Below are 286,797 nucleotides of genomic sequence, written 5' to 3'. Positions count from 1 at the left end.
GCTGTCACTTTGGGGATGAGGGTTTCAACATTTGAATTTTGGGGAGACACAAGTCTTCAGTCATTAGCAATATCTGTATGTGATATCTGTAAATTCATATCTGTATCTGCTTATGAACTGGTGTGTTGTCTTAATGTCCACTTTTGTATTGTAAGCTAAAAGACAGAAAAATGATGGAATGGGGGCTTATATATTTTTGTGTGTGCCTCTGTGTGTAGACCTATGTGTACAAGAGAGCCTAGCACAGGTTGAAATCATGGGCTCAGGCTGCCAGTGTGAGCCATCCATGTGCAGCATGTGTACACAAGTGTGTACAAGCCTGGGGAGGGCTCAGCCCAGCCGGGCAGGGCTCCTGCTCCTTCCAGCCCACAGCAGCTGCTGAAGGAAATGGGCAGAGGGGCTTGGAGGCTCTCTGGGACCAAGGATCTGTCGAGCTTGAGATCCTCGGCTGCAGGTGGGCGAGGATTTGTTTCATGCTGCGGAGGAACGCCGGCCGCTGAGAGCACGGTGTGCCCGAGGAGGGGACACGGAGCCTGTCCTTGATTTTTACGGGGAACTTTACTAGCTCATCTTTATCCGGCGTGAGACCCATCTTCACTTTTCCAATGAATCATTTATCTCATTTAGAGCCTTCCAAGCTGCAGCCCAAATGACATTTGCTTAGCAATTGGCCTGTTTGAAAAGCCGATGTATTAGAGCCAAACGCTGCACCATCTTTCTGAGCTGGGGGCGCGGGGAGACAGGCCCATGAGATGCAGTAGGAGGGAGGTGGGGGGTATTCAGTCGGTCAAGGATCCCACGGAAACAAGCAAACACATTATCCACTCCAACACAGGCAATTTTTTCCCCCAGGGTGGCTAATTAGCTTGCGGCTGCCCGGGCTCTCTACTTGACTTGCAGAATTAGAATGCTCAGCACAGAGATCTGTGTTTATGCTCAAAATCATCGTCCCTCTTTCCCAATCAGGGGAGGAGCTCTGACTGCAAGTTCTGGATCCTGGAGACGGCTCAACTGGCATTTCGGGAGCCTGGATGGAGCTCCTTCTCCATAGAAACTCCTGCCTTGCTGGAGGCCTCAGAAAATGGCAGGCTCATCAATGCAGGCACACAGGACATGTCCACACACAGGCACAAATATCTCCTCACTTACGTAAATATGATGCAAAGGCACAGCCACACAAATTCGCCCCGAGGCACAGGTACCCACCCTCGGAGACACACACATATTCACACAGGTACAGGCCCTCTCCCAGCACATCCACTCACAGATACCCAGAGACACCCTGAGACCTATACCCATACACACACAGAGAAGCCCATACCTGCACGTGTGCACGCACACACATACCTAGACTTATATGTATACAGTACATACACCTTCACAGGCTCCCCAGGACAACACACGCATGGAGACAGGGAGGCTGCTTACACAAACCTATAGAAACAAAAATTCTCAGAACCTAACCTCAGTGGTTCTCAATCAGAATCTCAAATCAGAATCAGGTATGAGAACCAGATATGAGACGGTAGGTGAGTGATACACCAGATGAGATATCTGGTATCAGATTTAGCAATCAAGCAAATCAGAATTCTCCTTTTGGAATCACCAGGGGGTTTTATATAAATCCTCATATTGGTCTCCTTCAGAATCTGATAAGCCAGAATTGTGTGAGGCTCGTGATATAGGGGTAGTGCAGTGAATTTTGAAAAGCTCCCTTGTATAGTGAATAAAGAACAGTTTTATCATTAAAAATAAAATTAAATGGCGCACTGCTGACTATTAGGAGAAAGAACAGTTTGATTGGGTGAAAACTGTTAGGGCTTTTTAAAGTGATGGCTTTTTCGTTTTGTCGTTTCAGGAACATAGAATAACTCCAAAGCAACTTTTTCCTGGTTGGCTTCCTGTTGTCTTCATTGAACAGATAGGAACAGTGACAAGAAATACAACTTGCCCAGATTTTGATTCAACTGCAGGTATGTCAGATTCACTGTCCAGCCTGGAGGTCCCACCCCTTCCTGCTACAGATAGGGAAACTGGGGCCCAGGTAGGGCAAGCTATTGCTCAAACTCATCCAGCTATTAGTGATTTCTGTGTGCTAATGTATGGCAGGCACACAGTAGGAGCTCAATAGGTGTTAGCTGCGATATTATGATGACTATTGTTAACATTATTGTTACTCTAATCGTAAGTCATTATCATGAGCAGAGCAAGGGTAAGCGTTCAGATCTTCCTCCATCTGGTTTATGGTCTCAGGATGCCCTTCTCAGCTGCAAAGACACACAGAGGAGGCAGTAGAATCTGGGCACCCCACCCAGTCCCCTCTTCTCTAATTATGCCCTGATTGAGGTACTCCAGTCCTTCCACTTCCCAGGAAAGGGAGCAGAGGAGGGCTGCTGGGAGTGCTAAGAGTGGCAGGATGAACTCTGGGGGGAGGGAAGTTTCCCCGTCTTCGTCAGAGGCTTCAAAGGACAGCAGCTGACTTCTACCTTTGGAGAGGCAGGCCTTCAGAGACAACTTTTGATCAGCGTCCGGCAGGACCGAGAGGCTGCAGGTACCAGGACCCTTTCTGCGCACAGCTCCCAGAGAGTTTCTTCAGGCCAAGGAAAGCTTTGTTCTAACCACTTCTCTGGGAGCCAGGGCTGCTGGGTGGTCTAGGGGCAGGAGGGCAGAAAGGGGGTGGGGCAGGGCAGGCCCTGGGTGCGGAAGGAGTATGGGGTCGAAGACTAGGGGCGGGGTGGGGGAGGAAGAGGGTGGAATCTGTGTGGGGTGGTGGGGAGGGCTGGTGCAAAGGGAGGGCTGGGGTCAGCATAGGAAAGTTTGGAGGCACTGGGGAGTAGGAGGGACCGGCAGATGCCAGAACCACGGGGAGGGTCCAGGGAATCAGGTGGGGGTCTCCGAGGGTGAGGGCATAGACGAAGTCCCCCTCCCCAGACCCTGCTGTCCCAGGTGGCTATCGGGAGGGGCCCACCTCGAGGCGCTGAGCCCCCTACACTTTGTGTCTGGGGCTCCAGAACATGTGGCCGACATGCCCCCCCGCCCCCGCCGAAGGGCTACCATTTGGAACGCATTTGCAGACACATGGATTGTTTTTAAGTTAATGCTTTTTAATTCACTCTGTTTCCCAGTTGTCGTTTTTTATTGAAAAGGCGGATTCTGCCGGTGTGTGTTCCTTTGCGGGGGCGGGGTGTATGTGGGGGGGGGGTGCCTCACCGACACAGATCCGAGAAGAGGCAGAGACAGAGACAAAGGCACTGCGAGACACCAGGAAACGAGTAAACAGGGTCAGAGGGCAAGGAAGAGAGAGACTGGACACCGGAGCCGGGACAGGGGGACACACAGAGAACCCAGGAAAGGGGAAGGGAGGGACACGCGGCCGTAGGGGCAGGGCGACTGTGCTGAGAAATCCTGCTCCAGGGGGACCCAGGCTTTTCCCGTCACCTCCAACTAAGGCTCCCGGGGCTTTCCCCGGCTCTGTGGTTTTCCTTCCGCGTGGACTAGACTAGGGAGTGGGCTGGAAGGACGCGGCGCGCAGCGGACTGAGCACGCAGGACCAGGGTCGCCGAGGGCTAGGCATCCGAGATCCGATAAAGACAAGAGGACCCGGGAATCGGAGGCATTCTGTCCCTCGTCCCCGCAGCCCTGCTGTTTTAGAGCCAAGCCCGAATCCCGCACTGCGGCTTTGGAGAGTGGCGCCCCTGCCCTGATGCGCCGCCTAGAGCGAGCGCCCCAACCTCTCTGAGCCCTGGCTCTGCCACCTGTGGACGGACAGGAGCGCTGGTGGCCGGTTCAAACAGGCGGTGGCGGAGGGTCTAAACGGCTCGGGGGTGGGGGGAACAGAGCTCGGTCGACGACACCGCGGCTTGGCCGTTACAGCAGAAATCCTGGGATTTTCGGTCTGGGCTGCTGCCCCGGGGGGCTCATGTTTATGCAGGACTGGCGGGGACGGGAGAGAGCGGGGCCCGGGCGCTTCCTTCCTTCGCAGCTGAGAACCATTTCGTTCTCCCCCTAGCCCCGCGACCCACCCTCTCCTCTTCTGCGCCAGTTTTTCGCGAACCTTCCCCAGCGGCGTACTCAAACGCGCGAGTGTGGACACACAGCCGCGGACACACAAAGACGCTCACATGCCAGCACGTGGCGGCGGTGCAGACGCTCGGTGGTGGTGTAGGCACACTGATAAACGCAACGCAAGGTCCTGGGGACTGGGATAGAGCTGGTTGCCTGGGCGGAGAGGGCGCGTTCACCCTGGCGTCGCTCTCAGGCCTGGAGCCTAAGAACTGAAAAGCCCGGGATAATTAGAGCTAATTACATGTGTGCAAACAGCCGCAGCCTAGGGCGCCGGCGAGTTGGCCTGGCGGACCACCCTTCCCCCCCTGACCTGACCCCCGCGATCCTGCCCAGCACGGGGGCTGTGGGGCGCAGCTCCGACAAAGCGGGGGGAGGGCCGCGGTCGGAGAGCCCCCGGCATCTGGAGTCGGGGTGAGCCCTCCGCCTCCAAGGCGCTGCCCCCGTCACACACGCGCGCGCGCGCGCGCGCGCGGGCACGCGCTGCGGCCAGGCAAGCCCGGGGATGACGGCCCGGCCGAGTTAGAAGCTAGGACCAGAATTAGGGTCCGAGTGGCCTTATGCTGAGCGGGCCCAAGCGGAAGGTACGGAGCATTTGCGCGCTTCAGCTTCGAGAGCCTCAGCCTCATCTTGAGCATCCCCTATCTCTGCACAAGGCTTGTACCCGGTCCACAGCGGTCAGTGCTCCCAGGGAGTGCCTGCCTGGAGCTGAGGCCGCTGGACCAGAAAGGGACAATCTGGTGCTGGCGTCGGGAGACCAGTCCATTTCTGCCCGAATGAGCCACAAGACCCCCGAAAGAGCGACCACTCTGAGCCTTCGTTTGCGCGTCCGTAAAATGGGAATGTGGGGACCCTGCGTGCTTCCTCTGAGGGCTTAAGATGCGGAGTCCAAGGGGAAGGAGAAAGGCGCGAATTTCTCATGTGTGAATGAGGCTTTACAGTTTGTACTGCGGGGCTGAGTCAGCGATCTCGTCTTGTGGTTTCAGGAGCCTTTGGCGGGCTGGGTTGGAGTGGCGTAGGGGAAGGGAATTATACTTCTATACTTATACATGAAGCCCAGAGAGGTAGAACGTCTCATTAGAGGTCACACAGCGGGGAGAGGCAGCTGGTTTTCCGGACTTCAAATCTCAAGTTCAGACTCTGCGCAACGCTCCTCCACCCGTCCCGGACGCCCCTGGAGCCCAGGCACCTCCCGGCGCTCTGCGAAGCCTGGGAGCTGCGAGCCCGAGTGCAGAACGCGAAGAGCACTGAGGGTCCCGCCGCCCGGACTCGCAGTGAGCCCATGGCGCCCCCTTGCGCTCGTGGCCGGAGGCGCAGCCGGCTCCTGGCCCGGCTCCTGGCGTCTTGCGTCTGACTCCTCTGCCTCAGTTGGCGATTGTGTTGGAGAGGGTTGGTTAGCTGCGGAAAGGGTGACAGGAGGTGACACAGGGATGCGCTTTGTATACTGTATACTTTGTAAACTGTAAAGCACGGCGCGCACTCGGTCCTAGCGTTTGGACACTACCAAAGTTTCCGCCTCTGTTCTTGAGTCCAGTGAGGTCGGCAGGGCAAAAATCATTATTCCCAGTATACAAATGGGGCAGCCAAGATAGGCCCACGGCCACTCACTGGCGAGGAGTGGAGCCAGCACCCAGACTGCATCTGCTTTCCCGCCCCGCATTGCACCTCGCTCCAGTGGTGGCGTCCTTGTTCTCTCAGAGGCTAAGGAAAGGGGCTTTGGAGTCAGACAGACTGGGGTTGGAATTTTGGTCTTGTACCGGCTGTGAGATCGCAGGCAAAGCACAACCTCTCTGGGTTTCGCTTCTGAACCTGTACACTAGGATGATGGCGCCCTTCAGGATTGTTGGGGGAGGGGTGGATTAATGAGACTGGGCAGGACTTGCAGAGCATGGAGCCCAGCGGCTGGTACTTGCACAGCAGGTGCTTGCGTCAGGGAAGATGGCAGCCGCTGTGAGTACCCCAGCTGGGAGGGGTGAGGGGTGGAGGATTGTGCCCCTCCCGTGGTGGACGGTGAGCCTGGCACCTCAGGGGTCTGGACACTGCTGGGACTTGAGCAGCAGTGCTGGTTGCCTGCTGCCCACAGACCTGCAATCCACTGACCTTGTCCAGAGCCTTAGGTGGGTTCTGGGAGGCCTCCTCCTCCTCCTTACAAGTGGGGACACACGGGCCCTGAGACAGAAGCCACTGCCCTGGAGCCACACAAGGAAAGATCTAGACCTTGCCCCAGACACATGGAGGGCGAGGAGGCCGGGGGAATGAGAGCCGGGTCTTGGTGGGGAAATGAGCACAGGAGGAGGTGGCAAGTAGGGTGCCTGCTCTATAGAAGTAAGACCCGAGAGGCTTGCAGGGGGCGGGGTGTCAAGGGCATCTGGTGGTGACACAGTCGAAAGGCTGAGGGCAGGAGACATATCTGAGGCAGGGTGAGAAGAACAGAAAGGACGGTGGAGCTGTAACCCCTCCCCCTCTGCAGTGAGTCTGGGGCTCTGGGGCAGGAACCAGTGTGGGGAAGGTGGGGCTTCCTGAGCTAGCTGGGGGTACAGGTGCCTGGGAGTGGCTGCGCAGACGTAGTGCAGTTTGAGGTGCAGTGTGGCTCAGCCTCTAAGCCCCTTTCCCCAGTCCTGTCACTCCAATGGCTCAAAGAAGAATCACTTCTCCATCTGCCAGATGAGACAGTCAGGTAGGCTTCCTGGAAGGGGTGGATTGAACCTGAAGGACTAGTAGAGGGGAGTTAGGGCAACAGCTGAGACAGATTAAGACCCTCCAATGATTGTGTGTAGCATGGCAGGGACTTGGGGTCCTGCTCCAATCCTCCCCCTGAAACACACACAGCCCAGCCCTGGGAACAGGGGGTAGGGGGGCTGTAATAAGCTCGCAAATGAATGAGCCACTTCCAGCTGGTCTGGCTGGGGCAGGCCAGGCTGGCTGCAGGGTCCTTCAGATGGTGCTTCCAACAGGGGCCAGGCAGGAGTGGCCTCAGAGGCCGCCCTTCCTGCCTTGGTTTCTCCATCTGAGGAATGAGCGTCATGTGTTTGCCGTTTCCCTGACCTTCCCAAGCTGCCAGCAGGATAATATATGGAAATTGCTTTGACCTCCTGAGAAAAGAGGGTCTCCAGGAATAGAAAGTTCAGCCACTAATCCTGTCCCCCCAGACTTCCCACTAATTCCTGCTTCCGATGTCAGCCTGGCAGGTTGAGTTTAGCAAAAGAAAGAACAACTTAGAGGGCTGATGGTTTTTCTAATGGCCCCAGTTCTCCAAACACATCCACACGCAATCCACATGCACACACAGCCTGGTTACAGGCCCACCCTCACCACAGCCTTCCCCTGCGCTCACTCACACACAGGCCTCCCGCGGAGCAGTCATAATTGTGGAGAATAATTAGAACTAACATTTGCACAGTGCCCTGCCGTTGACAGAGCAGTTCCACCCTGCACTTTCGTTTAATCCTCACAACGACCAGAGAGGCAGGGATTATTGCTATTATTAACTGAGGCTCAGAGAGGTTAGGTGACTTGCCCAAGGTCGCCCAGCTAGTAAATGATAGGCATGGCTCCAACTTGGGTCTCCTGACTCCAAACGCTCTCCTCTTTCTGATGTGCCATGCTCCTTCCTCCATGCATTCATGCACTTTTCATTTGTTTACTCATGCATTCATTCATTCACTCCACAAATATTTATTGCGCATCAGCCATGGGCCAGACTCAGTGCTAGGTGCCAGCTGCTTTCCTGCATCTTCTCACTTAATCCCTGGACAGACTCATGAGCTGGGCACTTTTCTCATCCTAATTTTGAAACGAAGTAGAGGAAATGAGGACGGAGAGACCGAGTAAGGGACAGAGGTGAGATCTGAGCCCACAGTGTGACTCGAGAGCCCTGGCACCTGTGCCCTCCTGCGCCCGTGTACACTCACGCCCGGCACCACACACACACCTCTGCCTGTGCACCGCCTGTGCACATGCTTCCAGCCCCTCCTCTCCTAGGCAGGAGCTGGGGCAGCAAGCGACCTGTCTAGGCCCACATATCAGAGCCCCCAGCCTGTCCCTCTCACCCAGACATTTCAACTGAACAGGCCCAGAAAATCAAGGACGGGATTTTCTCCAAAATGCCATTGGCATCTCTGGGGACAGAGTCACATTTTCCTACTGATTACACAACACTGTAGCATTTACAATAGTCACTTGGTCCGTCAATATCAGTCGGAGGCGGCGAGAAATGTCCCCCCCACCCCTCACCCTGTGCTGACCCAGGCTGAGCGCAGAGGCAGGACGCGGGGAAGAGGGGACGCGGCCCCTGCCCTTCACAGAGCCCAGGATGAAGGAGAGCTGTCGCCCCTCAGGGGTGGCCAGAGGGTTACTGTCACGAATGCTGGTGAATCTCAGAGTGACACAGACCTCAATTCTGATCTAGGCTTTGCACTCTCTAGTCAGTGACCTTGGAAAATTCAGTTACTTCCTCTCTGGGAGCCTCAGTTTCTTCGTGTACAAAATGGGGACAAGGATCCGTACATCCCAGGGTGGTCTGTACAAACTGGAGGCATCCCAGTTCTGAGCACTGGGTGAGTGGGCAGACTTGCAGGCTGGTCTACCTGAGCTGAGACATAGTCTGGGACCCCTATCCTGTCCTCTCTTGAAAGGGCAAGGCCAACAGCCGAATGGAACTGCCTGGTGTCCCCTCTGCTCTATATCCCAAAGAGAGTCTAAGTGAAGGCTGGTGGTGAAGGGGGGTGACACGTGTCATGAACCTCTCATGCCAGGACCACGTGGGGGCACGTTTGGAGGTCTGAATCCAGAGGCCTCTCTTCCCTTGACACTGAGCCAGTGGGTCAGGAAGTGCGTGAATCCGTGACCTGATCCAGGCAACCTCAGCGAGCAGAGATGGGATAAGACTTCAAAGATGTGTCACAAAGGCAATGTTTGTGCACGCCCGAGTGTGTGGGTGAGTGTGTGTTTGTATCACTGTGGAAAGAACATGGGTTTCTGAGGCTTGAGTTTCTTTCTTCATTTATTTAATAAATATATGTGTATATTGAGTAAATGTATATCGAACACCTACTATGTGCCAGGACTGTTCTAGGTGTTGGGGCTACAACTATGAGCGAGATGGGCAAAATTGCAAACCCTGTGGAAGCCAGAGTCTAGTCAAGGAGGTAGACAATATTCATGTAAACACAAGCACACGAATCATCGCTCTGCTGTGTGTCTCTGGCCAGGCTGCTTAAGGCTCTCTGAGCACGACCGTCTCCATTTGGGATATTACATAATGACTCCTGCTTCACAGGGCAATTCTGAGAGAAGGTATAGACACTGAACCTGTATTGCAGACTGGAAAGCCCGTACTCACGTGCATGACTCTGGGTGTGTAAACGTGTGTGCTTGCCAGCACCCGTTTTCCTTGGCTCAGTGAACAGGGCACCTGTGGGACTCTAGAAATGGTCCCAAATTCCGTGAAATCCGCAACTCCTCCCACCAGAAATGTAGGGAGGAAACCATATGGCTCTGATATGCTGACTTTGGGTTGGGTTTTGCCCCAAGACAACACATCCTGCAAGTTTCTCTGCTTGAAACTTATTTCTCAAGCCTCTTGCTCAAATGGGTTTCATTTTAAGGAGGGCAGGGGAGGTTGAACTGAACACTGGACATACCCTAAGCCTGGGAGAGGGCTGACTTGGGTGAAGGGGGGACAAGCCTGGTCCCAGGTGGTGGAGAGGAAGCCCAGTGAGGGAACACTTACAGAGGTGTCAATCTCAGCAACACAGTCATCCCCCAAGTCCTCCTTTCCTAGCTCCCACTGAGCATAATCTCAACTCCATTGCATGCAAGGATCTTGACACCAGTGTCCAAGCGTCAACCCCACAGCGGCTCCCCGCCCAAATCACCCATCCCAAAACTAACTCTGCCAACACAGCCCAGCCCAGCTCAGTTCCGCTCAGCCGCACACATCCCAAACCTTCCAATCCAAGCCAGTCCAACCCATTCCAACCAGGTCAACCTTTTCCATCCGAACTTATTCCACCTGCTCTCCATTGAGCTCAGTGGTAGTAGACAGTGTGGAGTATCTCATTCAGCCTCTATTCCTCTCTCCTTCGACTGTGCCTTTTTTATCCTTCAGAGACTATAAAACCTAAAAGCTACATTTTCCAGGCTGCTCTACAGTTAGAGTTTTGGATGTGATGTAGGCAGCAGGTGCCGTGCACTCATGCAAGGCAATACATTCCAAAGTAGATCAAATGGACAGAAAGGCAGGGCATGAGATATCCACCAATATTTGCAACAATATTTTCAAAAACCATATGTAAAACTAGAGAGAACGTATAGTGTACCTTTATGTCCCCATCACCCAGCTTCAACAATTATGGACATTTTTTTCTACTCTCATGTTATCTAGCCAAAGAAATTCCTCATCACGCTTTTTCCCCTGAAGACAGAACCTGTCATGCTTTCATACTGAGCTGTGCATTTAGCTGGTGTAGACATACAGAGGAGCATGTTTCTGGAGCCAGAAGCTTGACAGGTGTCTCCCCGATTTGGCAGATGGCTTCCTGATGCTTGCAAAAGAAGCAGCTGCCTTGGTGGTCCAGTTTTGCAGCACAGCTTTGGGAGTTGGTCCTGAGGATGCAGCCTAGGATCTGCTTCTTCAGCTCTCCAACTATTACCGTTAAGCCATTAAATACCCATTCATACATTTATATCAGCTTAAACTATCCAGAGTGGGTTCTGTCTCTGCAGCTAAACACTAATCAATCCCCAACTTAATGAATCCTCAACTCAGTCTAACTTGCCCCAAACCAATCCATCCCCAAACCATTCCAACTCATCCAAGCCTGTTCAATCCAGTCTGACCCTGATCAATGCAGCCCAGCTGAACCCAGCCCCAACCAAGCTATCACCTGCTCACCTCTTTCTACCTCAGCCCATATACACTCCATGCAACCCATTCCAACCCAGCCTACACCAGATCTCTAAATCTAAACAAGCCACTTATTTCCACCTCAACCTGTATGATCCCATCCAACTCATTCCAACTCAGCTCTAGTCCCAGTCTATCCAATGACACTCAACCCAACCCATTCCACGTGAACGGAGCAGCATAGTCTATTCACTTCCACACATATATACGGGGTGTCTTTTGGGAGCCAACACAAGGGAGCAGAGCCAACTTGAACTTCTCTACAGATGTAAGACTATTTATTCTTTTGCTAGCATTTCTTCCTGCCTCCCTCCTTTCTGTCTCCCCCCGCCCCCCATCCCATAAACACTACTTCCTTGCCTAGGTCCATTCCATTTGACCATCCAATTCCCCCAAGGTGCTTTATGGGTGTTCAAGGCCTCCAGAGGAAACCCCTCTCCATCCTAGTCCTAACTTCCTAGAGGATCCCCTTAGGACCTTCACTCTACAAAGCCTACCCATGGTAGTGGGCAGAATTTCTAAAACAACTTCCCAGAGGTGTCCTGTCCTAATTCTGGAACTTGTGAACATGATGAGGCATCACTCCTGTGATTACACTGTATTTTATGGTCCAGGTGACTTTAAGATAGGGACATTATCCTGGATCAGCTAGGTGGCCCCACTGTAATCACATGAACCTTAAAGGCAACGGCTTTTCTCCAGCTGGGGATAGAAGGGGAAGCCAGAGGTGTTAGAAGCAAGAGAAGGACTCGCCTCGCTGTTGCTGGCTTAGGAGATGGGGGAGACCACATGAAAATGAATGTGTATTTACCTTAGGGAGCAGACAGCAAGGACACAGGGGCCTCTGGCTGTAGCCAGAGGAACTGGATTTTGCCAACAACCTGAATGGACTTGGAAGTGCCTTCTTCCAGAGCCTCCCTGTAAGACCCTCACTGGCTGACACCTTGATTTCGGCCTTGTGAGACCCTACTCAGAGGACCCAGATGAGCCCACCTGGATTTCTGGTCTATAGACTATGAGATAATGAATGAGTGTTGCTTTAAGTTGCTAAACCTGTGATGATTTATTACATAGCAATAGGAAATTAGTATGCCCATCCTATGTCCACTCTCTCAGAATTATCTTGATTTTTTTTCCCTAATCAAGATGAGGAATTAAATATTATAGAACATTGGACACAAATACACCTGGGTTCCAATCCTGGCTCAGTCACCTGCTAGCCATGTGGCTTCAGCCACCTTATGTCACCCTTCTAAGCAGAACTTTATTCATTAGTAAATATGGAGACAAGTAACTTTTCTGGTCATTTTGCTTGGAAGATTAAATATAATACACATTATTACATTCTGGACACAGAGCAGAGGCGTAACTATTTCTTTTGTTTGTTTGGGATAGCACTGAGCTAACATTAAGAATCAGTTTGGGGCTTCCGAACTGGTGGCGCAGTGGTTAAGAATCTGCCTGCCAATGCAGGGGACACGGGTTCGAGCCCTGGTCTGGGAAGATCCCACATGCAGCGGAGCAACTAAGCCCGTGAGCCACAACTACTGAGCCTGCGCGTCTGGAGCCTGTACTCCGCAACGGGAGAAGCTGTGACAGTGAGAGGCCCGCGCACCGCGATGAAGAGTGGCCCCCACTCGCCGCAGCTGGAGAAAGTCCACGCACAGAAACGAAGACCCAACACAGCCAAAAATAAATAAATAAGAAAAATAAAATAAAATAAAGAATCAGTTCGAAGATATTAGAATAAATGAAGCTGTTGTTTTTTGCTACCATCACTAACGGTAGGACAATTCTAATAAAAGACTTAAGCTAGAGGAAGAGCTAATCGTGGAATGTAGGGCACTCTGATGTGGAGCGGCTCTGCAGAGACGGCCAGTTCTGCCTCTGCTTGAGTCCAGGTCTCAGTCCGTGGTCAGCTGGGAACACTGGGAGACCAGGCCACAGGGACAAAGAAACAAGCTGTGAAAAGGACCCAATGTTAGATAAATAAATGAATAAATGCAGTGCCCACCTGGTCTCCCTGTCCGGACTGATGGAGGAGTCGAGGCCAGCCACGGCCGTTGTCGTCGTCGTCCCCCAGTCCCTCAGGAATGCAAAGGAAGAAGTGCTCACACTGCAGTGTCTTACTGATCGTCCAGGAGGTTCCCGTGCCCCACCAAGTCTGAACAAGTCATGGGATAGTACGCAGAATCAGCAACTTGGGCTCTGGAGAAGGATAGGTAGGCTGACGCCCAAGACCTGCTGTGCTTGAAAAGAACCATGATGACCTGAGCGTGTAGAGAAGAAAGGCCCTTTTTAATCTCAGAGGTCTCCAGTGTTCTGCATTTGTCCCACCTTTCTTCCTTTCTGTGCCTCTGGGGCACAGAACAGCTAAAGGTCTCCAGGCTGTCGGCACCTGGGCTCTAGCCGGCTGCGTGCTGGAGCTGCTCGTAAGTATCTCTGTCCAGCTCCGCTCTTCTGCGACCTCGTTTGGTAGCTTGAAGCTGGCCATGGTGAGTCTTTACTCCACAGAAACTGGCAAAGGCTACAAATCAGACTTTATCGCGTCTGGCAGCTGGTGTTAGACATACACCAACACTGATGCTTCTCTCTTTGGTGGACTCGGGGGAGGGGATTCCTACCCCTTTCTGGGTCTCACTTTCCTCCTTAGTCAAATGTGGGCTCTTTGGTTACCTCTAAAGGACTTTTTCCTTTCCTCCCCACCCCTGTTTCTTTCTTTCTTCTTTTTTTTAGCTCATTAGACACCAAGGAAAAGAGAGGAAGTACTAATAACAAAATTACTATCTTCCTATCTTCCTATACTTAAACAATAAAATTAGTGCTCATAATACCTTTAGAAAGAACTTCCTCTTTGCCAAGCCCCATGCTACATACTTCATCTCAGTCCTCTGTCTTATTCAGACCATGCACACCCATTATTCAATCATCCAGTGAGTTCCTTAGGGCAGAAAACATGTTCCCTCTTGGCTCAAAATTTGGGTACCTGGATACAAATATGGGCTTTACCTCTTTCTAATTTACTTTGACTAAGGTATTTAATTTCTCTGTCTCTGTTTCCTGATCTGTAAAATTGGAATAATAATAATAATAGTTTCTACTTCTCAGGGTTATGTTAAGTCAGAAAATCATGTCAAACGCTTAGGATGGTGCTAGTCACATAGTAGTGCTAAATAGATGTTCAATATTAACCTCCTTGTATCTGTCCATGGTAGGCGCCCAATAGATGTTTGTATAGGGAAAGAAGGAAGGAAGATGGATAAAAGATGATCGAGAGAAATACTTTATATTAATAAGTGACCTACTCCTTCACAATTACTTACCTCAGTCTTCCTGTTTACTTTTACCTACTTATCTCACTATCTAACACCCTAATAGATGGGTGTTTTCAAAAGAGATGGGAATTCATTCATATAGTCACTCAACAAACCTTCTGGTGCCAGGCCCTGGCTAGAAGCTCAGGAATGACTTCTGGGTTTGGCTAGTGAGTCACTGAGCCCTCCAGACTTTCAGGGAGAAGGCTCAGTGAGTGGTCGGGCCCGCCAGAGGCCACGGGTTTTGCTGGTAGAAGGAGTAGAGCCTGATTTCCTTACTCCTGGAACTGGGCTATGTTCCCGCTGGAACCTGCCGCCGTGAACCCGAGGGTCAGGTGGCCCTTCATTTGAACCCTGGCTCTGCTACCTATGAGCTGTGCCACTTGTTCTTGGAAAGGTTCCTTCTAAGCCATGGTTTCCTCGTAAGTAAAATGGGAGTAAAAATCTGCCGTGCTGCGCTAAGGTTTGAGTCTCTGTGTGTGAGGGGCCGAGGGTGTGGCTGACATCCGGCACATAGGGGTGCGACCAGTGCATGCTTTTCCTTCCCCTGGGCCACAGTCTGGGGTCAGGGAAGGAAGCTGACATTTGTTAAGCACCTTCTATGAGCTGTGTACTTTACTTACATGAGAATTTAATTCTTACAATGACCTACCAGGTAGGCCCCCAATTTTGCAGATAAAGGGAGGCCCAGAGAGTGGAGAAACTTCCCAAATTCCTCAGACTTCCCCACTGCACGTTGGCGGGGAGCAGCATTCCTGCCCAGCTCTGGAGTCCAAGCTCTGCCCGCCCCCGCCCAGGCTGGAAGAGAAGCCGCCAGGGACCTCAGGCTGGAGGCGGCCACCAGCTCTGCTTGTCCCAGGCAGGCACGGGGCACGGAGGCCAGGCCTGGGCGGTGTGGGCCTGGGGCTCACTGGGGACAGCTCAGAGGCAGGGCTTGAGTTTCACTTTTCACCCAGCTCGGATGGGGAGTGACAGGGCTGGGGCTGCCTGAAGTTCAGAGAGAATATGTGGCTCAGAGGTCGAAATTCAGCTGAGAAGTCATCCCCAGCCCCCTCAGCTGGGAAAAACATGTTCAAGCTGTTTCCCCCTCCCGGTGTACTGTCTCCCCCCTCCCTTCCCCCTGGTCCTCCCACTGTACTGCTGGGGGAGGGGACACTCTGGAACCCACTGGACCTGGCTCCAGCCCCTCTTCCTGCAGGAAGTCTACCCTGCACACTCCTGCCCCCAACAAGCGCCCCTTCACTCTGATTTCAATGAGCATGAAATATGCCAGTTCTGTGCCAGGCACTTGGGTTGCTGAGATAGATAAAACCCTGTCAGGTAAAGGAGCTCATGGGCTGGGCAGGAGAAACAGACAAAGGCCGATGTCAGTGCAACACGATAAGAGCTCAGAGACTTGTAGCTTCTATGTATTGGGGCTTATGATGAGGTGTAGGTTTTATATGCGTTCTATCATTTGATCTTCAGGAGAAATAGAATCCCTGCAGGGTAGTTACTCCATTAGCTAGCTGAGAAGACCGAGGCTTTCGGAGAGCAGCTTGTCCAGATCAAAGGTTTGCTCTCTCCACCACCTGGCTCCTTCCCTGGGGGAGGGGGGGGGGGCTCTGGGAAGCCTGAGAACCTCATCTGGCTCCGGGGAGGAGGGGTTAGGAGGGCTTCCTGGAGGACATTGGACATGGGCTGTGCTTTGAAAAAGTAGGCATGGGCTGGTTGGAAGAGGATGGATTTCAGACAGAGAGGCGTTTGTGCAAAGGCCTGGAGAGTTGATGCCCGTCCCCTCTCGGGGCCACGCTCTGTTGCTCTGGCTGCTTTCTCTTGGGTCTTTTGCTGGCTTGTCCGCATCTCCCAGGCCTTTACCTTTATCCTGCTTCTCACTCCACTCCTTCCTCTTTCCCTACACGACCTCACCATGCCCTTGACTTCAGCTCTCTCTTTGCCAATGACATGTCTCTCTTCTCTCAGCTAAGAACCACACGCCCTACTGCCTACTTGATCTCGTCACTTCCAGGTCTTAAAGGGACTTGAAACACAAACAGGCCCCAGACAGAACGCCCGTGCCAGGGTTCCCATCTCTGTGCCTCACGCCCCATCCTCAGGACAGAGCCTGACACTTCCTGCTCCCTCGCCTCCCCAGCAAGACCATGACCAGGGCCTGGCGACTCGCCCTCCATCCACGCCGCCCACGTGCACCTCTCTGCAGCATCTGAGCTGTCATCTGCACCTGGATTGTACCATCAGCCTCCCTCACTGGGCTCCCCGCTCTACTCTCACTGAACACTGTCGCCAAGGGGATCTTCTGAAAACAGAGTCCGTTCTGCTGCTTACATCCATGGCTTGCTAATGCTTTTTGGGTAAGATTCCAGCTCCTTCGTGGCTCCCAGGGACCTGGGTGATCTCAGGCTTACGACTTCTCCAGGTTTGCCTTTTGCTGTAGTAGCATCATGCCACCCACAGTGGACTCTTCCTAGCTATTAGAATGTTACAGGCTGCCTCCTACCCAAGAGCCTTCCCATGCACAGATTCCACTGCTAGGAATGCCACTCCCCACCGCGGGCCAGACCCAGTCTAGTTAATTCCTCTGTTTCTGCCAGTTACCTTCTCAGGAAAGCTTCCCTGACCCCCAGGATAGATCAGCCGGTTAGCTGCACTCGCTGTCGCTGAGCTTTCCCTTCATAGCACTTTGCCATCGGTAATTACATATTAGATTACAAAGGATGCTGCTTTCCCACAAGGGCAGGATCATGCATGTTCCGCTCACCACTGTCTGTTCCCGGTGCCTAGAACAATAAATATTTCTTTAGTGGAGTCCCCTTTCCTTTTTGGACATTTTCTCTCCCCCATTAGGTGGTGAGCTCCTCCAGGGCAGGGCCCACGTGTGGTTCATCTCTGTCCTGCCTGTGGTGCTCAGTCTGGCCCAGGCCCTCAGTCAGCAGCATCTGCTATGAGGGTGCCCAGGAGCTGGTATGGTTTGGGGGTGGTGGCTGTGGGTACACGCTGAGGGTGATGCCAGCTGGGAGGTGCCAGAACCCATCTGAGAACAGCATTGCATCTGTGACTGACTCTTTATATCTCAGGGAGTAGATGAGCTCAGGCCTCAATCCTGGCTTACTGTGTGACCTCAGGCAAGATCCTGTACCTCTCTGGGCTTTAAATTACTCAAGGGATTGGACTCATGACCTTCGGACTCAGTCTAAGATTCCAAACTCCTACCTTCCTTGGTTCTGGTGGAAGAGAGATTGGGGATGTTGAGGGCTCATTGGCAGAAGGCTTTGGAGAGAGCAGAATGATTCTGAGGCTGTGGCAGAGGAAGATTTGGGGGCTCAAGCTCAAGGGGGCTCCATTTCCTGCTCCCACAGCACATGAGGAGACAACCACTGAAAAGCCTCACCTTCCTCTCCCTGCTCCTTCATGACTCCTGGCGCTCACCTTGGGGGAGCAGCCCAGACATCTCCAGGGTCGCTTTAGGACAGAGAATGTCACATGTCTGTTCATAAAAGGTTAGTGGCAGTGATGGATGGAGACCCTGGCCTCCCAGAGAGGTGAGCACTGCCAACAGCGTGCCTTTATTCTTTATCTCAGGCACTTGACTTATCATCATTATTTTACAATTGGACAAACTGAGGCTCAGAGAGGGGGAATTGTTCCCCTAGGGTCACACAGCCAGGTGATGAATGGCAGAGCTGGGACCAGAACCAGCTCTCTGAAGTTGTTGCCCAGGAAGATGCTGGTTGGTAAGGCAGGCCTGGCTGTGTCCAGGGCAGGTGCACTGGACAGAGCCCTGGGCAGGGAGTCAGGAAGCCGGAGTCTGGACCCTCTGACTCAGTGTTGTGACCTGGGCAAGTCACCCTGCTTCTCTGGGCCCTGATGGGAGGATGAGATGGCACAGTAGGTGAGGGGCATTGATGGTGGGCTCTCAGCACCCAGAGCTCTGAGAGGGTGTGGTGGGCCCTCTGTGGGGCATGGCCTTGCCAGGATAAACCCACAGGGCTCAGGGCCAAGCCCCTTTCCTCTGTGCTCACTCATTGTCACTCATTTACCGGGACAGAGGCAGCAGGGGAAGAACCGGGCCTCTTAAACTGTGCCTAATCAGGACTGATCAAGACTGGGGGTGGGGAGGGGGACTTCCCTGGCGGTACAGTGGTTAAGAATCCGCCTGCCAGTGCAGGGGACAGGGGTTCGAGCCCTGGTCCGGGAAGATCCCACATGCTGCGGAGCAACTAAGCCCGTGCACCACAACTACTGAGCCTGTACTCTAGAGCCCGCGAGCCACAACTACTGAGCCTGCGAGCCACAACTACTGAAGCCCACATGCCTAGAGCCCATGCTCCACAACAAGAGAAGCCACCGCAATGAGAAGCCCATGCACCGCAACGAAGAGCAGCCCCTGCTCGCCGCAACTAGAGAACGCCCGCGCACAGCAACCAAGGGCAAGTTGCTTCCCCTCTCTGCCTCAGCTTCTTCATTTTTAAAAAGCAGAGAAAAGAACAGATGTGAGGATTGAAGGTGATTTCACTGCAGCGCTGGGCACTTCCAGGCATTCATTAGATATGAGCTATGACAAGTGTCCTCACGCTCACAGGTCGAGTTGACAGATGAAACAGCCAGGAGGTGCTGGTCTGCTGAGGGTGGTGTGAGGTGTGAGGCTGCTGCCCCCAGTGCAGAGCCATCGAAGGGCCCAGCAGATTCCCAGCAACGAGCACTCAGACCTGCTGCTGCGGCATCTGGGCCCGCGCCATAGTCATACCAGGGGCACAGCCACACCCGTGTCCATGCACACAGCCCACCTGTGTCCTCCTCGGCCTAGCTCTGCACAAACACGGTGTGAACACGTCCCTGCAGGTCCGGGAACAGGCTCCCCCTGTCCCACCTGTTTCTGGGATGAGTCTGAGGCTGAGAGAGGGAAAGGACTTGCCCCAGGAGACTAGGCGATAGCAGAACCGGAACTGCACCGTCTCCTTCTCCCCAGACTGGCCTGCTTGGGCGTACGGCGGCGGGGGCGGGGGTGAGGTGCACAGCCAGGCACTCTGGCACCCGCGCCAGCGGACCAACCATGCAAGCGGGGTCCGGGAAGAAAAGGCCCCGGCACCGCACGCATCACACCACCCGGCCCGGAGCGCACGGGAGCCCGGCAGGGGACATGGACCCAGACCAGGGCACCTTGGGGTCCAAAGACCCCCAACAGCCCTCCGGCGCCGGTCTGCCCGCCTCGTCGCGCTCCTCCCCCGCCCGCCGGTGCGGCCCCTCGGCCTCCGCTTAACCTGGGCGCGCGGGGCTGGCTGGGCCGGGGCCATTATGCGGGCCCATGGCCGGCCGCGCTGGGGCGCAGAGCAAACTTAACCTTCATTTGGGAGCGCCCAGCGGCCGGAGCGCGCGGCGCGGCCATCGATCGCCGCTAATGGCCTCGTCTAAATGCGGAGCCGCTGCCTCCGCCCCCCGGGTCAGCGCGCCCCCGCCCTCGCCCCGCGCTCCGTGCAAAATGGTGTTTACCAAAGTCAATATTGGCCGCCGTGCAGCCCAGGGCACCCGGCAGCCCCTGGCTGGCCTCCCCGAACCCGGGGCTGCCTCCGGGCCGCTCAGGCCTCGTCCTCGCTGTCGCAACAGCCCCCCGGCCGCGAGGAGATGCCTGTGAGCCAGACCCGGAGGGCCTCACCCTAGGTCGCCCAGGGCCCGGAGTCTCTGGCAGCGCCTGCGGTGGAAGAGAGAGCAGGCAGTTTGGCCTGGGGAGACCTCGGGTTGATTCCTGGCTCGTATCTCTGTATAATTTGGGCAGGTCCCTTCACCTGTCTGAGCACTCGGGCCCGGCATTTGTAAACGTCTCCTTCCAAGGGCTGTTGAAAGGATCACATTAGAGGTAGTGCAGGGCAGGTGCCCAGCACAGAATGTCACAGGCAGGCACGGGGTGCGGGGGTGGCAGCTCTAACCTGTACGTGAGGTAGGGAGATGTCCGCATCCACTTGTGTCACCCCGCGCACACACACCCCCGTGCCTGTCTCAGCTCGTGGACGCAGCACACTCTAGAAGGTTCTCTATTTGAATCCTGGCCTCACCACGGAAGAATCTGAGGCTAATCCTTGACCCCTTTCGGCTTTCTCATCTGTAAACGTGGCGATGATAATTCCTGCCCTCGCGGGTGAATGGATGTCTGAGCTGGGGCCACGGAGGACCACACGGCTCCCAGAAAGCGGGGCAGGCGGTGGGTAACCTTCGTGAGAAGCTCGTAATGTGCTGACGCCCTGGGATATGGCTCCTTGGCTCCAGTTACCTTTTGAGGCCAAGCAGTTAAGTTTTTATATGGCATCATGTTAAGCTCATTTGACAATAAAAGCACCTCCCTGCTCGGGTCCCCTTTAATTCTTGCATTGTTGATCTTTCGATTGATAAGAAAAACATAGTAATTGCAGTTTCCCCTCCTGCTTCCTTTACTCTGTTCCCATCAGAGAAAGGAACTTCATGAGAGCTCCAGAGAAGACTTGAGGGCTGGATCCGTAACTGAGTTAGGGAGGGACCCATAACCCGAGCCCGCCATCTGGTGGCCACGGCTATGCTGACAGCTCTGCTTCTAGAATGGGATGGAGGAGTCCCAGTCCAAAGAGTCACAGGTTCTTAGAATCACAAGAAAGTACGCTCTTAAGATCGGGGAATTTTAGATTCTTGAGACATTGTGTGCATGGAACGTTAGACTAGTAATAACGACTACCAGAGAATTCTCTCTGTGCCAGGAACTACTGTGAGTGCTTTGTAGAGGTTGTTTCTTTTCATCCTCTCTACAACATCATCAGTTTCATCTCCATTATATAGGTGAGAAAACTGGTTAAGCAATTTGTCCAGAATTGCCCTCTGTTAAGCAGGTGGTTGAAATTGGAACCCTAGGTCTTAGGACTCCAGGCCCGTGCTGTGAACCACCATACTTTATTATAGAATCTTAAGAGAGTACAATCTAAAACTTCAGAATTTTGGTATCATAGCATTGTAGGGTATTAGAATTTTAGAATTGGAAAACCTTAAGATTTTAGAATCACGAAATACCGGGAAGAGAACATCCTAGACTTGCAGACTCAGGAACCACATAGGGTTAGGGCTGGGAGGGTCTTCAGGGGGCCCTGGTTTTGCACATGAGGTCAGAGAGGGCAGGCACCTGGCTGGATGGTGCGGGACAGGGTGGGAAGCCTGGCTTTCCTGTCTCCTGACCCAGTGTTCTTTCCACTGTGGGTTTCTCATTCAAGGCTTTTCCAATCATGTTCTTTTATAGCCACTGCAATAAAGCTGTGGACTTTTGCCCCAGAGCAGCACATAAAATAGCCCATTATTTGCCTCTTAGCCTGAGCTTCTGTTTTACATCTTAAGTCTAAAGTGTAAGCCTCGTAAAAGGTAATCATCTAAGGCCTGTTCAAAGCAAAGTCACAAATTGACCATTTAGCCCAATCAGTCTTTATTGCGTTCCTACGGGCACCCAACCAGTCCAAGCCTGTGCCCGTGGAGAGAACGGGGGAGTGTACGCCTCAGTCCCAGACTATGAGCTGCTTAACTCTCCTTTGATGAGGAGCTCAGAGATGCTGAGTCAGTCCAAGAAACATAAGTAACAGGGGATGTCATTCCATGGTTGGATACAAAGATGGGAGAAGCCAGTATGGGCTGGGGAAGAGTGAAAGCAGAGGTGGGAATTTTCCTTTGTTTTTCTTGCTACTAATTGTTAAGTAATTACTATGCACTAGACACTGTGCTAAGTATGTGATGCACTTTATCACACAGAATCCTCACAGTAATTTTATGAGGTTAATATATGAGCAAACCAAGGTTCAGAGAGGTTAAGTGGTTTACCCAGATTCACATAGCTAGTGAATTCTGGAGCTAAGATTTGGACCTGGGTCTATCTGATTTCGAAGACTTTGCTTTTCATCACTGTGTCACACCGCTTTGGAGTTGGGCCTTGAATGACCACAGCGGTCATTTTAAGAATGGAGGTCGGGGCTTCCCTGGTGGCGCAGTGGTTGGGGGTCCGCCTGCCGATGCGGGGGACACGGGTTCGTGCCCCGGTCCGGGAAGATCCCACATGCCGCGGAGCAGCTGGGCCCGTGAGCCATGGCCGCTGAGCCTGCGCGTCCGGAGCCTGTGCTCCGCAACGGGAGAGGCCACGACAGTGAGAGGCCCGCGTACCGCAAAAAAAAAAAAAAAAGAATGCAGGTCACATGGGGTCTGTGGATGAGCAAGGCTAGGTGGTGGGAAGAAGGCTGGCTGTTCTAGAAAACACCTCCTCCATGCACGCACTTCCTGCTCACTCTAATCTCATTCTTTGCTTCAGTGCCTCCGAGTTGATCAAGAAAACAGGTCTTCTCCTAGGCCTGACAACCCAGAATCCAGCTCCATCCTTAGGCTGTCTTGGCTGGGCCTGGGCAGCCAGGCTCCCGTGGGCCACCACTCGGGGAATGCCCCAACACCCCCGTTCCAAAGCCCCTCAGTAAAGGGGCCTCCCCTGCTGCTTCCCCTCTCTCCCACCCACTCCCAACTCTCCCCAAGGCCCATAAAGGTATATGAGAGCCCAGCATAAGGCCCTGCTGCCCCGCCAACAGGGGAATGTCCAAGGGATGGGTCTGTCACCATCTCCCTGACAGTGTCTGCCACGGGCTCTGCCTGTGATTGTGGAGACTCTAGCCCCTGAGGCTGGTCCTGTCTCCACTCTCTCCCTCACACCCAAAGGCCACCAGATTCTGAATTACTCCCTAATCCTCTTCCTCCGCACCCATTCCCCTAGGTCTCAGCCCTCGCTCAGGCCTCGTTATTTCACGCCTAGAATAGCGCGCGAGTCTCCTCAATGGTCTCCTGGCCTTCACTGTCTCCTGTTTTACCCTCCGCACACAAACGTGGGCACAGCCCAGCTGAGAGCCCTCCCGTCGCCCTCAGAGCATCGGCCAGCTACTCTGGGGCTTAAAAGTCTCCTTGTCATCTACACCTGTTGACCTCTGTAGCTTCCCTCTCTTTTGGCTCTTTCGTGTACAGACTGTAGCCCTGGATTAGAATCTTACCCTCACTGCTATGCACGGAATGATCTGGATCAAGTCACCCAACCTGTAAATCTATAAACTGGGGGTAATAATAGAACCTTCTTCATGGGGTTGCTGCAAAGATTCAATAATCGAAAAAACAATGTAAAAAGAGCTTATAAAGTTGCCTGGCATAGGGAGCGCTCAGTAAATACTCAGGGTTAACCATCACCATCGTCATCATGATCATCAACTTACACTACCGTCCTTCTCTATCAAGCTACATGCGATTCTCTGAGCTCACTCACCTGTTTCACAATCTCCTGGATATTTAATGATGGAGGCAGATTCAAAACGGCTGCAAGCTCTTGGGTCCCGCTTCTTTAAAGAAATGGAGTCTGTATCTCCTCTCCTTAAATGTGGTGTGGCCTGTGACTGCTTGGCCAATGGAGTATGGCACAAGTGATACTATTGCAGTGCTAGGCCTGTTTTCAAAAGAACAGACAGGTTCTACTTTGGTCTCTAGGAGCCTTGACCTGCCATGTAATAAGTCTGACTACCCTATAGGAGAGATCACGCAGAATGATCCTGAGACTTTATGGATGGGGCCCAGCTACGTCCAGCTCTCTAGCCATCCCCCCGCCAAGACACTAGGCATCTGAGTGGATGTGTCTTGGATCCTCCATCCCAGCCCAGTCTCTAGTGGAAAACTAGTGCGTGATCCCAGTTGACACTCTGTGGAACAGAGGAATTGCCCTGCCTAAATTTCTGACATCTGAAATCAAAAGATATAATCAAATGATTATTGATTTAAACACTAAGCTTTGGGATAATTTGTACACAGTATTAGAGAACTGAAACAATGACCAGGGGCTGTCTGGGCTTGCAGAGAAAGTCCCACCACTACTGGTATTAAAATTAAAATACATATATATTATTAAACACCTAATAATAAGATGCTAAAACAAGGTTTTCTTAAATATTTAAACATGTTATAAACTTAACTAAACACATTGCTTTGCATAAAGTGCAATTACAAATTTTGTAATATATTTTTGAGTCCTCCAAGCTCATGAAACAAACAGATAAAACACACACAAAACAGAGTTATTAAAACTTGTGGCTATGTTGGCATTTATGCTCATCCTAAAAGCATCTGTTCCATGGCTTAACTTATTTCTTCATGATTTCTATACTTTATACCTTCCTAGTTTCTTAGATACTTTATTTTGACACCTAGCTAGGGTTGCAGTAACTTTCCAAATAGAAAAGGAAAGTAATACTGACTCAGACTAGGATCTGGGTTTCCAGCCATTTTGGTTCTTGACTGGGCATGGAGTGTGGTTGCTTCTTCCAAAGGCTTTGAACAAGAGCTGCTGGTCAACAGACTGGGCTCCTTTTTTTTCTTTTGAATCTTCTCTTGGTATATCAGGAGAATCTGTACATTGGGACCTTTCACACCATCTTCAGTTTTCTTGTAACCTGGTGTCTCTCCTCCTTTATACATTTCAACTCTTACTTGGTTAGCATTACATAACCCCGTGTCCTGTCATTGTGACATGTAGATCTGATCCATGAATGTTATTTAAGACTTCTAGATACTTTTTATTATCTTATAATTAGTGGGGTCAAATAGAGGTTTCACAGGAGGTGAAGGATTGGGCCTGCATGTTTTTTCTTCTCTATAAAACTTTTAGCTAATCCATCAACGTGGGACGCCTGGCAGAATGCATCCTCTGTTCCGTTCTCAGGTCCACGGGCCAGTGGGGCTGGCTCACCTCGAGGTGTCTTCTAGCTGATTGTTAGTGAGGCTAGTTGTTCGGGTTCTCAACACAGTTCCCGCCTTTTCCATGGTCTCTTGACTTACTCATGGCTCCCTGTGATTTTTCTTTCCTGTTTATGTAGCTAGAAACAGATACATGACAAAGCTTTATAAAGACATATATTTACTAGAAAAATAAAATGTCCATATGTAAATATGCTCCAACTTATTGAAATGATAGGAATGAATAGAACTCATTAATTCACATTTTAATGACAGCCACCTTTTTGTATACTTTATACTGACTTTTTAAAGTGTCATGAATTCACAGCCTTTCATTAACTTACCTCGTTCTAATAAACTGTATTTCTTCCTCTTCTTGCCTCCCTTCTTTCTGAAGATCGGTTGATCACAACGTTGCCAGTGGAAGGCTCTTGAAGCTGGCCCCTTATCTTTTTAATACTACACTGATAGCCTTTAAACAGACACAATCCTGTTTTCTGGCAAAAGCAGGGAGCCCCATATCCAGCCGTACTTTTCCTTTTTTCTTCGGGACATAGAACCACCTGTTCTCTAAAATATACCGATTCTTTTTAGTGGAGGGTAGTGTTAGAGACCTGAATGTGGGCACAACGTGGGCAGATGTAGTCTTGGTTCTTCTGTGACCCCAGCTCTTCTGTTTGGGTCTCATGTGATGCCGCCACATGGGGACCAGAGGCAATCATGCTTCAGACCCACAGCGCTCTGTTAGGATGTGCTCTTGGCTCTGGGAAGTGATAGACATGCTCTCTCCTTTATCATACTGTCTTAACCTTCTCTTAATTTCTCAAGAAAATCAGAGATTGTCTGCAACTTTTGATTGAAGACTCAGAGATAATGGAGGGGCATTCAGTGAAGAATAACATAGCATAATCTCTACTAACTGTGGCTTCAATCAGAGCCCTAAGGTCTATATCCATTCTAAGATCACTTTCAAAGCATTCCCTGCCCACCTCCTAGTCTGTCTCTGCAGGGGAGAGGCTAGCTCACACCCTGCCAATACCTGTCCCTAACCGGGAATCCACTGAGACGTCTTCGTTAGAATTTTGGACCAAACATCAAAAGGCCTGATGAGTATCGGATGCCAGTATCAGATTCGATGGCTGCCTGGATGACTGGCAATAGGAATGCCCACTTCCTAGCCTTATTCACAACAATGAGGTCTGGTCCTAAGTGCCCCAAAGACAATCATATCAGAAAGCAACAACTGAACAGCAATCAGCATGTTTGCCAGAGCCTGGGTCATTTAGCATAAGCAGCCTGTGGAGGACATCCATCATTAGTTCAGCTTGAGCTCTGTCTAAGCCAGCCCGGATAATCGTTACCACTGGTCCTGCGAGTATCACGTCCGGACCTCTCCGTTTTTAGCTTAGACTATCTAGCCAACTATTTTTTTTTTTTTTAACATCTTTATTGGGGTATAATTACTTTACAATGGTGTGTTAGTTTCTGCTTTATAACAAAGTGAATCAGTTATACATATACATATGTTCCCATATCTCCTCCCTCTTGCGTCTCCCTCCCTCCCACCCTCCCTATCCCACCCCTCCAGGCTGTCACAAAGCACCGAGCCAATATCCCTGTGCCATGCGGCTGCTTCCCACTAGCTATCTACCTTACTACGTTTGTTAGTGTGTATATGTCCATGACTCTCTCTCGCCCCGTCACAGCTCACCCTTCCCCCTCCCCATAACCTCAAGTCCGTTCTCTAGGAGGTCTGCGTCTTTATTCCTGCCTTACCCCTAGGTTCTTCATGACATTTTTTTTTCTTAAATTCCATATATATGTGTTAGCATACTGTATTTGTCTTTTTCTTTCTGACTTACTTCACTGTGTATGACAGACTCTAGGTCTATCCACCTCATTACAAATAGCTCAATTTCGTTTCTTTTTATGGCTGAGTAATATTCCATTGTATATATGTGCCACATCTTCTTTATCCATTCATCCGGTGATGGGCACTTAGGTTGTTTCCATCTCCGGGCTATTGTAAATAGAGCTGCGATGAACATTTTGGTACATGACTCTTTTTGAATTTCGGTTTTCTCAGGGTATATGCCCAGTAGTGGGATTGCTGGGTCATATGGTAGTTCTATTTGTAGTTTTTTAAGGAACCTCCATACTGTTCTCCATAGTGGCTGAACCAATTCACATTCCCACCAGCAGTGCAAGAGGGTTCCCTTTTCTCCACACCCTCTCCAGCATTTATTGTTTCTAGATTTTTTGATGATGGCCATTCTGACTGGTGTGAGATGATATCTCATTGTAGTTTTGATTTGCATTTCTCTAATGATTAATGATGTTGAGCATTCTTTCATGTGTTTGTTGGCAGTCTGCATATCTTCCTTGGAGAAATGTCTATTTAGGTCTTCTGCCCATTTTTGGATTGGGTTGTTTGCTTTTTTGTTGTTGAGCTGCATGAGCTGCTTGTAAATTTTGGAGATTAATCCTTTGTCGGTTGCTTCATTTGCAAATATTTTCTCCCATTCTGAGGGTTGTCTTTTGGTCTTGTTTATGGTTTCCTTTGCTGTGCAAAAGCTTTGAAGTTTCATTAGGTCCCATTTGTTTATTTTTGTTTTTATTTCCATCACTCTAGGAGGTGGGTCAGAAAGAATCTTGCTGTGATTTATGTCATAGAGTGTTCTGCCTATGTTTTCCTCTAATAGTTTGATAGTTTCTGGCCTTATATTTAGGTCTTTAATCCATTTTGAGCTTATTTTTGTGTATGGTGTTAGGGAGTGTTCTAATTTCATTCTTTTACATGTACCTGTCCAGTTTTCCCAGCACCACTTATTGAAGAGGCTGTCCTTTTTCCACTGTACATTCCTGCCACCTTTATCAAAGATAAGGTGTCCATATGTGCATGGGTTTATCTCTGGGCTTTCTATCCTGTTCCATTGATCTATCTTTCTGTTTTTGTGCCTATCTAGCCAACTATTATTGAATGAGAATATGCACGCACACAAGCACAATGAAGTCTAACTCATACAAAGCAAAGAAATATTAATCATTTTTTCTATCTTTTTATTTTTTAAAAAAAGGACAATAAAATCTACAGAAACACAGCACTCACCATAATACTTGTGACAACTGACATGACCAGATATCTACTTCAAGCTACTTAGACGTTCCCCACCAAAGGAATTGGGGGTATTTGCTTTATAAGATGTTACTAAATGGCTAGTGCTAGCGTTTTCCCCAAATAATTGAATATTCTGACACAGAATGATATATAGATTTTACAAATGTAATGCATTCCCATGACTCCAGCTTCAGAAGTTACAAAAGGGTACACAGGGAAAAGTTCCATGCCACCCGTCTGCACCCACCCAGCCACCCCTGCCTAGAGAACCTATTGTCACCAATTTCTTATTCCCCTTTCCAGAGATATTTTATGCATTTTTAAATGAGTGTGTATCCATGGTCTTCCTCCATTCCTTTTCAACACACAAAAGCTCAACACTGTGTTCTTTCCGTACCTCATCTTTTTCACCTAACAATGTATCTTGCAGATCATTCCATAGTATCTCCTAGAGAACATTCTTATTCTTTTCCATGCCAGAGAATAACATTGATGAATATACCTCAATGTATTTAACCATCTCCTATTGATTAACGTTTACTTTGTTTCTAAATCTTTACTATTATAAGTGATGCTACAATGAACAATTTCTGTGCACACATGCTTGTGTATAATTGCATCTGCAGAATAAACCCTAGAGGTGGAGTTGCTGGGACACAGGGTAGGTGCAGATTACTTTGATGTTTCCAAACTGCCAACTAAGGGAGCTGAACCAGTTAACATTCCCTGCCCCCCACCCGACCCTAGCAATGTGGGCTGTTGGCTTCCATATATCTTTGTCTACAGAGTATATTATCAAACTTTTTGATCATGACCAGTCTGATAGGTGAAAAAAAAATCTTAGAGAAGTCTCAATGTGCATTAATTTAATTATGATCATGAATATTTTTTTCACAAGTTTAAAAGAAATTTACAGAATATTTCCTTTCCTAGGAATTATTTGGTTTATCCTTTGCTTGTTTTGGAGGGTAGGGCGGGGTGTTGATCTCTATAATTGATTTTCTGAGCTTATATTTTAAAGGAAATTTACTTTTGCCTGTGATACAAGTTGAAAGTATTTCCCCCAGTTGATTATTTACCCTTTAATATTACATTATGAATAGTTTTGCATGTTTACTTTTCCAAATGAACTTTAGGGTTTGTATAGTTCAAAAAAATCCTATTGATATTTCTGTTGAGTGTTTTGGTCATGAATAAAATTTATATTTTCGTAAAGTCAAATTTATCAATTTTCTTCATTAGTGGTTTCTCAGTTTTATCATATTTAGAAAGTTCATCCCTGTTCTGAGACTATAAAATCATTCTCCTTCTATGCCTCTTATAGTACTTTTAGTTTTTACATTTAAATCTTCAATCCAGTTGGAATTTATCCCGGGGTAACAGCTTCCCCACTATAGTCTCCTGTGTCTGCCTTGCTCCCCTCAACAGACCGTGGTGCTCTGCAGCAGGCACCGTGTCTGAGATATGATCCCTGTTGCTAAGATCCAACCATATTGCTAAGCACCCAGGTGATGCTGGCTGAGCCCATGGCAGAGGGCAGACTGACCCAGGTTTCTTGACCTTGAATCTGGTAGACCTTAGAGACCTCAGAACACTGTCTGTTGAGAGGAAATATTTCAGAGACTCCCCAGTCTCTGACAAGGACTCTTACGGACTATTCAGAGAATCATTTTTATCCAGATTTACTCTTTTTTCCCATTTTTCTTTTCTCTAAGATTATTCTGGTAAATTAGGGGGGTTATTCCGAATACTAAATAAATAAATAATAAACCAAGCTCTTTAGATTTTAGGAAATAAAGAAAAGGGGAAAAAAAGGATCTCCCAGAACAACCTCTAGGAATATTTCAGTCTTCTCTCATAATCTTTCCCCATGTATATATTTTATATAGTTGAGATAATACTTCCTACACATGCCCTAAAATGGCTTAGAAGTATGCCCTCAAATGGCTTAGAAGTATGTCCTCACGTTATGATAAAGCACTGATTTGCATCTTTTTAGTGATGCATGCTATTCAGACACGAGGATGTACCATGATTTACTTAACCAGTTTTCTATCGTTGGGGGGGTAGGTTGTTTCTACCTATTTGCCTTTATGCACAATGATGCACAAAGAATCTTTGTATATAAAACTCTGCACACATGATGGGATTATTGGAATATTTTTTAAAGGACTTGGTCCAAACTTCCAGAAGAAAGCCTGTGTTTTTAGAGAAGGAGAAATGGCAGCTGAGTATAAGTGAAAGACTTGCTTCCATTCACATCGTTTCCCCAGTAGCCCTACAAGTTCCTCTGGTAGAGGAACCCTGCACAGGCACCTAAATAATGTTGTTGCTGATGAACTATTTGCTATATTTTAATAACAATTGAAATTAAAGATAATGTCGAGCAGAGAGGAATACAGCTGGAGAGGGGAAGGGAAAGACAGATCAAAGGTTAGGGGAAGATACCACTTTGAACTGCATCTACTACCATCCCATATGCTGTAGTTTTTATTTTATTTTTTTAACATCTTTATTGGAGTATAATTGTTTTACGATGGTGTGTTAGTTTCTGCTTTGTAACAAAGTGAATCAGCTATACATAAACATATACCACCATTACTCCTCGCTCTTACATCTCCCTCCCACCCTCCCTAACCCACCCTTCTAGGTGGTCACAAAGCTCTGAGCTGACCTCCCTGTGCTCTGTGACTGCTTCCCACTAGCTATCTATTTTACATTTGGTAGTGTATTTATGTCCATGCCACTCTCTCTCTTCAGCCCAGCTAACCCTTCCCCCTCACCGTGTCCTCAAGTCCATTCTCTACATCTGCATCTTTATTCCTGTCCTGCCCCTAGGTTCTTCAGAACCATCTTTTTAGATTCCATATATATGTGTTAGCATATGGTATTTGTTTTTCTCTTTCTGACTTACTTCACTCTGTGTGACAGACTCTAGGTCCATCCACCTCACTACAAATAACTCAATTTCGTTTCTTTTTATGGCTGAGTAACATTCCATTGTATATATGTGCCACATCTTCTTTATCCATTCATCTGTCAATGGACACTTAGGTTGTTTCCATGTCCTGGCTATTGTAAATAGAGCTGCAATGAACATTGTGGTACGTAACTCTTTTTGACTTATGGTTTTCTCAGGGTATATGTCCAGTAGTGGGATTGCTGGGTCATATAGTAGTTCATTTTTAGTTTTTTAAGGAACCTCCATACTGTTCTGCATAGTTGCTGTATCAATTTACATTCCCACCAACAGTGCAGGAAGGTTCCCTTTTCTCCACACCCTCTCCAGTATTTATTGTTTGTAGATTTTTTGATGATGGTCATTCTGAGTGGTGTGAGGTGATACCTCATTGTAGTTTTGATTTGCATTTCTCTAATGATTAGTGATTTGAGCATCCTTTCATGTGTTTGTTGGCAATCTGTATATCTTCTTTGGAGAAATGTCTATTTAGGTCTTCTGCTCATTTTTGGATTGGGCTGTTCTTTTTTTTGTTTTTTGCAGTACGTGGGCCTCTCACTGTTGTGGCCTCTCCCGTTGCAGAGCACAGGCTCCGGACATTCAGGCTCAGCGGCCATTGCTCACGGGCCTAACTGCTCTGCGGCATGTGGGATCTTCCCGGACTGGGGCACGAACCCGTGTCTCCTGAATCGGCAGGCAGACTCTCAATCACTGCGCCACCAGAGCAGCCCTGGTTTTTTTGATATTGAGCTGCATGAGCTGCTTGTAAATTTTGGAGATTAATCCTTTGTCAGTTGCTTCATTTGCAAATATTTTCTCCCATTCTGAGGGTTGTCTCTGGTCTTTTTTATAGTTTCCTTTGCTGTGCAAAAGCTTTTAAGTTTCATTAGGTCCCATTCATTTATTTTTGTTTTTATTTCCAGTTCTCTAGGAGGTGAGTCAAAAAGGATCTTGCTGTGATTTATGTCATAGAGTGTTCTGCCTATGTTTTCCTCTAAGAGTTTTACAGTGTCTGGACTTACATTTAGGTCTTTAATCTATTTTGAGTTTATTTTTGTGTGTGGTGTTAGGGAGTGTTTTAATTTCATTCTGTTACATGTAGCTGTCCGGTTTTCCCAGCACCACTTATTGAAGAGGCTGTCTTTTCTCGATTGTATATTCTTGCCTCCTTTATCAAAATAAGGTGACCATATGTGCATGGGTTTATCTCTGGGCTTTCTATCCTGTTCCATTGATCTATATTTCTGTTTTTGTGCCAGTACCATACTGTCTTGATTACTGTAGCTTTGTAGTATTGTCTGAACTCCAGGAGCCTGATTCCTTCGTCTCTGTTTTTCTTTCTTAAGATTGTTTTGGCTATTCAGGGTCTTTTGTATTTCCATACAAATTGTGAAATTTTTTGTTCTAGTTCTGTGAAAAATGCCATTGGTCGTTTGATAGGGGTTGCACTGAATCTGTAGATTGCTTTGGGTAGTATAGTCATTTTCACAATGTTGATTCTTCCAATCCAAGAACATGCTATATCTCTCTGTCTGTTTGTATCATCTTTAATTTCTTTCATCAGTGTCTTATAGTTTTCTGCATACAGGTCTTTTGTCTCCTTAGGTAGCTTTATTTCTAGGTATTTTATTCTTTTTGCTGCAAATGTAAATGGGAGTGTTTCCTTAATTTCTCTTTCAGATTTTTCATCATTAGTGTATAGGAATGCAAGAGATTTCTGTGCATTAACTTTGTATCCTGCTACTTTACCAAATTCATTGATTAGCTCTGGTAGTTTTCTCATACAGTCTTTAGGATTCTCTATGTATAGTATCATGTCATCTGCAAACAGTGACAGCTTTACTTCTTCTTTTCCAATTTTGATTCCTTTTATTTTTTTCCCTCTGATTGCTGTGGCTAAAACTTCCAAAACTATGTTGAATAATTGTGGTGAGAGTGGGCAACCTTGTCTTCTTCCTGATCTTAGAGGAAAAGATTTCAGTTTTTCACCATTAAGAATGATGTTGGCTGTGAGTTTGTCATATATGGCCTTTACTATTTTGAGGTAAGTTCCCTCTATGCTTGCTTTCTGGAGGGTTTTTCTTTTATCATAAATGGGTGTTGAATTTTGTCGAAAGCTTTTTCTGTATCTATTGAGATGATCATATGGTTTTTCTCCTTCAATCTGTTAATATGGTTTATCACATTGATTGATTTGCATATATCAATGCAAGAATCCTTGCATTCCTGGGATAAACCCCACTTGATCATGGTGTATGATCCTGTTAATGTGCTGTTAGATTCTGTTTGCTAGTATTTTGTTGAGGATTTTTGCATCTATGTTCATCAGTGATATTGGCCTGTAGTTTTTTTTGTGTGTGTGACATCTTTGTCTGGTTTTGGTATCGGGGTGGTGGTGGTCTCGTAGAATGAGTTTGGGAGTGTTCCTCCCTCTGCTATATTTTGGAAGAGTTGGAGAAGGATAGGTGTTAGCTCTTCTCTAAATGTTTGATAGAATTCACCTGTGAAGCCATCTGTCCTGGGCTTTTGTTTGCTGGAAGATTTTTAATCAGAGTTTCAATTGTGATTGGTCTGTTTATATTTTCTATTTCTTCCGGGTTCAGTCTCGGAAGGTTTTGCTTTTCTAAGAATTGGTCCCTTTCTTCCAGGTTGTCCATTTTATTGGCATAGAGTTGCTTGTAGTAATCAGTCATGATCCTTTGTATTTCTGCAGTGTCAGTTGTTATTTCTTTTTCATTTCTAATTCTATTGAGTTGAGTCTTCTCCCTTTTTCTCTTGATGAGTCTGGCTAATGGTTTATCAATTTTGTTTATCTTCTCAAAGAACCAGCTTCTAGTTTTATTGATCTTTGCTGTTGTTTCCTTCATTTCTTTTTCATTTATTTCTGCTCTGATCTTTATGATCTCTTTCTTTCTGTTAATTTTGGGGTTTTTTTTGTTGTTCTTCTTCTTCTTTCTCTAGTTGCTTTACGTGTAAGATTAGGTTGTTTATTTGAGATGTTTCTTTTTTCTTGAGGTAGGATTGTGTTGCTATAAACTTCCCTCTTAGCATTGCTTTTGCTGCATTCCATAGGTTTTGGGTCGTCGTGTTTTCATTGTCACTTGTTTCTAGGTATTTTTTGACTTCCTCTTTGATTTCTTCAGTGATCTCTTGGTTATTTAGTAGTATATTGTTTAGCCTCTATGTGTTTGTATTTTTTACAGATTTTTTCCTGTAATTGATATCTAGTCTCATAGCATTGTGGTCAGGAAAGATACTTGATACAATTTCAATTTTCTTAAATTTACCAAGGCTTGATTTGTGACCCAAGATATGATCTATCCTGGAGAATGTTCCATGAGCACTTGTGAAGGTGTATTCTGTTGTTTTTGGATGGAATGTCCTATAAATATCAATTAAGGCCATCTTGCTTAATGTGTCATTTAAAGCTTGTGTTTCCTTATTTATTTTCATTTTGGATGATCTGTCCATTGGTGGAAGTGGGGTTGTAGTTTTCTCTCTTAAAGTCTCCACTAGGCACTTAGGGGGTTGGATGAATGGTATGGTCTCACAGCCAGAAAAATGAGGTGTGAGAACCCCAAATGTGCCCGGAACACCGGGTAGAGTTGGCCATGGCAGAGCAGGGCTGGGCTGGACCCGTGGTCAACTGCTCTAGGCTTGGCCCATCTCACAGATGGACTCTAGGTGGCGCTGTGGCTGCAAAAGTTTTGGGCGGAGGAATTTTTGGCAAAGCTGTTAGAAGGAGGGAAGGGAGAGAAGCAAAGAAAGAGAAATAGTGGACTGGATTGAAGGAGGGTGGGGGAGGAAGAGAGAGAGAAATAGAGAGAGATATAGACGAACAGAGACAGAGAGACAAGAACCAGTAGAGAACAAAAGAGACAAAGGGAAAGGGGACAGAGATACTCCAGCAGGTTCTTGGTTCAGAAGAGACAAGACAGGCAGACGGCACATTCATTCATTCACTCAACAAGCATTAACCAAGGCCCACCCTCTGCCTGTTGATGTGGTAGATGATGGGGATAAAACGGTGGACCGGGAGGCTCATCCCCAGGGTCACGTTGCATAGGAAAAGTGAGAGTGACCAACATTAATCAACCCATACGTAAGTGACTAGTGGCACTGTCTAGATGGGCCCTGAAGATAGGAACGAGGACCTATGAAGGCCTTTGATTAAGGAGGTGACCTGGTTTTGGAGGAAGAGAAGGATTGTCAGAGGTGATTGCCCAGTGGAATGCACTTGAGGTGAGATTTGAAGGCAGCCAAGAATGAAGAAGAGGGGAGAGAAAGGGGGGCATCCGGACGGGGACAATGACGTGTGCAGAGTTGGTAGTGAGAAGAGATGGGGCGTATCTGAGGACATGAAAGGAGATCTTGGCCAAACCAGAGAAGGAGAGGGAGGAGAAGAGGCTGCAGGGAGGATGGGGCCAGTCCTTACAGCACCTTATTCACACCAGAGATTTTGGTCTTTATCTTAAGGGTGTGGAAAGGGGCTGGAGGGTATCATGCAGGGTGGATGACATGCTCAGAGTTGCTTTTGGAGACCACTCTGGTTTAAGCATGGAGACAGAGTGAAGGGTTTGACTAGATACGGGGAAACTGGTTGGGAGGCGATGAAGCAACCGAATGAGTTGCTTCAGCTAAACAGCGACTGTGGCAATGGAGGGGAATGGATGAGCCCAAAACACTGAGGGGTAAAGCAGGTGAAACATGGTCAGTGAGTAAGATGACGCTACTGCTGAGGGGAATGGAAGAGCCCAAAATACTGAGGGGTAAAGGGAGCGAAACATGGTCAGTGAGTAAGATGACCCTACTGCTGACTCCTGGCATGGACGTCTGGAGGGCTGTCTGCACCATCGCTGAGAGAGAGGATCTTGGAAGATAACTGAGATTGAGGAAGAAGATCATGAGTTTGATTCTGGACACATTTGTGGGGACAACCGACCTCTCTCCCCGGTGTTCCTACACCATGGAGCCCCCAACCTTCTGGAAGAGTCAGGAAGAAAACCTCCCTCCTCTTCTGCTTCCTCCCTCATAAGGAAGTAGATAGTGACTGATCTGTTAGAGAGATGACAACGACCAGGCGTGACCCTGCCACCTCTTTCTCGCCGGGCTCCACCTGGGGATGGCTGTGTTCTGCTCTGCTCCCTCTTTCGCGTGGACAGCACATGGGGACAGGGTCCCGCCTGCCTCTACAGGTTATCTGGAAGTCAGACCCTCTTTGTTCCCGTTATTGTGTCTCAGTGTAAAGATGTGATTCTGCAGAATTGCGTTTGCTCAGCTGATCCAAATTCCCCCCTGGGTGGGTCACCCCAAGGGCCAGAGTCAGGGTAAGTTTTAGGAAGCAGAGTTGTGGTTATGTATTCAAGCAGCATTTCCCATCTGGATTCACTAGCGCTAAAGCTGCCATTTTTATCTTCACCGACATGATTCCTATGTCTTTCTCTCAGTTGGTTTAGAGTTGAAGAGACAGGTGTGCCTTATTGCCTTAGAGACATCCACATGCGGATGTCAAACAGGTCTGAAGCTGGGCCAGAGAGATAAATATGGTCACCAACGAAGAGGCAGAATGGAGGAGAGAAGAGGCCTTTAGACTGAGTCTTGAGGAGCTACAGCACTTAAAGGTTGGGTAGAGAGGGGTGATCTTGCAAAGCAAACAAAGCAGGAAGAGTAGAAGGAAAGTCAGGTGACACTGATGCTTGTTGAGAAGGAAAGAGTGGCCAACAAGGGACATGTCTGTTAGACTAAGTGACGGGGAGGCTACTGGTGACCTTAGTAATCCATGTTTGGGAGGGTGATGGGGGCCACATAAGCCAGATTGCAGTGGAGGGCGGAGCTGGGAGGTGGAAACCACTCTGGAGAAGTTTGTGGGAGCTGTAGGCATTGACAATTGTCATTCCTTTTGGTTGTCCAGTAACCACCTCACTGCCCTGTGGGGAGCTCCCTACCTATGAATCTTGCTGAGAAGCAGAGCCTGCCTCCCACTGGATATGAGGAAGGTGCCAGATACTTGTCTTCCCAGCTGGCCTTGAGCTGGGATGAGCAAAGGACAGGGCTTGCCAACCAGAAGCATCACTTGGAATCAGGAGTTAGTGAAGCACAAGAGGAAGGACACAGAGGAATGTTTTCTGAGAGCAGCGGTGGTCATGAAAGGAAGAGCTCCTTGGCTAGTGGACCAGCAGGGCTTGTTGGTGAGAGTGGTGTGAGTGGGGCTCACCGTGGCACCAAAAGAAGGGGTCATGGTGGTCATGGTGGTTATAGAAGCAGACCCAAGCTGGTCTCTCTATCCTCCTGGCAATTCTCTAAACAAACCAAATATCTACCTGCCTATCTATCATCTATCTATCTATCTATCTATATCATCTAGCCATATTTCTATAACTTTAAAGTCAACTTTAGGTATGGTAGTTTATGTACTAAAAATGAGCTTGAAGTACAGTTCAATGAGTTTTAAAAAATGTATATGCCAGTGTATCCACGACTCTAATCAAGATTTAGAACACTTGCGTCACCCCCCAAAATTTCCTTGTGCCCCTCCGTGGTCTTGTTTCCCCCCACCCCTGGTCCCAGAGACATTTCTATATCTATAGATTAGTTTTACCTGTTTTAGAATTGTACACAAATTCCATCAGTATTCTGTGTCTGGCTTCTTTTCTTCAGCTTAATGCTTTTTAATATTTGTGCATATTGGCATATGTTTACCAGTAGTTCATTCCTTTTTGTCGCTGACTAGTATTCTACTCATTAACATACCACACTCACCTGTTCATGCACTCACCTGTTGGTGACTATTGAAGTTGTGTCCAGTTTTGACTGTTATCAATAAGGCTGCTGTGAACATTTGTGTACTAGTCTTTTTGTGGACATGTGTCTCAATACCCACTTAATCAGTTCCATTTTTGTTTAAACCAGCCAAGGGCTGGCTTCTGTCACTTGTAGCCAAGAAATCTGACTGCAACAGAAGGGCAGAAGAGAAATGAGTTGGCAGCTGGAAGGGGATATTGGGTCAAGGAGAGGATTTTATTTTTAAGGTACAAAAGACTTAAACATGCCTGAATGTTGATGCTCATGATCTGGTTGAGAAGGAACTATTGAGAGAAAAGAAACTGATCACATGAATTTCTGTGAAGGTGGGAGGGGAGAGGCTCTGAAGTCCAGTAGCAGGAATGGCTTGAATGCAGGTGGGGCAGAGCCTCAGGTGGAGCAAGGGGTATACCCAGAGGACGGGGTAGGTGGGTATGTAGGTATGGTATTCAGAAGTTCAGGGAGATTTCATCTGAGAGCTTCAACTTTTACCATGAACTAGGAGTCAAGTTAGGAGGCTGTGCTGAAAATCCTTGCCCTACCCCCAGGATCTAACCCAGCGCCCTGCATGTGGCAAGTTAAATATTTTTTGAATGGGTGAATGAGTTTAGAGGTCAGGAGAAATTGGAGCTTAACACTGGTCTGGCCCAACTTCCTTATTATATAGAGGAAAAACCTGAAGTACAGAGAAGGGAAGGGACTTGGCCAAGGTCACGCAAGCCAGTGGCAGACGTGGGACTTTTCCTCAGGTCTGTCTGATCTCAAGTCCAGTGTTCTTTCCACTAGTGCTTCTGTCACTTTGATTGAGTAGACAGAGGTCTGCTTTCAGTTCTTGTCTCTGGCACTGGCTTGCTGTATGACTTTGGGTTAGTCACTAAAATTCTGGAAAGCTTTATTTCCTCCATTTTATAGATGTGGGTGCTGAGTCTAAGAGAGGTTAAACCATAAGTATGAGACCACACAGCCGGGGACAGGTAGAGCAGGAACTCCACACATTCTTTCACTTAGTCAATATTAACTGGGTATTGGGATGGATTAAGCTATTGGACCCAATTCTTCATTCCCTTGTAATAGGATTATGCATCCATGCTTTTTGATGTGCACTTTAAAATTTTATCTATTTTATTTATTTTTATTTTGGTTAAATATACATAACATAAAATTTACCATCTTAACCATTTTTAAGTGTCCAGTTCAGTGGCACTAAGTACATTCACATTGTTATGTAGCCATCGCCACTCCCCAGCTCCAGAGCTCTTTTCATCTTGCAAAATTGAAACTCTGTGGTCATTAAATAATGACTCCCCAACCCCTCTTCCCCAGCCCTTAGAAACCATCATTCTACTTTGTCTCTAAGAACTTGACTACACTAGGTAACCTATAATATAGAATCATATAACATTTGTCCTTTTGTGACTGATTTATTTCACTTACCATATTGTTCTCAAGGTTCTTCCATGATGTTCCACATGTCAGGATTTCCTTCCTTTTTAAGGCTGAGTAATATTCCATTGTATATATGTACCACATTTGTTTATCCCTTCATCCACTGATGAACACTTGGGATGCTACCACATTTTGGCTATTGTGAATGATGTACAAATATCTGTTTGAGCTGCTGCTTTCAATTCTTTTGAGTCCTTACCCAGAAGTGGAACCGCTGGATCATATGGTAGTTACTGTATAGAAATACAACTGACTTTTGTATATTGATTTTGTATCCTACAGCTTTACTGAATTTGTTTATTAGTTCTAACAGGTTTTTTTTGGTTGAGTTTTTAGGGTTTTCCATATGTTGAGTGTTTTATCACAAAAGGGTGTTGCATTTTGTTAAATGTTTTTCTGCATCAATCAAAATGCTGTGGATTTTTTTCCCTTCATTCTGTTAATGTGGTATATTACGTTGATTACTTTGCATATGTTAAGCCATCCTTGCATTCCAGGAATACATCCCAGTTGGTCAAGCCACATAATCCTTTCAATGTGCTGTTGAACTCTGTTTGCTAGTTTTTTGTTTGTTTGTTTTGTTTTTTCTTGAGGATTTTTGCATCAACATTCATCAGGGATATTGGTCAATATTTTTTTTTCAGTGTCTTTGTCTGGCTTTGGTATCAGAGTAAAGCTGGCCTCACAGAATGAGTTTCGAAGTATTCCCTCCTCTTCAATTTTTGGCAAGATGAGGGGGATTGGTGTTAATTCTTCTTTATGCCATGTACTTATGCAGTGAGGGGACTTCCTCCTTTCATTGACACTGGGCATGGTATGTGACTTGATTTGGCCGATGGAAAGTTGGTGAATGTGATGCAGGCAACAGACTTAAAGGAACTTGATTTCTGGTGATTGCCACTAGAAGAACAGCTGTAGAAAACCACTGTACCTTCATCCTGCCACACATGGACCAGACCTGAACCCAACCTGCAGCCTGGAGCTCACCCAGATGACCCTCAGCCTGAGCAGATCTACCCACCTAAATCCGGACTAAACTGCCAAGCTGGAGTTGACCTGCAGTCTCATTAGCAGGGGAATAAATCCCTGCTATTTTAAACCACTAAGTTTTGGACAGCTTGTTTATAGTATTATTGTTGCAATTACTAACCGATACAGGACCAGATCCTGTGCTAAGTGCAGACTTGGGTTCCAGAAATGAATCAGATACTGTCTCAATTTTCTGGAGCTCACAATTTAGTGGGGGTGAGGATGGCATAACTCACATAATTTTAAAATTAAATTCTAACATCTAAAATTCATATCTAAATCAAAGAGGCAAATACAAATTTTTTCAATACTTCTTTTACAGCCAGCCTTAGAATATACTTGGAAGATAAAGTCAACAAACTAGAAGAGAACTTGCTGAGTGTATACAGTATACAAATGGCAGAATCTAATTTGTGATCATAAGAGGCATCCAAGCTGGCAAGGTGCCTTCCTTGAAAGACACCATCTAACAGCACATTTAATGAGCCTAAAGACAAACAACTGGTTTAATGAATTAAGTTAACTTGAATTTTTACCCTTGAGTTGTATGAAAACGTAAGTATTAATGATTTGGCCATTTTTATTTTTTTATTTATTTAGTTTTGGTTATGTTTTTGCTCAATGTATGATGACATTCATGAAAACATATTATTTTGCAAAATACTTGAAGCAATTTTCAACAAAACATGAGTCTTTGGTGAAGGTGGAATCCACTGGATGAATACATGGCTGTGTGAACCGGGGTCGACGGGGAGGGAGTGCCTGCATCCAGGCCACTGCATGTGCTCATTCACTGAGAACACCTCCCCTCCGTGGGTCTGCCTCCTAATGTTAATGGTGTCTTTCAAAGGTAGCCCAGAGGATGGATTTTATTAAAATATACAAGTAGTGATTTTACTATTTACCCCATAGAGTAAATTGTAATGAAATTAGAATTGATTCGGAAAGCACAGATGCTCTTTGGAAAACCCATAAGAAGATGTATGTCAATGTTTTCAATCTTAGGGTCAAGTTGTTGTATCTGTTATTCCCTTGATGGCTTGAGTGATGTGCTAGGGTAGAAGGCACTTGAGCCTGATTTTACACTGAAGGAAGGAGCCAAAGAAGAGGGAGAGGCTGAGGATGGAGGAGAGGGGGAGCTTGATGGATCAAGGCCCTGAAGAATATGATGGGAGAGTGTTCAAGAGGAGGCACCAGCTTGGAAATGGAAGATTGATCCCCCATTAGTTGAGACTGGGGCTGACGATGTGGAAGTCAGTTTGGCGTATCTAGGCTGGGTTGGAGCAGGGCGGAAGGTTGAAGAATTTCAAACCAAAGGCCTCAGAGAAGTAGGAGGCAAAGATCTCCCCTTGTGAGTGAAGGCCATGGGAGCAGGAAAAAAACAATAAAGGAAGTGGTAGCAGAATGAGACGATTGTCCAGGGACCAGGAGCTGACAGAAGTGCAGGTGGAGTGGTGGGCATCCTGATGAGGCTGCCTGAATTTCTAAGCTCCTGTCTGTTCAGCTGTATATCTTTGTCTTTCAGGAATTCTTATTCTTCATGATATAGCTTCTACAGTGCCTCCTCCAGGAAACCTTCCATGATTTCATTCCCATACACACACACTCTGCTTCCACAGGCTGGATGGGCTCCCTCTGGGATGCTCTGGAAGCCCCGAGGGTTTCTTTCTGCTAGTAGCCTTCCCAAGGTTTGTGGGCCCCCTTAAGCTTTGTGTTCCCAGCCTGTGCAGGACACAGATGTAAGCCAGTCCTGGGCCCTTGAGAGTCTGGATGAGAAGGCCAATGCACCATGCTCCCCCTTCCCTCAGTCAGACTCAGGCTGAATGGCTGATGTAGGGCAAGTCTGCTTTTCCTGCCCGCTGCCCCTCCCCCCGCCTCTCTTACCTCTCCCGGGGGGCTCTGTCTACTTTCTCTTCTTTTTGTCTTTTTAAAGATTTTTTTTTTTTTTGATGTGGACCGTTTGAAAGTCTTTACTGAATTTGTTACAATATTGCTTCTGTTTTACATTGTTTTTGTTTTCTGTTTGTTTGGGGTTTTTTTGGTCATAAGGCATGTGGGATCTTAACTCTCTGACCAGGGATTGAACCCATACCCCTGCACTGGAAGATGAAGTCTTAACCGCTGGACCATCAGGGAAATCCCTGCTTTCTCTTCTTACTTTGACTCTCCCTTGGCCCTCCTACGAGGCAAGTTCCAGCATTCCTGGAAGGAGCCCAAGTTTTTGTCTTCAGGAACTCAGTTTTCCCATCTGTAAAAGGAGGACAATCACGCCTCCTCTTTAGGGTTGTGGGGAGATGAAAACGAGGCTCCAAATGGAGCACAGAGCCTGGTGCTGTGAATGGGGGCCCCACGCCCCTCAGCTGCCTCTCATTCCTCTACCCCTGCTCTCTGGCGACATCATTAATTTGCACGACGTTTCCCTCTCTGGGCCTCAGTTTTTCCACCTGTACATCACCACCCTCAACGTAGTTATTTATGCTTCACCAGAGTGTGAACCCCTCGAGGGCAGGGCCTGCGCTTGATTCACCACCCACAGCATCGCCAGCACTCAGCACAGGGCTGAGCCTATACATGGGCTCAATCAGTGCTAGTTTCCATGGCTGTTATTACTGTTTCTGTCACTGTAACCTGGAGCTACACCTTTAATTGTGCATGAGGTGGTAGCCCATGATTAAGAAACCCTGCTGTTAACTGGAGGTCCACTCACGTGGGGCCAGAAAGAAAATTCTTCACTTCTGAGTCCAGTCATATCCTGAGGAGCATGTATTATTTATCTGTGAGTCCTCGGGGTCTGGCCAAGCACTGACACTGAGCATACATCTGACAGCTGGCCAATGGGTCAGTCCCTGAATTAGGGCCTGGGGGCCAGGCCTCCAAATTGCCTGTAATTATACACATCTCTTTAAAAATGTAACCCTAGTTTTACCACAAACAGAGGTTTCAACATTGGCACCATAAACATTTTTTGAGAGTGAGCTCTGAGCCGGACAGTGGAGGCAGAGCCGAGAACGTGCAGAGAAGGCGTGAGACATGGGGGACTGACGTTCTAGGCCTCCCGGCGCTGCTGAGTGGAGACCTCAGGCACAGGAAGAAATCTGTCACATAAAGTCTGGGAGTGAATATGATATGAAGAAAACCAATATAGGATAAGGGACAGAGAGAGTCCTGGGGCAATATTTTGCATGGATGACCTTCTCTCCAAGGTGACATTCAGGCAGAGACATGAAAGGAGTGATAGGAAGTCAGCAAAGACCTGGGGAAAGAGACTTCTGGGCAGAACAAATCCTAACAATTGAAAGATGCTGGGATGTTCCAGGACTGATAAGGAGACCAATGAGGCTGGTATAGAGTAAGCAAGGAAAGGAGGGTCAGGAATGACATCAGAGAGGCACCCGGGTCAGGGAGGGCCCGGTAGGCTGCGGTCAAAATGGGGATTCCATTCTAAGTCTGGTGGGAAAGCACTGCAGATTCTGAGCAGGGGACTGCCACAACCTAACTCACATGTGGAGTGTAGAGTCAGGCTGGGAACAACAGGGAAACCAGGTGTGAGGCGGAGAGATGAGGGTGGCTCAGCTCAGGGGGGTGGGGGGGGCCTGTCTCTGTATATATTCTGATTCTGTACATAGTCTGGAGTGACAGGATGGCAAGGATATGGGAGATGAGGGGAAGAGCCATCACGATGGACTCCACAGTGTCTCCTCTGAGGGACCAGGTGAGTGGCGGTACCATTTACTGAGGTGGGGTGCTGGGGGAGAGCAGATTTCGGGGGCAGAAATCACAGGTTTGCTTTTGAACATGGTGACTTGGAGATGCCTTCTGACATCCAGGTGTGGAGGTCCTGGGAGTAGCTTGATGTCAGTGCAGAGGCTGGGCTGGTGTGTGGCTTTGGGACTCATCACAGAGTATTTAAAGCCTTGGGACTGGCCGAGGTCACCAAGGGAGTAAGTGTGGACAGAGGGGAGGCCCCAGACACAGGGAGCCATTGAAATATATCCAGCTACCTATAAATGGGGTTCCATAATACTGCCTGACATGAGTTGTGAGAGGGCAAGCAGTGTACAGTGATGGGGGTCACGGGAGAAGGAAGATACCCCCAGCAATCCCAGAGGGTGGTCTGAAAGATGGAGTTGGGCTGGGGGCCAAGAGTGTGTAGAGCTGGGCAGGGCAGAGTTCTGGGTTCCAAAAAGCAGGGGCTGGGGCTGGGGCAGCCTCTGGCTTAGGGTAGTTGAAAAAGCACAGATTAGAGTCTTATGGACCTTCATTCTCATTTTTGCAGCTACTTCCTAGCTCTGAGGCCCCAGGAAAGATCCCTCATCTTTCCAAACCACAGTGGCCTTGGCTATGCAACGGGGCGGGTAGCACCGACTTCTCAGGGCCATCGGCCATGTGGGTGAGAGAATGGTACCCAGCACCTTGCCCGGGAACTCCATGAGAACGAGGGCCCTAAGAGAGTGGGTGTCAATGGACGGTTGATACAGGGCTCTTCCGTGTGGGACATGAGCTTGAGTGCCAGGTTTTTAAATCAAGGTCTCACTTTAAGACAAAGAGAAGTCTTTTTCAAGGGTTTCATATAGAGAGTCCTTTCACTAAATGTTTTACCGCGCCTGCTAGATGATGGCTTGGTTCTCTCTGGACTCTAATGGTCTACCCAGTTCAGACTGTCCACACAACAAAATCCACAGACTTTTTTTTTTAACTTGGACTTTCATTTTGGGAGTGTTTGAACCATCCCTTGGAATGAAAATTATACACAGCTTCCTATGTAGTTAACACGATCATAATTGGATTTAATGGTTCTGAAGTACCACATGAGTGACCTTTGCGATGGGTCTTCCATGCTCCCTTACACGTGACCTGGTAAGAATACTTACCAGGGCAGCCGAGGGCAGAACCCCGTGATGGTCTGCTTTGGATTCTTTTTTGCCTTGTCCTTCCTGATGCTTCTCGTGTGGCTGACTCCGCCGGCATGGTATCCTAATGTAACCTCTGACTGATCTGGTTGGACCCAGTGGGGTACAAAAAGGAAACGGATTTAATATTTTTCCCCAACCACTCCCCTCAACTGGCTCAGCGTTCCCTCCTCCTCCCTGGATGACCTCTTGTGCAGACCCATCCGATAGCTTTCCTGTCACTATCAGGTATTAGAAGAGTCTCCTTTTCACGTATTAAACACTCACACCTGGTTGAAAGCAATCCAAATTTCCCATCAAATTCACGGTGGAGGCTCCTTCCCTCGCTGGAGGCAGCAATGGCTCCTGCAAGGCTGGGCAGGGAGGCGAGATGAAAGGAAGAGAGACACCAGTGCCCTCTGTGTAGCAGCTGTCCAAATGCTGGCTCTTTCTCTGGTTAGAGACATACGTGTGGATTTCTTCAGAGCTGCCGAGCTCCTCCCTGATGTGGGCCAAGCCTCCCCTGCTGGCATCTTCCAGCTCCCCTGTGGCTCCTGCTCTGAGAGGCCACTCCTCATTGCCTCCACACCCCCATCCCCACCCCGAGGGGCCTCTGGCCTCAGTCCTACGCATAGGTGTGTTGGTTGGAGAGGGGTGGTACATGGGTGCTGGGCCAGTTTTCTATCCCTCAGCAAGCCCTGCAGGGGTGGTCTGGCTTCCTTCTTCTGAATTGGGACACATTGTCTTTAGCTTTGGGGCCTCAGCTATGACTCCGTGGACACCAGGAAAAGTTCCAAGTAACATTGTATTGTACTTTAGTTTCTTGGTCGCAAATGCTCAAAGAGCGGTTAAGTGTGTGGGCTCTGGAGTCTGACATTGGCTAGGTGACCACGGGCAAATCATCTAACTTCTTGGAACCTCGGTTTCCGCATCTGTAAAGCGGGGACAATGGTCTTTAGTCTCCAGGATGTTGTGAAGATTGGATTGTTCTTTGTCTGTCAGGTGGCACATAGCAAGCCCTCAATAAGTAGGAGCAAATATCTGTGCATTTCTGAGGAGTCCTCACTTCCTCCAACCCAGACTGGGTGTCCGTTCTTGCTAATGCAGAGGTGGCTCCCTCCCGCCATCTGCCTGGCCTGCAGGGCTCTCTTTGATAAAAACACTTAGCATATCTTGAGCATCCTTATGTCATTTACATCTCATAACAAGCCTGCAGGATACATATTACGATTGTTCCCATCTACAGATAACAATACCGAGGCTCAGAGAGGTTGAGTCCCTTGCACAGGGTCAAAATAGCTTGTAAACAGCACAGCTGGGATTTCATCCCAGGCCTATTCGATTCCAAAGCCTGCATGTGTTCTACCACTCATTTTACCTCCCTAACCTCCTTGCTCTTTATCCTGTCTCTTTGTTCCCTCTGCCAAGAGCTCTCCTTCGCTCTGTGCATATAACAGGGCAACCCTCTGAGGGAGGACACTTCCTGCCTGGAGTGCACCCTGGAAATGGATCCCTCACTGCTCAGTAGAATGACACTTCCTGTGTTGCATGGTAACAGATCCCCATGGCAGCTGCTTAGAGGTAATGTTGACAACACCCATTTCCTGTCTACTACTATTGAAGTTATATAAAGTTGCATTTTCATGAAAAGCATCTAGTTGGCATTGACTTAGCATCAACCTTGTGTCCAACACTGGATTAGTCACAAAGGGGAAGGGGTTTTTTGATATTAAGTCTAGAATCTATTTTGAGAGATTAGATATGTAGGAAAGCCGTCAGCCATGCCAAGATGTATGTGGTAGACCCCCGTGAAGGGGTGGAGGGTGTCAGTACCCCAGGAGCTCAAAGGCAGAGCAGTCTGGTGGCTGGGTGGGTGGGGAGGTGTCAGGTCTGGGAGAGGAAGTCAAAGAAGGCTGCCTGGCACCTCTGGGGCTGGTCTGAGCCTTGAAATCAGTAGGATTTGTATGGGTGAGGGGAAGGAGACGTGTTTGGTCTGTTTGTGGCAAGGAGCGAGCAGGGGCTCAGGCAGGCAGGAACCCAGCATGGGTGCTGGTACAATTCTTCCAAAGGAGCCTCTCTAGCTTCTCTTTTTTTTAATTAAAAAAAAAATTTTTTTTTAGCTTTTCTTTTATAACCGTGAGCCTCTTTGCTCCCTGCTTGGGGGATTTTTATGACCCCATCCATCTGTTTGCAGTCAGCCTCAGGTTTGCTTTGAAATTCAAAAGCTGAAAGGGAAGTGTTGTGCTGGAGCCAGAGCAGTGGGCTGGGCAAGCTGTCTGTGAGGAGGGAGCGGCCTCAAGGAGCATAACCACAGCAGGCGAAGCACCTCTCCTGCTTGGCCTGAGTCCCTGGGAAGCATGGGACCAGGAGTGCTTGGAGGGATGCTGGACGATTGTCTCCTGGAGACACTTCTGCCGCGGGTCTGAGCTGGCACCCTGTGTGCCCACCAGCAGGCGGCCCCCGAGAGTGCTAAGGCTAAGCATGGACATTCTGGGGTCCTCCGGCAGGGACTTCACGCCTGATCGGGATCGGCTGGACTGTGTTTGTTTCTCTATCCTGCTCTGGCAGACGGGCCGGGGCCCGTTGTGAGAGCTGGCTCAGCGCTCCGTGCCTCCTGAATTCCCTGGCCCAGCTGCACCCCCTGCATTCCTCAGGAGCCTCAGTATCCCAAAGATACAAGGTTTTTTCCATCTTCTCAAATAAAAGACTTGTAGTGACAGTAACTGATTAAATCCAAAATCCACAGCAGGGATTTCCACGGCGCACTCCAGACCTTACTCCCCTCAGTTCCACATCCCCAAATCCTTTGCTGGGCCCCAGGCACCCCCTCTAGCACGCCTCTCTGTGCCCTCCTTCCTTGTCATTTACACAGCCAGCCACCGGGGGTTCAGACCCACCGCTTGGGAAAAAGTCCTCCTGAGTGGTTCCCTCTTACCGGTCCAGTCCCCCGCCCACACCCCCATGGCTCTCCTCGCCTCCCGCTCCAAACACCCCCTGTGTCTGTTCTCCATGCCACAACCAACCATGTCTGCTGGGTGTGCCTTTGGACCTGTTTAAAGATGGGCTCTGCTGGAATGTGGTTTGAATCCTTCTAACGTGGAGCCGGGGCTTCTCACCAAGCCCTGAAGAGGTCCAATGCCCCTTTAAAAGCCAGTCAGGCAGCTGGACTGGGAGCTGCTAAAGGCAGCAGCGAGGTGGTGGACTTTAGCATTTGATGCAAACCAACTTTTTAGAGGGGGGGGGGTGGTTTCAAAGCCCAAGAGCTGAGCGGAGAGGTTGGAGGGTGGAGAAAGTCCTGACGTTCCACCCTTTCAAAGCTAGAAGGCTCTCTAAAGCTCATCTGCTCTAATTCCTGCCTGCCTCAAATGGGGAAACGGAACCTCAGAAACAGGATGCCATTGGCCTGGTGTTATTTATGAAGTCAGTGGCAAGACAGACCTGGAACCCAATTTGGGCTTGAGTTAAACATAATCTCCCATTTACACCGCTTGGGCTTCCTGAGTGAAGGTTGGGGGGATTGTGAAAATTCAGGGCACCTGCTTCTTTCCTCTTCCAACAACTACGATAACCTTCATTGATGTTGACTTTACATGTGAAGCGCTTCTGATCTGTTGTCTCAGTTGATCACCATTCCAAGCTATGAAGTAAGTTATCTTTATCCCCATTTCCCAGATGAGGCAAATAAGACTGAGGGTTAAGTCACATGCCCAAGGCAAGATAACCAGTTAGTAGCAGAAGAGTCTTCAGCCCAGGCCTGTTGCTCTTTGCAATTATCACACTACCTCCCTATTCTTCGAAAGGTGCTAATCTCTTGGCAAATCATGCAGAAAAGGCTAGCGTAGAAAATAGGATAAAAGGTCATTAGCTCCAGATGCTAGGGACTGGTCCAACATCATAGGATTTTTCACTTCTCAGATTTGAAAGACACATGTAGAACAGGGGTTCTCAACCAATGTCCCCTTTTATTACAAGTACTTTATAATGCTCCTTCTATACTGAAATGAAATATCTGGATAATATAACACACCTACACATATGATTTTTAAGTTTAATTTAATGCCCTAATTGTAAGGAAAAAGAGAACTAAAAGGAAAATAGTTGATAATAAAATATTACGTCATTTGTTCTGTTAATGTTGGGTGTAAGAACACTAGCAGACATGATGCAGTAGTCAAAAGCTCTCACCTGTCGACTGGAAAAAAATGCACAACCTGAAAGTTGAGAATTACGTTTTATTCAGCAAACTGAGGACTTAAGCCCAGAGACAGCCTCTCAGCTCTGAGGGGCTGTTCTGAAAAGGTAAGTGGGGAGCCAGGATATAATAGGAGTTTTTGCAACAAAAACCAGGTCGTCAGAACATCAAAAGATTACTGTTAACTAAGGAAAAACCAGACATCTCCAGTTAATGAATTTAGCACTTCTCTGTATGGGAAGATGCAAGAGTCTGGGCTCATTCCTTTGGTATGGCTGGAGAGATTGGCTGGGTGAACTGGGAAGTAGGATTAATAGGGAAGGAGAGGGGAAAGGAGGAATGGAAGGAGGAGGCCCTTGTGCTTCCAAATCTACTGTAAGTCCTGAGGACGGCCCCTGCCCTCAGGGTAACCATCACCTGTTGTACTGGTACTCCTCCCACCCACCTCCCCTAAGCTGTAGGCTCTCGGAGAGCAGGGTGGACCAGCTCTCTTGTTGGGAGCTCAATGCACAGCATGGTGTAGACGTTCAATAATTCTTCATTGGGTGAATGAATATTTTTGAACAAATCTACACATGCCCAGTTCTGAGCATAGGGCCTGGCCCCCTGCGGATTCAAGTTTGTAGGGGGAAAGTTTTGGAGGCTGAGGTGAACCAGACCCTGGCCCATTGCCCTATATCCAGGTGAGCCACAGCGTGCCGAGGCCAGAAGGGCACATGGAGCCTGGAAACCGAGCGTCTGCTTCCGCCTTCAGTGTGCCAGCAGGACTTGGGCGAGTCTGCCCTCGGTGGTCCCCTTATCTGTTCCCAAGCCCAAAGGTCCTCTCCAGCTCCCAAATGGAAGCCTGGTTTCTCCAGGTCACCTGTTCAGAGCCGGAGGTCACAGCCCGGGTAGCACTGCCCCCTGGTGGCAGCTGCCAGATGGCAGGAGAGCCTTCAGCCACCAGCACCATCCAGGTCCCATCCCTGCTGAGGTTGGCCTCGGAGGCTCCCGGTTCTGTGCCTTTGGGTCTGGCTCAGGTGGGCTGCTCCAGAGCGGGTGGGGAAGGAGAGCTCCGCAGCCAGTCGTTGTTAGGGCACTCACAGAGGAAAGTCCCTGGGCCCACGAGACTTCATGTGTCATTGTGTCGCTGGGACCTGGCATAGCCTGGGGGTAGGCGGGGCTCAGTAAATAACCTCCTCCTTCATCACCTTCATCATCCTCATTCACCACCACCACAAAGCACTCAGAGCACTTAGGTTCTACGAGCACAGACACTTTATCTGAAGTCCTCATGGGAACTCTGTGGGGCTGGGGTTTTCTTCTCCCAGTTTGCTGATGGGAACACTGAGACTCAGTGGGAGGAAGCGATCAGGCCCAGGCCATCAGGGTTTTACACCACGTCGAGGCACTTTGTCTTAAAGCTTCCCATGGCTTCTGCTGCCCACAGGGCAAAGTCCCAGTGCCTTGCAGGTTGCAGCCCCTCACACCCGACCCCAGGCCTCACCGGAGCCCAGTCTCCTGCTGCAACCTTCCCTGCATCCTCCAGGTCCGGAGGCAGTTAGGTCTCCTCAGTTGGGCCCCTGAGGCCACCGATCCCTGTGACAGTGGGCACATCTCCCACTCCACGTCTGAGAGCTTAGGGTCAGGATCAGTATCGGGGTGAAAATAAACTCCCGAGGGCCAGACTTGCCCCTCCACCGACCTCCCCCTTCCTGCCCTAACCCAGGGCACATGCACCCTTAAGTCTCCTCCACAGGACAGCCAGGGTGATTTGCAAAATCACAGATCCACCAAATACCATAATGCCAGGGGAACAGAGAACTTAGGTGACGTGCTCAGGGCCACACAGCTAACCTCAGTGGCTCCCATTGCCTTCCTGATAAAGAACAAACTTCTAAATGTGTGCAGCGAAGTGGCCCAGGCCTGTCCCTGCTCACCACTTGGGCAGGCAATCGCCATTGGCTGTGCCTGGAACCCGCCCTCTGGGGCTGAAATGCTTGCTTCCTCCTGCGGGGGCTGCTTCCCAACCCTCCACCTGGCTGCTGGTCTCTGCTGTCTGCAGGGGCAGAGATAACCTCTAACGTGTGTCGGGCCTTGGCTTCCAATGCATTTTTACATCCACTGTCTCATTACAACCTTATTGCAACCTGTGCCAGGGCTATTTTTATAATCCCCATTATAGTGACGAGGCAAATGAGGCTGAGAGAGGCACAGGACTACTCGGGGGCAAAGCCAGGGCCAGGCCCCAGGACCCCTGACAACCAGCCCGTGACTTGGGCTGAGCCTGGAGAACCTTTGTTGGAGGATAAAGGGTAAGGGACTGCTCTAGTGAATACGGGTTAGCCAAGTAGGCAATTCGTGTTTTCAAGTTTCCCTGGGAGGGGGAGACTGCTTTCTCCCGGGTGTGCCCCTAGAGGTCCGATCAGCAGCCTGTGCTGGGAACCCACTCTGGGGCCGTCTCACTCTGGCCGAGACCCTGCTGTGTCCTGACTCCAGGGGGTCCTGTCCCTCCCCCTGGGCCCTCTCTCATCTGTGTTTTTCTTTCTCTCCACCCAAGCCCCTTCTGACTACTCTTTCATTCTCCTCTTCATCTCTCCCCAGCACGGTCTGTCTCTCCCTTTTGATCCCTCACTCCTTCTGGATCCTCTCTCCATCTTTCTGTACTGTTTTCTTTCTTGTTCACCTGTCTCCTCCTGCATTCCTCGGTCCCGTCCCGATTACCATCCTGCTCGGTCCCCTTTCCATGCTGCCCGAGTCTCAGGGAAGAGGAGATAACCGGGGAGGGATCGTCTGGGAAGGCTGTGAGTCTCCAATCTTTGTCTGGGGACTTGTGTCTTCAGGTTGGAAATTTTCCTTTTTTGTGGCTGATCAGGGAGGAAGAAATGGAAAATACAAATGGAGAAAGCACAGGATCTGTTTTGCAAGCCCAGAACTGACATAAGACAGGGTTTTATGAATATTTTCTGAAAATAATTTCTTTTTATGATGCCGTGTAACAGGGGCTGGCGCACTTGCCTGGCCTCCTGGCTGCAGCGAGCTGCAGTTGGAGGCCCCCAGCTCTCTCGCCCCTCCCAGGCCTATCCATCCAGGAATCATGCAGGCCAGGGTGTTTCCTCCACTGCGGCAGCCCTGGAAGGTAATGATGAGGTGGAGGTGGGGGGCGTGGGGGCGGGGGAGGTCCTCGACAGCTCAGGGAGCCCTGGAGCTCCCCAAACTCTCAGCTCATGGGCGTCCAAGGCTGGCAGGTCTAAGCTTGTGATTTCTGTCCACTTGCAACCCAGACATGGCCGGGACATTCTGGCTCCAACACCCCTTGTTAAGATGGTCCTGGACACCAGCTCTGTGGCTGGAGTCCAAGCCCTCCTAGAGTCGGTGGATTCCCTGGGGCTCACACTCAGGTGGTCTTCTTGGCCTCCAGCTCCCTGTCGTTGACCTTGCCACTTCCGCTTCACCCCCTGTCAACTTGGCAGTGAAAATCAGCCCCTTCCATGCCCCCCCCATCCCCAGTCTTCACAAGCAACGGAGAATGTCCTGGGGGTCAGCAGAGAAGATGGAGTTAGGGTTCTCACTGCAGCCAGGAAATGACTATTATCTGCAGGTTCTCTCCCCACCCAGGAGGCGCAGTCCGCACCTCCCACCTCCCTTAGTTTCTCTATCTTCCCAGCTCCTCCCTTCCCTTCCTTCCTTCTCTTGATTCCTTCTTTCTCTTGCCCTCCCTTTCAGAAGCAAAATGACAAAATTCCTCCCCCTGGTCATACAGATGATCTTCCCTCCACCTCCTTTGACGTGGGAGAGGGTGGTGATTTTCCTTCCTACCTCAGGCGCCCAGGAGGCAGCCCTCCAAACGAAGAGGGAGGTTGCTCTTTCTCAAGGAATTTTAGTGACTACAATTGACTCCACTTCCTTTCATGCAAAGAAGGAGACAGGTCCGGAGAGGGGCAGAGCTTGCCAGAGGCCTCAGAGCCGGCAGGGGTCACAGGCCACAGCAGGAATCTTCACACTATTGATGTCAACCCTAAAGACCATCAGGTGGGGTGGGAAGCAGGAGACTTCTTCTCTGGAGCCTCTTCCAGAGCTGGTGGGTGGGACAGAGGTCTGGGCCGGCTCCGGGACATGGAAGAGGCTCATCGCATTGGGCCTCGGATGGGACCGAACCTTACCCACCTGGCCTGTGAAATGGGGATGCAGAGGCCTCCTTGCCCACCTCACAGGCTGCAGTCCACACATGACAGCGCAGCATGGTTGAGTACAGGTTAAGAGAATAGTCCTGGAGCTTAACCACTTGGGTTCCAATCCTGGCTCCAGCATTTACAAGCTGTGTGATTGTGTACTAGTTACTTAGCCTCTCTGTGTCTCAGTTACTTCATCTGTAAAATAGAGTTAAGGAAGAATAGTTGTGAGAATAAAATAATTTAAGACATAAATGTGTAGAATGTTGTCTGATGCATAATAGATGCTCAACCAACGCTAGCTTCCAGTTGCGTCATCACTTTACCTGGTGGGGATGGCGCCCATGTGCAGTCCGCATTACTCTTTTTTTATTTTATTTTATTATTTTTATTTTTTAAAATTTATTTATTTAGTTTTGGCTGTGTTGGGTCTTTGTTTCTGTGCGAGGGCTTTCTCTAGTTGTGGCAAGTGGGGGCCTCTCTTCATCGCGGTGCGCAGGCCTCTCACTATCGCGGCCTCTCTTGTTGTGGAGCACAGGCTCCAGACGCGCAGGCTCAGTAGTCGTGGCTCACGGGCCTAGTTGCTCCGCGGCATGTGGGATCTGCCCAGACCAGGGCTTGAACCTGTGTCCCCTACATTAGCAGGCAGATTCTCAACCACTGTGACACCAGTGAAGCCCCCGCATTACTCTTGTAGGAGCCAGCGAGGACTCATTAACCACGGCCAATGAATTGCTTCTGGTGAAGGCTCCAGGGTTTCAGAACTAGAGACCTCGCCCACTCCAAACCTCTCAGTAACCTGCCCCCCTTCCCCCACCAAGTCCCAGGGGCTATGTTTTCTTCCCCGGTGGACCCTGCAGCACGGACCCCTTGTGCAGATCCCAGCCAGCTAATACTTGAAGTGTGATGTCTGATATGATATAAAACTCATCTATATTTTACCTGAAGTCTTCCCTCCCATTCTTCTTCCTTTCCCTCTTCATTGACTCTGCCTTTCTTCCACGAGCACCCACTAGATGTCAGATCCTGTGCTTTGACAATACAGAGATGACCAACCACGGTGCTGGCCCCTGGAAGCCAAGGCGAAGGACAGGCACACGAAGGTCATTTCCGTACAACCCAGGTACACGGCGGATGGGGTGCTGTGGTGACGGAGGGGAGGAGGGGCTAACTTGGCTCGAGGAGTCGGGGAAGCTTCGCGGAGCAGATACCACTGGAGCTGGGTCACGCAGGGTGTGTACGAGTGATGAGCCAGGGGTAGAGATGCAGAAAGACAAGGGGCGCTGGGGGAACAGTGTGTGCAAAGGCAGAAGATGGGGACAAGCAGGACGAGTTCAGGAAACACCGAGGCAACCAGCAACCCTGGAGTGTTGAAAACCGGGAGAAGAATGGGTAAGATGGGAATTTCGTGCTGGGGACATGGGCAGGGCCTGGTCTCAGAGCACCTGGTGTGACCTTGACCTTTGTCCTGGGAACAGTGAGGAGACATGGATGAGTTTTAAAAAGCCAGGGAGGTTCGTGGTCATTGCTGTGGTTTACAGAGCTCACTTCAGCTGCAGGGGAGAGAGTGGGCCGAAGGGACACAGCTGTAGGTGGCAGGGGAGGGTGAGGAGACCTGGAGCAGGGTGGAGAGAGGTGGAGGGATTAATGAAGCCGAATCAGTAGGTGTTGGTGGGTGAGGATTGAGAGAGAGAGGGGGCCCTGAGGGTGAAGCTAGGTTCTAGGTTGGTTGCTCAGGTGAACGTGGCTGGAGAGGGCTCTCCAGACCCCACTTGGCATGGAGCCCCTTGAGTCGCTGGACCCCTGCCCAAACTACCCTCCCAGAACCTGTCTGTGTCTTTGCGCGGAAAACGGGCCTATGCCAGTTCCTCTGCGTCACCGCCTCAGGTCCTGGCCCTCCCAGTAAAGGCAATTTCCCACACGTTCCCCGGCAGTAGGAGGGGAGACATCGGCACGCAGAGACACCATCACGTTAAAGTCATCATGTCTTTTATTAATATATTATGCTACAAAAATATTTTTGGCAAAATAACATTAATAGCCTCTTTCTTTGTCTTCTATTATATTCTTAAAGAACTCTTCATGAGAATTCACAGAGGTGAGGGGAAGAGGTGATTGAAAGGACAACAGCACGAATACCTTTCCAATACATTAAGATTTGAAGCTTGTGTCACACAGTGAGAGTCAGGCCAGGACGTCCTGCAGTCTCTTTGAGGCCCAGGAATGGGGCAGGGGCTCTGGCTTCCCCTGCTCTGGCCTAGGACATCATTTGGCCAAGAATCAGTGGGGGCCCAATGGGGGCCCAAGATGTCTGAGAGCCCCGCTGGAAACTTCTTTGACTTGGGTCTTGTTGAAAGCCCACTTTCCTCACAGTGGGACTTGGGAGGCAGGGGCCCTTTGAGGCATGCTACTCTTTACTTCCCTTGCCTGCCACACGCTCCCTATCCCATGGCGGCCCACAGGTCCTGGGAGGACAGCCGAGCACTGGGCCTGGGGAGGGGCGGCACCTCACCTTAGCGGAGCCTCAAGACTGTGGAGCCCCGGTGCTCCCCCAGACCCCTAGAACAGTCCAAGCAGGAAACAAAGTCTCTGCTTGACAGATGAAGAGATAGAGGCTCAGAGAGGGGCAGGGACTTGCCCCAGGTCACTCAGCAAAGTGAAGGAGTATCTCGAATATCTCTGGCAAGGAAGAGCCCACGTCTGGAGACAGAGTAGGAAGAGCTGAGGGTGTGCTGATGCCCCTGGGAAAGGGCCAGGCAGGGCTCAGTCAGTTCTCACATCCCCCTTTTCTCTCCCCCAGGGTTGGGGGTGGGGGGCAGGGAGGGAAGGAGCTCTGGGCTGGGAACAGGGGCTTAGGTTCCGGTCCAGCCCTCCCCCACTGCCTAGAAGTCCCCCTGCCCCAGGGCAGCAGGCGAGCCTGCCAATTCTCGTCAGGCCCGGCTGGGCTGTTGAAGAAAGGGGGTGGGGGGGGCGGGGAGGTGAGGCTGGACTGATTTCTGGAACGTACTGGTTTAGACAGCCAGGCCGGGTGATTTTTTTGGCTGCTTAGATGAATTTTTGGAAACATAACAATGTTCAAAGAACCTGAGCATTCAAGAGCCGGGAGGGACCGTACCCCACTCCCTTGCCAAGACTTCAGCTCTCCTACCACATCTCCAGCCAGTGTGCCTACTGCCCCTGTTCATACGCTGCTCCTGACGGGAAACTCAACACTTCTAGGGGCACCTGCCGTCTTCCGACAGCTTTGCCTTTGCGAAGACTATTCCACTAGCAGAGTTAAGGTCTGCCTCTCTTCTTCTTTCTTTCCTTCATTCCTTTCTTCCTCCGTCCCTCTCTACACATCTCTTGAGTGCCATCTTTATGTCTGATGAGGACACAAAGATGAATTCACATGATCCTTGCCATAGAGGAGCTCACGGTATGATAGGAGAACAGAGGCATAGACGGTCTCAACGCAGAAGGCTTCCTGTAGGAGGTGCTATCTGAGTTGATCTTCAAAGTACGAGCAATTAAGGGTAATAGAAGGGCGTTTCCAGGCCTAGGAAGCAGCATGTGTGAAACATCCTGTCTATTCTGGAAATGACAAATATGCTTCAGTCTGGCCAGGCACAGGGTGGGAGAGATGAGAAGCGAGGCTGGCATGGTCAGCAGGGTCTGATTGTGGAGGGTGTAGAAAGCCAGGCTGAGGAACACGTCACCAGCCCCAGTTCTGTTCTCTGCCACACAGGGTACCAGCAAAACTGCAATTCCCAGGTAGAACCTCTCTTGTCCTTCGTGGCATTTTCCTATACTTTCCCTTTGGTGGAGGACCTTTCTTTGGGACCCCTTGTGATCATGGCCCCAGGATGGAGACTGGGCAGGTGGGACAAGGATCCTGAGTCCCTAGGCTAGCCCAAATCCAGCTGAGGCCAGGAATTGGGTGACAGAGCATTTAGTGTGAGGAAAATCCGGTCATGGTTTTTCTGTGCAAAGGCAAACTTGCCAGTCGGCACAAGCTTCCATGCTTCATAGACTCTAGATCTTTGACTGTCAGAGCTGGGGGGCCCTCAGGGGCCCTCTGCAGCTCCCTGCAGCTTGACTTATACACCGTTACTGTCCCTGCCTTCACCGGGCTGCTGGTGCTCAGAACAGCCCAGAGGGAGATTAGGAGACAGGGCCATTCTGAGCTGACCCAGAAAACCCCTTGGTCATTTCGTCAGCCATCCTGAGAGACGGGACCCAGGGCCACCACTAACATGCTGGCTCTCAGTCCCTGATCTTCTCTGCCTGCCTCAAGGTCAAATGTAAAAGTCTTAAGACACGGACACGATGCTCTCAGAGCAACGGGGGCATTTTATGAGGCGAGGCACACAGAATGTGCTGGAAAAAATGTCAGCAGTGGTGGATAGATCATCCAAAGCACATGAGTGGCTGTGGATGGGATGATGGTTCCCGGGCCCAGGAAGAGAGAATTCAAGGGCCCCAGCCATGCAGATTTTTGTACATGTGCCTCGGGTCTTCTGCAACGTATGTCAGCAAGTTCAGTTCATTTCAAACCCTGGCCAGCGGGTGGTCCTCAGGGACCAGTGAACTTAGGCTGCAGATGTCTGTCTAACTCACACCGGCTCTGGCTGTCCCATCAGCACATGTCTACCTGATCAGTTGGCCACGTGGTTTTCTTTAAACACTCGAGTGCTTGGTGGAGGGAGCGTTTGGGATCGCCCAACCTGCCCAGAGGAGGGATCTGGGGGCTCTGCCTGTGATCAGGGACCTGGACAGAACAACCTTTAAAGTTCCCTCTAAGAACCTAGGATTGGGCTGCTCGTTGCATCTCGATGAGTTCCTCTACGCCAAGGAAGGTGGCTGTATTTGGCCCCAACACAGAGCCTGGCACTGTGTGTGTTTGATAATCACACACTACATTAATTTACCTCTTTGGCCCCGTGCCTGGTACAGATCTGGGCATGCGGTCAGATGCGTGGACTGTTTACCAAATGCTTCATCTTTAATTAACCTCAAGCTCCATCTCAATACGTCTCATGCCACCCTCTGCCCTGAACAGCGGGGAATCTGGCCTGTGTGTTTCTAATTCCTTTACACTTATCTCATCCAAATAGCACTCTGCACGATGCATTTGATGTCCAGCAGGCCTTCTGAGTCTGCTTTGTAAGTCAGCTAAGCCCCTTCCTGCTCGGAAATAGGAAGTCACATTTCTGCCAAGGATAAACGGACTCCAGCCTTGGCTGGGGTCAAGTTCAGTTTACAGTGTGGTACCCATGGGGCTGGCTGGACCCTCTGAAGCAGAGCTCAGGGCTCCTGCCAGATCTCAAGTTCAAACACATCCATCTGGGTCAGAGCTAAAAAGAATTCAGCTGCCTGCCAAGATGCCTGTGGGACTTCTGACCATCCAACGAGCTGCCCAGAATTCTACTGTCTCAGAAGGGAGACCGCTGCCAAGCTGGGCACAATGGCCCTGATTCTAATCAGACACTACCAGGCCTGCCAGGGAAGCCCATGGCGCAGTCACGCCGGGGAGCACTGAGCTGGGAGTCAGCAGACCTGCTCAGCTGTGCAGCCTTGGGGAAATGCCTCACCTCTCTGGGCCTTATTTTTACTCTCACTGTTATTATTTGTCAAACAAGGGGCCCTTTCTGCTCTTGGGTTCCAGGACTCTGTAACTGATGAGCTGCCAGCCCAGTGAGGGTTCAGGGCTGGGAGGCAACCAACCTGGGTCCTTCTCAGCCACCACCTTGAGGACAGAGGAGCTGGTCAGTTTCTCTGAGTCTCCCTGGCCTGCTTGCCCCGCTTTGGCTGCCTCTGCCTTACCAGGCCCATCACAGCTATCCTTCAGCCTCTCTGATTTGGCAAGAAAGCCTCTCATCGGCTTCAAGATAAGACAAGTTGGGACATGGGACACGTGGGAGAGCCCGTTGCCAGAGCCCGTTGGCTAGAGGGACCAACACGGTCACTGTAGCCAAGTGGTCTCTTTGGCTGGAGTAAGAAGCGTGAGCTGGCATATTTGGGTGAGACCTGCCTCCCTTGGAGATTCCCTGTGCAAAGAGACCGCAACAGACTATGGTCTAGGAGACAAGCATTGCTTTTGAATCACACTGATCTAGGGCCACGTCCGGGCTGGGTGACGTTGAACAAGTCTCTTTATCTCTTATGGGGGTTCAGTTTCCTCACCTGTGAAACGGGGCCAATTGTATCTCACAGAACTGGCGTGAGGATCTGTGATAAAGTGAAAGTGCAAAATGCCTGCCGCACTGCAGGCTCCGGACAAACGGCAGCTCTCATTACAAGTATCATTACCGTGGGATTCCTAGAGGCTCTGTCTCTAAAACTGCCCTTCAGTGCCCACTCCTGTCCTTCGGTTCAGCTCACCCCACTTGGCCGTGACTTCAACAGCCTCTCCTGTAAGCCAAGCTGGATTAACGATACCAGAACAGGGAGGTCTGGACTCACGGCCCGGATCTCCCACTTGCTTTGTGACCTGGGGCAACAACCTTACTCTCTTTGGCGAGTTTAACCATCTGTCACATGGGGCTGTGGGACCACTTCCTTCCGCACCAACATCCCTTCCCCCACCCAAGAGCTTTGGCTGGAACACATACCAAGAGGTCTGGGGGGCCAGTTCACAGACACTCAGGGTGTTCAAAATAGCAGCATTCTCTTTCCTAAAGTATCTTCCCAGCCCTAGGATGCATCCAGGGGAAGGAAGGACCGTTAGCGTTCACATCTCTGGCTCCCAAATCTAGCTTCACAAAAGCTAAGCCTGTCTGCCTGCCCCTCCCTCTGAGGTCCCTACAGTGGGAGAAGCCAAACCCGGACGCTGGAGGCTTCTGCTGACCCAGAAGCAAGCCCGTTCAAAGCCACGGTCCCCATGAGGTGGCAGACGTCCTGGCAAAGTGGGTTCACCTCCTGGGTTGGCGATGGGGCTAGTTAAAGTGTTATTAACATTGGCCACATAAAAATAGTTTTATCAGTAGAATAAATACATTTTCCTTTTTTAATATGGACACATATTTTACAAAACAGCCCCATAGCACTATGGGAAATTAAGATCCTTCTACAAAAAAGAAGATGTAACTCGGGTACAATAAAGCTCTAGTGTTCTAACAGATCCCGTCTGGACTACCCATGAGGTGTCCGGCACCCCTGGAGGTGGTGGCAGGGGCCGTGGGTGTGGCCGCAGACCCTCCCATCGGTTTCTCTGGCTTCTTTCTCTGCACCCGGCAGGGAGGTGGGCGGCCGAGGTCAGGAGAGCCCGAGGGTGTGCAGCAGGAAGGGGGCTGTGATGCTGGCAGCGATGGCGGGGAGGAGGCCCAGGGCGGGCTGTGAGCGGCTGGGCGCTGAGCTGCTGGCCAGCCCTGGCTCTTCCTGCTGCTGGCGCGGGTCGGAGAGCTGGAAGGGGGGCTTGGCTGTTCCGGAGCTGTGCGTGGTCTGGAAGGGCAGTGGTGGTGGCGAGGCGGTGGTGCTGGAGGGAGAAAAATACGTGGAACGTGGAACAGCCTCTCAGCAGCCTTGTCCTGGGCTGTGGTCTTAGGGTTCAGATCCAACTTTTTATTGAATCTGTTTTTTTCCGCATAAAATGGAGAAGGAAACAAAGGGCTCAGACAGGGAAAGTGAGCAGCCCAGAGCCACACAGTCGACCTCAAGGGTGACCACTCAAGAGCACTGGGTCCCAGGCAGAGAGAAGTGAAGTGTTTCAGAGGAGATCCATCTGGGGTCACGCTGCAGCAGGCAGCCCTCTCACCTCTGTATGCAGGTGCCCCTGGCCTCCTGCTGCCCTCCCCTCCCCAGTCTGAAATAAACAGAAAACAAAACAAAACACACAAACATCCGCCCCATCTCACCCTCATTATCACGGCTATCGTTTACTGAGAGCCCACTGGGAGTCCGCACTTTATAAGTAGCATCTCTGGTCCTCAAAACAAACGTTCAATGCGCCGCACTACCCCCTTTCACCGGATGAGAAAATGGAGGCTCAGCGAGGCTCCCTGGGCCAGGTCACAGAGGGGGTGGGGCGGCGCCTCGGGGGGCAGGCGCCCTGGTGGCCTCACTCTGCCTAATCACAGGGAGTGTCAGTGAAGGTGGTCCCTCATGAACTTATAAAAATAGAAGCCGATTTGGAGGTCATGGGGGAGGTTCTTGGCTCAAGGAAGCCTACGTGAAAGAGAGGGAAGTACCGAGACAGAGAAATAAAAAGAGATGAAGCGCAGAAGGAATTGGCGGGTCAAGGCCAGCCCTTGGTGGCATCGGGAAGTCGAGGGGAGGGCAGGGGCCAGGACCAGGTTACTGGCTCGGGTCCTGGACAGAGAGATAGGAGATGATGAACAAAGAGAGGGGCAGAGGGCAGGACAGGGACTGGGGAAGAGTGTTGACAATGACGGAGGCATAACAAGGAGAGACCAAGGGGGAGAAGACTCTGGGATGAAGGAAAGGGCTGGGCCCCAGAAGCGATGGGCTCATGCCTGCCCTGTGCAGCCCCGGGGGGCAGGAGGCAGAGGGAGATGCAGGGGGAGGACCCGACAAAGCCCATCACCCCAGAGGGTCAAAGATGGGAGGGGAAGGCCAGGGGCAGGGGGCGCACAGAGGGGCCCCAACCCAGTGTGGAGCCCGGATGGCCTCCAGGAAGAGGTGACACTGCAGTCAGCTGTGAAGGCCGCGAGTCCAGCTTGCACGTGGCTGAGGGCGCTCCCGGCGGCGTCTGCGCCCAGCACATAGGACCCATTAACATCTAATCCTCACGACAACACTACGAGGCAGGTAAGACTATTATCCCATTTTACTTGTGAAGAAACCAAGGCACAAAGAGGGTAAGTAACTTGCTCCAGGACACACGGCAGGGACAGGATCTCAACCGGGCACCCAGTGGGTGCTCACCAGCAGTTGATGGCGGGGCAGGAAGCTTGCCTCTCCCTGGGCATCTGCAGAGTGGGCAGCCTCCTCCACGTGGGACACTGCCTGCTCTGCAGTGCTTACCCTCCCTCCCTGATGGGCCGTTCACTCCCCAGGTCAGCTGGGATTCCCCCCCTCCCCGGTCCCACACTGGCCACGTTTCCACATGCTGGGCATGAGGCCCCGATAACTGGCCGTATCACCACGGTGAGCTCTGTAATCATCACCACTGCAGCCCAGCCCCACCTCTGTCCCGGCCGGACCCTCTCACACAGCCTGGTTCAGCCTCGGGGGGTGGTGGGCAGGGCAGCCCGGGGGTCACAAGCACATCCCTGCCTGCACGGGTCTGGGACACCTGCTCTGGCATCCGTGTCCGTGTGCCCTCAGAAAAGGAGGGGCTTGTCACTCCCTGCCCTATCCCTCCCCCTCTCCTCTAGTCCTGGTCATGCTGTGGCCACAGGAACCCACACATCCTTGTGTGAGGTCCTTCTCACCCTGGACTCTACAGTTGTGATGTGTGTGTTCCTCTGTCTATAGAAATTCCCAGAGAACTAATCAGGAGAGGAGGGAGCAAATGCTTGTCACACACCACGGGTGGCAGGAAGGTGTTCCTGAACAGAGATTGTGTGGGAAGCACCGGAAGGGAGGGGGCAGACCAGGCAGCTTCGAACGCCCCTTATGACTCCCCCAAATCCGGCCCGTTGTACCTCCCACCCCACGCTGGCCTTCAGAGCACCCGAGACCTCTCACATGGCCTGCTGCGGGCTGACCTCACCTTTCTGGCCTCTCCCAGCACACACCACCATCCCCAGTCACACCTAATGTCCTGCTGCCATTTTCTGACTCACCTTTGAAGGCCTGATTCAACAGTCTCCTCACCTGGAGGCCTCTTTGATTTGTCCTCCTGCCCCTAAGGCCACCTGGGAGAGTTGAGTCTCCCATGAAGCCTTGCGCATTTCTCACTGATCACACTGTGTCATTGACACCTACTTATGCGCACGAGGTTTGAATGGGTTTCATATGTAAGGTGCAGAACATTGCCAGGCGCACCGGAAGTGCTGTATGGTGTTGGCTATTTTTAGCACTATTATTATGTGTGTGTCCTTGTCTCTCTCACTGAAAGCATCCTCCATTTATGGAGCACTTCCTGTGTGCCGGCAGACACGTGTCATCTTATCATTATTCCCATTTTCAAGATGGGGAAACTGAGCCTGAAGACGTGCACCAGGCTGTCTGCCTCCCCAGCCCCAGCTGGGCTGTGGTACCATCACTGACTGCGCAGACGGAGAGCACGGGAGTGAGGCATGGTTCTTCCTGCCGAGACCTCGCACACCCGTGGGTGGAGGCTTGCCCGGGTCAGAGAGGAGGCCCCCAGTGGCCTCAGTCCCTGGAGGCTATTGTGCCCACGCCCAGCAGGATCACTACCACAGTCCCTTCCCTCCCCTTCTTTTCTAATGAAGGGTTCCTCCCAGCTGCTGCCCCCATCTTTCCAGCCCGAGCAGCTGGGAGGCCAGGAAGGCTGGCTCAGGAGAGGAGGCTGAGCTGCCACTTGGGGTGCCCAGAGAGGGGCCCAGCAGCCCCCGCCGTCAGAAGCAGGACCAAGTAGGAATCATGAAAACCATGTCTCACAAGGCGCCCAAAGGCATTTGCTTTCACACTTTGAAAACCAAAGATGCAAACTCCCCCTTGGAGCCCGAGTGGGGGAATTATTGCTTGGAAGGAGTCCCAGGAAAACGGGGTGAGGTTAGTGGGGTGTGGACAGAAAGCCCCCCCAAATGCCCCCACCTCTTGGGCCCACTCTGCTCGCAAAGCCCAGTCCGGATCCCAGCGCCCCCCCCCCCCCCAGGCCCTCGCTGGGGAACAGCGTCTCGTGGCAAAGTGGCCTTGAAGCCAAACCAAACACTGAGTGTTCCCAGGCTCCGCAGACGGCTGGCACCAGGGGCCGAGTGCGCTCGGGGCCGACGGGCCCCTTGGGGGGAAGGGGCCCTCTGCCCGGGCGGAAGGCGGAAGCCCGACGTCCCCGTCTGTTGCGTGACTTTGGGCAGGTCCTGCCCTCTAGGCCTCAGTTTCCCCGTGTGTACAACGAAGGAACAGCATCAGACCCTCGGACCTGAAAATGTTTTCTAGCAGCAGAAGCCAGAAGTGAGATCTTAGGCAGAAGCCCAGGTATAAAGCACAGGAAAGCAGGGCTGGTGCCTGAGACGTGTCAGCTGGCTGCCCCAAGGCTCATCTGTAGGGCTTCCTGGAGTAGGGCCCCAATCCTGGCACTAGGGGGTCTCTAAGAGCCATCAGGGCTGGGGCTGGGGAGTCCTGGAGCTGTGGCTTTCTTGCGATACAAAGGTGGTGGGCTCCTCAGCGGAGTCCGAGGAGACAAAGTGGAGATGGAGCTGGGGGCACGAGGGCCTGGCTCACGGGTGGCCCTGCTGGCCGGGGTGGAGCTCGCGATATGACCCAGCTGGAACTGTCTGGGCAGACCGGTCAGACGCAGGCAGAGATCTAAAGTGACCGGCTTGCCCACAGCTCCCTGTCCTGGTATCTAAGGCCCACGCCAGCCTCCAGGCCTTTGGCCACATGGTCTTCTCTGCTGGGAATGCCTTCACTCTCCCCTCACTGGGTCACTTCGACTCTCAGGGCCCCCAGCCCTCCAGCCCCCGCTGGCTGGATTCCTCGCCAGGCAGAGGCAGAGTGGCCGTGACTCCAGGGCTCTTTCGGCTACACCACAGCAGGGAGCCGTCCCTGTCCAGCCATGACCCACGACTCTTGCTGCTCTATCCCCACCAGCACCGGACAGGGGCTGGGCACCCGGCATGTAGCCAACTCGCTTCTGTTTAATGATGTGCTCACCCAGGGGCTCATTTAAGCCTAATATGCACTGAAGGCCCAGGAGCAGCTTCCTGCTGGGAGATGGGGCGTGTGGCATCCTAGACCAGACTCAGAGTCAGCCACCAACACTGGGGACAGCTGTTACTGAGTGTCACCGGTGGTCTGAGGCCAGCTCACCGCCTTACGAGCACCATCTTTTTATTCTAAGCCTCCAAGCAAGTACGAGGAGGGGCCGGGGATTCTGCCTGAATGCCTCTGTGCTTTTATCCACTGAGTGACCCTGTTCCCCATTTCTCCTGGGGGCATCGTCCTCTAATCAGACGAGGTCCTGGCCTCATGCAGAGATGCTGAGCACCCTGTATGGTACCAGGAGAAAGCCTGGCTGTGCTGGGGGAAAGCTGAGCTGGAGAAACTCAGGGCAGGATGGTAGGTCAGCGGGAGGTGGGCAGAGCCCTCCCAGGGGCCCAGGGGGAGGGGAAATGGTTCTCTTCCCCTCTGCGGGGGCTCGGGCCATCTGCTCAAACCTCTGGAGAAACCAAGGCCCAGGAGGACAATGACCCCCTGTGCACGTGCGTCCTGAGCCCCCGTCCCTGCATGGTGGCATCTACAGGGCTCTGCAGCCCCCACATACAGACGCCCACCTCTGCACCTGGCTTCCGGCCATGCCCGGAGCCCGGGAAACGCTCTCTTCCCTGCACCTGCCCCCTCATGGCTGTCCTTCCCGATGGCCCGGTGCTCAACCCACTGGGGGACTGGGGGAACAACAGAGCTGGCAGGACCCCCAGAGGCCAGTCAAGGCCCTAGCTGTGCAAAAGTACAAACCAAGGATTGTCACAGATCCGACTGATGGGGGCAGCGCCCTGCACACAGTTAGCGTGGCAATGGTCTCCTCCCTGGCGTGCCCCCTGGCCACAGCCCGGCTGCCTGCTCCTGGCTCTCAGATGTGGGGGTTCCCTGAGACCATTCTGCCGCTGCTGCATAGCCATCTGCGGACACATGCTGGGCCCCTTTCACAGGTCCCCATAAATCATCCTGCCACGGGCTGCTGCTTCTCTAAACTTCCTTCGCTGTGTTTACATCTGGAGTAATGAGGGGCGAGGCAAGGCCAGCCTGCTCCAGGTGGCATTTCGGCCCTCTCCCCACTCGCTCCCCCTCTTCTCTTACTCATGCATGCAGTCGACAAACCCTCAGCGAGGCCTCCGGTGACCCAGAGAAGTCCACCCCAGCTCTGGTCCCCAGGGCCTCCCGGCCTAGAAACACGAGCAAGTGACTGCCATCTGTGGACCTGTGCCAGGACAGGGGCACCCACGGGATACCCACGGTCGGCGGGGGGAGGCTATGGGATGCAGGGGAGAGGGGCACAGGGAACACGCTGTGGGGAGGATGGGGAGAAGGGAGGAGACGCTTGCCAGGCGAGGGCAGCAGGGGCGTCTGCGTGGTGCTGGACGAATGTGACCCTCGCATCAGACAGCCCTGATTCTGTAGGTTCTGACTCCATACCTGACTTGCTACAAGGTCTTGGGCAAGTTACCTGACCTCGCTGAGCCTCAGTTTCCTCCTTGGTCAAGCGAAGCCTACCTCCTGGACTCTTGAAAGGGCTGGGGGATGTGAGGGATGTCAGTGGCTGGCACAGCAGGAGCTCAGCAAGTGTCCACTCACATCCACCCCCCGCAGAGAGAGAAGCAAGGACAAAGGTGGGGGTGGGCCACTGCAGGGCAGCACACAGTTTGGCCAGGACGGGGCCCAGGTATCCCGCAGGAGGAGGGCCAGCAGGTGAGGCGGGAAGGAGGCAAAGGCTCTGCATCCAGGCTGAGCAGCAGGAAGTTTACCTGGTGGGGCGGGGCGAGGGAAAGCACTGGGAATCTCAGGCTGGGGAGGGTAATGTGCTGGGACACGGCTAGGAGCCAGAGACCCATTAGGGCCCCGCCGTAAGATCACAGGTGCAAGATGAGCTGGGAGAGGGGATGGAGAGCAGGGGATGCATCCGGTGGGATTGAGGGGGAAGCAAATGAGAAAACTCTGAACGGAATTAAAGCTCCAAGGAAAACAATATTGTCAGAAAAGCTACAAATGGGCCCCAGGTCTCCCTCCAGAGAGCTCGCCTCTGCTCCCTCTCGGAGAAGCGGAAACTTGGGAACGCTAGGAGGATGGGTGGGCTGAGACTCAGGAGTGACGGAAGCTGTGCCCTGCACCTGGGCCCCTCTGGGACCTCAGGGCCGGCTTCCCTGCGACGCAGAGAAACTTTCAACAAATAGGCTGCCGGTTGGTGGAAATTTCCTTCTCCAGCCCAACCAGACGGAAGAAAGTTATCCAGCCACAATTTACCTGTTGGGACTGAAAAGGGGTTCCCTCTTGCCAAAGAAAAGCTGTTTTCTTCTCCTGAAACCAGGTTCTGTGTTTCAGAGAGACGTGTTGTGAAAAGGAAACCGTGTGGAGTCATTTGCCGAAATTTACCTTTCAGACGCGGTTAGGGGTTGGGGGTCCGTGGCTGGAGCTGGCAGCCCAGCCTCCTGTCACCCTGTGGGCTGGGCCCACTGCTGGCCGGGTCTGGTTGCCCTGCGGGTGGATCGGGGCCCTGGCGGAACGGTCTGATTGCAGTTCTTTATGGGCTGCCAGTGCCTCCCTGGCAGCCTGCGAGCCTCCCCAGGGCTGAGAAGTGGCTCTTGGTAACTCTGTGCCCTCACTCCCGGTGGGAAAGAAGCAGCCCATGCCGGCCACACGAGCCAACTGTGTCGAGGCCAGTATAGCCACAGCAGCGCCTCCACCTCGGGCAGGCTGGGCCGCTGGGGCCTCTGCAGAAGCACGTGTCCCGGGAACCCAAGTTAGGCGCTTTGAAGCCAACACAGGCCCGAAGGAGGAATGGACTCTTACTTCACTTGCTGGAAGTCTTTTTAAGACAGCGCACACCCTGCACTTTAAGACAGTGGGTTGGACTCTGTCAACTTTTTGTCTATGACTCAGAGACCTGGCTGAGGGAAGGTCATGAAGGGGGTTCCTGTACGACCCTGGACAAGTCCCCATCCCGGGCCTTGGTTCACCATCTATAAATGCAGAGCTGGGTCCGCGTTTCCCCAAGCTGCTCGGAAGACTCCAGTGCACATTCAACACGTGGCTTTCCCCAGCCCCTGTGCCACACATTCCAATACACGAGGTCTGTGGTGGGGCCTGGGGTATTATTTAACAAGTACCCGAGGTGATTCTTTCTGGGGATGCTGAGGAAAATCCCAGATGATGATTTTTAGGGTCCACGTGGAGACTCTGAGTCTCTGAAGGCCCAGTGCTGGATCACAATGTCCAGGGCAGGGCTACTGCAGTGGGCAGGACTCTGTCCTTCCCTGACAGTCACACCCTGGGTGCTCTGGTGATGCTGTTCACCAGATGTGGAGATTTCTGCCCAAAAGCGGAATCAAGGGAGACCGCTCTGTGCTGAGCCTGCAGGTGGAGGTTGGAAGGCGGCATCTGGGTTATAGCAGGGGCTTTGGTGACAGACAAGCCAAGGGAATGGTGCAGGCAGACACACAGGCAGAGGACAGACAGGTAGCAGTACAGTAGGATGATTTCTGCACCTGCCTGTCTCCAACAAGGTTTTATCACAAACCCCCCAGCCCCTCCCAAGACAGAGCCCACGCCATCATTTGCCACGTCCCTCTTGCACGCAGGATACCTCTTGCAGCCTCCCTGCCAGCAGGTCGGCTGCTCAGGCCGTCCAGGCCCAGAGAGCTCACAGCTTTCTGGCCGGCCTGTTCCATTTTCTCCTGCCTTCACCTTCTGGCCCATGGGACAAACGGGGTCTGCTTCGCACCCGTCACGCATCCAAGAAAGCTAAGGGCAAAGCAGACTTTTGTCCACTGCACCTGAAGGAAGCTTCTATTCCTTCACCTTCAAATGGAGAAAACTGAAAAGTCAGGCGTAAGCGTGCTCTACAAACCCCGAAGCATGAACAGAAGGACCCTCTGTGAACGGAGACAAGCCAGTTTCCGATCGCGTACCCACCTGCCACGCTTCCTTAGAGCCGGGCACGCGGATAACAGAGTGTGTCCGGCCCTGGGTGGGTCTCAGGTAGGCTGACCAGAGAGAGGCCCAGCTCCCGGTAGACCTGCCCCTCCCAGCTCACCTGTCCTCGATGCGGACCCAGAGGTCATTGAACTGCCGCGGCCGCTGGGGTTTGTTCTGTCTCTTGTGCCATTTCTTCTGTCTCCCGAACTCCTCCAGCTGGCTGAGGCTGTCGGGTAGCAGGAGGTGCGGGGACAGGGCTGGGTCCTCCTCCTCAGGCGGGGCAGTGGGGGCTGCCGAGGGGACCGCAGGGATGGCAGCAGCTGGGGTCGCCTGGGCGGGGCTCGCTGAGGTCCCCTCGGGTGGAGGTGCCGGGCTCCGGGCAACAGGGCTGGAAAGGGGCAACCGCACATGAGGCACGCGTGTTGGGGCGTGTCATTCAGGTGCGACGGGGCACGCAATTCAGTGGGAAAGTTGTCACGGCAGGAGAAGATGCCAGGGTGCCCGGCTGAGGGTCACCCAGGAAAAGCATCTCCTGGTGTTGCGAGATAGAGCTTTGGTTCGTCCTTTCATTTATTGATTCAGTAGATATTTATGCAGCATCTACCTGGCACCAGGAACCTTTTAGGTAATGGGTGTTAGTAGCGATCAAAATAGACAAAGCCCCTGTCCTCTTAGCGCTTACATTCCGAAGCGGGAGACAGAGAGTAAGATGGGCCGGATGTCAGATGGTGATAACTGCTGAGGAGAAAAATAAAGCAGGGGCAGGAGGGAGAGCGTGGGCCGTGGGGGGAGGGGGCATCGTTGGCAGGGAGGACAGTCTGGTCCCTGTTGGTGACGTGAGCCCAGACTAGCAGGAGTGAGGGGGTGAGCCCTGGGCAGGTTTCTGGGAGCATATCTGACCTTGGTCAGGGCCTCGTTCATTCAACAAGCTCTGGCTGAGGGACTTGAGGCGAGTTACCCAACTTCCCCGTGTTGTGCCTCAGTCTCCTGCTCTGGAAAATGGGGACATTACAGCTGGTATTTCCTAGCGGCATCACAATGATTTTGTGAGTTAACACAGGCAAAGCACTCAGAATGGTGGCTGGCAAATAGCAGCTGAAACATTTCAGTAATTAACTGGCTTAAATACGATATAGTAACATTATTGCTGTGCCATTCGTCCAAGCGTCCACTCATGCATTCAACGCTGGCCTCCTGAGCAGCTTTCCAGGGGAGGCAGGACTGTGTTGAGCAGCGCAGAACTCAAGGTGGAGGCAGACGGACACGGGTTCACATCCTGGCTCTGCACCTTCCAGGCTATGTGACTAAGGGCAGGGACACAAGTGTCCAAGAAACAGCTGGCTATAAACGGAGTTCATACTACTCACTTCATAGGGTTGTCACGAGGATGAAAGAGACGAGGTCTTAACATAGTGCCTGGCACAGAACCGGCCTCTCTTTAATGTCACCCTCGAGCAAACAGAGCTGTCTGCAGCGGGCACTGACGTGCGATTAAGTGTGTGGCGTGGACTCCACATGCCACACGGTGGTGCGCAGACACCCCTCAGCCTGGGAACACCCTCTGCTCCTCTCCCTTTTATTCTTCCCTCTCTGTGGTCCAAACGGAATTCCTTCTGGGGACATCTGACCCTGGGGGAAGTTGGTCCTGGTCCCAAGAATTGTAAAGGCAAGCCGGCACCCAAGGGAGGCTGTCCCCCAACTCCGCTCCCGCGTACACGATGGGGTGAGGGGCTTCTCTCTCCTTGAAGGACAGAAGGCCATCAGCTCAGCCTGTCGTCCTCCAGCCCCCACGGCAACCCCAGATTCCCAGGGTCCAGGAGATGCCGCAGCTGCTGGGGAGATAATTCAAAACAGGCAGACAAAAAGACGGATCCAGGAAGCACCTGTGGCTGCTGATGGCTTTTATTGTTGGGGCCTCCTCGGCATCCCCGCCCCCCTCACCCCACCCACAGGACTTCAGCCTGCACTCAGAGACTCAGGCTGAGAGCGGGGCCTGCGGGGAGTGGGGGGATACCTGTTCTAATGCCTGGGCTCTGAGATGAATAGGAGCGGAGGCAGCCCTGCCGGCCTGCCCGCCCCCCCGCGCTGTCCGGACCCACACAATGAGCTTTGAGGTGGAGGTCCTTGGGGCTGTGAGGAGGAGCTTGAGGAAGGCCTTGTCCCCGAGGCTACCTTGGGTCCCTCATCCCTCCAACTGACGCATACCCTTGGCCCAGTACAAACTGATCTGTGCTGGGCTCCAGTGGTCAGGAAGGGCGGTCTGGTCAGGCTGACTCAGAAGATGAGAAGAGGGAGGAGACCGAGGTGAGAGCGTTTAAGTTCCTCCAGAAGTGTCATAGAGACGGGGGAGGGCATCAGCCTGGAGCTGGGAGACCAGAGGCTCAAGGCCCCAGGCCTCATCTTTGCAGAGTGAATAGCAAGGCTGCAATCATTCCTGAGCGCTCCCACCCCTGAGCCTCGCCCCCAGCCCCTGAGGCAGTACAGGTTGTGGTGAGGACCTTAGGAAGGCCCTAGAGCTAGACTGCCATTAACATGAGCTGTGTGTCCTTCTGCAAGTGGCTTCGCCTCCCTGGGCCTCAGGTTCCTCAATTTTAAGGTGGGGCTACTCATAGTTCCTGCCTCACGGGGTTGTTGTGAGGATTTAATGTGTTAAAAGCGCTTAGAGCCCAACACACAGTGAACAGTCAATAAACATTAGCTAGGATTATTCAAGCTTCTTTTGGACGCTGGATTTTATAACGTCATGGACAGGGGCCGAAATCCCACTCTGGCCATCCCTGTGAGGAAGGTTCCCGCACAGGCTGGTGCACACGTTGCATGGAAGCCCCGGGTTTCAGGATCCTGTTGCTGTCTTCTAGGGCTGCCCAGCACGTGCCGACACCTCTCCGTGCCCGGCCTGGTGCTGGCACTGTGGACCACAGGTGAACCCAGCTGGCCTCTGCCCTCAGGCAGCTTCCAGCCTGAGGGGGACAGAAAGCCCGCACAGGAAGCGAGGATGGCCACTGTATGCAGTCTGTGGCTCTTTGGGCGGAGCGAGTGTGCCCTGGCAAGAAAGTCAGGTGAGGGAATTGCTACCAGGAGGCAGCAGTGAGGAGGCGTGGCCAGAGGAAGGTGAGGACCAGGTGTGGGCAGGGCTGGGACACAGGGAAGAGGCCTGGCCAGGGCTCGTCCTAAACATGGCCCCATCTCGATTCAGGGCCTGGGCATCCACCAGGTCCTCTAGGCAGCAACCCGGGAGTCCTACAGAGTCCTTGCACCCCACCGATCGCCAGTCTCTAAATCTTGAACATCTCTCAAAACTTAACGCTCCTCCCACTCCCACCTTCACTGCTTTCCCACCGCCCTGACCTCCTGCCACTACTGCACACCAAGCTCCTTCCCGGTCTCCCCACCTCCAGCCTAGCCCCCACTCTTGGATGCCTGGCGAGGGCCAGTCGCTAGGAGGCCCCATCTCACCAGAGGCTCCTTCAAGACTCTGCCCTGCAGCCCTGAGTGGAAGGCGGGGTGCAGCCTACCATACAGCACGTGGTCAGCGGGGCCCGTGGACCAGCGTCAGTGGGCCAGCAAGTCCCACGCCCCCAGCTGTCCCAGCTGCTTACCTGTGGATGGTCTGTCCTGCGGGCGTGTGCTCCACCTCCAGCCCTGCCTGCCGAAGGACGTCGATGACTGTGTTGTTCCCCAGAAAGTGACCTGGAACACAAGAGACAAAGTGGGCTCAGCCACATGGCAGGTCAGCAGCAACTGGGGACAGCCTCAGGCCAACGACCTACACCAAGTCAAGGGCAGGCCTCCCTGAAAGTCAGTATGGTGTAGCTGGAAGATGCGCTGGTGCCACCCTGCCTGGGTCCAAATCCTGGCTCTGCTGCTCATTGGTTGTACCACCCCGTGCCTCAGTTTCCCCATCTGTAAAGTGGGAATGCCTGTATTAGCAGTCTCTAGGGCTGTTGTGAGGACTCCGGAAACAGTGGCTGGCATGCAGCAAAGGCTCACACTGTTTATTTACTGTTGCATCACTGTGCCCCACACCATCAGACTGACCCCAGTCCTGGACTGTCCAGGCAGGGACAACCTCCAATAGTCAGACAAGGTCCAGCTCTGAGGTCTATGGCTCATCCTTCTCAGTTCCACCAGCAACTTGAGGCGCCCTGCCTTAGCATGGGAATGGGGTTCTGTGTGGGCATGTCTATCTCCTCACCAGGCTCCATGGGGCAGAGACCGCATGGCTACTGCCCCACACGTGCTCAGGATGTGTTGGCTGGATCTAAGACTTCAAAGATTCATTTGTTCACCATCTATCCAACATTTATGGATCACACACTTGACCCAGGCCCTGGGGCGGGCCCTGAGGACACAATGAGGTGTAAGATTCTGGGGAAGGAGTAGTAGAACCCTGTGTGGGGCGCGGAGGGGGCTGGTCTCCATCTCACTCTCCACCCCTAACCATTCATTCAACAGACATTTATGATGCGTTTGCTCTGCGGCCAGCCCTGGGCTAGACACTGAGAATATAGAAATGAATCATTTGGTCCACAGCCCCAGATGAGATCAGGCACGCCCTCTGGCTGGATGCAGGCTCGAGGTCTGAGAACACGGTGGAGGCTCTCGCAGTCTCCAGTTAGGGGAGGCCAGTTGCTGTTGGGAGTCAGCCCCGGGCAAGCACCTCCTCGCTGGGCCTGTCTCCCCACTCGTTCAATGCAGGCAGAGTGGTGGTGGCCCCTGCGCCCTCCCAGCCCGTGTCCTTCCCCCGAAGGCCCACTGCCACAGGCAGTTCACTCCCCTCCTGCTCACCATTCATCCCACAACCTGGGGGGAAATTCCTGCACTATTATTCTAATTGCCTGTGACGGGTGGTGACAGGTGGGAAGCTGGAAGGTCAGCATGTTGACAACCCCAGGGAGGTGGACGAGCTTTTGGGGAGTGGAGAGGCTCCGGCGCAGAGGAAGTGAGGCTGCGAGTGCACAGTGGCTGGAACAGGGGGGTGAACCCCACAGCCCACTGCCGCCCAGCCCTGCACACCTCTGGGCTGGTTTCAAGACTCCCCAACAAGTCCCCCACCCAACAGTCTCTCTCTCGGTGGCCTGCCACAGTCCCTGAAATCCCACCTCTGGATCACTGCAAAAAAAAAAATCACAGGTCTGGGAATGGGAGACTTGGACTAGAACCCACCACACTCGCTCTGAGACCTTGGGCAAACCCACCAAGAGGCTGTATGCTCTTGGTGTCTCTGTGTACAGGGAGGGATTGGGCTGCACCATGGGCTCCCCTCGCTCTCACATTCATGGGGAAGGCATTCGTTTGACTCCAGAGACCCTTATGAAATTGTACTCTCCCTCCCTCCCTCCTCCTCTCCCTCCCTCCCTCCCTCCCTCCTCCTCTCCCTCCCTCCCTCCTCCTCTCCCTCCCTTTCTCTACCTATTTATTGCATTTATCTGACGAACACTGATTGAGTGCTTATCCAGTGCTGGATGGTGATGAACAGGTAGGGCCTTGTTCTAGGCACTCACGGTCTTGAGAATCAAGGTCTTTTGATCCAGGGTAAGTACTATGCCAAGGGAAGCACACAAGGTGGTGAGTGTGCACAGGAGGCCGCTAATCTAACCTGGGGGCAGGGTGGACTCCCTGGAGGAGGCATCCCTAGCTGAGGGATGGGATCATAGTTAACTAGGTGAGGATGAGAGTGGGGTGGCACAGGGTGGGGCGGGGGAACAGCACGTGCAGAGACTGTGAGGTCAGTGAGGCTCACCTGGGGAGCCAGCTGCAGAAGACACACGGACAACGCCCTCGCAGCTCTGGCCCTGACCCAGTGCTGGCTGTAGAGGACAGAAGACCTAGGCTTCTGCCAAGGCTCTGAGTCTCCCGTACGTGATCCTGAGCAATCAGCTGCCCTGCTGCCAGCCTCAGTTTCCCTGTGTGTCAGATGGGCCTGGATCCCTGTGGCTGCCTCCCTGGGGAGGCTGTAAGGTCCCAACAAGGCAGGAGGAGTGAACGTCCTTTGGAAAAGCCCAGCATGCACACTTGAGTGAGGGGCTGAGCCATCCCTGGCTGTGGCCACGGAGTCGACCCCACTCTTGCCTGCCCCCCGAACTGATCAGGCTGGAACTGGGCGTGGTGGCCTCCAGCGCACAGGCTGCAGGAACTCCCTGCCCACAGCTCTTGGAATGAACTCCTGGCAGCAAAGCAATTCCTTCCCTGCCTCCATGGAGACCCATTTAAAGACAGGGGCCTCCAGGCCCAGCAGTGGTCCGTGCAGATTTCAAGAGCCGTAGGGAAAACAGGCCACCTCAGGCTATACCGGAGTAGCACGAATATTTACTGATGGCCGTTGGCCGCTCTAAAAGGAGCATTCCTGGAGCTGGCAGAGGGGGCATTCGGAGGAGCCCAAGCCTTACAGGATGCTGGCCGGACCCTGAGCACTGCCTGGCAACGTTTCAGCGTCTGGTCTGCACCCTGCCCGTTCCCTCAAGCTCAGTGGTTCCAGGCCCCTTACTGTGTATTTTAAGACCCTAAACAGAAGACTTCAGATACTTGGAGAAATGAGAAGCAATCAGCAATGATTTTTCCAAATTCCTATCCCCTCCTTCTCTAAGCCACACTGGCCTTCACCTCCTTCCCTCCAGGGTGGGGAGGTGTCCGTCCCCTGCCAAGGGCAGCTCCTGCAAGAGGCCCCTCCCACGGGGTTCCTGCCCCAGGACTGTCCAGAGCAAGCCCTCACTCCCGAGACCAGGTTCCCATCGCGACCCCCTCTTTGCCCTCTTTGGGGCTTGTTTTCCTCAGGACCCCACGACACCGTTCTGTCCTGTTTGCTTCGTACTCCTCTCGGCTCCCTCTCTGTCCTCCTCGTAGGTTCCCCTTTCCCTTGCCCGATGAATGTGGGTGTCCCTGGGAACCCTTTCCACAGCCTTCTTTTCTTCTCACTCTATTCACAATCCGTGGAATGTGAATCCATCCATTCATATGGCTTCAGTTACCACTCTGGACCTGCTGCCCCAGCCCAGACCCATTTGTCCAGCAGCCTCCTGGGCATCTCCACCCAACATCCTCCAGAGCCTCCCCCTCCCCTCCTGGATGTGTCTCAGCTGAGTTCCACCATCCAAGTCAGATGCGCGTGTCTTCACTCCTCCTTCCCTCTCCTCATCCTCATCCATTCGGTCACCAGAATACCCTGGATTCTACCTCCTAACCATGCTTGACCCTGGCCCAGGTCACCATCACCTTCTGCCTGAATCACTGCAGACAGCAGCCTCCTTGCTCTCTCCGGTTCACCCTCTTCACCATGGTTGGAATGAGCTCCCCACACCCTGGAGCTGCCTCTGTCAGAATGTGTCCCCAACAAGCCACTTGAGGGGAGACCAACAGCTTTTCGAGGGCGGGGGCCACGCCTGATCCAGCTTTGTCCCCAGGGCTAAGATCAAGTCTGGCACAGGGTGGTAGCTTCATGAATGTTTGTTGAATGAATGAATGACAGAATCTGTTACTCCCTGTCCTTTCCATGATCTCGTCTTATCCCCAGGAGACCTGAGCTTGAGGATCCCTTCCCCTCACAGCTGTGGCCCAGCCCCTTGGTGATCCTCCTGCAGATCCCACCAATCCCAGGAGCTTGGCTATCAGAGCAGCCCCGCAGTCAGGGCCCAGTGCATGTCGTCCCCAGGGGCTGGCAGACAGGGCTTGGGCTTGCCTCCAAGGTCACAAATCCTGAAAAGGGCACCACATCCATCCTGGAACCTGCAGGGAAGGTGTGGAAAGTTTCCAAAGGGGCCCCTCGCTGTCACAGCTTAGCCTACATGGCTCGCCCAGGCTCCCGGCGTCTCCTGGCCACTGTTCAGCAGCTCCTTCCAGCATTGACGGCTGCTCTCTGGCCAGCTGTCTTCAGGAAGGAACATCCCATTTCATCTGCTTAGGCCGGTGTGGACCAGGAGAGGAGGGAAGAGAGGGAGGACAGTGGGGGCGGGGCACACAGAGCCACAGAGTGGGAGAGAGGGACACACGGAGAGAGGCAGAGAAAGAAGAGACGCTCAGAGACAGACAGGGAGGGGGAGAGAGCTCCAGAACACAGGGAGACAGAGAGAAGAAAGAAGAGAGGAGGTGACAGGGGCTGGGAGACAGGCTGCAACAGACAGAGACACAGAGGCAACAGTAAGGAGAGAAGGAAAAGGAGAGATGTCGGGACAGAGAGAAAGAGATACAAGGAGACAGAGATAGAGAGGGAAGGAGAGGAGGGAGAAAGAGGAGAGAGGAGAAAGAGAACCCAGAAACAAAAACAAAGGGCACGGGGGCTTCCCTGGTGGCGCAGTGGTTGAGAGTCCGCCTGCCGATGCAGGGGACACGGGTTCGTGCCCTGGTCCGGGAAGATCCCACATGCCGCGGAGCGGCTGGGCCCGTGAGCCATGGCCGCTGAGCCTGCGCGTCCGGAGCCTGTGCTCCGCAACGGGAGAGGCCACAACAGTGAGAGGCCCGCGTACCGCTAAAAAACCCAAAAAACAAAAAACAAAGGGCATGGAGGAGAGATCCATACACCAATGACACCAAGGAAGGCTTTCTGGAAGAGGGGCCCGGAAAGGGTGGATTCAAGCAGATATATTGGAGGGGGTGGAGTTGGGAAGCAGGCAAGGGGAGGAGCAAGGGCCTGGAGGAGGATTATAGGTTTGACAAATTGTAAGGCTGGTTTGGTGACTGTGTCCCCTGACCACGCAAGCCAGAGTGCCACTTAAGGGACATCATATACAGGCAGGGAAGGTGTCCTGATCTGAGTGGGCGGAGCCCCATGATGTAGTGCAGAGACAAAGGCTCCCCTTCTTCCAGGCACAAGCAGGCCTGTGCTAGGGCGCAAGGCTCATCGGCTGGGCATAGCCCAACAGCCCCCATTTACCCTCCGACATGAAAGGCGGGGTAGGACAGAGCTAAGAATCCTGTCCTGAGGTTAGGACAGAAAACCTGGCTCGACAGCCAACCAGCTGTGTGACCTCAGGCAGTCTCCTTCCCCTCTCTGTCCCAGTTTCCCTACAAAGGTCTCATGGGTCCTCCCACCTCTGTGATTCCATCATGTGATGACCTGAAGGCAAACTCCTCCTCAGTGAGTCTCCTGGGCACAAGATGCTTTTCAAATATTATTTCATTTCATCTTCACAAAAGCATTTCCAGGTACTGCCAGTTGACAGATGAGGGAACTGGAGCTCAGCGAGAGGACGGGACTTGCTGAAGGTCACACAGCCGGTAAAAGGCAAAGCTTGGGCTTCCATCCAGAGATGTCCTAGCTGGCTGCGTGGCCGGTACATCTGCTCTGAAGTACTGGCAGCTGCGAGTGATCCTGAGCTCACGTTCTGGGGGCAGCAAATCGTCAGAAACATGTGTCCCCTCCAGGTTTCACCAGATCAGAGAGGAAAGCGTGTGAGTATTCAGCTCGAAGAACATGCCAGTTAACAGGGCAATTTCAAGACAGTATTGGGGGGCTTAGTGGAGGGGAGGAGGGGAGAACCAGATGTTCCCACAAAAGCTCCAAAGTAACACGGGCTCCCCTTGGCCAGCACACGTTTTCTCTCCAGTGAGTCCAATGGGTTTCCAGTTTTCTCTTCCTGGAAGAGGGAGTCCAAGCCCATATTTATGTTCCGTCTGAAATTAATGCAAGGGGAACTATCAAGTGTTACTCTAGCTGCCAGGTTCAGCCGCCGGGTATCGAGCAACAGCGGTGTTTGTTTACCTGAGGAAGTGTGACGGGAGAGCTAGACAGATGGACAGGTGGATGGAGAATTGGGGGTACCTCGGGGCTTCGAACTCCCAAGGAGGGTCCGTCTGGGAAACTGGCAGAGCCAAGCTTTCTTTCTCCTGCTCTGCCGGCCAGGCAGGGCTGGACCGGGGCTTTTTCAGTTCAGCAAGGACTGAGATGATGTCTCCCCTGTACCCAGTTTTGTGCCAGGAGCTGAGACACATGGTCCCCATCCTGGAGGACATCACAGGGCGGAGGCGAGACAGACACGCAAACAATTACAGGGCAGTGTGAGCTATGCAGTGAGGGAGGGATGCCGGGGCTACGGGGCTGAAGAGGAAGGGACAGGACACAGACTAGGGGTCAGCCTCCTCCTTGGGCCCTGCCCTTGTCCCACAGTGAGGACATGAGCCCTGGGGGTTTTGAGGAACCTGTACCCTGGAGGGGTACAGGCCTGAAGCCGCAGAGCCTTCTCCACAAGCCTTCACTGGGACCTCCTACATGTCAGGCACGTGCCAAGCCCTGGGGACCCTGAGATAGGTTAGACGTGGGGCCTTTCCCTCCTGGGGTCTGACACCACGCCAGACTCAGGCAGTGACTGCGCAGAGTGATTTGAGGTCAGCATGAGGCACTGTGGGGAGAGCCCTGGAGACGGAGCCGGTGATGGGTTCTGTGAACTGCAGGGGGCAGCGCCCAGTGCAGGGCTCGCTGCGGTCATGGTTACCACTCTTTATAACACCCAGAGGCTCCTTTCCCAGAATGTCAGCACCCAGCACCCCAGGAGAGCACCCTGTTGGCCAACCACGCAGGCAGGGACGGGGCCCAACGTCCTGAGCCTCACTGTGCCTTGGAGCTGAGACCGGCCGTGGGGGTCTCCCTGCAGGGTCCCAGCTGGGTCCTCAGAGGCCACCGAGCACTTCTGCCTCATCCCCTGGACAGCCCTGCTCTCCCCTGGGTGGGAGTCCTGTTCTTGGAGGACCGTGGGCTCTGAAATAATACTGACAGCGCAAGAGCTCACGTGCACCAGGCCTGAGCTGCACGTGTGCTGCCCACTGACACCAGGCTCCTCTTAGAGGGACCCTGAGGGCCGAGAGAAGCCAAGTACCTGGTCTGCCCAGGCTCGTTCCTACGAGACAGGCGCTGAGGTCCTCACGCATGCAGTCAGGCTCTGAAGCCCATGCCCTTCACCTAGGACACTCTCTCCTCCCCCTGCTTTCCCCACATGCCCAGCAAGAGTGCTGAGCCCTTAGCTGACATTCCAGGTGCCCTAGCTCACAGAGGTCCAGCCTGGTCCAGAGGGCAGGGCTGGCTCCAGTTAGGGACAAGCTAGCAGATGGGACGTTCCTCTGGCTGGCTGGATGCTCTGGGCTGAAACAGGAAGGGTGACTCTGGCCAAGGATCTCAGCCTGGAGCAGGCATGCCAGCTGCCAGATGTGTACATGGTGGGGCGGCCGGGCCCTTTGAAACACCGTCGGAAAACTCTGAAACACTTCTGGACGCTGTGGTCTCATGTTCCAAAGTGGGGAGAATGGCAGGCCATGGGCATTTGGCCGGGAGGAGAGAAAGTGGCTAGGCGTGTGCTATTTGCTGGGTCCCTCGTTTCTAAGGTTACCAGGGCCCTACATGGGCTGTGGTTGCTCTTCTGTGCTCAGCCATGAGCTCTGAGGAGTTTTTGTTCCTGAGGCCCCTGAGTGGAGAACCAGGGGGTGAAGGAGGTGGCTGGGGTCTTGCCCTGAGGACTGTGGGGATGAGGAGAGGAATTGGAAGGCAGCTGGACATGCATCAGGGAAATTTCAACCAATCAATTCTCACCTCCTCCAGGAAGTCTTCTCTGACCTACCCTCCCCTTCCCAGACTAGGAGATGACAGATGTGCTCAGCACGAGCAGAGCTGTGACAGGGAAATCCTGTGGGACTATGGGATCCCAGAGAAGAGGTCCCAGAAGGCCCAGTCAGGAGAGGGAAAGGTCATTCTCTGAACAGAGGGCCCAAGTAGTAGCTGGATGGCTTTTTAGGGAGACGGGCATCAGAAAGAATGGCCTAGTCAGTGTTGATCATTGCTCCACTCCAGTTCTAAGATTCTCTCACTTCTCATCTCCACCTTGACTTACCCATCTGCCAAATGGAATAATAATACAATCCTGTCTCCCTCTAGGAGGCAATGAGGACGTGAAAGCCACGTAAGCTGATGGATATGGGTGTTCTTCAAGCAGGAGGGTGCCCACTCTCCAAGGAGCAATCGCTGTTGTTATTCATTTTTAAATGTTACTGGTGTTCCATGTGTCGGGCTTCTATCTCGCCCTTCTCTCAAGTCCGGGTCTTCACCATGAGTCGACTCCTGTGTCCCAGCCTCACAGGCCTGTTCCTGATTATGGGCCTGTGGCACTTCAGCTGGGGCTCAAGAGGGGCTGGCGCAGCCTGGAGGCTGGGGGTGCTGGATGTGCAGGTGCTCGGGGTAACAGCTACAGCACCTCTGTCTCCGATGCTCACACAGCCTGGCTTTTAACTTGTCAAATCCTGTTTTCTGCTTGGACTTCTGCTTACTGCGGGTGGGTGGTGTGGGGGACGGGTGGCAGCAGTCCTATGTGGAGGAATTTCCAGGTCCTAGCAGGCTCTTAGCTCCATATTCCTCCCAAGGAATCCAAGAGAGACTGAAGCAAACTCTGCTAGAGGGTTAGAATTCTATGATGATGGAAGGCTGGGATATCAGAACCACACAGTCTTAGAACAACAGGCTGTTAGGGTCAGAGGACTTTGTAAGGTCAGAAGTTAGAATTATATTCAGGCTGTAGCACACTGGGGTTACAGAACATACCAGTGGCTCTCAGAGTTCAGAATGAATGGGCCCTGCAGGCTAACTGGTCAACCCTTGAGTCTGGCTCGTGTCTCCAGCCCAGCTCAGCCAGCTCCCGCATTATGCCTTCTGTTCCAGATCTCAGGATGGCTGAACAAGTGAACACAACCTGAGAAAGCCCCAGTTCCCTAGAGCTAGGGACAAAACTGTCATTTTCTTCTAGTGCCTGGGACTGAGAGCCCCTCTCCCTCCACCCCAGAGGCCTGGAGCCCAAGAGATACCATGTGACTGAATGGAGGGAACTTGTTTCTGGGTGATTTGGTCTAGTACGTCTTTATAGAACATCTCCTGGGTGTTGGCAGTTCTGCGGAGATATGGGCCTGCCCTGGAGTAGTTCACAATCAGCGGGATGCTTACTGAGCAGTGGTTCTAGGATGAAATCAGGAAAAGGCCTGGAGTGTAGATGCATCTGCCTTCACACCCTAGATGTCCAGCGTTGCTGTAGAAAATCTTACAAGCTGGGATTTGGGACCGCTGCAGGTTCACAGGCCCTCAATTGCCAATCAGTGTGGTCTATGTTCCCAGCAATCAGAGCAGATATGGGGCAGGAATGTGGCCTAATCCAGGTCCACAGCAGACATCACTAATCAATCAGACCTCTTCCCTGCTGAGCTTCAATATGGTCTTGTCGTCCTTCATATACCGCACTCCAGGTCACCATACCAATCAATCACAGTTGGCTCATGATATGAAATTCATTTAACTTCCTGTCAATGTCAGTTCTTGTGGCCAATCTCTCTTACATTTACATCAAATGTTCTCCTGTCTTCAAACCAAGAACCAGCTCCCAGGCCCCTCTTTCTCTGCACATGACTTCAACCTCTACAGAGTGGAGCACTGATTAGAAGCCAATAGGTCACCTTTCCACCACCAAATTACCTTCCTGCCAGCCTTCTCCCTTCTCCAGCTATAGGTGAGGAGGTGCCCTTTTCTATCCAAGGCCATATCCTCTACCTGAGCTCTGGCCCCCAGCTTTCCTGCTTTCTTGGAAACTTGGGCTAGTCATTTCCCCCAATTTCTCTCCTGTATCATTGGCCTCATCCCTCCTATTGTATGCTTTTCAGCATGTTTTAGGTTTGCTCGATTCTCTCCTATCTGAAGAGAAGGCGGGTGGGTGGGAGAAACAATACAGTTACCAACTTTTAATTTTGCCAAGTAAGGGCTCTGAAAGCCCTGTTTGTCTCATTTCACCACTATTTTCTTTTTAAAGAGAAAGATATTTAACTTCAAACACAGTAGAAGGAAGATAATTTCAGAATATAAGCCTGTAAATTTAACACACTTCATTAATAAAAAAATTCACCATCTTGTACTTATTTTTCTCAGTTATTTGTGGGCCAGAGGAAATCCGAGGACACACTTAAGGTCTCTGAGGACACGTAGGCTCAGCTTGTCAAACTGCATGGGCCTGGCAGTCTGGAATCAGCCCTCCCCTAACCCTGGGCCGGTGCACCCCTCCATGGCAGTGGCCTGGCTCCTTCCAGAACATCCAGGTTTGCACACTGGCCACAGTCACCTCCCGAGGAGGTGGGGCTTCCATCTGGGTCCCCAGCTGTCACCCAGGCCTGCTCAGAGTTGTCACACGTGTCCACACCCCAACTGCCCTGGAACCTGCTGGATAACTTCCAGAAGAGGTCAAACAGCTCCTGAATACAGAAACAGCCCAAACGCTAAGGAGAGTACTCTTCTGTGGGATGTACCAGCTAAAAAGACACTCTCCTGCAAAATCGTCAACCTTTCTGGAAGTATACAGCAAGGGCACCATGTACGGGGGGAAACGGCCAGGACCAGGACCCAAGAGGCCAGGATTCAAGTTGAAGGTCTGCCTGCAAGGCCTTGAGGAAGCCCTTCATCTGCTCTGGGCCTTAGTTTTCATCTGCAAAATGAGTATAATAACCCCCTTCTCGTGGGCTTATTGTGAAGATCAGAGGTAATGTAATCTAAGAGCCTGGAATGGTGGCTGGCCCACAGGAGGGTCTCTGTGATAAGGATCCCTCCACCACAGTAGAGAGTGTAATGCTATTACCTAAAGTACATCTAACACAGTCTGATGAGGCAGATGTATGATCCCCATTTTACAGATGAGAGACTGAGGTCCTTGGAGGTGAAATGGCTTTCCCAAACTCTCTTAATTAACAGTGATGGAACCCGGCTTTATGCCCAGGCATCCTGACTGCAAAGCTCTGACCCTTTGCATCAAATCTCCCAGTAGAGCAGAGCAGAGGAGGGGCCAGTCGGCCTGCAGCACTGGGAATCCCAGTCTGTGCTTGTGGACTCTCAGGAAGGGGTTCTGGAGCAGGGGTGGGCTGGGGAAGGATCTGGATGGGCACGGGTGGAGGCTCTTTCTCTCCCTCACCCTAGTGAGCCTGAGGCTGGTTTCAGGCCGGTCTGTTGTAAAATGGCAGAACCTCAGGCTATAGAATGACAGGATGGGCAAGGCCAGGCTGTGGGTGGCTGGGAGTCTTATAATCATATTTCTGTCCTAAGCTATTTCCTAGAGACATTCATGAAACTGGATCTGAGAGACTGTTGCACGAACAGACACCCTCTGGGGGATGGCGAGGTGTATTTCCAGGGGCAAAGACCCTCCCTCCCTCCCTCCCACAGTGCCTTCTTTGAGGGCCGGACAGGGGATGGGCAACGAGTCAGGCTGACTCAGGTCCCCAGTGCTCGGAGGTCTGGGAAGGCCTGAGTTGGAAAAGGCACCCAGACGGGAACATGTGCCATGGAGCCTGTGCGTCTGTAGGTCGCATGCTGCCGAAGAATGCTGGGCCTGTCCCTGCATGTACGTCCTCAGCCTGCCTTTGGATGTGGGACTCAGGAGCTATGTGGCCATAAGGACACAGCGAGGCAGGCGTGGACTTCTGTCACCACGAGTTGTGTGTGGACGTGTCCCATGCTGACACACTGTTACAGGTCCTCTCAGCTGGCTCCCTGACCGCACGTGAGAACAGAGCCCCTGACCACGGCTCTGGGCCCCGGGAACCAGTCCCGGCTCTGTCCCCATCTCGCCATGAGCTGCACCCACGTCCTGGCGTCTGTGGAACTCAGTCTGCCCGTGGCTATGATGAGGTGCGCAGGCTCGAGCTTGAAGGCTGAGTCCGGCTTTGAAATGCTCAGGTCGAGGGTAGATGTGTAGCACCGAGCAGGCCATTTGCTCCAGGTGCTGCTGAGCCAGAAGTGGCATCTGCCGGCAGGATGTGCCCACAGCCCCGGGCCTGTTGCCATAGGACAGACGGTCTCTAAGAGCCAAGGTGGGGCTCCCATTGCCCTCACTTTACTGCTGGGCTGTTCTAAGCTCTCCAGGCCAGGAGACCAGGATTGGAGGATCCGGTCAACATTCATTCATCTGTTCCTTCCTTCACTCATTCATTCTTTCATACCTTCACTGAGCTCAAAACATATTACACATGACTGAAAAACACAGGCATGATGAAGTGAAGCCTGCCTTCCTGGAGCTCAGGACGCTGGCAGGAGACAGAGCCAGCACCCTGCACTGGCTCCACCATGGGGAGCAGCCTGGAAGTGGGGAGAGGACCAGGAGGCTGGAGCTGATGGAGGCTTTGGACCAGGACAGTGGCAGTGGGGATGGACAGAGTAGACAGCGGTGAGGTCTTTTTGGTGGTCTGTCAAAAAAACTGACCAGGCCCGTGCTCTCCGACTGCCAGTGATGGCGGGTCTGGGCCCCACGCTCCAGCGCCATCCATTTTCAGGGCTAGTTGATTCAGCAGAACCTCCAGAACGAACATGATCTGCCAACATCTTGATTTCAGCCCAGTGAAATCCATTTCGGAGTTCTGAGCTCCAGGACGCCGTGTGGCTGACAGGGTCTTAGTGCTCCAGCCTGGTGTCAGACCTGAGCCTCTGAGGTGGGAGAGCCGAGTTCAGGACATTGGACCACCAGAGACCTCCCGGCCCCACGTAATATCAATCTGCGAGAGCTCTCCCAGAGATCTCTGTCTCAACGCTAAGACCCAGCTCCATCCAACGTCCAGCTAACCACCAGTGCTGGACACCCCATGCCAAACAACTAGTAAGACAGGGACACAACCCCACCCATTAGCAGAGAGGCTGCCTAAAATCATAATAAGTTCACAGACACTCCAAAACACACCACCAGACATGACCCTGCCCACCAGAAAGACAAGATCCAGCCCCACCCACCAGAACACAGGCACCAGTCTCCCCCCACCAGGAAGCCTACACAAGCCACTGAACCAACCTCACCCACTGGGGGCAGACACCAAAAACAACAGGAACTATGAACCTGCAGCCTGTGAAAAGGAGACCCCAAACACAGTAAGTTAAGCAAAATGAGAAGACAGAGAAATACGCAGCAGATGAAGGAGCAAGGTAAAAACCCACCAGACCAAACAAAGGAGGAGGAAATAAGCAGTGTACCTGAAAAAGAATTCAGAATAATGATAGTAAAGATGATCCAAAATCTTGGAAATAGAACAGAGAAAACACAAGAAACATTTAACAAGGCCTTAGAAGAACTAAAGAGTAAACAAACAATTATGAACAACATAATAAATGAAATTAAAAATTCTCTAGAAGGAATCAATAGCAGAATAACTGAGGCAGAAGAACGGACAAGTGACCTGGAAAATAAAATAGTAACTACTGGTGAGCAGAATAAAGAAAAAAGAATGAAAAGAATTGAGGACAGTCTCAGAGACCTCTGGGACAACATTAAACACACCAACATTGAATTATAGGGGTCCCAGAAGCAGAATAGAAAAAGAAAGGGTCTGAGAAAATATTTGAAGAGATTATAGTTGAAAACTTCCCTAACATGGGAAAGGAAATAGTCAATCAAGTCCAGGAAGTGCAGAGAGTCCCATACAGGATAAATCCAAGGAGAAACACGCCAAGACACATATTAATCAAACAATCAAAAATTAAATACAAAGAAAAAATATTGGAAGCAGCAAGGGAAAAGCAACCAATAACATACAAGGGAACCCCTGTGAGGATAACAGCTGATCTTTCAGCAGAAACTCTGCAAGCCAGAAGGGAGTGGCAGGACATATTTAAAGTGATGAAAGGGAAAAACCTACAACCAAGATTACTCTACTCAGCAAGGATCTCATTCAGATTTTTTTTTTTTTTTTTTTTTGGCGGTACATGGGCCTCTCACTGCCGCGGCCTCTCCCGCCACGGAGCACAGGCTCCGGACGCGCAGGTCCAGCAACCATGGCCCATGGGCCCAGCTGCTCCGCGGCACACGGGATCTCCCCGGACCGGGGCACGAACCCACAACCCCTGCATCGGCAGGTGGACTCTCAATCACTGTGCCACCTGGGAAGCCCTCTCATTCAGATTTGACAAAGAAATTAAAACCTTTACAGACAGGCAAAAGATAAGAGAATTCAGCACCACCAAACCAGCTTTACAACAAATGCTAAAGGAACTTCTCTAGGGGGAAACACAAGAGAAGGAAAAGACCTACAAAAACAAACCCAAAACAATTAAGAAAATGGTAATAGGAACATACATATCAATAATTACCTTAAATGTAAATGGATTAAAGCTCTAACCAAAAGACATAGACTGGCTGAATGGATATAAAAACAAGACTCGTATATATGCTGTCTACAAGAGACCCACTTCAGACCTAGGGACACATACAGCCTGAAAGCGAGGGGTTGGAAAAAGATATTCCATGCAAATGGAAATCAAAAGAAAGCTGGAGTAGCAATTCTCATATCAGACAAAATAGACTTTAACATAAAGACTATTACAAGAGATAAAGAAGGACACTACATAATGATCAAGGGATCAATCCAAGAAGAAGATATAACAATTGTAAATAATTATGCACCCAACACAGGAGCACCTCAATACGTAAGGCAAACGTTAACAGTCATAAAAGGGGAAACTGACAGTAGCACAATAATAGTAGGGGAATTTAACACCCCACTTTCACCAATGGACAGATAATGCAAAATGAAAATAAATAAGGAAACACAAGATTTAAATGACACATTAAACAAGATGGACTTAATTGATATTTATAGGACATTCCATCCAAAAACAACAGAATACACTTTCTTCTCGAGTGCTCATGGAACATTCTCCAGGATAGATCATACTTTGGGTCACAAATCAAGCCTTGGTAAATTTAAGAAAATTGAAATCATATAACGTATCTTTTCCAACTACAATGCTATGAGACTAGATATCAATTACAGGAAAAAAAACTGTAAAAAATACAAACACAAGGAGGCTAAATAATATGCTACTAAACAACCAAGAGATCACTGAAGAAATCAAAGAGGAAACCAAAACATACCTAGAAACAAATGACAATGAAAACACGATGACCCAACACCTATGGGATGCAGCAAAAGCAGTTCCAAGAGGGAAGTTTATAGCAATATAATCCCACCTTAAGAAACAAGAAAAATCTCAAAAAAACAACCTAACCTTATACCTAAAGCAATTAGAGAAAAAAAAAAACAAAAAAACCCCACAAAGTTAGAAGAAGGAAAGACATGATAAAGATCAAATCAGAAATAAATGAAAAAGAAATGAAGGAAACAATAGCAAAGATAAATAAAACTAAAAGCTGGTTCTCTGAGAAGACAAAAAAAATCATAAACCATTAGCCAGACTCAGCAGGAAAAAAAGGTAGAAGACTCAAAACAACAGAAATAGAAATGAAAAAGGAGAAGTAACAACTGACACTGCAGAAATACAAAGGATCGTGAGAGATTACTACAAGCAACTCTATTCCATAAAATGGACAACCTGGAAGTAATGGACCAATTCTTAGAAAAGCACAACCTTCTGAGATTGAACCAGAAAGAAATAGAAAATATAAACAGACCAATCACAAGCACTGAAATTGAAACTGTGATTAAAAATCTTCCAATAGGGGCTTCCCTGGTGGCGCAGTGGTTGAGAGTCTGCCTGCCGATGCAGGGGACACGGGTTCATGTCCCGGTCTGGGAAGATCCCACATGTCGTGGAGTGGCTAGGCCTGTGAGCCATGGCTGCTGAGCCTGTGCGTCTGGAGCCTGTGCTCCACAACGGGAGAGGCCACAACAGTGAGAGGCCCGCGTACCGCAAAAAAAAATAAAAAATCTTCCAACAAACAAAAGCCCAGGACTAGATAGCTTCATAGGCAAATTCTATCAAACATTTAGAGAAGAGCTAACACCTATCCTTCTTCTAAAATATAGCAGAGAGAGGAACACTCCCAAACTCATTCCACGAGGCCACCATCGCTCTGATACTAAAACCAGATGAAGATGTCACAAAAAAAGAAAATTACAGGCCAATATCACTGATGAACATAGATGCAAAAATTCTCAAAAAACTGCTAGCAAACAGAATCCAACAGCACATTAAAAGGATCATACACCATGATCAAGTGGGGTTTATCCCAGGAATGCAAGGATTCTTCAATATATGCAAATCAATCAATGTGATAAACCATATTAACAAATTGAAGGAGAAAAACCATATGAGCATCTCAATAGATGCAGAAAAAGCTTTTGACAAAACTCAACACCCATTTATGATAAAAACTGTCCATAAAGTAGGCATAGAGGGAACCTACGTCAACATAATAAAGGCCATATATGACAAACCCACAGGCAACATCATTCTCAATGGTGAAAACTGAAACCATTTCCTTTAAGATCAGGAACAAGACAAGGTTGCCCACTCTCACCATGATTATTCAACATAGTTTTGGAAGTTTTAGCCACAGCAATTAGAGAAGAAAAAGAAAAAAAGGAATCCAAATCAGAAAAGAAGAAGTAAAGCTGTCACTGTTTGCAGATGACATGATACTATACATAGAGAATCCTGAAGGTGCTACCAGAAAACTACTAGAGCTAATCAGTGCATTTGGTAATGTAGAAGGATACAAAATTAATGCACAGAAATCTCTTGCATTCCTATAGACCAATGATGAAAAATCTGAAAGAGAAATTAAGGAAACACTCCCATTTACCATTACAACAAAAAGAATAAAATACCTAGGAATAAACCTACCTAAAGAGAAAAAAGACCTGTATATGGAAAACTATAAGACACTGATGAAAGAAATTAAAGATGATACAAACAGATGGAGAGATACAGCATGTTCTTGGATTGGAAGAATCAATATTGTGAAAATGATTCTACTACCCAAAGCAATCTACAGATTCAGTGCAATCCCTATCAAACGACCACTGGCATTTTTCACAGAACTAGAACAAAAAATTTCACAATTTGTATGGAAACACAAAAGACCCCGAATAGCCAAAGCAATCTTGAGAAAGAAAAAAGGAGCTGGAGGAATCAGGTTCCTGGACTTCAGACTGTATTACAAAGCTGCAGTAATGAAGACAATATGGTACTGGCAAAAAACAGAAATATGGATCAATGGAACAGGATAGAAAGCCCAGAGATAAACCCACGCACATATGGTCACCTTATTTTTGATAAAGGAGGCAAGAATATACAAAGGAGAAAAGACAGCCTCTTCAATAAGTGGTGCTGGGAAAATTGGACAGCTACATGTAAAAGAATGAAATTAGAACACTCCCTAACACCATACACAAAAATAAACTCAAAATGGTTAAAGACCTAAATGTAAGGCCAGACACTATCAAACTCTTAGAGGAAAACATAGGCAGAACACTCTATGATATAAATCACAGTAAGATCCTTTTTGACCCACCTCCTAGAGAAATGGAAATAAAAACAAAAATAAACAAGTGGGACTTAATGAAACTTAAAAGCTTTTGCACAGTAAAGGAAACCATAAACAAGACGAAAAGGCAACCCTCAGAATGGGAGAAAATATTTGCAAACAAAGCAACTGACAAAGGATTAATCTCCAAAATTTACAAGCAGCTCATGCAGCTCAATAACAAGAAAACAAACAACCCAATCCAAAAATGGGCAGAAGATCTAAATAGACATTTCTCTAAAGAAGATATACAGATGGCCAACAAACACATGAAAGAATGCTCAACATCATTAATCATTAGAGAAATGCAAATCAAAACTACAATGAGATATCATCTCACACCAGTCAGAATGGCCATCATCAAAAAATCTAGAAACAGTAAATGCTGGAGAGGGTGTGGAGAAAAGGGAACACTCTTGCACTGCTGGTGGGAATGTGAATTGGTACAGCCACTATGGAGAACAGTAAGGAGGTTCCTTAAAAATCTACAAAGAGAACTACCATATAACCCAGCAATCCCACTACTGGGCATATACCCTGAGAAAACCATAATTCAAAAAGAGTCATGTACCAAAATATTCATTGCAGCTCTATTTACAATAGCCAGGAGATGGAAACAACCTAAGTGTCCATCATCGGATGAATGGATAAAGAAGATGTGGCACATATATACAATGGAATATTACTCAGCCATAAAAAGAAACGAAATTGAGCTATTTTTAATGAGGTGGATGGACCTAGAGTCTGTCATACAGAGTGAAGTAAGTCAGAAAGAGAAAGACAAATACCATATGCTGACACATATATATGGAATTTAAGAAAAAAAAATGTCATGAAGTACCTGGGGGTAAGACAGGAATAAAGACACAGACCTACTAGAGAATGAACTTGAGGATATGGGGAGGGGGAAGGGTAAGCTGTGACAAAGTGACAGAGTGGCATGGACATATATATACTACCAAACGTAAAATAGATAGCTAGTGGGAAGCAGCCGCATAGCACAGGGAGATCAGTTCGGTGCTTTGTGACCACCTAGAGGGGTGGGATAGGGAGGGTGGGAGACGCAAGAGGGAGGGGATATGGGGATATATGTATACATATAGCTGATTCACTTTGTTATACAGCAGAAAGTAACACAACATTGTAAAGTAATTATACTCCAATAAAGACGTAAAAAAAAAACCCAGAAAAAAACAAAACAAAACTGACCAGGAATCAGCTGGATTTCTGAGATGGGGAAGAAAGTGGAGGTGGTAGGGAGCCTGCGTGCTGGCCTGGTGCCTGAGTGGACATTTGTGCTGCAGTGCACTTGGGGTTTCAGTGTCAGTGGTTGCCTGGGCCATTGTGATTTTCGTCTCTAGGCTCTCCTGTTTCCACACCCACAGGAAGAAGCAGGTATTAGCTACCCCCAGCCCCTGAGTGACTGGTCCTGAGCCCTGCAGCAGGTGGGGCAGGTAGAGCATGCAGAATGCTGGATCCCTTACCGGTCTCTCTCAGTGACCGGGCTCTCTAGGGGCTCACATTAGGGGAGGAGCCTGAGGGCTAGTTGAGTTCCCAGTGGTGCCCCTTTTGTGGTCAGCTGTGGGCCGGTTTAGCACAGGATACACTGCCCAGATGCCCATAGCAGGGAGGGCTGGGGAGCCTGCTGGGATGGTGAGTGAGGGAGAGTGCGTGTTGGGGAGCACTTGCTTCCCTGCATGGTCCCCAGATCTGTTCTGACTCAAGCCAGGTCCCCAGCAGGTGTCCTGCTGTCGAAGTCCTGCTTCTACTGGCTCCTTCAGGCAGCCCCTCCCACCGCCACAGGAACCCCACTCTTCTCAGAAATCTGTTTGAAGAGCTCCTAGAATCACAGATGGCCCAAGTGAGTCCTGGGTCTTTCTGCTCACATGAGAGAACTGAGGCTGCCAGAGGGGAGGGAAGAGGCCACATCAGGCCATGGCACAGCTGCAACGTTAGCCCAGACGTCTCCATCCAGCTGCAGGTGTGGTCTTATAGAGGCTGTCCCAGAGGTCTCGCGTTTCTGAGGCCCTCCCATACGCCTCTGCCGTGCTGAGGGCCGAAGGGGAGGGAAGACAGCTGCAGACACACACAAACCCTGGATCTTGCCCTTGAAGTATCTGGGGTTGAACAGTGGGGGGTGGGTGAGGCAGACCTCCAGCAGTGGACACGCCCTGTTATGAATCAGGATGTCCACACAGGCCCTTCTGCGTTAGACAGGCTGCTCGGCTTGATCCAACTCCGCCTGACGCAGGCAGGCAGCGTGTGGGTAGCGGGGCAGGGAAGGGAGGGGAGAGAGAGGACAGCGCCAGGGAGCACAACGCCCACGAGTGCGACGCCCGCCAGCCACCTCAAGGGGAATTCGTTCAGCCCAAATTGCAAGCAGTGTGAGCAAGAAATACGTTTGTCCTTGTAGCACCGGAGCAAGAGCTGATAAATAAAGGAGGCAAATGCAGTATCTTGGTCCCAAGGTGGACAGCACTGTCATCAGGAGAGACAGCCATGGAGAAAGGAAGACAGAGTGAGGGAGAAGAAGCAGGAGAGGAACAGGGAGAGAGACGCTGAGCAAGTCCTGTACCTGTACCTGCGTGTCTGGACTTCCCAGAGCCCCAGAAGGAGCATCAAGGTCATGGTCCATATGGTGGGGATAAAATTGGTATTAACTGTCATCATCATAATGATGCCAATCGTTGTGGCTGCCATTTTGAGTTCCAGCTATGTGGTAGTAATCTTTGCAACTATTCTACAAGGTAGGTCTTTTCAATTCATCACATAATTATTGTTATCACTGCCCATTCATAGAAGAGGGACTTGAGCCCTTGAGAAGGTCCCCTCCGAAGCCATGCAGTCTGGAGGGGGTTGGGCTGGGATTTAGAGCCAGGGCTGTGGGATGCCAGAGCTGCCTTCTCCCCACTGGGCCACGTGGCCCTCACTGACTTGGCCTTGGCTCTGAGGGGTGGGCCCAAGCCTGGGCTGGACACTGGGAGCTGGCTTCAGGTCTGGGCTCTCAGCATGGCCTCCTGGGGCATGAAGGAGCCACAGAAGTTATCCTGGTTTTGGCAGTGGTCACCGCCCTTGTCCATGGGGACTGTCACAGAAGAAGCCTTGACCAGAAGCAGGGGACCCGCGTTGGATTCCAGCTCTGCTGAACACTGTGTGGCTTTCCCTGCTCATTCGGGGCCTCAACTTTTCCCTTTATGAAGCAGAGGTCAGAAGAGGGTCCAGCAACCCTCCCAGCCCTTAAGGATCTGGCAAACAATCCCTTCCCCACTCTGGTCCAAACCTGCTCCGAAGGCAAAGAAGCAGATCTTGTCTTCGTTCTCCTGCAGAAGAGTCATGACCCTCTTCCCCATCCGCTCATTCCTCTTGTAGATGAGCTCCTGGCGGAAGTAGCTGTCGATCTCCTGGGCCGTGACCTGCTCGTGCGGCGGAAGGGTGGTGTTGATAAAGTTGGGTAGCTGTAAAGGCAAGACAGAGACAGCTGCCTTCAGTTCTTCCTGGAGCAGAGTGGCTTTCAATAAACATACACAGCCCAGCGTGGGGCTGGGTAACTTACCTTTATTCAGGTAACTGATGCTTTTCATCAGTTCCCAGATGCTTTGAGATGACTGTTGTTATCCCAGTTTCACAAATAAAGAAAGAAGAGCGAAAGATCCAGAGATAGGTGGAGAGCCGCACAGCTAAGTAAATGGCAGAGCCAGGCTGGAGCCCTTGGACGCCACCCTCACACACGTATCACTCCCGCGTCTCTGCCTTGTTGAACCTCGGCTTCCGGACACAGAGGTCCTGGGAGGCTCTCACTGTAGCACTGACCCTGTCACTGGCACGTACAGGGAATCTGGTTCAGCAAGCAGGTGTGGAGGGTCTGCCTGGTGTAGCGAAAAGACTGACCTGGGCTTCAGGCCCTGTTCTGATGCTGTATGACTTTGGCCAAGTTACTTAACTTTTCTGAGTCCAGGTTTCCTCATTTATAAGTTGGGGCTGACGGTATTGAGGGGGATTGCATGAGATGATGGGTGTTGTCGTGGACACCTTTCAGCCCACCCCACCCTACAGAGGTCAGAGGAGGGGTCATAACCTTTGATTCTCCCAGTGTATCAGCCCTGGTTGGCCACTTTCTGTTGCCACCACTATCTCTGCATCCCCAGCTCCACCGCTGCTCAGGATGTAACCCAAACCCTCCATCCCTTCTTGAAAATTTCAACTCCAGGACCAAGGCTTCCTTCCATAACAATGGTTTGTTCAACAACCTGGCTTGGAGCTATCCATATTTCCCAGCTCTCGGCCCCATGTCCACACTCAGCCGCATGGCCTGGGGTCAGCATTTCTGACGTGTCTTTGAACGAGGCAGAGAGCTCCCTGAGTTCAGGGACAGCACCTCTGTCACTCCTGGGCCCCTGCTGCCTGGCACAAAGTAGGTGCCCAGCACAGGTTTCTGGAGCCTTGAACATAAAGATGTGCCGTCCCTCCTCACCACATCGCCTCTTCCTGTTCTTCTGTTCCCGACACGTTGCCTCTCTAACCTGCTCCAGTGCTGTGGCCTTCAGCATGTGGGTGGGGTGGGAGAGGAAGCCATGGACCACGGAGGACCCTGAGGCCATGAGTAAGAATACCTGCTCTTTCCCCACAATCCACCGGTGTGATTCTAACCTCCAAGCCCTTGCTCACAAGGGGTGCCCCCTTCATCACTCTGTCTTCACCAACCCAGGCCGAAAGCACAGAACACAAGGCCTAGCTGACTTCTGAACTGGCCAGATGGCGAGTCCAGCACGAGGAGACTAATTTCCTGCAGGTTTCAGCCCAGCCACATGGATTCTAGAGCCACTGACGAGTTGTCAGCCCTCCTTCTGAGGAGAATGGAGGCATCAATGGAGACTGAACCCAGAGGGACTCTGGGGAGGCTGGGACATCTGCCTCTGCTATCTGTTGGCCAAGGACCAGGGCATTCCCTGAGTGAGAGGAGCTTCTCTGCCAGAAATGCCTGATACGCTGTTCTGGGAGGAGCAAGACATTGATATGACTGGTATGCCCTAAACTTGAGCAGTGCACAACCTAGATAGCTGTATGCAGCAGCTCTGCCAGTGCCCAATCAGGGCCAGCACAGAGTTGGTGCTTGGGGACTGTTTGGCAAATGGATATATAGAGCAAGGAATAGAGTTCTTACTCCCTCCCCTAACCATGGAGGGGATGCTTGGCAGCCCTGATAAAACAGGCCACACGTGGACTTGACGCCACCATAGGAAACACTGCAGGCTTCTGAGTGGGGGAGGAGCACAAGAGAGGCTGTGACTCAGAAGAGTTATATCTGGAAACCTGGCCCTCGCAGGCTTCTCTCCGTTCCTTGGGTGTGGAAGGAACGTGGGACGATGCTGCACTGACAGATAAACATTTGTTCAATGAGTGGACGCACGGATGAATGGGTGGCCCGCAGGCAGCAGCTCTGGAGGTTGTGAATGTGAGTCCTGAACAGCTGGGTCAGCTCGGGTTGGAATCCGCCTTTTGCCACTTACCAGCTGGGTGGCCTCTAACTCACAGGTTACTTGGCCCCTCTGAGACTCAGTTTCCCAATTGGTCATATAGGGGCTATATATATTGTTATAGGAATTAAACAAGGTCAGTTTTGGAAAGCACTTAGCACAGCGCGTGGCACAAAGGAAGTCTTGACGAAACGTCAGCTTTGTACAACGAGCCTGGAGGATGGGGCTGGCTGCGTCATCTTTCCCCTCTGACGGCAGGGGCTACAGTGAAGGGTGGCCTTGGACAGGGGATAGAGATGGAGATGACAGAGAGGCGGCCTTCAGAACCATCAGAGAGCCTGAAGGCAGCACTCTGCTTCCCTTCCCCTCTTCCGAGGTCCAGGCAGAGGCCTTTTCCCTGCGATGTGTCCAGCCCGCCCTCCTCAGTCCCCTGACCATGAGTGTGCATTTGTGGTGATGAATCTCCATTCAATCTGTAGGGAGCTTGAAAAAAAGAACAAGAACTAGAAAGTTCCATGTCAAAGCCACAAAGAAGATGGGCTAGCCACTGGGTCCCGTGGGCTGCCCTGCAGCTGGCTGACATTCTCTGCATGTTTCATGCTGATGGGTCCCGGCTCCATGCCAAGGATGAGGCCTGGCTGGATGGAAGCAAATTAATGATGTGATTAGACTTGTTGGGAGTCTTAAATCTCTTGCAACAAGTTCAAGTGCAGGATGTATGATAACATTTTAAAGAGGATACGTTAAGTCCCCAGGACCCTAAAGTGATAGGTCCAAGATGGAGTGATGAGAAGATGGGCCAGGCAGAGCTGGAGTGGGGCCGTGAGGCTCCCCTGACCCCCGACTAGGACTGGGTCAGGTCTAGTGGTCAAGGGCTCAGGTCTGCTGATGTCACAACCTCAATGTCCTCACCCATTCTCTTTATCCTGTCCATCCAACAGACACCTTCTGAGAACTTCCGTGGGTCCAGCCCTGTGTCCAGCTAGGAGGCCCACAGATAACCCAGGGTCTGCTGCCCTGGACGAGGCTCACAGCCAGTGGGGATCAGGACACTGGGGCACACATGTTTTAGAGGGCAGTGAGGGATGTGGGAGCCTGGAGGAGGCCGCTGACAGGGTGACAATGTGTCTCGGTTTGTTGAAGACAATCCGGGTTCACGGCTATGGTAGATTGCTGCATGGCTATTCATTATTCTGACTCAATTACATTTGACCTTTTCCTCTCAGTAGTGTCTGAGTGTGGACAATAAATATATGCATTTCTATTCTCCACCTAACTCAGGCTGGGGGCTCAGAGGAGTCTTCCCAGGGTAGGGGCCTTTGGATCACCCTGCTGATTTGGGGGCACTGACAGTGCTAGTGACCGGAGAGCTGCAGGAGGCCAGGGCCTCAGCCATTTCTGAAGGTGTGATGGAGGGGGGATGAGGGGAAGCCGACCGAGGGTGAGGTGTGCCTGGCCCCTGTCCCCAGTATGATAATCCTGGGCCCTGCGTCTGTCCAGCCCCGGCCTCCAGAGGCCGCTCCAGCAGCCTCGGCACTGCAGCCAGAGGCATCTTTCCGACCACGTCCCTGTCTGGCTTAAACACCCCAGGGTTTCGGCCCCTCAGTGAACATTCTCACCCCCATATGGTCTGCCGTCTGCTTTGCAGATCATTCCTCAGGACCTCCCACTTTCCTGTGCCCCTGCCACGCAGCTCGCTCTGCCTGCCAGCCCCTGGCTTTGTCCACACCTGGCCAGACTCTACTCTCAAGCCTGGTCCAATACCACCTTCACCTGAAGCCCTCCCCGGCTGCAGGCGGTGACTGCCCCCTCCAGCCCCTGTGACATCAAGACCTCCAGCCGCAGACCCCTTCTCTGTTAGCACGCGGGCACTGGATTTAGCCTTGCTGCCCTGACACTAGGCTTGTCTGTGTCTGGGGGCGGGGCTGCCTAGTCCCTCCCTTGAGGGCTAGACTCTGCCTGTGCACCCCTGGGTTGCTATTCTAACCTGGGTGGGCCAATCTACCTGTGCCCTCTGCTCTACTTCAAGTACAGGCACTGCCGGGAGACCCCCGACGTAGATCACCTGTCAGAGACACGCCAGTGGTTCTGGACACCGCGCAAAGAAAATCTGAACTTGTCATCCCCCAGGGTCACCCCCTTCTTCCCTCTCTCAGTTTAGTGTCCTACTCTCTGTGGCCAGGGCCCTGTCCGGCACACCACGCTCCCCAGCCTGGCCATTTCATGGCCAAGCCATCCTGAGTGGTGACCGGGTACCCCTCAGGCACACAGCTCCCTGGCTGCTCAGGGCTCACCAGCCTCTGCCCAGCGGAGGATGCAGTGCTAGGCTGTCACAGGGTGGGTGGATGGCTGGTGAAACGCCTGTGAGCCTCGTGCTGCCAGGGTTCTCCTCCCTCTCTCCTCTACCAGAGAGAGTCAGGGCACCCAGAATCCCAGCCTTCTGTGCAGGGCCTCCGCACCCTTCCTCTCCCTCACTCTCTGCTCTGCACCGAGCACAGCACACGCCTGCATTTGCCCGTGCAGCATCGCTCACTGATACTCGCTCTGTGCCACGCCCTGCACTGGGCAGCACGACGAGAGTGGACAGCACACCCTTGCTCTCGAGGAGCTTGGGGTCTAGCGGTGTCCCTGGCTATGCCTCCAGCCCAAACTCTCAGCCCTCCTCCTGCTGTCTCTTGCCTCCGCTCGTCTGCGTGGTTTCCTCTGCTGGAATGTTCTTCTGCCTCCTGTCTGTGGCCAATTCAGGTTCTTCTCTGACCTCTCTTATTTCAGGAATCTTTCCTTCTCTCTCCAGCCCTTCCCCACCCCTACCCCAAGCCCACCTAAATTCCTGCTCCTGCCACAGGCTCCAAGGTCATCCTCTACTTCCCCTCGTAGCAAGGACCATGCTTCGGTGCAGTTGCTTGTTGAATCTCTCCTTTCTTCCTATGAGACCCTCAGCCCCATGAGGGCAGCTCTCTCTGGCGCCCCGCCATATCCCTTTCCATAGCACTGTGCCTGGCATTTATACACTATTTCCTTCATTCATCCAATATCTACTGAGTCGTGCTCTGTGCCAGGCGCTGCTCTAGCCAATTATCAGTGAATAAAACAGACTCAAAACCCTGCCCTCAGGGAGTTTATGCTGTAATGGGAAAGGACAGACAATAAATAATGACTGATCAATGAATCAAGATATATAAGTGTGTGAGAAGATGATAAAGGCCATGAGGAAAAGTGGAGCTTCATAAAGGGGACAGGTTGCGGGGGGGGAGGGGCGTCAGGTTGCAATTCTAGACCCGATCGGGGCCCACCTCACTGAGACGATGATACTTGCATTATGTCTTGAAGGCAGAGACGGGCTGAGCCACGGTAATACCTGGGGAAAGGCCTTCCTGGCAGAGGGAACAGCCAGTGCAAAGGCGAAGTGTGTGGGTGGGCTCATGGGTCAGCAGGGAGGCCTGCGCAGCTGGAGTGGCATGTGGTGGGCAACGGGGGAGGCAGAGGACGTGGGGTGGAGACTGGGGAAAGACCACGGGACCACGCAGGCCATCACAGAGACTCTGGCTTTATCCTGAGAGAAATCGGGAGCCTTTCAGTGTCCTGAGCGGGGAGGTGGCCTGTTCTGACTAATTCAGCTGCCTCTCGAATGAATGAATAATCAAGCATCAGAAACAGAAAGCACAGGGGGCCTAGAGGTGCCCGGGAGAAAATCTAACCCCACCCAGGGTGTCAGGGTGGTTCCGCAGGTGAGACGACACTGGACCACGGCCCGGCCGAGTGGGAGGAAACTGGGAGGGAGGAGCCTGAACAAAGGCAGAGCTGTGGGAAAGGGCAACGAGCGTGGGGGAAGTGCTGCAAGTGGCAGAGGTCAGCAAAATGAGGCCTTTGTGGCAGGGGACCTGGGCTGTGATGAGGTCCATGGAGGGTAGGACATGGAGAGGGGGCCGTGACTACCTACCAAGTACCTTGGAATTTATCCCGAGGGCAACGGGAGGCCTGGTGGAGCCATGCTCAGCTCCTGGGCTCCCACTCACTGTCTGCCCAGCCTGGGGTAATCTTTCCTCTAGGACTAGAATCGAGGCAGAGAGCCCTGGACTGGACTCAAGCCCAAGCTCTGAGCACCTGTGAGCTTTCCCTTTCCTGGGCTTTAATCTCCCCAGATGCTGGACTAAACCTCAACGAGGCCTCCCTGTTCTTACAGGCAAAGCTTCTAGGGTCTAGGCCCCAGGGTCGCACACACCAGGCTCAAGCACTGCTCTTGACAACTTGATAACAACTAATAAGTGGTGTGGCCTTGGGCAAGTCTCTTCCCCTCCTTGAGCCTCAGTTTCCCCCATCTATAAAACGGGGGTGCCCAAGCTCCTGCTTACCGTGGCTGGAGAAAAGACTGCCTGCGCCTGGCACACAGTAGGTGTCTAATAAATGCCTTCCTATGGGCCTGGCCTTGGGAGCTGGTGTCCCGGAGCCTGCCCGGGCTGGGGGAGGGGAGCCTCACCTGGGATGTGTCGTGGTTGAAGATGACGGCGTTGAGGTCCCCACAGTTGTAGTGCTTGATGAGGTCCTCGGTGGTGTAGGGTGCCTGCAAGCTCCCGGCCCGCACACTCTCGTGCTGCAGCAGGGTCTGGTTCAGGGCAAACAGCACCTGCGCAGAGGGAGGAGAGGCGTCAGGGCTGTGCTCAGGGACCCTGGCTGAGGCCCCTGACCCCTCCAGGACCGGCCCTCCTCCCGCTGGACTTTGGGGCAACAGGCCTGAAACGGGGTGTGTGAAAAGATGGGAGGGGTCTGACACCAGCTGGTACCACCCGAATGTTCCATGTCTCCCAGCCTTCACTCACTGGGCTCTCGCCACGTGCACCCTGCTCTCATCTCCAGCCCTTTGCCCTCACAGGTCCCCAGTACAGCTCTGGGCATCAGTGTCTTATCTAATAATGTGGCAAAGAGAACCTAGCTGTGTCCAGGTTTTGGAATGATGGGCGAGTTTTTTTTTTTGACTCCTTTCTTCTCCAGTGCCTAGATGAGTTCTGGAAGGAGCACAGACTCATTTTGGAACCAAGAGCACCCCCAAACAAAGCAAAACAAACAAATGAACAAAAAACCAGAAAGCCCATTAGATGTCAAGGCTCAACCCAAATGCCACGTCCTCCAGAAGCCATCCTCACACCAGGCAAAGGCCTTAGGAGCTGAGCCCCCAAGTCAGATCCGTGCTGCCATTCAGCACGTGTTTCCTCCAGCCCCTCTGTGCTCTGGGCCACCGTGCCAGGCCCTGGGGACACAGCTGTGCCCAGCCAGACCTGCCAGGCATCAGGATCACTTGGAGTGCTACACAAAAATCTCAGAGATTCCAGAACTGGAGTCTCTGAGGTGGAGCCCAGGATGTGTATTTTTAACAGGCTCCCTGGGAACTCTTTAGCGGTCCAATTGCTTCTGGCATTTGAGGACCGTGCCTCTCACGGAACGTGCCCTGCCCAAGGCACAAGGCCCTGAGAGATGATCTAAAGTGTCCCATTTTAGATGGGGAAACTGAAGCCCAGGAGGGGAGGGGAAGTGGCCAATTCTGCACGGCTGGGACTAGAGCCAGCTTCACACAGCTGTGCATCCCAGACTCCTTTGGCCAACAAAAGGGAGGAGCTTGACCAGTCAGTCGGTTGTTTAGCACAGATAGAGGGAAAAATGGTTGCAATTCTTGTGCAAAACGGCAGGAGGTGGTCTCGGGCCACCTGTCCTCGTTGTTTTCCCAGCTCCAGCCTCCCTGGCAGTCCTCAGGCCCTGTTCATCCTGTCTGCACACTGTCTTGGACAACACACCCCCAGCCTTAGTCCGCCCGCACCAGTTCAGGCCCAAGCCTCTCTCATTGGGTCCACTGCAACCCATGCTCCTCTCTGCAGACTCCCCGCCCCTTCCCACCTATCCCATATTCTTCTGCCACAGCTATCCTTTAAAAACACAAAGCTGATGGACTTTCTTTTTTTTGCTCAAAACTTTCATGGATGCCTCCTGCCCAGGGGATAAAAGCCTAGCTCTTCACTGGAGCCTGCAAGGCAGCGGCCTGGCCGCTGCTGTGGTCAGTGACCTCGTTTCCAGCCCCTGTGTCTCCAAATGCTAAACTACTCAGCAGTCTTCTGTCTCTGTGCTTTGTACATGCTGTTCCCTGTGCACGAGAAACCTCCCGCCTCCGCTTTCCACTTGCAAATCGAGACTTGGCCTTCCAGGGTCCGCTCAGATGTCTCCTCCATGAAGCTTCTCTGACCACCTGGGGGCTGGGTGAGGCCCCTCCCCAGAGCTCCCACTGTCTCCCTGTGTGGCAGAGTGATATAGTAATGGCCCCAGACCTTAACTCCTCCCTATATACATACCCTTGGCCATGGAACTCTGTAGCTCCTTCACATTCTGACTCTGGACTTGCTGCATTACAAATGGAGGCCAGCATTACAATCCTCCAGAGCCAAATGGGGGCAGCGTTACACACGTGCTGCTGTCTTTTACGCAACCACATTGCCTTGAGAGTAGCCCAGGCTGGCCTGCTGGAGGGAGGGCGAGAGGCGTGCACGGCAGAGCCCAGTTGCTTCCGTTCTCCCACCAAGGCTGTCCCGGTCCGGCAGACAGCCAGCCGGCTCCCAGACAAGCAAGTGAGCCCAGCTGAGCCCACTGAGCCTGCCTGCCTGCCTGCAGCTGGGCCCAGACATGTGAGGAAATGCTTCACAGCACAGCTGTGGTGAGAGATGAGCTACCCACCCTGCTTCCCTCCAGCAGGGCGTGAACAATAGATTGTAACTGCAGTTTAGCTACCTGTCTCCGCCCTTAGGCGATGAGCCGCTTGAAGACAGGAATTGCATCCTATTTATTTTTGCATTGGCAGAACTCAGCACTGTGCCTGGTAGAGGGTGTCACCCATCCTTCCTTTAGCGCTTTGACACCTGCTGTGGTCAATTCGTAGTTCAACGTTGCTCAGTAAGCCCTTCACACTAGCCCCTAGAACTCTGGCATTCTGTCTGCACTTGGGGCACGCTGCCACCACGTGGCAGAAGTTTCCTCCAAGTGGCATTAGCCACGTGGTTCCAGAGCACATAATCTGAACAAAAAAGCTCAGGCAATAGGTACACAAAGTCTGGCTTAAAATACTGTCTTGGGCGACTGGGCCAAGCTTGTGCTTGTGAGATCGCCTCCACCCATCCCCTTCTACTTTTGTTTCTGGTCGGCAGGAGAGCTGGATTGCACTGAGCTCTGGCAGCCCAGCCTGCTTCCCATAATGAGCTGGCTGGAGATGAGGTCAGACCCCACCACCCGGACTCTGGGCCTTCTCCAGGCTTCCAGGTTCTGGCCACCACCCCTGAAATCCAATCTGCAGCCGCCTGGCACAGGGTGTCGATGGCAGCAGGGTGGCTGGGGATGGATCGCAGCAGGCAGCGGCCTTGTTGCCGTGGACATTGCTAAGGCAAAAGGCACTTCCTCCTGCATAGCAGATGCCTGGGATGAAAGCGTCCAGGCGGGCTGGAGCGCTCTCCTCCTCTGGGGGCTGGGACACACAGACTTCCTGTGTCCACACCCTGTGCTGCACACACCTGCCCTGCTGCTTCTCAGCGCTGGCTCCACCTGGCCTGTGCTGAGGTCATCGGCTCGGGCGCCCAGAAGACCCGGCTGGGGGGTGGGGAATGGCCCCCTGGACCCTCTTAGACACATGGAGTCACTTCTGCAGTCGTGTGGCCCTCGTGGAGCTGGGAGGTGTTCTAGTGAACAAAGCACGTCTCAGCCTGCAGGGTGCTCAGAACAGTCCTGGCATGTAGTGAGTGTGGAATAAATGCTTGGAAGAAAAGAGTTAGACCTAAACCTTCTCTGTGGAGCTAGAAGGGCCCAGCAGTTTTTCAAACCTTTTGTAGCCATGGAATCCTTTTTTGTTGTTATTGTTTTCCAGAGGAAACTTACTTGGAAATCAAAATGTGTAGCAGATAGAAATGGGAATTGCCCTCATTGAGGTAAAGGAGGCAGGCTGTTTACCTGAAGTCCCCCCGGCTCAATGCCACCCCCGTGACAGGCTCCCAGTGCTTCTCTGTGGAACCCCACAGGCGCCCTGGAGCCTCGTTTGAGAACCACTCATCTCTTTATATGCCCTCTTCACATGGAAGAGGAGAAAAGACAGGGGTCCGGAACAGGCAGGATGAAGCTTGCCCCAAGGCCACACGGCAAGCTGCGGGCAGAGTGGGCTCCCTGTTCCCTGACCCCCAGCCTAGGACCTTTTGCTTGCTCTGAACCATGTCTGGGGCTGGATTTCCCGAGGTCCACTGGCACAGTCCACGTTCATCCCCCACACCTTGCCATTTTCTTTCAGGAGCCTTGTGAAATAGCCAGAAAACAGCTAGGGAGAATTTATTATTAACATGTTTAGAGATCATGATTCTTCAAGAGATCAGATTCTTCAAGAGATCAGATTCTTCAAGAAGCACCTCTAGTGTGGCACAGCCGGGGTGTGGTGGAGCCTGGACTGAAACCCAGCCCGTCACTCCAGACTCCCCTCAACCCCCATCACAGACCCCGGAGCTTCCCTTGGTTATGGCACTTATCCCACTGAGATGTCCATTTCAGGTAATTCCCTGTTCCCTGCCTGTCTAGACTGAGAGATTGGTGAGGGCGGGTAGCCTGCCTCTCTGGTCACTGCCGAATAGCAGACATTCAAGAACTATGAGAGGGAAGGATGCTGACCCTGAATCCCATGACCTTCCCCCTCCACCTCCTGCCTCGTATCCATCCTCTGCAATTTGTGAAGCAGTCCTCATCCATTGATTACTAGGGTCACTATGTTTATTGAGCACTTACTATGCGTCAGAAACTCTCTAAGCCCATATTAATTTATCTAACCTTTACAGCAACTCTAAGGTAGGGCTAGTATTAGCTCCATTTCATAGATTGGGCTGGTGGGAGGGGGCAGTCGCAGCAAAGAGATATTAAGTAAACCACTGAAGGTGACAAGGCTGGAAAGGGGTGGATGTGCATTCAAACCTGGGCCATCCAGCCCTGGAACCCATCCTCTTAGTTCACCACTGCCCTGCTTGGGAGAGAGCCAGCAGGGAGGTGTCCCTATTCACAGATGGGAAAACAAAGAAGCAGAGGGGAAGGGGACCCAAGGCCACATGGTTTGTAAATGACAGAGCTGGGCTATGAAATTACTTTTGTCCAGCTCCAATCAGGTTCCCGTGACCAGGACTTCAAAGTAATATGTGCTTCTTCATGTGCATTCTTGGTGCTTCCAACAGACATAGGGAAGTGACACTCATTCATTCATTCAACAAACATTTACTTTCTGTTGATTCTCTGCAGGCATCTGGGGTTGTTGGATTAATTGGACTTGGTTTCCATCCACACGGAGCACCTATTAGAGGCAGATACGCCAACGGGCCTTTATAGTAGAGGATGGTTGGCAAGTGGGGCCTTCAAAGCCCAGTGCATGGGCGCGAATAAGTGTCTTGCTCTGATTCCTGTTTCCCTGTCATTCACCCTGAATCCTCAAACCTGGCCCTGCTCAGACTCCCAGGCTTCAATGCCTTCTGCTCCCGGCCACTTCAGAATAACAAACCCTCCTCACCCGTAGCCTCGGTGGCCCACTCTAGGATAATGTTTATGATAAGGCTTTGACATGAAATAACAAACACGGGGTGAAGGCGAGAGCTACCTCACTTCCCCTGGACGGCTGTGTGTGGAGGCCCGGCCACCAAGAGCCCCTGAGAATCCTGGTGACACCTCCCCTCACCGATACTTGCAGGCCCGCAGCGTCTGCTGAGTGTAGGCCTGGAATTTAAACACATCTTCAAACACGGGCCTTGGATGGAGGGAGGCAGGCGCCAGGAGGGTGGGTATGGGTTTATTGTTCCAGATCCGTCTAGTAAACAGTCCTGGATGGGCTGGAAGGGTGAACACCGAGGCCTGTGTTCACTTGTCGGCCCAGCAGCGTCATCGTGAGGAGAAGGCCGGACCCGCTTAGTCAGGAAGGATGTTTGAGACAGGCCTGGCTCTCAGGCTGGGACTGTCACTTCTCACCCACCGAACTATAGGGAAGTCACAGCAAAGGCCCCAACCCACTCGGCGGTGCTTACCGAGCACCTGGCATGGGCCACGCACTGTTCTAGGTCAGGGGATTTAGTCAGGGACAAAGCAGGCCCAAATCCTGCTCTCATTGAGATTATCTGCTGGGGAGGAAACAGAGAATTTATGAAATAATTAGTAAAGTGTTAATATTTAGTATGTCAAAGACACAACAGGAGTTCCACTGAACTGGAAGTTCAGACTGCCCTCTGTCACTTTGGGGTCCTCATGTCTCTAAACTGACAGGCAAAGCTGGGAGTTACTGGGCTGGCTGGGGGCCTGGTCCTGATGACCAAGGGGGAATTGGAGGTGAGGGAGAGCGTGTCTGCGGCGTACGATATCCCTTAAGGCGTCTCAGTATTACCAGGCCCTGTGAGTAACTAACGTCAGTGGGAAACTACAACGACCCAGTGTAGGCAGCCTAATGGCCCAGACCCTTCAGGAATGAAGGTTTGGGTCATCCCACCAGGTAAAGAACCACAACTAGCTGAGGAGCTTGCAGAAGGCAAAGGGAATAGGTAGTGATGGGGGTAATAGAAGAAGGTAGTTATAAATACCAGCTCCGACCACGTGACCAGTTACAGAAACAAGGACTCTCCTTGTCTGAAGTATTTCTTCCTTAATTTGTTAAGAATGTGTGTGTGTTTGTGTATAAAATCTTTGTTTTCTCCTGTCTCTTCTTTTCCTTTTCTTCTCTCCTATCAAGTAACATAAGACATACTGACTTTATACCATAGTGTTTAAGTATTGTTAACTCAAGTACTCTTAAGTATTGCATTTAAGTTATGGTACCTCAAGGAGAAAAGTAAATAAATACAGCCCAAAGACTTTGCATCCTCTTTTGGGGAAGGCACTAGCGCGTTTTGGTTGCAGGCGGACTTGTAATTGTTAGGCATAAGTGTGACCTTGTTATTATCTACTTGGAGATTAAGTGTGATTTAAGGAGATACAGTATGAACGCCAACTTGACAAGGGGTGGACTTGTGATGGTTAATTTTGCCGACCTGACTAGGCCATGGTACCCAGATACTTGGTCAAACATTCTAGATGTTCTTGTGAAGATAGTTTTTAGATAAGATTCACATTTAAATCAGAAGGCTTTGAGTCAAGCAGATTATGCTGTGTAATAATTGGATGAGGTGGGTCTTATCCAATAAGGTGAAGCCCTTAATAGATACGACCAACCTCCCTGATGCAGGGAATCTGCCAGCAGAGTGACTTTGGACTTGAACAGCAGCGTCGGCACTTCTTCCCTGGATTGCCAGCCTGCCAGCTCACCCTGTAGATTTTGGACTTGCCAGCCTCCACAATGCATGAGCCAATTCCTCAAAATAAATCAATCTGTACATATATATGTCTACGTCTGTCTATCTATCTATCTACACAAGCTATTGGTTCTGTTTCTCTGGAGAACCCTAACAAATACAGTATGTTACAAAGAAAAAAAGAAGCAGAAAAGGAGGGCGGAGGTGATGAGACAAGGGGCAACAGCAGGTGCAAAGGCCCTGCGCATACGCAAAGAGGAGCAGAGGTCAGGGCGGCTGGAGCCGAGTAAATAAGGAGAGTGATAGGAGATGAGGTCAGAGTTCATTGGCATGCCAGGTTCCATGGGCCACAGTAGGGATGTTGAGAAACCATCCCACACCTTTCAGAGAACGGATTGTTATTCCCACATGACATATGAAGAACCTGAGGTCTTGAGGATGGTGAAAGTACTTGCACAAGGTCTCACATTGAAGAACTGGAGCTGGAATTCAAACTCAGGTCCAGCTGACAGGTGCTGGGTTCTTTCTGCTGCCCCTGGGCCTGGCCCACCAAGCTGCCTCCACCCAGCCACTGGTAGGAAGAACAGACAAACAGACAAGTAGGGGCCAGTGTGTTAAGCCCAGATTCTGAGTGGTCAGCTGGGAAGGAGGAGGGGTGCTAGGACCTCAGTCATGGGACCTGCTTAGAGCTGACATATGAGGAGAGGAAAGAGGCCACCTGGCCAAGGAACCCCACCTGGAACATGGCCTCCTGCGCTGTTTCTTCTCTTTGCTCTGCCTCATCGTTCTGCTCCAGCCTCGTGCCGAACTCATCCTCCCAGCCTCAGGACCACCTCTCTTGCTCCCCCTTCTGCCTGGAACCCTCTTCCACCCACCAGCTCCCACTCCCCTTTCTGCAGAGGTTCCCTTCTCAGGAGGACTTCCCTGGACCATGGGCCGGGCAGGTCCCCCAGAGCACTGTCCCTTCCTGGACAGTTGCGCTCACCCTGCTTCATTGCTATCTAATGCTCGTTCTTCCTGCTTGGTGGTGGACCCTCCAAGGGCAGGCAAATTGCCTTTCTTGGTCGTGGCTGTTTCTCCAGCAGAGGGCATAGTGCCTGATACTTACACAGTAGATGCTTGAGAAATACTTGTAGAATGGGGGAATGGATGGATGGGTGAAAAGCTGGACCACTCATCCCAGGACCCCATCCTGAGCAGCTCCCTGCTGGGACCCAATACCTTCAGGGCACAGAGGTGGCAGCTGAGCCCCCTGGACCCTGGGCCACATGTCTGTCATTCCCGAGGTGGGCTGGGGTGAACGGCAGCTCTGCTTCACAGGAAGGTTTCTCCAGCCTGGGGGAGATTTCCTCAAAGGTTAGAGCCTGCCAGGCTCTGGCTGAGGTTTATTTATTCATCCATTCTCCTTGTTCCATTGACAGCACCAAAGCAGTGCTGACGACTTCCCCGCTTCCTTCTCAGTATGTTGAGTCCCCCCGCCCCCGGCCCAGAATCCTGTCTCCGGACACTGCACCACTGAGTAGCAGGCCACCAAATAAACACAAGGTTTCCTGGAGCCGGGGACTGGCTCTGTGCTGGCAGGTAGGACCAGAGCTCCCATCTCCAACTGAATCTCCACCACAAAGCCCTGGGCAAGCCATTTTCCTTCCCTGGGCCTTGGTTTACCCACCTGCGAAAAGGACCAACTCACACATTCATTGAATAAATACTTATTGACCTCGTCTGTACCAGATACTCTTCTACACCCTGAAGGGACAGCAGTAAACACAGCAAATAAAGATCCTGTCCTAATGGAGCTTTCATTCCAGTAGGAGGAATAAACAGTAAAATATGTTAGAAAGTGATGGCTGTTAAGGAGAAAATAAGGCAAGGGACATAGGAAGTGTCTGTGTGTGTGTTGGGGGTTGACATTTTATATAAGATGCCCGGGAAAGGCACAATGAGAAGTGACATTCGAGAAGAGATCTGAAGGAGATGCGGGAGGTGGTCATGTGAATATCTGAGAGAAGGAAGGATGTTCTGGGCAGAAGGAACAGCAAGTGCAAAGGCCCTGAGGCAGAAGCGAGCCTGATGGGTGTGAGGAGCAGGAAAGAGGCCAGCGTGGTTGGGGAGGAGTGAGCTAAGGGGAACTAGTCGATGAGATCTGTCTCAGGCAGAGACCCAGCAGCAAACAGATGGTGCACTGCCAGTGCAGTGAGCTCCAATGAGGTAAGTTCAACTGAAAGGGTGATTGAAGCACACTGAATGATGGGAATATTCACAGAGGTGTGGATAGGGCATGGTGGAGCGTGGCAGTGGGAAGCTTTCCTGCCCCTAAGCCTTAAAGGGAAAGGGTGGGGGGGTCAGGGACCTGAATCCAGCCAGAGCCACGGCCGTCAGAGGGGACCACAGCTACCGCTCCACGGCCTGGACCATGGTGGCCAGCAGGGAGGAGGGCGTGGGTGGGGGGCAAGAAATATCCCAGCTTCCTTGCCCTCCTGCCTGTTCACCCCCTGCAGCTTCCCACTGAAATCAGGATAAGGGAGGCAAGGTGACGTTGTATCACTGCAGGGCTCAGAGCTGGGGGAACAGAGGGTCGATCTGGAAAGGCAAGGGGGATTTCCAGGACGCAGTCAGAAAGGTAGGGCGGGGCTGGTGGGGAGCACGTCCCGTGGGGCCTGTGGGCCTCAAAGGCCTCTGGCTTCCCCCAGGGGGGATGGAAAGTCCCAGAGAGGCTGAGCAGAGGTGGCTGCAGTAGCTATGTTGACATGGAATCTGGGAGAGAGGCGTGAAGCAAGGAGATGAGACTGAAGATGAGAAGGCAGCTGTCTTCCTCCTAAAGGGGAATCTCTGAGCACGCCCCTCCTCCCCTCCCCTTACCCTGTCCCCAACCCCAGCCACAACCCAAGAACTTGGACTTGGCTTCTAGCGCAGACGCTGCCTGCTCCGTGGACGCCTACCAGTTGGACGTCGGCAATGCGGCCACATCCTCCAGCTGCCGTGCAGTGTGGGCTGGCTGGCCTTCCGTGCTTTCCTGGGCGGGCAGCGCAGGCTGACTCACCCTAGCTTTCTTTCCTTCTTTTCTCTGGATGCCTAGTTTCTCCACCCAAAGACCACCCTTAAAGATCCCAGCATTCCTCTTCTGTCCTTCAAGTCATGCCAGGAAAGGCTCATAAATCCGGAGCCACCCACAGGAGGAGATTAGCATTCTGCTGGGTAGGGAGGCTAACAGCCGGGCTGAGGCAGGGGCTGGGCTGGGGGTGGGGACAGGCCCAGAGGCTTGGGGTCTCCAGAAAGGGAGTTTGTATGGGGTCTGCCCTGTTGGACGGCAAAAGGGTCCCTTGCTCTTCAGTTTTAGGCACAGGTAAGACCCAGGGAGGCTGGAGACCTAGATTCTGGTGCCATGGGCTCTGACTCCAGACCAGTTGTGGGCCCACTTTCTGGTCACAGTTTCCCCCTCTAAGACACGAGGATGTGGGAGTACTTCTCAGCTCTGCTTGTCATGTTCTATGAGCCCAACATTTTGGGACGGTGACACTCCACCATGTCATAATTTAAACTGTCTACGGTTCTAGGCACTTGGCACATGGAAGCTCACTTATTCTTTTCTTTTCTTTTTTTGGCGGTACGCGGGCCTCTCACTGCTGTGGCCTCTCCCGTTGTGGAGCACAGGCTCCGGACGCGCAGGCTCAGAGGCCATGGCTCACGGGCCCAGCCGCCCCGCGGCACGTGGGATCTTCCCGGACTGGGGCACGAACCCGCGTCCCCTGCATCAGCAGGTGGACTCTCAACCACTGTGCCACCAGGGAAGCCCTCTCATTTATTCTTTATAACAGCCCTGTGAGGCCAACATTACTGACCCCATTTTACAGACAGGGAAACCAAGGCTCAGAGAAGTAGGTAACATCACATGCTCCCCCACTGTTAGGGCTACGTGGCCCCAGCCTTAGTGTGCCAAGCCCTCCCTGACCCTGGGGTCAACTATCTGTTATGAATTTTTCTTTTGCTCCCCAATAATCACTTCTGATCTCCTAAGTTGAATATACACCGTGAATAGAGGAAAAAACCAAAATGTATCAGAAAGTCCCACAGAGTCATCTAGGCTGGCCTATTTCCAGTTATAAAGCTTTGAGGAACTTCAAGGTGGTGGATGAGTTGAAGAGAGAAACAGGTAATTATAAAACCCAGGGGTAAGTTAATGATAAAAGGGAAAACCAGGGGTCTTTGGGGTCGCAGAGGGGGTTTGTGATGCAGCCTGGGAGTTGGTGAAGGAATCAGGCTTTAAGCTGGACTGTGCAGGATGAGTGGGGTTGAGAGAAAAGCGTGTTCAAGGCAGAAGGGCTCGGAAGTGCATGATGTGTTTAAGGGCGTGTCAGGAGTTAGGCCCAGAGGGGACCTGGTGGCGAAGGGCCTTCGGTCTCAGGGGGAGGGCTCCATGCTCCACCCAGCCCTTCTCTGCTGGATGTTCTGACAGTGGGCCGGTCACCTGTGGAGGCGGAAATAGCTGGGGAACCACAGATGAGCAGACTGAGACTCTCAGAGGAACAACGGTCTACTCGGCAGGCAATCAGTTGGCGGTGCCCATGGTTACCATTATCATCATCATTATTGTGAAGCGGCTGCATGCATTGGTTGGCAGGATGTAGTTTTTATTTTTCCTGCTGTCTCAGACCTGCCTGCTGACACAGCTGCCTAGACTTCAAAAGGCAAGTCTCCATTTTCATTTGCAAAATCAGTATGAAATTCCTAGAGGGCTTGTCTAATTCCTTCTGGTCTGACCACACAGCAATTACCAATTTGCAAGAAGTTGGGGGGAAGCCTCCCAAGCCCTAGCAGGGAGGGGACCTCTGTTCTGCCTGGGGCCTGGGCAGCAGCTAGGGACAACGGATTTGGGGTGGGCAGTTCCAGGTGGCCTGGGGTGGGAGGTCGGGGGCGCCGGCTCCGTGAGCACTCCGTGCCGATGAGTGAAATTGTTTCTCCGCTAAGTCACAGGCTACGAGTGCCTCGGAGACCAACCACATAGAGCAGCAGAAGGGGCAGGGCTCTGACCCTGACTCAACTCTGGGTCCTGCTACATGCAGGCTGTGTGAGGTTCCCATTCTGGTGATGTGCTGCCACGGGAACATGGGCTCCTCTCCAGGCCTCCGTTCACCCATCTGTCAAGTGGGGAGAATTGTACTTGTCCGCCCCGCCTAGGGAGCTAGCACTCTAAAAACCTTGGAAAACGTTTCTGTCCTTCCTCAGGGAATTTTAAGAAGCTTCTGTTCCCTAAGCGGCAGTGGGGCAGCTCTGAAGGGGGCAGGAGCCAGTGTATGTGGATTATTCCCATTCACCCCTCAGTGATGAATATGGATTTGTGCCAGGCCCAGTGCTGGGTGCTGGGGCCATGCAGCCACATCAGCACCACTTCTAAACTCAAGGAGCTCAAGGTCAAGGGTAGGGTGGAGTGCGGCAGGAGGCACCCAAGGAAGGCTTGCGACCAGATGCTAACATCACTTGTGAAGCTGGGCACAGGGACGGACACAGGGCGGTGGGAGCCCAGCGGAAGCGGGGCTCAGCCAGCCAGGGGAGGGCCGCACACGGGACTCCTGGAGGAGGTGCTCTGCAGTGATACCTTGTGGGAGCACACGTCTACCACTCAGAAGAGAAAGAAGAGGAATTCCAGGCAGTGTCAAAGCCCACGTAAAGGCTGGGTGGAGCTGGCCAGTTCGGGGAAGTGCCGAGGACCCCCTGGTCCAAGCGCAGCGTGTGTGGCTGGTGAAGGGCGTGAGCTGGGATGGCAGCAGGGAGCTGGGGTGAGATCCGGAGCTCAGGCTTTATCAGGACTATGGGAAGCCATGGAAGTTACACAGAAGGGAGCGACCAGTCAGACTTTCGATTTCGAAGCTGCCCTCTGGCTCCTTCACTGAGAAAGCAACAGAGGAGCACAGGTTACAGGCAGGAGACAGTCTTAGCCCTCTTGGGGCTGGGAGAGGTGAGGGGGCCCCACCTGGGCCTGGGGGGCTTTGGGGATGCATGGAGGAAGTGAAAGCGGGCTAGAATTCCAACTCCTTTCTGGCTTGGTTGTTCTGGAAGCCTACAACTCAGGACTCTGAGTCTCTCCCCTTGCCCACCACTGGCCCATCTCCCCTGCCCTGAATTTTGGGGCTGGGTCCTCACTCTCTCTTCTTCCACTCCAGGAAGCCTCGAGCCCCACTTGGGGGAGCAGCTGGACAGAGGAGGAGCCGGCCCTGAATGGCAAGAGGAAAAGCCTGGGACTGGCACGGGACCTGCAGCCTGGAGGGCCCAGGGAATGGACACTCTTGCTAGAGTACATCAAAGGCAAAGCTGCATAGAACTTGGCCTCACGGACAGAACTACAATACAGTCCCAACCGCTCCGGCTTTTTGCCTGTTTAGTCACAGGAGGCAATTCTTGGCAGCAGGACGGGAGCGTTGGAGACTCTGGCTCTGCCAAGGGAATGTCGGTTGAGGGAGGGTCTTTAGATCCTGCATGGGATCTCATTGTCTAGAGAGGATGCTGTGGCCCAGAGAGGGCAGGAAGGTGCCCAAGGCCACACAGCAAGCAGGGGGATGCAGACTAAGACAGGAATGAGGCTTTACTTGAGCACTTTGGGTCTCTTATGCCCCCTTATCCCTTCCTTCCCCCCGCCACAGAAAAGGAAAATGTTTTTAGACCGGAGGCAAAAGAATGTGAAGTTGAAATCTGAGCCTTGGGTCTTGGGTAAAGAATACAGAGAAGTCAGACATATTCTGGATGAGCAGAGATCTGCTTACCCTGCAGACGGGAAACACTCGGGGCTGTCCAAGGCCTCCTTCTGCGCAGGTCTGACCTGGGAGGGCAGGCCGAGTGTGAGCCAATGGGAACAGAGAACGCCTGCCAACACTGCTAGGTAAAGGGCCGATCTACCACGGGCAGAGGAGGAGTGCTCTGCCTCATAGCTCCCTGCCTGTAACCTTCTCTTGGGGCCTCAGGTCCATGCTGGCATATTCCACCGCCTGGCCTGGACCTGCCACCAGGGCCCTGACAGACCAGGGGCAGGGGTTCTTGCTGGCCCCCACTTGTCCACACCCACACCCTTCCTGCCCCGCCTAGAAGCTCACCTCCTCTAAGAAGGCCTCCCTTCAGCTCCAGTCTTTGTCTTCTCCTTCTGTGTGCTTCTGCAGTTGAGAAGGGCAGCAATAGGCCAGAGTTTCTTTCTGCCTTGTGGTGTCTGGGGCTCTAAGAGACCGTGGGCTGTGTAAGAATGTGTGTGTGCACGTGTGTGTGAAAGGGAGAGATCAGATGGAGACAGAGATTGATAGATGATCGACAGATTCAGGACAGGTGTATGGACCGCCCTGCGCACTGTGCACGTCAGTAAGCGTCCTAACCTGACTTACGTTCACACGTGTAACAAAAGTCCCCTCTATGCCAGGCACTGTGCAGGACTCCCAGGAAGACTCAAATACATGTGATTTAGTTCTACTCCTTCCTGACACCAAGGCGCCCCGTCAATCATTCTCCACGGTTCAGTCTTAATGCTGGTCCACCAAGGTCCTCTGGGATCTGGCCCTTGCCATTTTGGGGGCTGCACCCTCACCCCCCTGCACTCTCTTCCTGTTGCTTTTATTTCCGCTTGCTGTTGGAGGGCAATGCAGAGGACGATCTCGGACCTTGAGGCTCAGGATCCGGGCCGTACCCGGTACGTTGAGCATCCCTGACCTGACGCGTACCCACTGGTTCTGGGCCTAACGGGGAAAGGGGATGCTGTGTGTGGGCGTGATCTTTGATAACCATAAATGAGGTCACAGCTCTCCCAGGCTCAAATCCTCCTTGGCTCTGCTCTGCTCTAGGCATAACCTCTGACTCCTTCAACAAGCCTCCCAGTTCTGCATGGTGGTCCTGCCTGCCTCCTCGGACTCACCTGGCTTCCTGCCCTCCCCGCTCTGTGTTTTCCATATGCTGCCTTGACAGGTTTTATTTGAATGTGTTCTTTTGTTCCCCCTTCAGGGCCTTTGCACAGGCTGGTCCCTCTGCCGGGTGTGCTATTCCTGTCGTCCCTCTCTTTTTTGCCCCATTAACTCCTACTTATCTTTCAGAGAGTGGTTCAAGCGTCACGTCCTGAAAATGTCTTCCCTGATGCCCAGATCAGTCCAGGGGCCCCCATTCAAGTCTCTGCTGCGCCCTGTACTCTTTCTTCAGCATACGCATAACAGTCTGCTTCATATATTGACATATATAATCATTTGCTTAATGTCTGCTTCTCCTAATAATAATTTTAACTACCACTGATTAGCCACTTGTTCAATACCAGACACTGTACAAAGCTCTTTACAAATATGATTTCATTTACGTCCCCAACAACCCTCGGAAGTAGTTACCATTTTTATCACATTTTACAGATGAGGCAAAGGAGGCACAGAGTTGCTAAGTGACTTGCCTGAGGTCACACAGCCAGTAAGCGGTGGATGAATCAAGACAGTCTGGCCATTTTAGCCACGTGCCAGTCTCCCGCCTGCTGCTGTGGAGACATGATGAGGGTGAGGACCATGTCTTCTCTGATCATCCTCACATCCTCAGCACCTAATCTGGGACCTGGACTCGCAGCCACCCACGAAAGGGAAGGAAGGAAGGAGAGGCTGGGGTGCCAGCTGTTGGAAAGCCAGCCAGGAGCAGCCTCCAGAGGCCATGTCTTCCCTGCCTCCTGGCTCCTGAATCAGGGAGAGCTAGTGTTCAAAACCAGTAAGTGCGTTTTTGCAAAAGAGATGGGGCAGGCAGAGAATGGAGACGTGGAGCCAGAGCTGGGCAAAAGCCCAAATGTGGACCAGAGCCTTGGGGTTTGGAGGGGCCTCAGAAATCGTGCAGCCCCGGGCTTCTCAGCTGCGGGGTTTCTTTTCAAAGTCCACTCCCTCCAGGGAGTGTCTCCCTGGGGATGTGCCGCAGGTCCAGGCAGAGGGCTTGTCGGTGTAGTGGCAGCGGCTCATCTCCCGCCCACAGGCCAGGCCATCGCAGGGCGCCGACATGGACCGTGGAAAGGGCTCTCCTTCTATAGTCCTAACGTCTGTCTCCTGGAGGCTTTCCCTTCCGCTGGAGGAGCTGAACTGCTTCTGAGACTGGCATCTGTTCTGGAGATGAGGGCTCAGTCCCTTCAGGGGACACAAAGGGGGCCCCTCGCCGTCCCCCCTTTGGCTGCACCCAGGCCCTAGCAGCCCGCGGCCCAGGAGCAGGCCTGGGAGGTCAGTAAGCCTGGGAAGCTTCCCCCCAGCTCCCCGGCCCCCCTTTGAAGGGGATCAGGTTCCCCCACAAACATAATTGAACAAAAATATGAGAGAAAAGGTCTTTGTTCTCCCATTTACAGCGTCAGAAAATATGTAACAAATTAGCTGTTTATGAGGTAAGAGAACGGGGCTGTGCGCTGTGGCCAGGAGGCATGGCTGCCACACAAGGGGCCCTTTCAGCACACTGAGTGCAGGCGGCAGCCCAGCTGGGAAGGAAAGCTCACCGGGCCTGGCACCGGCAGGGCAGACGGAGGCCCCACCTGACCCCTGGCTTGGACGGGGTGAAGCTTGGTGAGTGGGCACAGGGTGCCAACCAGTCAACAAAGAATGTGGCCCTGGGAAGGGCCGGGCAGCCGGGGGCCCTGGGGAGGCCTGGCTTCCCAACCCACCTCTGACCGGCTCCCCCGAGTGACCCCGCTGACTCCCTCCCCTGCTGGGGACCTGCGTCTCCACCCTGAACAGGAGGGCCTGTCCGATGCTCTCGGGGCACACGTCCACCTGCAGAAAAGCCTGGCTGATGGCTTCCCTGCCCGTTCCTCTGAACCTTAGCGGTGGGGAGGTGGCTCTTGGCAATGTGCAGGAACTAAAAAATCAAAATATCTTGGATTTTTCTCCCGGGGTTGCATCAAAAATTCCATCTGAAGCACCAAACAGAGGATGTCGTTGAGGCCAAGGAGAACCAGTGAAGGGGTGGTTGGTGGAGCTGGAAGCAGCCTCCTCAGCGGGGAGAGGGGAGAGGGGAGAGCGCTTCTCTCTTCAACCTTGCCTTGGCCGTTATTTGCTTCACCAGCGTGTGGAGAACAGCAAGGGGTGGGCTGAGAGCATCTGGAAAGAGCTTCTCCGGGCTCTCCTGCTTGGTGATTCTTGGAGTTGCGATTTCACACGCCTTACTTGTCCTACTGTGGTTCTGATGCCCTATGACCTTGGCTTTGGCATCTCCATCTCACGATTCAGTATTTCTGATTCTGTAGTTACCATGTGTTCCTGGGGCCTGTGTTTCCCCCATGTCCTTCACGCTGCTGCAGGGCTAGGCACATGGCGGGCCAGTAAACACCCTGCAGGAGTGCGGGGCTGGCGTCTCCCCTGCTGCAACCCGTGTCTGGGACCCTCAGTCACACTGTCTGTGCTCACGCTGGCCTGTACTTTCCTCTCCAGCCTCACAGGGGTGGGAGGCTCATGACGGCCCCAAGCCTCTAAGAGCACATGCCAGTGAGATCATGGGTCCATGCCAGTCTGGTGTAAGGAATCCCCGCGAAAAGCGGGGTGCTAATCTCCGGCATGAATATCCTGCGTGTTTTGTCTGCAGGCACAAACACATCGCCTTCCTGGATCTGATTTTATTTATTTTGATTGGATCTTAACAGTTCTTCACAAGGCTGAAATCGAAGCTGCCTGAAGTCCCTGGGAGACTTGCTAAAACGTCAACTGCACCCAGTTTAGCAGAGCAACTTGAAAGTCAATCAGCGGTGAGGGACAATCTGCCTCATTATTTCCAGCCCTGGAATCCGGCAGCAGATGGAATTCTGGGCCTGGTGTGGACGCGGCCCAGGGCGAGGAACACGGCAGGGTCTGTCGCCCCCGGCTATGTCTGTGCAGGGTCTGGGGCTGGCTGGGCTGACCTTCCCTCTGAGTGTGGGTGGTGCCAGGAAGGATTTCCCACTTGGGGAAACAAGGGCCATAAGCCTCCCAGACTCCAGGTTCAAGGCTGCTCCTCCGGACCTGGGTGGATCAGTCCTGTAGATACAGGATTCTGAGCACCCATGCGGGCTGAGCCCTTGCTTGGGTTCTGAGGAAGGATGGATGGAACTGGACTAGTTGCTGTCCTCCAGGAAGCAGCTGGGAGACACTGGGGCAGATGCTTATAGAAGGGAGCCAAGGGCTCTGGGAGCACCCAGGAGGGAACACCTGGGGCTGACGCCTTCTCCATCAGGCCTCACTTTCTCTGTGAGGTCCATGCCACTCCCAACTTAAAGAGCTCACCCCCCCCTCCCCAGGCGCTACCATTTTCTCCACTCGCCACCTTTGAACACATGATGTTAGTCACTCACTTATCACATCTCCTCCCACTAGAAGGTAAGGTGCTCCATGAGGGCTGGGATATTTGTTTTGGTCACTAATCTCTCTCCAGCCCCAGTACAGAAAATGTGCTCAGTAAATGTCTGGCACATGAATGAATGAATGAACCTGGTGGCATTTTAATACCAGCGACCGTTCCTGGGGACTCCTGTGCAAGTCCAGTGCCCCAAATCTCTATCCCTTCAGCAGCAGGGTGCTGGTGCCGAGGAGAAGGGAAGATGGGGCTTATATACCACCACATCCAGCTGTTCACTTGACGGACAAAGCTCAGAGAGGGGTAGGGGCCTGTCCAAGGTCATACGGCACAGGAGCACATGTTTGGACAGACCTTAGGATGTGCCGGTGGACCCTTCTGCTTCCTTGGCGGCCCGTGAGGGCCTGGCCCACTCCAAGCTCACCAGGGCACCGGGAGAGAGCCCGTGCAGGGAAGGAGGACCAGAGGCTCTTGGCAAGGCCGGCAGCGTGGGCCCCACCTCGCTTCCTGACCATCCTCCCCTGTCGGTCTCACTTCCTGCCCTCCCTCCCTCCCAGCGTGGGAATAACAGTAAGTCAACTGACGCCGTGTATCACACACTGAGAACTTTGTACACGCGCGTATAAAATCTCAGTGAATCCTCTCCCCAGTTCTGTAATGATGACTATTTCAGCTTGAAAAATAACAAAACTAGGCTCAGGGAGGTTGAACAACTTGCCAAGGTCACACAGGGAGCGGGGGAAGTTTTGACCCAGGGCTGTTGGGGGTCGTCGTGGGTGACCCGTGGGAGCCTGATCCTGCACAGGACTCGGCTTTGGGAGCAGGAACCATGCATGGCTCCAGCTCTCGGGACGGGAAGGAGCCCGCCTGTCTCCCAGGCCTGGAGGTCCTGGCGGTGCTGCTGCCCGGCCAGCAAGGGGCTGGGGGGCGGTGGCGGTGTGCCATGCCTCTGCGCAAGAGTGAGGGCTCCTGAGCAGCTGCACCCCACCCCAGACCACCGCAACTTCTAGAAAGTGCTTTTCACACTGAACTGGACCCTGCCCGCCCGTCTCAGTGCAGCCTACCAGCCCCCAGAACCAGTCTATGCTCTGTGACCTTGGAAAGGCTGCAGAGGTTTGGGGTGGTAACCACCCCCTGTGTGGTCAGCCTCCTCCAGACGGATGCCTGGCCTTGAGAGCTTGTCCCCTCCGGGCCAGCACGGACTGCAGACCCGCCGACCCCGGGCACCCTCTCTGTACACCCTCCAGGCTGTCAGCATCCCACCCAAAAGCAGATGCAGACATCTGAGGAAGAAAATATTCTACAGGGGTGGGAACAATGAGGCGCTGCTGATTAACTCTCAGCCAGCCAGAAAACGTAATTAACCTCACTGCCAACCCCAGCGCTGGGCAACATGCTCTCTCTCTCTCTCTCTCAGACTTTCACACGGAGACGCACGCACACACAGACACACACGTGCACGCTCCCACTCACGTCCATACTCCAAAGCACACCACAAGATCCTGTGTAAAGTCTCCCATAGACACACACCTAGATGGACACAGGTCCCCAGGCACACAGAAACAGAGTCTCTCACACACACACAGACATACAGTCACACACAGTTATACACACACACATGGTCACACTCATACACACAGTCTCACACACATGGTCACAAACACACACAGTCACACACACATACCCCTCGGGGAAGATGCTGCATGACCCTAGGCCTGACCCTAGGCCTACTATGCATTGTTGTGGCTTCTCCTCCTCCCACACACCTGTGGGCTTGCCCTGGGGAGAAATCTCTCTCTCTCTCTGCTCTGGGCATCTCTGATCTCCCAAACGAGGTCGCTGCTTAGGTGTTCAGGTTGTGGTGTGAAGGGCAGATCCCAAGTCAGCTCTCTTGGGCTCGAATAGCCCCCTTCCGGTACACGCCCCACCGAGCTTCCTCATCACAGGCAGGATGTCGGGACAGGATGCACAGACAGACTCCTACTCACTCAGCGATCTTGGGCTGGCCCCGCCAAGGCGTTTCCTCATCTGTTTCCTCATCTCCCCTCCCAGACCAGCAGTGCCCCTGCTCCCTCTGTACCAGCAAACACACACTTTCGTTCTCAAGAACCAAGCACGTCCACCGGAGACCCCCTCCCTGAAGCCCTAGGCCTTAGTGAGCCCCCCGTCACAAGGGGAATGCAAGCAGAGGACATCTTTCTTGCAGGGTTGCTGTGAAAGTTAGAGATAACGTACATACTACACTTTGCGTTTAATTCTTTTAATTCCCTTGATGACCTTATGAGATGGGTGCTATTATTATCAGCGTTTTAAGGTGAGGAACCTGAGGCACACAGACCTTAAAAAGCAGACACGCTTGTGACCATTATCGCAGCATTACCCGTCCCCGAGATGCCTTTACGGTTTTGTTCTGGCGCCGAGGGTCAGGAAACCAGTAAGAACACGCTAGTGGGCACTGTTTACCCCTGACCCAGGTGGTCTTGCAGGAGAAGCCTGTGGCCCCTTCAAGCACATCAGACAGAGGGAGCGCCACCCTGGGCTACACCCTTAGGTCCTGGAGTTGTTCCCCTGGGGCCCTGGCTTCCCCGGTGTGGGTCCCAGCCTCATTTCCCTATGCTGCCGTTAGGGCCACGTGAGGGACCAGGGTGAGTCTGGTTGTGGACGAGCAACGCCGGTGAGGTCACCACGTGCTGTGCTGTCAGCATATCAGCAGAGACGGTCCTGGGGCACAGGGTCTGGGGACACCTGTGACATCAGATCCTGGGGCTGGGACACTTGGCCCTCCCTGAGTATCTCCAGGGTGTCTTCTGCCCTGAAGCCCCTCATCCTATGGGCGGAGTCCTCCATCCTGAGGGAACAGTGACTGAGGGGACACAACGCTGGGAAGGTTTTCAGGAGTGAAGTGAGAGCCGGGGCTGGCCTGGCAGAGCCATCACTGTATCGGTCTCGTGCTGTTCTTGCATCTCCTGGGGTACAGGGTTCTCCCTGGGGCCTGCTCTCTGCCAGCTTGGTGCAGGCGGGCAAGCAGAAGTCCTGGACGCGTAGCTGCATGGAAGAAGCAGGCAGTGGAAAGCTGGCCAAGTTGGTGCAGTGTCAGCACATTCTTGGACCAAGGCACTGAAACTCTCATCTTCTGACTTCACTTCCAAGCGGGAATGGAGGCCTAGCTGCCCCAGAAGGGTCATGCCCAGTCACTGCTTGGGGCTGGAGGCTTTGCAGGGTAGGGAGAGGCCTTGGTGGCCCCTTCTGATCTCCCTGACCCGGAGCACCAGCCTCTGCTTGCATTCCTCTTGTGACGGGGGGCTCACTAAGGCCTAGGGCTTCAGGGAGGATGGGTCTCCGGTGGACGTGCTTGGTTCTTGAGAACGGAAGTGTGTGTTTGCTGGTACAGAGGGAGCAGGGGCACTGCTGGTCTGGGAGGAGAGAGGGAGGCCTTGCTGCAGCCTGAGAACAGGGTGGTGGGAGAGCCCTTTAGCCCGGCTGGAGCAGCATCAAAGCTGCAGAGGCCTGTGAACATCTTCCTTCTGTCCAGCCCTCTGGGTTTTCACAGGGTGGGATGGACGTCCAGAACCGAAGCCGCTGAGTTCCTGTTCAGAACTCCTTCTGCTGGGAAGCCACGTAAAGGGTGAGATCAGAGGGGCACCAAGATTCGCCACCCCCCCCGCCCCAAGGAGGGCTGCCCAGAGCTGACTGAAATGTAACGTTGATCCCTCTTGGGAGGATGGCTGGTGTCAATTCATATGGGCAGCTCCCTAGGCTGCCCCCTTGGGTGGGCAAGTCCTGTCCTGAGGGCCTGGTCCCTGCCCCGGGCCCTGGGAGGGATGTTGGCAACTCTCTCGTCCTTCTTGCACCTGGCTTTCCTCACCTGTGAAGTGGAGGCTGTTAAACTGCCTCACCGTGAGGGTCAGCGGCACACAGGGAATCAGCCGGCGTGGGACCCGACGTGCACGACCGGGTGTGGGTCAAGGACCTAGAGCAAGGGGGCCGCCCCACAGGGTTTGCTGTAGCTGGGAGAGAAGGGGCTCCAGGCCCGGTCATTCTTGGTCCTCTTCCCTCAGTCTTCCTGTCCACCTGCCCAGTCAGGCGGCCTCCTTAGGCAACACAGATCTGTTAGGTCCAAATCCCGCCAGTGCTGCAGAGGCAGGGCTGGTGGGGGATCCTCCAGCCATGAGGGTTATCAGCTCCTGCTCAACGTTCCGCAAATTCAGTCCCGGATTCTGTGAGCACCTACTGACCACCCGCTTTGTGGGGTGTGTGTTCTCCAGCCCATGATCTTGTTGGTCATCACTGGATCCTATGGGTGGACAGGGTTGTCTCCCCATTTCACAGATGATGAAACTGAGGACCAAAGAAGTGCAGTGATGTGCCCAGGCATATAGCTCACCAATAGGTGGGGGAAGTGGCGCTTAAACTCACGTCCAGAGCCCAGGCCCTATTCACTCCCTCCTCCAAATTGCTGGAAGCAAGGACAAAGGTGAAGGGCTGTGTAGCAGAGAGGTCCCTGAAACTAAGAGGGACAGCGCAGGTGCAAGGGACAGGATGAATTCCTGCAGGCGACATTCGAGGCTCCTGGACCTTTAGTAGTTTCTTCCCTTCCACTCTGATCCATCATCCCCAGGCCCTGGAGCTGCCTGTGGAGTGGCTAATCATGGGCAGTTACCACACCGGCACATCGTAAACAGTCTGTAAAAGGCCTGGGAGCTCAGCTCACACCACACAGAGCCACAGAGCACCCCCCCCCACCGCCCCGCCACCACACACACACACACATACACACACAGCTGCCCATGGGAGGAGGCCAGCCCGGCCAGCACCGGCCCTGGACTTGCTGTGTCCTTACCTCGGAATAAGGCCCCATGAGGAAGATGGACGGCCGGCCCAATTTTTCCTCTGGGGGTCTCGGGCTCAGAGAAAGGGGGTAACTTTTACAAGGTTACAGAGTGGGCTATGGGCGGAGTAGGACTAGATGTCTTCGTTTCAAAACAAATGAGAAGGAATAAAGGCTGACCCCACTGGTCATTTCCAAAGCACTTCCAAATCTGGGTTCTCATGAATTCCCAAAATAGCTGTCTTGGAAATGTGGAAAGTGAGGCTCAGAGAAGGAAAGCCATAGTCCATCCCCAGCCCAGTCACTGGAGTGACCTTCCCACAGGACAGGTCTGACCACACTGCCTCGCTCCAAAGCCCACTGTGGCTCCCCACTGCCCCCTTACCCACACACCTGACACTTCCTGCTTTAGATTCACCTCCCACTCACCCGCATTATGGTTCTGAAGAGTCAACTAACTACTCATGAGTCCCCAAGGCACCATTCTCTTTCACACCTCCACACTTTTGCCTAAGCTATGCCCTTTGCCTGGAAAATTCTCCTGCCACTCCTCCGGCTGGCTGGCCCCATACGGATTGAGCATCTCATCTATTCTTTATGAGTTTCCACTGAAGAATTCTTGGATCTCTGGGACTGGACGCTGAGATCTGCAAGGCCAGGAACACCCAGTACAAAGCAGGTGTATAGAAGGGCTCTCATTTCTGGGAGCTCTGTCTATCCTCCCAGGAAGCGCCCAGCCCCTCAGCCCCTACGAGAGGACTCCCCATGGGCTCAGGGAACCCTCTGGGGGCACTAAGTGGGAAGAAGCTGCTGAGTTCCCAGCATGTAGCTCCACCCCTTCAAGGGAAGCCCTCGGTCTGAGGCTGCAGTGGTGGGCGGGGCCTTGGGCTGGGAGACAGGAGGCTAGTTCATGTTCTGCCTCCACCACTGACTTCCTGTGTGGCACTGGGCCTTGGTTTTCTCGTCTGTTCCATGGGGAGAGGTCTGAGTCTCCAAGAGAACAGAGATTAGGTCTGTGTGCCCCTCAGCATATGCTTGGTGCCCGGTGGGTGGCAGAGTTCAGCAAAGACCTGGTAACCCACCAGCTGGGATTCTCAGTGGGGTCGGGGGGGGGGGCGGTGTCGGGCTCTTGCTGGGGGTTGGGTGGAAGGTCGCATGTACTTAGAGTGTTAAGCAGTCCACCTGGCTTCAAGCGGCCTCCGGTGGGCTTCATCCATCACGCACAGGACACGGCAGAAGGGCAGCTGGAGCTGAGCCCAGCTGACTTAACTGTGGTTGACGGAAAAGTACTTGTCTTTCTAGATGAAAAGACATTCTTAATTTTACAATTGCTTTTGGTTGTGGTTGAACTCATGCTATATAATTTAATATAAAATGTATTTAACTCATGATATAGAATGTAGTTTACAAATGTCATTTATTTCAAAATATATATTTCGCTTGAGTAAATAAAAGAGGGTCTGAGATGTTCGTGTTGAGTTAGAAGGAGCCATGGTGTTCAAAATGCAAAGAGTTGAGCGACACTGTCCTGGATGAAGGGATGCTTCTAGGAGGACATTCTAGTAGAAGGTGCTCAGGAAGCCACCAGGAAGCATTTGGGCAGGGTCGCTGAGTTATGTCTCTGGCGTGACCTCATACGCTGGGAGTCCCTGGGCAAAGCTGGGAAAATCTTGGGGCCTCATCGTCTCACTCACGGGTCCAAGCTCCACGCAAGACCTGGCAGGATGGGTGTGTGACTACAGGGTGGGGAGGGAGAGGGTGGGGCTGCCCAGGCTTCTCGTCCCCCTTTATCATCCCAGGAGGCTCCCCAGAGTCAGCCTCTGACCTCTGAGAACTGGAAGGCGTGTGATGGGAGAGGCAGCCAGTGGATTCTTCAACCTACCATCTCGGGACTCGGAAACCATGAATGGATCAGGGAAACCTGCTTGGTTTCTCCAATCGGCAGGCATATTTGGAGCCTCTGTCTGTGCTCCACAGCCAGACCTCTGGGTTCAGATGCCCACGTCACCTCCTCTATGTGGCAAGTCCCTTGGCCTCTGTGCTCTGCATGCATGGCCCTTAAGTTGCCTGAACAAGAAGCAGAGGGGGTGGAGGTGGCTGACGGCATTCCCAGGGGGTCCGGAGCCTGAAAGAAGCATTTCCCTCTCCTCAGATTCCTGAGGCACCTGACTTGTCCTGTGGTGGGGAGGTCAAGGCCTCTCGCAGCCCAGAGGAGACAAAGGGCAGATGGAGAAGGGGCCTGTTAGGGAAAAATCATCCCAACAGCCACTTATCATAGTTCAGAATGGAAGCTGAGGCCCCAGCAGGGGGATAGCCATCAGCACTCTGGCCCGCAGACTGGTCCCCTCCTTTTATAATAGGAGGGATTTATTTATTTTAAAATTAGTTAATTAATTTATTTTTGGCTGCGTTGGGTCTTCGTTGCTGCATGCGGGCTTTCTCTAGTTGTGGCGAGCGGGGGCTACTCTTTGTTGCGGTGCACGGGCTTCTCACTGCGGTGCCTTCTCTTGTTGCGGAGCACGGGCTCTAGGCGCGAGGGCTTCGGTGGTTGTGGTTCGTGGGTTCAGTAGTTGTGGCTCACGGGCTCTAGAGCGCAGGCTCAGTAGTTGTGGAGCACAGGCTTAGTTGCTCTGCGGCATGTGAGATCTTCCCAGACCAGAGCTTGAACCCGTGTCCCCTGCATTGGCAGGCGGATTCTTAACCACTGCGCCACCAGGGAAGTCCAATAGGAGGGATTTAAATAAGTGATTTACTCAAGCTGGGGTCATCACTACCTCGGGACAGTCACTCCAAAGGTGCCACTTCAAGGCTTCATCAAGACAGGTGGCGTGCTGGGGCTTAAGGAGGTGGAGTCCCAGCAGGGTCAGTCGGGCTGTGACCCAGCACAGGGCCTCTCTGGGTCACCTTGAGCCAGTCGTTCTCTCTCCAGGCCCCGGCTTCCTCAGCTGTAAGGACCCTTATGCTCAGACATCAAGACTGACATGGCCTTGACTTTCCAAATTCTTATAAGAAGCTAATTTTAAATATCCCAGGGGGGGCAAGACACGAGGAATGTGCTGGCTTCTCAGACCTCGAGGCTGTCCATAGAGCCCTATTTGGCCTCGAGGAGAAGCGTCCAGTTCCAGGGGGAGCTCTAGGCATCACCCACGCCCTCCCTGGGAGAGAGGCCCAGCTTGGGCAGGCCAGGAGGGGAGTGGGAGGAACTCAGGGGCTGCGGCTCCAGGGACGGGGGTCTGCAGCTCAGATCCTGCCCCAACTCGTAGGGGGATGTTGGTGTATCGCTCCTCTGTGCCTCAGAGCCCTTAGCTGTCACACGGGGCTCACGATCCCAATCTACCTGCAGGAACAGATGCCCTGGTCTGGGGGTCAGCCTGGTCACCAACCCCCACTGGATCCCCAAGTCCACCTTCCGGCTCTTCAACCCACCCCTCCTCTCGGCCTCTGCTCCCCTGTTCAGGCCACCTCTTGGGTCCTCCCTCCCTCATCCCTATCTGCTTCACTTCATTCTCCATCAGTTCTAAGATCCTAATCAGAACACAAACACTGATGGTACAGTCCATGAATATTCTATGAATGAAACCCTACATGACACTTAAGACACGCCTAAAACACACTGACAACAAAAAGTCATTTGCTGTACCCCATCTTTCTTAGGATAAAGTCAAGTTGTCACCCAGCGTCAGGGACCCCGGCCTCTCCCTTCTCGTGTCTCGCTGCTGCTCACCCCACGGTTATGATCTGCTGCTCTTTTGAAACCTCAGGCCCTCTCTGGCCTCTGGCCTGTGAACCTGCTTTTCTCTTCTATGCCTTCTGCTTAACTTATGACCATCCTTAGAAATACCAGCTGAGCATCACGCCTGAGGCCTTTCCCTGCCTGGTCAGAAGTCCTCCTGTGCGCTCAGGAGGACTGGTCTTTCCGGGGTCTCACTGGCTCACCCCGGGCCAGCCCTCTCCCTGGACTGGACCTCCTGAAGGCAGCAGTATGCCTCCCTCATTCACCCCTGACCTTGTTCCCAGCCCCAGGGATGGGCCTGGACCAGAGCATGCCCTCGATGCCTCTTAGAGGAACAAATGAAAGATAGATCTCTTCAATGACCTCAAATACGACACTCTTGGTGGACAGCTGGGACCAGGGAGCTCAGGGGTTCACACACACCAGGCATTTGCTTTACTACTGATAAATGAAGCGGCTGAACACACTCTCTTGGATGAGAAAACCCTCCAGGCTGGCAATCAGAAGGAGCTGGGTTCGAATCCCAGATCTGCCTCAAAGCCAAATCGCCTCCTTCCTCCAGGGCCTCAGTTTCCCCTCCTAACAAAAAGGACATAACCCCGCTTTGCACTTTCTTGAGGATCAGACAAGATAATGGTGGTGAAAGGGGCTTTGATAAGTACAAAGCTCTAGTTAGACGTATAGGGTGATGGACATTATTCAGGCACAAAGACAGGGTTCTCTAAGGCCTGTTATCTCGTCTTTATTTTCTTTCAAGGAAATCAGACCAGCCCGCCTGCATTATTGTTGGCACTGTGCACCAGGGGAGAGGGAAGCAGAGAGGGAGAAGGAATCTTTAAGAGAGACTCTCTGGGGGACACTAATATTTTTAATAGCGTGTGGGTTCTGAAGCAAATCTCTGTTCTCCGTATTATATATCTCGGCCGAGCCTGAAGAATGTTTCCAGAGTCTTTAATGAAACTGAAGCAGTAACCCAGCAGAGAGAGAGAAAGGAAGAAAGAGGAGATTTATTTGCAGAGATGTTTGCTCAGAGAGAGGAGAAAGCAGCCGGAGGCAGGGGCCCCACCTCAGCCACATTCCCCCACCGTCCAGAGCCCCTATCCTGTCCCTGGTCGCCGCCAGATCACCTGTCCTCACCTTTGAAGAGCACAGGCGGCGGCCGCGAGCATGGTCTCCTCTCTCCAGGGCTGGGGTGGGGGGGCGCCTTGCTTTCCCCTCTAATCTCTGGAGAGGAGGGCGAACTCGCCAGCAGTGGGGGTATTGGCTTCTACTGCACGTAAGAGAGCCGGCTGCTGCAGAGCCTCGGTGGGAGAGCGGAATTATTAATAGGTCCTACCGAGGCCTCGGGAAAAATGCAGGACTGTGTGGAGTTTAAAAGGTCAGCGTGAATAACAAAAACAGACTTTCTGGGGAGTCAGAATGGATTTAAAATACACTCAGAGGAGCCTGGGGCTCCTTTGCCACGGCGGGCGCAGCCTGACCGGCTTTGTGTGTTTGCAGGCGTGTGTGCACACCTCTGGGTTCTTGGAGACGTTTGTCAGCTCCCAGGGCGCTGGCTGGAGATTCTCGCTCACAGGGTGTGTGCTCTGGGCAACTCCTGAGTGCCAAGAATGGCCGCTCAGCGGCTGAGCTATTGTGTGCTGGGGTGGCCGCTCACCTCTCTATAAAGTGAGGAGAGTGGATTAGCTGGGCCTGAGAACATTCCGCACATGGATAGTCAAAGCTGTGGAGGATGGTAAGGACCTGGTCCCGGCACTGCATGGACCAGGGTTCAAATCCTCAGCTGTCACCTAACTGGTTAGGGGACTCTGGGCAAGTTGGTTCCTTCCCTTTGGCCTCTGTGTGTTCTTCCCACCCACAGGGCTGCGGTGGGGATGAAGCGAGCAGAATGTGGGATGCGCCTGGCACTCTGAGGTGCTCAAGACATGTGGTTCTGTGGTTCTTTCTCCTTGTGCCAGGCCTCTTCTTTCAATCTGTCGTCACCTGTCCTCTCTCTGCATTTTAGAAGCTTCATTCATTCAATTACCAATATTTATTGAACACCTAGTATGCTCCAGGTGCTGTTTGAGGCCCTGGGATAGGGTCAAAACCTCCTGTCCTCTGGAGCTCACGTTTTAGGATCACTGGTGTCCGCCTGTCCTGGGTTGAAGGAGTCAGACTCTTACAGAAGGGGCTGGAGGTGGGAGCAGAGACTGGGAACCCCAGGACTTGGGTCCAGTCAGACTTACCATATCGTGATCCCAGGTCAGCAGGGAAGAGGACACATCACAGGTGAGAAGATGATGCTAGATTTTAAGGTAAAGTCTCAGGTCCTACCTGGCTGAGCAAGTCAAAAGGTACAGTCTAGAAGAGAGGCTGAAATTTTGGAGATGGAGCAGTGGCATTTGGTTGAGTTCAGATAACCAAGAACCCAGCCAAAGGTCTGGGCAGTCAATGAGCGCTGGCAGAAGAGGCTGTCAGGTGACAGAAGATGCTGGGATGGGTGAACGCACCTTCCCTCTTGGCAGTCATAGCAACCCAGGATCTCAGCTCCTCCTGAGAGGAGCTCAGTCTAGCTCAATCATACCTTTCTGAGGACTCCTATGACCCTCATTATAAACATGCCTTTTGGCACCAGGTAGACCTTCAGGATATGGCCTTCTGTGTTCTCCTACACCCAACTCTCCCCTCATGCTCATGGATCCTTCGTCCAGGCAAACATGCAAGGAGTTGGACATCAGTGAGCCATGTGGTGGAGTAAGGACTCCTCAAAATTCTCCATTCCACAAAAGCAACAAAAATACTGGAAAAAAAAAAATGAACAGAATCAGTGTTTACAGAACTCTGGAAATTAGCCAAAGGCTTGCAGCAATCCAAGGAGCATTTATTCAAGAAAAACAGCTTAATTTTGGTAAGAATAGCAAATTTTCTGGCCTTTTAACTTTCCCTGTTCCCATCCCCTACACTCCCTTGGTGGTAACCTTGAAAATCAACACCTGCAATCACAATGAAAATTAGCAGCTTGACAGCCACTGGAGGGTACAAAACGGTATCAAGGGAGCTCCTTTACAAACCTCCTATCTAGAGAACTGCCACTCTATGACCTGCCTGGCAATTCCTTTGCAAGGCCCCACTCTCAAGGCTGTCTGTGTTTGACCTAACTTGGAGCACCCCTAGGGACACTTTCCCCCAGGGATGTTTGTTAAAAACAATCAGAGGCAATTGTTTAACATCAAAGCACCCTGAGACAATGATAACTGTTGGGACAAACAAGAGCTTATTGGCTGACCATTAAAGCTAACTTGAGCAAAGACTTCAGTTGACTACACATGACAAAAAATATTTATATTTTATATTATATAATTGTCTCAGAAAAGCCACCAGGGAAACAGTAATAACAACAGACAGGAAAAACATACCCTGAGGAGGGGGGAGAATCTGATTTCCAGAGTTGTCACCTTATATTATTTTAAATGCACAGTTTTCAACAAAAAATGATAAGGCACACATGGAAACAAGAAAGTATGGCCCATAAACAGGGAAAAAAGCGATCAATAGAAAGTAACCCTGAGGAAGTGCAGTAGTTGTACTTACTAGACAAAGACTTTAAATTAGCTGTTTTAAATATGTCTAAAGAATTAAAGAAATCATGTCTAAAGAACTAAAGGAAAGTATGGGAATGATGTCTCACCAAATATAAACTATCAATAAAGAGAAATTATTTTTAAAAAAGAAACAAATAGACATTCGCACACTGTATAGTTGAAAAGCACAATAAATGAAATGAAAAGTTCACTAGAGGGACTCAACAGTAAATTTGAGCAGGCAGAAAAAAGAATCTGCAACCCTGAAGATACGTCAATTGAGATTATTCAGCCTGAGGAACAGAAAGAAAAAAGAATTTAAAGTGAACAGAGGCATGTGGAACACCATCAAGGTACCAACATAGACTTAATGGGAGAGTCCCCGAAGGAGAGGGGACAGAGAAAGGGGCAGCGAGAATATCGAAGAAATGATAGTTGACAACTTCCCAAATTTAATGAAAAACATTAATCTATACATCTAAGAAGCTCAGTGAACTCCAAGTAGTATAAATTCAAAAAGATTCACACTAGACATATCATAACCAAATTGTTTAAAGCCAAAGACAGAGAATCTTGAAAGCAGCAAGAGAGAAATGACTCATTATATATCTGAATAAAATTAATAGCTGACTTCTCATCAGAAATCACAAAGTTGGACGATGTATTCAAAGTCCTAAAAGGCAACAGATGTCAATGAAGAATTCTATATCCAGCAAAACTATCCTTCAAGAATAAAGGAGAAGTTAAGACATTTACAATAAGATAAACAAAAACGAAGAGAATTTGTTGCCAGCAGACCTGCCCTACAAGAAATACTAAAGGGAGTCCTTCAGCCTGAAATGAAAGGACACTAGACAGTAACTTTAATCCACGTGAAGGAACAGAGGAATGGTAGGTAACTTTATAGGTAAATATAAAAGGTAGCATACATTATTTTTTGTAACTTTTTCCTTACTGTCTGATTTAAAAGGCAACTGCATAAAACAATGATTATAAATCTGTGTAGATGAGCTTTATAATGCCTAAGGATAAAATGTGTAAGATAGTAACAGCACAAAGGAGAGGGAAAGAAGCTATATAGAACAAAGTTTCTAATACTACCGTAATTTAAGTTGATATTAATCCGAACTAGGTTGTTATAAATTAAGATGTTAATTATAATACCCAGGGAAAATACGAAGAAAATAACTCAACATGCAAGTAGTCTTAGACCTGGGTTGTATGATCAGGCCACCTAAGATGGCTGTTCTCTTGCTCTCTGTACAGCCCCTGCTCAGCCAGTCTCTGCTTCACCTGCACCCTTACTCACATGACTGACCTTCCCTGTTAATCACAGAGCCTAATCAGTAAATGCCTATATACTTGCCCTGGCCCCAGCTAGTGACTGTTCTAATTATTAGATCAGGAATATCTCCACTATGATAGTTTATCAAAGGGGCGATGAGGGATATGCCCCTCTGCTGGTTTCCCTGGTAACCAATGAGCCACTGTGATGTCAATTCCCTCTGTAACTGGTAACCTCCCTCTCCTCCCCCAACCTCCCTCCCCTGCCAGGGAAGACTGCTGCTGTGTCCTGCTTGCTGTCTGCTGCACAGGGTGGGCTGTCACTCCAGAACCTTGCTTCAGTCATGTAAGATCCCCCTTCTATTAAACCACTGATGTCTCTGTCATGCCTCCTGGCTCTTTCTTCTATCTTGAGGCTGGGTGAGTACAGGGCTTGCAGGCCTGTGGGGTACAGTCCAAAATGGGCTCACACCACAGGGCTGTCATTTCATTGCTGGATGACCTTGGGTAAGTTACTTCCCATTTTAGAGTCTTAGTTTCCTCAACGGCTGTAGTTAATCCACAGGTTTATCCATTTCCCCAAGGCTGTGGGGATGTGCTGTGCATATTGAAGGGAAGACGTTGATCCCTTCCAGTGGATTGTGGGGGACACGCTGTAGCCAGGTTGTAACCTTGTTCCTCAGCCTTCTTAGTTGTATGACTTTGGACAAGTTATTCAACTTCTCAGAGCCTCAGTTTCTTCTTGTGTACAGCGGGGACACAACAGTCTATATGGAATTAAATGGGGCAATGCACAGTGTCCTTATTCGGCAGAGTGCCTGACATACAGTATTATAGGTATCCAATAAATGTTGGCGATTATTCTGAACTGTGAACAACCTAAGGGCAGGGACGCTCCTTAATCACCTCTGGGTCCCCGAAGCCCGGCATAGAGCAACTGCCTGGTAGATGGAGTGTTCAATTCAATGGAACTGTAATTTGCTGTCCCTTCTGTCATCCAGACAGAAGCCCTGTGACAGTTCACACCATAGGGAAGAGGCCTGGGGCTCACAAGGCCAGGGTTGGAATTATGAGAGAAAAGTCACTGGTGGGATCCATCTCTGTCCCCTGCTGGGCTCTGGGAGTCCAGGGCCAGGCTCAGCAGGACCTTAGCAGGAAATGTGATAACCTCTGCACCAAGAGGGGGCGGATTTGCGTTTTTCCCACATTAAGACATCTTGCTAAGAATGGGCTCCAGGCCCTGAAAGATATTTGGGATTCAAGGGTGGCCAGGCCCATTTAAAATTTCTTAAAGGGACCACATCCTCCCTCCTCACAGTCATCCTTCCTGACAGTCTCCACTTGCCACCTCCCCTTCTCTGCCCATGTCAGTTGGTCTTCCTCCCCGGGTCTCCAAGAGACTCCTCATGACTGAGTCCAAGCCAAGAGCCTCGGACCCACCTCCAGTCCTACTGTATCGCCTGTACTGTCAGGTCTCTGCAAGTCCTGGAGAGGGGCTAATCGGGCTTCTGGGGAACTCTCCCTCCATGGGTCGAGAGTCCCCCTGGAAGCTCTAAGAGTGATGAATTGAAAAGCATCCCAGAGGGCAACAGTGCTCAAGTCTCACAAGATGGGCAAAGGAGCAGGGAAGCAGGAATCACATTGCTCATGATGAGCCCCTGCCAGGCCCTTCCCATGGTGTCCGCACTTACTACTCAGCGGCCCTACCAGGCGCATCATCCCTTGAGTAATCTGAAGCCCAGAGAGGTTCAATACCGAGCTCAAGGCGCAGAGGGAGGGAGTGGATCCGGGACTGGCACCCACGCAGTCTAAGGGAGAAGGTCACACTCTCAACCAGAACCCACGTAGCAGCTCAAGGTAGGATATTGGCTCCGAGCAGGCCAGAGAGGGCACCGGGGCCCTTGCCTTTGCTTAACTTAGGGCTAATTCGCAACTTGGGATTGAGTTTCAGGAAAACAATCAGCTTCAAAGAAAGCAGCAGCAGGAGAAGCAGAATGAGAGAGGAGGGGACGGTGCAATTTGTTTGCAACTGTCCTTGTCCTCCCTTCCCACCCTACCAGGGACACTGGTTTTCCTTTCTAGAAGGCATTCACCCAGGGACCTGGAGACGTCTTAGCAAGAAAGAATGTAAACTGTCTTGCTTGGGTGATGGGACTTGTGTGGGGAAGGCTGAGGCCTTTGAGGGAATCATCCAGTATCTCTGAAGGGGGGTCAGCAGTCTGCACGCCTAAGGAGTGAGCCACAGATCATTTCTGGGGTTCCTGCTGGCGCTCTGGGGCTCTGAGTGCCTGCAGCTTACTGGGTGTCCTCGGGCACTTCATTCACCTCTGTTTGCTGCTCAGTACCACGAGGGTGTTAAAAAATTCTTTCTCGGGTCACTTACAGCTCATAGGGTTAGATATTCGCCCCCTAGTCATCCCCTGGAGAAGATTAAAGCCCTTGGTAGCACTTTTAAAGAGACACAGTGTAACACACAAACCAGCAGCACCGGAAGGGACTTGACTATCTGCTGGTGCGACCCCACAACCGACAGATGGGAACAGAGGCCCAGAGGGACAAAGGACTAAAGGAGGGCCATGCAACAGGCTCAGCACGTTGGGACCTTGACTGAATGTGGGGGGAAAGAGACGGAGGAATGAGGGACTCAGTCAGAGAGTCAAGACTGACCCCCAAGTGCTTCCAAAAGGGGAGCAGGCAGGAGAGCAAACCGGGGGCTCCAGCGGGTAGGGCACGCGGCCTGCTGCCCGGGGCAGGTCTCTGGCGGCCCCTGATACCCTCGGAGAGCTTCATGGGGTGGGGGCACTGGCCAGGCATGGAGGCCACCTGTCAGTCGTGCTTCTCTCTCTATCTTGAGGGGGCCACCCCGGGCTTCAGGCCCTCGGAACGGGCTGGGCTCGCAGGCTGGTACGAGATCACGGATGTGAAATGCTCTGGTGACAGGACATGCCACACAACGTAGTAGGTGTTACTGAGAGGCCTCAACCCCACCAGAGTCTATTTTGAAAGAAAAGCCCACTGCATAAAGTGCAGGGCTCTGACAGGCGCAGCAGGGACCAAGTGCAGGGGTAGCAGGAGACACGGGGGACCTCCCTACTTGGACCATCCTCCACTTCATGTGCCAGGAGCCTGGCTTCTCCTTTAATCCTATCCCCCTACATACACTCTCTCTCTCTCTCTCTCACACACACGCACACACACACACATACACACTTGCATTCACACACCAGAGCACTGACATACACACATGCACACACTCATGCACTCACACACACATACACATGTGCACACACACTCACTCATCTAACCAGTTTCCTAGTCGGTCTAAGCTGGCCTCTTTTTTTTTTTTTTTTTTGCGGTGCACGGGCCTCTCACTGTCGTGGCCTCTCCCGTTGCGGAGCACAGGCTCCGGACGCGCAGGCTCAGCGGCCACGGCTCACGGGCCCAGCCGCTCCGCGGCATGTGGGATCTTCCCGGACCGGGGCATGAACCCGTGTCCCCTGCATCGGCAGGTGGACTCACAACCACTGCGCCACCCGGGAAGCCCTAGGCTGGCCTCTTAGATGTCTCTGGATGCCAAAGCTGCTCCTGTCTGCTGCCAGACTTCCTCACTGGGTCCCTGCAACCCACGCTGCGTCCAACCTGCAGCCGGAGGGAACTTCGTGGAATGCAAATCACACCTCTGAGGGGAAGGGGAGAGAAAGAAAGAGCTAAGGACATTCAAACCCCACAGCTCGACAGCTCGGGAACAGGCCCAGCTCCTGCGTGAAGCGCTGGGTGACTCGGGGAGGCCGGCAGTTCCCCCCACTCCACGACTCCGACTGCCCAGAACTCGACTACTTACTGAGCACAGGTGAAGGGCCGTGTGCTTAGCATCTGTAGCACTACTGAACCTCTCCTGGACTCTGCACAGCGGTGGAGCAGAGACCCTGTCTACCTGGTGGAATAAGGCGAGGATGATGAGCCGACAGGTGGGCAGTGTGGAGTGTGGTGTCTGGCCCTCCATCCATGGCCAAGCTTGTTTCTGTCACTGCCATCACCCTTCCTGTAAATCTCGGCTGGTGTGGGCTTTCCCACTGTGGACTGTGAGTTCCAGGCAGGGGGGTTACCTCCTCAGATTCAGTTCTGGGCTCTTGGGTTGCAGCTTGAGCCTGGCCAGAGATCAAGTTTACTGAATGAAGGAGGCTCTGTCAGCTCCTCAGAGCTCAAAGGGGCAGAAAGTGACCAGAGGGCTGGGTTGGCAAGTCCATTTCACAGATGAGCAAAGTGAGGCTCAGAGCTATTTCAGGATGGGTGTGTGCTTCCCCTAGCAGTTTATTGTTATAGAGAGGGGTTGCTTTATCCTTTTACATATGGGTGCTCTCATGCTGGGAATGAGGAGGTTAGGTGGGCCTATTCCAGGGCCGTCCTGTCATTCACCGTGGGCATCCACTGTGCCCTGAGCCCTTTCACGGACATTGTCTCAATTAGTCCTCAGCGTATCCTCTCCATTTTCAGAAGCACAGACTCAGAGGCTCTGAGCATTTCGGTAATGTGTTCAAGGTCACAGCAGCCAGGCTGGAAGTGGTAAGAGCCATGATTCAAATCCAGAACCCCCTGAGCCCAACCTTCTTTGCTCATACAGACCCTATGGCCCAGCTCCTTGGCCCTCCTGGAAACAGGACAGGGTCTAAAGCCGGCCCCAGACCTGGTCCCCAGCCTTCCCCAGAGCGCTCATGTTTGAAACAGAATTTGGCAGACCTACTGGGATTAATTAATTACAGGCCTATCTCCAGGGTGGCCCTGTCGGCTATCGCAGCTGCTGCATACCTGTTGATTGCATAATCCATAAATACATTTGACATCTTTAATTGGAATCAGGCCCCCCAGGCCCTGCCCACAGTTGAGTTACGAGCTCCAAACTCCCTGTTGGCAGCCTTGAGCTTCTGCCTGAATCAGGGCCCAGGGAGGAGGAATCAGCTTGGGGTTTGATGACATTTCTCCGGGATTAGGAAGCAGAGAAAAAACTCATGGCTCTAGTGTAAGGAAGGGGACCTTCCTCCAGCTCTGGGGCTGAGGATCACCTCCAATCCCATCTCCCCACATCCAGGAAGCCCTCCTGGACCTCCTGCACCCTGGGCTGCTGGACCCACGTGATAGCAGAACAACCACATGGGGTTAGACATGTGGGCTTTTGGGACTCTTTTGCTGGAATCCCACAGCGGTCTGCATTGCCCATCTCATCTCCCAAGGCAGGCCCAGCCCCTTGCCTGCCCCACATACAGAGGCTGCAGCCACAGAGTAAGACGCCCTGTTTGCCCGGACACCGCAGGGGTGCCCAGGCCAGTCTGAACCCTGATCTGTCACCTGCCTGGTTTGTAACTTTGCACAAGTGACACAACCCCTCATAGCTTTGTGCACTCCTTCATTCCCTCCCTCACTCGGTGTCACTGGCTGCCTCTCACCTGCCAGGCTGTCTGAGGGGTGTGACATAGGGGTGGAGGGGAGCTGGACTTGCTAGGCAGGGCCCTGTCTGGAGGAGTCCACAGCCCAGAGGGCAGAGTGTGGAGAGAGGAACCGGGTGATGCAAGGCTGAGGCGACCACCTCAACTTGGGGAGGGCTGGGCAGAGGCAGGGACTCGAGCTGAGCTGGCCTTCCCGGACAGACCCTGCAGGACCTGCCCCACCGTCTCCTCTGCCTTGCTATCTTGATAACAAAGCAGCTGTTGTGAAAATTTAAACAAAAAACTTGTAGAAAGTGCCTGGTACAGTACAGCTGTGTTGACATTGGGCGCCAAGATTTTTCCCATGTCTTGTGGAAAATGACAATACGGGGCACACTGGGATAAAAGGTGGGAGCTCTGGTCACCCCAGACCTTGCAGCAGCACCCAGACGGCTCACCTGTTGGGAAGTTCTGCCTCTGGGCATGAGGTCACACACCCCCAGTCTGCCTCCAAGAGTTGACCGCCCTCCCCAGAGCATTGCTCAACCTCCTGCCTTGCTTTCTCACTCTGCTTGGTCCCCCATGCGGGCTGGGACCTCCCAGAGGGGACTGGTCCTACAGACACCGTCTCTTCCTCTCCCTCAGCACCAGCCACTGCAGAAAGCTTCCAGGTGACGTGGTGTGGAAGCCCAAACTCCAGGAAAGAGAAGGTGTGTTCCATGACGGGACATGGGCAGCCAGGGCTGGATTTAGCTCCTACCATGGCTGTGTGCTGGCTGTTCGAACCCGGGCAAGGAGTTTACTTCTCTGAGCTTCATTTTCTCCTCTCCAACCCTTACTAAATGGTTAGCCAGGTGATTCATTCATAGGAAGGTGTCTGCTTCATGCAGAAACTGTTTTAGAGCCCGGGGATATGGCAGTGAACAAAACACTCTCCAACAGCTGAAATTATGTTCTAGTGGAAGAGGCAGGAATTAACACACAAGTAAATATCTTGGACGGTGGGTGGAGATAAGCACGGGGAGAGCACGAGGCAGGGGAAGCGGGGCTCGGAGGGCGCGTGGGGGGCTACTTGAGTGAGTGCGGTCATGCAAGCCTTCCCTGAGAAGGGGACGTTCAGCAGAGGTCTGAAGGGGGTGCGAGAGCAGCCATGGGGAATATCTGAAGAACATTCTAGACCGAGGGAGTCTCCAATATGAGGACAGAGCACCACTGGCCCGTCTGAGGCACAGCAAGGAGGCCAGTGTGGCTGAAGTGCAGTGACAGAGGTGGGGAGGAGAGGCGTTAGGTGCGGTAAGCACGGAAACGTGGGGTGATTCTAAGTAGGACCTCAGGCCATCCTGAGGACCTTGGCCCTTCCTCAGAGCAAGGGGGAGGCCCTGGAGGGCCTTAAGTCAGGGGCGGGGAGACTTGACTTGTATTTTAGAAGCTGGCTGACTGCTGTGTGGAGAACAAAACGCAAGGAGACAAGGGCAGAAGCAGGGAGCCCGGCAGGGGGGCTACCTCACAATGGGGCTGGGGATGGGGTGGGTTCAGCCCCAGGGAGGTCGAGGGGAGAAAGCCAGCGGTGGGTGCTCTGGGCCCCCCCACCATGGAGGTAGAGCCAATGGAATGTGTTGACCAGCTGGACATGAGATGTGAGGCGAAAGCGGGAGTTGAGGATGACGCCAGTTGTTTGGGCCAGAGCACCCGCTGGAAGGAAGGGAGGCTCCATTTCCTGAGATGGAGAAGATGGGAGCAGGTGGGTGTGTGGGTTTGGCATTGTGGCTAATTTGGGGGCGCCTGCCAACACCCAGATGGAGGCATGAGGACACAGCTGAACACAGGCTCTGGGGTGGAGGAGGGACGTCTAGGACGGAGATAGACATTGGGGAGATGACTTCAGAATCGAGTAGATGGAGAAGAGGTTTGAGGATGAGCCCCACCCAGAACCCTCGATGTGCAGAGGTCAGACCGTGAGAAGCAGCCAGGCCGCTGGGAAGGAGAGCCAGTCTGGCAGGAGGCGAAGACAGGGGCAGCCTGAAATTCAAGTAGAAACTGCTTCAGAAAGAAGAAATTATCAACAGAGTCAAGGCTGCCGACAATTAGACACCCTCACAGGGGAAGACGGATGAGGCGTGTGTGGACCTGAGAAGCAGAGGGACCCAAACTCCAGGTCATTCACCTCCCTCCCAGGACCCACACTCAGAATGGGTCTTTCTGGAAATGGAACGGCAGGGTTGTCGAATCTCTCTAGATGGGCTCCCGGCCCCAGGCCCATAACCGTGGAAGAAAGGCCCAATAGAGGCCGACGTGAGCCCTGACTCCTGGAATGCCTTGGAACCCCACAAGGAAAAGCGGGAGCTCGGAAGCCGGTAATTTTAGCCAAGTGCACAGTGTTTGCTTAGAGTTTGGGGGCAGCAACCGGTTAATTACGCAAGTAAATCATGTCACATCCCTGCAGCCGCCGTGCAATAACACCGTGCTGACCACACTTTTAAGGGTGATGGAAGCCTCTGAGTGCGAGCTAAGAGGTTTTATAGGCCGCCCTTGAATGGGCCTCTTTCTCGCAGAGCTCACAGGAGTCGTGTGAGTCCATGCCCAGCAGTGGTGCCTTGGGGGCCACCTTCTTAGACAAGGTCCATATGACTTGGGGCCAGCCTAGGGCTGGCTGGTAGCCCAGCCGGGAGGTGGAGAAGTCCATCTTGTGTGTCCTCTGCTCATGTCATTGTGATGTGTTCCTCCCACTGCCCAGACACCACTCAACCCTCCAACTCAAATCCGTATCAGGTCAACAAACATTGAGGCGGCCTGGCCCTGTGCCGAGTGCCTAGAAGCCAGGAGCCCAGCGAGGTATGTCCTCACCTCCAAGCCAACACAAGAGATGGGCAGCAGCTCTGCTCTGAGGGGACAGCAGAATGAAGTCAGTGGAGGCAAAAGCATAATACCACGTGAGCACCCAGGAGGGGGCGCTGGATTCTGGGACATCTGTTCCTACAAGGCCTACAGAAATAACATTCCAACAGACAGGATTCCGGGATAAAGGACTTGCAGGCGGGAAAGCAGCATGAGCAAAGGCCCAGGGACAAGCTTAGACCCCTTGACTCAGACACTCAGAATCAAAGGCTCTCAGGTTGCTCCATGAGTCACAGACTGACGGGACCCTAGAATGCAGGAATTTCAGCTCCTTGAGGAAGACAGAGGCACACCTGGTCGGATCTCTACCCCCAGGGCAGCAGATCCTTTCACCAGTCACCAACAGGTGACACCTCCCAAGATGGGTAGACACATGGGTCAGGGTTCCATCCTGCACAGGCATCCGCTCAGCATCTTTGTCCCCATCCATCAATCTCCAGACACTGACCAGGTGCGTGCTTATGAACAGATGTATCCCACGGTGTTCCAACATCTCTGCCCTGACCCTTCCTCCCAAACGCGAAGCTCCCCTTCCCACCAGGGCTGCTGCAGGTCAGGGAAAGGGCTGAGTCCATTAGTGTGCTAGTAACTGATAATGGTCTAGGACCTCGGTTAGAAGCTAGGTCTCTGGTCTAACAGTACCTTGATATATTTGACCTCCTCTTCCTTAATATTAGGATAATAGTGGGCAATTATTTTGCTCTAAGTAAGTGTTTGGCACTGGGTTAAGAGCTTTACAGGCATGATTTCTGCTAAACAATCTGTGACAGGGGCACTATTATTCTCTTCTTTCATATTGAGAGACTGAGGCACAGAGAGGTAAAGTAATTTGCCCATGGTCACCCAGCTAGTAAATGGTGGAACTGGGATATGGACCATGGGCGTCTGACTCCAAAGCTTGCTATTAATGGTAATAATATTAATAATAATATCCTTTCCCGGGGGTACAGTGGGTGTTTGAAATCTGTCTTTAGAGGGTTTGGATATAAAGTATATAAACATATAAGTATATGGCCCGAGGCAGTGTGACTGCTGAGAAACTGTTATTTTTTTTCTAGTGAGAAATATATTTTTATAATCTGAGTAATTTCCTTCTAATGTGTTTATTCCCCATTAAACTGTGGGCCTCTTTGGGGAAATAAATACGCTGTTGTCAACTTGAAATCCCCACAACAATGCCCAGCGCACAGTAGGCCTAGTAGACGCTTGCCAAATGAACTGAGCTTCCTCCCAGACTCACACAGTGGGTTTCCTTTCTCTGGCACTGACCTGCATGCCCGGCATGTCATGGGGTGGAGAGAGCACATCTGTCCTTCTGCATTTGCACCGGGAGTCTGGGTGCATGGCCAGGCATAGGAACCTCCCATGTCTGGCTTTATGGCGATACTTTAACAGCTGCTGTGCAAAGACTCCTAAGCCTCTCAATGCAGGAGTTAAAAAAAAAAAGACCCAATATATAGCTAAGATGTGGTTAATACATTCAGCATGCCTCCCCCTCCAGTTAATTAGAAAACTTTAGTACAGGAGAGTTGAAGTGGCTTTTTTTCCAAGGGAAAGGTACCAGCTTCTGAGAAGCGGGAAGGATGGATGCCAAGAGCCGCTCCATCATCATTTCGATCCTGCGCTCCTCTGGGTTTGCCGACGCTCACCCAACCACCCGTCCAGTCCAGCTCATCTGTGAAATGGGCTCCGCTCGCACCTGGACCGTGAGGTGGAGCAACCTGGTAGAAATGATATATGCCCATCCGGGAATCAGAAAGCCTGAGTTCTGATCCTATTTCTCCAATTTGTTGCATGGCCACAGCAGGGGCTGCAACTGTTCTGGGCTTGGTTTCCTTACCTGTTGAAGGGACTGAGAGCTGCCCCTACCTTTGAGGTGCCTGGGAGGTTGAGTAAGATGGTGAGTGAGGTGCATGAAATACGGACGCTGGGTCTCAGGGATGCCAGCACATCTGGTCACTTCAGGGAACGAAAGAAAAAACTCCCTGCAGGGGCTCATTAGGTCCTATAGACTAAGCATCGGGGAAACTCACTGGGTTTTTCACAGTTCAGACCACTGTTGAGCTGGTACAATGACAATGGGTGATCAGAGAGGGCTGTAACACCCACCTAGACTGGGAATGATTCCCATCCTGTAAGACATTCTGGCTTAACATAATGCAGGCTAGGTTAGGTTAAAGCACACACACTCACTCAAAAATGAGGGCTGGGTGCCCTCTGATCATCAGTTCAATAGCTACCTCCCGGGCAGTGATCCTCGGGAGATAGGAGCATCCACATCAAAGGATGGAGACGGGCAGATTTATGGGTGTGCAGGGGCTTCTCCCAGGTGTTTCTGCTCCAAACCCCTCCCCACCGGAGCATCTGGAGAGGAGGCGTTGGCCTTGGGACGGGAGACAGAAAAGGGCTTTTCCTAGAGCCAGCCCCTTCTCTGGAGTGTCGCAGGGGACCCTGGAGGTGGTCCTGCACTCAGCGAAGCTGGGCCCACTACCAAGGGGACATCACCTCAATTGACAAAGCCTGAAATGGGTCCGTCCTGGCCAGGCAAAATGCTTCCCCTTCATGCTGCTCTCTGCAAACGCCTCCCCCGTGAAGCCTTCCCTGGTTCCCACAGAAAGGATCAGTCAACTCCGTGTCCTCAAAACATACAACTCCTTTCACAGAGCTCCTCTTGGAGGGAGGCCCGTATTTAATTTATCTTAGTGTCTGCAGCGCCCAGCGCAGTGCCTGACATGGGGCAGTTACGTGTGAAATAAGTGTGGGGCTGCAGGGAATGCACTCGTTCTTGACGTTATTATGGAGACTGACCTAAATAGTGCCCTCTCGCTGGAAAGATGGGGAAACTGAGGTCCAGAGGGGGGAAATCACTGCCTAAGGTGGCTGCCAGGAGTTAGCAACTGATGCAGGACAGAACTCAGGACTCCCTCATGCTTGCTGCAGCGCTGGGTAGTTTCTGCACTGATCTGGGTTTCAGAAGAGACGTCTCCCTCCTTGCCCCGCCTTAATCCGCTCAACTAGGCTGTGCACAGCCCTGCCAGGAGGGGGAAATGTCCACATTACAAAAATCATACGAAAGAAATTATGGATGGAAAAATCATTACCTTATAAATCGGCTGAGCTGTTCAGAACGTGTAGGAAACAGGGCATATAAAATTCATATGGTACATTGGGGCTTTGACAGAGCCTCATTACAGCCCTCAGACGCCAGTGAAATACGTCCTCACCCAGAGAGGGCTAATTTTCCTTTATTAATGACACAGGACGGAGCTGACGCCATAAATTTCAGCTACCTGAGGGCCCTGGAGCTCGGGACAAACTCTTGTGAGCGATGTATCCCTCAAGGCTGTACTTCCCACCACATCCCTTGCCTCTGCTGCACCCACAGGAAGCAAGATGGGGAAGACGGCCTCCCACTGCCCTAGGTCCCTGGCCCAAGGGCCACAGAAATACAATGGAGAGAGACAGAGGTGTGGGGCTATCTTTTCTCTGATGAGGGCCCGACTCGAAGTGTTAAATAAATCAGCCCCTTAATGGGAGATGGAGTGCTGAGAAGGGGATCCACACATTACCCCCAATTTTAGGTGTGATTCCTATTAATGGGACGCTATCTGCACTCCTCACGGCCAGGCTGTGACCAGGGTCAGGACTCAGGCTGTTTCAAGTGGGGCAGAACAGCGCTCTGGTCACAGGCCCACAGGGGATCCAAGAATATAGAGTCCTAGACGTAAGATCAGAGAACTGTCAGCCAAGCCTGGTCTCTGGAAGCAGACTTGGCCCCTAGCCCGCGGTTTTGCCTTTGTTACAGCTGTGGTCAGCACCCAGGCTTACACAACTGAGAAATCTTCTAGGTTAAATTCTCTCCTTGCTCATGATACAAACGAGGAAACGGAGGGCCCACCAATATTCCCTGAATGCACAGCGGCCTGCAGGGCCAGGGAGGGTGAGCCCAGGCCACCTGACCCGTCACCCCCAGCATGGTTTCCCGGCGGCCCCCACTCCCTCTGCGGCAGAGAATGATGGTAAATGCACAGTCACAGCCTGACCCACAGTCCTGGCTCCTGGCTCTTCTTGACCCTGTGCCCCGGGGACAGAAGGAAAGGGAGAGTTTGTCTGTCTTCCCAGATAATCAATCACATGTCCCCAAACGTCTCCCCTATGGCCACAGCTTCCTGAAACGCCCCAGCTGCCTTTGCCCCTTTGGGTCCACAATGAGCAACCTTCACACCTGTATGTGGTGGTCACAGGTTGCCTAGTCTGAGCTCTAGAGCAGTTTTAGACCTGGGTTACAGGTGGGAAATTTGAGGAGCAGAGCGACTGGGTGGATGTTATGGGCTGACTTGTGTCCCCCCAGCTTCGTGCTGCAGCTCTCATCCCAGTACCTCAGAATGTGCCTGTATTCGGAGACAGGGCCTTTAAAGGAGTAGTTAAGTTACAGTGAGGTCTTTCGGGTGGGCCCTAATTCAATGTGACTGGTGTCCTAGTAAGAAGAGGAGATTAGGACACACAGAGAGGCAGCACACACGCATGCACACAGCACGCATGCATGCACAGAGGGACGGCCATGTACAGAGGCAGCAGCAGGGCAGCCGCCCGCCAGCCCAAGGAGACAGGCCTTGGAGGAGGCCAGCCCGGCCAGCACTCAGTGATCTCGGAAAATCACGGAAAACAGACGTCTGTCGTGGCAGCCCGCAGCCTGTGATATCTGCTAGGGCAGCCCAAGCTGACTAAGAGTGGTTTACCCAAGATTTACCAAGAGGAGACCTGAACCCAAGTCTTCTGACTCACGGTTCTGATTCTTCCCTACTGACAAGGAGGCACCTCCTGACGCCCCAAGTAGCTGGAACGCGAGTTCTGAGATGACAGCCGTTGCCCCTTTGCCTTGGTGTCTCCAACACCTGGCGGCAGGCCTGACAGGCAGTGCGGGCTTTGTGGGTCTTTGCTGCTTTGTCGAACCATGTGTGAGCCTGTGAGGTTGGTTTGCTGGGTGAGGGGATGGATGAGGCTGCCCTGGGAGCTGGGGGGAGGGAGGAAGGACAGGGCACGCATGGCCCCTGAAGGCAAACTTGGCCCCCGCCCGTTGCTTTTGCCTTTGCTACAGTTGTGGTCCGCACCCGGGCTTACACAACCACCCTCTCGCTCAGTGTCCGCCCCCGCAGCAGAAAGCAGAATCCCTTGATGGGACATTTGGCACAATGTGGGGTTTCACAGGCCTGTCCCTTCCAGAAAGTGCTGCAGACCTGGCCGACGCTGGCCCACAGACTCACAGGAGAATTGCAAAACCAAGGCGTTCGCTTCAGATCAAATTCCCGGCCTTGGGTCTCTGAGCTACTTGTTTATACAGAAGAAAATCTAGTTCCCACCCTCAGCGGGGAGGCAGCTGGACACACACGATTGTGTCATTGGGCCACGGCAAAGGAGGCGCGGCTTCTCAGGGGATCTTCTGCCGTTGCAAGTCCTCAGAGGATGCTGCAGGCTTCTCCCCAGGGCTGGCCCAGGCCCCTTGGCTGGGGCAAAGGACAAAGGCCCGGACACAGAGTCAGTGGACACAAGTGACAGTGATGAAGGACTCTCTCGCGGTCTAAGCTGTCTCACGATGGAGCAGGCTCCCCCGGCAGTGCTGAGTTTGCTGGCAAGGTGGTATGAAAGCTGCTGCCGGAAGTTGAAGAAAGGACCAAACATCACATGGCAGGTTGGCCGAATGATCCCAAAGGGAAAGAGAGCCCTGCCTTGAGAGAGTACGAGGCCAAGAATCTAGATTCATCCGATCAGTGAACATTCATCCAGTACCCAAGCCCTGCGCTGTGACAAATGAGACTCTGCCCTAAGGAGCTGGCGGGAGAGAGGGAAATGGACGACTGCAGTCCAGATTCATGTGTGCAGTGGCAGACGTCCAGGACATATCCATGGTAGACACTACCCACGGCTCATCACATCCCCTGACCCTTAAACTCTCCTGGCCAACTTCCAACATAGAGCCCCTGAGTTTCTTTGCCTGAAGCCTTCTCTGACCACCAGATCCCCCTCCCTCTGAGCTGGCCAGTGCTGGGGGAATGAATGCTGCCCTCTGGACCAGACAGGATGGACAAGAACCAGGTAGCGATACCTCAGCTCCCCTGCATCGTGGGTGAATAATTGTGAGACGTGTGTCCTATGCCATTCCCAGGGTGTCCCAGCCTATTAGGCTCCCTCTGACAAGCTCACTTCCCCACCCCCTGGTCCAATCTCAAAAAAATGACTTGTACTCAAATCCTTCACTCACAGTCTGCTCAGAGTTTAGAGTCATAGATCCGGGGTGGTGGGAGGCAGGCAGGGAGGGGAAGACAGAGAGAGAGAAAAGATGCTTTTTGACGTTATGCTCAGCAAGAAATGTAGGTCTTCTTTTGAGTGACACTTAAGCTGGAGAAATATCAAACAGTTTTCTAGAGTCAGAGGCTTCTGGTCAAGTCCTTCTCTGTTACTTGCCAGGTGAGTGACCTTAGGTGATGACACTCAACCATAATGGGAGTGATACTTCCAACTCCACAGGGACACGGAGAGAATTAAACGAGAGGAGCAGGTGTGTGTGTATCTCACAGACGCTGGCTAAGTACTAGATGTGAGCAAATTACTCCGCAAACACTGCCTTCCCGACTCCTCTCGTTGACCCTTCGAGGCAGGGGCTGTTATTATCACCATTTTACTGATGAGGCAGCTGAGGCTCAGAGAGATCAAGTGACTATCCCAAGATAACTCAGCTAATGTGTACTGGAGGTGGGATGGGAAGCCGGGCCAGGCGGCTCCGGAATCTGTGCTCTTAATCAGTGTGGTTAACACAGTAGGTCCTTGAAATGACAAAGGAGAGACCGGAGCCGGCCCAAGCCAAAGCACGGGAAGCTGTCAAGACCCATTTCAGAGCCCTCTGCTAAGGGCTAAGCTAGGAAAGCTAAACAGAAAGGCGGAAACGGTCCAAAAAAATAACCCTGAATCCAAACACCCACAAGCCACGATGGTGGTCCCTGGCATGGCTGGGCTCCCCAGAAGCCTCGGGGGCTCTGGAACTACAGCTGGACCCAGACTGTGGCCCGAGTCAAACGGGAGGCGGGGGACAGGGCAGAGCTGCTTGAGGAGGCCTGAGGGGCTCTCTGCCCCAGCGAGCCCCACTCCTTGGAACTGGAAGGCCTCCTTTGTGCTGCTGGAGACCAGGAATTCCAGGCCAGTGCGGTCTAACTGCCTATGAACAGAGTTGAGTTGCGGTCTCCCCCCACCTCCCAACCCACCATGGGATTCATTTTCACAATGCCCTCGGAATGGTGTGAGCTGGAGAGAGCTGGAAATGGGGCCCCTGGGGGCCCACAGCACTAGGAATCAGCACTGTCCCTGTAGCTCACCAGGGCCACCACTGCCGGACAAGTCTGGCCAGACTCTCTGGGAACTTAAGCTGTCGGCAGGCCCAACAAACTCTCCAAGCACACTGTGACTGCCCTTAGCTTCCCCTGAAGCAATCCCTTTCTGCTTATCGAGCGCCAGCTATGTTCTGGACAGTTATTATAAATTACTTCACTTAATCTCACAGGGGGAGGTACTATTGTTATCTCCACTCTGTTGATGAGGAGATGGGATGGGAGGTGATGGTGTTAAAGTTAAATAATTTGTCCAATGTCACTTTCCCAAGTGTCTTGGACTCAAAGGCTCTTAACAAGCACAACACCTGCCCCAAAGCTGAGTGGCTCAAAGTGTATTGGTCATCTTTAAAATGGGGATGAGGGGACTGATACCTCTCTGAGGGCCTGGCTGACTTGTCACACTCTCTTTGATGTTTAAGCGTTTTACTTCCATGGCTTCGCACAGGCAGCCAGTACCGGGTGGGGCAGGTAAGGGGGGGGTGCTGGGTGGGAAAGCCCCCCGCACACCCTGGAAACACACCAAACAGAGAAAAGCCTTTTCTAATGAATAGAGGCTAAGCAGAGCGGCCCCTGTGCAAATACCTTGAACGGGGGCTTGCTTGGGGCTGGGGCCGAGGGCCGCTCACCGGGGGTGGTCGAGCCGGGGATGTCAAGCTCCGGGGGATGAGCAAACAGATTCCCGCAGAGTCCACATTCCTCGGCCTGCAGCCTAGGGCCCAGACCCACCAATGCGCCCTGGCATTGTCTGGCAGTGGCCCGGTTTGGGCAAGGGGCAGAATCCATATTTGCTGGTACATATTGGGTCCCACCTTCGGCAGCATCTGTGTTTGGATAGCCCTGCCTCCCACTGCCCAGCATCTCCTTCTTCACATACTCTGGGCCCAGCAGGTCCCTACAGGAGGGTGGAGGGTGGGCTTTAGACTTGGAGCCTGTGGGTTGGGAAAACTCTGGTGGGATTTCCTACAGTGTCTGACCTCTAAGTTGTGCAAGGAAGAGTCTAAAAGGATCTTGGGGAGCCTGGCTCAGGGCCTGCTTGCAGACCATGTTATTTAATATGAGATATTCTTCTTCTCTCCTTCCAGACCTTACCATCTGTCCATCCATCTATTGGTCCATCCATCCATCCATCCACCCTTCCAATATTTATTAAGTTCTAAATAGCTCTGAAAGTTTGTTTCTTCTCAATTGTCACAGGCCCTGCCCAAGTCCAAGCCCTTCCTGCTTGGGTAACTGTAACCACCTCCTACCTAGACTCCCTGCTTCCTGCTTCCCTCCCTGCAATTTTTTCTCCAGGTGCACCCAGAGGGGACTTCTGAACCACCAGGACGATCACGTCTCTCCCTGCCTAAACCCTGCAAAGGCTCCCACGCCTGCAGGACAAGCCCAGCCTCTCAGATGGCTTGCAGAGATCTTCATGCTTTCATTACTGCTACCTTCTCTCTCTGGCCTCATTCTGGTCTCCTCTCCACAATAATATGATGTAACGGTTATGCGTGAGACTTTGGAATCAGAAAGACATGGCTTTCAACCCTGCCACCTAGCCATGTCCTTTTGGGCAAGTCGCTTAAATTTCTGAGCCCCTGTAAAATGGGGATGGATTCTTGGTATTTCAAATTCTTAGCACAATGCCTACCACCTACAGAGCTGGCTACCAGCCAGAGAACAGGGAAGGGGCTGCATGACAGTGTTTGAGCAGTTCTCTCTGTGAAAGGAGACTTTCACAGCCCGGTTCTCTTCCTTCCTCTGATCTCTCCACTCCAGAGATTCTGGTTCACTTTTGATCAGGGAAGGAAATTATCAGGGATGATGTGTCTGAACTAAGATTTCCTTCCTTTGAGGTTGTATAGTCAATATGCAACAAGAGCAGAAATGTTTTATCCAGCCAGTGAAACGGAATCATTTTGCTAACTGTCTAGAATAAGCCACAGTCCTCTATGAATTGATGGCGAGGGTCTCAGCTCTGAGTGTCAGGCACCACAAGCAAGCGCTTTAACACATATTAACAACATGGACGAGGGCAGTTTAGGTTCTGCTATAGGGAAGCCACGGAACAACTTGCATTTTGCCCCGAGGGCAAGTGAAGCTCCAGGTGGAAAGTAGTTCTCAAAGGTCACAGCCAGCAGGTAACAGAGGCAAGGTTCGCAGTCAGGCTCTGAGCTGGTTTTCATGGTGTTTGGTGGTCAGGCTCTGAGCTGGTTTTCATGGTGTTTGGTGGTCAGGCTCTGAGCTGGTTTTCATGGTGTTTGGTGGTCAGGCTCTGAGCTGGTTTTCATGGTGTTTGGTGTTTGTTTGAGTTGAGTATAGTTTATTAAGAAAGGCAGTTCGTATAGGCGGTGAGAGGTGGAGGAGAGATAGCATGGCTTTGGGGTCACATTATCAGAGGCTGACCCTCAGATCTTCCACCTAATAGCTGTGTGACATTGGGCAAGTTACTTGCCCCCTCCGAGCCTATTTCCTCATTTGTGAAACGAGGATAATAAGCCCCTTCTTGGAATGATGGGCAGATTAAATGTAAAAAGGGTTAACGGAGCACCTTGCACAGGCCTGGCACTTCAGAGGTCCTTAGACTGGTTCACGTGGGTTTTCGAGTCAGACTGTCTGGGTTTTGTTTAAACATCTTTTTTTTTTTTTTTTGCGGTACGCGGGCCTCTCACTGTTGTGGCCTCTCCTGCTGCGGAGCACAGCCTCCGGACGCGCAGGCTAAGCGGCCGTGGCTCATGGGCCCGACCGCTCCGCGGCATGTGGAATCTTCCCGGACCGGGGCACGAACCCGTGTCCCCTGCATCGGCAGGCGGACTCTCAACCACTGTGCCACCAGGGAAGCCCAACATCTTTATTTAAAATGAAATATTTCAAACCAAAAGAAAAGTACAGAGTACCTAACAAATACCTATGTATTTACCACTGAAATTTCACACACATTGATCTTCTACCATCTTTGCTTCGCATATGTTTTAAAATAAATAAAATATCAGAAGTCCCCTTGCCCTCTCCTTGATCCCATTCACCTCTCTTCCCCCCGCCAGAGGTAAACACTTCTGAGGTTGGGGGTGTGTCCCTTTGGTCTGCATTTTTATTCTTTTATTACATGCACATGTGTGCATAAACAATGTGGAATGTTGTTCTGTTTTTAGATTTGCATAAGTGGTAGGAGACTGCACATATTGTGCTCTGATTTGCCTTTTTAACCCGATATTATGTAAGTGAGATTTACCCGTGTTGACACAGTAGGTCATTCATTCTAACCGCCACGTACTGCTCCGTCACAGGGATAGAGTATGCTTTATTTATTCACTTGACGGACAGCTCCCCAGACTCCTGCCCATGCTGTTTTCACTAAACTATCATGAGGAGGAGAGATGGGAGAAGAGAAGCCACTGTCCCTGGAGAATGGACAAGCCACTTTCTGAGCGTGCGGCTTGACACAAACAAACAAGGTTCCCTTAGAGGCTGACCAGCGTCGGTGAGGGTTACCAAGGCAGCACAGTTTCTCCTTCCACTGTAAACACAGGCTGTGGCATCGTCTGCTGGGGGGACAGAGAAGAACGGACAGGACCCCGTCCCCTTCTGCTCATGCGCCCTCCACACACTGAGGAATGCTCCTTGCCCCTGCGCTGAGGTCTTTCCTTCCCCATGGACCCCAGGGCCACCCTCTGCTGCCCTGCCGCAGGCTCCGTGCTTGGCACACAGTAGGTACACAGTAAATGTCAGTGACGGGTGCAGGAGAGAGGGAAGTAAAAATGAACGAACGTGTGAATGATGAAGGGACTAAGGGGCTGGGTGCCCTTAGTTCTCATATTTAACTTGGGGCTTAGACAGCTGTCTTCATCGACCTTGGGAAGGCAGGTTAGAGCCGGCTGAGATTCCATCCTCGGTTCTAGGCCCAGCGCTGCCACTGATGGCCAGCGCTGCCCCACACAGCACGGCACCCAGCTGTGATGTCCAGGGCCCTGAGCCGTGTCCCTGCTTCAGCACACCCACCACCATGCCCGGGCTGCACTGTCCTGTCTGCACTCTCTGTTTTCAAGAGCACGGTCTGGGATAAATTCCTTGCTCACCACCGACGGTAAACGAGATTTATTACCCCACAAACTCTTTGTACGCTCCTCCTTCCCAGAGACTTTGATGGATTTCATCTTGATAAATGATGAGGCCTGGGCCCTGCGGGCGGGGACAGAGGTGGGCGGGGAGCTGTGAGCCTGGAAAGGAGAAGGAAAAGTCAAAAGTACTGGAGGCTCTCGCTGTTGATGTGCAGGAGGGGCTCAGAGCTCCTCCAAGGCTGGGAGACGGCGCCTGGATAGAGTGTTGGACAATTCTGGCAAAGTTCCAGCAACTTGCTGGGCGACGACCACAGTGTCTTCCTTTGGCATCCTTTGTGCTTTGGACTTGAACGTCATAAAGGCACCTTCTGCATCTAAGTCTTGGTGCAAGGCAAGGATTTTCCTCAAGTGGGCTCTCCTTCTATCAGGCCTGGGCCTTATTCTGAGCTCGAGGCCAGACCACAGTTGTAGCTTCAGCCCCGCCCTACTGTGTGTACCCGCCTGGCACCCTCCTACCTGTCCTTCCAGGCACAGGGCTACCCCTCCTCAGTACCTACCCTGGGTATCCCTCCAGGTCCCTCCTGACCACTCTGCCTGGGGCCTGACCGTTCACCTGTCTGTCTCCTCAGGTGACCTCCTGGGGCATCAGGGCTGATCCACGTCAGCATCCCGGGGTCCGGCACAGGCTGTGCAAAGAGAAGGCCTCCAAGAATGAATAAGGGAGGTGAGGGCAAGAGAGAACTCTCCCTGGGATCCTGTCCCCACCTCTAGAGGGTTGGCTCCCTGGCCGTGGGGAACATCCTTTCCTTCTCTCAGTATCATGTTTGCCCCGTAGGTGATGTTCAGTCAAAGGTAACTGCTGCTATCGGTGTCTGTGTGTTAGGCACCGCCCCAAGCACTTTAGTTCTCATTTAACACTCTAACAGTTGGAAAATCAGGATTTCTCCTCCCCAGCGACAGTCGGTGAGGGTGAGCCTGAGCAGGGGGAAGCGACTTCTGAAGTTCACACAGCTCGGAAGTGCAGAGTCAGGTTCAAACGTGACAACCCCGGCCCTGAAGCCCCTGGGCTCTTCACTCTGCTTCATCCTGCACTGGTGGGCAGTGAGTGCCGAGCCCTTCCAGAAGCCTGCCAGGAAAGAAGGGCTTGCCTTTGCCTTCCTGGAGGGGCTGAGCCTGCAGATACCCTGGAGAAGGGCCACAGGCTGGTGGCCTGGGGGGGACTGGAGGGGTGACGGGGCACAGCGGGGAGCTCCTGACTGGGCATGGGGACCGCGGTGGCCCTGCCTACTCCCCAAACCAAATGCAGCCACAAATACCCCACCCCCGGCCCTCCGTCCACATGCATATGCTGTCCCCCTCACCGCCAACACACACAGCTCCTCGAGCCTGTCGGGAGGTGGTCTTTACAACCAAGCAAAGCTCGGTGACGAGCCGTGGGGCTCTGGCTGGGAGTTCACCATTTTCTCAGACACGAGGCTGCCCAGCCCATCATTCCAGCAGACCAGGCTTTTCGGGCCTGACCCTGTTGCTTCCCACCCTTCCTTTCTTTCTCCTCCTCCTGCCCTCTCTTCCCCATCTGGCCTGCCCCTCCCACCTCCGGATGCCCCCCCACTGCCAGCCCTGTGGTTCTGGTGGTTACCTAGAGCCGGCCACACCTGGCGGGGACATGGATGTGGTGACCAGGGGCCCATCCAGCCCAGCTGGCCCATGCGAGCTCTAGTCGGGCCCCAGGCCCTGCGTCCAGAATCAGCCCGCAGTCCGGTCTGCCCCCTACCCTCCATTTATAATACCTCCTCCCAACAACTGTGTCTGAGAATAGGCTCCCGGGCCCCCGGGCATTACCTGCCTTGGTTTTGACTTGTAAACCTCTGGCCATGGAATTCAGAAGTCTTCCTGCAGCGGCCCCTTTCTGGCCTGGCCCTGGGGTCACGGAGGCTTCTGCGTGCACCAGCAGGCACACGGGCAGCGCCCAGGCAGGGCTAGAAGAGCGGTCCACGTAGGTGGAGAAGCAGGAATCACGCCGCCTGGCACAGAGTGGCCAGTTCCCCACCATGCCCACCTGCCCGAGTGGGACAAGGTTTCTCCCAGCTGCCCCCCCGGGAGGTGAAGTCCTCAGCGCTTTCCAGTCCTGGCACCCCTATCTCAGGGCTGATCGCATCCTACGTGGTATGATAACGATCATTTCTCATGCCGGGCAACTCTTCGTGGTTAACCAAACTCTCAGGGGCCCCTGAGCTCACTCAGCCCCACACATCCCTGGGGCGCCTGTTGACAGGTGGAAATGCAGCTCAGGGAGGCATGGCCCAGCTGGGGAGGTACTGGGATGAAGATGTGAATCCGCCTGGTCAGACGGCGTCCCCGTGAGCGCCTGTACGTCCTGGCTCAGGTGCCGGGGCCGTGATGCTGCACACGGCCCTGGTCCTTGCTGCCCTGCGGCTCCCACTCTCCTGGAGAGCTAAATGCTAGGGGATCTGAGCCGACGCAAACTGCTGCCTCCACTCCTTCGTTCTTGCCCTTTCCCTCTCCTTGAACCCTCCTGCCTCTTCCCAAAGGCTCAGCCTAATTCTCCTTTCTCCAAGAATTCTTTTCCACAGCGACCCGAGGCCCCGCCAGGCCCGCACAGCTGCACAGCCTCACCCAGCTGCGTGCAGCCAGCCTGTGACCCACGCTGAGCTGAACCTCCTGGAGCAGCCCTGTCTCCTCCTGTCTCTTAACCAGCGCCTCCCGGCATCTGGCACAGGGCTGGGCACCTGGAAGAATGCCCGATACACTAGTCAGGCACTTGAGTCTGTGACGGAAATGGTTCCAGCCGCTGCAGCCTTGTGACGAATGACATGGAGGACTCATGCGTTCCGGACTCCTGAGTGACAGCAGGCACCCTCCCTCCTTCTCTCCCCTGGGTCCCAGCATCTTTTTAGTAAACCGAGCGTCTCGTAGGGGATGCTAGCCTTGGTGAGTAGCTCTGTCAACCCTCCCGTGCTACAGCTGGTCTGACCTAGGTGACCCCAATAATCCCTTCCAGGTTTAAATTCTTCGATTATCTTCAGCCGCGCTTCTCAACCTGCCTCCAACCCCCAGGAGACGTTCAGCAACGTCTGGGGGCATCCTTGGTTGTCATAATGGGGGAGGGAGCGCTACCGGCATCAGGTGGGCAGAGGCCAGGGATGCCGTACAACATCCTACAGTGCACAGGACAGCGCTCACGACAAAGAATGATTCAGCCTAAAACACCAGCAGTGCTGAAGCTGAGAAGCCCTGGTCTACACTAAGGGAAATTACATGATTTTCTCAAGCTTTTCTCCCTCTTGTATCTGTGGCTTTTTCCCAGAGTGCTTTGAAGCAGTCTCTGTTTATTTCTTCGGAACAGATGGTGCCTCCCTGGATTGTTTTTCTTCCGAGGAGCCTCATTCAAAATCCACACGGCAGCAGCTCCTGGTGACGTGGTGAGGCGACCCAGACCGAGACACAGCGGTGGGGAGAGGCCCTGCTGCCCGAGGACCACTTGCCAGCTGAGAGGGGGCAGGACTGGAGGCACTGACGGGGGCGCCTCACGAAGGCAGTGAGGAGCCGGACCTGTGCTGCAATTAGCTTTCCCACGCGCAGCTGTGTGTCCTTTAGCAAATCCTCGACCTCTTGCAGCCTCAGTTTCCTCATCTGCAGGTTGGGGATGATAACATCTGCCGCCCGGGGTGACTCTAAAGGTCAAGTGAGATGCCTGCGTGTGTGCACGGCAGGAGTGGCGGGGTGCCTGACTTAGCGCCTGGCCCTGAGCAGCTGTTCGTGTGAGTCACTGACCTCCAGCACCTCCATCTCCTGTCCTCACCCCACTCAACACTCCCACCCTACCCCTGCCTGGGTTTTCACATTTCCCACTGAGTAAAGAATTTGCAAAAAGGTAGGAACCGAGGCATCACCTTCACCTCTTCCCTCCCTTCCTGGTCTGCAGCCAGCTCACCAGCAGGTTCTGAGGGTTTATTTTTTTCAGAAGTGCTGTGTGGGGTTGGTCTCTCCTCTGCTGTCCTGTTGCCACTGTCCTGTCCAGGCCCGTGTCACTCTGCCCCTGGCTGGGAGCCCTAGACTCTCCCTCCCAATTAACTCGCAGGCCTTCCTCCCCACTCCCACTGTCAGGCTACGCTCTGAAGGCCCATTCGCCTTTCCCGAGAAGAGCTCCCACCCCGCTCAAGAGCCTCTGCTCGCCAGCCCCTCAGTGCCTGCAGGAGAAAGTCCAAGGGCTCTGCTCGGATGGGAGACTCTGCCCTTCTCCTTCAGGTCTCATCCGCCCAGCCTGAGACGCATGTGAACACCGCCCTCCTGCGTATGCCGGCAACTCCCCTAAACACCTTTCACGTCTCCCAGCACTGTAAGCATGCAGCTCCCCTGCCCGGAGTGCCCGCCCCACTGCCCACGGTCGGGCTACCGCTCACCCTGCAGCATCTGCTCCAGGGTCAAGGATGCTGTCAGCCCACAGCCCCCCTCAGGCCCACCAGGAGACACTATCGTCACAATGACCATTCTGTGTCCTGAAGGGTCTAGACGGTGAGTCTTCCAGGGCACGGGCTGTGCCTTGGGTGTGTCCAGGAACCATGGAGAACACGGCACAGAGCAGGCTGGACAAATGCCTGTAAGTGGCCTGAGTGAGGACATGAGCCATGAGTCACACGCTCCACCGTGTAGCAAAACCCCCTTCCGTCCATCCTCTTTGACCCTCACGAGAGTCCTGTGCCGGGTGTTCGTTACAGAAACGACACCAAGGGGAAGAGCCAGGAACTGTTCCCAGAGATCAGAAGTGATGCTTCTGTTTTGTATCAAACATAGCTCTTGACTCAGGAGGCCAAGGCGGCACTAAGACCTGGCATCGTCTGGCCAATAGCATTAGCAGCCAGCAGGAGCCCGCGTCCTGAGCCAGGCACCCTGCGTCACCTCATGGGCCCACGTGATGGCCCTAGCAGGTAGGTAGCACTGTCTCCACTTTGCAAATAAAGAAGCTGAGGCTCAGAGAGGGACAGAGATGTGCCTGGGGTGACACAGCACATGGAGCTGAAGGGTCAAGGGGAACTGCCCTTCCCACTTGGTACCTTGCCCCCAGAGTGGCAAGTCTGCCCACTCTGGGCAGAGGGTGTCACAGACTTGTCCCAGATGGCCTTTGCCAGAGCGGGGCGTGTCGCTGTAGAGGCATCTGGCCATGCCGTCTGCCCAGAGGGCCTCCCTCTCCTCCCTCTCCACGAGCTGGGCAGATAAGTGAGGTGCAGGTACCTCAGAAGCTTCCAGGCCTCCCCTTTCCTGTCCAACAGCCACTCCCGAACCCCACCCCCATGCCCCATGCATATTGCCTGGGGCCAGACTCCTGGCCTTGGCCTGGATGTTCTCAGATCATGATGTGGGGGGCGGGTTGGGGGAAGCAGGCTGTGTCTGCAGGAAGGCCTGACTGCTGAGGGAGAGGAGGTTGTAGGGCGTCCTGGGCACAAGGCCTAGCAATCCACTCCCTTCCCCGGAAGCGGCTCTCCTGAGAAACACTCCTCTGTGGGGTCCCAGCCTGCCCTCAGCAGCACACTCTGTCCCAGGCATCCTCTCGGAGAGGTCATCCCCTTGGCCTGCAGTGGGGACCAGGAAGCCAGGAGGGGGAAAAAGGAGGCCCGGCCTCCTCCTCGCTGGTGGGCTTCCCACCACTGCCAGGCCTCCTTTGCTCACTACCTCTCCTTCTGTGAAGTAACCTGAGGGCTTCTCTCTCTGAAGTTTAGGTTTATAGGGACTGAAGTCCACTCGATCACTGGCGCTCACGGCCTGCCGATGGACTCTTTATTTACTAACGCTCACAACAAAGTTTCACCGAAGGTTTAATGATTAAATGGAATTTCGTTGGACGTTTGATGGTTCACCTTTATGGGAAAGAATAAAACTTTATGGCGTGGGCAGTGTCCCAGAATTCAGGAAACATGGCTGGAACTTTAGAAGAGAAGTCAGTTCCAGCTCTGGTCCCCACCCCCGCTCTGAGCCTTATTTTCTCACTAGTAAAGGAATGAGTTTGCACCAGTTGGTTTCTAACGGCCCTCCAGCATCCTGGGCCCCTGTCACTTCCTTCGCACGGTGGTGATAATTCTGGCCAGACCACTGCTCTGAGATAAACACGCAAACTAGTGAGAGAGGCAGACGCTCCTGGGAGGTAGAAGGACATTACTCTGCACACAGCGGGTTAGGAAGCCGCCAGGCCTGGGGCTCAAATCTCGACTTTCCACTTACTGACGGCTACCTATGCAGGTCTCTTCACTCCTTCAGTCTCCTCGTCTGTAACGGCAGATGCTAAGGACGGTGTAAGGACTAAAAGTCAAATGAGGTCTGGACATAAAAGGCCTGGCACAGTGCATGAGTTATTACCACTATGATGATTGTTAAATCTCATCACAGGTCAGGGAACTCATTCACATTGGCCCTGTACTGGGGCCCTGCGCGCAAGCAGGAAGGTGAGCCCTGCCCGCGTGCTTGGGAGCTTCTAGTCCGGCAGGAGATCAGCCTTGACACAGGAACCATCAGGGAACTGGCAGGACTGTGCAGACCCAGTTCTAACTTCAGCATCTGAAGTGCTTTGTCCCTCTCAAGTCGGTCTGAGGGAGGCAGACACAGGCCAGTAAGCTCAGCTCAGGGCTGGCTGAGACTGTCGAGAGCAAAGAGAACAAATTTCTGTGTAAGTCCCAAAAGGGAGCTTTAATTCCTAGGAGATCAGAGAAGGCTCAAGAGACATAACTTGCCTCTCGAGTCTTGACTCTGTCCCTATACCTTACTTCCTTCTGGGGTACTTTGAGGCAAAGGGGGGGCCCATCCTGCCTGCTTCCCGGAGATGAGGGCTCCTGGTCTGGGATAGGGATGCTGGTTCAGTTTCCATGAGACTTCTGAACCAGTGAGCGGCCCAGACGGGACAGCCAATCCCACTATCACCAGCACAGACCTCCCAAACCCTTCCTAGTCCAGGAGAGTCCTGGAAAATTCCCAAGGCATGTGCTAGGATGAGGGTGAAGGATAAGCCAGAGGAGGCCCCTTGGCTGTATTCCTCCTGTGCTTTAAACTTGGCTGTGCCTGTGATGCGATTCAGTGGACCCCTCTCCACCCCACCCTTCCCATCCAAGCCTGTTATTCCCTGACTTTCTAACAAGCGCCCAAATGAAGGCAGGCTGAAAGGCCCCAGGGGCCTCAACGTCCAGAAATGGGCTATTAGTGGATTTCAAAGGCCCAGATCTGCCTGCAGGGCTGCAGCCAGCTAGACCCTCACTCTCAGGCCCTGTCATAGCCAATCGGCCCCTCACTAGCTGGTAAGAGGTTTCCCTACACTCGGCTCTACAGTCAGACTTCGGAGCCACCTGCCTGTCTCCTGCTCAAGGAAGTGAAGTGTGTAACGACAACTGCGTTCACAGAGCTGCCCTGGATCGTGAGCCCAGATGCTCTGAAATCATTCTTGGCTGTAACGTGTGCAGTGGCACATCCGCTTACAAATGAGAAAACGTAGTCTTTAGCCGAGAGGGAAGGAGAAAATGCCAGTCCTTTTCTGGCTTATACCAACCTCCTTTTCTACAAAATGAAAAAAAAAATGGTGTGGCATCAGGGTGTAAAACTAGCGGTCACTGGTGGGAGTGAGGGAGCAACATGATAAAGGTGCAGCAAAATGAAGGCTGTGTCTGGCCTTTCCTAGCTGGGCAACCAGGGTCAAGTTCATCAGCTTGTCTGAGCTCAGAAGGGGCTGTTGGGAGGATTAAATAAGGTAATGTTTGTAAAGCACTTAGCATGACAGACACTGGCTTCCTTCCATTTTTCTGTAAGGAAGAGGTAAGGATGGAGGGAGTGAAGAAAGAAAACGGTAATCTCTTCCAAGGACAGGCGAACGTGCCCAGTGCATATCAGAAGTGTAAAATTGTGCTCTTGCCGGCTCCAGAGTAACTTTCCTGTAACATTTTGGGTTTTAATGGATTCCAGAAACCTGAAAATGTCTCTACAGTCAGAACAGGATGTTTAACTTTTGTGCTTCATGAAAAAAAACAAAAAAACCCCCAATGCACTCTCTAATCCCCTCATTCACTGGAAATATGTGGGAAACAACAAGAAATTGGGCTTAAAAAAAAAAAGCCAACATGAAATGTTCTGTTTTTAAATACGAGCAAACAAGAGCGTTGCAAAGCGTGGCTGGAATCAATAACAAAACTTTTGGAGATGAACCATTGAAAGCTGATGCTTTATTAGGGGCAAAATGCTTGGGAGGCTCCAATTCTGGAGGCCTTAAATGGAGTCTGACTTCCTTCAGTACCTCAAAGGCAGAGAGAGGAAATGCTTTTATCAGAAGGGGACTGGAGGTGAACTGGCTCACCAAGAAAACACCATCTCCTTGCTCCTTCCTCTTAAATTCCTTCCTAATGGGAAATGGGGAAAAGGAAACTATTTCTCAGAAAACATCAATGTGGAGAAACTCAGCTGTCCCCAGGCACTGTTGGCATTTGGTACCTAGAGGGACAGTATCACTGTTTAGTTTAAAATAATGTGAATTCCTGAACTAGTTGCTTTATGAAGCCAAGATGTGTTGACCTTGCCCGTCACTGTTCCCAGAGTCTAACAGCACTGGACACGGGGGTGGTGCTAAGGAAATGCTTTTGAATGAAGGACAGAGGGAAGAGGGACTCACTGAGATCATGGGTGGGACACTGCTTTGTAAACTCGAAAGCATGACCCAAATTGGGGGACCTCACTCTGCTCAGCTGCAGTCGGCCTGGAAACAGATGGGGATTTAGAGCTGCGGGGCTTCACCTTCCCCAGCTTGGCAGAAGTTCTCGGTCACTTTTGGAAAAAGCCAAATGCCCATTCTCATTTGCTGGTAACCAGGTGACCCGTCCTAATCCTTCCCAGTCTCTGGGGTCTTGCTCTGGACTCTGCCCGTGAGCATCACACAGTGGTCAGGGAAAGGTTCCATGCCTCTGGGAAGATTCCTGATTGGTCCCCCTTCCTCTTCCTTCCTTCTCTATTACCCCCAAATGAGCTAGGTTCATCCTCTACCTGTGCCTCCCCCAAAAGAACTCCACATCGTGGAACTGTCTCTTGAAACATCCATTTCTCCCACCTCGAGGACAAGAGCTGTTTTATCTCCATTGCCCAGAATTTAGCTGCTTCTCAATTAACGTTTACTACATAAATAGGCAGATATTGCTATGATCAGCAGGAGAAAGAAAAGGAAAACTCTCAAGATCTGTCAAACATAAAACACATCAAGGGGACTTCCCTGGTGGGGCAGTGGTTAAGAATCCGCCTGCCAATGCAGGGGACACGGGTTCGAGCCCTGGTCCGGGAAGATCCCACATGCCGCGGAGCAACTAAGCCCATGGGACACAACTACTGAGCCCGCGTGCTGCAACCACTGAAACCTGCGCGCCTAGAGCCCATGCTCCACAACAAGAGAAGCCACCGCAATGAACAGCCCTTGCACTGCAACGAAGAGTAGCCCCGACTGGGCACAGCTAGAGAAAGCCCGCGCACAGCAGTGAAGGCCCAATGCGGCCACAGGTAAATAAATAAATAAATAAATTTATAAAAAAAACCCAAAACATCAAAATGTTTTCTGATTTTGAGCCACAGACCCACCATGCTCTGGAGAGTGAACCTGTCATAACCACCAGGACAGTCAGCCAAGACAGGCGTGTTCACCGTGTCTCCAGGAGAAAGTGACGCTGCCCTGGTGTCACCCTGGTCTCCATCCTGGATGCCCACAGCCTCCTAGGCTCAGAGATCCATCCGGGGCCGTTTTGCCAGGTCTTGGGGCTGTAGAGTTGAACCATTCTTGGCCACGGCCACTTCCTCTTTGTCAAGGGAGAAGGCAGGGAGAGAGCAGGAAAAGAAGGCTTGAAGAACATATTTCGGAGGCTCAAAGCCCATCAGATATCTCTCCAATCACACTGCCTTTGAGCACAGGGGAGCTGAATCAGAAACACATGGCACGCATTCCCTCCCAGTCACATATGATTTGAGAAATCAAGGCAAACCAAAGAGTACTTGGAGGCCACGGAGGCAACTAGAGCTGGGCCCCAGTCAGTGGCTGTTCTAGGGAAGGAGGGCAGGGTGTGGACCTGACCCATCAGACCAACGAGAAACGGGGCCCCAGCATATGAGTCAGGGTCCAATCCGGAGACAGACACTGCATGGACTGAATGTTTAGGACCCTCCCCCAGATTCCTATGTTAAAATCTAATTCCCAGTGTGATGGTGTTTGGAGGTGGGGCCTTTGGAGTTGATTAGGTCATTAGGCAGAGGCTTCAGGAATAGGACTGGTACCCAGAGAGCTCCCTCACCCCTTCCACCAAGTGAGGACACACTGAGATGACAGCAGTCTCTGAACCAGGGAGCAGGTCCTCACCAGACACTGAATCTGCCGGGGCCTTGATCTTGGACTTCCAACTTCCAGAATTGTGAGAAATGCATTTCTCTTGGTTAAAAGCCCCCCCGTCTACGGTAGTCTGTTGTAGCAGCCCGAACTGACTAAGACAGAACCACACAGAAATTTGAGCACGTGTAACCGGCACACGGATGAAAAGTCTATACTAGTATCTACAGAAGAATTTACACTTTTAAAGCACTTTCGTAAATAGCTGAGAGACCACCACAACCTCGGGTCATCCTCTCAATTTCCCACTTCTGCCCTCTCCAGCCTCAGTCAGGAAGAACCCTCTGGTGAGTCCCCAGCTCTGTCCGTCCCTCACTGTGCCCTTCGTCACCATGTGTTAGAATCACTTGTGCACACGTCCCCTCCCGGCTTCCAGCACACACTTAAGGAAAGAAACGAACATTGCTCACATCCCGTGCCCCAGGGCCCATGCTTATGTTAGAGACACAGACGTAGGTGAATCACTCTGGAAACAGGCAGGTGAGGAGGTCAAGTACCAGCCCATACGATATACACCCGGTGCGATCCAGGTGCAGCAGGCAGCACAATCAGGACATGGTCAACGGATCCACTAAGGGTGTTGGAGAGGACGGACCAGCTTGAGCTGAATCCTGAAGGGTGAGTAGGGGTTTTCTAGGCAGATCAGACAAGGAAGGGCGTTTAGGCAGAGAGAACAGCGTGAAGTTCGCAAAGTGTCAGGACAGCAGGGGGATGTTCCTTGGGGTTAGAGCGCACGGCACACGATAAGCATAATCATGGTAGTAATGATAGCTACAGTCGGATATTCTGCATATTGTTTTCTACATGCCAGACAGGATTCTAAGTGCCTTGCATGTGTTAACTCTTTTAATCCTCATAAACCATTCTATGAGGTAGGCACTATTATTTCCGTTTTACAGTTGAGGAAACTGAGGCACAGTTGCTCACCCAAGGGCTCACCAGTGGTAAGGGGCCAAAGTTACCAGGGCTGAAGCTAGAGAGGTGGGCAGGAGCAGGGGGATGGGGTGGGGGTGAAACTTGAAGGACCCAGGAAGCCCCTGCACACCTGCCGATCAGAGGGACCCCCCCCCAACCCCCGCTCGCTCTCCCTGCTCTAACGAGGACCAAACCTGGATCAGGTTTGAAATCCAATCAGAGGCAAGATGGCTTGGGGTCAGCACGGAAATACATTCACTTCCAAGAAAATTACACTGTTGTTTAACAGGAAAGGAAAGAACCGCCATCCCGCCCACTGCCCCTCGCCGTGCCCCAGCTAACACACGCAGAAACTGACGTGGCTCACAGAATGACTCGCATCCAGGATGAACTCGCGGGCCCCCAGGTGAGGTCCTCTCACCCTAGGCGGGCTGCTTCCCGCAAGCCTCACACAAGCTGCGCCGACAGTGGGAGGGGAGGTGGGCAGGGCAGGTGGGAAGACATGTCACTGGGGGCGGGTGCTGCACCCTTGCTGCTGCTTCACAGACGGGGAAAGTGAGGCCCGGAGAAGGCGGTGGCCCCCATGGGCCCGAGCGGGGTCACAGTAGAGCCTGCTCCAGGGGCCTGCTCCTCGGACCTGCATTCCAGGCTCTTTCTTTACCTCGTTCATCCATTCCCTCCTGGCCCCTGGAAGTCAGCTCTCGGTACCAGCAATCCTGGATCCTGGTACAAACAAAGGCGAAATGACCTCTGCAGGGGTCAGGGCTTCTCTGAGGCGGGGGGGGGGGGGGGGGGGGGGCCGGGCACCGAGGGGGCTGACAGGTGCCGGTGCCTCGTGCACTGCTGTGCCCTCAGGGATGCTTGGGAGATGAATCGACCATGTCCGCCTCTGGGGGAACCGGTGTCTCCTCAAGACCCGCTGGACCGTGGGTTCTGGGAGGCAAGGCATCTCCACGTTCTGGGCATGTTATACCTGTGATGCACGGGCGCTGCGGCCACCACAGGGAGGAGAGAGCAGCACACAGGGGTCACAGCAATGCCGTTCCCGTCCTCTCGGGGGGACGCTGTCTCCACTGGCTCCTGTCTATTTTGCCACGTACTAGCTGGCTCCAGTCCAGCTAGGCCTGTGTCTGCTCTCCTGGGATGACTCAGGCTCCTGTAGCTTCGGACGACCGCGCTGCTGACCTCATAGACCCCACCGGCTGCCAGCCTCCCTGTCACCCTAGGGAGATTTGGAAAGAATAAGGAATGGAGGGACGAATGGATGGATAAGGAGATCAATGGCAGGTCCAAGGCCCCACCAGGAGCGGGGAAGTCAGCCAAGGGTCCCGGCTCCTGGCCCAGGCACATGCTTCTCCTCCCCGTGTGCGCTCCGGGGGCAGCTGAGCAGAGGGGGGGGGTGGTCAGTGTGGCTGGGGTGAGAGAACGGAAGGGGGGCTGAAGGAGGGGCTAGGCTACGGGACAAGCCAGGGGAGAGTCGCGGAAGGACTGAGGTGTCTGCTAAGAATATTCTTGGAAAGCATTCGGCCTGGTGTTAGTATCAGCCTCAGCGTCCAGGCTGCCCAGGTTCACATACCAGCTGGTGGTTAGCAAGTTAGTTGACCTCTCTCGGTGTCTCCATTTCTGCATTTGTAAATTGCGGATAATATTGCTGCCTACCTTATGGGGTTTTTATGAGGTTAAATATGCTGCTATATTTTAAAGTACCAAGACAGAGCCTGGCACCTGTGCCCTACGGGCACTCGCTCTCATGATTAGCAAGGAAGCGCGGAGCGTCAGTGCCAAGTCTCTGAGAGGGTGAGTACGAAGCTCTCAGTCCACACCTGTGGTCCCCACGTGCTGAGCAGGCCCTCACCCCCCACCCCCAGCCTTGAGGACTGCTCTCAGAAGGCCACACTGGCTCTGGGACCGTCCCCAGCGTGCCTCTCCAGGGCTGGGATGGGCTGCACAGATGCCAGGTCGCCCACTCTGTCTGCTCTCCGACGTCACGGGTAACCACAGGCATTTGCATTCTTACCTCCACTGGTTTCCCAATGACTCCATGAGGTGGGCAGGACATAGTGCCATTTACACAAGAAGAAAGTGAGGCTCTGGAAGGTCAGACAACTTGTTCAAGGGCAGCAGCGCTATAAAAGCTCAGTGAAGAGTGGAGGAGTTTTAGCGCAGCTTTGAAGGGCCCAGGAAGACGGCACAGAAGTCTCATGTGAACCGATTCTTAGAAGTTACTTTCCTGACCTCCAAGTAAAAATGAAGCTTGGGGAGAATCTGGCTCCCTCAGGGAACAGAAATCCTTGAGAAGCCTGAGGACTGGAGGAAGGAAGGTCAAGGGAGGTGTGTGAAGGGTCGGGGGGCCTCAGGGCTTCTGTGCCTGCCAGACCACGATGCTACTCACGTCTGAGCCCAGGACCTGGGACGGGGAAGAGGGTGGCGTGTGGCTTGTCCAAACTCCACGAAGGAAGCTTTCCCAAATGTCTGCGACGCTGATGCCAGACACAGTCTTCATGTGCCACTCTTCCATTTCTGGCTCACTGTCTAAAGAGCTCCAAACACATACCCTTTACAACCCAAAGCAGCAGGGGAAGCAGCGGGCACGTGGCCAGGGGGAGAGGGGACCCTGCTGTAGGAGCAAGCGCACAGGGCCGGGACCGTGAGGGAAGCGGTATGTCATTGTGATTCAAAACACAGCATCGTCTTCCAGATGTGTCTACACCACCAGATTTTCCTGTCTAGACCATGAGACTGCTTTCCCACTCCCAGTGGAAAACTGTGAGAAGATCTGAACACATTTTAAACAGTGCAAAGCCTCCATGGCCCAGTGGCTCCTGAGAGCGCCACACCAAACCCTACTGTGTGCCAGGCCCTGGGACTCGAATGTTCCCTGGCACACGATTTCGCTAGGTCAGACCCTGCAGGGACGGATGCAAAGGGCAGAACCTTGGCACTGTGCTTGGGAGCCATTCTGCCGCTAAGGTTTGTCTTTGCGTCTTTCCCTTTTTAAGATAAAAGCCTGAGTTTCTACAGAAGCACATGGGCTATGAGAGGATGTTATGCTGGGGCAAGTGTGATGGGAGAACGTGCTGTCACATGTCTCAGAACAGGCTGTGGACAGGCTGTGACCTTGTCTTCGAGAAAGAAGACTGCCTGCCTAGCAGAGGTCACGACAGAGTTCACAACTTGTGAAACTGGAAACTTGCCAAGACAGAGCCCTTGTCTAGTGTGGGGCAGGGGGTGCAGGGAGGGGGGCAAGTTCCCAACGGGCAAAATGGATAATGAGTGAGCAATTCAGCAACTCACTGGGCAAAAGAGGTCAGAGGAAGAGGACCTGTGAACTGGCCTTTACAAGACAAAGGAATTTACCAGCAGATAATGAGGTGGACCGGGGACTAGGCCATTTGCCAATCAGTGTGCACTTGAACGAGAACCCTCACAGGCTTAATGCTCGGCCGGATTGAGACAAAACCACAAATTCTCTCAGCTGGAGTTTTGACTTCTTGATGCTTGAGATGGGTACCCAGGTAGCCTGGCAGAGGGCCAGGACAGTCAGGCGGCTGGGCACCAAGCCCAGCTGCTGTTCAAGGAGCTGCTGGGCCTAATGCAGAACCTCAGTTTTCCCAATCGTAAAATGGGAGTACAAGTTCTGTCCCTTACACCTCATAACCCCTATAGGGTAAACACAGCGCTGCAGAAAAAATAAAAGGATAGATATAAACCCTATAATAGGAGAGCTTTGCAACACTTAACACTTGCTATCCAGAGCAAGTGTTAGTTGGAGTAATTGAAAACCAGAGCTGCAAAGAAAGCTAGAGAAAATAGTTCAATCCTACTCACTTTCCCTTTCAGAGCTGAGAAGGCTGAGGTCCAGAAAGGAAAGCGGTTATTCTTGTCCTCACTCACTGACCCCGGGAGCTCCTCACACAGCTGTTCACAGTGACTTTCTGCACTAAGGGGAGGTCAGTGCTGAGGGCTCAGGGCTCAGATGGAGAGGTTTGGAATGTCTCTAGGGTGGGCTGAGCCTTAGGTGTTAAAAGGAGATCAGCTCCTCCCAGATAGGAAACAGTCTCCGCTCCAAGTTGTTAAAAGCCTGTTAGCACTCCACCGAGATCTCTTTCTGAGTTCAGGAACTCCCGACATCTTCCTACTATGATGAGGGCAGTGAGCGCTCTTCACCAGTCCCTCTCTCTCGCTCTCTCTCTGTCACACACACACACACGCACACACTCACACACACATACAGGGCCCTGAATACACTGCCCAGGAAGCCTAAAGCTTACAGCTTAGATGCCACCAAGCTTTCTCTTCAGCTAAGGAGCACAGTGTGACTGATTCTGTCCCTCGAGAGGTCACCATACCTCCTCAAGGTCCCAAGCCCCCTGAATGTTCTGATCCCGACCCGCGGCTGAGATGTGCACCCAGTCACAGACTAGCAGCGACTCTGGCCACAGTCTCGGCCTCTACATGCATTCACATCTAGTCATGTTTGTGTTTCCCACCGAACCTTCTACCATGTTCTGTATCTCATAACACTCTCTCTCTCTCTCTCTCTCTCTATATATATATAACATGTTGAAAGGAAAGGTCACGAATCGAATCCAAGCCAGATGGACATGCTCTCCCACAAGACATATGGAGCGCCCAAAGGAAGTGGCGTTCTCTCCAGCCCGACAGGGCTGCAGGAACTGAGTTCATCCATTCACTGACCCTATAGTAACAGTCATGAAGAGAAGAGTCTGCATTAGACACGCCCCATTTTGTCACTTCATAGCTGTGTAACCCTGAACAAGCCAGCCGCCCTCTCTAAGCCTCAAGCAGGGAGAACAGCCCTGAGATCTTAGGGCTGCTGGAAAAACGCAAATAAAATGACCCTTAACTCAGAACCATGTGATGTCATGACTGCCATGAGCACGAGCTCACAAAGCACAGATCCAGAGAGAGGGACCCCAGCCCAGGTGACCTCAGAACCGTAACTATTCCTGCCTCCTGGCCCAGGGCACAGACTCTCATGTGGCCAGGGGGTCCTATCTCTGGAGCATTCAGTCATTAAGTCAGAGGGTCAAGAACTCTCGTGTGGGAGATGCGCTATGCGTGGAGGCCTTGTGTGGGGTGGGGCTAGAGGGTACAAAGCACCTGGACCCCCAGGAGTCAGACCACTCAGTAGGAGTCACAGGGACATGAAGCTGTAATCCTGCCCCCTAGAAAGACCCCCGACCCAGCACTGGCCTACGACGTCCAGCAAGGCTGGGAGGGTCGTGGGGGTCAGCGATTGCTGCGTCCCTTCAGAGAAGGCTGATGGGGGGCACTCGGGCCTTTTTCTGCTTACTCATTACATACGCACACACGAAACATCAGCTATGTACCAGGCACTGGGCTACGTGCTCGGCCATCCTTCACCCATTCGTTCACCTGTCATTCCTTCAATACCAAGTGTCTGTTGAGTCCCAACTGTGTGCCAGGTACCAGGCCAGGCACTGGGGATCTGGTAGTGGATAAATCATGCACACCCTCTGTGCACACTAAGGTCACAGCCGGTAAACATACATGGTGATGAATGTACAACATGGTGACTATAGTCAATATTGTACTGTATATTTGAAAGTCGCTAAGAAAGTAGATATTAAAAGTTCTCATCACTAGGAAACAAAAGGTGTAACTATGGTGGTAATGGATATTAGATTTACTGTGATGGTCATTTCCCAAAATACACATATAACAAATCATTATGTTGTACACCTGAAACTAATAACTAAATGTTGCATGTCAATTATATTGCAATAAAAATTTTTTAAGTTCACTTGGGGAAAAAAAACCTTATCTGGTGAAGTATGTCAATTATTTCACAATAAAAATGGGAAAATATTGAAAAGATTACAGTCGGGAGGAAGGGAGACAAATACATGCTACAAATTGTGATAAGTATTGAAAAAAGAGATCTTACTAAAAAATACACATACATATAAATATATACCCATTGGAAAGGGATAGGAAAGCAGTACATCAAAATGGTAATAATTATTTCAGAATGATTTTATAGAATCTGTACCCTTCTATTTCCATAATAAATTCATATCTTGTAATTAGATTTAAAGAGAGATGGCCAATCCAAACACTATAACTTCTTAGGGAGCCCAACAAGGGCCAGGCATGGGAGCGGGAGACCAGCCCCACAGTCCAGAAGGTTGATGGGGTGGGGCTGATATTGTAGATGGAGAGCCACGGGGAAGCACCCCCAGCTCCAGGCTGGACTCCCCTCTCGCACTTTTAACCTCCCATTTCAGGTCCTGGTGTCTGTTCCATGTCCAACTGTCTCACATCTTTCCCTCCCCTCAGCCTCTAGAGAAAGGGAGGCTCCTTCAAGATGTGAATAAAGAAATGAATAGATTAACCCACCCATCAATCCCTCAAGAGATTCCATTTGGGTGAAAGTTGTTGTTTTTATTTTTAAATCGGGAAATAATACAGGCATACCTCGTTTTACTGCACTTCACCTTACTATGTTTCGCAGATATTGCATTTTTTTACACACTGAAGGTTTGTGGCAACCTGGCGTGGAGCAAATCTACCGGCACCATTTCCCCAACACCTTTGCTCATTAGGTGTGTGTGTGTCACATTTTGGTAATTCTTGCAAATATATTTGTTATGGTGATCTGTGATCAGTGACCTTTGATGTTACTCTCGTGTTTTGGGGCACCACCAGCTGTACCCATATAGGACGGCGAACTTAATCCATACATGTCGTGTGTATTTTGACTGCTGCACTGACTGGTTGTTCCCCCATCCATCTCCTTCTCCTCGGGCCTCCTTATTCCCTGAGACACCATAACACTGAAATTAGGCCAATTGATACTCCAACAATGTTCAAGGGACAGAAATAGTCACATGTCTCTCACTTTAAATCCAAAGCTAGAAATTATTAAGCTTAACCAGGAAGGCATGTCAAAAGCCAAGACAGGTCGAAATCAAGGTGTCTTGTGCCAAACAGTCAGCCAAGTTGTGAGTGCAAAGGAAAAGTTCTTGAAGGAAATTAAAAGTGCTGCTCCAGTGAACACACAAATGATAACAAAGCAAAACTGCCTCATTGCTGATGTGGAGAAAGTTTTAGTAGTCTGGATTGAAGATCAAATCTCCTACCACATTCCCTTAAGCCAAAGCCTGATCCAGAGCAAGGCCCTAACTCTTCAATTCTGTGAAGGCTGAGAGAGGTAAGGAAGCTGCAGAAGAAAAGTTTGAAGCTAGCAGAGATTGGTTTATGAGGTTTAAGGAAAGAAGCTGTCTCCATAACATAGAAGTGCAAGGGGAAGCAGCAAGTGTAGAGGTAGAAGCTGCAGCAAGTTATCCAGAAGACTCAGCTGAGATAATTAATGAAAGTGGCTACACTAAACAACAGATTCTCAATGCAGATGCAACAGCCTTATATTGGAAGAAGCTGCCATCTAGGACTTTCATAGCTAGAGAGGAGAAGTCAATGCCTGGCTTCAAAGCTTCAAAGGACAGGCTGACTCTCTTGTTAGGGGCTAATGCAGCTGGTGATTTTAAGCTGAGGCCAATGCTCATTTACCATTCTGAAAATCCTAGGGTCCTCAAGAATTGAAAATTAAATCTACTCTGCCTGTGCTCTGTAAATGGAACAACAAAGCCTGGATGACAGCACATCTGTTTACAACATGGTTTGCTGAATATATTAAGCCCACTGTTGAGACCTACTGCTCAGAAAAAAAAAAGTTTCTTTTCAAAATATTACTACTCATTGACAATGCACCTGGTCATCCAAGAGCTCTGATGGAGATGTACAATGAGATTAACGTTGTTTTCACGTCTGCTAACACGACATCCATTCTGCAGCTATGGATCAAGGAGTCATTTCGACTTTCAAGTCTTATTTTTTTAAGAAATGTATTTCATATGGCTGTAGCTGCCACAGATAGTGATTCCTCTGATGGATCTGAGCAAAGTAAATTCGAAACCTTCTGGAAAGGATTCATTCTTCTAGATGCCATTAAGAACATTCATGATTCATGGGAAGGGGTCAAAATGCCAACATTAACAGGAGTTTGGAAGAAGTTGATTCTAATCCTCACAGATGACTTTGAGGGGTTCAAGACTTCAGTGGAGGAAGGAACTGCAGATGTGGTATAAATAGCAAGAGAACTAGAATTGGAAGTGGAGCCTGAAGATGTGACTGAATTGCTGCAATCTCGTGATGAAACTTTAACAGATGAGGAGTTGCTTCTTAGGGATGAGCAGAGAAAGTGGCTTCTGGAGATGGAATCTACTCCTGGTGAAGATGTGGTGAAGATTATTGAAATATCAACAAAGGATTATTTAGAACATTACATAAACTTAGTCAATAGAGCAGTGGCAGCTTCCAAGAGGACTGACTCCAATTTTGAAAGAAGTTCTCCTGTGGGTAAAATGCTGTCAAACACATTGCAAGCTGCAGAGAAATAGTTCACAAAAAGGAAGACTCAATCGACGCAGCAAACTTCATAACTGTTTTATTTTAAGAAACTGCCACTGCCAGTCCAACGTTCAGCAACCGCGACCCTGATCAGTCAGCAGCATCAACACGGAGGCAAGACCTCCACCAGCAAAAGGATTACGACTTGCTGAAGGCTCAGATGATGGTTAGCATTTTTAGCAAAAAAGTCTTTTTTAATTAAGGTATGTACATTGTTTCTTTTCAGACAGAATGCTATTGCACACATAATACGGTGTAGTGTAAACTTGACTTTTAAAGGCACTGGGCAACCAAAAAATGCGTGTGACTCGCTTTATTGCAATAGTTGCTTTATTGTGAGGGGCGTTCTGGAATCAAATCTGAAATATCTCCAAGGTACGCTTGTACTCACACAGACATTGTGAGGGAATCGGTGCTGGGTTGCGTCACTCAGCTGTGGTGTATTGTTACACAGCCTAGGACACTGATGCAAGGTCAGAATTGGGGCCAGGGAGGGACGGAGCAGGGGCGGTGCACAGGGAAGAGGGGTTACGGGGAAATAGCCTGTGCACAGGTCCTCTGCTCTCCATGCCTTCCACGTGGGGCACCTGGCCCCCTCCAGCACTGTCTGGAACTGTAAGGGACCCATTCTGCCCCATTCTGGGACCCAGTGAGGAGGCCTCTTTGCCTCTCACAATAAGCTGTGAGCTTCAACCTGAACTTTCCCAGCATCAAGATTCTATTTGGCCCCCGTCTTCCATCATTTCCTTTTGTTTCTCAGCTGTTTAAAGCGGCACCGCTTATTGGGAGCTCCCTTGGAGCAGTGCGGGGGTGTGATGCAGGGAGAGAGGCAGAGGCAGAGCGTGGATGCCCATGAATTTCAGTCTCTGGAGGGGAGATTGGATCATGGCCTGAAGGTCCTGGGGAGCCACGGAAGAGTCAGTGTTTTAGCAGCTAGAAACCACACCCGCCGCATGTGGCTCTCCAGCTAAGGAGTCCTTTGGTTGGCCTCAGCTCTGCATGGCGTGGTCATGTGCTGCCATCAGCTTGGGCTGGGCTGGTGGCGGTGGGAAGAGAGAACGTGTGAGCTCGGGTCAGGCCCAGGTAGGTTTATTTGGGAGCCCCAGGGGATGCATCTGTGGTCTCTCTGTGTTCCCACGTGTCACTTGGTCCATTTGTGTCTTTGTGTGTCTGAATATATACGTGCGCACGTTTCCATGTGCGCCCACGACGGGGAGGATGTTGAGAGAGACTCCTTTCCGCTCGTGTTCGTAGTGGGCTTAGTGAGCACCAAGAGCTCTGATAAGAGCTTCTGTTTATTTTCTCATCTTTATCCTCACAATGACACCATGAGATTGGTACTGTTGTAATCCCACTTGACAGCTGAGGAAACAGAGGCACAAACAGGTTAAAAAAACAAACCTCAGGGGCTTCCCTGGTGGCACAGTGGTTGAGAGTCCGCCTGCCGATGCAGGGGACACGGGTTCGTGCCCCGGTCCAGGAGGATCTCACATGCCACGGAGCGGCTGGGCCCATAAGCCATGGCCGCTGGGCCTGCGTGTCCGGAGCCTGTGCTCCGCAACGGGAGAGGCCACAGCAGTGAGACGCCCGCGTACCGCAAAAAAAAAAAAAAAAAAAAAAAACCTCAGGTCACGCCTCCAGCAAGAGGTAGATCCAGGAGCAGACTGAGGCTTTCTGATTCAGAAGCCATGTGCGTGCGTGTCCCCACGAGTGTGGGTGTGTGACCATGAGCCATGGGTCCGGAGGCGCACACGTGCCAGGTTCATCTGAACGTAAGTGCCGGGCTGCGCTTGCTTCGCCGAGTGTCCGTGAGCACCCATGGGTCCGTGTATGTTTAACCGTGTGCGTCTCGGTGGGGCGATGCTCCCTCGCGTGAATTGGCTCGTTTCTGTGTGCCTCTGGCCGTCTGGATGTGCCCATGCGTCTGCACACATCTGGTTCTGACACGGTGTCTGTGGGGAGAGTGGCAGCAGTACTAATCCCGCCGTGTGTGCCTGCGAAGCCAGGAGAAATCTGACAGACGCAGGCAGGCAGCGCACTGCTGGGGGCCTGGCTGGGTTTATTTTCAGCAACCGAGGAGGCCCTGCGGCATTCAATTAATTCCACTCCCTGTGTAAACACCAGCAAACACAGGGTTCCAAAGGCAGAAGCATGTCCCGCCTTGCACCCCCTGCGGCTGCCACTGCTCGGGGACGTCGCTGTGGGGACCGCACGTGTGTGCCTGAGTGCCTGCCAAGAGGATCTCAGCGCTTCTGCCGTCGCATCTCCTGGGGTTCTGCTCCCCGAGTCTGCCTCCTCACCCCGTCTTTGCGCCCTGGCTCGGGACCCCTGAAAAATCTGGGGGGGCTGGTCTCTGTTGCCAGCTGCTTCTGGTGGTCTACCCTCCTCAGAGGAACCCAGAAGAAGGAACCAAGCTTTTAATATGCACATTCGTCTGGTGTATGGTTCAGACGGAACAGTCTGTTGACCCTGATGTGCACGTGGGGAGCCTGCACGCATGAGAGTCACTTTGTGTGTAACGCAGAGCACCTACGCCAGGAGAAGCAGACAGGGGCCCGCCACAGCCCCCAGGCCCCGGGCCCCAGCGCTGGCTTCACCAGGACGAGCTCTGTGAACGCTGAAATACTGTGCAGGGCAGGAGAGCAGGGTTGCACAGATCTCTAAAACTTGAGGAAACCAGTCAGTGGGTAGTAGTGGGGAACTTTTTCTTTTGAGGAGTGAGGAAGGTGGGAGTGAATAAAAAGGCAGCTGGGGAGCCAAAGCCGAGGTGGATATCAGGAAGGAGACGGGTGAGGGGTCCCTTGAGGGGGTCAGGGACCCAGGGGTGGAGAGGAGAGTCTCAGGGAAGAAGCTCTCCTTCTCAGAGCGCCCGGCAGGTCCTGCCCCACCAGGAGCCAACAGTACAGCCTTGGGCACGTCGCTTAGTAACCTGGCCTCTTTCCCCAAGTGTGCGTGAGCCTGACAAATGTATAGAAGGTGACTCTAACTCTAGCAGCGCTCACTTCCTGAGACAGAGCCGGTGCTCTCTGTGCTTGTCTCCCTCACCCTTCACAGCATCCCTATGAGCTCTCTGCTTCCATCCCCCACGTTGCAGATGGGGACATGGAGGTTCAGGGATGTCAACTCTCTTATCCAAGGCAACGGATTTAATCCCAAGCCAGGCTTCTCCTAGAGCCCCTGCTCTCACACTGCTTTAGTTCTCTAGTTCAAAACACGAGTACTTTAGACTTGTTCATGTTCGTGTTCCTGAACCGTTAATTCTCTCTCCGTGGGGATTTCAGGGAGCTGAGCCTGGGGGCTTGGAGGGGATAACTGTGCGTGTCTCGCAGGACCGATGGGAGCATGAAATGTGACGAACTACATGGAAATAAATTCTAGAAACAGAGGACCAATGTTTGTGACAGTTATATAATGGGAAAGCCACAGAGCCTCCAGCCTCAGGCGCTGGTCGTAGGGCCACCCATAAATTGTCTGGTCCTCCAGCCTTCCCAGAGTGGGTGGTACTTTCCTACCCTCTTTGAAAACAGAAGCGGCCATTGCTTTGGCCAATGAAATGCGAATGGAAGCGGTGTGTGTCACTTGTGGATGGCAGCTTGAAAATCAAGTGAAATCTGCCTGTTCTCATTCTCTCTCCACATTCCACAGAGCGGCTGCTCTGAGGCCCCCAGCTGACGTGTGACAGTCATGTAGTACGGTGAGAAAGGAGCCTTTATGGTGTGAAGCCACTCGGAGCTTCAGGGTTGCTCGTTGTAGCAGCAAAACCTAGCCATCTCGACTCTGACCTCCTGCAGCCCACACACCTGCTGGTGGTCCCCAAGCATGGTGTGAAAGGCATCTTGTTCACCCTAGTCCCTCTGATGATGTCCACTCTCAGCCCTACTGTCCATTATCCACACAGCAGCCAGGGTCACCCTTACTCTCCAGGCCACTCAAAACCCCCAAAGAGGATAAGGTTCAAGGACTTCATGGAAGTAGCTCCAGCTCACCTCTCCAGCCTCAGCTCCTGCCGCCTCCTGCTTCATACTCCAAGCCTCATTCAGCCCACAGTTATTTCCGTGATTCAAACGTGCCATGCTTTCTCTCCCCTCCACAACTTTGCATATGCTGTTCCCTACACCTAAAGCACTCTTTCCTGTCCTCACTTAACCAATTCCTACACATCCTTGGGCCTCAGCTTAGCTCCCGCCTCCTCCAGGAAGCCCTCCCTGACTTCCAGGCCAGGCTAGGTGCCTCCTTGGTGCCTCCACTCTTACAGTTTGGATCACTGTGTACTGTCTACTTACTTTCAGTTCCCTCATTTTGGGCTGTGGACTCGCTGAAGGCAAGGGTTGTGTCTGTTTTGTTCCCCACGGTATCCCCAGCACCTGTCACAGTGTTGGCCACTTGGTAACTATCAAGCGATATTAAACGAATGGACGATCAGTCCCCCACCATGTGCAGGTCCTCTGACTGTGGGAGCGGGCAGCCATATAACGATGCAGGGGAAGCGTCCATGTGCACCCTGGCCCTCCCTCCCTGTCCCCCACCAGCTTGAAGGGGTAGGCAAGGAGTCCATGTGATTAACAGAGGCCTTCCAAGTGGCTCAGCGGCTGAGTCCCCAAAACAGCAAAACAAAGCTTAACCTCTCCAGACCCCCTCTGTCCTGAGTGCTCAGCTCAGAGAGCGCTCAAAGCGGCTTAATGAATTATTACGTCCACATTTCTTGCTGATAAATGACAGTCTCATGCTCCATTACCAATTGCTGGTTGTAATATTTAATCAAAGTCTAGTTTCATGCATCAGTTGGTTTTGGAAATAATATTTATGGGTCTGGAATGCCTTCAACCTTCACGCATACGGCCAAAAAGAATCATTGTGTTGTAGCTACTGGTCAAGAATATAAGAAGTGAGATAAAGAAACTTCCAAAGATCACTGTTGCCTGCCCAGTGCCAACTCCTCTACTGGATGTCGGAGATGCCTAGATGGAGGCAAACTACTAGTTCCTTCACACTCAGATCCAAGCCTTTGCCCTTAGGTGCTTCCATCATCTCCCAAACCCAATTCTTCATCTAACCTATCGGTTCAAGCCCCCCTCCTCCAGAGAGCCCTCCATGACCAGCCAATCCCCCAGAGAGCTCCCATCCTCTCAGCTCTGCTTGCTCTCTGCCAGCCACACAGGCAGGTGCACTGTTCTGCACCCTGGATGAAGTTTACCCGGGAAGTCTTGGCCATCCCACTGGACTGCAGGCTCCCTCGGGGCAGGCAGGTTTGCTTCCGGTACCTCTCCACCTCTCCTCACGCTGGACACCTACTGGTGTTAGTGAAAGTCCACTTGATTGGACAGATTGAATTTATAGCCTCTGGACCTTGCACGCAAAGGAAGTTATCTGATTCTATTATAAATCACTGTCTGAAGTTTGCTCTTTTCCTTGTGCTCCCTATTTCAGTGAATGTGCCAAGCCAGACACCTGGAAGTCATCTGTGAGTCCTCCTTCTGTTGCTTTTAATCATTCATTCATTCATCCATTCACTCATTCCTCCATTCCTTCAATGATTACAAGAGAAAAAATGTACTATATGCTTACTCGCTGTCAGGCCATGTGCTAGGGGCTGGGGGCCAACTATGGTGAAGTAGCCAGAACTGGTCTAGTGGGGATATCACCTTCTAAAGAGCTATCCAAGTTATTTTTCTCCTCTGCATCCCGAAGGCCACTGCCATGGTCTAGTTCTCTTCATCCCTAATGGGCTTCTAACTGGTCCCCTGCCTCTTGTCTCCAGCCTTCTCCATCTCCACACCATTATCGTCATACCTGGTCAAAGTTTCGAGAACATGGAGGTGGAAGTAGGGTAGGGTGAAGAAAGCACGGAGTGAGGGCTCAGGAGGGCTGGCTTCTAGCTCCCTATGTGAACTTGGATAAGCCTTTCCCTCTCTAAGCTTCAGTTTCTTCCAATGTAAAGTGGACTAATAACCTGTACCTTAGTGTGGACCTACCTTGGAGGCAGGTCTGGAATCACAGGAACTCTTTACTGAACGGGTCAAGTACATTACATGTATTAACTCACTCCTCCCAACAATCACGGGTGAGCAGCAGTTCCTATTACTACTATTTCCATCTTGCAACACAGAAACTGAGGCTCAGAAAGGTTAAGTGGCTTACCCCAGGTCACACAGCCGTAAGTGCTACAACTGAGATTCCATACACAGGACTGAGCCAGAGCCCCCAGCTCTTAACCCTGAACGTTTTACTAGCTCTCTCTGCCTGTGAGGCTGTGAGGGTGTACTTACTTGGCTAAAGGCTTTACCTGCAGCTTTGAGCGGAGTGGGGTTTGGGAGTCATGACTCAGTTTCCCCTAAATAGAGAACTAGAGATATCCTGTCTTGGGAGGTAATCATACCTAAATCTATGACTTGTCAAAATATTTTCAGATTCTTCACCATTAAGTGAAAGGTGGGAAAGCCCCAGGGGGTGATTACGTGATAAAGCCAATGAAACAGCCTTAACCTGAGCAAAGCATGTGAATCTTGCCAAGGTCGCAAAGTGCCGAATGTTATCACCGCAGATGGACGCCGGAGAGCGGTCCAGAAAGGGTCAGTCTGGAGGGGGAGGGGGCCAGCTTCCTGTCTCCCAGAACTGCCTTTAGGCTCCTCCCCCCAAACCAGCCCAGGGTGCTCCCCGCCGCCCCACCCTGGCAGCTTCCTCTCTCATTAGGATTTCTCTGACAAGCCCAAGGATTTACAACGTGAAATGTTTCCATTTCCCTGACATGATGTCTCCGCTTCAAAGCGCCCGCGCCTGCCCTCCGGAGCCCGGGATGGAGGTGATTTTGAGAGGGAGACAAATGAATCAAGGGGCTGACACCCATCCCTTTCTTTTCTCCCCATAATACATCTGTTTATTATTGAACAGGGGATTGCATCGTCCGTGATGAATCGTCTTCTCCTCCGTAGCCGTGTCCCCAGACGGCTAGGCAGGCTGAAGTGTCTTCCAGGAGCATCTGCTTTTGATCTCTGGTCCTTTTAAATCTCAGGTTAAAATCTTTAGCCTGACGGGTCTGAAAGGCAGCTTCTAGCAGCAAAGGAGCTTTAAAACCCTCAGAGAGGATCATCTGGGTTCTCTCCAGAGACAGCCCCACAGGATTCCCTCAGATAGGCTGAAAATAGAGTGAGGGGCCTTTCTGCTAGCAGGGAAGCCCTGGCTTTGGGCTTGAAGGCGCAGCTCTTGTCTGCAGGCGCTGCGCCCCCTGGGGCGCCGGCGGGAGAGCGGGGCTCAGGCTGCTCTCCCACCTGGGCTGGGTGCTGCCTCATGGAGAGAGGCTGAGCCTGGTCCCCTGGACGCCTCTGAAACGCCACTTCTTTAGGGAAGTTGCACTCGACTGCCTCCAACTGGCCACCTGCCCACCATATCATGCCCTCTCTGCTGGGCACCAGCTAGACTGCCATTCCAGCCTCCCCTGCAGGTAGGCGGGGCCACGTGGCTGGCACTGGCTAATGGAACGTGGGCCACTTGCAGGCCTGGCCCTAAAACCCTCCCCTGTGTCATCCCATCCTCCCTTCCCACAAATGCTGCCTGGGTGTCCCCACCCAGAGTAGAGCCTCTGTCCACCTGGGTCCCCTGACTTTTCCCTCGGATCACTGCGAATACCTACACTGGGGCTGTGAAGCCACTGAAATGTGGGGTTTGTGGTCACAGTGGTTAGTGTCAGCCCAGGTTTGGTCCCTGTGGTAACACCGTGCAGCCCCCTGTGCTTCCTGGCTGTGCTAAGCACTCCTGATACCATTTCATTCTCTGCAGGAGTTTGTGTCATGTCTGTCTCTTCCACTAACCCGTGTCTTCTCCCAGGTGGAGACCATGTCTCTCCTTCACCACTGAAGATGCAGGCCTAACACAGCACCTGGCACACAGCGAGAACCCAGGAGGCCATGTAGGATGACGACTGATTGGGTGATGGTAATCCTTCCAAGACCCACGATACTCTTTGGTGTCGGAGTCGGGGTATCGGTGGGAGCTGCCTGGAATGTGAAGCCAGGGGCCCTGGTTTGAACCCCAGCCCTCACCCGCAGGAGCTGAGTATCCTTGGTCATTTCGTGTCACTTCCCTAAGCCTCAGTTTTCCTTATCTGTTAACTGGGAACAGGCAATATCCTCACCTCCCAAGCTTTTGGGAAGAATGAAGGATGAGGAATGTGTGACTCAAGTCACATCAGCACGGGTACCTGAATCTTAGAATGCCAGGGGTAGATGGGACCTTGAAGGTGACCTGGTCTACTGTTAGTTCTCTCATAACAAACAGTGCAGAAGGTAAGGCAGGTGTTATCAGGAGGCAGTCAAAATAAGACCCAAAGAGGCTGAGCTACTAGGTCAAAGGTCCACAGCTGATGAGAATCGGTGACCAAGGATTCAGTGGGAGGATTGCTATCAAGGTCTCCAGAATCCTGGACCAGGGCAATTCAGCATCAACACACCTTCCCTGAGCCCTGAGGCATGGACTCTGGAGCCAGGCAGTGCCCTGCCTCTGACCAGCTGGGCAACCTCGGGCATGACCTTTACACTCTCTGGGCCTAAGCTTCCCTGTGTTAGAAATAGGGGAGACGATAATTTCATCTTAAAGTCATCACGTAGATTAGATGGGTTAAAATTTGTGAATGTACCTAGCACAGTATCTGATCTGGAGGAAGCCCTCCGTAAATTCAGTTATTCACTCGCTTTGCTCTCTGAGTTTTTTTATGACCTGGACGGCATCATCTGAGTTGCTCGACGTCTCTGTCTGAGTCTCCTTTCCCTCATCAGTACAAGACACACTGCGTACCTCACCACCCTGCTGTGACTGTCAGAGCAAACATGATGTCACTCTGTTTATGAACTGCACGCTATCCTACATGCGTTAGCTGTTAGGAACAACAATAACTATGAGTAGTAGTGATAATAATATTAGCAGCTGGGGGTAGAATGGCAGAAGTAATTGTACCAGAGTTGGGTTACAGCATCAGTGGTCGGGGTGGTACCAGCAGCAGTGGTTGTGACAAATAGAACAGCAGGGAGGGTAATAAACAAGGGCTGGAGCAATGAAAGTCCTGGAAGGAAGTGTCAGTAGCAGTGGGGGTGGGGGTGTGCTGTGGCTGGTGCAGGTGATGGAGGTGGCAGTTCCAGTAGGAGTGGCTGCGGTGACAGGCTGCTGGCAGAGGTGGTCCCAGTGCTCAAGCCACACTGGCTTCCTTTCTTTTACCAGGCCGCTGGCAGCCTGCTCTCCTGGGAGATGCCTGGGGCCCTGGGGCCCATCCTGAGGGTCATTGCTCTACAGTGCGACCGGGTGGTAAGAGAGCATTCCTTCAGGCTCCCACTGCTGGGGAGCCCAGGTGCCCACAGGTGACTGAGCGCCAACAGGTGGGCCCTCGGGTCCAAGGGTCTGTTGCTCCAGGTCTCTGGTCTGCCAAACGCCTCCTCAAATGTTCAGCCACAGGGACCTCCTCTAGGAAGCTTTGAGAATCCCCCAAGCAAATTTACATGTTCTCTTCTCCACTCACGGATTCATTTAATAATTATGCACTGGGGCCCCACCATGGGCCCTGGAGAAGAACAAGGTGGGTGTAGGCAGCTTTAAACCGACCACAGTCTAGTGAGGAATCTCGGTGTACTTAGGCCCGGGAAGTGGGCTGCTACATTAGGGATCCTTACAAGGCTGTCCTCAGTATTCTTAGAGTCTGGTGCACAGCAGACACTCGGTGGCTGGATTTCTTTCATCCAACAGATATTTTTGGAGCCGCTACTGTGAAGAGGCGTAGGGTTTAGTGGTTAAGAGTCATCGCTGGATCCCAATCCTGGCTCTGTATGACCTTGGGCAAGTCTCTTAATCTCTGCCTCAGTTTCTTCCACTGCAAAATGCAGATAATAAGCGCACCTGGTCCACAGGATTGTCGTGAGGACTAAGTGAGTTATTTTTACAAGTAAAGTATTCAGAAGAGTGCTTAGTGCTCATGGTGATGCTGTAAGAGTATTAGCTGGAAAAAGGTGGCAGCGACCATGCTGGGGCACTGGTCACAGAGCAATGAGCAAAACCAAGTCCCAGCTCTCATGGAGCTTACAGTTTAGTGGTGGAACAGGTGATAAACACACATATATGTATATGTCAGGTGGTAAAAGGTGCTACGAGCAATAAAGCAGGGTGTAGAGATGGAAAGTAATGGGGGCCGCTATGTAGGTAGGGAGGGCTTCTCTGAGGGTGTGACATTTGAGCAGAGGCTTGGGTAGGGTATAAGACATATGACTACCTGGGGAGAAAGGGCTCAGGGCAGAGGCTATGACAAGTGCAAAGGTCCTAAGGTAGGAATATACTTTGTGTGTTCAAGGAAGAGCAGGGACCAGTGTGGCTGGAGTGAGGAGGGTTGGAGATTAGGTCATTGGGGTAGCTGGGGCCAGATTAGGCAGAAGCTTTCAGGCCACACTAAGGATTTGGACTTTTTACTTGGAGTAAAATTGGGAGCCAGCAGAGAATCTGGAACAAAGAAGTGTGAATGTATCAGACTTAATTTTTCAAAGGATTGCTCCAGCTGCTGTGTGAAGCGTAGACGCTGGGGTGGGAGACGGGCAACAGGAGGGGACCAGTTAGGATGCTACTTATTATGTGCAACCAGGCTTGGTGGTTCGGCTGTGGGTCTAGGACAGAGAGGCGGTGGGAAGCAGTGGGATCCCACACATATTTAGAACATGGAGACAACAGAATCTGCCAGTTGATCGGATGTAGGCTGTGAAAGAAAGGGAGCATTCAAGGATGACTCTAAGCCTGAACGCCTGGCAGAAGGGAGCTGCCCCCTGCTAAGCTGAGAAGCCCGGATGAGAATCAGGCCCGGAATGTAGTGACAGGGAGAATACACTGTTTGGTTTTAAAGCTGTTGGGTCTGAGATGTGTGTTTGCCATCCGAGTGGAGATTTAATCAGATAGTTGGACATCTGAGTCTGGGGAGTACAGATGAAGGGAGAATTCAGGCTGAAGATATAAAGGTAGACCTTCTCTGTACCGACATGAGAACAGGGACATGCAGAGATAGAAGAGAAGAGGGCTGAGGATTGGGTCCTGGGACCCAGCAAAATTCAGAGATCAGGGAGAGGAGGCAGAAGCAGCAAAGGCAATGAGAAGGTGAGGAAGGAGGAGAACTAAGAGAGGGTGATTTGCTGGAAAGTAAGAGAAGGAAGTGTTTCAGGAAGGAGGGTGTGCTGATAGGCTGAGTAAGATAAAGGCTGAAAAATGACCACCGGATCTACCAGTGTGAATGCATGGCCAGGAGGTGGTAACAGCTGGAAGAGATATCACATAATCTGGAGGAAATAGAAGCCGTGACGGGAACGCGGCTGTCTCGGTGGCTCCTGGAAGGCCAGTGCGCTGAAACAGCAGGTACGAGCCGCATCTCCAGCTTTACGGCCCTGGGAAGTGCTGTCTGACACGCAAAGCTTTTAAAAGTTTATGAGGCCACCCGGAGGAATAGGAAGGGGAGAAGAGGTAAGCTGCTGAGGATTGATTTACGCTCACTGCGGAACCCCATAAAAGGTGCCGGGGGTTCTGGGCACCTTGCACGAGCCACTGCGAGGTCAGCGGTGGAGGATCCTACGGAGCCCATGCGGAATGGCGTCTGGCCGGACAGCTCCTCAGCTGGTGGACGTGTCTCATCTCCCCAGGGTTACCAAGAGGAGGGGATAAAGTTATTGACTTTATTATTTTCTGCTTCACGATTTGATTCGGTTGATTGTATATACAATTTTCAAATACCTAAGAAAACTTGTACTCCTCGTCCCAGCTCCTGGCTTTACACAGGACAAGTGCTTCTACACGGGCCGGCCAGAGGGAGTGGCCAGCGACAGGTATTTTCTGAGCACCTGACAGGTGTCCAAGACTACCGGGGCTGGTGAGGACTCAGAGGAGCAGGACAACAAGGGTCTCTGTCATGTCTCCAGCAGAGAAGGCAGGACTCCCGGGTCTAGAGTTTGAATTCCAGCTCCACCACTTCCTCAGTGTGAGCCACTGTGTGTGACACGTTCCTTCTTTGGGCCTCAGTGTTCCCATCTGGAAAATGGGAACAATGATAATTCCTGCCTCAAGGAATGGAGGGCTGACAAACAATGATGATAACAGTGACACTGCCTGTCCATATCTGCTGCAAGTGTGATAGCCTTGTGCAAACTTTACAGGCCATTGGACCAGATGTGTATTACTGAGCAAAATGACTCTGGGGACAGAGAAGTCAGTTCCAGATCCAGCCCTACTGTCTGCTAGCTGTGTGTTCTTGGGTTGGTCACATCTTATCCCTGAGTCTGAATTTTAGCATCTGTAATGTGGGCTCTTGGGGCTGCTGGAAAGATTGAGAACCGAGTGGGAAGTGCTTCCTCCTGAGCCATGAAGCGCCTCATGCGTGTTAGCGGCTATTACTATTGTAGCGGAGCATCTGACATAATTGACAAGAGCGGCTAATGGGGCTGCTCCCTCTGTCAGGGGACAGATGCTGGGACACTGAGGCACTACCAACACAGCACAGTGCCTGTGGGATGTAGGCACCTCCCCGTTTAGGAATTAGGCTCTGGGGCAGGGATGGGGGGGTACCCGGCACTAGGAATATTTGAAGTTCTGTGGCATGCTGGCTTTGCACGAGACAATCCTGCCCCTGCAGACAAGAAGCACTATGGGCACACAGAAGGAGCTTATGTGCGAAGGGAAGGGAAGATACAGAGAATTAGAAAAAGAAGTGTGTCTTTCTAGTTGGTCAACAGATATTTCTTGGTACCTGCTAGGAGGAGACAATGTGAATGGCATAGATGGAGGTCTAGAGTCTGCCTTACTTTGGGTTCCCCCAAAACAGACCCTGAGAGAAGGACTCAAGGAGTTAATTTGGGACACGAAACCAGGAATGCTGGCAGAAAAGTGAAGAATTGAGGTAGCGGAAGGGAAGAGCCAATAGAGGGTCCATTATGAAGCACTTTAGTCCCACTGGGTACTCAGGGAGCCCGTGGAGAACGTGAACCCCCAAGTTATCTTACTCTTGGGGCCAGGGGGCGGGAGTACTCACTGGCCAATCCCCCTCAGTCACTGTGTGAGGGCATTCCTGGGGGGCCTCTTCCCCTGGCACCCCCAGCCTGCAGCAGCATGTAGCAAAGCAGACTCTAGTGGCAGAAAAAGCTCTCAAACAAAGAAATGCAGGTGGAACAGTTGGACATCAGGTCAGAATGTACAACGGGTGAAGACAGGGCTTCTCCACGGTCTTCAAGGCACGTACAGCTTACACAAGTTACAGAATACAGTGACACAAAGCCACCATGGAAGACTGCAGGCCAGTGAGCACGGAATCAACCATACGTCAGGAACCCAGCCCAGTTTCAGGGTAAGGGCAGACTCAGATACCGTGTATTTATTATTTGTGGTTTCTCTCTTAAATCTATCACTTTTAAAACATTGTATTGACATAGAACATACATAAGAAATATGCAGAAATCATAAGTTACAGCTGGATGATGACATTAAACCAGTCCCAAGATCAAGAAACAAAACATTAGTCCCCCAAAAGCAAGTTTCCCCAAGCATAACCACTATCCTAACTTCTAAAGCCATTGATTAATTTTTCCTGTTTTTAAATTTTATATGAATGTCACTGTAGAGTGTGTATTCTTTTGTACTTAGCTTCTTTAAAAAACCCCAAAAACCTCAATACTCTGTGATTTATTCATATTATTGCATGTAACCATGGTTCATTTGCTCTCGTTCCTGTATCATATCCATTGTGAGAATCTACTCTACTATTGATGGGCATTTGGGTTTAGCTATTAAGAACAGAGGTGTTAACAACATTCCTGTATGATCTTTCGGTGAATATATGTAAGTTTTTCGTTCTGAGGAGTGGACACCCCAGGCTGAAGGGGACACTTAGCTCGCCTTTGGTAGATCCTGCCAGTTCTTCAAAGTGGTTGTGTCAATTTGAACCCAGCAGCGGTATGTGAGAGTTCCGGTTGTGAAGGAGGACATTGCCAGTGGGAGAAATAGCAAGACAGGAATAAGGTATGTGGGTGTGGAAGTGAGCACAGCATGTCACTCATTCAGCAAAGAACCGGGGGCACTGCCTTGACCACACCCTTTGACGTGTGCCAAGGGCACAGCCGTGGTTCACATGAGACTCTTAAGCTCAGGGTGATGACCAGACATGACCGCAAAGAAGCAGAACACCAGGTAGGAAGACCTCAGGGCAAAGGGCTGGGTCCATGGACGTATAGAAATGAGGCTCCTGACCTCCTGCCTGATCTTCCAGCAGCCTGGTCTAGTTCAGGTTCTTCCTGTCTTACAAGGCATCTAAAAATGCACCTTAAAGAGGCTGGCAGACACTCAGAGAGCCCTCAGACAAAATCAGCTCCTGTAGCCCCTGCCCCATGCCAAGGCTGGCGATCTGACACTCTCCAGGGAATTCCCAAGAGGGAGACTTGAGTTTCAATGGATAATCCTCATCACAGCTTGAGCCCTGCACCTGGACACAGAGGATGAGCCCGGGAGGGCGGATGGCCTCGTGCGGTCCACTCACCCCACCCCAGCCTGGAGGCCCAGCCCAACACCTGCTTCTTACTGGAGTTACCATAAAGCCCCACCTGTACCCCGCCACTCCACGCAAGCGCTGCAGGGAGCTGTCGGTTGCTCTGTCGAGCTGAGGGAAGCACACGCATTTGCAAGTTCAACAACCTTGCTGCCTGACAGCGGATGCCCTGGGACTGCCTGGCCCTGGACCCCACCGGCCCCTCGGCCACAGTTAGAGAAAGGCTCCTTGAGGAGAGGAGCTGGTAGGGCTGCCTCCATGTCTCGCTCCCCCAAGGCCCAGGTGTTTTGCTTGGCAGCAAACCAGACCTGTCCTGGAACCGACCTTCTCCAGACTTTGTCACCCCAGCCATCACCCTGGCTTGCCTGCAGGGCTCAAGCTGGCAGGAGGCGGAGTTCTCTCCTCATTTATTTTCACAATTCCCCTCTGGGAGGCTGGCGTCAAAGTCTCTTGCAATGACAGTGTCAGAAAGCCCTCGGGTGATCCTCTCTGCTGATGGGGACCCAGAGGGCAGAGACTTCCACAGGTCCCACGGCTGGGGAGAGGGCAAGGATGGAGCTGGAGGAGAACCCATGCTCCCCCCCCCTCCACTTTCCAGCCCTGCCCCCTCGTACTGTGTTTGCCTTTCTCCAGGGTCTGCCCATATTCCCCATCACTGGGTCTTGCCACACCAGTGGAGGGAGAGAAGTTACCTGGTGCCTCAGCCCCAGGCGGCAGGACTCATTCCAGAGACGGCGTTTGGGGCACAGCGCCCGGCACTAGGCTGCACGTCGTGATCTCCAGCCCCCAAACCGCAGGCCGTCCCTGCATCTGTCAAGTGCGATCTCTCCCGGGCTGCTGCTGGCCCCTCCAAATAAGCTATCTTTATGAAATGAAACGACTGCCCTTCATATATTAAAATTACACCTCCCCAGGAAGGACCTCGTGTCAGGGCTGCGCACAAAGGGACATTCACAGGCTGGCAGAGGGAAGTCGGTGGAGGCTTGGCCCGGGGCCCAGAGGGAAGAGAGGACGGGGTGTCGGGGCTCTGGGGTTACAGACAGGAGGGTGGTTAAGGGGAGGCAGGGCTGGGGACTCGAGGCTAACAAAGAAACTCTGGGTTCAGCCAGGCGGCGCAGCTCACTCTGGGCCAATGGGCAGGCCAGGGCTCCCTCTGTGTGTGACCCTGGACACGGCCCTTTCCAGACTGGTCCCTAATGCCACTGTCTACATTGCCTACACTGCCCACAGGAATGCAAGCAGGAACCCTGGCAGAGAGATGGGGTGGATGGAAGCAAGTCCTCAGATGCCAGGACTTGCTTCCCAAAGATGCTGTAGCGGGAGTGGGCGCAGAGGCCAGCCTGTGGGTCCACAGAAATCAGGCGGGCTTGTCTGCATTCTGCCCATGGGCTGAGCTTGCGCTCTCTGAGGAGCCTCCACCTCTCAGCCCGGGAATGCAGCTCTAGGTTCAGACTGATCTGGGTTTCGGTCCTGCTACTGCCTCTTCTTGGGCAAGAAATTCAACCTTCCTTGGTATCAGTTTCCTCATCTGGAAAATAGGGATCATGGCAACTAACTGAAAAGATTCGTTGTGAAGGTTAAAGAGAGTGCAGTGAGAGTACTGCACGCAGTAGACCCTCAATACTGGTTTTCTTTCCTTACACTCCCCCACGGGTCAGGATTTTTAAATAAGCTGAGATATTTAATTCTGCTCCCAGAGCTCCCAGCCTAGAGCTAGTTAGCAAGATTGAAAAGAAAATTTAAGACACACACACACACACACACACACACACACACACACACACACAGAGAGCATTAAAAACACAGAGAAGGAAGGCACTAAATAAAGCTTCTGAGATATCAGAAGAGGTATCATACAGTAATTCAACAAATATTTACTGAGTCCCTACTGAGCTCTATTCCAGGTACTGGGATATTCAATGTACGACAGACCCAAATCCCTGTTCTCCTGGATCTTACAGTCTGTTGTGTGTCAGGGGGTGAGACGGTAAACAAAAGACAAAAGTAAATCATATAACATGTTAGAAGGAGAAAGCCCTACAGAAAAAGGGAAAAGTGGAGGAGGAACAGCAAGGTTACAGCACCGGGGCTACAGTTTTCCATAGTGTGGTCACTGAGATGATGACATTTGAATAAAGGCAGGTAGGAGATGAGGGAGTTGGCTGCGCCACTTTCTGAAGGCAGTGCTTTTGAGCAAAGGCCCCAAGGCAAGACTGAGTCCACGTATTCAAGAAACAGCAAGGAAGCCAGTGAGGCCGGGTAGAGCCTGCAGCCGCAAGAGGAGACCATCAGAGAGGAAAAGAGCGCTGGGGGCAGCTGAGCATTTGGGGCCTCGTGGACCACAGTGCAGCTTCTTACAACCCCATAGAGGGACGCAGAATGGCCTTTGATGGATAAGGAGTTCACGGGCCAGGAAGCAGGGAAGCTCAGAAGTGTGCCCAGAGATAGACTTTTCCACAGGTGGAAGTCCCTGGAGGGAGGCTGGCGAGATGGAAGGTTTTTGACATAAGTTTTCATAAATGTCAATTTGCATCTGAGGAAGAAATAGCGCTTTGTCTTTTAGATGAGGTGGCCCACCGCATCTCAGATGCTACATTCGCTACTTTGCTTCCTAAGTATAACCCTGCCCTCACCTCCTTCACAGGCTTGCTGGTAAGGATTAAAGTAACACTTGCAAACCACAGTATCCTATACAAACAAAAGTGTGAGATGTTGACCTGATATAAGAAAAAAATAACTGAAATTTACCTTTCTCCTAAAAGGGTTTTCCTTCAGTATCTATACTGCCCCAATTCACTGAACAGTCACAGCAATACCCAGTCATGTGGGCACATAGTACACGCTCAGACATTTTTGTTGAATAAGCAAATAAGTAAAAGAAGGAAGAGAAGAATCCATGTGTAAAATCATGCAGTCTCCTAGCCTGGGCAGGTCCACTGGTGAGGGCTGTGGACGAGGTCATCCGTCAACTGGGGCCTAGGATAGTGCTGAAGCCCTGAGCCCTGACATGGCTGGAAAAGCAGGCACAGCTGCCCCCCACCCCTGAGCCCAGGCTGCTCTGGCTCACCCCCTGATAAAAGCCACCGCCCTCCCACTTAGCAGGTGCCATTAGAGTGCTCATGATATGTGATTAGACCTGGTCTGAGACTCCCATTTCTCTGCCCTCAGGATGGCAGAGATTTGCCCTGGAGGTAGGGAAGGAAAAACACCCAGAGAGAGGAAAGACACAAGGAACTGGCGCCCAGCCCAGGGTCTGAGGGCAGCCAGCGAGGCATGGGGCAGTGCAGGCAGCAGTGAGGTTGGTGCCCTGCATGTTCAGGAGGACATGAAGCCGGGAAGAACCTTGCCGGTAATACAGCCCTCACTCCCTTATTGGCAGCTTTGGAATCCAAGAAGCTCTGAATCACCACAGGTCTTTGGCAACTGGGCCTGAACCCACATGAGGCTACGTGAACCCACATGAGGCTACGTGAGAGTCTTGACCTATCCCACTTTTCACGAATGTTCATGTTTTGCTGCACAGCTATTAACGTGTTTGATCATGGGTGCTGATGCAGGCCCCAACGGGGTGTTAACTGATAGATGGATATGCACCTTCTTTTGCCCTCTAAAATCCAAAAAATATGGACTTTTGAAACAAATGTGGGTTTTGGATACGGGGTTGGGAATCTACTCGGTTGCTTTAGTTCTTGAATTGCTTGTCCATTCGCTCACTCACTCACTTATTCACTCATTCATTCAGCAAGTCTTCACCATGTATGTCTACCCCTTTGCTGCTGAAGACAGAGGTCCTGACCCTCCACTCACTCAAGCACACGCTGAACCAGCTGCGGGTGAGCCCCTGAGACGGGCCCCAAGGGGCTCAACTTGCTCTTCTCTCTGTTGTTGGACTTGCCCCACTGAGCTACGGTCCTGTTTCCATCTGACCTGCACTCTAGGCCAGAGTTCCTACGCTCACAGGGCTGAATCTTCTTCTGCTTTGCCAACCAGAGTGCGGCACGCACTTGGATCTCAGCAAATGAAGTGACCTCCCACAGAAACGGAGAAGGCTCAGGCCCTGGTCTGTAAGGCTCACGCACGTCTGGAGAAGCAGGTCACCCAGAGCGGAACCTGGAGGAATCACAGACCAGCGGGGCAGGGAGTACTGCCGAGGTCACTTGGACACTGCCGAGGCCCACTCCATTACACACGAGGCCAGTGACAAAATGCTCTGCTATCTGGTAAAGGGAAATCCACCTTCCTGGCATTCTCTCCATGAACCTCAGGAGCAGTGACAGATGCAACTTGTTCCAATAGGTGGGGGGAAGGAGAGAAACCGAGGAAGGCTTTCTAGAAGAGGTAATATTAGGGCATTTTGAAGACAGAAAGGATTTTTTTTTTTTTTCTTTGCGGTACGCGGGCCTCTCACTGTTGCGGCCTCTCCCGTTGCGGAGCACAGGCTCCGGACGCGCAGGCTCAGCGGCCATGGCTCACGGGCCCAGCCGCTCCGCGGCATGTGGGATCTTCCCGGACCGGGGCACAAACCCGTGTCCCCTGCAACGGCAGGCGGACTCTCAACAACTGTGCCACCAGGGAAGCCCCGACAGAAAGGATTTTGATAATTCTGATGTGTTTGTGTGATGGTGGTCCTGTGTGTGTGTGTATGTGTGTGTCTACATGCCGGGTAGATATAGTATTCTAAGGGGAGCACTTGGGGATAATCATCAGTCCTGGTCGTGGAGGACGAGGGTGAGGCAGCGCCCAGACCCCACTTCAGGGAAGGCCTTTTTGCCCAGCTGCCGGCATTGCCGTTGGACAATGCTGTCGTTGACGGCTGTAGCATTCAACTGTCAGCCCCTTCAGGGCTTGCCTCAGCCAAAGAGGCACCTCATTCGAGGTCCTGCTGTTCCAGGAGCACCACGTTCCATGATGGATCGAGGCACGTGGATGAAGACCCAGGCTGCTATTTCAGATCCAAGCTTCCCCATGGGAAGGCATTCAGACCTGCATCTCCTCTGCCCAAGTTGCTTCCTCCCCATCCCCTTTCCTAGACAAAGGTTGATCCCAAGGGCCTCCTTAATAAACACTGGGCACACGAAACTGTCTCAGAGTCTGCTTCCTGGCGACCTCAACCTGTGACACTGGGGGACTCAAAGGAGGGTGTATGAGGGCACTGTCGGAACCTAAGCCTGGAGAGTCAGGCAAAAGGGACCCAGACAGTCCATAATGGCCCCATCTCCAAGCAAGCTTAGGGTTCTTAGCAGAGGGCCAGCCTACTCTCTCGGGAATTAAGGGGCTAGTCTCACCCTGTGAATTGGCGGCACTAGCTAAGCACGTACTCTTTGCCAGGCACTGCACACCTGTTATTTAATGGGATCTTCACAATGGCTCTACTAGTAAGTATTGTAACTCCTGATTCTTTTTGTCTTTTATTATTTTCTTGGCCGCGTCTCATGGCATGCGGGATCTTAGTTCCCCGACCAGGGATCGAACCCACGTCCCCTGCAGCGGGAGCTCAGTCTTAACCACTGGACCGCCAAGAAGTCCCAATAACTCCTTATTCTTAATAGATGAAGAACCTGAACCCTGGAGAATTTCGGTAACTAGGCAAATCGTTGCAGCTAGAAAGCGGCAGGTCCTGGACTTGAATGCAAGTCTGATTCCAAAGCCTGTGTATTTCCCCAAAGGTGGTCTCCACACCTTGCAGAGCAAAATCACTGTGGTCTCTAAGGTCCAAACCTGTTCTAACAGTCTGTGTTCACTCTCTAGGGATTGAAAACCTAGTTTTCTTCTCCTGGTTCTAGGAGTGCAGACTATGGCCAGGGTCAAGGCTGAGACTGTGGCTGGTCAGGGTTCAGTGCCTGACCTCGGGCTGAGCCCAGGTGTGTGTGGGAGTTCAGGTTCAGTCTGAGACCATAGGACAACGTTTTTGCCTCTGTAAAATTAACAAACTGTGACTCTACTGGAGCTTCCTGCTCTCTCATCCCAAACACCATCTTTTAAGAGTTAAAGAAAGCAGAAAGGGGTGGGAGTGGGCACTGAAGAGTAAGGAGACAGATTTGAAGGGACTCTATTCAACCTTTTATCCATCATCAAAACCCTCTGTCATTAGGATAGCTGTGCCCGTCTGTCCCATAACATTTACAGACAATCATAAAAGGGAGGGTAATGACTGCAATTACAACTGAAGGACTGGTTTAATGAATATTAAACAGCTTTGAACATCAAAGTATTGACTGAAGTGGAAACCTAATATCTCTCCTCCCAGCCCCTTCCGCCCTGAGACAGGGCAAGGCAGATGGCCTGGCCTTCCACGGGGCTGTCAGGAACAATTTGCGAGAGTCACCAAGTGGCACTTTGAACAAGCCTTTCTACCTAGAGGCCAGCCCAAGAAATAAAGGGATCTGCCATTATCTTCTCCGCAGCACTCCAACAGCAGGGGAAGAGAGGGCCCATCTCACAGAGGAAACCTGGAGCCCGGGAAGCAGATGGGGTGCCCCCTCCCAGGGGAGGCCGCTCAGGTGGGACCAGCGGGGCTCAGCAGCAGGGAGAGGGGGCTGCGAGCCTGGCTGGCCTCCTCTCAGCTCCACCTGCCTGCCCAGGCTCCTTCCTGGTTCTGCCTGCCCAGAAGTCCTCTGCCTCCGGGCAGGGCTGCCACAGAACCACATCCATCCTCCTGCTTTCACTCATTCATTCAGGCAACTAGGGAGCTGAACTAGACAGACAGGCCCGGTGCTCAAGGAGTTCATAGTCTAATGGTGGACACAAACAGGTAATTCTGATGTAGACAGTAGCAGTAGGGGCAGATTCATGGGGAAGAAGCATGGTTGGGCCAGGAAAGGAGCACAGTTAAGGCAGGTCTGGGTCCTCAAAGCACCCAAGGTTAGGGCTTCCCTGGTGGCGCAGTGGTTGAGAGTCCACCTGCCGATGCAGGGGACACGGGTTCGTGCCCCGGTCTGGGAAGATCCCACATGCCGCAGAGCGGCTGGGCCCGTGAGCCATGGCCGCTGAGCCTGCGCGTCCAGAGCCTGTGCTCCGCAACGGGAGAGGCCACAACAGTGAGAGGCCCGCGTGCCGCAAAAAAAAAAAAAAAAAGCACCTAAGGTTGAGTTAAGGAGACGGACATGTCAGCAGTCTGTGAGACAAGTGCAATGTGCAAATCCAGGAGAGGGGCAGTTGGGGCTCTTCAACCAATCAGGGAAGGCTTCTTGGAGGAGGTGACCCTGAAGGTGAGCATGGAAGATGATCTGTGGGGCAAGGAGGCATAGGGCACCCCAGGAACAGGCAGCTACTGTCCCATGCTAGGCCTCCTGCTCCTGATCACTTCCACCCACTCCCAATCCGCCAGCACACCTCACACTCGGCCAGCTCCCCACAGCTGCCCTGGTGTTTGTTGTTCATGAACTGCCGTGAACTTCGACCAAGACTCCCACAAGCTGCATCTTCTGGTGTTGGCCCTGACCGGCCTCTACCAAGAGGTTCTCGGCAGGGGTGGTGTGATGGACAGGTGTTGTACTTGCTGCTTTCCTATAGGCCCTGGCGATCCCCTAGCCTTGCCATCACTGAGGAAGCATCTGATCCTTCTCCAGAGGTCGGGTTCCTAGGTATATGCCACTCTTGTAAACCAGGGATACAGGACACAGAATAAGACTTCATAAAAGGTTGTGGAATGAAGGAGCAGCCTCTGTATTCCAGTGCACGGAGGTCCAGGGAAGAGCTGACACCCTCCCTCCCCCGAGAAGGAGCCCAGAGTCCTTCACAGATGACTCGAGGCTCCTCGCTCAAGTCTGACCCCAGTGACCCTGCAGGCTCTTTGCTGTGGACCCCTGGCTACTCTACACTAGGGCCAGTGCTGGACAATCCAGCTTCCTCTGATGATGGAAATTCTTTAATACATAGGCACCACTAGCCACACCTGGTTGTTGAGCACTTGAAATGTACCTGGTGCGACTTAAAGACTGAATTTTAATGTTGTCTAGTTTTAATGAACTTAAATTTCCATAGCCACATGCTGCAAGTGGTTACCATACTGGATAGCATCAGTGTAGCCACAGATTCATCCTGGTCTCTCAACGTGCCAGATTTGTTTCTGTGTCTCTGGGCCTTGGTATATATCAATCCCTCTGTCTAAAATGTCAGTTCCCTCCTCTCTGTTTGGTTTCACAATGCAGCTCAAGATCGCCTTCTTGCAGAAGCCTTCCCAGGCTGAGTGAGGGGCCCCTTCAATTTCCCGCAGCCCCTGGGCTTCCTCTGGTCACAGCACCTGCAGTACCCACTTCCTCCGTGGGCAGTGTTGTCTACTTATTTGTCCGTCTCAGCTTCTAGCCTTGTGACGTCTGTGGAAGGCTGCCCTCTGAGGGTGTGCATCAAATTACCTGGGGGATTCTGCACCCCTACATCTGGGGCTTCTGCACACCCCTGTGCCCTGCCCTTCCACAGAGATCTGGATGGGCTCTCCTCCTCCCCAGTTGAGCCCCACGGCCTTGATGACTAGCTGGGAAGTGCTGGGCAAGAAAAAGGGCTGGGAATCATTTCTCAGGGTAGAAATGAAAAGTGAGGGGACTGCTTGGTGGGGAGGAACTGAGTCTGTTCACGTTTGTCCCCAGGCCCAGCACAGAAGCAGGCACAGTGATGGAGTGAGGATTTGGTGAAGAGGGAGGGGGGGAGGGACCGGGAGCTGCCTGGGGTAGAGTCCGTACATGAGAGCCCAAGAAAATAACTAGAAGCCGAAGCTCCACCTCCAGGAGGTTTCTGGGGCTTCCTGATCTGCGCAGTTGAGCCTGGTGCAGGGTGGGGCTCTGAAACTCGTCTGAAGGCAGGTGGAGGGAGTTCCCTCCCCAAATCCCCCATGGTAGTACATGCCTCCCATTACCATAAATGAGAATGGCTGCTAAATCCTGCATTAGGCTAAAAACTTAACACCCAGTAAATATTTATTGGTCACATGTACCCCAATTAACCCCTGCTGCACCAGAGGCTGCAGCGGCCAGGCTACAGGGTGGGCCCGCCTCCTCAGGTTGCTCTCCTTCACTTACACTCACTGTGCACACCCTCTGGGCCAGGCCTGCTGTGATGAACCCGTGAATCAGAGCTCCCTCAAGGAGCTCACTCTGGGGAAGGAGAGAGATGGGCTCAATCCCCCCTAAACCTAATTTAAGCATAAAACAGCACAAGACACGCAGAACAAGTTGCAACAGAGCACTGAAGGGAGGTGGATGTTTGCAGTGGGGAAATGAGGGAAGGCTTCCTGGAGGAGGAAGTATCTGAGTCTGACCTTGAAGGATGGGGAGGATGGATGTGGTAATGGGTCAGGGTGAGAGAAGCCATTAAAAGAGATGGGAACAAGGTGACCCAAGGCTGGGATGGGGGAAGCACAGGGTGTGGGGGAGGGGAGGGGGCAGGAGGAAATGAGGGTGCAGTGGTTGGCAGGGTCCATGTCTGGGGACATGAGGCAGAGGAGTTTAGACTTCAGTCTGTAGGTGAAGACACCTCTATGTCGAGTCCTTTCCCATTCCGGGAAAACTCTTATGGAGCAAATCCCCACCCCCTGCAGGAAGCCTTGTTACTGTGGTCACAGCAGTGGAGCAGGAAACAGCTGCTGCACAAAAAGTCCCCCAACCAAGTGCCTAGGATGTGTCATCACCTCTCTCCTCCAGGACAGCCTGGCACAGAGGGAGAAGGGTCCCAGAAGCCATGTCCACGCACACCCCAGTGGACGATTCTCTCCCAACATGCATCCTTGCTCTTCCCTCCGACAGAATGCTCCCCCCCCATCACTCCTGCCTCGTGCCAGAAGTCCCACTGTTAGTGCCAATCTTCCACTTGAGTAAGCATTGCTCTCCATATATTATACACTGTGCTTTCAAAATTTAATTTCCTCCCTCCCCTCTTCCAGCAGAGCTGACTCTTAACTCTGCAAATCACATAAATTAAATTTAGTAAGCCTCCTTTCAGATTAATCGGATTTAACTCAACATAATTTAATTCAACAGAAATCAGTCAACATGCTGAAGCCAGAGCCTTGGGCTTGGAGGGCACAAGGGGGACCAGGGGCTGAGCCTGTCCTCAAGCAGCTCACAGTCAACGGGGAGGGGAGGGGACAGGGCTCAAATAACCGTGGATCTAGAGAGAAATCGTGAGTGCCAGGCAGAGATTCATGGAGCAAGGGAGCTCGAAAGATCAAATTAGGTGAGACGAGGTGTGTAGGAGTGCCCAGCTCACGCCTGGAGAGGGTGAGGTTCTCAGTAAATCCTTGCTAAGTTTAAACTCCACTCCTTGTTTTCTCAAAGGGTCCAAGTCTTGGGGGAACACGATGGTGGGAGGAGCAATGAGAACCAACTTCCCAGAGGAGCAGGCTTGGCCAGGGCCTTGGTAGCTGGGGACAGGGGAGGGGGCGCCAGCTAGAAGTCTGAAACACGAAGATGTCTGCGCATCCCCCTAGCTCAGTCTGCCTCTTTGAGCCTGTTTCTGGTCGGAGTTCTCCGGGGAGTAGTGCCACTACCCCTACCTCCCTGTCCCAGGCAGCAGAAATGAATCAGCACCCTGCATCTACGCGGTTCCCCCGCCTCTGTGGCTCTCTCTGCCATGGGTGCGTGAGAGCATCAGACAGCCATGTTTGGGAGGCGTACCTCCCATTGCTCCAACACTGAGCCAACACTGCTCCCATGTTTGGGAGGCGTACCTCCCATTGCTCCAACACTGAGTTTCAGGGGTTAAGAGAGGGGTGCAAGGAAGGGCTTTATTTCTGGGGAAGGCCTACCTACTGGCCATCCAGTCCTACCTGGAATCCTGCCAGTTCCCACCCCCTGCACCTGCCACTCTTAGATCCAGGCACTCCCAGTTACTCCCGGGCTTAGAGGTCTTCATGGCACTACGGCCATCTCTCAATTTTCTGTGGCCAGAAAAGAGTTAACGACGACAGTTCAGAGAGTGGCCCACACTTGCCCGAGGTCACATCAGGGACTGTAGCAGAGCTGGGATCAGAAGCCAGGGGTCCTGACTCCCAGCTCTGAATGCTTCCTACCCCCAAGGCCCCGCCTGTGACACTAAGATCCCATGGAAGGAACATCTGGGTGGTGCTCGCCATGTCCCAGGCACTGAGTTCAGTGCTTTGCATCAAAGAAACTCATAACTCAGTTCATTCTGAAAACGACCCTATGAGGTGGATACTATCATTTCCCCCATCTCACAGATGAGGAAGCTTACGCTCAGCAAGGTGAAGGAACTTGCTAAAAGTCAACAGCGAGTACGTGGTAGAGCTGGATTCGGCACAGGCCACCTAACACCAAGCTCCACGCCCTTGGCCATGGTGCGCTAATACCTATCTGATCACGGTCTCGAGCTGCCCTTCTTCCCCAGCTCTCAACTCTGCTCTCCCCTGACGGGGTTTGAGTGTGACAGGGCTCCATCAAACCTCCCTGTGGGGACAGGACCGATTCCCCAAGTCTGGACCTGCTCTGCTGCAACCCCGCTTGGTAGCAGCCTGGCTGCAGGGAAAGCGGGATTTCTCCACAGCTGCCCTTGCAGTTCAAAGGAACAGGGGCCCAGAACCTTGGCTAACACGGCCTGTATTATGACAGGTCCTGGAAACTCAAAAGCAAAAGACAGCTTAATAATGCAGCAAAGAAAACACGTCTCTTGACCTGGCTCTCGAGGGCAGCCAGGAGCTTGCAGCAGGCCGGGAGGCGGCTGCCAGTGCCAATCCCTTGCGCTGTCGGTTCCCCTCTGGCAACAGGCACGACTGCCCTGGGAACGCAACACACAGTGCCTGCTTCGTTTCAGCCCCTGGAACAGGCTTGCAAGTCTCCAGCCTGCACAGGACAGGTAGCCCACTCGAGCACCGGCCAGTGCTGGTGTGGGGAGAAGGTGGCCGGAGTCTGGCTCCAATAACACGCATGTTCCAGGCACAAAAGTGTGTCTCTTCAGGCAGGGGCGCCGTGACCTCCAGCAGCTGATGCTGCAGGGCCCAGGCTGCCTTGGCAAATCCGCGTTCATGCTTAGGGGAAACACTTTTTTCATGAGGGGGGATTTGTTCATGAGTCGGGCTGGGCCACTAACACAGCTTTTTACAAGGGAATCTATGGTCACCGGATTCTGATTTCTAAGCTGTCCTCGGCCACTGAATAAAGGGGACATGTAACCAAGAACAAGTGGCCCCACTCCTTTTAGAGAAAATTCTCTGGTAGAAACATGTGCGTAATTTCAAAAATTATCTGTTGAGCACCATCCTACTTGTTGCCGTATGCCCACCAACCACACTTCAGCTTCCCACTTAATGAAGGATGAGGAAACTGAGGCCCGGACATGAATCAGGGCTGGAAGTTGCCCTGGAAATATGGAGGGAAGGGATTTGAACCTGGTTCATCTGACTTTTGGGCCGTTACACCGTGTCAGGGCGGGAGCAGCTGGTGCCCCGGTGCATTCGTGTTTGTTCTCACTCCTTATCCACCTGAAGGAGGCGGATCCCAGGCCCCCAGAGACCATAAGAAAAGCAGAGGAAGGAGTCCTTATCACAGAAAGCAAGTTAGTAGGAAAAAACGCACGTTTTGTTTGAACATGTTTGCCTTCTGTGTAATAACTGATTGAAAGCAATGAGCTTAAGGAGTCCTTCCAGCAATAAAGTTAAGTGATTGCAGGATTCACTGGAGACACATGCCTTAGAACACACCCGGCAGGTCAGGTCGGGGTGAAAGGTAGCTGGGTGTGTGCGGGAAAAGGAAAGGGACTGGTGAGAGCTTTTGCCTCTTCTCTCACTCCAAATTTTCTGGATTTATTTTCCTTTCTCATTGAAAAGTCACCTGGATAAGTGTTCTCTCCTCGGTGACTGTGGAAGCTTGGGAATGACCTACATGTGTTCTGTGGCCACTAAAACGGTCTCATGGATATATTCTGACTGGAGTAGAAAGATGTTCATGATATATGATGAACCGGATAAAAGAGGTTTCTGAACAGTATGTCTAGTAATGATCCCATTTTTATAAATAAGTATTCATCTACATGCACATACACAGAGACGTAGATGGGCATGGGGAGAAGTCTGGAAGGATACTCAGCAAATGTTAATAACAGCAGTTAACCCACCAGATGGTAGAATTTTATAATTTTTTGTTTATGCCTTTTATGAACACTACATACTCTGTAATAATATATACATACTAGGATGATTTTTTTTTTTAGAGCAGAAAAAGAAAAAAAAAAACCTTTGGAATCAGATCACTGATTGGGTGGACTTATGCAAGATACAAAGTTCTCTGGGCCTCAGCTTCCTCATCTGTAAGTGGGGCTCATACCCCCTACTCCCACAGTCGGTTGCTTCCATCTTCAGGATGGTCTAAGGGGTGCTCAGAGTGTCCTGGCTCCTGTTCTTGGGCTCTAGGCCCTCCCTGTGTTCCATTTCTAGTTTCTTCCCACCTCTTCCACCCTGGTTCATCCTGTCTGCAGCCTTCTCTCCTCTGAGCCTCTCTGGCCTTCCCTCCAACTGCTGTCAACTGCCCCTTCTGAGACAGGCTTGGGCAGAGCAGTCCCTGCATCCTGGAACACTGCCCCTTGCTGCCCTTTGCTGTGCCTACTCTAAAAGGAGGTCATCCCTCGGCTGGCTTCATCCTGAACTGCAGCTTCTGGATGTGAGGAGCAGACTCACTTTACAGTAAGTCCCCTACCTACAAACCTTCAAGTTTCGAACTTTCAAAGATGTGAATGTGCATCTGGTTCCAGCAAGGAACCAGAACCTGTGCCATCAGCGTCAGGCGTGAGTGACATTGCAGCTCGCCCTCCGTGTCCTATCGCTGACGATCCTTCAGCTCTGCCATCTCCCACCTCCTCTCCCTCCTCCAGTCAGTAACTCTCCTTGCCTGTTCACGCGATGCCAGCCCCGGTATGCAAGTAGTATACTGTACTACTGTCTTTTCAAGGTACTGTACTGTAAGATTAAAAATGTTTTCTTTATCTTTTATGTATTATTTGTGTGAAAAGTCTTATAAACCTATTATAGTACAGTACTACATAGCCGATTGTGTTGGGTACCTAGGCTAACTTTGTTGGACTTACGAACAAATTGGACTTACGAACGTGCTCTCGGAACAGAACTCGTTCATATGTAGGGAACTTACTGTGCAAGGCCAGGGGCACAGCCGAGGCCAGCAGAGAGGGGCTGGATGTGAGGAAGGTCTTCCTAACCCCTCTGCTTCCTCTCCTGCTGCCTCCCACGCCCCATCTTCCAGTCTGGCCTCCTGAGGGGATGGGGCCTGTGCATTTGTCACCACTCTGCCTTTGCTCCAGCCATTCCTTCTGCTGGGTATGCTGAGTAATAACTGACATCTATTAAATGGGGATGGATATTTGTTCTAATCCTCACTTTCATATGTGAGGTGGGTACTCTTACCAGCCCCATTTTACAGATGAGGAAACTGAGGTTGACAAGTTAAAGGGTTAGGACATACTTCCAATTCATCCTCTTAAGACTGATTCCCCAAAAGCGTGACCTCCTCAGAAGGCCTCTCCTGTCTCCCCAGACTGGGACTGGACTCCTACTCTCAGTGCCCCCAGCTCTGTCCAGGACTGTCTGGTCAGTATTTGCAGAACCCATAGTAGCTATTAAGAACAACGTTGTTCTAGAATGGCCATGGGAAGCACAGAGTATCCTGTCACTCAGAGAGTACAAGGATGAGTTAGGAACCCTCAGTCACCGCCTTGCATGGAGTGCACACGGGTGGACGTACCTTCCCCGCCTGAGCCCAGGAGCCTCCTTCCTGAAGCCCAAACTCCGGGAGCAGGAAAGTCGTGTGGCACACCGAAAACGCCCAGGCCTGCGGGCTGCACAACCTGGGCAGAGTCATTCCTCTCTCTGAGCCTGTGACCTCATCCATCAAACGGAGATAAAAATACCCACCTCCTATGGCATAGACTGCTCCTTCCCCCCTAATACCTACTCTTTCATTTTTTTCAATAGTAATACAGCTCCTAATTTTTAGCTGGGCACATGACCGCCCATTTCCCAGGATCCCTTGCAGTGAGGTGTGGCTGAGGTTCCTAGCTGAGGCTGATGGGACGTGACAGCACTGACGGGTCTAATTCCACGCGCTGCCCTTCTCCTTGCCCAGAGGATCTGGAACTCTGGCGGCAGGAGTGTTGAGCCTCCGTGATTCAAGGCGGTGCCTCGTGCTGGCGGAGCATCAGAGGCGGCCGGGCCCTCTGCAGCTTCCTGGAGTGGAGCGCCCACCAGCTAGGGCTCTGCACAAGAGAAGATGCAGCTGTCTAACAAAATGCCACTACCCTAAAGTTGTCTCCATATGGCTTCTAACATGGAGCCTTATAAGCTCATCGTGACAACTTAATGAGATAATGTACATCAAGGGACACCTTAGTGAGGTGTAATCCGTGGGCAGCATTCTGATGGTTAAGATGAATCTTCTCCATTGGAGTGACCCCAGGTGACCCCCTCTGGACAGGCCTGGGAGGGACGCCCACCGACATAAGTCTCCTCAGAAATTAATGTACCCGTTACCATTTACATCTCCGGGCCATTTTAGGATAGAAAGATACAGACACTGGCAGACAAGCGTTGTTTATTCCTAGGTGGAAAAAAGGACAAAGAATCCTCTGGAGTCACACGGGACAACGCACCGTCACGTCTCTATGGGCAAACACCAGCCACACGTGGGCAAAGCCCTGGTCTTGGGTCCAACATGGACCCTGCCCCAGGAAGAGATCAGGATTTCCTGTGAGTGCCGTATGTCCCCTAGAAGGCCACACGCTCCCAGAGGGCAGACCCACACCTACTCTATCCCTTGTCTCTCCTCCAGGACTGGCTGCCCAATGTGCAGCGTCCAGTGCAAAATGAACATGTAGGGCCCCTCATTCATAAACTATGAAGAATTTCAAAGCAGTGACAGCAGAGCATTTAAACAAGCAGGGGGCGGTGGGAGGGTCTCAGGCCTGTGGAGCTGGCCTGCCCCACTCAGTGCCCAAGTCCCTGTCCTGCACAGAGTAGGCAGTTAGCAAGCAAGTTGTCCATGGAAATGAATGGAACTTGTGTGGCTTGTGCAAGCCCAGAGCGCTCTGGCCTCCTCGTCAAGGCAGTTGGGCTGGAGGTGGTTTGAATTCTCTTCTTCCCCAGTCTCGATTCTTTACATCTCTTGGAGGAGGGGGCTGAGGGTACAGTTCACACAGAAAACACACCTCCCTGGATGAGCGAGTGGGCAGGAGGGAGCAGCCAGCATTTCTGAGCCTCTCTCCTTCTTGTTTCTTGCCACAAGATATAAACTAATCTACTTAGTTAGAAAAACATGGTTTATTGCAATCTAAGTAATTTGTATTTCTTTTTCTACCACAAGATGTAAACTAATCTAGTTAGCTAGAGTAAGTTGGTTTAACTGAATTCAGAGTAATTACACTGCAAAGTAAAGCGATGTGTGTGTTTTTTTTGGTTTGCCGGGCTTTTCTTTTCTTTTTTTTTTTCATTCCCCTTTCCAGTATTCAAAGGTTGAGACGTATACGCACTTATGATTAAATAAAACCCAGCCGTCTTTTGGTTTGCCCGGGCCTTGGCCTCTCTGGAGGGTCTCAGCCCCCATCACCACCACCTGGGATTTCCCGAAAACGTGCTGGAGGTGGCATGGAAAATCTAGTATGTGTTCTGGTGGAAAAACAATTTGTAACAACATTTCCTGGAGCAGTCGAGTTCCAACTCATTGGGAAGGTATTTACCATACGCTGGGAGGGCTGACGGGGCAGCTCAAGGCTGGGGAGAAGGGACACTGGGCTTTGTCCTGGTCACTTCAGGTGGCGGTAGGGGATCCCAGGCAGCCCCTGTGGGTGCTGGGCCCTGAACTCCCTCTTCCCAGGCCTGCCACATCCTGGGGCTGGCCAGAGCACACTTCAGGCTTGCTGACCATTACCCCCCACCATGGGGCAGGGAGAGGATGGAGGCTCACAGCTGGGAAATGACCCGTTGGAGGCCACAAAGCCAAAAGCACAGGCTGACCAGGCAGCACTGCTAATCCCAGAACCCCCAACCTTCCTAACAGGCCAGGCGACCCATGCCCACCAGGGCACCCTCTGTGGGAGGCTGCTGACCAACGCCCTGAGGGGCTGGGCAGCTTGGCCGTAAGAAGTTCTTCCTTGCTTCCATTCTGCCTCCCCACCAGGCCCAGCTCCGGCTTCGGTGACCCGGTCTTTCCCCTCTGCTGCAGGACAGCCCTGCAGGTATCTGGGGAAAGCAACTTAGTCTTCCCCAAGCATCTTTCCTCTGTGCTGACTCTAGGCTCTTCCGGGTCCCTGTGGCTCCCCCGTTTCACTCCCACTGCCTCCTCTAGACACGGACCCCCTCTCTCCTCAGTACCCACAAGCGCTGGGGAGGGCACAGCCTTTGCTCCAAACTGCCCTGTGGGCTGGAAACAGGATTTGGCTGGGATAAGTCAAAAACGTTTCCAGTGGTTATCCCATGGGAAGAGGAACGCTTGGGAGTGACCCAAGTGACACTGTTAATGGTAGGAGAGACGCCCAATAAGATCCCTTTGGTTCTAGCAGATCCAGCTGGTGGCTTACCCGGCGTTACTATGCCCGTCATCCTCTGACCAGGTGTGCCCCTTCCCCACCTGACTTTAACAGATGAAATTCAAAGGGGCTGCTTTTTGTCCCTTGAGGCCCCAGCACAGACCCAGGTAGGAACACACAGGGTGGCCAGCACCCCACGGATGTGAACCCTTATCAAAGCAAGTGGTGCAGCACAGAGTTCCCACTTCCCTCTCCCCTTCCTCTCCTCCATCACGCTGCCCCATCACCTGGCTTCAGGAGCAGAGCACATATGTCCTTTCTGGTTGAAAACATCTGGAGAAGAGCAGTACACAAGTAAAGGAACACAGGGAGAGGAGGGGAAAGAACCTACTGCGTGCCTGCACAGGCCAATGTTCTCTCTTAATCATCCCATCATCTTTGCTGCCGTTTTAGAGACAAGGAAACTGAGGCACGGTCCATCAATTTGCCCAAGTTTGGCGAGTGTGTGAATGGCAGGGCCAGGCTGGAACCCAGCCTGCCTGTCTCTATATCCTGTGTCACCTCCACAGCCCCACGTGGCCTCCTGCTTCTGGAAAGTGATAGAACTCCTGACTGTCTCCAGGCTTCTAGATTCTTTGGATATTTCCAGTGTTTCCAACACACCCTACAGCAGGGCTTGGATAACCGGAAATGGGGGGAAGTCACCCACCTTTGGGAAAACTTCCAGCACCTGGCAGGTGAGGTTGTGAGCCCCGATCCCTGCCCGTGTGCCTGAAGGCTGGCCAGCAATCACAAACGCCTTCCTTCACAGTCACCTTGGCAAAATGACTCCTGGCCCAGGCCCCCAAAGACCAGAACTAGCCTCAAGAATGCAGGCGTGAGGCCGACACCAGAGAATCGGGAAGGGGAGGGATCTGATCCAAGACCTCTCACAATCACAAAGGTTTTTCTTAGGGCATTTCCTGCCCTCAGCTGCTTCTCTCGGGCTCTTGTCCTGGTGACCTGGACAGACTCCGCTGAGCTGGCGGCGGGGGAGGAGCTGGCTTCCTCGGGGATGGCGAGGGCGCTGGGCGCAGTGTGATGGACGGTTGGAATTAATGAAGGAAGGGGCCCGGAGCCAGCTTGTTTGCCCAGGGGCAATTTTAGCAGCAGTGTGCAATTGGATAATTGAAATCAGGGGTGAGCGCTGGTATGCACGGTGCCGGCTTCCAATACAAATATCGACAACCCCTCCGGCACCTACCCGGCCTCTCTCCTTCCACTGCCAAACCTGCCAGGGTGTCTGGCCTGAACGCCTCCATGGAGAGAAAGAGCTCCTGTGTTGGTGCTGATGAGGAGGCCGACTCAGTGGAACCTGAAAGTGGCCTTGGAGGGAGGATGGAGATGAAGTTACCCCTCCAGCAAGGGCCGTCGGGGAGCCGAGCCTGCCGGGAACCTACAGGCACTGGCTGGGCCTGAGCCTACCAAGCCCTCGGCTGGATGCTGGGGGGTCCGTGGTGAGCCAGGCAGATGTGGCCCGCTGTGCCCCGTGCTGAGGGCATAGACCTGATTCGACATGGTCCTTGCCCCCACCCCCACGAGCGCAGTCATGGGGAGAACAGACTTGCAAACAATGCCCCCAATACAGTGAGATAAACCACGAGGCAGATGTGGCCAGAACAGGGGTGCCTGGGGCAGACAGGGCCTGTGCAGCCGTGTACTCGAGTCATCAGAACACCACCCGGTGCAGAGCAGCTGCTCAGTAAGCACGTCTTGGGACCGAACGGAGTGAGACATGGGAAAGTGTCCCAGGCAGAGGAACATCACACACAAAAGTTGGGAGGTGCCAGAAGCCAGGTGACCTGTGCCGGAGACTAGGAGCGACTCCCTAGAGCCGGGCCTCCCGAGGTCAGGGAAGTGGGTGAAGGCTACAGACTCTTCTTAAAGGCCCCAGAAAGTTGAAAATGCCCCTCCCAAGTTCAGACAGTCCCGTAGGGATGGACTTGGAGCCAGAGGCACAGGGCTTACTTTTAATCAACGTGTATCATACTCCAGTCCAGGCCCTGCCCTGGGTCACTTGCACACATGCACATACAAGCCGCCTCTCCCTGTCCCATTCCATGACCCACTGAGAGAATCGTTACAGACCCATTTTACAGGTGAGTCAAGTAAGGCTCCAAGAGGAAAAATAAGGTCCCTGGGCTTACACAGCTTGAAGAAGCTAAGCGGGGATTCAGGCCAGGTGATTAGGACACCTGCACCCTCACTTCCGGAGTGGAGCTGAAATTGAGACAGCGCGGAGGGAACCAGGGCCAGGACTTTGTCTCTCAGGGCTCTCCTAGCCGGGACCAGAGTTCCCTGGCTCCGCTGGCTTGGGAGGGGGCAGACTTGGCAGTCACCGTCTCCTGGTACCAGGGCATGAGGTGGCTGCTGTGCCCCGTGATGGGCCCTGGGAGCTGAACACTCTGGGGGGGGGGGCCTGCAGTGCCCCCACCCCTCCCCTGCCCTCACCGCGGTGACCCCGAGCTGCTGCACAGCCACGGCTGACAGGTCTCTGGGAGACACCTGTTTTTCATTGCAAGCCCCTGTGGCTCTTCGGCAATGACCGTGTTTGTTTTGGTGGGGGGCAGGGTGGGAGGGGAGAGCCGTTTCTGCAGGTCTGCAAGGCCCCGGGGTTGCTGGGGAGGCCACAGCCGGCCCTGAGGAAAATGAGCATGGGGAAAGCATCCCCGGTGCAAACCCTGGCCTCGCTCCCGCCTTCCCTAGCAGAGGGGCTGCGGACCTGGGGGGAGCGGAAGGGAGACGAGACCGCGGAGGCCAGGCCCTTAAAGCAGCCTCCCCTGTCTCCCCTCACAGCCGTCCACTCAACCGGCCATTCAACACTGGAACATCCACTGAGCCTTCACAAGGAGCCCACTACTGTTTGGAGCCCTGAGTCACAGGTCCCTGGCCTCAAGGGGCGCATGGTCTGTCCGGTGGGGGGAGAGCTAAGCAAACAGACCGGCCGTGTGATGAGTGCTGTGAAAAGGGAAGCAGCTCAGGGCGCTGGGAGAGGCATGCAGGGCGGAGGGGCTCAGGGGCAGCGTCAGTCAAGGAGGGCTTTCAGGAGGAGGGGGCACTGTAGAGAGCCTGGAAGGTCAAAGTTCAGGGGAAAATGACATCTCATATGGGGTGAGGAGCACCGGCTGAGGGAATGGAAGTGAAAGAAAACTTTGCACAAACGGCAAGAAATTCCTCATGACTGGAGAAGAGCCAGGACTCAGGGCCAGAAGGAGAAAGGGGGCAGGTTGGGGGGCTTTTTATCCCCACCTTTAATGCCCTTCCATCTGTCCCCATCTCTTCCCCTAGTCAAACCCACTTCCCTATTTTCTTCTCTTTTCTCCTATCCATTCTCTCTTTTCAATCCTCTCCTCTGCCCCATCCCAGCAGTGACAATCAGTCCCATCTTGAAAGCTCCTCGTGTGTCTCAGGCACTGGCTGAAGCACTTTACAGGGTTTCATGTTTGCACTAAAACTGTTTTACAGATGACAACACCAGCTCTAAGAGGCTAAGTAATTTGACCAAGATTACCCCACAGCTTCTGCAGAGCAGAGTCGGGGTCGCATCGAGAAGCCACAGCTCAGGTGTCACAGACTAAGTCTAGCCCACAGGGGACCAACCCCAAAACTCCCCTGGAAGACTGTAGGACAAGAAGGTGAGAAGAGAGAGTTCCACGGGCCCTGGGCCTGATCCCACGATGAGCACACCGGCCACACAGGAGACGATCCAGGGCCAAGGGCTCCCCAGGTGCAGCCCATTCACTGGAAAGGAGCAAGGGCCCTGAAACAGTGCCCAGCCAGGGCAGGGCAGCCTGGGTAAGGCAGGAGGTTGGAGCCTAAGCTTTCATCTAGGATCTCCAATTAGGGCTGGGGGAGGTCAGGGAGGGCTTCTGGGAGGCAGCGGCACTGGTGCTGGACTCCGTAGAGCTCAGACGGTGAGCCCGAGATGCTAGGTGTGCATGTCCAAGATGCTCCTCTGAGTCTATCTTTCCTGCCACAATGAGAATCCATTCCCTCATGGGTGAGAAACCAGTGTTACTGCCTCCCTCCTGGCCTTTCCCAGGCAAATTCTCCTGAATTCCTGTTACGATCTGTGACACGTGTGTTGGCATGTACGTGTGTGCTGTGGGGAAGAACTTTAGGGTCAGGATGAGTAGATTTGGTTTGGTTTTGTGTGTGTGTGTGTGTGTATGTGTGTGTGTGTGTGTTTGTGTGTGTGTATGTGTGTGTGTATGTATGTGTGTGTGTATGTGTGTGTGTATGTGTGTGTATGTGTGTGTGTGTATGTGTGTGTGTGTATGTATGTGTGTATGTGTGTGTGTGTGTGTGTGCGTGTGTGTGCGTGCGTGTGTGTGTGTGGAAAGTAGCTCTTTCTCACTACGAAGGCTGTTAACATGCATTGTCCTGCTTTGTTCTCATGATAGTTATTATTATTCCCATTCTGCAGTTAGAAGAACTGAGTCAGAATAAAGTAATCTAGTAGTCAGAGGTGCTGCTTGGACTCATAAAAACCTCCTACTTAACTCAGCTTTCAAGTCCCAGTCAGCATGTCACCTTCTCTCTAGAGCCTTCTGTGGACTTCAGACCCCGGCTCTACCAGCCTGCATGGAAAGCACAGGTTTGGGGGTCTCTCCCAATGGCTGGGCTGTGAATACTTTCTTTATCTGGATCTGCAGCACCTTTCAGGCAAACTAACACACAATTATGTAGCAAGTGGATGCATCATAAGACATTAGCCACGATATTGTGAGAACCCATGGTGATTCAGAGTGGGCATATAAATACTGCCATCAGTCCTGCAAGTTAGACGCTCTTACATTTACAGAGAAGGAAATGGGCTCAGAGGAACCCATCCAAGGTAGTAGTTGAGCAGAATTTGAGTCCGGGTTTGTCTGATTCCAAGCTTAGTGGCCTTGACTGCTATCCTCCCAGATGAAGACACCGCTGTTGACTTTACTAACACCCCCTTCCTCTCTCCTTCTTCCTTTCCAGTGGTAGAGGAGGCCACGTGGAAGTGTGCACCCCAGATAATCATCTGGAAGATGGGCCATAACCGAGAGGGGCTGAAGAGAGAGAAGATCAAGCTCTTCACACCCAATCAGACTCACCACCTCCTGCATCTCCACAGCCTGGCGAAAACTGGTGACCTCGGCCACAGAGTCGGGGCCAAAGGTGAGCAGATCCAGGAGCTCGAGTTCCTTGTGCCCAGGCTGCCCAGGACAGAGGGGTTTGGGCAGCTCAAGATCTACGTGGCTCCTCGTCAGGAGCTAAGGGACAGTCCTTCCTCCTCTCTCACCTGCAGATCTCCTGCTCACCAATCGGGGGCCACCTGGATGTCCTCCGCTGCAGTGGGGGGGTGTCTCCTCGGAGCCCCCTCTCCCTGAGCCAGTCACAAACTCCAGGCTGCCCGCTGTCTAAAACAATCATTTTGTGTTTGGTTACAGTTTTTATATCAGTTTGATTATCAGTCTCCCTGTAAGCACAGACTTACTGCTCCATGTTTGCTTGTTAAATGAATGAATGGGTCAGTGAGTGAATAAGTGGGTCCGTGAATAAGTGGGTGAATAAATGAACTAGTGAAAAATGAAGTGAATATGATAAATGCGAGATGGAAGGGTGACTGAAGGAGTACGTGGCTGGCTGGGTAGCGAGTGAACGGCATGCGCTCTGCCGTCCCCATGGCAATTTCTCCAAGGAGACCAGAACATCTCTCTGCCATAGACAATCTATGGCGAGCCACATGGCAAAGTCTTTCCTGAGGCCGCCTGAGGCTGTAGTCCTGTCTCGGAGAAGTAGCAGGAGGCAGAGAGGAGCTTCCTAAAGACCCTTCCAGGGAAGTGGGGGAAGCAGCTCAGCTGCTAGCCAGGCTCTGCTGTTACCTGCCAGGTGACCTCGGGGAAATCAGTGCCTCTCTCTGGGCTTCAGAGTCCCCACCTGTAAGATGAGAGGACTGGACTGGACAGTTCCTAAGAGCCTTTGCACAGGGCAAAAATTCTAGGGAGGATGCCATTCACATCTCCGTGTTGGCCCCTGTGCCCAAGCTGGGTCACTTCTTCAATCAGCTCTTGTAATCAGTCCTTCCAACATGGTACACCTAGTGCACAGCACGTGTCACCACGTGTAACTGACTCTCAAGAACTGGGGGAGCACAGAAGTGGGATATCAAGGAGGGCTTCCTGGAGGAGGTGGTGCCAGTGCTGGGCCAAGAAGGCTGGGAGAATTTAAATGGGTGGAGAGGTGCTAAGAAGGCTCCTGGGTGTGGTGAAGAGCACAAGCAATGTCTGGAGGAAGAATGCTTCTTTAGGTAATGGGAGATGGAAAGGGAGCTAAGAACAGACAGGCCTCAGCCTCCTGAACAGCCCTTTCACAGAAAGCTCAAATACCTTTGAGACCCTGGTCTGCTACTTTCTAGTTATGTGTGAGACTCTGGTATTTTTACAGTAAAATGGGAATAATCATGGTTTCCTGTATTTATAGGGTTTTCCTGAGGACTAGGTGAGGTCATGCATACCCAGTACCTGGCATAGTAAGAGCTCAGCCTTTCTTGGAGGCAGGTAAGGCAGTGTTACTGCCTTTCTTGTACAGTGAAGGCAGTGAGATTCAGAGGGGAAGCAATGTCCCCAGCGCCACACAGCAAACCGACCCTAGGTCTCTAGATTTCCTGCCCCCAGACCTAATCCCCAGAAAAATCTAAGGTCAAAGGTGCCAGAGGTTTAAGACACTAGCCTCTCCTGTCCTCAGAAATGATGCATGACCCAGACCTTGTAACTCTGCATCCGAGCATTTTTCTCCACAAAGAGAGCTGCCCGTCCAAGGTGGTCCCTGGGGAAGCTGGGTGATTTCCCTAGAAGGCTGCCACCCGCCCTGCTCTGGAGGCTGCTGCCTCTTTGGAAGGCACTCTGGAAGCAGAAGAGCATCCTCAGGATGGCTCTGAAGAGGGTAACCTTGGTCTTGTGAGTGTGGTATCTGGAAGTAGCCGAGAATCCTGCAGTCGAAACTTGGAGAGAAAAAGAATTCAGCCCTGCGTAGAGGTCCCGGCAGCACCTGTCCCTGTCCTGGGCTGTCACTCCCTGGAGAACAAGACCCTGTCTTCTGCAGTGCTGAGCACACGGCTGTGTGAAACAGAAGGAAAAAATGAACAAATGACACTGGGGGAGGCCTGGGGGGGCCTCGTAGACACCACTAGGTCTACCTCTCTTATACGGATGGCCCAGCAAGGGGCAGGGGCTTTGCCAAGGTCACAGAGTCAGTGCTGTATCCAGAACCGCAGGCTACCCTCTCGGACTCCAAGCATGGTGCTCCTTCCACTGCACAACCCACGCTGACCACGGGGACTCCTCCTTTTATTACAGGAGCCCAGCAAGGCCACTGAGGTTTGCATCCCCAGCACACTGCACCGCACTTGGCTGGCCACATACTTGCTGAGTGCTTGTCAAACTGGACTTCAGCATTTCATCTGTGCTTGGAGCTTGTGAAATCTCTCCCTTGTGGTGTCTCTCCCCGTCCGGACTCCCCAGGTATGACAGGTAAGGCGGGACTGATGCCTGTGCCAGGCTGACCTATGAACTTCTAGAAGTGGAGGCATTTCCGGGCTGCAGATGACGACCTCTAAAGATGCAAAAACACAAGTTCCCTCTGCCTCCAGGGCTGGCGGTCCAGGAAGACAAACCCACGGTAGGCCTGGCGGGATGAGCAGAAGCTTGCTAAGCCCTTCCTGGACTCCTCTCAGCACGTGCCGGAATGACACACACAGCATTCATCACAAGAGAGAAAACAGAGTCACTGTCTCCCTCTTGGTGTCCCAGACTGAGTCTCTGTGATGGGGGCTTTCTCCCCACCCACCCATATGGTGCTGTGTCTGCTCCATTTGGCTGCACCGGGTCTTTAGTTGTGGTATGTGGGATCTTCATTGTGGCATGCGGGATCCTTTAGTTGCGGCACGTGGGGTCTAGTTCCCTGATCAGGGATCGAACCTGGGACCCCTGCATTGGGAGCGCGGAGTCTTAACCGCTGGACCACTATGGATGTCCCTCACTCCATTTTAAAACTGACTGGATGTTATATATTGGATGTGTCCACTTGATGTTAAAAGTGATTGGATGATGTATGTTGGATGTTGCAAAGATGCTTCTGACAACCTGACAGTACGGGGCTCAGTGAAGCCAACTGTCTGTGAACCGCTCTTTGGTTCCCTGACCTTCATTTGCAAAGCCCCACTATGTACAAGGGAGTGTGCTGGAAATGCTGATGCAGTGCCAGGAGATGCTGGCTGTCACCTCTGTATCCCCAGCATCTAGTAAAGGATATCATATCTATAGACATAGTAGCTGCTCAAGAAATGACTGTAAAAGAAGATAAAGGACTTGTCATTTACTGAGTACCTAATATATGCTAGATTCTATACAAACAATATCTCTAATACACACCTCAATTAGAAAAGTAGGGCCTGGGATCCCCAGCTGACAGTGAGGAAACGTGTTCAGAGAGGTAAGGTAAGCTGCCCAGAGCCACACAGCTAATAGAGCTGGGTTCAGACCCAGGGCAAAGCCACGCCCTATCTGCTATCTGTGCTGCTGCAGTCTCCAGCTCTCTGTTTAGCCAGCAAGGTGATTAGCATCTACACTCTCTCTTCTGGCTCCCTGGCTACAGGGCTGGGGCTGGTGTGTGTGCCCAGCCTAGTTCCAGGTACAGAGCAGCTGCTTGCTATCCGTCTGGAGGATGACAGAATCAAGAGGCCTTGGGCGGGACTCCACCAGAGGCCAAGACGGGGATTGAGTGGGTGGCCAGGGTCAGGGTCTGGTCTGGGGCCAGGTGGGAATTGCTCAGTCCATGGCCGGGGCCAGGGCTTAATCCCAGGGTTAGGGCTGAAGCCTGTGATCAAGGACTTGGAATGAACAAGATGGATCACAAAACGGAACCTAAGCCTTGGCTTTATTAGCACCAGAAAGAACCCAGCTGCATGGAAGAAACCCAGCCAGAAATGTGCCAGGGGTGGAGCGCAACAGGCCTGGGCTGTACGGCTTCGCACAGTGCTGGTCGGGAAGCTCGGGCGAATCGCTGGGCCCTGACCCTCAGTCCCCTATTTATAAAGTGGGGATAACTGCATGCATCTTTGATTGCTCCCTGCTCTTCACCTCCCAGATCCACACAAACATGACGTTTCGTGGATTCTACCTCCTAGATGTTCCTCAAATCTATCCTCTTCTGTCCATCCACATGGTACTTCTTTGGCTTAAGTCACTATGGTCTCTGCCCTGGAAGTCTAGAATCACCTCCTGAGGTCTCCCCACATCCACTCTGACCTCCCTTCAGTCTCTTCTCTGCAGTCCACTGACGGTCATTTTCTCAAAAGGACCAATCTGCTCATGTGACTCCCTTGCTTCAAGCCTTTCAGGGGCTCCCTAGTGCCCTTTGGCTAAAGGTGGAGATCCTGAAAGGGGCTAGAAAGCTCAAGGTCCAGCCTCTGCCTTCCTCTGCAGCCTCAAACAGGACCTCCCTCCCTTGCACAGTGCACAACCTGTGCACACCACCAGCTTCCCTCTGGGTCTCCAATGTTCCAAACACTTTCCCACCTCATGGGCTTCACACACATGGCTCCTTGGCCTGAAACCTTCTCCTCCACCATGGTCCCCACCCATCCTTCAGGTCTCAGCTTGAACCTTGAAGTCCCCTCCTCAGAGGAGCCCCCTCCAATCCTGACCCTGGGCCAGGTCCTATCCCAGCTGTCCCACACACCCTGTCCTACTTCTCCTCTATGGGACTCACCACCTGGAAATTAAACCATGATGGATTTGGGTAACTATATATTCAATGTGTGTCTTCACCACTGGATTCTCAGGAGGGAAAGGATTAGAGGTGACTTGTTGTACCTAACCTAGTGCCTGGTGCAAAGTCGGACTTCAATGCAGCGTGTTTACAGGAGGAATCAATGAATCCCAGCCATCTGACTATTCCACAAGGCTGTCAGAGGATGGTGTGACAGGATGGCTGAGAAAGGGGTTTTTCATTGTCACTGATTCTTCAGATGTGAAGTGGTGTGACGGTTAATTTTATGTGTTAAATTTTGGCTGGATACTCAGATATTTGGTCAAACATTATTTTTATATATTTCTGTGAAGGTACTTTTTAGATGAGATTAACATTTAAATCGCGGACTTTGAATAAAGCAGATTACCCTCGATAAGGCTGGGGGTGGGGGGGGCTGCTCATCCAATCAGCTGAAGGCCTTAACAGAAAAACCCTAACCTCCCTGGAAGAAGGATTTCTGCCAGCAGACTGCCTCTGGACTCAAACTGCAGCTCTTCCCTGCAGGCTGCAGACCCACATGCAGATTCTGGATGTGCACCTCCAATTCCGTCAAAAAAAATCTCTCTCTCTTTCTGCCTACAGACATACATCTGTATATGTGTTTCTCCAGAGAAACGGAACCAATAGGGTTCCGTTTCTCTGGAGAACCCTGACTAATGCAAGCGGTGCCTGGGATTTATGGTCTAGAATGTTCCTGAATTTTACTCAGTCCTCAGACACCCACGCAGAGGGGCAGCTGCACAGACTGTGGCCCGAGGACCTGTGGTGAAGTCATCACTGTGCTACCGAATGCATGGGTGGCCTCGCCTGCACCAGAGCTCCGTCTAGTTCTCACAGGTGAAAGGGGTCCCAACGACACTGGCCCTGCTTACTTGCTCCCCAGTGACCAGGATCCAGTATCAAAGCAGGAGACGACAGAGCGGTGCTTTGTGAGCTAGGAGCTTCTTCACCCCAGCTGACACCCCATGTTCAGAACATGGACTCCTGCCCCGGAACGTGGTCTGCAGCTTTCTCAGAGAACAGGAGGAGCCGTGCTAATGATACAAGATGATCCCATCAACCGGGACAGATGCCCCCAGCCCTTCCATCCTCTGGCCGGTTCCCACCTTCTCCTCCTTGACTCCCAGCTGGGGTGGGTGCTAGTGCAACCCCGGACAAATGGTGCCTTCGAAGCAGTCATTTTACCTGCACTTTTCCAGCAAGAGGAGGGGAAGCAACCAAGTACAGAACACGTAAATTCAAAACCTCCTCCCGCTGTTCTGCTTTCAATGAAAGAAGTTTCTTCTGAGTCGTGGCAGCGGACTGCTGCTCGCCTGCCTGGCGGTGGGAAGGGTGCGGGGAGCGACCCCCACCCGTTGTTATTCATGGTCCTTTAGTGAGTAAGAACCTTCAGTGGTGAAAAGGGCAAGCCTCTGCCTGAGACCAGAGGCAGGACTCGGGCTCAACTTGGGGCCAGGGTCAAGTGTCAGGTTGTGACCCCAGACGCCTTTGATTCCTGAGAAGTCATCCAGCCCAGAAAGTAACTGAAACATTGCCTTCATATTTCCAGCAAACTGACCTAGCCTTTTTTGAAACCCAGTCCAGAAATGTCAGCCTCTCTACATCATAAAATAGAACAGAAACCTCTCTTGATTCCACTTTTTATTGGTCCCACCTCCAGTTCCTTCTTACTTTCCCTCCAAACATCGCTGTCCCATCCTCTGGTCTCCTCACACATTCCATGAGAACAGTACTGAAACAGACTTCAAAGACATATCAGCACTTCACAGAGGGATTTTTCCTCTTTAAACTAAGAAGTATTGAAAAAGCATCAGGGGATTAAATTGAAAAAGGAATGAGAAAGTACAGGGGTTTGAAAGAAGAATTTTAGTATTTTATATTGGGAATAATGCTGGTTAATATTTCACTTCATGAGATTCAAGCATCGATCTCGGAGTGAATGGGGAAAATACCTGCACTGTAACAGCAGTAGCAGCAACTAACGTTCACTGAGAGCTAATAGCTTCCTAAGTTCTATCTTATGTGAGTGCTTTCACTGAATCCTCACTGAACACAGCCCAGAGACATAGCTACCACCATTGTCCACAGTGCAGACGAGGCTGGAGCCTCATGGCCTGGTTTGGTTTAGATTAGATCTCAGAGGGCACAGGAAGTCTCAGAGCCCCACAGTTTGTTCTATGGAGTCAAGTCTTTTCTGGGGGTGCAGGAGGTGGCCTTGATGTTTCTTCGAGCATTTACTACATGCCAAGCACATGCTGAACTGCTGGCATTGTTTTGTCGAATTCTCAGGTCAAGTTATGAGGCAAGTATTACCCTAGGCGCAGACTGAAGAGGAAGGCTCACCGCACCATATCCCAGAGGAAAAGGCACCCAGGCCCCGAGGACAATGGGGAAGTAGCATCTGAGGCCACCCAGCCGCCCGGCGCCGAGAGTGCCCGCGCTCTCCTCTGCGACCCTGCCCTGGCCAAGGCACGGCACGTTGGCTGCAGGAAGCAGGAAGAGGTGTGCCCACCTCTGGAGAAGAGCAAAGGCTCCCAGGGGCTCTGGCTCCCGGTGCCGAGTGCTTGTGCCTGGACCCTGCTTGATCTGCCAGGGTGTTCCCGCTTGGCAGGACTGCTGCTCCCTGCAGCCCGAGGCCAGCCTGTCCTTCTGTGACCTCCCCGCCCCCGGCACACCACGCACACCGCCTCGGATCCTGCCACTGCGGCTGCCGGCTGCCCTCGGAGCGGGGTGGCAGGTCCCTTTCAGGTTTGCCATTGCTACCCCATGGCCTTGTGTACAGGGGTACTGGGGAGTGCGGGAGGGTGAAGGGTGGGTCACAGCTTCCAAACATTCTTATAGAGGAAGCAGGCCAAGGTGGCTTCCCCGGGGCGTGCAGCACCACCGCCTGCTGGTGCAGACCTCTCAGCCCCACCCCCACCCCCCCTACCCCCTGCGCTTCAGAGAGCCCATCCTAACAGCCTTTTCTAAGCGCTGATGGTGTGCTCAGCTGAGAGACACAGAAGCAGTATGAATACGAGTTCCTAGGTTCAGGCAGTGGATGGAAACCAAGATGCACCCGCAAGCAAGTCCATGCAGCCCATATATACGCAAGGTACAATGGCAGGCAAGCGCTGGACTGTGCGACGCAGGCCGAGCTCGCAGAAAAGAAAGATGGCGGTGGGGGGGAAAGCCCCCTGGAAGGGGCTGGAGGGCCCCGAAGGACAAAGGTTGAGAACAGCAAGAAGGTGAGAGGGCATTCCTGGAAGGGGACCAGCACAGGCTCTGGTGGGGGCAGAGGCAGAGCTGGCCTTCTCAGAGGCCTGGCGCCCGTGATCAGTGGCCCCGAGGGCTGGGTGGGCTCAGACCACCAGAGGTGTCAAGGGCAGCCTTCCGCTCGGGGTGACTCAGTCCCGCAGCCCTGTTTCCCTGACGATATGGGTAAATACGAGGCCTGAAAATCCATTCGCAAACATCCACTCTTCCGGTGCCTTCTACCCTCCAAGTCAACAAGCCCAAAGCCAAGGCAGGAAGCGTGAGCAAGGCTGTGCCCGGCTGGCATGAGAACAGGCCTCCCGGGAGGAAGCCGACCCCTCCTCTTGAGCCCCTCCCTCCCGAGAGCCCATGCCCTTTTCAGGCCCAGCAGGCGGCAGGGGAGGAGCAGGCTGAAGACCCGGCAGGCACTTAGGATGCTGCTTCCTTGTCGGGAGGGCCCTACCCATTAGGGGAAATGTGGGGTCGTCCACGTTGGGAGGGGCCTGGAAGAAAAGGCCGTCAAAGGGAGAAAGCCCCCTGAAAGAGAGCTGCGGACTATGGGGCAGAGCACTGACCAGGCATTGCCAGGGGCAGGCAAGGCCGGTGCCTTCTCTGAGCCTCTGGTTCTTCTTCTATAAAGGAGGAGACATTCTCCTTGCCTTGATCTCTGCCCGGAAGCTGAATGGAACGAAAAGGAATTGCAAGAGTGATCTTGGTTTGAGAAGTGCGTCCTCTCCTCTCCCCGGCAGGCATCAGTTTTCGTGGATTGGTGGACCCTTGGTGATGGTCCAGCGCTTGGTACTCCAAGGGTGGTCCATGGGCCAGAAGCATCAGCATCGCCTGGGAGCTTGTCAGAAAGGCTGCCTCTTGGGCCCTACTTCAGACCTTCTGAATTAGAATCTGCATTTTACCAAGATTCCCAGGGATTCATGGGCACAGTGAAGTTTGAGAACTGTGGAAATAGTTCATGGAGCCAGCCCCTTCAGGTTACCAGTGAAAAAACTGACACTCAGTGGGAACAAGTCGCTTGCAGGAGGTCACATGGTTCCTAAGTGTAGACATGGGCCCCAGCAGCAGTGTGATGCAAAGGAAGGCTTATGGGACCTGAAATCAGGGCAGCCTGGGTTCCAATCCTGCCTCTGCCGTAATATGACCTGGGTGAAAGCTAGCAAATTTCTCTGAGCTTTAGTTTTTCCAGCTGTAAAATGGGTATAACAACAGCTACCTTTAATGAATACGGTGAGGATTAAAATGAGATGCTGTATCAGGTGTGTTACGCCTGGCATTCACAGTTTGGCCTTTCCTACCCTCCACTACCTCCAAGTCCCATACCCCGTGACTACCAGGCCCACGCGTCTGGGAAAAGACTGCTTTTCTGCCCCCAACAACACAGACATGGTTGCTGAACTGAGTAGAGGAGAAAGGACAAGTGGGGGGGGGGCAGCAAGGCTCTTAAAGTTTAGATCCCCTCATCCTTTAAATTCTGAAAAGTTCCCAATCAAATCATCTAGCAAAAAGCCAATCTGAAGACAGGTGCCCATTGCTTAGTCAGAGCCTCCAGCATACAGCACTGGCTCAGTCAGTTTGATGAATACGTGGCTGAGCGGTCCCTCAGGCCCTCACTCTGCTCAGGAATTCTCACTTCCCCCATTCTCATCTGCCTGGGTTCTCTGCTCACCCAAACATCATCGACCCCAGGAAGTTCATGCTGATCCCCCTGTGAAACCGTCTCCCCAGGAAAACCCTAACTGCTTTAGCCTAAGTTATGAGGCCCTGGCTGCCTCTCAGCCTCACTTTCTGACCCTCTGGCTAGAAGACCAGATGACTGGCAGGTACCTGAGCACAGGCGCCTCTTGCCTCAGGGTCTTTGCACATGCTGTTCCCCCTGACCGGGAATGCTCTTTCCGCAAAACCTCCTCTTCATTGAATTCCCACTCAACCTTTATGTCTCAGCCTGTACATTAGTTTAGACGCAAATTTTCCCCTGTTGGGCCAGGACTAGGGTGAGGCAAATGAGGCACCTAGAGCACAAAAATGTACAGAGGCCCTGGCTCTTAGGTGCTGACTTTGCACTTGCATGACCCTGACACAATGAATCTCCTTACATTGGGAGTCCCAGGTCCCCTCGCCTCTCTCTAGTCCCCTCACTGTTTCCTGAATCTCTGGCTATTTCCGTGCCCCTGCTCTGTGCTATATCCTCATCATACCCTTTCCTGAACTGAAGCACCAGTGTCACGGCACCTGTGACCACCCCTTGCCTCCTGGTCCATAAAGCTGCCCTCGTCTCGCTGGATGCACTCCTGGGGGCCGGCCCTCACCTTTGCATGTCCGGGACCAGCACAGGGCCTGCCTCAAGGGGGTGCTCATGAGTGGGCTGGACAGGGTTACGCCACTGGAATGATTCTCTAGTGCTGGCACTCCGGGCGCTGTGAACAGCTGGGGCTGGACTCGGCCTGGGTGACACCAACTATACCTCACCTATCTCCTCACCTCCAGTCTCTCCTTGTCCAGCTCTTCTCCAGCCAGAGGGGCCCATTGGAAACACACATCTGTCTGTAGCTCTCTGTTGCTTAAAATTTTGCAACAAATTTCCACATCTTTTTAAAAAAATGTTTATTGGACTATAGTTGATTTACAACGTTGTGTTAGTTTCAGGTGTACAGCAAAGTGAATCAGTTACACACACATATGTCCACTCTTTCTTAGATTCTTTCCCCATATAGCCCATTACAGAGTATTGAGTGGAGTTCCCTGTGCTATACAGTAGGTCCTTATTAGTTATCTATTTTATATATAACAGCATGTATATGTCAATCCCAATCTCTCAATTTATCCCTCTCCCCCATCCCCTGGTGACCATACGTTTGTCTTCTACATCTGTGACTATTTCTGTTTTGTAGGTAAGTTCATTTGTACCCCTTTTTTAGATTCCACATATAAGTGACATCATACGCTATTTGTCTTTCTCTGTCTGACTTACTTCACTCAGTATGACAATCTCTAGGTCCATCCGTGTTGCTGCACATGGCATTATTTCGTTCTTTTTTATGGCTGAGCGATATTCCATTGTATATCTGTGGAACAGAACTCAAGCATGGCATGCCAGGCCCTCCGTGAGGCCTGCCTCTCTGCACTCACCTCTGCCAGTTCCTGCCGGACTGCCTTCCCCACTGGCTTGCCGACTCCAAACTGCTGGCCCCTTCTGTTCCTCCCCTCCACACACACACATGCACACACACCTGTGGCATTTCACACACCTGTGCCCTTGTCTACTTTAATCCTTCTGGTTGGAATGCCCTCCTCCCCAGGCCTCCTATTCAGACTCCAAGTGGGTACCTTCTCTTCCAGGGAGCCTTCCCTGGCACTCCTCTTTTGCCTCTGGGCTTTGGCATACGCTATTCCCTCTACTTGTATACTCTTTCTGCTGCTTTTCATCTAATTGCTTCTTGTCCTTCAGCTCCCTCGAGCCAAAAGTCCATCTCACTGCACTGACTCCCCTATGAAAATGGCTGTTATTGTGCAGACCTCACTCCCTACTCCCCCCACCTGCACCCCTCTCACATACTCACCGCCTCTATCAGACTGCAGTGTTGAGTGGGACCCATCCTCCTCTGTCTCTGATTCCCCAGCACCCAGCCAGGTGGGCACTCAGGCGTGGAGTGTAGGTTGGGTGAGCCCCAGGCCCTCCCAGGTCCTGGAAATCACACCACGACCTTCCCCTCCTCCCTGCCAGAAGGCGGATCCTAAGCCACGGTCAGCCGAGGTTGAGGGTCCCACTTCCTGAATGCCTTTTGGCGTCTGACGGAAGACGCCAAAGAAGAGAAAGAACAGGAGGCCGGTGATTTATGAGGGAAGTGTCGGCTCTGACAAAGCCTGAGCCCCTGAGATCAGCACAGGCAGGAGCAAAGTCTGCGGCCCCTTCCTCGCGGGGTGGGCTTTCTCTGGGTACCTGCACCTGATCCCTCCAGATCAGCGCTTAGCTCCCCGCTGCCTCCAACACGGCTCCGGCCCCAAATCCTGAGATGGAACAGGGCCCTGGCTGTTTGCAAGCGCGCGAGGGAAGGGAGACTTGGTCTCAGAGGCGGTTAACCAGCTCTGCTTTGCCCCACCCTCCTGCTCCCAACTCTGCCCGCAGAGGAGCCTCCCAGCTAGCGGAGTGACAGGAGATACACACAAATCTTTGCTTGAAAGTTGGCGGCATACGGATGGAGGCTAATGTCCCTTTGTCCCCTGGTCCCCCCTCCCAGTATCTCTTATCCTGAGAAAAAACATCTTGAGGCTTCAAGTCACCCAAGTCCTTCTCCCGCCTGACAGCCCTTGCCTCCAGGGCCCGAGGTGATTAGAATGTGATCTGGGGCCAAGTCCCTCACTTTACAGATGGGAGCACTGAGGCCCAGAGAGGGAAAGGAACCAACCCAGGGTCCCACAGCAAGTTTTGAGCACAGTTGGGACCAGATACCACATCTGATGACTCAGGTGCTCCTCCAGACCGCACCCCATGGGTATTCTCAGCACACCTGTCCGGGTGGAGAAAACAGGTGGGGTGCGGCCACTGGTGGGGGGAAGAGAAGGGTCTGGCCTTCAGAAGGGCTGAGCTGGAGGCCCTCTGAAGTTCTCCCTGCTCTAGAACACTCTAGGACTCCACAAAAGAGGGCAAGGCAATTTGTTTTTTCAAATAAGGAATCAAAACCTACACAAGGTAAGTGGCTTGTTCCGCACATAACTATTCATTCATTCATTCATTCATTCATTTATTCACTCATCCATTGTTCTGAGCCCTCCCATGTGCCAGGCACTGTTTTAAGTGCTGGGGATAAAAAGAGAAAAGTCTCAGCCCTCAAGAAGCCTGCCTTCTGGTAATTGACACAGGACAGGTAAGAGTAACAGGTGATACATGCTGGGATGTCAACGCAGCCAATCGAGGGCGGCCCCCAAATCTTCATCATCCCTCCCATCAACAAGTGGGTCCGCGTCCCCGCTCCTTGAATCTTGGTGGGTCTGGGGCTGTTCTGACTAAGACACAGGGGGGAAGTGCTGCTGTCCCCTGTGCCGCTCTACCCAGAATGTCACTCTCTGTCTTACGTCCTTCAACTATGAGCTCAGGCATTCTCCGGAGAACCTTCTCTGACCCCCTTGAGGCCTGCTTAGGTGCCCTTCCTCTGGCCCAGCCTCTTGGCATGTCTCACACTGTCTGCCCATCTCTGCTGATAGCGCTCCCTGAGGGCTGGGGCAGAGTTTCCATCGTCTTTGGAACCCCAGGGCCCGGTCCAGTGAGTGGCTGCTGGACGTCACTTCTTGCAGGTAGCAGATCGTGGGCAGCCCTGTCCAACAGAACTTTCTGCAATGATGGAGATGCTCTGTACCTGTGCCGCCCACTACAGTGACCACTCCCTTGAAATCAGCTGGTACAACAGAGAAACTAAATGTTTAAATTCAGTTGAGTTTAAATAAAATTTAAACAGTCACAGATGGCTAATGACTGCTGTACGGATGGCACAGACAGAGGGTGGAAGGAAGAAGTTGGGGGAGGACTGACGTTACGAAGCACTTATCATGTGCCAGGCTTTTGACTCTCTTTAACACGTTAATCTTCATTGTCATCATGTGAGATGGGGAATAATATTATTCCCATTTTACAGACAAGAAAATTGAGTCTCAGAGAGAGGGAGGGACTCACTGTGATCCCTCAGCAGGTCTTCTGATTCCCAAATCTCTGGTTCTTCCCACCACCCTCCAGGCTGACCCCACACCTCTCCAGGGCCTGGCCCTTAAGGTGCTTTACGGGAAGACCCCTCCCACTCTGCTGCCCCTCCCACAGTCCCTGCAGCGCCCATGCCTCAGGCAGCACCGAGGCAGCCCGCTAACTCGCAGATGTCTGAGGACACAGCCTGAGCGCGGTGGGGCAGGCGGGCCTCGGGCCTGCCAGCATTCTGCTCCTTGGATTTCCACTCTCGGGAGCAGCTTTGGGGAGTTCTCTCGGTGCTGTTTTAATTTATTGTTTCTGCTCTAATGATTGCTCCATGTCTGATTATAAATGCCTTCTGGCTGGGGGCCCAGATTCAGAAAATTCCCATGATCTGCTTCCACAAACGGGACTCAAGTCTCTGTTTCGTCATCGGCCACATTTCCAAGGTGGCTGGGGGTGGGGGAAGATCAGGGCCAGACACAGGGCTCAGAGTGGAGCTGCAAGAGGAGGCATCTGGTGGCCTGGAATTCCAATAAGAGTCCCGACGAGGCAACGCCTGTGTCCTGAAGAACCTTCGAGGTGGCGCTCAGATAAGCCCGCTGCCCTTCTCTTGGAATAGAAGGCAGAGTCTGAGTCAAAAGCAGCAGAGGACACAGCTCATAGTGAGAGGGGCCACTACCAACACGCTTCTCCATCACTAGCTGGCAAATCCCCACCTATCCGTCAGGAGGCAGCTCTGGTGTCACCTCCTGCAAGAGGCCTCCTCAGACACCCCATCCCCCAGCGGTGAGTTACTCTCTGCCCCTAAGCACAGCACACAATCATCATCATCACACCTGCTATTTATTGAGGCTCTTCTCTTTGCCTGCGGCTCTGCTGAGTACAGTATGTACCTTATCTCATCTAATCCTTATTCCATCCTTGTGGGGCAGGTGCTAGCTTTATCCACATTTTACAGAAGAGGAAACAAAAGCTCAGAGAAGTTAAGTGACTTGCCTAAGGTCAAACAGCTGTCAAATAATGGAGTTGGACTTGAAGTCAGAAGATTCCAGCTCAAAACTTTAAACTCACGGTGTGTCCTTTCAGACCTGTCATCACCACACTGCACTGAGCTGTTCATTTCTCTTTGCTGGAATAGAGCTTCTGGGGGCGGGGGACAGGTCCAACCCCACAAAAGGTGGGGCTCAGGAATTGACCGCTGAGTGAACTTCACATGAAGAGAGCCCTGCTGTACAAAGTAGGTCATAAAATCAGGGTAGGTATCTATGGCTGGCGGCACATTTAAGTAGACTCCAAAAGCAGCGGACCTGCTTAATGAGACGCAGAACATGACTGCAGAGACAAATGCTACATCTCAAGGGGGACTGAAGGACCCGAGTGTTCTGGGTTAGTTCTCATTTCAAATGTCATATCCCACGAGCTGCTTATGTCACTGCAATGGCCTAGAAATCCCAACATCTAGGGATCTAAACTGTATCTCCTAAACGATTTCTCACGTCCAGAAGAGGCATCCCAAAGGGCCCAGCACATCTTGTAATTTTTCGGTTTGGGACATAAAGCCACAGAAGGAAAGACATCGACATTAGAGGCGGGCAGACCCACGCTCAAATTCCACTCTGCCACTTATTAGCTATGCAACCTTGACAAAGTACTTCCCTTCTCTAAGCCTCAAACGCAAAAATGGGGCTAAGAGCTGCTGCCTTGCAGGGCTGTTAGGAGCAGTAACAGGAGAACATATGGGAAAGCACCCAGCAGGGCCTCGGGAATTACAAGGTCTCTCGCTCGCTCTCAGAGGAGGTCAGAAAAGAGTCATTCTCAGCAGCAGACTCAGCTGAACTCAGAGGTGCAATGCTCTGGTGGACCAAGGGGCACAGAGAGAAGATTGGCTTACCTGGGGCTGAGATCATGAATTGGATGCTTCATCATTTATAGATGCACGAAGAGTGTGGGTCAAACGACAGTCTACCCTAACACCAGCCCTAATCAGGGCGGAGGGGGAGAGAGAGAGACGGGCAAAATCTTGCCTCCCTCCTAGCTAAGAGCTCATATGTGCTGGAGTGGAAAGGAGAACAGAGGACACGGCAGGTGTGAGGGTGAAGGACAGGCAGACAATGACGGACCCAGATGCTGACGAGGAGCTCTACCAGGTCTGGAGAAGTCAGGGGAGGCTCATGGAAGAGCTGAGTCTTAAAGAATGGGTGGAACTTGTATGAAAGGGTGTCTCCAGTGACAGAGGGACAGCACATAGACAAAAGAGAAGGCATGAAAAAAGATAAGAAAATTTTAAAGTTAGATTGCCATTACATTTTAGACTTGGAAGGAAGTTTAAAAAATCCACTGCACTACCCTTGTTGTCCAAGGTATTCTGCTCCTCTCATTTATGAGCTGTGTGATCTTGCCAAGTTAATCATGCAATGCCTCAGTTTTCTCATCTGTAGAATGGGGGTAATAACGGTACTCAACACATTGGAATGTTGTAAGGAATACGTACGTGAAAACCATTTACAATATATTGATCAATAAACAAGGATCATCTTCATCATCACCACCATCCTCATTACCACCATCATCTTCATTACAGATGAGGAAACTGAGGCCCAGAAAGGGAAGGGATTTGTCCAGGGTGACTCAGAGGGTTAAAGGCAGGTCCCAACCTTTCATTTTTCTAACAAGGGCAGGAGTTTTAAAAACAAGCTTCCTGTAACAAGTGGAAGCCCAGAGGTCCCTGACAAGGGAGGAGGGGTCATGGAGACTGGTCTAATGTTTATGCCAAGGTTCCTTCTCTCAAGGTCGATCTCTCTGCCTCCTGCCCTGCTGGTGCCAACTGTCCTTCAGCCGTGCTCTCACCGTCTTCAGTTGATGGCCGAGGGCAACATCCCAAACCCAGATGCCAGGGAGAGGAAGCACGTGCCCCAAACTCGGTGAAGGGCTGCTGGTGGGGGCACACATCTGTCGTGACTTCCTCATTCCAACAGGAAACAGGAAAACCCCCAGCTCCCACCCCAATCACACAGCGGTCACCAAGAGTATCATCATTCTCCGGTTCTACCACTCATTATATATTTTGCCAGCCGCAAATGGGGCCAAAATTACATATCGTCGTCACCAAACCTCGGGCGCGGGTCTGCAGAGCACGGCTGGAGGGCAGTTAGGTGAGGCCAAAGGGAACTCAGGCCTGGAAGAGGCCAGAAGCCAACAGAAAGGGACATGTGGTCCACTCCCAGGATCCTCCTCTCCTTGGGGTGTTGTGCGTGTGACGGGGTTCTGGCTACAGGTGTGGAGGGAGCAGGGCAGGTGAGGGAGAGAGCAGAGGGAACACCAAGAGGGAGAACTCAGGGTTACAGAGTCACAAAACCTCTGGGCCACCCTAGTCCCAGCTCTACCCCTCCCTGGAACATGGCCTTCCGCAAACTTTTCCCCCTTCCCCTTGTTTCCCTGAAAACCATGGTCCCTTCTGTCCTGAGTCCTGGGTAAACATACATGGCAGGCGGGTGTGGGATGGGGGTGGCGTGCATGAAGACGCAGGGTTCAGGCTGTCTTCTTTCCGGCACCACTGCTTTCCGGGACTGGGGAAAGGGAATGGCGGGGTCTCCCACCTTCCTTTCAGTGGAACCCTGTGTCCCTATCTGTAAGACAATGGAGTTGGGCCGGATCCAACTCAAGTCAAGCACGAAGCACACAGCGCTCGGGACGTGCTGGGTGGAGGCGACGCACACAGCTGCAGAGAGCACTTGTAGTGGACAAACAGTGCCCTGTGAGGGTGCCGAGGATGAGAGTCACTCCTTCTGGAAGCAGAGATCTGAGAAGGCTTCTCGGAAGAAGTAGGATAAGAGCTTGACATTGATGGAGTCAGAATCCCACACAGAGAGAAGAGTAACAGTGTGCGCCTTTGTGCCTGTGTGTGCACATGTGGGAGAAAGAGAGAGAGAGAGAGAGGGAGAGAGACAGGCAGATGGACATGGGGTGTTGGGGGAAAACCACTTAGGGAACTATTGGGAGGCAGGAAAGAGCTTCCCAGCCCCGGTGCCCAGGGTACCAGCATTAAGGAAGAGAACCAGGACGAAGACCCCTGAGATCATACTGTGAGAGCCTTGAACGCCTAATGCCCCCCAAGATTCTCTGATTACTGTTAATTAATCATTTCCACTTTGAATGCGGTTTGGCTTGGGAAGATGGGATAGAAAGAGCAGGCAGAGACGTTTTAAAAGTTTTGCGAGCCCCATAAAAGCCAGTATGACAACGAAGAGCAGACACTCCAGCAGCGGCTTAGAGCGCAGTGGACAAGGGTGCAAAGATGGGTATTGTGATCTAACTTAGGGAAGATCTATTTAAACATTTCATCATCATGGAATGGCAGGAGAAGATTCTAAATGACGATGATGATGATAATAATAATAAAAGTTAGCAATAAGCAACAACGATGAGAGCAGCCGGTTGTGTAGGTTTGCTAGCTGCCAGGCGCCGAGCTGTGTTCTGTCTGGATTCTCTCTTTTAATCTGCTCAACAACCCACTGAAACAGGTAGTACTGTTAAGCCCATTTGTGGATAAAAATCACGGTGGCTTTGAGAGGTGAAGTAACTCACCTAGTGAGAAACCAGGCTGGGAGTCTAACTCTGATATTAATCAGGAGACTATTTCAGTGTCTTTGTTTCAGATGGAAAAATTGAAGCCCCCAGAGGGTGAGTGACTTACTCAAGGTCACACAGAGTCTGTCTCCTCCTTTCCAAGTCGTTCATCTAAACTTCTGTTCAGAGCAGCTTCTGTATCAAGCTCTGCCTAGCTCAGGCCTTCAGGATCCCTCTTCTGGACTCTTCCACAGCCTCCTCCCTGGCCTCCCTGCCTCCAGCCTCTCCTTTCTGCTCCATCTTCTACACTGCACCCAGAGTGGTCCTTCTAAGACCCAAGCAAAGTTTAAAAATCTGGCAGGGCTTCAATGTCCCAGGAAAAACTCTGGCATTGAAGGCCCATCACAATCTGGTCCTCATTTTCCAGCCTGTTCTCCCACCTATCCCTGATGCCCCCTTTATCCCAGCAACATGTGGCTTCCCCCGGCCCCGAGCACCATGCACTCCCCCAGGTGACTGTGCTAGTGCTCTCTGCTCCTTTGTTTACAACGTCCTGAGGCCTCTTCACTGTTCTGTCAACTCTGACTCTTCAAGGAGCAGCCCTGGAGAAGCGCCCCTGGCTCCCAGGGGGAACAAGTGGTGCTTGCCAGCCCCTGGCGCCCTACAGGACTCTAGTGCAGCAGGATCCCAGTTGCCTTGTTGCACACGTAGGCTGATGGGATATGTTGGGGGTTACTGTGGACAGGTACTATTATCTCATTAACATCTCATTACTGTTCTCATTATTATTTTCCTTACTATTATTATCTCACTTCTCATTCGTAAGAAAATGGAGTCCCAGAGAGATGGAGGTGTCTGCCCAGCTTTGCACACCTGGAAAGAACTGAGCTGGGGCTGACTGTGTCTATCTGAAGCACAGGCCACATGCAACCACTGTGTCACCGCGGTCTCCCAGGGTGACAGTCACTGCACGTTTCCTCTAGTGAACTGGAGAGCAGCAGTGGCAGCCCTGGAAGCCTCCTGCGCCCTGCTCCTGTGCCCTGTCCCCTTATGCCACAGGCTGACTCCCTGGGCTGCTGCCCAGTGGTGAGCCGAGTCACACTGCCCCAGTCACATGTCCCCGACACAGACAGCAACAAGACCTGAGCCAGCTCCTCCGTGCGCAGTTAAGGGACGGAGGTGGCGCTCAGGAATAAAAATACATGGGCTTCGTCAGAGAGAAGTAAAGTGAGCAGTGTGGGAGGGGAGCTTGGGGGGCATGGAGGTCCAGGAATTTGGAGGAGAAAAATGCCCATAATGGCATATTTTCCAGCAGTGAAAAACATTAAGACCCACTTTAAAAATGTAGTTCTCACCACAGCTATTCCTGGACTCCAGCCCAGGAGAGCAGTTGGGCGCATGAATGACACTCTCTGCCCACACTTCCCTGCTCCGGCTGCCTGTCTCGGCCCCAACATTTTGATCTGGGGGCACTCCTCGGTGCAGCCTCTCTGGGCCCACCCCTCCCTGCTTACCATGGCCTCTCAGCAGCAGAGAGTGCCGGGGAAGGGCAAAACCTCTGAGACCCTCCTTGCCCATCACTCACCCTAACTCTGGGGCTGGGGAGAGGGGAGAGGGGAGGGGACCCGGTACGGTCCCAGAACCCCGGTGGTAGAGCCAGGATGCATGCCGAGGTCTTCAGGTGAGAAGCCTTCACAGCTTCCATCAGCCGTCCACCCCCTCCTAACACACATACACACCTGCACGCATGCACACCCATGCACACAGAGAAACGTGTACCTGCAAGCACACACACACATTCATGTACACACCTGCAGACACCTGCGATCACACACAAACACCCAGGTACACACACAGGCAGCTTGGTGCAGGAGAAGATAAACCACCTCGAGAGCCAGGAAACCTCAGTTCCAACTTAATCTGACCATGAACTAGATGCGTGAACCTGGGCAGGTCATTTCACTCTGGTCCCCCAATTTATAAACTAGGCCAGTGATCCTTGCCTACCTCTCAGGGCTGTCGGGAGGCCGAAAGAAGGCATGAGAGAGGGCTGATGAACAGGCCTGGCATCATCTCCTGCAAGGCCGGTGGCGTGGCAGCTCTGAAGCCCAGCTACCTGGATTTGAGTCCCTTCTCTGCCACGCACCATCTGTGTGACCCTGGATGAGTTATTTCACCTCTCTGTTTTCCTCATCCACAAAATAGAGATAATCCTAGAATTCACCCACTGGGTTTTAGTGTGAGGATTAAATGAATTCACAATTAGGAAGTTTTTAGAACGGCGCCTGGAATATTACAAGTGTTCAACGTTAGTCAATAGTATACCATTGTCAAAGTAATCCTTATTAACTCTGTATGGCCTGGTGCAAAACAGGAGCTCAGGAAATGTTGGTCCAATGAATGAAGGAACACTATGGGGGGAGCAGGTGATGCAACCAGACTTAGCCCCACCTGTGCTGGAGAACTGGCCTGAAATGACTTCTTCTGGCCCCTTTTGTCCTCAGACTCCCCGATTCACTGGGGATGCCAAGAGCTCCTGCTATGCCACTCACGTGTCACGCTCTCCACCTCCGGCTGAGCAAAGCCCCCTGCTCTCCTGGAGAATAAGCAGGGCATTTCCTGGGCTCGGCAGCCCAGAGCACTTAAGCACTTAAGACAGAGCAGGGCCAGGGCTGGGGTGAAGGGGCCGGAGCAGGGGAGGCAGTGTCTCCACAGCTGAGGTGTTTATACATTTTCAGGGTCCTGCTCCAGCAACCATCAAGCACTACTCCTGGAAACTCTCGTCTCCCAGGCCAAGCAGGGCTCAGGCGCTAACGTTGTTCCTCTCCGTGAGTTGCATGGGTTGCACTGCAGCCTAGCAGCTATGGCGACACTCTCCAGGAGGACATCCCTTGCCACCCACCTAGTGCGCTCCAGAGCAGAAGAGCCAGCAGAAATCCACCGGATCCCAGGCTTGGGTCGAAATAACTCTGACAACGATAATAATAATGATAATGATTCCCAACGCTTATTGCATCTTTACGAGGTGCTGGGCAGGCACTACTACAAGATCTCTATGCAAATTAACTTATTTAATACTTATAACAGCCTGGGAGGTAGTTACTACTGTTACAACCATTTTACAGATGAAGAGATGGAAGCAGAGGAGGTTGAGGAACTTGGCCAAGACGGGAAGGCTAGTAGGGGCACAGGTGGGATTTAAACCAGGCGGGCAACTTGAGAGCTCAGCGTCTTACTTTCTATGCCCAAGCGTTCACTGACTTGTCGTTTCTAAGTATTTTAGACATTTTATTGGGTTTTTGTTTTCTGTTTTGAAATCCTGAAGGCAAAAGCAATTAACCTAAAAGCAAGAAGAGCACAAGCTTTGGAGCCAGGGAGCAGTGGCTTCAAATATCCAATCATTTGGTCGTTCCAAGCCTTTGGGAAAGTTTCTTCCTCTCTTTGAGTCTTGGTTTCCAAGTCAAAAACATGAGGATAACTCTGGCTACCCCAGAATGGGGTTCGTAAGGTTCAATGCAGACATGCACACAAAATCTCTACACTAGGACCCTGGCACACAACCAGTGATTAATACATGTTAGTTTTCTTCCCCCGCTTCTGGCAAGAAATTTCAAATGTGCGTGAAAGATACCTAGGTTCCTTCACAGGTAAACTGTAAAATGTAATTAATATCAAGTTATAAGGTGTTTATTGAGCACCTGCCTTCTGCTATTACAAGTCAATCTGATGAACTCTCAGCTTTCCTGGAGAAAGGAGGTGGGAAGTGGAAAACGCAAAAATAATCTCAAAACGAAAAGCAAATACAAGTTCATTTCTATCGGTTCTGGGCCTTATTGCAGAACCTTAGTTCTGAAGGGTTGTGGAAACTAGAGTCTGATTCTCTACTACAGATGGTGAAACTGAGGACCAGAGAAGGACAGGATCGATTATCAAGCTATTGGCAGGGCCCCCGGCTAGCACTTAGGTCTCCTGAATCCAGACCCATGTGTTACCACCCATGAGGCTTGCACATCTGTGTCCTGAGTCTCAGGAGAGACATAACACAACGCAGCTTTCACCGTCTCTTTCTTTCCCAGCTCTACGTGTGATGCATCAGGGAAAAAAAAGTCACAGAATACCATAGAAGGGAACATCAGCTCCAATTTGTGAGATATGTCGTCAAATGGAATTTACTGAAAATTAACCACGCTCATTTACCACGCACCTACTGCCTGCCAGGCCACATGCCTGTCACTTTACACACATTACCTCTTCTAATCAATCCTGACAGGTCCCGTGAAAGTCACTCACTCAACTCATAATTTCTGCAGCCTAACACATGCTATGCACTGTCGTGAGCCGTCACCGGGGGCAGGTGTTTCTCACCTAGGAAGCTACCTAGGGTGTAAGAGATGGCATCACAAGACCCAGGAACGCATGTGCCGGGAATGAAGGGGCCACAGGACTTGGAATGGCTGTGTGTGACTGTGAGGGGTGTGAGGCAAAGGCAGATAAGGAAGATGCAGCTGGATGTAGAGGGGAGGGAGCAGCCCTGGCACTGAGCTGTGGATGGTGGGCCTCGAGAAGTATCTGCGGAATGAATGAATAAATGCATGAATTAAGAGCCAGTGGAGGAAGAAGTAAAGCCAAGAAAAAAAGAATAACCAAGAAGTCCTCCGGGAAACAGAAGCCAAGTCAGAGGCAGATGCTCTGTCCTAGCACAAACGCTGTGCTCTGCTGACTGGGGCCGCCTGGCAAGGGCGCAGACTCAGCTTCACGGGGCAGATCCCCAAGGCGCTGCCGCTGGAGACCTGGAGGCCGTCAGGGCTCTGCGCTCCCTGGCAGCATGGCCTCCCCTGAAGGCTGCTGAGAGCGGCGCACGGCCGTGGCCCCCCACAGTCAGAGATGGCACAAGTGGACTGACAGAACGCCGAGGAGGAGGTGTGCAGCTCTGTCCCAGGAGGGCTCCTCGGGAGGGAGCGTCTCAGGGGGTCTTGGAGGTTGAGAAGACAGAAAAGAGGGGGCTGGAATTCCTGGAAGAGGGAAGAGCCCCCCAGAGCCACCGAGGTGGGCCCAAGTCTGACTCGGGCAGCAAATACAAAGTAGCTCAGTGTTCTGGCTCTTAGGAAGGGCTGGGGGAGTCGGGGGTGGAGGGAGCTGATGCGGGAGGGCCCTGTGGGCTATGGGATGGATTCAGACCTCACAGCACAGGCCAGGGGGAGCCTTTGAAAGGAGGGGTTCTGTGTGTGCGTTTCCATTTTAGATCCTGGGGCAGCATGTGCAGGGGTGGAAGGCGGGAAGTCAGGGAGGGCAACCAGGAGGCTGCTGCCCTGCTCCAGGGAGATGATGAACTCCAGAGCAAGATCTTGGATTGAACAGGGATGTAGTCTGAGAGAAAAAGGGTTTGGGAAAAAACCTGAGAAAGGCAGGATTTACCAGGTCCAACGATATCTGCATGCCATTCGCCTCCTCTAGAGACCTTAAAGCTTTACTCACCTGGTCTTGGGGCTTTATTTTTTTCATTATTAAGACACAGTTTACATACAGTAAAATGCACCCTTTTACGTGTATAGTGTGTGTGTTTTGTCAGACCCATACAGTCACGTAACCACCCAAATTGAGACAGAAAACAGTTCCAACACTCCAAAGAATTCTCCTGCATCCTTTGTAGTAACCCACCCCACGCCTATCCCCGACAGCTGCTGCTGTTTTCTGTCCCTCTGGGTTTTCCCTTTCCAGAATGCCATAGAAATGCCTCACACAGTCTGCAGCCTTTTGAGTCTGACTTCTCTCACTCAGCATAACGCATTTGAGCTCATCTGTGTTGTCTGCCTCAGGAGTTCTCTTCTTTTCATTACTGAGCAGTATTCCATCTTGTGGACATACCATAGCTTGTGTATCAATTCCTCAGTTTAGGGACATTTGGGTTGTTTCCACCTTGGGGTTATTTCAGATAAAGCCACTATGAACATTTGTGTACAGTTTCTGTGTGAAGAGAGATTTTGATTTCATTTGGATAAATACTTAGCAGTGGGATTTTCGGGTGTGGCAAGTGTTTAACTTTATAAGAAACTGCAAAACTGTTTCACAGAGTGGTTGTACCACTTTGCTTTCCCAGCAGCAACATATGAGAGCTGCAGTCGCTCCATAAACTCGCCAACCCGCCAACACTTGGTATTGTCAGTTTTAATCGTAGCCATTCTAATCAGCATGCATTAGTACCTCACTGCAGTTTTAATTAGCATTTTCCTAATGACTAAAGCTGTTAAGCAATTTTTTTAACGTGCTTATTTGCCATCCATGTATCTCAAGTATCCAAATATTTTGCTCATTATTAAATTATATTTGTTTTCTTATTACTGAGCTTTGAAAGTTCTTTACGTATTCTGGATACAAGTCCTTTTTCAGATATGTGATTTGACTAGTTCCTGATCTTAGGGAAAAGTGTTCAATTTTCACCATCATGTTTGATGTTAGTTGTAGGTTTTCTGTAGATGTCCTTTATTAGATCAAGAAAGCTCCCTCCTAATCCCAGTTTACTGAGAGTTTTTATCATGAACAGTGTTGAAGTTTGATAAAGGCTTTTTCTCAGTCTATTGAGATGATCATACCAGGGTTTCTGGTTTAGTCTGCTGATGTGGTAAATTACGCCGATTAACTTTTGAACATTAAACCAGCCTTGTAATCCCAGGATGACCTCTCACTTAGTCATGACGTATTATCCTTTTTATATAGGCTGGATCTGACTGGCTGATATTTTTGTTGAGAATTTTTGCATCCGTCCACATTCATGACACAAGAAGGTCTGCTCTATAGTTTTCTTGTAACGTCTTCGTTGGGTGTTGGTATCAGCATAATAATGGCTTCACAGGGTTAGGAAATGAGTTGGGAAATGTTCCCTCCTCCATCCTCTCAAAGCTTTACATTTTCCCTTTCGTTCCTCTTTGTCTTCTCTTCCATCTGAGTTATCAGTTTTGCTAATTTGATTCACTTCAGAGATCACATTGTGCTATAGACAACAGCCCAAGGGGGTGCAAAAAAAAAAAAAAAGACTAGGTTTCTTCCCTAAGGAGGTAGAAACAATCATAAAAGGTACCATTTACTGAGCGCCTGCTCTTTTCCGTGCATTTTACTAATATTAGCACAAGATGTTGCTGCAATCCTGTTATGCCAGTTTGAAGGATTGTAAGGATGAGAAGGTAGAGGCTTGGGAGAGTTAAGTAGGCTGCCTGAAGTCACACACACTCAAGGGGCACAGCTGTGGTTGGAACCCAGGTTCAAAGTTTATGTTCTCCTCACCTTACTTTGCCATCTCTCCTAATATTTATGAGTACCTACTAAGCGCCAGCTACTTTAAATGCTTTAAGCCTAGTCTTCTGCTCATTGCTGATCAATGCAACTCTATGAGGCATGTGTTCCTTTCCCCACGTTAACAGTGAGGAATTAAGAGTCAGAAAGGCCAGCAGCCTGGTCGGAGGTCAGTCAATGCTGTTAGACACCAAAGACCCGCGAGTGACAGGGGACAGGAGGTAATTGGCATAACAACATAGTTAACACACAGAGGTGTAACTTGCATACAGAGCAACTTCGGAGAGGACCAGGATAGAGGCATGAATGGAGGGGGAGAAAGCAGGGAGGGATTAATCCTGACTTGGGCACTCTTGGAAAATGCACAGGAAAGCAAGGAAACAGTGAAACCAGGAGAGAGGGCTGGAGGAGCCAGGGAGTAGATTGAGTTAAAAATCTCAGTAAACAGCAAGGGTGGACATGGCCCACGGAGCAAACGAAAGCCAAGACAAGCAGGGCACGTAGCTGGATTTTCCAGTGTCACGATGCTGACACTGAGCAGGGCTGACAGGCACTGAAACAGCAATAGCTCACATCTGCGAAGCACTTTCCTTTCCAACACGTTATCTCCCCAGTCCTCACAAGCACCCTCTGGGTTGTTTGTTACCCGAATTTCATAGGTGAGGAAACCGAGGCTCGACCAGGTGAACAGCTTGTTGGTGATTATGCCCAGTTGACCAGAAGTCCCGGGACCAGACCTGATTCCTGGTCCAGGATTCTGCCCGGGGCAGGAAGGCAGGGACCGGGCAGACCAGAAGGTATGGATGTGAAGTCAGATAGGCACCTGAAAGGCTCTGGGACTTTAGTGACATAGGCTTTAAAAACTGAGGCAACCAAAATTCTGGAATTTGAGGGCCATGGGCCTTGGAATCTTGAGGTCAAAAGTTTTGATATCCTGATAACACAGGCTCTACAGTCTTGGGTCAAAGACTATGAACACTGGGGGAGGGCTCTGGGGTAGTGGTGACAAGGACTCAGGACTTGGGGCAAAGGTTATCCTAAAAGCCTTCCCTGGGTGACGGCCTACGAGGCACGTCCCTCAGGGGGAGGAGATAGACCAGCTAAAGGCCGGTAAGCAAAATGGCATTGTGAAAGGTAAAAGGAGTTGAGTCCAACATTAAGCTTCCAGAGCTGTTGCCCCAGGCAACCTGCAGTCCCTGGAGTACCAGGTGGTGAATTCACTTCTCTCAGGACATCACCCTTTCACCTCCTGATGTCCCTGACCAAAGGGCAAGGGGACAGGAGTCAGGTGTAGAGGACAGCCTTCAGATTTAAAACCCAAATATGTAGCCATCCCTGACTCTCTCTCTTTACTCCTTGGATTTGAAAAAGGGAACCATATTTGGATTTTCAGGAGCGTGACAGAGAGGAAGCCCAGCTCAAAGACCTCACCCCAAATTCTTAGCACTTGGTCTTTTGGGAAGAAGAATGCAAAATTCCTACTCCTCCAAAAGGTTCCAAGAGCGCCCCAAAGTGACAGAATAAGACGGCCTCTCTCCCTTCCCTCTTTTCTGGCGCCTTAATCTCTGTATTCCTCCCTCGAAATTTCATGATGTTCTCCTTCTTCTTGGTTACTTGTGCCCCCCGTTTCTCTGCCTCTAAATCACTCCCTCTTGTTGGCCCCATCCCACCTCCGGCCAAGTCCCCTCCCCGCTCTCTCTCACCCTAAGTCTCGCTCCTTCTGGCCATTAAGTGTCCAGCTCCCATGACTTGACTAAGCAGTTGATGTGCATTTTTTCATTACATCCTCATGACAAATCTATGAGGCTACTAGACTACCATTAACCTTACTTTATAAGTGAGAAAACTGAGGCTTAGGGAGGTTAGGTGACTAATATAAGGATACGTGAGTTGTAAATGTCAGAGCTGAGCTCAAATAATAACTGTACTACGACTACTACTACTGCCAGTAAAAACAGCTAATAAATAATAGCAACAACAGTAATAGTTGATAATACTAATACTAATATATTATAATAGAATAATGCCAGGCATTAGTCTAAGTGCTTTTTATGTATTAAACCATTTACTCCTTAAATCAGCCCTTGAGGGCAGTACTATCATCAGTCCCATTTTACAGATGAGGAAACTGAGGCAGAGAGCCTACAGTCCCACAGTCCGTTTGACTCTGAAGACTGGTCACCTAACTTCTCTGCCCAACCCTGCTGCCTCTCCCCAGCAGTCTCCCCTATGACTATATCTTTCTAAGCCACGGTTCTTCAGATCTGTGTCCCCAAGGTCCCAGAAATGTACTAGAGGCAACAGTAAAATATTCTGAGAAAAAGCCCCTGCGAATCAAGACACAACATTTTGGATTTCATTCATTCATTCAAAAAAAACATATACTTGGGGACTTCCCTGGCGGTCCAGTGGTTAAGACTTCCCCTTCCAATGCAGGGGGTTTGGGTTTGATCCCTGGTCAGGGAGCTAAGATCCCACATGCCTCAGGGCCAAAAAACCAAAACATAAAAATAGAAGCAACATTGTACCAAATTCAATAAAGACTTTCAAAATGGTCCACATCAAAAACATCTTTAAATATATATATATATATTTACCAAAGCTCCTGGAATGGGCCAGGCATGGGGCTTACCTCATAGTGGGAGCGACAGAAGTACAACAAGCAAACACATAAACACTGCGATTCCAGGAAGGGACAGATGAGACAAGGGAAGGGACAGGAAGGTAAGCGGTTAAGGAGTGTGGGTGGGGGAGACCATTTAAACCCAGTGGCCCCCGCACATGTCAAGGACCAGCCACGCCAACACCAGCGGAGAGAGCTGCGGGCAGATGAGCTGCAAGTGCAAAGGCCCTGAGACAGAAATGAGTCTGGGGAGCTGAAGAAACAGCAAACACGGAGTGAGGACAGAGAGGGGAAAGCAAGGGAGGAGCATCTGGTGAAGCTGGAGAGGCAGACGGGGAGCAGATCAGGTAGGGGCCAGGTCTGGTTCTATTCTGTGTGTGATAAGAGGCTTCACCAGGTCACAAGAGGAGCGAGAGAAGAAGGCTGCAGACAGGCAGGAAGGTGACTGAGGTCAGCTGCAGAGGCTGCCTTGGTCACCCTCAGCCTCTGCTGACCCACCCAGAGTGGCAGAAAGACACCCCCCCAATCTCAGCCACCAGCACTTGGATGCGTGAACTTGGCAAGCTGTCTACCCACTTAGAGGCTCCGTTTCCCCATCTGTGAAATGGCAGTGGCGAGAGGGGTGCTGGGGCTCACCTGAGACCTAAACCTCGGGCCTCACTCCAGCGGGGAGGAGGGCATCACTTCTGTGGGCACAGTTCCTGGCACAGAGCATGCCCTCAACACACACCAATGGCCTAGGGCTCCAAACAGAAGATCTGAGCGATCACAGGGGCATGGCAGCCCCAGAAGACGTGCGGTGCCTGCTAGGCTGGGCGGGACAGATCAGCCAGGGCCCCAGGCGTCTCCTTCCCTTCCTTCCTAGCAGCCAAGTCAAGCGGGCAGCGGCAGGCCCACTGGACCAAGGGCAGACAGGCGGGCGGGCACGGGGAGAAAGGAGGGCATTGTCTGCCGAAACCCAACCGAGGGGCCAGGGTCACAATGCGAGGGATTCTTTAGGGAGAAACAGACATGGCTTTCTTTCCACCGACTGCTGCTAAAACAGCCCACTGGATTTGATTCTCTTCCATTTCGCCCCAAACAAATGATAAATAAATAAACCTCGGTGAGCTCAGCTCGCCAGAGCCAGGACCCTGGGCCCAGAGCAGACTGGCCGCCATCCTCCCAGGGCGAGCATCTCCCATGCCAGGTGGGCCCGCCTGCGTTCTCACTGCCAGGTGCGTGGACGAGTCTGCAGGGGGCAGGCTCCGGGGAGCGGCCTGAGGAAGTCCCTCCACATGTGAGGCGGAGCTGGTGGGCTGTGCTGTCCTCAAACCCGAGGGGACCAGTGGTGGAGAGGGTGGGGAAGCACATCACAGGAGGAGGTGGGGCCTGGCTGCAGGAAAGCAGATGGACAGTCCCCGGTGGGACCAGGTCAGACAAGGTCCCAGCATCTCCTGACCCTTTGCTCTGGAGTGATTTCACTGGCACGTCTGCACCATCCTCCCAGACGCTCAGCTAGGTGACAGAGCAGCAGGGCTCCATTCCCCTCACTTGATAAACCAGGCAGCTGAGTCCCAGAAGTGACGTGTCTTGCTCAAGGTCATAAGGCAAGGTCATCACAGGATGCCAGAGGCCTCCCCAGCATCCTTGTTTTCCAGGTGGTCAAACTGCGGCATGGAGCAGTCACCCTACTCAGACACTCAGCATGACAGGAGCCTTCTCTCGACCCCAGGATTTCTCCCCTGTACTCACCGCCCCTCGGAGAAGTCAGCTACAGCCTCATCGGAAGGTGCCGGACATTGTGCCACATGCCACCATGAGGTCCCCCCCAGTCTGAGGCCCCACCATGTCTGTGTTCCTATCTGGCCCTGGTTCTATGCTCCTATCAGGTGCCCGCCCTGCTTTCCTTCCTACTTGTCTAAACGCTTCCCATCACTGAAGCCCCAGGTTTACCTCCGCCTCCAGGAAGCCTCCCAGCTCACTCCCGCCTCCCCAAACCTAGCACTCCTTATAGTCTCTGCTGCCCGTCCTGACAGCTGGTCTCCACTTAGACCCCGGGCAAAGACATGAGGCGGCCCTTAGGTGGGGTGCAGAGGGCAGCCACACCTACACTCGCCCCACACCAGAGTACATCGGTCAGCTCCAGGCCTCTGGTCCCGCCCACTCATTGGCTGCTGCTCCCTGTATCTAAGACACTTTCCCCTCTACACCTTAAGTCAAACTCCTCCTCAAGTCAAACTCCTCCTCCTCTAGGACTCCTTCCGGGCACCCAAGGCCCTCGGGCACACTCTGTCTCCGCACCCACCACCCACCCCGGGACTCATGTGCATGTCTGTCTCCCCCACTACCGGGTGAGCCCCTCCAGGACGGGATGCGCAGTGCGGAGGGCGGAGCCATCCCCAGGGATCCTGCAGTCGGCGCCTGTCTGTGCTCACTCAGGATTTGCTGAGACCCTGATGAGTGAGAGAATGACCCTACTCATATATTTATATAACTGCTCTCCCACATGACTTGTCTCCTGCCTGGGGGACACCGTGACCTCCCCAAGGGCAGGTCCAGTCTTTGTCTTCTGGGCCTTTTCTGCTGTTAACTCCGAGGGGGACAGCCTCGGTGTCCTCTCATTCCGCAGTGACAGCAAAGAGACTCTGTCGGGTCCTCACTCCCTTCCCCAGGTTCCTGCTCAGTCCACAGGCCACTCAGCGATCCCCTGCTATCACGCAGGGCTGGGGCAATGTTTGCTTTGCTCTAGTTTTCTTAGTCCCTGACCGTGCGTAATTGAAAAACGCCACAGAGGACAGCCCTAAGAGCCCAGGAGAAAATGGGACAAAAGGAGGCGGGCACGCAGGACTTCTCCCAGTGCAGACGAAGCACAGAGGGGCCTGGACCAATTCCAAGGAAGAACCAGCGGCTCTTTGAGAGAAATCAGGACAGCTGAAAATTGAATACATACGTATGTGCAAAAGCCTCACTCCTCTCTTGGAGTTTTGGAGAGACACTTTCATAGCTTTTCATGACATCGTGTCAAATGTTTCCAGGCATCCGAGGCCGAGTTTGGCCTAATACTGTGTATTCAAGTCACACGGTCCTTTGCTCTTATAATCACAGGACACAGGACACTCCTTCGCACTCTAGAAGGCTCACTCTTGCCTCTTTTCAGACAAAAGCAAACCTCTTCTAGTTCCAGAGGCCTCCAGGGCTGTGGGATGGCCAGATATCTAACGCAGCTCTGCCCTTACAAGAAAATCAGTCTCATTGACATACAAGAAACACACAATCAGGCAACCTGTAACCTACCGGCTTGAGCTAGTTACTTCACCTCTGTGAGTTGCCTGATATTATTAAAGAAAACGAAGCCGATGAATCAGGACATGAGTCAGTATCCCAAGGTTGCTCTGTGGATTAATGAAAGAAAATGCTGTTTGTGAAAGAGCCACGCCTTATGCTTGGCTTCAGAAGACACTTAGAAAACTGAATTTCTTCTTCCCTTACTTAGTCTGGGGTCGGTGGCTGAGTAGAGCTGTAACCCTGACTTCATTGCTCTTTCCAGTAAATGGCTCAGCCTCCCTTTCGGTGTTCAAATGACTGCAGAGGCTTGGACAATCTGAGTTCCACTGGAAGGAGCTCTGAGCAGTGATCGGTTTCTCCTCTTTCAACAGTCCTCATTTTACAGATGGCTACAATCTATTCAAACAGGTATTTTCCGGGACCTACCAGTTATAGGAGACATTCAGGTCACAGCTACAAAAGATTGCAGAAACCAAGTTAGAAGGAAAGTCGGGTGAGGGTCGCAGCCTAGGTACGGGTGGACAGAAAGTGATGGGCAGCTTGGAGAGCAGGGTGTGGTTCCGGCAGCTGGTGTCATGGGGGGTGTCCCCTCCATCACACTTCCTCTCCTCCCACCTCCCACCCAGGCTGCAGCCTTGAAGGCCACGGTCCCTACTGGCCCCAACTCCCTTCTCATGGGAACTCTCCTCAACCAGCTGACACCAGTTCAGTGGCCCTGTGTGCTATCCAGGGCACCACCGGGGGAACAGGCCTGCAAAGCTCACGTCCACAAAGCAGGTAATTGCTATCTCATCTGAGAGGTGCGTGCAGAGGAGGGGGAGGGGCTGCAGGGATGCAGAGGAGGGAGGAACTGAACCTGCGCTCGGGGCAGGGAACTGCCGAGAGTTTTCCAGAGGAGAGAATACCTGAGCCGACACTTGATGAAGGTCATGCGGTTGCACTGCGGTGCTTGCATGTGTGTGTGCACACTAGCACGTGTGTGTGTGTGTGTGTGTGTGTGTGTGTGTTGGCGACAAGGATTGCAGCAGAGGGGCCGGCCTGGGCTGAGCTGCAGACGCCCTCCAGGCTGGGCACAGGGGGAAGCTGTGCTCTCCTGTTTGCCTCTGATGGTACTTCTGGCCACTACAAACGCATCCTCTGAGGTGCTGCACCTCCTCTCCCTCCTCTTGGCCCCGACGATGGCTGTTGTCCCAACTTCTGTCACTGGTCTCCTCTCTCTCTCTCTGTGCTTCACCTCTTCCCCGCCCGTGGCTTCAGCTCTGCCCTGAGGCCTCCTGAATTCTCCTCTCTAGCCCAGGCCCCACTCCCTAGGGCCCCTGCCTGATGGCCTGTCCACTGGGGCCCTTCGCACTCACCTTGAGTCCTATGAGATGGAAATGGAACTCACTTCTGCCCGCAGCTGGCCTCCCCTCCAAAATGGGGACCAGCCCCATACGCACATCTTCTGTATCTCATCAGACACTAGGCCCCAGGTCTTGTTGCTTCGCAATGTTTCTCCCATCTCTCCTTCCCTCACTGCTCCTGCTGTGTCCACCCAGGCCTCTGTACTGTCCAGGCTATTCCCCGCAAGGGTCCAGTTAAGCAATCTCCTCCCCCCGTCTCATGCTCCTTCTGCCACCCCTCCTGAGCCTCTGCTTATGACCCAATTGTCTACAATGTAGTCATCCAGAGACCCTAGCCGCGTCGGATCACTGACAGTGCTCACAAAATGTCCAGGGCTTTTTATCAGCAGCTCGGTTCCAAGGCTCCCCTGCCCCGGCCCTGGCTCCCGAGTCTCTTCCCAGGCTTCTCCCCTCCACGCACAGCCTCCACTACGTTCCAGGCCCACACGTGTGCTCAGATTCCTGGATCTCATCAGGAGCAACCCCCCCTGCATCTTCACTCTGTTCTCCCCCTCTGCCCAGAATGTCTCAGCTCTGGTCACCCAAGTCCTGACCATCCTCCCAGGCTCCATCTCAACTCAAGGCCTTCATCAAGCCCCTCTACACCTCCCTCCTATTCGGGATGTGGGTGACTCGGCTCCTGTGGTCCTCAGACCAAGCCCCGCCAGGCTGGAGTCTGCTGACCAGCGATGCCAGTAGCAGGGGCTTGTGGTCTGGCTGCGAGAGACCTGATTTCGGTTATGGCTGCCAGGAGCTCTGGGCAACTTGTATCTACTAGGCTTTTGCCTCAGTTTCCCTACTAGGCGCTCACATAAACCCCTGAACCCTAGTAGGCTCTGGACTGCCCTACCTGACCTTGCCTGTTTCATAAACTCCCACCCATTCAGTAGGAGTTTGTGTGTGTGTGTGTGTGTGTGTGTGTGTGTGTGTGTGTGTGTTGGGAGGGTAGGTGTTTGTTCCTTAGAACCAGAACCAGAAGGAAGCTGCTGGCCATCCGATTTCACCTATGACCTCCTGCCTCTACTTCTGTAGAAACCCACCCACCAGATAAGACCTGAGGGCTACAGAGAGCCACAGATTCAGAAACCCACTCAAACTGACCACAGCCCTCTGAACAATCTACTTCCAACTGCAGCTGCCCCTCTCCTCCCACCCTTCACCCCTCTAGAAACTGAGCTGTCCTATAGGTCCTGACAACTCCCCCCTCTCCAAAATAATAATAACATGAAAAAGAGCTAATATTTAATTAGTACTTACTCTGTGCCAGGCCTGGTTCTGAACAGTTTACATAGATTGATTCACTTAGGCCTCACAGCAACCCTTTGAAGTAGGTACTATTCTTCCTCCACTTGATAGACGAGGAGATGAAGAGGTGACGTTAGTACGGGAGCCTAAGCACGCCAGCTTCAGAGTGTGCGCTCTTTATCTCTGTTTCTCCCCATATCCCATCCCACCCAGCAGGGCCACCGAACACACTAGTGCAGTCTGAGCCCTGCCCAAACGTTCCCAGCCAGGATGAGCCATGCATCCAGCAAGGGGCCCCATGCATGCAGAGGAAGGGCTGTCCGCATCTATGCCACACAAAGACACCATGCAGGTGGGCCTGCTCCTTGGCCGTGAAACGAGGTAAGCCTGGTTGCTGCTCTACCTCTGAGTTAGAAATGAATTTCCGTAATTCCAGTATCCATTCATTCACTCAATAAATACTGATTATATGCCTGCCACTGCTTAGGGCTAGCTGTGTCCGTCTCAGGGCAGTGAGCACAGACTGACTGAAACATTCGTATGCGTTTACCTGACGGACCCTCTCCAAACAGGGATTAACAGGCTCCTGAGAGAAGGGGCCACCTCGCAGACAGGAGCCTGGCAATACGCATTCACTGGCCGTTCAGGGCACATTTGTTAAGGACACGGACAGACAGCAGGTGACATTTGGATGAGGCTTGGATGGTCTCTACTGCCTCTGCCCCCAGGTGACAGGTGATAAACAGAGAGACCAGAAGGCTGGGGGCTAGAACCCATCCCTCCTGACTCCCCACTTCTGGAGCTGCCCTTTGGGGAAAAGGAAAGTCATCGCCCCACCCAAGCACTTCAGAGAAAAGGAGCAGGTCGGTCCTTTAAATTAGGGCATGAAGAGCCGTGAGAGCAGCTTCAGTTAATCCCAAATGTGGGAAGAATTCTGAAGGTCAGAGGAATGGAAAAGGTAGGTCAAGAAAAAGAGTTGGCATTTAGCAGTGGAGATAAACTGAGTTGATAAAACGGCCTTTGAACACACGGGTTATTTATTTATTTGCTTCCAGTTCTTATGCGGTTGTTAATTCCAGCTAAAATTCCCCAGTGCCCTGCTCACATGTGTGGTACATTATGTACCCAGCTGGCAGCAAAACAGACACCTCCCCTAGCAGCTGTGCTCTGAGGTTTCAAACACACTTACATGTTTGTGTCACAACAACAACACAGAAAGGAATACCCCGGAGTTTACTGCACTCGCTCTCTGGCAGGACTGCTAGTTAACAATGTCTTGTCTGCAGTTAGGAGTTCAACAGACTGGAAGCAAACTGGGGCCAGGCCCAAAGCTGGGCTAATTGAGGTACCGTGTGAAGTGAAAGGGACGAGGCAGAGTCACGGAGAGACACGGCCGGGGTAACCGTGAGGCTGCCATCTGAGGTCCCCTTTGCAAGATGAAGGTAATTTGTTCTGGAGGTTTTTTTCACATTCCCTCCGCTTGAACAAACCCTGCTGAAAAGAACTCCTGCTCTGATTGTCCATGGAACGGTTCCCTGGAATGTTGGACTAAGTCTCTGGAATGTATAGATTTAACGAGCCAATTTGGAAATTAACAGAGATGGAAAGGGAGCGTTCTGGTTACATTGCACACAGAATTACTACCTGAGTAAGCGCAGGGGGGTCAAAGATACCTTGGAGCGTCCAGTGAGCGGGCTTAGCACTTTCCAGACCTGCATCTTGGCCACTCTTCAAGTTTAGGGTTGGAAGATCACCCTTCACCAGGCACAGATCACCCACAGTGTTGTTGAGAGAAGGACACAAACTTCATTAGCAACTCTGAAACGCTGGAAACATGGTTTCCAAACTTTTTACTGAGCAAAGACCCTCCCTTCCCACCCATAGCCTGTTGACCATCATGTTTTGCAGTATTTCCCCTGTTGAACAAACGGCATCCCTGTCCCGAATGATTTTGTCAAAATGCTGGCCCAGTCTTCCGACCGGGAAACAGAGTTTGAGCCAAGGATACTGATGTATTTGGGGGTTAAAGACTTGACATTTGAGTTATCTTTGCAGTTTTGCTTCCAATAAATATTCCTTCACTTGTTTGTTTGTTTAATATTGAACAGCCTTCGGATTTCAACCAGCACCTTCTACACAGCTGGGGAACTCGGGGCCAGCCTGGGCTTGGTCACTTTATCCCGTTTCTCTCACGTTGCAGATGAGGCGATGGGAGTGCTGGGAAGGGAGACAACACAACCACCAGGTACAGAACAGGCGGGGCACCTCAGAAGCCCTGCCCGGGCCGGGACGGGGGGTGCTGACCCCGACCACAGGCAGACACCATCTCTCTTCATCCCAGGGCTCTACCTAACTCTTTAGAGCTTTTCCCTCCATGCAGGGCACCGAGCCATCTGACTCAGTCTTCAAAGAACAAGTCTTCTTGTGTGGAGTTGTATTCAGGACTCTAAGCACCTCACATGATTCTTCCTCTATAGCCTTTGATTTTTCTTCCAGGACTTGATCAAGTGGGTTCAACTCAAGCATCAAGGCCAGGTTGTGGTTTCAACCCAAAGTCCCTGGGGGGGTCGGGGGGGTGGGTGCCCCTGACAGATGGGGGTTGGGCATGATGAAAGGGGTTCCAATGAGGGCACAAGTCGGACTTTTCTGGGAACTTGGGGGCTATGCCTCCGCATTCCAAGGTGACGGGGGGGCTTCCCTGGCGGCACAGTGGTTAAGGATCCGCCTGTCAATGCAGGGGACACGGGTTCGATCCCTGGCCCGGGAAGATCCCACATGCCGTGGAGCAACTAAGCCTGGGAGCCACAACCCCTGAGCCCACGTGCTGCAACTACTGAAGCCCGCAGCCTAGAGCTCATGCTCCAGAACAAGAGAAGCCACCACAATGAGAAGCCCTCACACCGCAACAAAGAGCAGCCCCTGCTCGCCACAACTAGAGAAAGCCCGTGAGCAGAAACGAAGACCCAAACGCAGCCAAAAAAAAGAAAAAAAAAGTGATGGATGGGATATCTGGCAGGGTCCACGACCAGGTTACAGAGCCAGACTTGCAATTAAGCATCCCCCATCCTTGCAAAAGACCTCCTCTGAGACCAGAAAGTCTAGTGAATGCCTGTGGAGGATGTTGGGGCAGAGGGAGGGAGAGCCCCGGTGAGAGCTGACATCTGCCTGTGCTCTCCCTCCCGCGTCCTGAGCATGGCTGCCCAGCTGACCCTGGTCCTGCCCCTTCCCCAACCCAGATCCAACTCCTAACCCTGTCTGTGGTTAGGAATTCAACCAATTGGAAGCAAACTGGGGTCAGGCCCAAAGCTGGGCTAATTGAGATACCATGTGAAGTGAAAGGGACAAGGCAGGGACTTGAAAGGGACAAGAAAGGGACTTCTGAGGGAGTCTGTTTCAGCAGGGCTTCTGACAAGGTACCTGATACCTAAATGTGACCTCACACCCTCTTCCTACTTCAGTCCATGGGAAAATGGGATCCCACCTTCCTTCTTGCCACGACGTGATCTGGGGTTGGCTTGGGTCAGCCTGAGTCCCTCGCACTTCTAACTGCTCAGGGCTTGAGGTCATTGAGAGCTGGGGTTCTCAAAAATGGCTTTTGGAAACATGTGGCCCCCCAGTCACGAGGAACAGAGCAGGGAAGGAAGAATTCCCCTCTCTCAACTCTTCCCATCCTGCCAGGAAGACAATTTGCAGGCAGACACTCCTCTCTGTTTATAAAGGGGGGAAGAACCCAAACAAATAAAGCCCGAGCTGCACTTTGCATCACAGCCACGCGGAGCTCTACGTGTCGCTTGAACAACTGTTTGGCGCTGTTTACAAAGAGGCCTATTAAATCCTTTTGAATGCCAGCACAGGGTCCTAGGCTCTGAGTCCCATGTAGTGACTTGGCCGTAAATAGTAGGGAGGTGGCAGGGCTGCACATGTGACATCTGGCGGCACCACCCAGGCCATGGGAACCCAGGCGGCTGCTCCCCAACGCAGACACGAGCAGCCCAGAGCCCTGCACATGCCTTCTGGAAGGCAGTGGCCTACACTTGTCGGTATTTATGGCCTTACAGCTGGGCTCTTGTCTTGCCCGGCTGTCATCTGACACCAAAGGCAATGTCGCCCATTTCTAGCTGTTTAAGATGAAGGTCTCACCTTGGGAGCCAGGGAGGGACACATAGGTACTCAGCTGTCAATGTGAATGACAGAAGGAGGTGCTTCCCAGACTGCCTGATAAACTCGTGGCAGAAGCCTCAGTAATTCAGACACACCTGCTACGAGGGTGGCCTTCTTAGTCAGCTCGGGCTGCCAAAGCAAATACCATAGACTAGGGAGTACAAACAACAGAAATATGTTTCCTCACAGTTCTGGAGGCTGGAAGTCCAGTATGTCCAGTATGGCTGAGTTCCAGGGAGGCCTCTCTACCTGGCTTGCAGACGGCCACCTTCTTGGCTGTGTCCTCATGTGGTAGAGAGAGAGAGAGAGAGCAAGCTCTCTGGTGTTTCTTCTTAAAAGGACACTAATCCCATCACAAGGGCTCCATCTTCATGACCTCATCCAAACCTAATTGCCCCCCAAATGCCCCATCTCCAAATACCATCACATTGGGGGTTTAGGATTCAACATACAAATTTTGGGAGCATACAAACATCTAGTTCAAAACAGTCACTAAGGTGAATTGCAGGATGCCATGATGTGTATACTTATATTTTGATAACACAGCCCTGTCCAGTCTTAAACACAGATTTTAAAAATCAACCATGTCGACCTTTCAAATGTATACAGTTCAGTATACATCGATTATACTTTAATAAGTTGAAAAAAATTTTTAATTTAAAAAGCAGGTCAATCACTTGACAATGTTTAAATCCCCTCAACCGTGTCCTTGGATGTGTAGTTACCTGGCCTTCATTAGAACAGTTTCAGCACTAGGAACTCACAGCCCCCAAGGCAGACGTCCCAAGACTGAACTTCTCTATTAGCAAATTCTTCCTTTACTGAGCTGAGACGAGCCCCCTAGAAGCTTTTATCCATTATGCAGGGCCATAAAGAACACACTGGATCCCTGTGTCAAAAGAAAGCCCTTCAGAAACTGAATTAACCGTCCCACCCCACCCCATGGTTCATGTGGATAAACACACACACACACACACACACACACACACACACACAGAGTAATACTTCCTGCATCTATACGTCCCATATCTAGTAACTTCCTGTGTCCAGAACACATGTTCAAACAACAAAATTGGTCCCACACCACATTCGAGCACTTGACTCCTAGAAGAATGCCTCAGCGTCTTCATCTTCATCTGAAATTAGTTTAGCTTTGGACGCACTTTTAACAAATCTGGTTCTCTGGCTTCCTAGTCCATGAAAGATTAAAAGCAACCAAAAAGTTGCAAAGGATGTTGGCTCCAGGAAGCAAGTCAAAACCTTCAGCCTGACTCTAGTGGAAGAGACAGAGAAATGGTCAGCAAGACTCCCAGAAAGTAGAAAATGACAGCAACCGAGGGTCATCCAGCACACGTCATCTAGGCCACCACGGATGACCCTGAGTCTCTAAGCAAAAGGTGGACCAATGAAGAGCCTGCTCTTGTGTGTGACAAACATACTTTTAAAAGCTTCCCATCCAAAGCGGGTATGTTGGCTAACATCATGACCTAAGGGTTATGATTTTATTATCTAGATAATTATCTGTCTAAACTTAAATATCTAGATAATTCATTTTTGGTGGAAGAGCCCACAAAACTGATGTTGCCTAAATGAGGTGTCACTGTGTGTTATCTCACAGTGCACAATGTGGTTTTCAAGGACAAACAGTACTGATGATTATAATGCAGAGTGCGGTGATGGGACCGTGCTGGGAACCACCCTGGCTGACTGATTCCCATGGTAACTGGAACTAGGCAAGAACGTACTGCCTGGTAGAGCCGCTTACACTACCTGCTGTCACAGAGATAAGAACTGTTGAAATTAGCATATTAATATTTGATTCAAAACAAATAACATTCTTGCCTTGTGATAACTGCATGCTCATGACCCGTATGCATATTTCCTCATGAATATTTATTTAAAATTTTAATTAGCTCAGTAAATCAAACCCAAGAAGGTAAACCACAGGCTGCTCCTATGACAATAACTGTGGTTTTACTTCCTCCACCACCCCAGTCCCCAAGCCCCCAAACCAGCTGCCAGAAGGCCAGGACTTTGGGCGTGAGTGGCCACAAAGGGACAATAATTCTTAGTTGTCTGGGCAGCTGAAGGAAGTACAGCTAATGCCAAAATGGTTAATCCCAAGTCATTCATCTCGGGGTCAGGAACACAGGATCAAACCCAGGTGTGCACATGCACGCACGCACACATACACACACACACACACACACACACTCCAAGACAACAACACCCCCTGGAATCACCTCAAGTGCTCAGCACGTATGAGCCATGGTTAGGGGTCATATGCTGCTCTGCGGGTATTAAACAAGACTGTCTCTGGGGGATGGGGTGCTGGGCACATCATAGCCTCTTTACCCTGTCTTATTCCTATTTTCTCAGCACACATTACCTTCCAGCCTTCTATTAGATTTACTTATGATATTTATCATTTGCCCCCTGCCTGTCCCCTCTAGAATGTAACGTGCACAAGGGTCCTGCGCGTTGTTTTGTTTCTGAGCTGCAGTCTCAGCACCCAGGACACTCCCCCACATAGAGCAGGGGCTCAGTAAGAATTTGTCGAACGGATGAGAAACTATGGGTGACCCTGCGGCCTGAAGAAAGAGGTCAGCCCTCACAGGCGCTTGGCACTCGTGCCACCTGCAGTTTCTCCTGTGAGCATCCTTAAGCGCTGTGTCCCAGTAAGTCCAACAGAGCCTCAGAATCATTCTCAACCCAAGACTTCAGGAGGCCACTACAATTAGCTCCTCTTTAACGCAAGAAACAGGCTCTGGTACCATTCCTGGCCCAGGCTATTCTCACTGAAGACTGGGGGTTCTGTCTGCTTGTTTGTTTTTCTTTCCCTAGTGGATGCATGGGTGAGGGTTGATGTCTCCTGACCTGGGCCACGTGCAAATAAAGGTTCCTGGGGTGAGTGTGCTCACACAAGCAGGATGCAGCCCTGCATTGGGGGCTTATCTTCATCTCAGCCAGCCTCGGGCACTTTTTGAAAAGCCGCTGCTCTCTGAGAGTTCACCTCGGCCTCTCTCCCATGTGCCATCCCACAGGATCCTCCCATCTTGCAGGAAAGGAGCGAGACCACCTTTCAGAGCCTCAGTCAAGTAGCGACTTGCTTAAGGCCACACAGCCAGTAAGGTACAGACTTGGGATTTGAACCCAGGCCTCTCAGTGGCCATTTTACAGATGAGGAAACAGACAGGGAGAGGGCCAGGCTTTGCCGAAAGTCACACTTTAGAGATTTAACCACTGAACTCTGCGTTCCTCTAAGCAAGGGACTGCCTCTTAGTCTTCAAAGCCTCCTTGCCACCCAGCCTCGGGCTGGCCCAGAGCAGATGAGTGAATGAAAGTGCAGACACAAAGCCTGAAAAGATTGGATAGCCTGGTCTAAAGGAGAAAGTCAAATATAATTGATATTCCCAAACCTAGTAACCCCTGTAGAACCAGCCATGGGTATCAGAGAGAGGACAAGGGACACTGTCCTGGTCCCAGGTGAAGCCAGCAGAGATGACATTCATCCCCGCTGTGTCCCGTTCCAGCCCTACCTCCTGGTCGGCCTTTTCAAGAAGGCATGGGAAGGGTCCCTCCTCAGGCTCTGAGCAGCCCTGCCCCAGATTCAAGTACTTATCTATTTCAAGGGCTCAACAAACACAGGTGAAAAAATAAATGGGTAAATAAGTGAACTACCAGAGACTTCTGTTGTCTAAGTCTTCACTACCAAACCCCTGGACAATTCTGTTACACATTTACTCATTCACCAAATATTTATTAAGCACCTACTGTATAAGGGGCACAGTGCTAGGCTCTGGGATACAGTGGGCAGCAAATAGTAGCAGCTTTCCAACAGGTCCTTTGGCCTTTGTCTCCTCCCCTGTCCGTTCTAACCATTCTGCACTTATGTTCCAGTTTACCTTCTATAGCTGGTTTGGATCTCATCCCTCTAAGCTCAACAACTTTCAACGTCTCCCACTGCCTACTGGAAAATGATCAAATTCCTTACACTGAAATTCAAGACCTGAGATTTAGCTGGAACCTCTACTCCCAGGCTCATGTCTGCCTCTCACTCCCTCTTTCCCTCCATTACATGTTATGGGCCAGCCCCTGCCTGGGATGCCCTTCTCATCTCTACCTGTCAGCTACCGCTGTGTTACAAACCACCCCAGGACTCTTGGCTGAAAGCAACGATCCCTTCTTTTCCCTGGGGGTCAGCTAGGGGTGGGCTGATCTGGGCTGAGGGAAAGCTGTGTGTCCATCTGGGCTCGGCTCTTCACTGTCGGTCGGGTTCAGGTCTCCTACGTTCATTGCGGGATCCAGGTCGAGAGGCCAGCAGCCACATGGGGAATCTCTTCTCGTGGTGGTGGCAGGCACGTGAGAGCATGAGCCCGACTAAGCAAGCACCTTAAGGTTCTGCTGGCTTCGAGTTTGCTAACGTCTCATTGGCCAAAGCACGTCACGTGACAGAGCCCAAAGTCAAGGAGGCAGGACGCATACTCTGCCCAACACGCCAAAGCAAGGCACGTGGCCAAAGCCTGCATCACGGGAGGCTGGCAGAAAGGGGAGGTTGGGAGTGAATATTTCTGAACACTAATATAACATACCATCTCTGCCTTAATGAAATTGGGCAGTACGGTAAAAGGAATCAGGCTTTGAAAATGGGAGGCCTGAGTTTGTATCGTGGCCACACATCCTACTTTCTGAAGCCCTTCAACACAGTATGTTCCCAGAAGACTTCACTAATTCAATGCACACACCCTGAGACACCACTGTGTGTAAGCGTACCACCTGGACCCTAAGCCACACCGGGGAATAAAGAGGCCCCCCCTTGCTCTCCTGGTGGTATGAATGAAGCTCTCAGCCCTCTGAGTGTGGCTCCTTCATCCACAGAGTGGAAAGAAACAACCTTGAGATACATGAGGAAACTATGGGAAGCTGGCCGGTCTTGAATGCAGTTACAAGTGGGGAAAGGCCTGCATCAAACACCACCTCTTCCGTGATGCCCAGGCTAGTCTTGTTGGAAGCGATCTCCCATCAGTCCGAATCCTTCAAACAATTAACTACCATGTGGTTAAAGGCTCACCCAATCTATGAATTTGTTGAGGTCCACCCTGTGCCGGGTAGGCCTGCCTAGCCCAAACCCCCGGCCCTCACCACAGACACTACCTCCTGATGGGAAGACAGGTACCTTCTTCCTGCCTCCCAATAACAGCAGGCCCACCACAATCGGTGTTCCATCCCTTCCACTGACCAGGACTCCAGAACCCCCTCAATCACTTTTCTCACTCTTTCCTGGAAACAGCCTCCAAGACTGAGATTTCCACCAAAGCCTTCCCATTCACCCAGAAAGAAAAATGCAGTTAATCAAAGCAATCTGGACTTCTCTTTCCATTCCCACCACTCCTCCACTCCCACCCCACAGCGAAACCTCCCTAAGTGATTAAATGTTATAATAAGGATTTGGCATATTTACCTTGTCAAAGATTGTGCTTTTGTGGTATCTCATGGAACACAACCAGATTAAAGAGCCAGCAGTGAGATGGACTCTCAGCAGAGACCAACGAGGAAAGAAAACAACAAAACCTCGAGATAAAAAAGTCCCTCCTGCTCTCAGTCAATAACTTCTAATCACACACAGACGGGGCCAAGCACGAAACTAACAGTTCCTTTCTGGCAAAAATAACGCTAATTAAGTAGTTAGAAAAATTATTGTTATTATTAGCAGTATCATTATTATTATAAAAAATTAAACACTGGCTAGAAATTCAAAAGTCTTTCTTCAAGATATGGTTCCTTCCACTTTTCTTAGACAGTGGGTCCCCGTGGCTCATAGGAGACAATGGACTCCTTCATCCTCACATCAGAGGCCCTCCAGGCAGTGGTATCAACCTACTTTCCAATCACTCACCCCTCCAACAGATAGTTTTTTGTTTTTAGCACCTATTCTGACACCATGGTGGTAGATGGGCCATAAATTTACCTCTCCAGCCCTTTCTACCTCCAATTCCCTAACAGAAACCCTGGCCACGTGGCCCATTCCCCTCAATGCCCTTCCAATGTATAGCTCTGTTTCCATCTCCTCCAGGGAGCCCTCCCTGATACCTCCATGCACCCCTGGAGACTTGTGCTTTCTCTCCTGTACATGGATGGTGGTATACTTTTCACCAAATATGCTACCTACACTCGGTCCCTTTACCGCATTTACGTCTTAAATTTCCACTGAGGCAGGGACCACGGCACCACACAGTAATTGGTGTTGAATCAGTACTTGTTGACTGACTTTACTGTGGACATAATTCAACACAAACCAACGTATGCTTACTTAGTGGCAGCTGGGATGGAAAAAAACAACCTCCCATGGGCTGGGCACGGGGAGAGGCAGGAAGGCGTCCTGCTCAGTGCCTGGCACATGCCCAGCAGGGTGTGGCAGGCAGCCAGCCCCTCAGTAACCGGTCCACTCTTCACATCCGGATCGCCTTCCAGGGACATCTGCCCTTGGCACTCAGCCCTCAATAGTGTGGACTGCCAAGGAGAAAGGTGGCAACTGAATCAGCAAACAGAACACCGTCCCGATCCCTCCAGGTATGTGGTGCAACCCAAAGGGGCTACTGACAGCGCTGCTGACAAGTGGGGTTCTGAGGGAGCTACTCTAATGCACCTGAGTGTCTGCACGTTTACCTTTTTTTTTTTTTTTTGCGGTACGCGGGCCTCTCACTGTTGTGGCCTCTCCCATTGCGGAGCACAGGCTCCGGACGCGCAGGCCCAGCGGCCATGGCTCACGGGCCCAGCTGCGCCGTGGCATGTGGGATCTTCCCGGACCGGGGCACGAACCCGCGTCCCCTGCATCGGCAGGCGGACTCTCAACCACTGCGCCGCCAGGGAAGCCCCACTTTTACCTTCTTAACGTGATTCTCCTCAGCCTCCCCTAACTTCAGTTAATGGTGCCACCAGAGACCAAGGAGTGCGAGCATGCACCAGTTTCTTGATCTCTCCACAAGCAACTCATCAGATACTTGTCAGCTCCACCTCCAAAACGGAGGCAAACCTACCTCCGTCTGCTCCCCCCAGGTCCGAGCCACCGTCATTCACGCCGGCGTCCCAGCTTCCTCCGCTCTCAGCTCCAGGAGAGCCCATTCCGCACACCACACCCAAAGCTGTCGTTTATACATGAAAGCAAATCAGGTATCCCCAGCTTCGAACCGACGGCTTCCATGGTTGGAATAAAACCCAAATGCCTTCCTGGGATGTGCAGGTCTCTCGAGATCTCACCCCACCTCCTTTTTGTCCATCTCCTGACACCGTCCAGCACACACAGGGCTCTGATCACGACATCCTTTCTGCTCCTTAAACAGGCCTCGGTGTTTGGCATCTGCTGCTCCTTCTGCCCGGAATTTGCTTCCCAGGTGCTCATGGCTGGTCCCTCCTCACCCCTCTAGACTCAGCTCAAAAGGCACCTTTGCCTGAAAACCCAAGGAAACAAGCAGCGGTCCCTCTCCCTCCTTTACCCCCTAGCACCCAGGTCCCTCTCTGGCCCATTGTCTTATTTTCTTTATACAACTTATCATGCTCTAAAACGATTTAGTTATTATTAAACCCTCACTTGGATGAAAGTTCCATGTAGGAAAAGAATCTTGTCTGTCTCATTCACAGCTGTATTTTCAGCATCTGTAACAGTGCCCAGCACAGAGCAAGCATTCCAAACACACTGGTTGAAGGGAAACAACTCCCCACGCCTTAGGTATGGGCCGCTCGTGGTGACTTCTTGCCGAAGTGGACAGTATGGAAAGATGGGGGAAAAGGAGTCACTTGTAGTGGAGAAACCTGACACAGTGCCTCAGCCAGGTGATCAAGGTTAATACCAACAGCGGTAAATCAGGTTGGCAGTATGTGTCCTTGATACGACGTGATGAAAATGGCCCTTAATCTCTGGTCTTCCTCCCCCAAAAGCTTAACCCCAGTCTAATCATAAGAAAAACATCAAAACAAATCCCAATGGAGGGACAAATATCTGATCAGTACTCAATGTCAAGGTCACCAAAAACAAGGAAAGTCTGAGAAACTGTGACAGCCAAGAGTCACGGAAGGAGAGATGACAGGTAAATGTAATATGGGATGCTGGAACAGAGAGAGAGCATGAGGGGAAAACTAAGGAAATCCGAGTGAAGTATGGACTTTAGTTAATAGTAACATATCAACATTGGTGCATTCATCATGAGAAATGCACCATGCTAATGTGAGATGTCAGCAACAGGGGAAAACTGTCTGTACTATCTTCTCGATAATTCTGTACATCAGAAACTAGCTACAATTTAAAAATTTATTGAAAAACCACATTTGTTAGGTGAATGAATGTACAGCAGTAAATGCTGGAAAGATACTTTCATGTCTTTTTGTAAGAATTCACTGAGCACAGGCTCCAGTATGATGCCGGGAAAGAGACAAATTCCTGGAGTCTGTTAAGCACTGGGGCTGCTCTGTTTATAGCACTAGTTTGCTAACAACACACTCAGAGAAACTGTAAAGGCAGACTTCATCCCTCTCCTAACTGGACTTGCAGTGGTTCTAGACAAGGAGAGTTTAGGTCAATGACAAAAATAGCAAATGCTGCCCTCTTCGAAGATGAACGACATTTTTCCAGTGCTCTCGAGTCCATCCAGCCACAAGCACTGCTGAGGGTCTACTGTGTACCTAAGCCTAAGTTCAGCTTAGTAGCCAGCTCCTGCCCCAGATGGAGGGTCGAGTCCCACCCACAGTGAAGCTGGTCGCTCCTCTCATAAGAGGTCAAACAGTGCAATACAGACTACAAATGGCACAGATGTTCAAAGACAACAGATCGTGGGAACTAGGGCAATCAAGGAAGCCTTCCTGCAGGAAAGGCCAGGCTGGATCTGGAAGAGGAAACAGGATTTAGAAAGACAGAGAGAAAGAGAGAGGCGGGCAGGGGTCGCAGCATCAGCAGAGCCGGGGCATCCAGAACCAGCTACAGGGGGCAGTAGGATTAGAGTTGCCGGGTCCCCTAGGGGAGCCATGTAAGAGGAAATTGGTTCGCTGCGCTGGGGCTGGACCAGAAAAGGCCTGGAGATCCTCCCAGACTTTTCAGACCAAGAATCAGCACCTCCTCCACGAAGCCTTCCCCAAGCACCCTGCCCACAAGTGAGCCCTCCCTCCTCAGCACCCCTCCCCCAGCACTCTTACTTGTCTCACACCAGCTTCATTCTTCCTTGTCATGTGCTGTTTCCATTCCTGTCCCACCTCTCCTACCCATCTCCTGGGGGCAAGATCCTTTCCTGCCTCCTCTCTGCCTGCTCTACAGGGCCCTGCACATAGTAACGGCTCAAAGAAACATCTGGTAAATGAATAAAAAGAAGAGTGAATTAATGAGTAGATCACAACCTAAGAAGCCAGGACTTTACCCCTCACACGACAGGGAGGCCTGCAAGATTTGCAGAAAAATACATGATCAAAATGACATTTCCTCCACCATCTCACCCTCCCCTTCTCTGCTTTCTTTGCCTTTAGTACTTAGCCCATCCTGACTTGTTTCTTATCTGTCACCTCTCAGCCATTCAACAAACTTTAGCTGAGTGCCTACTACATGCCAGGCATGTTCTAGGTGCCAAGGATACAGAGGACACAGACAGAATACTCTCATGGAGCTGACATTCTAGTGAGAGAGTAAATAAAGGGCAATAAACAAAATAAGTAAATAAAATACACAGAATGCCAACTGAGGACAGGTGTATGGAGGAAAAGGGCAGGCAAGGAGGACAGGAAGTTCAAGGGAGTGATGTGCAACCTTAAGTAGGGTGTCAGGGAGACCACCTTTGAGCAAAGACCTGAAGGAGGTGGGAAAGAGGATTTTTCTTCTTTCGTGTCCACTGACACATGCCTAGTACCTGGAGTAGTACCTGGCCTGCAGTGGGCGCAGAAGAATGAGTGTGATGGGAAGGTTAATCCATTTTCCTCATTAAACTTTTTATTTTGAGATAATTATAGATTTACATGCAATTGCGAGAAAGAATACCCTTCACCCAACTTCCCCCAACAGTGACATCTCACATAACGGGAATTCAATATCAAAACCAGGAACATGACATTGACACAATCCACTCATGTGATTCAGACTTCACCAGTTTTACATGTATTAACTAGTGTATGTGTACGTGGTATACTTAGTTGTATGCAATTTTAAGTATCAATCCCTTTCTAACAATTAGAAGGCCACTTGAAGAGTCCAGAGTTGAAGGAAAGTGGGACGGAGCAGGCTGGGCATTTCCACACATGGGAGCTGCATTTAATCCTCACAGCCATCTAAGAGGGTAGGTGTTCTTATCCTCATTTTACAGACGTGAAGACTGACAACTGCAAGGCTCAGAGAAGGAACTTGTTGGAAGCCACACACTTGACAGGTGGAGAAGCCAGAATTCTCCAACCCATGACTGTCTGGTTCCTTCCCTGGGGCACTTTCTTAAACACAAGAACGGCCTGAATTAAAACATAAAATAAAATAAAAAAACAGAGGAAGCAGGGACCCAGAGGAAGGCCTGGCTCCAGGAAGGGAGAGGAAATAAGGGAGGAGTTGATGAGGATGTCGCTGGGATTCTGAGTGAGGGAGAACAGAACTACCATTCATGAGAAAGGATGGAGAGCTAGAGGGTCCTCAGGGAGGAGAGAAGAGGTGTCCCGGCTCAGCCGGACCTGATGTGTAATCTTGGGCAAGGTGATTTACGTCTCTGGGCTTTGTGTTCCTCAACGAGACAAGGATGAGAATGGCCACCCAACCCGTTGGCTCTAAGTGGGACACACGGAAGGCTGCCTAGATGAAAAGGTAGCCCTCCGCAAAGCCAAAGTGCTAGACCAGCCGCCCAAGCCAGGAAGAAGACAACGCAACCCAACAGGCCAGACTGCCTGCGGTCTCCCAACTACAGTGACTGGCTGGCTTTCCAAAAGATGAAAATGCAGAATTTAGGTCAGCATGCTGAGAGAATCTCACTTTGTTTACAAGAGATGGAGAGCGTGTGTTCCTATTAAACGCCTTTGAATCCCAGCGATGATGAGAGACCCGGGGCTGTTTACCACTTGGGATATTTACTTTTCTCATATACAAATCAGCTTGGGTGCCGTCAGAGCTGCCGCCACCTCACACTGCAGCTCTCTGACGTCCCTGCACTTCCCCAGTGCCCACACATGGTTTGAATTTATCGGTTTTAGCAGTTTTCATTTATATTGTGTGAGAATCACTGAATGACCAGCAAACAGAAGCTCTGATCCGTGTCCTGGAAAAAACACAGAAGTGTGAGGAAGGGGGTTGGAGGGAGGGCTGGGAAGATGCCTCCAATCCCAGGAGAAGCCCTTAGGGCCCCTGTGGGAATGAAGGATCAGTGGGAAACCACAGCCCCATCTGGGGTGAGAAGGGGCTCAGTGGGCACAGTCACCAACGCCGAACACCTAGGTGCCACAGTGGGACCCACGGAAGGCTGCCTAGATGTCTGACCTCCTGGAACCAAACATCTGGAAATCTGGGAACAAAGCGGGGGTAGTTGGGGACTTTCTGTTTTCCACCTGGATACTCAGGCCATAATGTGTAGATACAGCTGGTAATTTTACAGCTACTCCCAGCATCCCTGAGTGTGAACTTGGAGCCAGGCCCTAGGCAAACTCAAGTCATTAGATGAGGTTCCTGCCCTCAAAGAACTTCAGTCTATGGAGGAGACAGACATGTAAACACATAAAAGATAATAAGATAAAAAATGCTCTTTTCCAATGAGGTCAGAGCCAGCTGAGACAGTGGCTTTGAAGCAGCAGGGTGCCGTTTATGGTTTACCAAGCACTCACACCTGTCGAGAGGGGTCAGCCAGTGAGGGACCTGCCCAGGCTCATTCTGCCGGACTCCTGATCCAGTGCTCTCATGATCTACGGACCATTTACGAACTGCAGATCCTCCCATCCCCCACCTCCACTTGGTGGGCATTCCGGAACCGCCTGCCTCACACCACTTCCACTTCTAACAGGTGGAATCCCCCAAATCGGCCACATCAAATGGGCCACACGAAATGCAAGGCCATGTTATCCCACAGTAGCTGTTTTACAAATGGCGATCCGGGTCTCAGGCTCCTCACAAAAGGCTGATCTTTAACTACGGCTGGTCTCATTGAGCCGCCAGACTACTTTTACGAACCAGTTTCTAAGAGAAAACACACCCGCGTTCCTGTTCCGGAAGCTGAGCGTCCTTCTCCTCTGGCCCAGCAGTGGGAACATCCTGGATCTGATGAGGGAAAAGATCTTCACACGGCAGCTCCTTCCTCAAGCCAAGGGGCTTGAAAACTTCCAAGCAAGTTTGGGTGAGATAGATGCTCCAGCTTGACGAATGAGTGAATTACAGAACACAGGAGTGGGGAACAATGCCCCCCAGTGCACCCAGGATCAAGCCCATGCTTCATTTTTGTTTGTTTTTGCGGTGCGCGGGCCTCTCACTGATGTGGCCTCTCCCGTTGCGGAGCACGGGCTCCGGACGCGCAGGCTCAGCGGCTATGGCTCACGGGCCCAGCCGCTCCGCGGCATGTGGAATCTTCCCGGACCGGGGCACGAACCCGTGTCCCCTGCATCGGCAGGCGGACTCTCAGCCACTGTGCCACCAGGGAAGCCCCAAGCCCATGCTTCTTAACATGGCTTACAAGCCCTCCACTGTGTGGCCCGTGAGCCTCTCTGGCCAGTTCCCTGGTCTCCTATTCCTCCAGCAAGCACTCTCCACGACCATGAGTAAGTACGGTCTCTCGGTCTGAATCAATACCACCATCAGCCCCCGCTCCCATACCTGGCGCTCCTCCTGAACCCCGGGAACACCCGTGTGTCCTTCGATACCGAGCTCAGGTGGCATTGTACTGCCAAGTATAGTACGAGTAGATGTATGCATACTCAGGACAGCCAGGTACTCATAAGGAGGGGAGGTCTGTCTGTTGTATGCAATGAGCATCTCACCAGCAAAGCAAACTACCTGGACAGCAAGGATGCAGTCTCATCCATCTTGGTAGCATCTGTAGGGCTTCCAGAGGACCCCAGGGCCTGCAGAGCCCCAGCCACCATGGGGTGGGGGCTGAGGGTCAGTGCTCAACCACGACAGGCAGGCAGGAACTGCTACCCAACCCAGCAGGGACTCCTAGGGCTTGGGGATGGGAGTGGCCCTCTGTCACACTTCCTTACTCCTGCACCCACCCTAGAGAGTTACACAAAGAAGCGTCCCAGCCATCCAGACTGGTGCAGTTACAGATTCACAGCTTCCACTTCTATTGGGCCCTCAGCCTGCCCTGCCCTTCCTTCACCTGCCAACGTCAGTTTCTGCTCTCAACCTGTACCTCTCTCCTCACACCCCCTCCTCACCTTAGGTCCTGGCCAATAGGCCACCTCACTCTCTCCTTCCCAAAGTGTCAGCCTTTCTCAGTGGGGAACATCAGAAGTCTATCAACTCCCTGGCTCTCCCAGTCTTTCATACTTCCAGTCCCAGAACACAAGCTAGTACCCTACCTTTCTCCCCCCACCCCCCATTGTCAGATTTCAGTCCCTTTTCATAGATGCAAGGAGGGTGAGAGCACAGGCTCTGCAGCCAGACCTCCCGAGTTTGAATTCTAGATCTTCCCCTCAATGGCTCTGTGACCTCAGGTAAATGAAATAACCTATCTGTGCCTCAGTTTCCTCACCTGTAAAATGGGGTTGAATAATAGTATGTACCTGAGAGACTGTGGTGAGGATTCAGTGGGGCAGTGCATATAAAAGACTCAGACCCATTCTTGGCACTCTGCTGTGAAGCACCTCTCTCTGGGGTCTATTCAAACCCTCCCTTCCTCAACAGCCCCAGATTCATGACCTGGAACTAAGCCTGGCACAATGGAGTTCCCAGTAGTGCTCAGTGAACAACTGAAGGAAGGAATGGATGGGTGAACAGTTTCATAATAACTAATTCAATTCACTAAGTATGTGCAGGGTATTTCTCTGGGAGAAAGGGAAGAGGAAAAAACCTCACATACTGAGTACCACAAACAGCACGGCACACTTAAGGGCTAATCAAATCCTTGCCAGGCTTTATCCCCACTTCTCCCCATCACTCTGAGTTACTGCTATTAACATCCCACCTACTTGTATGCAATAGAGGAAAAGGACCCTCAGAGAGGGAATCGCCCCAGGTCATGCATGGGTCTAACCCATGGCAGAGCTGGGCCTGAAGCAGGGGGCCTCCAGCCTAAACTCTTTTTCCCTCTTTTCGATGTGTCCGCACTCCAGGGAGCAGTGGGAGATTGTAGGGAAGCTGCACTAGAACGAGTATGGCCAGACGGTCAGAAAAAAATAACCACGCTCCGGGTGGCTGGGCGGCGCGGTTCCCATCAGGCCGACCCCCAAACCTGCTCTGGGTGATGCTTGGTGTGTGAGAGACGAAAGGATCAAGAACCATTTTCTCTATGGGATGGGCTTCACCTCGAGACACAGTGTGAAAATGGGCCAATAACAATAATTAAAATGACCACGACTTAAACCACCGCAATTAACATTCATTACCTCTGAGCGTGTGCCAGGCAGTGAGCTATGTGGTTGACACGCATTACCTCATTCACTCCTCACAACACACCAGGAGGTGAATGCTGTTATGAGCCCCGGGTTTTCAGATGTGGAAACAGACCCTCAGTCATTCAGCCCGAGTGGTGGAGCTGGCATTCCACTTCCAGTTCAGTCTTTTTCTTAAAGTATCAAAAAGATATAAGTAGAAATCCTGGCTCCGTCATTTTGCACAAAGCACTTAGCCTCAATTTCCTAAAATGGGGGAAATAATACTTACCTTTCAGGAGTATTTTAGGAATTTACTGTGATAAACGTGAGGCCTAGCACATAACAGGCACTAAGTAACAATGGCTTGTCTTGGGAGCTGGAGAGGAAAAGGAGAGGGTACAGTCAGTGGAGGGAGGGGTAGAAAGACTTTTCTTTGCAAACCTTCTGCATTCCCGATCCCAGCACTTCTGCCTAACAGTCTCCTTCCTCTCGGCAAGGCCTCTTCCACTCCCATCTCCATGGGCCCTAGTACTGTTCAACCTGCAAGGTCTCCATCAAGAATCCTGCATTCCTTTCTCACAACCCTCTCCACAAAACTATACTGATGGAAGCAGAATAATATAAAACTCACCTGCAAGACCACCAGCAGGCCTTGGCATGGGGGTTAGGTAGTGCTGGGTCAACTAAACATTCCAGTCAAGGTCAAGCACAGTGACAGTGCATTATGGTCACTGAGGTGCCAAAGGGACTCAGTTCACCCATCCATGGCCCATCCATAGCTCTTCAAGCTGCATCTCAGCCCCAGTAGAGGGTCTGGAGCTCAAAAATATCCCATAATCCAGCAGACTCTACAGCCAAAGGGAGGGGGGCCACTGGGGGTCCAAACAGGGGAGGTTGGTGGGGGGGGGTAGACAGGAAACTGGTCCAGCTCCCCTCTAGGTGTCCTCCTGGGGGGGCCAGGAGGAAGAGCTATCCAGCGGTACCGCATGTGAAAGACTGTGGAAACTGCAAACCGCGATGCAAATGGTTGAAATTATCATTGCCAATTAGGCTTTTGTCTCTCCTCAAATTCAAAGCAGAGCAGTTCAAGGAAGGGAAACCGTGTGAACTAGGGCTAAAAGATGAGCCAGAGAGATATCTGAAAGGCGTTCTCTGCCCAATCTTCCTTTCTAAAAAGGGGTTTCAAATGGGGCCTGAGGCTTAAATTACAAACCACCATAAGTCCCCAGGAGATAAAACTGGTCAGGACACTACAGAACCTTCAGAGGGAGGAAGCAGGTAAGCCCTTTAAACAGAAGAGGAAGTGGAAAAGGCCTGGCCTTTTATCTTTGCACTTTGGCTTCCCCGGGTAGGGCTGGCCAGGGGACGCGGGGCGCTGACGCCGCCTGTTTGGTCGCCAGGGCTGGCCAAGGGTCAGGAGGGGCCGCGTGCAGCACTTCTAGGAAATGTGCACTTTCGCTCTCGGCATCCCGTCCATTGAGGCGGCTCGAGCAAAGCCGGCTGCGCCGAGCGGCGCTCCGAGCTGGGCTGGGGCGAAGGTGGGCAGGCCTGGGAGGTGTGCATCTTCTGTGCCCCCACAGGACACCGCGTTACCTGCCACGGCCACACACCCCCTCGCCCCCACCGCCCGCCCCACAGTGTAGAGGCACTTCTGTTCCTTCCCCTCCCCACCCTGGAAGGGAGCACAGGGAAGAGCATCATGGTTCTTGGTCACTTTCGTATCTCCAGCACAAATGCCCGCATCTGGCACACAGTGGGAGCTAAAAAGCATTTCTTGAAAAATTATATGATGATGCTAATTTAAAGACGCAAGAATAACTATGTGTGTCTGGCACTTTTAATCAGTTAATCCTCACAGCAAGCAGATGAAATTGATAGATAGGAAACTAAGGTGCAGGAAGGTTACCCCAACTAGCCTCAGGTGACCTGCACTCCCAATGAGTGCAATGATTCTGGGCCCTGATGGAGCACCGGCCCGTCCTGGGCCAGTGCCCCGAGGTGTCCTAAGGGACTTCTGAGCTGAGTCTTGTGCTATGCTGTGTGAATATAGACTAATTCTTGGTTCTGAAGGTTAATCAGACCAGGATGTCCCTCTGAATGAGGGAGGGAGGGAGGAAGCTTTATGCAGAGAAATAGGTTCACAAGGTAAGAGAAGTAAAACTGAGTGCTTTCCCCTGCTCTTCCTGACCCACTGGGGAGAAAAGGGAGAACCCCAAGAATAAAAGATGATATAAAAGGGTCTCAGCACCCAGGGCCGGGGAATAGATGCACTGCCGACGGGGGAGGTGGATGGTGGTCAGGGACCAATCTGAAAGCCTGTAGGTTCCCCCAGGGAAACTACCTTTGCCTAGTCAGGGAGGAACACAGGCTAGCAGCAGGTGCCACTGAAGAGAGACTGCACAGGACCTAGGCCATTACCCAGAAATGGCCCCAGGGCCCTGACTTGTGTGGGCCAAATCTGACGACCTTCTGGCTCTTTTCAAGGGTAGCCAAGCATTCAGAGTGACCCCGGTACAACTCACCCACTGTTAGGGACTGAATGTTTGTGCCACTCTATCCATATGTTGAAGCCCCAAACTCCATTATGATAGTATTTGGAGTTGGAAACTTGACAAGGGAATTAGGTTTATAAGAGGTCATAAAGGTGGGGTCTCATGATAGGATTAGTGCCCATCACCAGAGCTGGCTCTCTCTCAATCTCTCACTAATATAATGTGATGTCAATTAAGCCTCAACAAAAAAATCAGAAAAGAAAAGGAAAAAACCCACAATGCTCAAAACCAGTCACATCACTGCACCTAAACTCAAACTGCTGAGTTACGTATGATCAGGTGGTATCAGCCCAGAGGGTTCAGTCCAATCTGGTGACCATGGATGAAAGTCTGGATCAGACTTTCAAGGATCATTTGCTTGAAGAGTCCAGGCTTTTCAAATGACTGCCCTCAGGAACCTTTATAGCCAGACAATAAAAACTGGGAAGGGCTCCCAGGTAGAGGGAACAGCACAGGCAAATGCTTGGAGGCCTGACCATGGATTGTGTGACAGAGAGAGGAAGGGAGAGAGAAGTAGAACAGGTCAGCAGCACAGCAGCCCCCAGCAAAGTAGCAGGTAATGGATAAAATTAAACATTTTTCAATGAAAATTAAGTGGGGGATGGAGTGAACCTGGAGAAGCTCACATGAACTCTGGGTAGAGAAGAGGAGAACAAAAGAAGGCTTTGTCTGCAAGGAACAGACGAGGAAGAGAAAACAACAAAGTGTTCCAGGAAGGAGAGGGAGAAATCCAACAGTGACCTGTGGATGTTACAAAGTCCTCACCAAAGGGACCAGCGACAGCACTGAACTGTCTCTGTGTCTCAGGTGGGCAGGCTGAGGCTTTCTGTGGATACAGAGGCCGAGACGCAGCCCCCTGTTAGCATCCAGAGCTGACAACGCCTCAACCACAGGATACACCACAGGGCCCCAACTTCAGAAATGGAACACATCCAGTCTCATTTTGTAATCAATTGTGAGCATAGTTTGAGCTAGGTTTTGAAGCCAGGTTGATTAGGAAAGAAAAGACTGTCTCAGTAATAATTATAACAGAATGTAAAATATGTAAGTGCCGAAAGAATATTATAAAATGCCCTAAAAAATTCCATGGAGGGAAAGAATAGATGTGGCTGAGACTTGCACAAAGTCTTCCCAAGCCGATGAGATTTAGGAGCATTCTGGGAAGACTTCCTGGAGGAGGTACAGCATTGAGCTGAACCTTGGATATCTCATAGGAATCAGGAGTAGAAGAGGGAAGGAGGAAATTCCTGCAGAGGGAGAGGGCCCAGCACAAGCAACAGCATTTCCAGGCTTGGGGCAACGTTTTGTGTTCCAGCGGATACTCTGCGCAGATTGAAAAGCCTGCGGATGCTGGAGGAGCTGCTCAGCCAGACGGCTTGGCAGCCCCTGAGCAGAACTGAAGGCTGGGCCACCGGCTGCCTGTGGATTAAGTGGGCGGACAGAGAGCCAGTGATGGGAGATAAAAGGGAGTGAAGTGGATAATATTTAGAAGCAAACTCGAGGGGGAGAGAACGCGGCAGCCCGGCTGGCAGGCAGCAGGCTTGTCCCATTCTTCAGTTTCCTCCCTCGGAAAGCTGTATTACCAGGCGACCTCTTCCTGGCTTTGAGAGATGTCCAAATGGGAACTATTAACAAAGGCACGGGCACGCTCCCATTTTTATCTCCGTCTCAAAGGGCTTTGCCGCTCAGGCTTTTCTCTTTGGCCTGGGATCGGCTGGTGGGTGAGCTGCTGCGGGAAGCAGATCACTGTGTTTGTGGATGGGACTTCTTGGAATTCTTGAGAACTGGTCCCTTCCAACTCTAAGATTTTAGAAGTCTGTGTGTATGAGCTGAAAAAATGTCTTCAAAGCTAAGGGGCTAGGATTTCACGATGTGAAGATTCTTCGAGTCCAAAAATGCCTCTGAGCCTGATGTTCTAAGATTTCCCCATTCTTAGATTCCCTGAGCCTCCAAGTCCCGGCTCAGGATTCGGAGATTCTGTAAATCAGGAAGACGTCATGCTGTGTGACCTTCTGATTCTGAGACTAGAATATTTCATGACATCTTGGTCACCTCCGGCTTTATGGCCTCACTCTCCTTTGATGGAGGTACCTAAGCCATCCTGTGCGTCTGCTCCTGAGTTTGTTCCCCCACCCCCACCTCATGTTGGGATAATATATTAAATGCTAAAGTCTGAGTTAACCAAGTCAGGGGGAGAAAAAAAAAAAAGGACAGAGCCTGCTGTGCTGGCAGGAGCTCTTTGCAAACAGCTCTCCGGGCACACGAAGAGTCTGAGAGTACACACGCCTAGGGGTCAGTGCTAGGGGTCCCCCAAGTGACTTCCACACCGTGTGACAGACATTTGCTGAACAGCTCCTAACCACAGGGCTCGGTGCGGGAGCCACGGTGGGTGTGGCAGGCTTCCAGAAGCGCAGCGTGAAGGCGGGGCCAGAAGCAGCTTGCTCCCAGGCCAGGATCTGGAGTTACACGTGCAGACTAGGCCAGCCTGTGCTTGGAGCCAATACTGACCCAGGGGCTCTCGCTCTGTGGCTGTCTTCTGGGGAGAAGAGGGCTCAGCATGGTCGGACATCCTTAGGGGTGCCCAACGGTCTTAGGGGAGGTGTCTGGCCCCTTCACTCTGGGGAAGGCACATAGATCTGATGGGAAGCCAGAAGTAGGGACGAGTACTGAGGACTTGAGGGACCAAAGGTCGGTGCTGCTGTAGCTGCCGTGGAGGCTCAGGTGGGGTGTAGGACCCAGCAATAGCCATTCTTGGAGGATGGGAAGTGAGAGTGGGTTCTGCAAGATGGAGATGTATAACAGCAAGAGAAAGTAAGAACAGGCTCTCCGTGTGACATGTGGAGACAGGACACAGGGGAGACTAATGCACAGGCGCTCCATGCCTCAGTTTCCACGGCTGTAAGAAAGGACTGATGATGCTCACTCTCCCTGACCTGGCAGTGAACTCTCCAGGGGAAAACTCTAGGCTGTTTCCCAGTCTCTGCTCCCAGCATTGTCCTGGGTGACACTAAGGTACTCTGGCTGAAAGAGTGAGGGAGCCAGTGAGGGAGAGGGGTCCTGATGACGGGCAGGCTCCAAGGCTGGGCAGCTATCCACTAGACTGTGCCATGATGGGCTGGGGCTCTGTCTGCCCTGCAGGCTGGCAACAAGAGGCAGCAGGTCACCCACCGGAACTAGCAGGCTTCCGGATGAGTAGGTATCGGCAGCAGCCCGCCACAGACAAGCCTGCCAGCCCCTCCCAACGGTGGAGAACTCAGGCTCGAGATCTCAGGGTGGCCCGGGGCCTCCAAGATACAAGGACCGAAGATGAAAACCGCAGAAGTCAGAACTGGGTCGGGCCTGGAAATCGTGGGACAGAGGGGCAACCTAGGCCCAGAGAGGGACAGGACAAGCCCAGAGTCACAGCCAAGGTAGGGATGGGGTAGGGCTAGAGCCTACTTTGTGTTCAACTACCCACTTCATGATTTCCACATTTTGTGTCCTTGTAGGATGGTGTGGACCCATTAAAGTTCAAGGAAGAGGCTCTTCACTGTGGCTTGTGTCATCTTTCTTCATTCATTCATTCATTCATTCATTCAATAGTGCTGGATGAAGGAAGGAAGGAAGGGAAGCAGGGATCGTCATATCATGGCTTCTGACCATTCATTCATTCATTCTCTCTCTAAATACTAACTGAGCACCCAATAATATGCGGTATAGATATAGGACCTCTGACTATAACCAAGGACACCCTTTATTCAACTGTGCTGCCTAGCCTGTGTTAGGGGTGCCGTCTTCACAACGGTCCCTTGGAAAGCTGGGCATGCCTTTGGGAACTCCTAGTTTAGAATAAGATTCAATTTCTAAGCCAGGCAGAAAATCAGTTTCAGCACTTTTCAATGATCTCTTTCTATACATTTTTAATATTTTATTTTATTTTTTAGAAAGATATGGTGATCTCCCTCCACTCCAATACACACACATGTCACCAGATAATGCCATCTGACTCTTAAAAACAAAATTACGTCAGCTCTCGGAATCTTGAAAAACATGCACTCTGGCGTCAGACACTTGAGTTTGAATCCTGAGCCCGCCTCACCTGGCTGTATAATCACAACCAAATGACTTAACCTTTTAAAGCCTTAATTTCTTGTCTGTAAAAGAGAAATGATACTCTGCCTTGTCGTATCTCTGTGAGGATTAGAGATGATGTACTTACGAGGTCTAATGTGGCACCCTGTACAGAGATACAGCTCAATAAATGATGACTTTGGGGTTTCTAACTCCCTAGAGAGGGGGCTGTAGAATTTTACAAACATTTCGGACGCCCTTGGCAGCCACGCCCAAATGTTCAGGCTCTACGCACATTGGATGGATGGCATCGTCATGTTAGCTAAATCACAGCCAAGTACAGAATGGCAGTGTCCCGTTTTCTTATTTTGCCTCAGAGAACCACATAACTTAGAGGTCTCCTCATCTAGTGCCTCCACCGTACTGAGTGGGGGGGACTGAGGCCCCCTAGAGGGAGAAGGAGGTCTCCGAATCAGCCCAGTGTGTTCGTGGCAGCTGGTACCAGTCCCCAGAGGCAGCCCGCAGAGCCGACTGAAATCTGCAGGTCCCAAGATTGTCACAAGATCTGGACTCAAAGCTCAGGCATCCCCAGGCCCCCGAGGGCAGGGGCTGCCACCACGCCCTATTACTCCAGCTTTACTTTGTTCAGCAAAGCACGGGCAGTGGACAGGGCTGCCGGCAGAAGGTGCCAACAGGGCAGAGCTGACGCTTCCCAAGCAGCCTTCTCCTTTCCTTGTCCTGAAGCCGCCCGGACTCTTTCCCAAGCACAAGCCTTATACCTAGGTAGTCATTTTACCCTCTAGACAACCTCCCACAGGTAGCAGCTTCTCACGTCCTCACAAAACCAGCTCAGCTGTGAAAGGCTGGTCACTACTGCCCAATTCGATTGCTAGTTAAGAATACCAGAGTTACATACCAGTCATCGGTTTTAGAGCCAGAGCTGGGGCTGAAACCTAGAAGTTAGTCTCCCATCTCTCAGCCCACTATGCTGAGCTGTCTGTAACACATCACGGAAATCTTCAGAGGACCTGCCTTTACCATCCCTGCTCCAGCCACATAGCCAAAGGAAATAATTTCTCTAGAAGTATAAATTCTCCAAGAAGTAAAAATTTTAAGCCTTTAAGCTCTAAAGGAAAGAAGAAAACAGAAGAAAGGACTGAAGGAAGAATTGCAGGACACGAACTACCTACATGGAAGAAGTCTAGAGAATGCGCATGGGGCAGCAGGAGGAGTGCATCCTTCCTTTAGAGTCAGGCAGACCGGCTCTGTTCCATACTAGCCACGTGACCTTGGGCAAGTCATCCAGCCTTTCTGAGTGCCCACCTTAGAAAGTTCCAGGGTTGTGAGACTCCAACAAGATGAAAAAGCGTGCGGAGCCTCCTGCAAGGTGCCTGGCACATGGAGTTGCTTATAATCGTCCCATGGAAGGTCAGGGCTGGAGTGGCTTCAATGATGACCTAATCCTGATGTCTCATTTCACAGGTGGGAAAAACAAGGTCCAGAGAGGTGACGTGGCTTGCTCAAGGACACAGAGCAAACTCATGGTGATAGTTGGGTCTAGTACCCTCAGTTTATATTAAAATCAGAGACCACGGCCAAGACGCTGGATCTTTCAAGCTGTGCGATGATAGGAAGAAACTTTTTCAGTCATTCCTCTAGCCCATGTAGCTTTCTTTCTCCATTTAGCAAGGCAAAATGTGGTATTTCTGACCAGAAGAAAATATAAAATTTTGAGAATTACTAAAGTTAAAACTAAAATCGGGCTTCCCTGGTGGCGCAGCGGTTACAGAGTCTGCCTGCCGGTGCAGGGTACGCGGGTTCAAGCCCTGGTCCAGGAGGATCCCACATGCCACGGAGCAACTAGCCCCGTGCGCCACAACTACTGAGCCTGTGCTCTAGAGCCCACGAGCTGCAACTACTGAGCCCGTGTGCCACAACTACTGAAGCCTGCGCGCCTAGAGCCCACGCTCTGCAACAAGAGAAGCCACCGCAATGAGAAGCCCGTGCTCCGCAACGAAGAGTAGCCCCCGCTCGCCGCAACTAGAGGAAGCCCGCGCACAGCAACAAAGACCCAACGCAGCCAAAAATAAATAAATAAAATAAATAAATTTATTAAAAAAAAACACACACACACTAAAATTCCAGTCTTAACAAACAGGCGCTCTCTTTTAAGGCTTTTTTTCCGTCCTTCCTCTCTCATTGCTCCCCCCTCCCCAAATATTTTGCAATAACAGTAATGCTGGGAGGAAAGAAAAAATAAAAATCTGATGCACTTAACAGATATTTCAGTACAATAATGCATCACAGATGTTCATATCAAACTGTGCATGCGTGCATACAATTTTACTGAGAAGGCTGTTGCATTTCTGACTTTGGGGTTGGGGATCCCTAACAACCCCAACTGCCCAGGCTCTGGAATCCCTCCCTTCACAGTTAGCCCACGGCTGCCCACGGGGATGGAGGAGAGATTTCATCACCTCGCTCCAAAATGATAACAGGACAAATTGGCGGGGTCAGGCACTCTGGCAGGTGGTGAAGGGTGTGCAGATTAGGGAACCGAGAGGAGTCCTGTTTTCTTTTGTTCAGGACTTGCTTCCTACAGCCCTCTCGAGGAGCTGGACCCAAGAACAATTTTAAGAGCGGGCCCGGGCTGGTGATGGGTGGGTGCGTTTTTGAAACCAGAGGTTTGAGTCTGTTTGATCTTCAAATGTGGGCTTTGGAGACTGTCAGCGGGCTCCTCGCTGGCCGATGAATGGCTCTCAGGAACTTTTCCTAAAACATAACCTCACGCACTTTCCTGCAAATGTTTTCAACCTACCAAAGCCGTCCTTTGGTTGAACAGCAGTGTTTCCAGACCTCGAAGAAAGATAGTTTTGTTGTTTTAAGAGAGACAGATTAAAGCCAGGGGCTGTTTAACCAGAGGGTCTGTGTGCTCCCTTCGCCTCTGGTCGGATTCCTCTGTGGTTGGTACAAAGAGGGTGTTGAGAGTGACGGTGGATCCCCCCACCTCCCCAGCCTAAAAAAGATATCAAGGCCAGACGTGAGGGCTCTGAACAGAGAGGCCTCCTACAAACCTGCCTCCAAAATGAGATGGGCGGCGAGCGCTGGGGAGCCCAACGCAGATAATATCAGCTCCCGAGGCTGGCAAGGGAAAAGTCACTTCAGAGGGAGAAAGCCGGTACGTTCAGAGGAATCAGCACTGGGCCAGAGAATGCACAGGATTTTTCCCCGCAGAGAAGGAGTCAGGCGTAGTCAGAACCCTGCGGGGCGTGACTAACTGCCCCAATATTCCTGCCACCGGGGCCCTCTGGGTAAGGGCTCCACAATTATGGGAGAGCCAGCAGGAGAAGCGACAAACCCGCCTTTCATTTGGCCGGCAAATCAATCTGGCTTCTTACCTCCCCGGGGACAATATTGCATTTCCCCTGGAAAAACAAAAGCCAGAGATCTCCGAAGGGGGATCAGTTTCTGCCCCTGTTTCCCTGGTGAAGAGCTTGCAACATCTCAGGGGCAGCCAAGCAGGTCTGGTTCCAGTGGTAGAGTTTCTAGTCTGGCCAATGTATGGGGCTGTCTCCTTACGGGAGGAGTATGTCTTGGGGACCACACCACGCTTGGGGCATGGGCCCGGCCTCCCTGCAGGCGCCACCAGCCCTGACTCAGGGACTGACAGCCCGTTCTCAAGGCGCAGATGTGAACTCATTGTTCCCTGGGCCTCAGAGTTGAGTTTGGGGCCAGTGAGTTGTGAGTGACCTCTGACCACGGAGACGGGGCTTTTCATGACATTTTGCTGGATCAGGTCTCTGGCAGCCAGAGACTTTAAACCTCCTAAGCTCCGCCCTTCTCCCTGCCCCTACACCTGAGGTTCAGAAATCAGAACTGTCAACCTTGAAGTGAACACATTTCTCTGAAATTATTAACCCCAGAACTATCCTCGCTGACTTTCTCCCAGCCTACGGGAGGCAGTCCGAGGGTCACCTGGAGCTTTGCAGAGGCCCCGGGAAATCTGGCAGCGCTTAACAGCAAGCCAGGGTCACTAGAGACCAGGCCCGTCGCACTTCTCCTGCCCCCCGCCCCCAACCCCACCCCAAGAAGCCCGTCTCCCTCTATTCGTCCTCCGTACATACACACAGCTGCCTGGATGCACCCATACAACAGCCTCAAGACAGCCTCCTGCTCTCGAGACCCCAGGGTCTCAGGGAAAGTCAGGCCCAAACTGGAAACTCCTTCTTTTTGTTTTCCATCACTGTGATGCTCCGAGGGAAATACTTTCTGCTCGGGCGAGCACAGCAGGTGGGGAGTGTGTATCCCCAACAGGTAGCACCACTGAGATAGAAGAAAACACACAAACTCTTACCCCCAATTCCAGCACATGCCAGTTTGCCCTCATACCACCACAAAGGCAGCTCAAGAGCGGCCCCACAGCCCCGAAGACCCTCTCCCTTTCGGGGAAGGGCAGGGTTCTGCCTGCCGAGGGAACACCATCAGAGAAGAGGACCAAGGCGCACGGGGGCTGCCGGGCTCTGGGGCGGGCGCTGCGCGCTTACCTGGGAGAAGTTGAGCCCATTGAGCGGATGACACTGCTCCTCCACGCGCTCCACGGCCCCGGTGCTCTTCTTCATCTTCTCGGCCCGCTGGGCCAGGTAGAGGTCAAGCACAGGCACGCCCCGGGAGCGCACGTCGGTCTCCGTGAGCGAGTTCACCATGAGCATCACCCACACCGGCCTCTTGCGCTCCCAGTTGCCCGCGATGGCGTTGAATAGATAGTCGGCGTAGAGCCCCTTGCCCCGCTGCGCGGGCGTCATCCACGACGGCATCATCAGCTTCACGTAGTCCAGGTGGCGCTTCAGGCGCCAGTAGAGCTCACGGGGCAGCACGTCCTGCAGGTTCTCCCCGTGCGGCAGCAGCTGGCAGCTGGCCAGCGCCGAGATGGTGTAGGGGTCTGTCAAGTCCAGCTCAAAGTAGACGCGGGCGCTGGCCTGGAAGGCCGCCTTGGAGTTGTCCGGGATGAAGTCCCAGACGCGGGTGTAGGGGACGTGGATGGTGCCAAACAGGTAGGCCGGCGGGTCGCGCCGAATAGTCCACAGGAAGGAGTTCAGGTCCCTCTGCTGCAGGGGGACAGGTAAAGGAAGGCAGTGAGGCCGAAGGCAGCAGAATTAAGCCAAGGTTAGAACAGAGGGGGCAGGTGGAGCTGGGGATGGAAGGCAGAGAGCTACATGGGGCCACGGGAAGAAGCAAGGGCTTTGGAAGCTGAAAGACCCATATCTTAGCTGTACGATCTTAAGCACACTGTTTCACTCCCCACAGACTCAGTTTCCCCATCTGTAAAATGGGAGCTGAAAGCAGCCACCCCAGGGATTGTTGGGAGAATGAAAAGACACAATCTACGTAAATAAGCCCGAAGAACAGTGCCAGGCACAGAGGGAGGAGGCAGTGAAGGAAGCTCTCATTATGACTGGCTCTCACTGTGAGTGCCAAGGACCGCCACACCACCTGAGAATATTCGTGCTTGGCCAAGCCAAACCTTCACCGGTGGTGTTTCATGGGGAGGGTGGAAAGAGGGGGACCAAGAGTCCTGCTCTGGCAAGAAAGGAGGAAGTCATATAACTTTTAAATCCAACCATTAGAAGATACATGCCAAGAGCACTTTGAAAGCAGAACACCTATTAAAAATAGCACACCTATTTAAACAGCTACTTCCCATTCAGCAGGGCGGATACAATTTTCTTTTTGGAGGGCAGGTCTGGGGTGTCAGCTACTCTGCTCCACCAGCTGAAACCACAGATGAGAAAGTGCTTTAAAACCTGCAGGCTAAATAAAGTCTCAAGGCCCTGATTTGGGAGGGAAAGATTTCACAGAATTAGTCCCAAGAAATGTACATGCTTTCTGGGCTCCTCCCCTCCAAAGGTGTACCTGGTCTCCAAGTCCAATTTTCTGCCATCACCTAAGCTCTGAAGAGGGATGTGTGTGTCTGTGTAGAGGTGAAGGAGGGGCAGGAGGACATGGCTCATTTCTCCAGATCCAGTTTAGGTCCAGGGGTTAAGGGGCATGAGAAAGGGACTATCGTTTCTCTCAGGCATTTTCTATCCAGAATACCCCCTGGACTGTCCACTGCCATCCACCGTCTGCAAGCTTTCGGTCAACTCATAAAATTCTTCTGCTTGATTCTAGCATAAATGAGAAGTATCCGTCAGGGAGGGCAAAGGGAACAGTACCTTACTTTACTGACAACCCAAAATTGTAAATCCCAGCATACTGGAGAGAGACTAGCTCTGAGCACCCTGCCTGTCGCGGAGCTCCCTGTTTCTGAACAAGTCACGACACTGGAGGTGCACCTTGCCCAAGGTCAACTAAGAGCGCAGCCAGTGAGGACCCTACACAAACTTTTCCTGGTCCCTGGCCTCCAATTCAGAGTTATTTTCCATGCGTTAATTTACACTTTGAGGGAGAGAGACTGAGGGCAATCAAGGGATTCCTGAGTTTGGAAGAAAAATGAGGAGAACTAGTAATTACTCAACCCCCCAAGGAAACATTAGGCCAGCATGTCCTGGCACTTCCCTTCCTCTCCTCTGGAATCTTCCTCCTTTTTGTGAAATCGGGGCACTTGGGAGAGTGGGTGCTGGGGCCTGGGCTGGAGAGGGAGAAAGTTTGCCTTAGGTCAAGGGTGGGGACCAGGGGGGAGAGGGAAGCCTGCAAGGGGTCTGAGCGTGTAAGAATGAGAGGAAGGGGTAGAGAAGAGAAGGGTAAGGAATGGTAGAAACAGTCAGAAATGAGAAGAGAGGAACCAGAGGGTAAGGACAGGCTAAAAGTAAGAAAGAGGGGAGTCAAAAAGGGCACGGAGAGGAAAGGTCCAAGCAGGACCGAAAGTCGAGGAGAGCCCGAGAGCGTCAGCGTTTGGAGAAGGAGCTGGAGAAGGAGCGCCCCAACTCGCCTCCCCGGACGGAGCTGGAGCCCCGGCGGCAGAAGCCAGGGAAGGGCGCCCGAGGCTGCGCCCGGCGGGCGGAGGTGGAGCGGGTGGGCCGAGGTGGGTGCGGAAGGTAGGACCCCCCAAACCATCGTCCCCGCAGGGCTGGAGTGGCCGGCCGGGAGAGTGGCCGGGCGGGCGCTCGCTCACCGATCCGGGCGGCCGGCACTGTCCTGCGTCCGGGGGCTGCGGGCGGGCGCGGGCGGTGGCGAGGAGGGCGGCGAGCAACAGCCCCGCCAGGGCGGCGTGCATCCTGCCGGGGCCCGCGGGGCGCGGGGGACCCTTCTGGGCGGCGCCCCTCAGCTGGGCGGGCAGCCCCCGGCTGGGCACGGAGGTTCCTCTGGAGCGCGGGGCTCCAGACACGGGATGCCGGGAGCCCTCTGGGGCGTGGCTGGATGTCCCTGCCGGACCTGGGGGGTCCCTCTGGGGCGGGGCTCCGTCTGTTGCAAGAGGGGGATCCTCTGGGGCGGGGCCCTTTGGCCGGGACGCGCAGCCGGGTTGGCCGAGCCCCGGGGTTGTGAGAGCGCGCGGGGTTGCCGAGGCGCGCGGAGGTCCCGGAGCTGCGTCGCGGTCCAGGGGCGCGCGGGGTTCTCGGGGTAGTACCGGGACGGCGGGCGCGCGGGGTCGCGGGGTTATGCTGGGGACCCGGGGCGCGCAACGGTCCCAGGGGTGCGCGGCGCTCCAGGGGGCGCGCGGGGGGACAAGTGCGGCGGCGGGCGCGGCGGGGTCGGGGGTCGGGTCTGGGGCGCCCGGTGGCCCCCGAGCGGGGCTCAGAGGGGCGGCGGGCGGCCGCGCGGCCGTTGCCCGGGCTCCGCCATGCTGCTCCGCGGCCGGGAGGGAGGGAGAGAGGAGGGCGGGAGAGCGGCGCGGAGCCGGGCCGAGCGGGGGGCTGGGGCCGCCGGGGCGGGGGGAGGGGAGGACCCGGCGCGGGGGGCGGGGGGCCGGGGCCGCGCCGGGCCGGGCCGCAGGGAGTCGGGGAGAGCTCCGCGCCCGGGCGCGGCGAGGCGGGGTCTGATGGGCATGGCAGGCGCTCTCTCGCTTCTCTCCTGCTCCCTAGCTCGCTCCCTCACACGCGGGCGGAGGGAGGCGAAGCCCGCAGCAGCCACTTCCCAACTTTCCAAACTTCCCAGCGCAACTTTTTCCTCTCCTCCCCTGCCCGCGCCTCCTCCTCCCCCTTCCCCTTCCCCTTCCCCTCTCCAGCTCCCCGCGGGCCGCAGCTTCAGCGCGCGGCCGCCAGAGGGCGACCGGGCCGAGGCCCGAAGGGCCAACTTTAATCCGGCTGCGCGTTGGATGCGGACTGGCCCGGCAGCGACAAATGTGGGGAGAAGGACCAGACAGGTCCTGGAGGAGTGAACAGCGAGAGAGGAGAAAGGCAGGCGTGGACAAGCGCTCCCAGACTGGCTGGAAGGCAGCTCTCAAAAGAAACCCAGGGAAGCTGGTATTTACAACTTTTTATCAAGTCCCTGTTCCCAACGCCGGCATGCGGTTTAGTAGGTGTTCTGCAGACACTAGGTGCATTGAAACAAAACAACAAAATAATCTTCCTCAGAATTCCTTGAGACTTACCATTTAAATAATCTATTTCTTTGGACCACACAGGATCCTGGTGAGGGGTCCTGGAAGGGCAAGGATTCATATCCCAGTTCCTTAGACCATAAGAATTGAAAGAGCCCTTAAAACCAGCTTCCTTCTGTTCTGGAGAGGCAAGTGAAACTTACAGAAGACCAAGAGGCAAGATCCAAGCTTCTGGACCGTTTCCCGCCAATGGGGAAACTGAGTCATGGGCACCACCGCTTACTTGTGTTGCGAAGAGTTCACTGACTCTTCCTATACTGATGTTAGAGACTGAAGGATGAACGAGGTAGGATTGTTAGAGCCCACAGCCCACAGAGGCGGGTAGACGGGGACAAACATGCAAAGAGGTGATTCAAATATAGACGATGAGTGCCAGGAGAGGCGGAAGCACAGAGAAATGGGAACAGAGAGGAAAGTCTCCTCACACAGCCCTGGGGCCCAGGGAAGACTCCCAGGAGTGACCCTGAAGGATAAGTCAGGGGCAGCTGAGGAAAGGAGCAGCTGCCCGGGCGGAGAGGTGAGAGGGTGCGGGTGCCTGCAGGGTTCTGCTAGCAGTTAGGCGTGGCTGGAGCAGAAACCCAGCAGCAGGAGCTGAAGTTGTGTCTTCTGGACTGGCTGGAGTGTTTGTACTTTATAGGTACTAGGTGATGGGGAATCGTTGCAAGATTTGAAGTAGAGGGTGGCTGGAGCCTTTTAGGAGCCCTGGATTGGAGGGGGCAAGCTGGAAGCAGACACCAGTGGGGAGATGGGCGGTCAGTGGAGAGGTCCCGGACTCCCAGGTCTCCCAACCCTCCCATTCAAGTCTTCAGGCAGCAGATGGAGCAACTGGAGAATGGCCACTGGAGAAGCTGGGCAAGGATGACCAGCTGGGCTGCAGGGGCTGAAAGGCTTCCAGAGCCTGCAACCTGGGTCTTTGAGGGGAACACGGAAGGAAAGGAGAGGATGCCAGAGACTTTCAGGCTGACCCTGAGATTGCCATTTCTGCAGGTCAGAAATAATGAGTGTGCGCAGTTTCATCTGGTTCCACCTGCTGGGTGTCCGCGCCACCTCGACTCTTTGCTGTGCACACTTCTGGTGACAGATGCAGATCAGGCCAGGGGCCCAGATGGTGCAAGAGGACAGTGCGGCTCCGTGCTTCCGACACACAGCGCTCTGAGAACTGCAGCTGTGACCAAAGAGAAGTCCTTTAAAGAGCCTCCACTCCTCAAGGCTCCAAAACTCCCTACAGAGCCACCACTCCCCAGGATGAGGACGAGGTGAGAAGCTTGGGAGGTGGGAGGAGAATTTAACTCCACTGAGAGGGAGTGTAATGGTCTTCACGGGGAACTAGAACATAAGGGAGACAGCGGGTAAGAAAGGACCTGATCAAATTCAAAACGAATCCATATAATTAAAGTGATGGTGCACGTGACTATGTGTATGATTTTTAAAATGTTCCAGGCCTTTGTTCCTGAAGTTATAAATGTTTCATCGACTAAATTTCACAAGTGCCAGCTATGACTTCCTCCTCCACGGTCCTTTCCTATGGCTGTGTGACCAGTGTCCAAACAGTTAACCTCTCTGTGCCTCTCTTGCTTCATCCAGCTTCCTGTCCTCACTATTTTTCTGAGTCAATGTGTGCAATAATCCTTTAGAATCTCCACCGGTATGGTTACTGATATTGTTAATGAGATGCAAGAACAAACAGGTTTTTCCACTCATGGGTACATAATACCCAAGAGAACCGAAAGCATCCGTCCACACAAAAACTTGTACACAGATGTTGATAGAAGCACTATTCAGAATAGCTAAAGGGGAGAGCCAACCCAAATGTCCAGCAGCTGATGAATGGATATATAAAATGTGGTATATTCATATGATGGAATACTATTTGGCCATGAAAAATAATGAAGTGCTGATACATGCCACAATATGGCTCAATCTTGAAAAGATTATGCTAAATAAAAGAAGCCAGTTACAAAAGGACATATATAATATGATTCCATTTATAGGAAATGTCAAGAATAGGCAAACGTAGAGCGGCAGACAGGCGGTCAGTGGTTGCTTAGGGCCAGGAGGCATGGAGAGATGGGGGACCGTGGCTAAAGGGGATTGCATTTTTTGGGTAATAATGAAAATATTCTAAAATTGATTGTGGTGATGGTTGCACAACTCTGTGACTATACTAAAAAAACATTAAATCGTATAGTTTAAATGGATGGATTGTATGGTATGTGAATTATATTTCCATAAAGTTGTTACCCCCAAAAAAGAACAAACATGTTTGAGGCCCCTGGAGAGGATGCTCCCCAAGAACAAGGGTTTCCGTGTTTTCAAAGAATTTTTTCTCCCACCTAGTATTATATCGAGAGCAGCCCCGGACGAGCAGTCTTAAAGTCCTAGAGATTCCCCGTGCTGCTGCTAACAGCTTCCTGAGCGGCTTCTGGTAGTTCAGCTGTCCTGGCTGGACCTCAGTTGCCTTGTCATCAGATGAACAGCTCAGGGAGCAGATACCCTTAAGGTCTTCTGCCCTCAACACTACAGTCCAGAGTTCCATGGCCTCCACCTGCCCAGGGGCCTGTAGGCAGGATGGGAAGGGGCACAGGGCTCAGGAGGCAGGCGGTGGACTCAGATGCCTGTCTTCTCTCCCGGATCACATCCGGCCCACTTTCCTTTTACTGCATTTTAATTAAGTTGTTCAATCAGACGGGTACCAGGAATCTGTAGGCCGTAACAGCCGGGACAGGAACAGAAGCCTTGTTGCGGAACTAAACCAACAAAGTCTGCCTCTTGGGCAGATCCAGGAGCCCTGGTTCTGCCGAAGGGCATCTCTCAGGCAGGGAGATGAGGGGCTCCCCTGCTATGCTGGACCAAAGGAGAAGCTTTGCTCTGGGCCTGAAGGCTGCCTTCTCGACAGGCCATAGCCTGGGCTGTGGGCCACACTGGTATTTTCCAGTGGACCTGGCCTGGCCTGACTCCCAGCTTCCACTCCTATCCCAGATGTGCCGACCTCCCGCCCGCGCCCAGGCTCTGTCTCCCACCCCCGCTCCCCCGGTCTTAGTGGGTTAGAAGTTAATCCTTGATGGTTGAAGGTCATGATGTCCTTGGGGGTGGGAAAGAAGGGAAGAGGATTCTAGGACCATGCAGGAGTTAGTAGTGCTTAACACAGTCTAGAGTGATGGAGAGAACCAGAAAAAAAGGCATCTGCTGAGATGATTCCTAAAAGGACATTCCCTTACAAGAGTGGGGAAACACACACACCATCATAGAAGTACAACAGAGGATTAGGCTTGCCATACAAGATGGTATTTGTTAAAAACAGAAAGTTCTACTAGATCCAGCCCAATGGGGGAGGAGGACACAGAGGAATCAGCCCAGGAGTCTGTCCTCAGGGAGCTTGCCACCCAGAGACTGAGACAGAGGGTGCTTTGGGAAACAGATGGGGGGTGGGGGAGAGCAGCAACCTTAGGAGAGAAGAAAGTGGGGCTTAGGAGAGAGAAGGTCAGCAAAGGTCTTTGCCAAGAAGGTGACGTTTGAGTTGGTCTCTAGGGATGAGCAGGACTTGGACAGGGAGTGTGAGGAAAGGAAGGTCGCTTCAGACAGTGGGAACAGTGTGTGCAAAGGCAGGGAGTTGTGTTTGGCCTACTGGGAGCTCTGTAAACAATGATGGGGGAGCTAGAACATGAGAGCGATTGGGGAAGATCGGAAATAAGACTGCACCGAGAAGGGCCATGCATGACCCTTAGAAAGCCCTTCATCTTGCCCTTCAGAGGATATAATCGTCTTAGCTTGCCCTCCATAAATGGTGCTGATGGGGGGTGGCTGGCATATCAGTTTCCAGACGAGGCGTGTTCACAGCCTGATGTGTGCAGCCATCAGTGATAGAAGAGTGATATGCATTGACGCTGCCAACTCACAAATACTTATGGGGCCCCATGTGTATTGCAGTGTCTAGGCCTGAAGGAATACAGTCCTGACCTCTGCCTACTTGCAGTTATTGAACCATATTCAGGTGACTAGTTAAAATGCATTTCAGTGCCAGGTGAATCATGCAGTATCATAAAAGTCCTGGAGAAGCCAGTGAGAGCTGGACAAGGGCATTAATCTGGGAGGAGTGGGATTTGAATTTGGCTGTGCAGGAAAGTAGGATTTAAATAGGTGGAAAGAGACTTGCTTGCAATCCAGTGAAGGGGAGTGATGAAAGCCAAGGGGTAGAGGTGGGTCAGGACCTAGGAAATTCTGACTGAAGAAGAGGGGTGATATTAAGAATGGGCTGGAGTGAGGCGAGGTGGCACGGGCCAGGTGTTGGCAAGTGAAGGAGGAATGGGAACTGGGGATTATCTTAGACCAATTCGGTGCCAGACCCTTCAGCTAAAGGATCTCAGCAACACTGTGGGACATATATTTTTACCCCCATTTTATTTATTTGTTTGTTTGGTCGGTTGTGCCCAGTCTTAGTTGCGGCAGGCGGACCCCTTAGTTGCGGCTCGCAGGCTCCTTAGTTGCGGCATGCACGTGGGATCTAGTTCCCTGACCAGGGATCAAACCCGGGCCCCCTACATTGGGAGCCCGGAGTCTTCTCCACTGCGCCACCAGGGAAGTCCCTTTACCCCCATTTTAAAAATGAGGCAACTGAGTCTCAGAGGGGACACACGGCACACTCAAACTACACAGCTGATACTTAGAAGGCCTGGGTTGTCTAGTTCTTCCTACTAAGCCACTTGGTTCCTTTAAGACACCAGTGGGAAGGTGGCGCAGGTTGTATGGGCCAGACTGGGTGCGTCCTGGGAACACACACGCGCAACCACTGGGGGACACATTCACACCGCACATGGCGCATCCTGGGCTATCTCTCCCAGTCTAATTAGGACAGTGGGACGTTTGTCATTTAGGGGACTTTTGCCTTTCACTTTAGCCCAAGCTGTGTGAGGCTCTGTTCCTCCATTTAGGTGTTAGTAGAAGTACAGAAAGGGAAAAAAGAAATGTGATGCTTGAAACAAAATACCCCATCGAGCTGACCACTAAATAGCATTTAGACCCCAAGTATACACACAGCTGCTTTATGTAATGAAGGCTGTGGACCATGTTCCTGGATATAAAATAACAAACCACATATAACGTTTTTCATGGCTGTGTAATTAGCACGGATCTGTGAGTGTGTGAGCCGAGCAGGCTGAGGGAAGGGGGGCTCGGACCTCTAGCACAGCGAGCTGGAGGGAAGAGCATGTGCTGTTGGGCCAGGAAGATGGGAGTTTGAACCCCTGCTCCCCACTTGGTAGCCCTAAGATCTTGGGCAACTTATTAAAACTCTGAACTTTCAATTTCATATCTGTCAATAGGAGTAAAAGTATATGCCTTATAACCAATGGCTTGGCCCTTCCTGCCCCCACAGGAACATTTGGCAAGGCATTTTAGGTTATCATAATTGGGAATGTGCTACTGGCATAACACCTAAGGGCCCAGTGGGCAGAGGCCGGGATGCTCTTATGACGCACAGAACGGTTCCTACAACAAAGAATGGTCATACCTAAAATACCAGTCGTACTGAGATTGAGCAATCCTGTCCTACAGAGTTGCTGTTTCGAGGCTATAATCATTACTAACTTTTATTGAGCATTTACTGTGTGCTCAGCACTGTTCTATCACTTTATTTAAATGTGCTGCCTCTTACCTGTTCATAGTAAATCGATGAGGGAGGTACTATCGTTAACCTCACTTTACAGATCAGGAAACGGAGGCCCCAAACTTGCCCAAAGTCCCCCAGCCAGTCAGTGGTGGAGCCAGGTCTGAACCCAGAGGGTGTCACAAGCTGAACAGAACTCATGTGACTGCTTCAGTGCCTGGCACGTGGCAGTGATGGTAAAGTGGGTGAGAGGACTCGCTCATTTGTTAATGTGGCACATATGTTTTGAGAGTCGAATTGATGCTAAAGAATTGGTGAACAAATAGGCAGGGATCTGTCCACACAGGCCTTACTTTCTAGTTCATGAAGAAAAATAATAAAGAGGTAACCCAGACCAGTGGTAGAGAGGGTCTGGTGGATGCTAAAGAGTCTGCCAGGAGAGGATCTGGGGGAAGAGCATTCCCAGCAGAGGGACTAGCCTCGGCAAAGCCTGGAGGGAGGGACCACCTTGGTGTGTTCAGGAAACAAGAGAAAATTCCAGCAAAGCCTGCCTCTTAGGGCACAGGGGGGAAATTCTAAGAGATTGCATTGGGGAGATGGGAGGGGCCAGGTGAAGGAAGGGTTTGAAGGTCAAAGTGAGGAATTGACTTCCAGCTTTACTGAGAAGCCATAGGAGGGTTTTAAAGAAAAGTAACACAATTTGATTTACATTTTTAAAAGCTGGTGCAGACTTTGGTGTGGAGGTTGGCGAGCTGGTAAGTGAGGATTTCGAGGAGCCCAGTAAGGGCACTAGGGCAGTAATCGGGGTGAGGATGGCGGTGACTCCGTCCGGGGTGCTTGTAGTGAAACTGGAGGAAAGTGAGCAGATTTGGGCAGAGGACAGAGAGGGAGGAGAGGAGGTGGACATGGCCAGTTCAGGCAACTCTTTCTTGGGTTACTGTGGGAAAGAAATAGAGTGGTGTGAGAACACGGGTCAGTGGAGAGACTTAACATTGCGGTCCTATAGGGTCTGTATGCCGATGTGAAGGATCCGGCAGAGAGAAAGGAGTTTATGATCCCAGAGCGAGAGGAGCTCTGTGGAGACGCCCTTGAGAAGTACTAGAGAAAGCAAGAGGCTTGCAATCTAGAGACGACGGGGGGCGGGCGGGGGGGGTCATCCTTGTTAGGACAGTTCAATCTGTTATTACAGGAGCTCGGGCAGCAAGTATGTGAATGTTGTAAATAGTTGAGAAAGCTATTCTGAAATACTTATTTCTACTTTCTCAGAGAGAAACACCAGTGCCCTGACCTGGGCCACTGGTCAGCCCCAGCCCTGACCACCAGTCCAGACGGAGCTCTGGCCCATAGACTGGATATCTATTCCACACAACCATCTCCCTTTGTTCATAAGGGACACCTTGGGAATGACCATGGATGACTCAATGTAACCCATCTTAACAGCTGAAAAGGCAACCTGAAGCAAAGTTCTGCAGCACCAGGACAGATCAAAAGATGAGGGCTGCCTTCAAGACAGTATCCAGAAGGGGAGTCCCCAGGACCTGTGCGAGGAGAGGGCTGTTAACAGTAGAACCATTTGTGGGGAGTGTCTTAATGGGAGGAGAGCCAAGAGGCCATCAGAATGGGTCAAAATTTGGGCTTCATCAGAATGAGAGGCCCAGACTGATATAGGATGGAGAAATGCTGAGACTGTCAACAAGGACTCAGCAGAGTGAAGTGTAAGTGGGTTAAGTGGGGTTATCGGTGGTTCAGCTAAATCTGGGAATGCTGGGTGCTTTTGCAGGTTTTGCCTTTTATATGGGTCCTTGTAGGACCAATGTCATTTGTGCAATTAGATTTATACATTTATATGGTAATTAAGAGTTTAGAACCTTAAGATATATGCTGTATAAGAAAAAGCTTCACAACTCTTAGCCGAATCCCTCAGACCTCAGTTTCCTCATTTGTGAGGTAAGAGCAGTAGTAATGCGCAACTCACAAGACGGTGGATGTGAAAGCACTTTGTGTGCTGCAAAGGGCATGAATATTACTTTTATGATCGTTATTAATGACATTGATAAAAAGAAGCCTCAAAAATATCTCCTCTCCCTCGATAAGCATTTTCACGCTCTTCTAAGAAGTTATGAAAGAGCACAAGTCATCTGCAACACGGATGCCTTATGCAAGAGGTCATGAGCGTCCAGGGCGTGGTGGCACCCAGGGCCACTGCACCGAGCATTTGGGCAGGTCGTGCCTTGCACAAGGGCACTCTCCTGAGGAGGTAAGTGGGCAGTGAAATCCAGGGGCAAGGGGCTGCATCTCTGTTTGATTCCACAAGGCATGGTACAGGCTGGGAGTGGCTCTGATGACACCCACCTGAACACTTCCTAAACTATTTCGGCTTGTTTGGCCTTAACGTACCAAATTCAGTGATGGGGAATCAGCTGACTTTCTGCCTTCAGCTACTGACATTTTCATGTTGACTTTCCAATCTGTATCTCCAGATACAGAGGGTCCCTCCTCTACTTGAGTGCCCTGTTTTTCTCTCAAGCTCATCACATCCAAATTCAAACCTCCATTCTTCTCAATTCAGAATTTGGGCTGGAATCTCTACTTCTCACATTTTATGTTTGAAAGTCTTTCCATTAATCTTATTTGGATATTGCTTGTGATATTTCGTGACAAGAAGCTTACTGCCTTCTGAAATAGCCAACTCTACCTTTAAGCATCTCTTAACATTTAGAAACTTCTATGTATTGAGGCTGCACCTGCCTACCTGCATCTTTTACTCACTAGTTGCTGGTACCCACACTTGGGATCACACAGAACGTCTTCTCCATTTTCTTAATAACAGCGATTTATAGATTGACAGGGACTAAGTTACCCTGTGTCTTATTTTCTCTCTTCCATTCCTTCTAGAAAAGCTTTTGCTTCTTTCCACTCTCCTGATCTTCATTTATAAAATTCCTGTGTCTAATGGAAGCAGCCTAAGTGTCCATCATCGGATGAATGGATAAAGAAGATGTGGTACATATATACAATGGAATATTACTCAGCCATAAAAAAGAATGAAACAATACCAAGTTCTTAAGAGGATCAATTACAAGGAATATCACATATATAGGGAAAGGGTAGGTTTAGACAGAAGCTTCATGAGGATGGAGACCAATGGAAGTGTTTTTCCTTTAACATTGTGCATTGCTCATATTCATAATAGCTGGTCCTAGTAGCTGCTGTGACTAACTGATGACATTGGAGCACTTTCTCTGTGCCAGGCATTTAGCCACGTGTAGAGTTAGGAGAGTTCCAGTTGTTCTACCTCCTCATGAACACTTGGTCTTGTCCATTTTTGTAATTATAGTCATGCTAGTGGGCATGAAGTGGTATCTCACTGCGGTTTCAATTTGCATCTCTTTAAGGACTAATGATGTTAAGCATCTTTTCCTGTGCTTATTTGACATTCTTATACCTTCTTTAGTGAATCATTTGTTGAAATGTTTTGCTCATTTATACCAGGCTGTTTGGCTTTTTACTGAGATGTGTTAGTTCTTTAAATATTCTGCTTTCCAGTCTTTTGTGAAACAGTTTTGCAAATATTTTCTCTCAGTACATGGCTTGTATTTTCGTTTTCTTAATAGTATCTTTTGAAGAGCAAATTTTGAAGAAATCCAAGTTATCAATTTTTTTGTTTTATACTTTGTGCTTTTAGTGTCTTATTTAAGAAATCTTGGCCTAACCCATGGTCATTAAGATTTTCTCTCCTTTGTTTTCTTCTAGAAGTTTTATAGTTTTAGGTTTTACACTTAGGTCAGTGATCCATACTTAGGTGAATTTTTCTGAAGTGTGAGGTAAGGATCAAGGGCTTCTTTTTCTTCTTTTTTTTTCCTTCTTTTTAGAAATGGATATCCACTGTTCCAGCACCACTTGTTGAAAAAATCATCCTTTCTATATTGAATTGTCTTGGCAACTTTATCAAAAATCATTGTTTATTTATGCATGGGCCTATATTTGGACTCTGTTCTGTTCTGTGGATATAGATATCTATATTTATAGGAACGCCATACTGTCTTTATTACTATAGATTTATAATTAGTCATGAAACTGGGCAGTGTCAGTCTTTGTTCTTCATATTCATGTTTGTTTGGCTACCTTAAGTCATTTGTGTTTTCATACAAACTTCAGAATCAGGTTGTCAATGTTTGCACAAAAGCTCACTGAGATTTGGACTGAGATTGCAATGATTCTCTAGATTCACACCTTAATAATACTGTCTTATGATCCACAAGCATGGCTAATCTCTGTTTAGTTTTTCTTTAACTTCCCCTCAGCAATCTTTTGAGGTTTTCAGTGTATGCAACCTGCATATCTTTTGTAAAATTTTCCCCTAAGTACTTCATAATTTTTGATTCTCTTATAAATAGCCTTTAAAATTTTTCAGTTTATGACTGCCTTTCCAAGTGTATAAAATACAATTCTATTTTGTATATTGTTCTTATTTCCCATAACATTGCATTTTCTATATCTATTGAAATGATCGTATGGATCTGTGATGATATCCCCTCTCAATGGCCAAACTCATCTGGGAATCACAGGGCAAGGGAGTATCGTTGATGCAATGCAGGGAAGCCAGCCTCTCAGAGCAAGAGTAGAGTAGAGAAAGGTGGGAAAAGGATCTGGAAGGGCAAACCAGCACAACACATGTGCATGTGTGAGGGGATG

At 51.9% G+C, this 286,797-nt stretch overlaps 1 protein-coding gene across 1 annotated transcript; it reads right to left on the bottom strand.

The window, feature by feature from the left end:
- Positions 1-56,543: 56,543 nt before the first annotated feature.
- Positions 56,544-275,722, bottom strand: TRABD2B (TraB domain containing 2B). The gene is made up of 7 exons (XM_004273891.3): positions 275,076-275,722; positions 272,509-273,069; positions 100,507-100,653; positions 93,836-94,010; positions 72,910-73,000; positions 69,429-69,698; positions 56,544-61,067 (listed from the first exon to the last, which is right to left on the bottom strand). The coding sequence occupies exons 1-7, from the start codon at positions 275,175-275,177 to the stop codon at positions 60,848-60,850; spliced, it is 1,566 nt and encodes a 521-aa protein (XP_004273939.1). The 5' UTR covers positions 275,178-275,722; the 3' UTR covers positions 56,544-60,847.
- Positions 275,723-286,797: the final 11,075 nt, after the last annotated feature.

This window comes from Orcinus orca, chromosome 1 (assembly GCF_937001465.1).
Source record: "Orcinus orca chromosome 1, mOrcOrc1.1, whole genome shotgun sequence".
NCBI lineage: Eukaryota > Metazoa > Chordata > Mammalia > Artiodactyla > Delphinidae > Orcinus > Orcinus orca.
This window is presented reverse-complemented; position numbering and strand designations above follow the sequence as displayed.

Excerpts from the sequence above, each read along its gene's own strand:
- TRABD2B (XM_004273891.3), bottom strand. The coding sequence starts at position 275,177 with ATGCACGCCGCCCTGGCGGGGCTGTTGCTCGCCGCCCTCCTCGCCACC. Across the intron at positions 273,070-275,075 it reads AGTGCCGGCCGCCCGGATCG|CAGAGGGACCTGAACTCCTT; the intron begins GTGAGCGAGCGC and ends GTCCCCCTGCAG. Across the intron at positions 100,654-272,508 it reads ATGGGCTCAACTTCTCCCAG|GTGCTGTTTGCCCTGAACCA; the intron begins GTAAGCGCGCAG and ends CCCTCTGCGCAG.